The sequence below is a fragment of the Lycium ferocissimum genome, chromosome 5 (assembly GCF_029784015.1).
Source record: "Lycium ferocissimum isolate CSIRO_LF1 chromosome 5, AGI_CSIRO_Lferr_CH_V1, whole genome shotgun sequence".
NCBI lineage: Eukaryota > Viridiplantae > Streptophyta > Magnoliopsida > Solanales > Solanaceae > Lycium > Lycium ferocissimum.
In genome coordinates this window covers 21,572,899-21,814,004 of record NC_081346.1, presented here as the reverse complement: position 1 = coordinate 21,814,004, position 241,106 = coordinate 21,572,899, and the positions used below count along the sequence as shown (strand labels likewise).

At 35.9% G+C, this 241,106-nt stretch overlaps 13 protein-coding genes and 2 pseudogenes across 18 annotated transcripts; 5 read left to right on the top strand and 10 right to left on the bottom strand.

Moving 5' to 3' along the window:
• Positions 1–22,984: 22,984 nt before the first annotated feature.
• Positions 22,985–25,767, bottom strand: LOC132056493 (ribulose bisphosphate carboxylase small subunit, chloroplastic 3-like; annotated as a pseudogene).
• Positions 25,768–46,173: 20,406 nt separating this feature from the next.
• Positions 46,174–50,824, top strand: LOC132056492 (G-type lectin S-receptor-like serine/threonine-protein kinase At5g24080). 3 transcript variants are annotated; one of them, XM_059448717.1, is made up of 5 exons: positions 46,174–46,788; positions 47,565–48,931; positions 49,019–49,199; positions 49,300–49,756; positions 50,167–50,824. In XM_059448717.1, the coding sequence occupies exons 1-5, from the start codon at positions 46,520–46,522 to the stop codon at positions 50,503–50,505; spliced, it is 2,613 nt and encodes an 870-aa protein (XP_059304700.1). In that variant the 5' UTR covers positions 46,174–46,519; the 3' UTR covers positions 50,506–50,824. The 3 variants fall into 3 exon arrangements, with proteins under 3 accessions (XP_059304700.1, XP_059304701.1, XP_059304702.1); XM_059448718.1 differs by having other exon boundaries at positions 46,179–46,788; positions 49,303–49,756; positions 50,167–50,822; XM_059448719.1 differs by having other exon boundaries at positions 46,661–46,788; positions 47,512–48,931; positions 50,167–50,822.
• A 645-nt stretch (positions 50,825–51,469) lies between these two features.
• LOC132056491 (uncharacterized) lies at positions 51,470–67,016 on the bottom strand. 3 transcript variants are annotated; one of them, XM_059448714.1, is made up of 20 exons: positions 66,687–67,016; positions 65,728–65,880; positions 65,462–65,621; positions 63,935–64,253; positions 61,978–62,115; positions 61,686–61,878; positions 61,450–61,577; positions 60,774–60,983; positions 60,273–60,439; positions 58,994–59,072; positions 57,089–57,739; positions 56,597–56,964; positions 56,170–56,277; positions 56,005–56,091; positions 55,012–55,254; positions 54,870–54,938; positions 54,495–54,716; positions 53,555–53,662; positions 52,594–52,704; positions 51,470–51,946 (listed from the first exon to the last, which is right to left on the bottom strand). In XM_059448714.1, exons 1-20 carry the CDS (start codon positions 66,781–66,783, stop codon positions 51,673–51,675), a joined length of 3,885 nt encoding a protein of 1,294 aa, XP_059304697.1. In that variant the 5' UTR covers positions 66,784–67,016; the 3' UTR covers positions 51,470–51,672. The 3 variants fall into 3 exon arrangements, with proteins under 3 accessions (XP_059304697.1, XP_059304696.1, XP_059304698.1); XM_059448713.1 differs by having other exon boundaries at positions 53,555–53,665; positions 66,687–67,013; XM_059448715.1 differs by lacking the exon at positions 56,005–56,091 and having other exon boundaries at positions 53,555–53,665; positions 66,687–67,014.
• Positions 67,017–71,350: 4,334 nt separating this feature from the next.
• LOC132056490 (plastidial pyruvate kinase 2) lies at positions 71,351–83,760 on the bottom strand. The gene is made up of 12 exons (XM_059448712.1): positions 83,444–83,760; positions 81,891–82,178; positions 75,774–75,939; positions 74,721–74,855; positions 74,495–74,605; positions 74,295–74,383; positions 73,652–73,714; positions 73,345–73,520; positions 72,911–73,013; positions 72,638–72,786; positions 72,134–72,242; positions 71,351–71,781 (listed from the first exon to the last, which is right to left on the bottom strand). The coding sequence occupies exons 1-12, from the start codon at positions 83,687–83,689 to the stop codon at positions 71,674–71,676; spliced, it is 1,743 nt and encodes a 580-aa protein (XP_059304695.1). The 5' UTR covers positions 83,690–83,760; the 3' UTR covers positions 71,351–71,673.
• On the top strand, positions 76,589–78,119 carry LOC132058301 (uncharacterized). Its single transcript, XM_059450848.1, has one exon. It carries the CDS (start codon positions 76,990–76,992, stop codon positions 77,425–77,427), a length of 438 nt encoding a protein of 145 aa, XP_059306831.1. The 5' UTR covers positions 76,589–76,989; the 3' UTR covers positions 77,428–78,119.
• An 8,554-nt stretch (positions 83,761–92,314) lies between the features above and the next one.
• Positions 92,315–92,674, top strand: LOC132057650 (protein RKD2-like). The gene has a single exon (XM_059450271.1). It carries the CDS (start codon positions 92,315–92,317, stop codon positions 92,672–92,674), a length of 360 nt encoding a protein of 119 aa, XP_059306254.1.
• A 5,994-nt stretch (positions 92,675–98,668) lies between these two features.
• LOC132058300 (acidic endochitinase-like) lies at positions 98,669–99,779 on the bottom strand. The gene is given in 2 exon segments (XM_059450847.1): positions 98,669–99,263; positions 99,265–99,779. Coding segments are annotated over 2 exon segments (882 nt in total). The 5' UTR covers positions 99,772–99,779; the 3' UTR covers positions 98,669–98,888.
• A 17,256-nt stretch (positions 99,780–117,035) lies between these two features.
• On the bottom strand, positions 117,036–119,717 carry LOC132056488 (protein CURVATURE THYLAKOID 1A, chloroplastic-like). Its single transcript, XM_059448711.1, has 5 exons — positions 119,496–119,717; positions 118,286–118,410; positions 118,077–118,184; positions 117,819–117,890; positions 117,036–117,282 (listed from the first exon to the last, which is right to left on the bottom strand). The coding sequence occupies exons 1-5, from the start codon at positions 119,662–119,664 to the stop codon at positions 117,211–117,213; spliced, it is 546 nt and encodes a 181-aa protein (XP_059304694.1). The 5' UTR covers positions 119,665–119,717; the 3' UTR covers positions 117,036–117,210.
• Positions 119,718–120,939: 1,222 nt separating this feature from the next.
• On the bottom strand, positions 120,940–123,316 carry LOC132056485 (putative pentatricopeptide repeat-containing protein At3g49142). The gene has a single exon (XM_059448707.1). It carries the CDS (start codon positions 123,072–123,074, stop codon positions 121,065–121,067), a length of 2,010 nt encoding a protein of 669 aa, XP_059304690.1. The 5' UTR covers positions 123,075–123,316; the 3' UTR covers positions 120,940–121,064.
• A 9,921-nt stretch (positions 123,317–133,237) lies between these two features.
• LOC132057649 (uncharacterized) lies at positions 133,238–134,052 on the bottom strand. The gene is made up of 2 exons (XM_059450270.1): positions 133,743–134,052; positions 133,238–133,608 (listed from the first exon to the last, which is right to left on the bottom strand). Exons 1-2 carry the CDS (start codon positions 134,050–134,052, stop codon positions 133,238–133,240), a joined length of 681 nt encoding a protein of 226 aa, XP_059306253.1.
• A 1,180-nt stretch (positions 134,053–135,232) lies between these two features.
• On the bottom strand, positions 135,233–146,605 carry LOC132057648 (ABC transporter C family member 10-like; annotated as a pseudogene).
• Positions 146,606–173,310: 26,705 nt separating this feature from the next.
• Positions 173,311–177,220, bottom strand: LOC132056484 (uncharacterized). The gene is made up of 3 exons (XM_059448706.1): positions 175,083–177,220; positions 174,763–174,954; positions 173,311–174,013 (listed from the first exon to the last, which is right to left on the bottom strand). The coding sequence occupies exons 1-3, from the start codon at positions 177,218–177,220 to the stop codon at positions 173,461–173,463; spliced, it is 2,883 nt and encodes a 960-aa protein (XP_059304689.1). The 3' UTR covers positions 173,311–173,460.
• Positions 177,221–184,406: 7,186 nt separating this feature from the next.
• On the top strand, positions 184,407–187,593 carry LOC132056487 (uncharacterized). The gene is made up of 2 exons (XM_059448710.1): positions 184,407–184,963; positions 187,257–187,593. The coding sequence occupies exons 1-2, from the start codon at positions 184,557–184,559 to the stop codon at positions 187,360–187,362; spliced, it is 513 nt and encodes a 170-aa protein (XP_059304693.1). The 5' UTR covers positions 184,407–184,556; the 3' UTR covers positions 187,363–187,593.
• Positions 187,594–189,352: 1,759 nt separating this feature from the next.
• LOC132056483 (ABC transporter C family member 10-like) lies at positions 189,353–196,307 on the bottom strand. The gene is made up of 12 exons (XM_059448705.1): positions 196,026–196,307; positions 193,378–195,449; positions 192,926–193,246; positions 192,761–192,847; positions 192,041–192,628; positions 191,775–191,939; positions 191,151–191,445; positions 190,819–191,033; positions 190,441–190,746; positions 190,246–190,309; positions 189,934–190,173; positions 189,353–189,844 (listed from the first exon to the last, which is right to left on the bottom strand). Exons 2-12 carry the CDS (start codon positions 195,424–195,426, stop codon positions 189,732–189,734), a joined length of 4,443 nt encoding a protein of 1,480 aa, XP_059304688.1. The 5' UTR covers positions 195,427–195,449; positions 196,026–196,307; the 3' UTR covers positions 189,353–189,731.
• A 24,569-nt stretch (positions 196,308–220,876) lies between these two features.
• LOC132056486 (hydroxyproline O-galactosyltransferase HPGT1) lies at positions 220,877–228,804 on the top strand. 2 transcript variants are annotated; one of them, XM_059448708.1, is made up of 13 exons: positions 220,877–221,091; positions 223,604–223,762; positions 223,838–223,901; positions 224,889–224,938; positions 225,026–225,216; positions 226,036–226,099; positions 226,181–226,253; positions 226,694–226,817; positions 226,970–227,057; positions 227,176–227,226; positions 227,853–227,924; positions 228,006–228,118; positions 228,308–228,804. In XM_059448708.1, the coding sequence occupies exons 2-13, from the start codon at positions 223,659–223,661 to the stop codon at positions 228,328–228,330; spliced, it is 1,017 nt and encodes a 338-aa protein (XP_059304691.1). In that variant the 5' UTR covers positions 220,877–221,091; positions 223,604–223,658; the 3' UTR covers positions 228,331–228,804. The 2 variants fall into 2 exon arrangements, with proteins under 2 accessions (XP_059304691.1, XP_059304692.1); XM_059448709.1 differs by lacking the exon at positions 220,877–221,091 and having other exon boundaries at positions 223,562–223,762.
• Positions 228,805–241,106: the final 12,302 nt, after the last annotated feature.

Sequence of the window (241,106 nt, the reverse complement as noted above, 5' to 3'; positions counted from 1 at the left end):
GGAACCCCCAATATCTAGAAAATTGTCGAAACCACAAGTCAACACAAGCGACTGCCTTTCATTCCTAGTCCCGAGGTTACTAGTGGTAGCAAAAATGTGTTAGTCGCAATTACCCATAGATACTTCAATTATTAATTTCCTTAAAATCCCCGATTGTCGACCATTAGAGGATATCCCATAGTAATCGCACATAACATAAAGAGTTCCGAAGATGATCCGGTGACTGTGGACCGCCCGTTTTGATCTCGGTCTTAGAGACTATAAAGTGAAATATCCCTTTCATCATCCTCCCACTATCTACTCGTCTGACCTTCTCATCTCCCCCATCATAGTCCGAAGGATATGAATACTCTGGCAACTCTTGATTAACTGAAGGCCAAGACTGAGGGCTAAAATACTCCGTAACATTTACACTTGTGGCTGCTCTGACGCAATGGTCAATCATATGAGAAACTAGAGGGGCCAAATCTGGTGTAGCCTCAGGAGCCTCCTGCTCCATTGGTGTCTCATACGAACCCTCAGACGGGTCCGTCTCATAGCTATCCTCTGACGGATCCTCCTCCATAGAAGTCACAGGCTCTAGGGGAATTAGCTCAATATCCTTAGAAGGATCTGTCTCAATGGAGTAACTAAGACTCCTCCTAATCTGTCCTGCTTCCCGTGGTCCGGAGTCCACCCTGGGGGCCTTCCTTGCACCCCCACTATCAGAAGCCGACCCCTTCATCTATATCAATCTGCACTTACCTACAGGAAAAGAGGGTCAGGAACGATCTTTCCTAGACTCTGGCTCTATTGCACGATCAAAGATAGAAAGGAAGGTCAATGATTCCTAAATGCCCGCAGCCTCCTGTTTATAAGTGTGGCGCGCTTCACACCCATAAACAAGACTCTACTGGACACAGTCTGTAGACAACCCTAGGACAAAAATGCTCTGATACCAGTTAAACGTCATGACCCAAGCCGATGAGTCGTGACGACTGCCCGACCATTACTGACCAAGTACCCCTAATCTTTTACTTGCATCTCACCGAGCAACCTGGAGGCCCATAAATAACTTATAATCGTAGGCATACCGGCTCTTGTAAGATTAATACTTACATACTCTCGTGATCGAAAACTCACAGCAGCGCCATATATAAACACGTGCTAAGGATAACGGTGCAAGCCGACTAGGCCGCTACGTATGCGGTACAACAAAAAATAGAGGCCGACAAGGCTACATAACATCCCAACTACATACAACTAGTATCGTCCGTACCTCTATAGAGTACGTAGAAAAAAAAAGGACGACAAGGCCCTGTCATACCCATATATACATGTCAAAATGGCATACCAAAAGGGACTGCAGATCTCCCCTATATCTTCTGCTCCCTCCAATCTTCAAAACAACTCCCAAAGCACAATAAAGCATCAACAATTCCATAATCAAAAGATTACATTCAAACTATACTCAATTTAATCCTAAAACTTCTTTCATAATCAATCCATAACAACAACTTCATACAACCCCCTCATACATAAATATACAACAATTCCTTAACATCATTATTATCCCTCATAACAAGATTATGTCAAACATACTAATAATTATAACTCGAAGTTAATTCACAAAATTTCAAAATACTCATCAAATGCATATTTGAACTTTTACTTCAATTTTCTTCTCCTCAAATCTTAACATAATTACCAAACAAACTCATAAACATGAAACTAAGATGAAATATTACCTCAAATTCAAGAACACTTCAATTCCATGGTTACTCCACAGCAAAAATACTCACCCAAACATCTTGAGAAGAGGGAGACAAGTGTAGACCTCGCCGGAACCCTTAGCCACTTTAATCTTCACTTTGATCCTTGGTTTGGGCTTGGAAATATGTTGAAATATGTTTGGAGAGGTTTCTAGGACTTCCTAGGACTTGGGGTTATGTTAAAAATGAAATAAAAATGACCAAAATTGTCATATAGACTTGTAGGAATATGGGTGCATGTTGCGGAAGTTGGAGGAGATATTTTAGGATTTGGGATATGTTTTAGTGGAGTTTGGATATTGGATGAATGTTGTGGAGGAGGTTCAAGACAGGTGTGGAGATGAGAAATGGAAAAAATTAAGTGATTTAGGTGACTTAAGGGTATATATAGTAGTCCAAATCGGGTTGGGCTGATGGGCCGAAATTGGTGGGCCTTTTAAGTAGCTTCTAGAATTTCCGCGTAGGTTCGCAGGCTTCTGACAGTCTGTTTTAAAATGCCCATAACTCCCTACTCTGATGTCATATTGACGAACGGTTTGTTGCGTTAGAAACTACACTCGACGAACTTCATTTTAGGCTCTTGAAACACCTCAAAACTCCTGATATCCCAGGAGATATACCTCTCTGAATTTGACCCAAAATTTCTGTCCAAAATTCTGCCAAATTTTTGACAGACTTATTTTCTTCGATTTGCTCGATCCCAGAACCTTTAGACACTTGCTTAACACTTGTTAAGAGTATTCCTTAAACTTATAAGGCTTCCATGACCTCTCCGTGCTTACATTAGTTTACTCACAACGCAAACGACGCGAAATATTTTGAGGTGTAACAGGTAAGGTGTGTCGTGGCAACTTTAGCAAAATTCAAGGGGGGTAACAGTGCCTTATCCCTATTATAAAACTAGTTAACTTATTCCCGCTTCGCGCGGTGAGATATTGTTTTTTGTAAACTATCTTGATATGATGGGATAAAAAAATATATAATTTCAATTTTAAAGAATAGAAATACAACAAAAGACTTACATATGAAAATGTTAAAAGTCAAAATCAAATGGATAAAAATATAGTGATGCAGTCAAGCATATGAATGACGCTGCGTATAAATTCCACCAATATGAATGAAGTTAACGTGACTGAAATGAGCAACAACTCCAACTTTGGAAAGAACAACACATCAGGAGCAATAGTTTCAATTTTAGACAGAAATTGCTACTTTCTGCTGATAGACAAAACACTTGTTATTTAATAGTTGTAAAACAAACAAAATATTAGTTGGTCACTATTTTCAAATCCTTTTCACCCCTGTTCCTTTAAGATATCTGATTGCTACTTTAGGCCATTGTTTTGACTTTATCTGCCACAGACAGAGCAGGGAAATCCAACTCATTAAGAATTGGAACAGTCAAGGCTCTCGAATTCATATTTTGATTCAACCCACCATCAACTTGAAGCTATAATAAAGTGTGTTTAACTATTAGCATGCAATGATATTGAAGGTTACATATGTATAGAGTCAGGGGTGGCTCGACCATAAAGCAAACAAAGCAATCGCTTGGGGCATCAATTTTTTTGGGGCCCCATTTTTTCCTCAAAAATATGTATTTTATATATAAACTGTTGCCTCAACCGAAAGAAGTTTTTGAAAATTAAAATTGATAAAATTTTATCTAAGATTAGTACTGTCTCAAGAGAGACTGAATGGATTAGATATATTATCAATTGAAAAGGAATTGTTAGGACAAATCAATTAAAAACAACGAAAAAGCTAGAAGAGTAGACGTTAAATAAAAATATATATTGACAATTTTTCCTTTTAAAAAATTAGGGCCTCTGTTGAAATTTGGCTTTAGGCCTCCAATGTTATTGAGACAGCCCTGTATAGAGTCTTCGCTGGAAAATCAATCTTCAAAACTTCAGGGATTAATACACATTACAAAATCATTGTAATTAAAAGATCCTTCTACGAATAAGATTACGATTTTCAGGTATTCTATTTATTCTTTCTAGTCCATCTTGATAGCATGTTATTCAAGCTTCAATTTTGCTTTGAAGTTCATCCAAATAGCTAAATACATATCAAATGCTAAAACCAAAAAGATAGCCAACAAATAAAATTAAATACCCTGCCTTTTTCTCCAGCGATTATTGACTTGGATTCCCCGAGTTTTCAACCCTAATTATCTGCATTTGATTTATTATTATTAGTAAAGATGTAGATTAATCATTTAGGAAAAAAATGTAGACCGAATCAAAATGAGGCTTTCCTTTTTCCTTTTCTTTTCTTTCATAGGTGACTTCACAAAAAGGATAAACAAAAAATACACATCAAAATCAGGGCATAATAACTCTGATTGTTATCAATTCAAAGAGAGTGAATCTTAAGCAAAAGCTGTATTGAAGTAATTTAACTACTGACAATGAATAGCCACTAAGTTTGGCACATGATTATATGATCATCTCCAAGTTTTCAAACGTGTCGTTAGCACTTCACAAGCACGGAAAATTTCTACTAAAATTACGCATTCAATATACAGTGTCGTAATTGAAGTCATATATACTGCACAATCAAGCAGTGTATACCGACTATAACTCATGCACGCAGACAAATAAAATCTTCTTATTTTTTAAGCTAATAAACCTGAATTAAGTGCGCAGCGGCAGTGGCGACTCGCAAAGTAAAGTTCTTCAACGCTCTCTCGTAGAGAAACCTTTTGCAAAAGCACAAATCCCTCAAGATCTCCTCCGCACTGGCACCTCGCTATGAAACCTGATCAAAACGGTAAAACAATATCAGCCAAATTGTCAAACTCGCATTTCAAATCAAGCAAAAAACAACAATTTGATCAAAAAAAATATTTTGTAAAAAAAGTAGTAGTAATTCTTACCAAACACATCAAAGACGTAGTAATTATATTAATTTTTTATTTATTCTTTCGCTTCCAAATTAATCTTAAAAATACTTAGTTAGATGAAGTTTCGTTTGTGTAGGATTTCATTATATAAAAGGTTTAATTTTTTTAAGAAAATGGATAATATCATGGGGCTGTAAGTGCAGGATTTTCATAATTTAAAGGGTGTAAATATTTGGTTTTAAACTACAGGGGTCTATATATATAACTGCGGCATAGTACAGGCGCGTTTAATGTAAGTGGTTAACCCTAAAAACAAATCCAAACACATACTATTACGTCTGAAGTACATCCACTAATTAACAACATACTGGAAATATATACACTATTCGCTTTCCATTGCTAGTCATAGGATTTGCGTCATTATTGCCACTTTATCAGAAAGCTAAGAAACGACTTGCTCCTAGTAACGTCGATGAATAAAATTAAGGTCGTGCAAATCCTTTTTCTCCCTCTATAAATTTGCATGCTTGACCTTCACAAGAAAGAGCAAGAAATTAATAATCCATCAAAGAGCGAGAGAGAAAGAGCTAGCTAGCAATGGGTGCCATGAAATTGAAAGCTATAATTGCAGGGTTGTTCATCATGATGTTAATTTTAATGTTGACAATTTCATCAAGTTACGCATCGAATGTGTGATTCCTGCACGGACCATTGCAGCTACAGCTGCCCTTTCTGTAATGGGAAGGCTTCGTACGAAATTTGTTGCGTCAACACTTGCTGCCCTTCCTGGCCTTAATTCATAAATCACAAAGAAGAAGAATATATATAGTATCGTGTTATAATAGAATAACGGAAAAGGGTCAAATATACCCCTTTACTATCGGAAAAGGGCCAAATATACCCCTCGTTATACTTTGAGTCTAAATCTACCCCTACCGTTATCCTTTCGGTTCAAATATACCCCTCCTCCATTATATTTGTCCAAGATGGACATCCAATCCTACGTGGCACTAACATTCGATGAGGTGGATGCCACCTCAACGGCGCCCCTAATTCATTTTGCCCCTTACCTCTATTTATTCTTCCACCCCTAAAATTTCTTTCCCTCCACCATCATTGCCACCATTACCGACTAAAATATGATGTGAAGCAGATGCTCATTTCCGAAATCCTCTTTCCAAAAATTAAAAAGTTAATGAATCGTCCTCTTTCCGAAATTCTCTCTCTCGTTGAGAGAGGAAATGGTGACTTTCAGTTCTCAAATTCTCATCAACGGTTTCAGAGAAAACGCACAAAAAAAAATGACTGCACAACCTAATTCTTGAAAGCTGTAATGGCCATTAACAATAACACCTTAGATAAAATGAAGGTGCCTAAATCATATCTAGCAGAAGTCATTCCAAACCAAAAAAATTACGTTAAGAAATTATTTGTTCAGAGTAGTTTTCAGACAAAAAAATTTAGTTTGGAGAATTTGTATATTTTAATTTTGTTTAGATATTGATAAACTCAATTGCAAACCCATCCGCACCCAAAGCCTAACAGTATAAGTTCCAAAATTTTGAGGAAAAAGATGTCAGCTGAAGAGATCATGATCACTGTGAGCCTGTGATTGTAGAATCGCTTTAGGTCAGACCACCGGGGAAAGTGACTCCATTAAAAGGAACTGTGTGTGTATATACAGGGGAGGGGAAGGAAATTTTAGGGGGAAGAACAAAGAGAGGAGAGGGACAAAATAGGTTAGGGGCGCTGAGGTGGCATGCCACATGGCATCCACCTAATCGAATGTTAGTGCCACGTAGGATTGGAGGTCCATCTTGGATAAAGATAACGGAGAAGGGATATATTTGAACCGAAAGTATAACGGTAGGGGTATATTTAGACTCAAAGTATAACGAGGGGCATATTTGGCCCTTTTCCGATAGTACAGGGGTATATTTGGCCCTTTTCCGATAGAATAATCTCAGTGAATAAACTAAATTATAGCTACAGAGTTTGAGGGCTAGCTTGTGCATTCCCTAGACTTCTACCTAATTAAATATTCCCCGTATATATATATCACTACTTTCACCCCTTCCCATATCTCCATAGCTTCTTTTTTTTTGGCGCCCAAAGTTAAGCACAGATAGGTTGTTGGTAAGCTGCCAACTTCACAAGCCAAAGTGCTTGCTGGAGTGTGCAGCTGAGGCACCACATTAATGGGAAATAACCAACTCTAATTTGAGCCCGTTCGAATTAGCTGAATTAAGCAGTTTTTAAGCACCAATGCTGAAAAGCATTTTTTAAGTGTAGGAGCTGATTTTATAACTAAGCAATTATGTGTTTGGACAGATATGTTGAAGCTGAAAATAATTTGTTGATGTGTTTGGTAAAAAAAATCAGGCCGCGGTGGTTTTAGGTCTTCTAGGGGTGGATATCAGTCAGGCAGGGTGGTTCTCAGGCTTCAAACATAGTTCAAATCAGTCTGATGTCTTTCAACTTTTTACTGTTCAACATTAGCATTACATAAGATTAGAGATTCATCTACATGTAGCAAGTGGCATACTTCCAAGTTGCATCCTGGTGCGTTTGAGGCCTTAAATCCCTTTATCCATTCATTTTCCTAGCCCTTTTGATAATACTTAGCAAGTGCAATGAGCATTTTCTATATATAGGGTTGTTTGTTGGAAAAATTATTCGACGATGTTTTGCGTTTACATGTTAAGGTTCTTCCTTCTTTGTGCTACTTAGAACTCAAATAATGATTTTTAATTTGATTCTCTTTCTATCTGCAGATGGAAATGCGTTTTCCGCCAAGCATCTTATATGATTGTGTCCCTTTGTCCAATTAATGGAGACAATGTAAGATCCTTTCTAATGTCTGTTTAGGTAGTAATGTACTATTTTTCTCAAAACTTCATGATAATAGGACTTCAGTGATGGAGAACAGTTTCATAGTTTGCTGCAGCCTGCACAGACAAGCAGTCACAGATGCACTGAATCGTTACTTCAGGGTCTTGCCAAATAGTTTGCTGGTTTATCAAGTGCTCATCCCTCCCTTTAAAGCAGCCATCCCTCCCTTTAAAGCTTCATCCTTAATCACCATATGTTATCTCATTGAGGTTACTGATGCGAACATGCATTTGGGCCATCACATCTTGTGTTATGTGTGATGTGTTCTCAGATCTCTCGTGTACGAAAGGTACTAACTTCTTCATAGATCAGCTTACATTTGGATTCGGCTATACTGTTGCTTGCTATGCCCATGGTCTGTGCACTCAAGTGTTGTATTGATCCTTTTCCTAATACCTTTTGTTGATATTCGTCCTCTTGGTTCAATGGTGTGAACTCTGTCAATTTATTTCTTGGTGTTGTAGAATCATACACAGTTTTGGGCCATAAGCTTTTTAACTCGGGTGGGTTAGTCTGCATGATAGCTGATGGTTCACTTTCAGTATGGAATTACTTATAGTAGAAAATGAGGTTTTCATAGGGTAATAGGTTAATTTTCATTCCCCTGATGATATAAATTATAGGATTAAATCTTTTAGTCGTGAGAGGAAAAGAAGGAAAGAGAACGAAATCGTTTTCGGGAGAGGTGTTTCTATTTTCAAAACTTTTAGGGGGCCGGGTTGGTGTTGCGGTTTAAATTTTTCGTGCCACTAATTTGTTGGACTTAGGAGTGACTGGTTGCTACAACTAAAGTCTTTTTTTGTTTTGACAACTTAAGCTCTATTTGGTGACTTCAAGAAGTGATCAACATGACCCAATTGCGTAGATGGATAGTTTTGAATTGAAGTTGAATTACTTCTTGTTTTATTTTGAACATTATCCTCTTTCGGCTAATTTTGATGTTCATATGATTTATTTGGCTTTTTAAATAGAAACGGTTATGTTTCAGCGTTCATTTATAAAGTAGTAGTAATAGAAAGTCTTACATCAGCCAGGAGCTACTTGAACTTTTCTCTGGAGGCCTTAGTGATAGAAAGCTAAGTAAATAGGACACTTAATTAAAATTTACAGTATCTCTAAATAGAGTCCCACTAGAAACAAAACCTTGATTTCTTCTGAGGGCTGCTTCATTATCGTCTGGTAGAGGTGGTGCTCAGAAAGGCCACGGTTGTTTCTCAATCTTCTAGGGGTGGATATCGGTCGGGCGGGTGGTGGTTCCGTGCTTCCGAGGAGGAGCTCGATCAGACGCAGCGTGCCGTGGTGATGTCCATTGTTAATGTTTTCCTGGCAGGCCCGAGGCCGAGGCGTCAGATGTTGTTATAACAAGTACCATTTTTGTTTGTCACCAAGCAGCTTTGGTCTTATTTGATCCAGGATCTATTTTCTTTTATGTGTCTACTTATCATTCTGTGGGTTGAGATATGGTTTGTGACCAGCTTGACGTACCTATTCATGTGTCTACTCCGGTTGAAGATTCGGTAGTGGTTGATCGAGTCTATCGATGCCGTTCAGTTACCTTTATGGGCTATGACACGTGGGTTGACTTGGTGATTCAAGCTATGGTAAATTTCGACATCATATTGGGCATGAGTTGGCTATCTACTTATGCGATCTTTGACTGTCACACCAAGACAGTTACGCTAGCCCTATCGGGTGTTCCTAGACTTGAGTGGATGTCCTAATCCAGCCCCGAAAAAGATTATTTCCTTTCTCTGAGCCAAGAAGTTAGTTGCTAAAGGATGTTTGGCCTACTTGGCCCATATTCATGATACCAGTGTTGACACCCCATCACTTGAGTTTGTGTCTATTGTGAGCGAGTTCGCGGAGGTGTTCCCTACGGATTCGCCGGGTATGCCACCCGAGCGTGATATTGACTTCTGCATTGATCTAGAGCCGGGCACTCGCCCTATTTCCATTCCGCCATATAGGATGGCACCGGCCGAGTTGAGAGAGTTAAAGGAACAATTGCATGATCTTCTGAGTAAGGGTTTCATTAGACCGAGCGTCTCAACTTGGGGCGCTCCCATGTTTTTGTAAAGAAGAAGGATGGGTGGATGCGGATGGGTATTGATTACCGCCAGTTGAACAAAGTCACCATTCGAAAAAAGTATCGTATCCCCCGCATTGATGACCTGTTCGACCAGCTTCAGGGTGCTTCGGTTTCTCCAAGATTGTTTTGAGGTCGGGTTATCACCAGCTGGAGATTCAGGACAAGGATATTTCAAAGAAGACCTTTATGACTCGTTATGGTCATTACGAGTTCTTTGTCATGTCTTTCAGGCTTACGAATGCCCCAACAGCTTTTATGGATCTAATGAATGGCATCTTCAATCCATACCTGGATTCCTTCGTAGTAGTCTTCATTGATGATATTTTGGTGTATTCGCGAAGCAAGGACGATTTATAAATGTTGGTCGTGCTCGATGCAAGTTTAAGGCATTGTGCCCGTTACGTCTACACAATTTTAGGACGTGACATTTTCCATTCGTCAACATAGGCGTATTTACCCTTGGCCGAGGATGGTCACATGACACTGATTCGTCGAAAGTTTTCACTACATATTTATGTAAAATTGAAAGGCAGAAACAAAATAACGGACCTATAAAATGAAGTGACACTGCTTGACATAAAGAAGATTGTAGCTCAGTCAGCTAGGCTAGGAGAGGTTCGAACTACCAACCTCTTAGAAGTTAAAAAAAACATTATACCAGTCAGTCCAAAGTGACTTTAATAGACTTGGGCGATAATTAAACTATTTTCAGAAAACATGTTGATGCTTTCCTAGTTGTGCTATTTTTTTCTTTTTTCTTTTCCCTTCATTTTTTATCCTGCAAACAAAATTGATTAAAAACGATTGTGGAATCAAATGAACGATGAGTTTTTTTAGTGATAATTTGGTGCATTATATACATATAAAAAAGTGTTAAATTCTATTCTAATAATGTTATTTTAAATATATTCAAAAAAATAAATATTCTAATATACGTGAGTTGTGTTTTATTTATATTGTATTTTTTTTATATGACTTTATAATGCTTAATTTATTTACTCGTAATTTAAAATGTGACACTGCTTATAAAAATTTATGTGTACGCTAGTGTTAGTCAAGCATCCTACCACCTCTCTTTTGATATATCATCAAATAGCTTCTTAAGTCATCCTACTCGACTTCTCCAAAACACTTCAAACCACTATGGAAGTACCATCTGGACCACAAATTTGCTAATCCTAATATTTTTCTAGACATCCTTTACCGCTACCAACCTAATAATTCTATGACTATTTGCTAAAATATTCTATCGTCACAATTGTCGAGAGATCAATAAAACTACTTTCGTGGTTTAATTGCATTGAACAATTGATCAAGATATATATCATCTCAAAATATTGTAAAAATTTTAGGACATACACCCATCATTCATTCTTTTTGAACTAGGGAGTAGTTCGTACTCCATCTCAAGATTTCTGTAAAATAGTTAGGCACTATTTAGTTGTGGGTCCCAGATGTCTTCAATTGGTACCCAATACGTAGTCTAAAAGATCCATTAAATGGGTAAATTTCACGGATTGTCGGGCAATTTGCACGATTTCCCTTCTTTGGGGTGGTGTTAAATTTTTACCCCTCAAATTGTTGGTCTTTAATTTTTTTCCTTCGCCTAAAATATTCCGAAATTCTGAGTTCGAACTCCGGCTTAGTTATAAAAATAAAAAATAAAATTCGCAAGGCAAGGTTTCGTGAAATGTCTGCCTGATACAGCAGACTTTGCCTTATAAGGTAGATTTATAGTTATGCTTAAAGCAAAAGTCTGTCTTATGCGGCAGACTTTGCCTGAAGGCATAACTAAAAGTCCACCGGATACGGCAAACTTTGCCTTATAAGGCAAATAGAGGGGGATCCATGATATTAAGATTCCGCGTGCCACACTATTTTACTCTTCGACTTAATCTATTTTGAGCTTCGGTTCAGGTTATTCATCTTTTTGATTTATCTATAGACATACTGATTGCCACACTATTTTAGGCCTCGACTTGATATATTTTGAGCTTCGGTTCGGGTCCTTTGTATTATAAAACAATTAACTAAAAAAATATACTCCGAAAATTGTGATAATTTTGAAGAAATCATAATTAAACTTCAATAATATTACTAATATTAATTATTATTTTTATATAGCCGCCTTGAAGTGGTAGGCTATTTGGCTAGATTGGCAATGGATTTGACTAGATACACACCTCGTATTTAATAAACAAAAATATCATTTTATAATCGTCGACGAATTTACATATTTTAGGGCTATTGTCTGACTCAAGGATAGTTGAGTCAAACAACTAGAACTAGAACTCATTGTAGACGTATACATAGATACTCAAAACAAAACTCTTTGAACTATAAAATAGAAGTAAAAATCAACAAAATCTAAAAGTCAATAGTAACTTATAAGGATAAAATAGTTAACAACAAATAAAGAAAAAGAAAAAACAAGGAAAAAAGCAAAGAAAAGAAGAAGCAAACTAAAAAAAGGAAAGAACACAAAAGGAGAACGAATCTCCAGTAAGCTTCTTAAAATAGAAAGCAGAATAGATTTGACAAAAAGAAAAAAGAAGCGCAGCACACAAGGTTCGATCTCGCGTGCTAGGGGCGAAACAGTCATTCCTCCGCCAATGGCACCGAGCAACTCTTTGTTAGTCTGAGAGCCACTCCACCTTTTTACCCCATTTGCTCTGTATTTACACATAAATACACAGGGTTTTGATCTTTCATTTTTTTTTTTTTTTTTTAACTAAAACTACCATATTGTGACGGGAGATTTTATTAAAACCAAAATTATGCTAAAACTACCACATTGTGACGGGAGATTTTATTAAAACCAAAATTATGTACAAGCTATTGTAAAAAATAGCAAAAGAAAAAGAAAAGGCAAAAGCAAAAACAGAAGGAAAAAGATCCTAACTAAGCTAATAGCCAACAATTCATGCATATTGAAAATCTAGTCTTGGTGCCTTGACTTCCTTCCATTTTTCACACCTCCAAGCTCTCATCAAGTGGTATGGAACAAAGTCTACTTGAATCAAATTTAGGCTGCCAGGACAGTTAACAATTCTCATGAAAGATGAACCTTAGCTTAGAACCATTCTGCAAGTGGAAAATGAGCTATTTTCTTCAATATTGATCTGCCTACTTACTAGTTGAACATCATCTGCATGGGAATGAGCATGAAACTACACTAATACCACCCATACAAATAAATATTCAATCAGATAGTCTGCTGATCACCATGTTTCAGCATAGCAGTGTCAATAACACAGCAGCTGCAAACCAGACTGCAACTACTTGTGATAATTTGTTATCCTCAACTGTGATGAAATGAATCAAAAGCATATCTGATTCTCAGATTTGGAATCTGAGCTTTATCAACATTGATTAATTTCCTAGCCATTGTTGGAAGATCATAGAAACTGTTGAAATATTGTGTACCAGCAAAATCAAAAGCACAATTAGCTAAAAAATCTGCAACACCATTGCCTTCTCTAAACACAAGCTCCACCCTCACAGGCTTTCCTCTTATCAGTCTATGAATCTCCTTAACAATCATGCTGATACTCCAAGGTATATTCCATGCTCCTTCTATAAATTGCTTCATTGACAATGAATCAGTCTCCATTATAAAAGGTCACAGATCCTTGCCAATGCAGTATTCAATACCAGCTTTCATAGCAAGTGCTTCAGCAATCATATTGTTACCATCCTGTATTCTTTTTGCCTCAGCATAAACCAGATCACCCCTTTGATTTCTAACACAAAAAGCAATAGAACTTGGACCAGGATTGCCTCTAGATGCACCATCACTATTACACTTATACCAACCAGGATCAGGCATAAACCAAGTCACTGTCTTGCTGCTTATTCTTAGCCTCAACTGCTCAAAGTAATCAATAATATCAGGCCACTTCTTTGGAATATTCTGCATCTTGGGAGAGATAGTTTTGCACAATAGATATATGTTCAAGTTGATGCCATGTAACACCTTGAAAAAAGAACAAGAACCTCCATGTAACATAGTATTTCTCCACTTCCAAATCTGCCATATCAAGCCTTCATGTTAACAAAGGGAAAATGAAGTGTTTGGATGGGCTAAAAAGATGGTCAAATCAGATTTAAAGCCCATTTTTAGCTTGTTTTGGTGTTTGGCAAAACTAAAAAGTGTTTAAAATTACTTAGTATTAAGTCAAAAAAAAAAAGCCCAAAGCTATAAGTTGGGGTTGCCCAATTTATAGCTTTTCAAATTAAAAAATGTTTAGGTTTGACCAAGTAATTGACATTTTTATCCCTTAAATTTTCTTATACTCACCAAAATACTCTTCAATCCTCCTCTCTTGTTTGACAAACAGTTTTCATTTTTCCTTTTTTCTTTGACTGATTGTTTCTTACATGTGCATAGTTCTAATATTTTCCATTTTCACTTTTTTAGGGTGAACAGAAACTCCAGTTTTCACATGGTTCAAATAATGACAACTATTAGAAAATTTAACGATATTATATCCACGCCATTTTTGGAGTGTGTAGCAAAAAATTCTTTTTATAAGGTTTTGACTACTTCGAAATATGTAAGGCTTAAACATGGTGCATTTCATTAAAAAATTCGCATCAAATTATTAATTAGTACACACCCAAGAGTGTGGCCTAGTGGTTAATGAAGTGGGTTGAAAGCCTTGAGGTCTCAGGCTCAAATCCCAACAGAGAGACAAAACACTAGGTGATTTCTTCTCATCTGGTCTAGCCTTGGTCAACAGAGTTTCTTCTCATCTAGTCTAGCCTTGGTCGACAAAGTTACATGGTCTTTGTTGATGGTGAAAGGTGGCACGTATCCCGTGAAATTAGTCACAGTGCCCGTAAGCTAGCCCTGACACCACGGTTGATAAAAAAAATATTAATCACTACTCTCTCGGTCCCAATTTAGGCGACACTACTTTTTAGTCAGTCCCAAAATGAATGACACGTTTCTATATTTAGTAACAATTTGACTTTACACTTCCAATTTTACCCTAAGTTAGATATTACAGCCACACAAATATCTAGAATATATTTTGGACCATAATTTCAAAAGTCTTCCTTTCATTCTTAAATTCCGTATCCAGTCAAACACCTTCACATAAATTGGGACAAAAACAATATATGTTATTCTAATAAATAATATACTTATTAAAAATTAATCTTTCTAGTCAATTTAGAATCAAAAGTGGATGGAATGTAAATTAATTTGTATTTGAATCAATTTAAAATTAAAAACTTGAGGTACTAGGCTTCTTATGGTGTTAACAAATTAGAAAAAGTGACCCGCAAGGGTGGCTCATTGGTTGAGCATGAGGCTTTCATAATCGAGGTCTCAGGTTCAAAACCCCCTACCTACGACAGCAAGGGATCTGCCTTCTAGGTCGAGCTCGTCGCACGGGGCTTGCCTAGTGTGGGCTATATCTCCTGTGTGGTTTGCGGGCTGTTGCACAGGAGCCGAGTTTACCGTGTGCACACCCGAAGGGTAGCAGCTGCGGGTTCCTTTGTCATCAAAAACAGATTAGAAAAAGTGTTGATAACTTTTTGGATTTTTTTGGCTCCTTGACTCTTATTTAGCAGAATTTCTAAGGTAGCATAGGTTTTAGACTGTCTGCACAAGTTTTGCTCACCAACCTAGATTCATGTAGTTATATGTTTGAAACTTAGATTTCTCTCTGTAACTTTGCATCTACTTGATGCGTTCTTTGTTTACTCAACCAAAAAAAAAAAAAAAGAAGGAAAAAGTGTTGATAAGCATATCTTTCTACCAAACACATCAACAAATTATTTTCAGCTTCAACACATCTGTCCAAACATGTAATTGCTTTGTTAAAATCAGCTCCGGCACTTTAAAAATGCTTTTCAGTATTGGTGCTTAAAAACTGCTTAATTCAGCTAATTCAAACGGGCTCAAATTAGAATTGGTTATTCCCCATTAATGTGGTGCCTCAGCTGCACACTCTAGCAGGCACTTTGTCCTATGAAGTTGGCAGCTTACCAACAACATAATTGGGCTTAGCTTTGGGCGACAAAATCAAAGACATGCTGGTATGAGAAGGGGTGATAGAAAGAAGTGATAATAGATTGACCAAGTGGAAAACCCAATACGTTTCCTTTGGTGGTGGAATGATTTTAGTGAAAAACGCAATTCTTTACCAACCCATGTGATGTCTCTATTTTCATTACCAGTAGGAGAAACCATAGAAAAGAGAATCGACATGCTTCGGAAACTTTATCTGGCAGGGGAACAAGGAAACAAAAGCTTTCATATGGTGAATTGGAAGACTATCACTTCAACCAATAAATAAGGGTTTTGGCATAAAAAACATGAAGATACATAAAACTCTCTTATTCACGTGGTTATGGAGATACATCAGTGAACAAGAAGTTCTATGGAGCAAGATAGTTGAAGTTAAGGAGCCGTTTGGACATGATTTGAAATCACGAGATGAAATCATGTTTGAACATGCAATTTCGATTTCTTAAGTTGTATTATTTCTAATAGACATAAAACCCCACAAATTGTGAAAACTATAAAAACTTTCTCAATTCTTTTACAATCTTACCAAATGGCTAAATGACGAAGGAATCCAGGTATGGCTTGAAGATGCCATTCATTAGATACATAAAAGCTGCTGGGGAATTCGTAAGCCCGAAAAATGACAAAGAACTCGTAATGACCATAACGAGTCCTAAAGGCCATCTTCGAAATATCCTCTGCCTGAATCTTCAGTTGGTGATAACCCGACCTCAAATCAATCGGTGAGAACACTGAAGCACCCTAAAGCTGGTCGAGCAGGTCATCGATGCGGAGGATAGGATACTTGTTTCAAGTGGTGACTTTGTTTAACTGGCGGTAATCAATACCCATCCGCATCGACCCATCCTTTTTCTTTACAAAAACCACGGGAGCGGCCCAAGGAGAGATGCTCGATCTAATGAAACCTTATTCATAAGATCTTGCAATTGTTTGTTAACTCTCTCAACTCGTCCGGTGCCATCTTATATGGCGGAATGGAAATAGGGCGAGTGCTCGGCTCTAGATCAATGCAGAAGTCAATATCACGGTTGGGTGGCATACCCGGCAAATCCGTAGGGAATACCTCCGCTAAATCGCTCACAACAAGCACAAACTCAAGTGACGAGGTGTCAACATTGGTATCATAAATATGGGCCAAGTAGGCTAAACATCCTTTTTCAACTAACTTCTTGGGTCAGAGGAAGGAAATAATCTTTTTCGGGGCGAACTTAGGAGTACCCCTCCACTCAAGCCTAGGAACACTCGGAATGGCTAGCGTAATTGTCTTGGCGTGATAGTCCAAGATTGCATGATAAGTGGAAAACCAATTCATGCCTAATATGATGTTGAAATCTACCATATCCAGAATCTCAAAGTCTACCCACGTGGCATAGCCCATAAAGGTAGCTGAACAGGATCGATAGACTCGATCAACCACTACCTAATCTCCAACTGGAGTAGACACATGAATAGGTATGTCAAGATGGTTAAAAACCCTATCCCAAACCACAGAATGATAAATAGACACATAAAAGAAAATAGATCCTGGATCAAGATCAAAGTTGTCCAGTGACAAATAAAACTGGTACTTGTGATAACAACATATGACGCCTCGGCCTCGGGCCTGCCAGGAAAAGCATAACAATGGGCATCACAACAGCCACTCTGGCCGGACTGAGCTTCTTCAAGCTCAAATATCAAAATGGGACATAATGAGGGTCTAAGGGCTTGTAACACTTTATTAATGTCACTAACTGCCCATCACCCGCTTTAGCAGTACTGGGACAGCCCCAGCGGTCAAGCCTAAAACACTTGGACCGCTTCAGCGGCAGGGTTACCACCCTAGCAGTACCGCTGCTGCGGTGCTGGTGCCGCCAAAAAGGGCACCAGACACCAGAAAACTTCTCGAATTCCGCAATTCGATCGATTCAATTTTTCGTCTAGTTCCCGAGGCCATCTGGTCACATGCCATACACATAGACCCACATAAAAATGTGTTACGAATGCGCCCGTGGCCTCAAAATTCCCAACGGAGGTCTCATTGACCGAGTCAACCCCCGATGCCTTAATCCCAAATTCCCAACCGAAGTCCCGAAATACATCCAAGTGCATTGGCAACCGAACCAAATACACAAACAAGTTCTAAACGACCATCCGGACCTCTCAAAATCGATAGAATTCCGATAAAGGTTCGTTTGGCCAAAAGTCAATTTTAGGTCAATCATTTTTCACTTTAAGCATATATTTTCACAAAAGTTACCCGAACCCGGTCTAGACACCTCGAAAAGCGTGTCAACGGTCTCCTCGAGTCAAAAGTGAGCTAATCAATGCTCGGGAACGGGATAAAATGCCTAAAAGACTATAACGACTAAACGGGTCGTTACACTACTTGAACTTTTCTCTGGAGGCTTTAGTGATAGAAAGCTAAGTAAACAGGACACTTAATTAAAATTTACAGTATCTCTAAAGATAGTGTCCCTCTAGAAACCAAACTTTTCTTCTGAGGGCTACTTCATTATCGTCCAAAAAAGGTGAAAATGAGCAAACATTCTTCGACGTGATAGCAAGAATTTTTTGTTATTTATTTTTATTTATTTTTTTACATAGAGGGTAGGGGAAGAAATGAGGGAGGGAATTACAACGTGAGATTTGAATTCTCACCAACAAGGTGAAAGTTCAGGTAATCAACCAACTGAGCTACTAGATCCCTATGTAATAGCAAGTGAATTAAGTGCTGCAAGTCAAAATTTCTGATTAAAGGAGCACTAAACAGTTTTTTGAAAACTTGTTATAATGCCGTCCACCAACTTCTCATTTTGTTTTAGGCGTTTTGTTCCTCGAATGCTAATGAATAAAACATGTCCTCATAATCAAGCCAGAAGGAAGAACTAGGCCAATAGGGAGAAAAGGGATTTCCTTGGGGGCCTTAGGGTAGTTATCTCTAGTGCTAGGGCAATAAAGTTTTTCAACCATCGCAATAAAGTGTTCTCCAGCCATGCCTTTTCATCTTACATGCAGCATCTGCAGAATGCAGGGACTAACACATTTAAAGAAGTAATAGGGTATTTCACTCTCTTTTTTTTCGCTAGGGAAATTTGGTATATATGTCTTCCAACTATTGTTAAATATTGTTGTTGTTCGGGTGGGGGTTTATAGCCCCCTGTCTTTGACCCGACTAATTTGGATTTGCGTCGAAGAAAGCCCACTATGGGGTTTTAGTGTTCCCTATCAAAGAGGTCATTTCATGGCTCACTAGACTTCCGGTTAAGGGCAAAGAAATCTTTATCATTCCCCCACACTATTAAAGAGTCCTTACTGAGCACTATTATGTAATTGTAGTTTTTGACTTTGAGTTAGATACCTATCATTTTTCTGCATAAGGCTATCGTTTATTCTTTTGTCTTGCAATAGCATCACGAAACGAGTTTGATTGACGAGGAATTTGAGTAGCTCTAATATTTTTTTAAATTGCTGGAGTCTCTTATAGCATCTTTCATTTTGCATATTATTTCTCGCCATTTATGTTTTAGTGTTCCAAGTACACTTTTACGAACATATTGTTGGAATTAATGCATTTACAAGGATACTATCCTTGACTTTTATGTTTTCTAGGAGTTCTTTATTGTTTCAAGAATATCATTTAGTCTTTCAATATTATTTCTTAGTTTTTCTAGAAATCTTTTAAAAGTTTGTGATACATGTATCTAGTGAATTGTGATACATGTACATAGTTATTTGTGCAAGACTTTTGAATTGTTTTTTTGAGTAGTATAAATAGAGATGTAATTGATGATTGTAATCATCTCAAGTGGTCTTAAGTAGCCTGATACAACTTGAGCATTCTCTAAGAAAAATATTCTCTTCCTATTCTTTCTTACAAATTGGTATCAAGAGCAGTTTTCGTTCTTAATCTGGGGTTAAGTGAAGAAGAAAAAATTATGGCATCTAAAACAAATGATTGTGCTGATTCTTCAGTTGTTCTTACTCCATTTTTTTTTATGGAAATGACTTTGAATACTGGAAGATAAGAATGAGAACTTATCTGAAAGCTGAAGGTTTGTGGACTATTGTTGCAAATGGCTATGAAGAGCCAGAAGACGATGGTGAACTTTCGTAGCGAGATGAAAAATCTTGAGGCTAAGCGTCGCCAAGATGCAAAGGCTTTGAGCAAAATTCAAATGGGAGTCTCAAGGGCATTTTTTGCAAAAATTGCTACTTGTGAGACTGCAAAGCAAGCTTGGGAGTCTCTGGAAGCTAAGTTGTATGGTGACGAAAAGGTACGCACTATCAATTTTCAAACTCTTAGAAGAGAGTTTCAAAATTTGAAGATGATAGAATCTGAAAAAATCGATGAATATTGCACAAGAGTCATGAATATTGTTAATGAAATGAGAAATCATGGTGATGAAATTTCGACCAACAAGTTGTGGAAAAGATTCTAATTAGTGTCACAGAAAAGTATGAGTATATTGTTGCTATCACTGAGGAGACGAAAGATCTTTCTAAGCTTTCCATCAAAGAGCTAGTTGGATCGTTCCGTGCACACGAGAAGCGAAGATTTTTTCGTTAGAATCAACCCAAAGGGACGGCTTTCCAATCCAGAACCAATGAGAATTCTCAAAATTTCTCAAAGAATCAACAAAAAAAGAAGTACAATCCAAAAAAGAAGCAGATCGTGATGGCTCTACTAAGAAGGTTGAAGAAAAAGGTGAGAAAAGTACTAGTCTTTTTTGTAAAATTTGCAAAAAGACTAATCATAATGCAGAAAAATGTTGGCACAAAGGCAAGCCTCAATGTAACTTTTGTAAAAAGTTTGGCCATATTGAGAAGGACTGCAGGCACAAGCAACAGGAGCAAGTAAATTTCTGTGAAGGAAAAGAGGAAGAAAAGGAAGAAAACCTTTTCTACGCTTTTCAATCTGATGCTTCAGCAAAAAGCAATGAATGGTATGTTGATAGCGGTTGTACCAATCATATGACTAGAGATGAAAAAGCTTTCCTCTCAATTAATCGCAGGATCACTTCTAAAGTGAAAATGGGGAATGGAGCCTTAGTTGATGCAAAAGGTAGAGGTACCATTTCGATCAACAGAAAAGGGAGTAGTAAGCAAATTCATGATGTCCTTTTTGTTCCTGACTTGGAAGAAAATTTGCTTAGTGTTGGTCAGCTCATGGAAAATGGTTATTCTCTTGTGTTTAGAGATAATTGTTGTAGCATTTATGATAAAATTGAGCCAAATCAAGTCATTGTTGAAGTAAAGATGATAAAAAGAAACTTTCGTTTACAACTTCATTACAATGCATTAAAAAATGATGTTGTAGATTATTCTTGTCAAGAAGAGGATGAGGAAGAGGAAGATGTCCCTCAAGGGGGAGAAATCTCAGATACAGAAGATGAAGAACCACCTCCAAGAGGAACAAGAATGTTGAGTGACATCTATCAAAGATGCAACTTTACTGTATTGAGCCGAGAAAATTATGAGAAGGCAATAAAGCATGATGTTTGGAAGACAGCCATGGTAGAAGAAATTCGGATGATTGAGAAAAATAATACTTGGGAGCTTGTGGATGTACCCAAAGAAAGAAAAGTTGTAAGTCTAAAATGGATTTACAAAATCAGGCTCAATCAAGAAGGAGAAATTCAAAAGCACAAAGCAAGGTTGGTTGCTAGAGGTTTCACTCAAAAGCCAGGTATTGATTTCTATGAAACTTTCTCTCCAGTTGCATGTCTTGAGACAATTAGAACCTTGATTGTTGTTGCTGCACAAACGAAATGGAAGATTTTTCAACTTGATGTTAAGTCGCATTTCTAAATGGAAAACTTGATGAAGAAATTTATGTTGAGCAACCTCGAGGATTTTTTGTTCAAGGGGGGAGAAGAGAAGGTGTACGAGGCTAAAAAAAGCCCTTTGTAGGGTCAAAAGCGCCAAGAGCCTAGTACAATGAAATTGATACATACTTTCTGAAAAGTAATTTTCAGAGAAGTAAAAGCGAAGCCACTTTGTATGTGAAGCAAGAACATGGCAGCATTGTCATTGTTTGTCTCTATGTGGATGATCTGATTTTTACAGGAAATGATCTGAAGATGATGCAGAAATGCAAGCAAGATATGATGCAAACCTATGAAATGAGTGATCTTGGGTTGCTACATTATTTCTTGGGCATTGAAGTTTCTCGAAGTGAAAGAAGGAATTTTTATTTCTCAAAAGAAGTATACTAAAAGTATTCTTCAAAAATTTAAAATGATGGATTGCAGGTCTGTGGCCATACCATTAGCAGCAAATGAGAAATTCAGAAAAGATGATGGAGCAAAGAAAGCTAATAGCTCACTTTACAGGAGCTTGATTGGAAGCCTGCTATATCTTACTTCAACAAGACCTGACATTATGTTTATTGCTAGTTTATTATCCAGATTCATGCAAGAACCAAGCCAAGTGCATTTTGGAGCTGCAAAGCGTGTTCTACGCTACTTGCAAGGAACAATGGATTATGGGATAATGTACAAATTTGATGGAGATTTGGACTTAATTGGCTATTCTGATAGTGACTGGGCTGGAAGTATAGATGACATGAAGAGTACTTCTGGTTATGCTTTCTTAGTTGGTTCAAGCATTTGTTCTTGGTTGTCAAAAAAGCAAAAAAGCAAAGTGTTGTTGCTCAATCCACTGCCGAAGCAGAATATGTCTCAGCAGCTAAGGCTACTTCTCAAGCTATTTGGCTTAGGAGAATTCTTGAAGATATTGGTGAAAAACAAAAAGAAGGGACTGTTTTGTATTGCGATAACAAATCAGCGATTGCCATTGCCAAGAATCCGGTCAACCATGAAAGATCGAAGCATATTTCCATCAAGTACCATTTTATCCGAGAAGCACAAGAGAAAGGTGAAATTCAGTTGCATTATTGCCGGACAGGAGAACAACTTGCTAACATCTTCACCAAAGCACTTCCTAGAGAAAAGTTTTGCTATCTTCGAGAACGCATTGGAGTTGTCAAGCAAATGCATTAAGGGGGAGTGTTGGAATTAATGCATTCACAAGGATACTATCCTTGACTTTTATGTTTTCTAGGAGTTCTTTATTGTTTCAAGAATATCATTTAGTATTTCAATATTATCTCTTAGTTTTTCAAGAAATCTTTTAAAAGTTTGTGATACATGTATCTAGTGAATTGTGATACATGTATCTAGTTATTTGTGCAAGACTTTTGAATTGTTTTTTTGAGTAGTATAAATAGAGATGTAATTGATGATTGTAATCATCTCAAGTGGCCTTAAGTAGCCTAATACAACTTGAGCATTCTCTAAGAAAAATATTCTCTTCCTATTCTTTCTTACACATATTGCCCTTTCAACAGATTTAACAATAAGACAAACACCACCATCATGGAAATCTTAAGCATTTCTTTCAACACAGTCTTGTTTTTAAAATTTACTCGAAAATTGTAAGGTACCTTCAACAGCTATGACCATTTACCACCTTGTAGTAAATGACACTTTGCCATTCCCTTGTTTTCCAAAACTAAAAAATACAACTTCAACCATAAACCTTTAGGTCCTGAGTTCAAATCTCGCACCTGCACCCTCAAGGGCGAAGGTCAGTTTTTACCGAACAAAAAAGTAAGACAACAATTAAAAGGCAGCAAATTAAGGCCATAGATAGCAACTTTATGCTGCAGGTTTTTGAATGAGAAAGGCCATGCACTGCGTCTGTTTAACATTGTCAAATGCTAAACAACGAATAAAAGCATTTGGGTAAGCTTTCTTGCATTCTTGGATTTCATTGAGAACTTGAGAAGAGTCATTGCAGCCAAACATGGGCAACTTCCAGAGTGTCCAGTACCTCCCATCATAGTACCCTGGCATGTTGCTATTTTCCCTATGCACATATCCCACCTACCGCGTACACAAAGCAAACACTAGTGAGTTATTATATAAAGATGATTTTAATTTTAATATACTGATGGTATAAATTCATACTATCAATTAACCTAGAAGGTAAGTACAAGGAAAATAGTGCATCAATTCATAATAAGTGAGATAAATAATCTTAAAAATATGTATGAAAAATATAAGGTTTGAAGAAAATTCTCGAGGCCTAACCCCATTGAAAAATCTAGTCAAAAAGTTAACCTTACTCTACAAAGAATCATTACTAATTCATGCGTATATTTCTCACATAATCGGCATGTTAACCAAACCATTCATCTCTTAAAACGTTCATTTTTCAAGAGCCGGTAGGTGACAACAAGTGCACATATACCTGATTTGGGGATCAGTACTTAAGCCATACCTGTTAATCCTTAATAAATTGACCAATCAAACATGGAAAAATTGAAAAATATTTTCTGGTACCATACATACCCTTAATAAACGTGTTTTTAAGTTATGGTAATTTATATGATTATTGATGCATATAATTCTCTTAATATGCGCAATTTCTTTTTATAAAATTTGAAAAAAAATGCGTAGAAAACTAGAAGTACAGAACTGAATTTTCTGTTTTCACGTAAATGATTCTACCTCATCAAATTCAAGGCAAGGAATCCAACCCTTTTTGGTCATGTAATCAACCTCCTTTGCAATAGTCTTCTGATTGAGGTGGCAGATATGACAGTGTCTCAAACTTCTTATTGTCGATCGGATTCCAAGTCTGTTCATTCCCAACACCCAAAAATAAGTAAACACTTAAAAACAAGAAAATTTTATTCGAACCTTTTTTTTAAACTGTAATTTAGTGCTTAACATACTGGGGTTACAGATGTGTTAATTAATCTCCATCACGGCACTTGACATATTTAAGATTCCATTTCCAAATCAAGAGCATTTTAAGTCTTCCATCAATCAAAACAATTATTAAAGGAAAACAATTCATTTGGCTTTTATCATTCGACATCATCACTTCAGATCTTTTCTACCAATCTTTTATTATCATTCTACAATTCCTTTGTTTTATCGCAAATAAAGAGGAACTTTGGGGGTTTTAATTGAACATGATATCACAAATGAAAAGGCCGAATTTACCCCCTCTACTTAAAATAGCAGCCACATTCATCCTCCGTTTATATTATGTGGCCAATTCACCCCACTGTTAGCAAAGTTTTCGAGATTATTCTCAAACGAGATAATGCTAAAAAACACACCTCAAATATCATTTTTTGTGAGTTTCCTACCTGAACTATCAGGTGTTTGCGTCTTTGCGTGTCTTACCTGAACTATCACCAACTATTTAGCAAAACAAACCTGAATTATCAAGTGTTGGCATTGTCTGCCTAAACTATCACCAATTATTTATCAAAATACACCTTGACTAATATCTGATGGTGCTGGAAACTTGCAAAAAAGTGATACTTCAGATGTATTTTTGACCATTATCTCTTCTCAAACCGAACTGATTCCTCGAATTTTCATTTTAATTATCCGATTTCACTTCATTAACTCATAAACTTGTAACCCACAATCCATTTAACTCATAATATAAAATGAAATGACCACGGTTAAATTCCCAATTATATGTTCCTAAAAACGGTATGTCTGCTCTAAATCGCAAAGTTGAGGGTATATTTGCACCTTTGCCCATAAAAATATAATGATATCAATGCTAAAAACGGTTAGAAATCATAAAGTGTAATTTTTTTATTTTTTTTTTGGCCGTTGCAGGTAACTTAAGCTTGCTATAACATTTTAGATTACACTGATGATATAGAACCTTGTTTTACGCTGTTCATGTGTCTAGCTTAGATTCAAAACTAATACAAAGTCGAAAGTGAATTGCTTTAAGTTTGCAGAGCAAGAAGTAAATCAAAATAAGCAAAAACAAAGATCAAAAGTTCAAGAACCAAAACCATAATTTCTATGAAGAGATAAAAACAATTATTTTACCTTCATGCAGTAAGTTTTGGACCCATTGGAAATAGTTTTTTGACCCCAAGTGATTGTACTATCTTTAGCAGGAAAAAGCTTGGAGCTGTTGGATTTTAAACCAACATAGGTTGATCCACCAGTAATTGGAGCTGCAAAACTTGAGACAGACATGTTTGCTTCACTATGAACTACTTTAGTTATGGTAATGCAAGTACATAAAAAATGAGTTTCTATGAAAGGAAGAGGTGATGCTTTTATGTGTTCAAAGTAATGAGAGCTTTTGTTGGTATTCTTGAAGTGGTTACATAAGTGGACAAAGGAGAGTGAGGTAGTTTTTTTTTTTTTTTTGGGGGGGGGGGGTTTGGGGGAGTAGGGTGAGGAGTATTTACGTAGGATTGGGTGGAAGCCGATATCTACAAGAATGATGGATAAGTTTGTTAGGCATAATGGCATTGGTTTCATCACCATTCTGTTGCAATAGTTATTACAATTTGTGTCGGAAGTAATAATCTTGCGATAAATTATTTTAAATTTATTCATCCTTTTAGTATTTTAATATTTGCATATGAGTTTTGAGTCAGGTCGATTTTTTAATTGGATTTATATCTATTAGATTAAAAATACAAAAAAGAATAAAAAATATTACTCCAGGTTCAAAGTTTTGTGACTTTTCTATTAAAAAATATAGTTAAGTGACTTTGATGAAAAGACATGTTAGTTATATGACTTTTGTGTTAGAAAACGTAGTTAAATGACTTTGGAAAAAAAAAAAAAAGATGTTACGTGACAATCTACAATTTTTTGCGCGGATTGCCCTTCAAAGGCACTGGTCTTTAATTTTTGCCCCTCAAATTACTGGTCTTTAATTTTTGCCATTCACTTAAAAAAGTGGCTGAAAATACCTCGAGGTTCTGCGTTCGAATCCCCACTCAGTTAAAAAAAAAAAAAAATCGCAAGACAACGCTTTGCAAAAAGTCTGTCTTACATGGTAGAGTTTGCTTTAAGGCATAACTAAAGTGTGCCTTATGCGACAGACTTTGCCTTAAGGCATAACTAAAAGTCTGTCTTCAAGGATGGATCTACTAAGGAGAGAGGGGATGCCACGCCACCCTCACACCCCGATCAAGTAATAAAAGCTTTATCAAATTGGAGTAAACAACCCTTTGGTGATATATTTCAACAACTTAGTATAAGAGAGGATATTGTCAAGGTGAAAGAACAGCTTTTTGAAGAAATGCCATCAGAGGGTAATAGAATGGTATTGCAAAGATCTCAGGCTGAATTGAAGAGGTACTTGCATTATGAGGAGGACTTTTGGAGACAAAAAGCTGGTTTTGATCATTTTACAAAAGGGGATAGAAATACCAGATTTTTCAATAGTCTGGTCAACGGAAGAAGGAAGAAAACTCTTCTAAAGAAGATTAAGAATGCAGATGGATCATGGTTGACAAATGTGGATGATATTGCTGCATAAGTTGTTTCCTTTCATCAGAAACAGTTCACACAGGAAGTTGATCAGACTGACTCACCTTTGTTTAATCATATTTCATTACTGGTCTCTCAGGAAGAAAATGAAATGCTTAGTGCAGTCCCTACTTTGGAGGAGGTGAAGAAGGCAGTTTTTGAGTTATCAAGTGGTAGTGCTAGTGGTCCAGATGATTTAAATGGTTTTTTCTATCATTCTTGTTGGGAGATTGTTGGTGCTGATGTGTACAGTGTTGTGAAAGCCTTTTGGGATGGCCATACACTTCCAAAGGCAATCATAAACACTGATCTAGTCTTATTACCAAAGAAGAATGAGGTGGAGACATTTTCAGACATGAGGCCTATTAGTATTAGTAACTTCATTAACAAAGTCCTTTCCAGGGTTATTCATGATAAATTGGAGACTGTACTTCCAAAGCTTATTTCTCCAAACCAGTCTGGATTTGTAAAATGTAGAAATATCATAGAGAATGTGTTGTTGACATAGGAGATTGTTTCATATATCAGGAAGATGGGAGATGCAGGCATTGGGCAGCATGGTTAAAAATGTGTTATCCTAAGGATGAAGGGGGATTGGGATTTAGATCAATCTTTGATGTCTTAAAAGCTTTAGAAGGCAAGCTATGGTGGAGATTCAGGACTTCAAATACACTTTGGTCCAATTTTATATGGATCAAGTACTGCAAGAAACAATATCCTCAATATGTACAGTGGAAGGGTGGTTCTCAGAATTAGAAAATGATGCTTCATGCAAGATAAAATTGAGTAGAAAATTTGGTGGGAAACCGGGAATGGTACTGCAAATGTGTGGTATGATAATTGGACCAAGATTGGTGCTCTTTATTATGTTCTTAATGAGATTGATGAATCAGTGGAGGATGTTAAAGAGCTAATGCTAGATGGAGGCTGGAATCTTATGAAACTACAATAACTATTTCCTGCTGATATTGTCTTTCATATCACTGCTGAACTAGACTTTAAAGAAGTGTTACAAGAATGGGACAAGGCTTGGTAGATGATGACTAGTACCGCTTATTTTCTTACTTATCTGACGTGGAACTATTAAGGCAAAGAGCTCAACAATCTGAAGATTACAAGAATTAGTGGATTAAAGGTTTGCCTTTCAAGATCTCTTTCTTTCTGTGGAGACTGTGGAAATTCAAGATTCCTGTGGATGAAGTGCTTGCAAGTATAGGAATAAATGATGTATCAAGGTGCTGTTGTTGTAGAATTCATCATCAAGAAACTATTGATCACTTGTTTTTAAATGGAGAGCTAGCGCGTTTCGGTATGGAAGAGGTTGGTCTGCGGTTGGTTTCAATATAAACTGTTTTCAGGTCAAGCAAGCTATAAGGATGTGGTGGAATGCTTCATGTCATTATAAGTTGAAATCAGTATACAATGTAACGGAAGTACCAGTCCTCTCACGAATCTCCTGACCTTCTCGGTCACAGTAGGAATTAACTGTGTAGCATAACGTGCCAAAGAAAGGAATCGAGCCTCAAACTCGGCTACGAACATGCCCCTCTGCTGTAGATGGATAAACTCATCTCTCTTCTGGTCCCTCAGAGTACGGGGAATGTACTTCTCGAAAAAGGCCTAATGAAACTGAGCCCAAGATGGTGGAGGCAACCCAACTGGGGCGGCAATCGATAAAAGACCTCCACCAAGTCTTCGCGCCCCCACGCAACTGATCGAACATGTGGTAAACTCCATAGGACTCAACAATCCCCATCTTATACAACCTCTTATGCATGTCCACAATAAACTCATAAGCATCCTCACTCGGTGTACCTAAGAACCTCGGCGGATCCATCTTCAGAAATCTCCCAATCAACTCCTGATCTCTAACGGTTATAACTAGACCAAAGAACGGACCCAGGAGCACCAGGAGGTGCTGGGATCTCATTGATCAAAGGGCCATAGCAACAGGCTACATCCCCCCGAGTTCAGCTCCTCGTCGAGGAGTCCGTGCTTCGCCCCTAGTCTCGCGACCTCTTGAAAGGTCGGTCGTCACCCACCGCATGCATCCCATTAAGATAATGCAGAATACAAACCATGGTGTCCTGAAGAACTGAAGTAGAAATCACCTCAGGTATAGGCAGGTCCCAGCTCCCCCTCAACTGTGAGCTCATGCGCAGGTTGATGCTCTGGCTCTAGTGATACGGATCTAGCACCTCTTTGACCAACCGTAGGGGCCCCGACCCTCCCCAAGCATAGCCACAGCCTCTCACACGGTTTCGTCCTCATGCCCTTGCCCATTGGCAGGCTCGGGCACCTCATCTCTCACGATAGTAGCGCGTGTCCTCACCTTCTGTGAGAGAATAGAAGTTAAATCAGAAACAAATTTGAACATCCTAGATACGAATTCGAATACTCTAGATCCTAATTTGAATAAAGAAGCACAAAAGAATGAAAGATCAAAGTTTCCTAAATGTCCTATAGCCTCTCGCAGATAAGTACGGAGCTTATCGTACTAATCCGCAAGACTCTACTAGACATGCTCTTGTACTTATAAGATCGGGTAACCTAGGGCTCAGATACAAACTTGTCACAACCCAAATAGCAGATCGAGTAGACACCCATACTAACCCCTCTGGTCGACGAACCCTTCCCCTACTCAACATTCAGTTGAAGCATATGAAAAGTAATTAGAAAGAATTAAGCAGTCTCAAAACATAGATAAACTACTAAGTGCGGAATACTAATACATCATCCCCAGAATCTTGTCTGAATCAGTATAAGAGACACTAAGTACAATAAGTCAGAAGACTATAAATCAGACATATAAATACTCTCTCAAACTATGAAGAAAAGACAAGTAAAGATAGAAGAATCTTCGGGCTGCGGAATCCATCAAGTGCTCACCCTAGAAACTCTAAAATTGAGCCTCGGGATCACTCACGAGGTGTAGAAGAGGAACCTGCTACAAACTCTCGATGCTGAGCTAGTGCCATAAACCATCGAACGCGAGCCTTATCCTTTCGAAGAGCCTCCGAATACACAAAGTCCTAAGATGAAACAACTACAAGCTTTTTAAATCACCCTTAAGTAACTTAGAGATTTAATATTTGGAATGGGAAAAGAGTGGATTGAAATGGAACATTTAACATTTTCTTATTCAGCGACGTTCGCTCCCGCGGCACCAGTCTACGGGGCGAGACACCAGAAACCAGAAAAATTGGGTTTTCACCCCAAATCCCGACATCCATCCAAGGCCTCTCAGATATAAACCAGATATGCAAACATATGTAAAAACATTCAACGAACTTACTCGTGGCCTCAGAATTTCCAACGGAGGTCTATTTGACCAAGTCAACCCCCAAGCGGCCAAAACCAACTTTCAAAACAATAGTATAAAATGATCTTGAATACCTCAGAAATCAAATTAAATACCGCATCAAGTCACAATCGACCCTCCGAACCTCACGGCATCGACAGAATTTTAAAAAATGTCCGTTTAACTAAAAGTCAGGTATTGGTCAAACCTTTTTCTCTCAAAATCTCTAACTTCCTCAAATTATTTTAAAACTCACCCAATGACCTCGGGAACCATTTCGCCCATCCCCGTGGGTCAAAATTATCTCAACAGGGCTCGGGAAAGGGTCAACAGGGCAAAGGGGTCAAAAGTGCAATAACGATCAAACGGATTGTTACAAAAACATCAATGATCTTTGTCACGATGTCACGATTCACATTTGAAATTCTCTTCAAAATTTAGTAAAAACTCATATTTGAAGTCCGTCCCACATCTTTTTTTCAATTCAAAACCCTAGCCATTTGGGGTTCTATATATAAGAACTCCATCCTCATTTCCAAACCACAGTTGACACCCCCAAATCTCTGAATTTTTCAATTACACAACTTCTAAGTTGAGTTTTTGAATTGTCAAAGAAAGTTTACTATTTTCATTTTTCTTCTCAAATTTTGTGTGGTGAAATCGATCCTGAACTCAACGCCGACCCAGTTCGTTTGCTCCACAATAGGTAATTCTCCTTGTCTCTTTCTCTTTTTAGTTCTTGTTACATCCCGTATATCCATTCGTTAAGTTGTGTCGTAAGCTAGTCAACGTAAGCTTGGGGAACAAGATTATCTTTGAGGTTATAAGTGTTTAAGCCATGTTTAATAAGTGATAAGAAAGTGGTAGGGTTAGAGGTTAAACAAATTTGAGTGAGTGAATTTTCGCAAAATTTCCAACTTATGGAGTGACTTACGGACCATACGTTGGGGGTACAAGTCCATGTTACAACCCATACTTTTGGGGTAGTACTAGTAGTGTTGAATATGCTAAGAAGGTTGTGTTATGAGGTATTTGAATTTTATGATATTCGTATATTAAGTTTTGAAGTCAAGCAAGTTGTAAAACAAAAGTTGAAAAAAGTTATCGCAAGTTACGTTCATAATTTTACTGAAATTTGGGTCAAATATCATTGAGCTTTTCTCTCAATGTAGTTGGATTTACCAAGTGATCCACCCACTAAATTTAAGGTATACAAGTCTAGCTTCCAAAGCACAAAACCGTTTGTCAAAACAACATCGAAGTGGAGAGTTATTTGCGTTTTCGCAAGACTGTGCAAGTAGCAAGTTTGGGACTTTTTTTAAGCAATGGCCGACTAGATCATGCTATTTAAGCGCTCCAACCCTTGTATCTCGTCATTTTTCACTTTCATATAGTTCCTAAGATTTCCTAAATGTTCTCTATGCATCGTCACACCAACCAAGCTATGACCCGCAAAGGTAGTCACGTTATTCCACCCTCGAGAAGTTCGTGATACTAGTTCTCTACTTATTCTTCTTCTTGTTGTAGAATTGAAGATTCCTTCAAGTGGAAGTAAGGTGTATCAAGACTAAATCTTGTTGGTTGAGGTAAGATTTCTCATCTCTCATAGGTATTTGATCAAATTCAAGGATAGACTATGTAAATCTTACACTGAGAAACCCGTGGTGCTTGTAGAACACAAGGTCTCTTGTTTTGGCTGATTTGAGGATTGCTTCAAGGTGAAGAAAGTTTTTTTATTGATGTTGTCCCTACTGTTTTCAGGGAGGATCATCCACCTCCTTAATGTGTTAAGGTATATCTAACTATTGGCAAAGTGTTTGAAGCTAGAAGTTATGAGTCGACGGTCAAAAGTCGTATAGAAGTTGTGATACCATGTTGAACTGTTTTGAAGTGTTTTTATGATGTTGTTGTGGCTGGAGTTTTTGAGAATGACATATATATATATGCATGCGGTTGTTAATATGTAACTTGAAGATAAGAAGTATAGAAGAGTGTTGTGTTGCTAGTTAAGGATCGAGCTCGTCGCTCGATGTAATGTATGCTAGCTATTCCTTAGCTTGACCTTGGCCCTATTGTTGTTGTTATATTGTACTGTGGGCTGTTCTTGTGTTTTTGAGGTGCTGGATATATGGACTAATGGTGGCATGTTATTGTTTGTGTTGTGACATTGAGAGAGGTGAAATAATCATGGGAGATGCTGCCCGATTTATTGTATAACGAACTTGTCGCTCGATATATTAGTGTTGTATCATTCGTAGCTTGACCCTAGTGTTATTATTGTTCATTGTAGATTAAAGCGTAGAGGAGATTGTCCCCGACAATAGTAAAAGCTTGGTCCTAAGGTATGTTAAGGTTATTCCTTCCTTTCATTGGCATGATCCTATAATCAGAAAGAGTCGAACGAATGTATAAGAAAATAGTATATCATAAGCGTTCTCGTGTTCTGTTGTCACCATCCTTCTCATGTTTTAGTTATCCCTTGAATGGAATCCATATTCAATTCATATTGTTCCACTCTAATAGAGAGAGCAGAGAGTATACATATACATATACAGCTATACAATACTATTATTATATACAGATATGCCAGGCTTTACGGATGGTTAGATATTCCCGGCTCATTAGCTGGTGAGATATGCCCGGCCTTACGACTTGTCAAATAAGCCCGGCTTATTAGCTGGTGAGATATGACCGACTTATTAACTGGTGAGATATGCTTGGCCTTATGGCTGGTGAGATATACAGTGAGCCCTATATGTGATCGGCTAGCTATGTTATTATATCCATACGAGTTGAGTCAGAGCAGGTAAGTGCATCCCAAAATATCTTTGATTGTCAGTTTCAGTTTCAGTTTCAGTTATTCAGTTGCCTTACATACTCGGTACTTTATTTCGTACTAATGTCCCTTTTTTGTTGGGGGCGCTGCATTTCATGCTTCCAGGTCCTGACAGATAGATAGCAGGCATACACAGTAGAAGGTGCTGAGTATCAGCTTCATTGGTAAGCTCCATTTTACCCGGAGTTACTAGGTCTAAAGTTGTAGTCATTTTGCATATATAGACATGATGGGTGCCGAGGCCCTGTCTTGACCACAGTACAATTATGTTCTTCTTAGAGGCTTGTAGACTTGTCTTGTATGTATAGTATGTCAGCATGATGGCCTTGTATACATTTGTTTTGGGTTTTGCTATTTATAGATATGCATGGTGACCTTGTCGGTCGGCATAGGTGCTTATATATATGTTGGGGAGATTTCAATTCAGTGAGATAGTTGTCGTCTATAGATTATTCCGATTACGGCCTTGTCGGCATAAAATAGCACACTTGTGTTACAGATTGGCCTTGACGGCCCATATTATTGTGTATGTTTAGGTAATACGAGTTACAGTTGGGACGCTTGGGGTCAAGTAAGGCAACGGGTGCCGGCCACGCCTCCCTAGGCTTGGGGCGTGACAAACTTGGTATCGAACGGTGTCTTTCAAAGTCTACAAGTCGTGTACGTAAGTCTTGTTTATAAGTATGTTGTGCACCACATTATATAAACAGGAAGCTACAGGGTATTTAGGAGTTGGTTACCCTTCCTTCAGATCCAAATTGTGGTATAGAGCTGAGTCATAAGGGTTGAGTTTAGAACTTACGTGTTTGAATTTGTATACAGAGATGCTAGTGACCAAAAAGAATACAACTAACTAGAGGGCTAATACAACATCAGGTAAGGGCACTAGTAAAGAACCCCAATTGGTGTGGCCAATCTGAGGCCCTATGAGATTATGTGAGTACCAGATGTGTAAGTTTTATATTAAGAGCCCTAAGGTGCGAATATCTGACACACCCATTCGGGTAAGAGGCTACGAGAGCATCAGAAGGTCAGGGTATAAGTTTTAGAAGGTAAAAGAGGTATAGTGAAAAAGGTACGAGGTACCCAAGTAGGGAAGATTCTAAATATTAGAAGTTCGGACAGAGGATGTTACACCTCGTACTTTTACGTCGTGTACGTCATGAGTAGACTAACGTAAACCTTGAGAAATTTGGTCATATTTAAGTATGCAAATAAAGAGCTCGCGGTATAAGAAGGTGAAGTCCTGGAATGATTTTCGGCCTTAAAAGTATGATGACGGTGATTGGGAATAATATTTTGTGTGCGCCAAAAGAGACTATAAGCTAACACTATCTCTCGAGATTATGACAATGAGTATATGAAGTGTGTTAAAAATGACTAATATTTAACTGAATTGAGATCAAGAAATTTATTATTCGAGTAATTGATTAAGTAGAGGATTATAGTAGAAGTCAAGGAAATAATTGTTAGCTATTGGGTGGATATAATTAATCCACGTAAGTATAGCAAGGTGGCAGCAAGTGGTTATGCATTCATGCATATAAGAGGTGGTGTCAATGTTTAATGATAGGTGTTAAGTGGTGTGGACCAAAGGGGCCCACGTGTAAATAGGATAAGTGATATTACGTCCATTATCTCACTACTTTTGTGGAGAATGCTATGGAGAAAATTACGCAACATTTAGTAATTTCATATTTTGCGGCAGCAACGTCCAGCAAATTAATTTCAAGAGAAATAGATGCAGCAACATGATTTTCCCCTTTTACAAGCAACACTATTCGATTTTGATACGGGTTTCGCTCACCGCTTCGATTTTGTTGTTCCGTTTTATCGCTTTGTTAAATTCGGGATTTATTCGTAGTGAAGTAAGATGGAAGAAGAGGAGTTCTCGGAAAATAACATAATAATTCTCCTCCACTAAATGAATTTGAGTTAATCTAGATCATAGCTAAGTTGTTAAATGAGAAGGTACGAAAATTATACCGTAAATTGTATTGATGTTGGTATTGTGTGGGCTATATGAAAATTGGATTATGGTAAATTAAGTATGGTTATTGTTGTTCATGGTGTTGTGAACTTGGGAAGTAGTAGAAACAGGGGAGACACTATCCGATTCATGATACAACAGGTTCGTTATTTGATATACATGATATACCAAGTATATTCTTAGCCTAACGAGAGACGTTATCGCTATTATAAGCTGAACTGCTAAACAAATTGTGAGGTCGGACTGGCAACAAAGCTAACAAGGTATGTAAGGTTTTTGTTCTCCTTATTCTTTGGCACGAATCCAACTATACCTATTAACGAACGTTCCATAAAGAGATTACTCCATTCTAATGCTTCCCACTTCTTATGTTTCATGATTCAATATGTTATTTGATGCTGTAGTTCATTATGATCCAAGATCTATTGAAGTTCTTATTGATGAGGATAGTCACATAACGTATTCGGAGGTCACCGACCTTACGTCACTCCAAAAGGCTCAAACGTTATTTCTATGAGTTCATCATGCATGTATATATATATATATATATATATATATATATATATATATATATATATATAGCGTGTGTGTGTGTAGGGGTGGCATAAATACCGAAAAATCGAACCGAAACTTCAACGAACCGAATCGAACCGAACTAGTTTGGTTTGGTGTTTGGTGTCCACCGTAAAAAAACTGAAACCGAAATAGCCGAATCGAAGTTTGATAAAACCGAACGCGCACCAAAATTTAATACATTACCCCAAAAAAATTAAAATAGTCCGAACGTTAAGTTTAAAGCAAAAAAAAATCCAATTGTAATAAGTCCCTTTTTGCATTTGTATCCCTAATTTTTCACTTCAATTGAGAAAATCAAATATCCTTAACAAAGAAAGGTAACTAGGATGTGTCTTTAGGATTAATGTATGTCCTTTATGTGTTTTCTTAATTATTCTTACGGTATGTATATAACACCTAGTAATCCTATATCATGATTATAGTTTTCTGTTCTTGTGTATCTTGTTTGTTTGATTTTGATTTCAATTTATCAGTTTATGTTTTATTGCTTTTGAGAATATGAATTAGTGTCAATGGAATCGCTTCTAATATTATATCAAAAAAACCGAATTGAAAAAATCGAAACCAAACCGAACTTTAAAAAACCGATACCGAAAGAACCGAACCGAACTAGTTTGGTTCGGTGTTCGGTGTCCACCTTCAAAAAACCGAACCCGAAATAGCCAAACCGAAATTTGATAAAACATAACCGAAAAATCGAACGCCCACCCCTATATATGTGTGTGTGTGTGTGTGTGTGTGTGTGTGTGTGTGTATGTCTGTATGTATTACACACCACTGATCAGTTCGGTACAATAACACCGAGCCTTATTATGGCCGAATACGTTTCACACCGAGTCCTGTTAAGGCCAGGTATGTTATGATGATGATGTTACTTTTACTTATATATATATATATATATCCATTTTAATATTATTATAATTATATTAAAGTGGCTATTCAAAAGCATTTACCATCTTTCCGTTGTGGCCATAAAGAGGCAGAGAAATGGTCTTTTACTCTCACATTTTGGTGCCTTAATTGGCCATTACTTTTATTCTTCCACTATCTCATTATTCATATGAATTATGGATGAATGTGGTCTTATTTTCCTTTGTAACCTCCTACTCGTAATTCACCCATATTTACATCTCTTTAATACCCCCATTAATCCATTCTAATTCAATTCAAGGATGAATTTTTCAACTATAAATAGTTTGTCATCCTTACCTTATGGGGTAAAAAATATATTGGAGAGTTCTTGAAAAAGTGAGGAAAATAAAAGAGAGTTTATTAAGATATACAAGTGATATACATAGGCAGTTTCCAGGGTCTGTATATCACATGTATCATGATGGTATACACTGAAGTTAGAGGAAGTTCATTAGCTGGTCATTAGCTGTCATATTAATGCAATGATTAGTTAGTTTGTTAGAGAGTTTGTTAAGTGTAAAGTGGTTATAAATACACCACATGTAATCATCGCTGAATATAGAAAATATCTCACTTCGTTCCTTCCTCTTCTCTTCTCCTCATTACTGCATGATACGATTTTCATGGCTGAGCTTCTCACTTGCTCAGATATAGAAAATTAACATAGTTTCTCTAGTTGAAGGAAGGTGTTCTTTTTTTGTGGAGCTTTAGACTCAATATCGTTTTAGAGTTTGTTGAGTTATACGACGTAGTTGGGCTGTAGTATCCTGGAGGGGACAAGGTGGGAAGATTACTACTGGACCGGTAAAGATTTGCTACAGCGAGCTTGAATCTTCTTAAAGAGAGCGAGACATCCGCACCTCTGCCTAAAGATACTTTATTTCTTCATATTATTTTTCAATTGTAATTGTAATTGTATTTCTATTGTATTATCACCAACAATTTTAAGGAGATTCAAATGGCTACAATTGAAAAATCCGCGGATGTCAAGGTGGGAGATCTTAACAAGCCATTTCGGTTCAACGGTACTCATTTCAAGAGATGGAGGGTAAAGTACTTTTGTACTTAAGTCTTCTCAATGTTTCTCATGTGTTAACTGAGAAGAATCCAAACAAAGTAGGCAACTCTTCCATGAATGAAGAAGAACTTATTTCTCTTCAAGAAAAAATTGAAAAGTACAATGAAGATTCATACAAGTGTCGGTATTATCTTCTTAATTGTCTATCAGATAATTTTTATGATTATTATGATAGAACTTACTCTACTCCAAAGAAAATTTGGAAAGCGTTGCAGAGTAAATATGATACCGAGGAGGCTGGAGTGAAAAAATATGTTGCTAGTAGATTTTTTCGTTTTTAAATGGTGGACAACAAATCAGTGGTAGACCAAGCTCAAAACTTTATAATGATCATTGGAGAGCTCAGGTCCGTGGAGATAAAAATTGGAGATAATCTTATTGTTTGTGGTATAATAGATAAACTTCCACCTTCATGGAAGGAATTTCAAAAAACTATGCACCACAAACAAAAGAAAACTTCACTTGAGACGTTGATTATGCGAATCCCCAAGGAAGAAGAGGCAAGGAGCCAAGATGCACTTTTGCAAACGGAAGAGAGAACCTTACAACCCGTCACAAACAAGGTAAACTTAATTACTTCAAATAACGCTGCTCCTAATACTCACAAAAATACTTCTTTGAAGCCTAAGAAGAAAACATTCATGAAAAATAATGGTAGACTCCCAATAAAAATAATGGTGGTAATAACCAAGCACAAAATCAACAAGTACAAAATGGAGGACCGTGCTTTGTCTGTGGCAAGAGTGGGCATATTGCTCGATTTTGCAAGTTTCAGAAACGTGGTCTTACAGCTCAGGCGAACGTTACCAAAGAGCCACTTATTTGTGTGATAACGGTAACATAAATATGGTTGAAAATGTTGATGGATGGTGGAAGTAGTTCTGGTGCAAACCATCATGTCTGCTATGACAAGGATGGTTCAAAGTAGGGCAAAAAACATTTATGTACATAGTAAGAAGGTATATTTACAGAAAATGACGATATTTTTTAGTTTTAAAAATATATCAATAGATTTGTTACAAAATCTATACGAATCAGGTAAATTAAAGGAATTAAATAAAACACATTAAATATACTGTTTTCCTTATTTTATCCACTTTTTTCTCTCCATTCAAAATTAAGAGATATTATTCCCTGATTTTCTCCAACTTTTGCTCTTTTATTTCATCCACTTTTCTCTCTCCATTCAAAATTAACAGATATTATTTCCTAATTTTCTCAACTTTTACTCAAAAAGTCCATTCTAATCGGTATTTTTTTTATGTACAAAGTTCATACACCAGAAAACATATATGTATAATTTATGTATGCGATATGTATAAATTAAATTTATAATTTTTACATATGAAACATGTAAAAAATCGTATAATATATTTTGATTATGATAAAGTACATTTGAATTGTATAAAATATTATCAAAGTATGTATAAATTTTGAGAAAATATGTATAATAAATTTGTAATTGATACAAACTAGATTCCATACAAAGTTCATACACTAGAAAATAAATATGTATAAATTTTTGTATGCAATATGTATAACTGTATAAATTACATAATTTTTATGTATGAAATATGTGTAAAAGTTGTATGTATATTTTGATTATGATAAAGTACATATAAATTGTATAAAATCTGATCAAGATATGTATAGATTATGAGAAAGTATATATGTATAATAAGTTTTCTGATTGATACAAACCATATTTCATACACATTTCATACACTAATTCATATCGAAAATCTATTCGCATTTCATACACATTGTACCGCATATATCCAAATGATATATAGCAAATTTCATACACGTTTCATACATATATTAGTTTTCAACATTTTTGAAAACTACAGTTTATATAATATATAAAGATTTCAAACATACAATGATCACACATATCTCAAAATGATACAAACCAATTTTTACATACAATTAACACACAGCTTAGTAATAAAAAAAATACTTTGTAATATTGGTTTGAAAATTTATTTTAGGAGAGAAGATGAGTTTTAGGTTTGGAATCTATCATAGAAGGAGAGGGAGAGAGAGAGACAGAGAGAGAGAGAGAGAGAGAAATCTTTTAAAAAAGAAGAAAAAGTTGATTGGGAACTATCCTAAAATTAAGCCCACATTTAAAATCAGATTCTTTTCCTTAAAAAAGGCCTAAAATCGTGGGATCCTATTAAACCCAATTTGGTATACCTTGTAATTTTGTTGGTATGTTTTGTAAATAAGAAAAAGTATTCTTATATTTTGTAATATAGAGTCTTAAGTAGTATTATTAGGTCATTTTCCCTTCAAAGTATATACTCCTTTTGAGGAGCCCAAAACCATCATGCTTGGTGATTCTCACACCACTCAAGTTCTTGGGAAGGGAGATGCTTGAGTTGAGCTTCACTTCTAGAAGGGTACTAACATTAAAAGATGTATTTTTTTACTCCTTCCATGAGAAAGAATTTGATATCCAGTTTTCTTCTTAATATAGCAGGCTTCAAACAAATTATTGGGTCTGATCAATATGTAATAGTGAAGAAAGGTATTTTTGTGGGGAAGGGGTATGCTTGTGATGGGATGTTCAAGTTGAATGTTGAGGTGAATAAAGTTTCTAATTCCGTTTATATGCTTTCTTCTACTAATTTTTGGCATGCTTGTTTGTGTCATATTAATAATCGTTATGTGGAAATCATGAGTAGTTTAGGATTAATCCCAATGATTAAAAAGGATTTTGAAAAATGTGAGGCTTGTAGTAAAGCCAAAATCACAAAAGGCCTCATTTTCAAGTTGAAAGAAAAACTGAATTGTTAGAGTTAGTCCATACTGATATTTGTGAACTTGGAGGAATTTTAATAGATATTTTATCATTTTTATTGATGATTTTTCTAAGTATACATATGTTTTCTTGATGAAAAATAAAAGTGATGCTTTTGAAAATTTTAAAATTTATCTCCATGAAGTTGAAAATTAGTTTGGTAGAAAAATAAAAAGAATTAGAAGTGATAGAGGCCGTGAATATGAGTCTAATGAGTTTAATTCTTTTGTTAGATCATTGGGAATAATTCATGAAACTAGTGAAGATAATATAATAATAAAATCGGGTGATGCTATTTTTCATGCAAATAAATTTTCATTTGATTCTAAAAACAATGGGGGTCAAAGGACTAAAGAAAATATTTTATCGTTACCTAGTTCTTCTACTTCTGTTTTGAAAAATAAATTGAGTTATGAAGAAGTAAAAGAGTTAGAGTAGAAAAAGATTTTGGTCCTGATTTTTATGTTTTTAATGTTGAAGATGACGCCCTCAATCTTTTACAAAGAAGCTTTATCTTCACATGATGCTATTTTTTAAAGAGGTAATAAATGATGAAATAGAATCACTTATTTCCAATAAAACTTGGAAGTTAATTGATTTACCAACGGGTTGTAAAATAATAGACTATAAATGGGTCCTAAGAAAAAAGTTAAAACCAGATAGTTCTGTTAAAAATACAAGTCTAGACTAGTTGCTAAAGGATTTAAACGACTAGTTGCTAAAGGATTTAAACAACTAGAAGACCTAGAATTTTTTGATGCTCTTTCTCTAGTAACTAGAATTACATCCATAATACTTTTAAATGCTATTGTTGCAATTTTTTATTTGCATATTCATCAAATGGATGTAAAAACTTCTTTTTTAAATGGGAACCTAAATGAGGAAATTTATATGGAACAACCCGAAGGTTTTGTAGAAGCATGCCAAGAAAGCAAAGTATGTAAACTTACTAAATCCCTATATGGCTTGAAACAGGCACCAAAGCAATGGAATGAGAAATTTGATTCCTGCATGATTGAAAATGGTTTTAAAACAAAAGAATGTGATAAGTGCATCTATCATAAGTCTTGGAATAATTCACATGTTATTGTTTGCCTCTATGTTGATGATTTATTGATCTTTGGCTGATTGTTATTGGTGAAACTAAGAGTACTCTTAGAAGCCATTTTGATATGAAAGATCTTGGTGACGCAAACTTTATTCTTGGAATAAAAATTACTAAAATTCCTTGACCAGTCACATTATGTTGAGAAAATTTTGAAAAAATATAACTTTCTTGATTGCAAGCATGTTGTAATCCTTTTGATTTAAGTGTTCACTTGTTTCCAGTTAAAAGTGAAAATGATGTGATAAATCAAAAGGAATATGCTAGCTTAATAGGAAGTTTGAGACATGTGACTGATTGCACTTGGCCGAATATTGCGTATGCAGTTGGAGTACTTAGCAGGTTTACAAGCAAGCCAGGTAATGAACATCGGCATCCCATAACGAGAGTTATGAAATATTACTTGGTACAAAATATTATGGCTTGTTTTATAAAAAATATCATGCTGTACTTGAAGGCTTTTTTTATGCAGATTGGAACACTTTATCTGGTGATTTCTACTCTATCACTGGGTATATTTTTCCTTTGGGAGGTGGTGCTATTTGTTGGAAAACAGAAAAGCAAACTATTATTGCTAACTCTACCAAAGAGGCTGAACCAATTGCTTTCGCTTCAGCTACTGAAGAAGCGAATTGGTTAAGAGATTTATTTTTTCAAATACCTTATTTAGAAAAACCAACTCCACCTATTTTAATTCATTGTGATAGCACGACTTGTGAATTGGTAGAGTTCAAAACTATTATTACAACGGTAAATTCAGACCTATAAGGAGAAAACACAGTACTATGAGATCATATTTGACTAGTGGTACCATTAACATTCATTATGTCAAATCTTGTGATAATCTTGCAGATCCACTAACCAAGACCTTGGCAAGAGAAAGGGTCTATAGCACATCGAGGGGATGAGATTGAAGCCCATAAACTCATGAGTCATATATGAGGAAACCCAACTTGGAGACTACAGATCCTATAATCAGGTTCAATGGGGGAAAATGAATCATATGATGACTCGTTGTGAAATGCACTATTTTTTTATTCCCTCCCTATGGTGTGACTGCATTATTCTGTAACGATTTATGGAGGTTGAGTTTATAAACTCTTAATGAAATTTTATAGCTTGTATGAGTTGAGTGTTAAAGTTACATTAGCACCTTTGACATATTTCACCTATGTGAGTGTGGAAGTAGGCCGCTTCCTATGAAAAAATTGGGCTCGTTCTCAAAAACACTCATGAAACCGGGATAGCACAAGGCCGTAATGTGCTGGCTGTGAAAGCTTATGTCAACACCTTGATTATTATGTGTAAGCAGTAATTCTTTATTTTCCTTAAGCAGTTATAGTTCAAGTCGGAGACCACTACGGCTCTGGAGTAAAGATTACTATTTTACTAAGTGAAAATTCAATGCAAAGCACACCTTCATTATGCATAATAATCTACCTTCAGCTGATAAACTCTCTTATATTAATATTAAAATGAGTGGGGGATTGAAGGACATTTTGACCATTTTAATATTATTGTAATTATATTAAAGTGGCTATTCAAGAGCATTTACCATCTTTCCATTGTGGCCATAAAGAGGCAGAGAAATGGTCTTTTACTCTCACGTTTTGGTGCCTTAATTGGCCATTACTTTTATTCTTCCAGTATCTCATTATTCATATGAGTTATGGATGAATGTGGTCTTATTTTCCTTTGTAACCTCCTACTCTTAATTCACCCATATTTACATCCCTTTAATACCCCACTAATCCATTCTAATTCAATTCAAATATGAATTTTTTAACTATAAATAGCTTGTCATCCTTACTTATGGGGTAGAAAATATATTGGAGAGTTCTTGAAAAAGTGATGAAAATAAAAGAGAGTTTCTCTAGTTGAAGGAAGGTATTCTCTAGTTCAAGAACCCATAGTCACTTACACGTTCGTCTTGATAGTCTTCCGAAAAAATGATCAAGCATAATTGTGAAAGAAGAAGTTAAGCGCCATTTAAGAAACTACGATAGTAGATATTGAGTTACGTACAATTGATAACGTACGTTATTAAATCCTCAGCCGATCATATTAGCTTGAGACTAAGAACATAGAGTTCAATCACCATGTTTATTAAGCTATTTGAGACTAAGGAATTAATTGGTTCTGATAAGTTAACCTTAAGCCCCAGTTGCATCGACTAAATGAGGACCCGTAAGGATTTATCTTTAGCCTCGCAATTTAACAGCAACGTCCATTTCATTTTATATGATGATTTTTCAAGAGAAATCGACATGTGTATATAATTGCTAATAGCTACCAGTAGGAATTTGTCAAAGATTAAACTTAGCAACTGAAGCCCAAAAAATTGACAGCGATGTGTATATTCGTGATTCGCTGGATTTCGTTGAAGAAATACAATTCTTGACCTGTCGGATTTCGTTATATACAGTTCATGAATGGGAAAACGATGAAGGGCTTAGTTTAAATCCAAATTTGTGCCAATTCGTTTTCCCATCCGCCAACTTGACAGATTCGCAGAATTAACGAATATTGTATAGTTATTGATTCATGAAATGGAACATATTCAAAATCTTAGTCTATCAGTGACTAAATATCATCGAAACTCCATCCTTCACAACTAAACTCAAATCTGAAAATTATTAGTAGTTTCTTTTAGTGAGTGTGGTTGGTATTCGTCGGAAATACCTAGACACAACTATATACAAAATTTGAGGAAGATTCGGGGTAACCTGGACTTATTTGGAGTCAAAATCCAGAGCTGAAATCGACCTGTAAGGTCACTGTCACAATTATATATGTGTGTATACTATGTATATCAGTGTATATCACGCACAAATTTTCGTGGATATACACTGATATTCATGATATGCAGGAAATACACAAATATACATGCATGGACAGAGTTATACAAGGGATATGCACTGATATACAATGGATATGTAATGATATACATGGAAGATAGAGTCATCTACAACCTCGAGTTTTCAATCTGTAAGTCAGTTCAAACCAGCCTTAAATTGTCTCTAAGCACCCTGAAAATTGATTTTTAAGGTCCTTAACATGTTTCCAACAAAACGCGATATCATCCAATCTAAACAAATCATACCTTTGCAGGAACGAAAAATTCGAACCAAATTTCAATGGTATCTTAATCGAATTAGAAATTCCCTTTCAACGAGAGAGAGGAAGGAACTGGTCCGGCAGCCATGTTGGTGGAACAAACAGTGGTTTGGAGGAGAGACGATGGTTTGGCTATAGGATGGCGATCTTTTTTTTATTAAAATTAACACATTTTGATAAACTTTGTCAATTAGAGGAAAGTGGTCTATTTTGTGTCATTTAGAGGGCCGGCCAAACATAGGGTGCCAATTAATATCCTGATTTTTAACTGGATATGGATTTCAAGTGCAAAAAGGAAAAAAATTGCAAATAAGCTAAATACATATATAATGTATTAAAAGTACCCTTAGTATGTATACTCTTTAATATGTCATATTAATTACAAAGGTGGATCCATGATTTGAACATTGTGATTCGAGTACAGGATTCTAACACAGTGCATTTGATTTATTAGGTTCAAAATGTATAATTTGTATTTATTTAGTGGATATTCTTAATATATATAGGGTCCGAGCCAAAATTACTGGGTTTATAGAACATATGTATGCACCAGCTTTACTCGAAAGGCAGAGAACGGGAGTTGACTTCAGAATGTATAAATCGAATGATCATATATTTATAAATCTATCATTTTATATTAATGGCTTAGTAAGTAATAAACACCTTAAAGGCAAATCATGAAGAATAAAATGAAGATGTAAATTATAAAGATTTATAATCACCTTAAAGAAGTTGAGTAATTTCCGTATGAACAATGATCACGTAACCTTGATAACTAAACAGAAAATGGACTGCCATACTAGCAGAAAGCTAACCTCACATATAATATTGAATTCTTAGACTAAGATCAAACAGCGAAGATGGATTCATGATTAATGTCCTCATCGTGACAATCCAAATGTCCAGTTACTTGTCCAGATAAACGACTTGTTTATTGTTAGGTGTTGACAAAAAGCTTAATAGGCCCGTGCTATCGCTTTCAATGTTAATTATTGGTACAAGATAGTCAATAGAAGAAAATTGAAACTAGCCCACAATTTTTTTTGTATGTTTGAGAGTCAAAATGATGAACATTGAAGAGAAAGCAAAGCATGGCTCCCGAGGCGGATTTAGAGCCAAGTTCTCCGAATTTTACTAAAACTCATTACTTTTAGCTCGAACTATATATAATTAAGAACTTAAACTTTATCCATGAATAATAAGATTACACTCGGGGGCAGAGCTAACGTGTTGGTTATGGGTTCGATCAAACCCAATAACCTTGGTTCAATATTCGTATTTGTCTTGAAAATTTAGTGAATATGAACATATTATTAATATAGAACCTAGTAACTTAAAAAAGTTAGAATCCAAAACCTATGCTTCAAATTCTGACTCTGGCGCTGTATTTACACTTGTTCTGAACCCATTAATTGACTCTAAATCTTGAATTCATCTATGAATGTATCACTATCCATGGAGATCCCAAATTAGCCTAGTAAAGAGGCATTGGGTGCCAACCTAGTAGAGTAGTAGTATCACATTCTTGGTAGTTCCTTATATGTTGCTGCTAGGAGAAAGTGTGAAAACGAGAATAACTTTGCTCCAGCTTTAAAAGTTTGGCAATTTGGTCGATTTATAGTTGAAAGCAACAATGAAATTGGTTAAACACGTGCCGCCACATAGCAGAACCGACCAAAAATCGTCCAAGAATTTTGGTCACTTTTCAACTTTGTAGCTCACCCACCACTGTCCACGTGTTGATATCTCCTACTAGTTTCCTTTAACTCCAAATTTGGAATACTCTTTATTATAAGGACCCCCAAATGCTTATTCTAAGTGAAGCTCATTTTCTTGAAATAGAATTCCACTATAACTTAACCAACTTAATGCTGAATGGTCCAAATGGCTCTACATTTGCTTTCCTCTGCATTGGCCTTAATGCTCTTGCTGTTTCTAGCAGAGCTTTGTTGCTACATTGAGTCAGCTAGTGGAGTTGTTTTGGGTTCAAGATTGTTAGCTAAAGAGAACCAAGCATGGTTTTCTGATAATAAAACTTTTGCATTTGGCTTCACACCAACAGCAAATTCTCATGATCAATATCAATTGTCTATTTGGTTTGCACAACTTCCGGGGGACAGAACACTGGTTTGGTCCCCTAACATGTAAGTGTAACAGCTTTTTCTATTAAGTAATTCTCTTGTAAAGCTTGCAAATATCTTATAAGTCGTGTATGATTAGATTTTCGTTAACTTATGTACACTAATATTTTAACATTTCGTAACATGTAACATGTCATATTCTCACCTAGTGTAAAACCTTTTACATTGTTAGTGTATAGACGTTAAACTTTTTTATTTCTTCCCAATGCAAACTAGTTTGGATTTCTTTCTCTTCCAAAAAAAAAAAAAAAAAAAGAGGCAATTGGGCTAGAAGCTGAGAATGTTAATGTGAAACTCGAATTCTACAAATTGCTATAACATGTAGATATAAGTTTGAAACTTTGAATCGTAGTCTTTCGTAAGGATTTAACTTATATACACTAATATTTTAATCTGTTGTAACATGAAACATGTCTTATTCTCTCAGTTACTGATTTCACTTTTATGGCCTGTAGTTATCATTTAGTTGACCTAGTGTAAAACCTTGTATATTGTTAGTGTATAAAAATTAAACTCATTATTTCTTCCCAACATGAACTAGTCTGGATTTCTTTCTCTTCAAAAAAAAAGGGCAAGAAGCTGAGAATGTTAATGTGAAACTAGAAGTTCTTCAGAATGCTTAACATGTAGACATAAGTTTGAATTATACATTCGCTAGAGATGTTACTTGGAAGAAAATAAGCAGAATGTACTCCTCCATCTCTAGTTTTACTAAAGCTTTTGCAGGTATATATTACTTTTTGGCCAACCGTTTCATTTTGTGTCCATCATCTAAATAGAAACTCTCCGGTAACCAAAGACGCGGTCTTGGAATTCAACAACAATGGAAATCTCTTGTTGATGGACAGAGGCACCACTTTATGGGCATCAAACACCTCAGAAGCTGGCGTTGAGACAGCTGTCATGTCCGAAAATGGAAACTTCATTCTCTACTCCGACAACCTAAGTGTTGTGTGGCAGAGCTTTTCACATCCATCGGATACTCTATTACCTGGTCAACCTTTAACAGCATCACTAGAATTAATATCATCAAAATCACCTGTCCTTGGAGGCTATTACACGTTAAAAATGTTGCAGCAGCATACTTCACTTAACCTTGGATTGACCTACAATGTGCCTGAGTCCTTAGATATGTCACCTGAATTATACAGCAATTATTCTTATTGGTCTGGACCTGATATATCGAACGTGACAGGAGATGTTGTTGCGGTTTTGGATAAAGCTGGAAGCTTTGGTATTGTCTATGGCTCGTCATCGAATGGAGCAGTTTATGTGTACAAAAATGATGGTGATTATGGAGGGTTATTATCTTCTGTAAATCAATCTAATTGGAATAGACCATCTGTTTTAAGACGGTTAATTCTCGAGGCTAATGGAAATCTACGTTTGTATCGATGGGATAACGATGTGAACGGATCGAGGCAATGGGTTGCAGAGTGGGCAGCCGTATCAAATCCATGTGACATTGCTGGAATTTGTGGCAATGGGATATGTAGTTTAGACAGAAGTAAAACGAACGCTTCTTGCACGTGTTTGCCAGGTAGTTCTAAAGTGGGAAATGATGTTTATTCGTGTTCTGGAAATTCTTCATTGACAGGAAAATGTGGACCTCATCATGAAAACTTAACTTCCCAGTTCAAGATTTCTACGGTTCAACAGACGAATTACTATTTTTCAGGGTCATCGGTCATAGCAAATTATAGTGATATAGAGTCGGTGTCCAAATGTGGGAATGCTTGCTTATCGAATTGTGATTGTGTTGCTTCTGTTTACGGTCTTAATGAGGAACAGCCTTATTGTTGGGTCCTAAAAAGCTTGGAATTTGGTGGATTCGAGGATCCTGGCTCAACTTTATTCGTCAAGGTAGAGGCAAACGGCTCAGCTGGAGTGAGTGGTGACAAAGAAAGTGGGCATTCATCAGATGAATCGCAGAGTACACACGATAAGGTTTTGATACTTCCTATAGTCCTAAGCATGACTGTTCTGATCATGCTGCTCGGCTGTCTGTTGTATATCAATATCCATAGGAAAAGATCCCTAAAAAGAGCCCTTGATGGCTCTTTGATCTTATCAGGAGCTCCAATTAGTTTCACCTTTCGCGACTTGCAACACCGAACTAACAATTTTTCCCAGTTACTTGGAACAGGTAAAGACATGAATATTATTTCATTTCTATCTAGTACATTGATTTTCCATTAAAACAAGATAGTAACTGACAATGTTGAGTTGACAGGTGGATTTGGCAGTGTATATAAAGGAAGCCTAGGAGATGGAACATTGATAGCAGTAAAAAAGCTTGATAAAGTTTTGCCTCATGGGGAGAGGGAATTTATAACAGAGGTCAATACCATTGGCTCTATGCATCATATGAACTTGGTTCGTCTATGCGGATACTGTTCTGAAGGAACCCGGAGGTACGTAACTCATTTCATCTTAATTTGATGGTTGATTTTTGTCGAAGTATATATGTAAGCATGCCATATTACATTATTTAATAGCAAATTTTTTTTTCAGCAGGCTACTAGTGTATGAGTTTATGAAAAATGGCTCATTGGACAAGTGGATATTTCATTCATATAATAACAGAGATAGACTACTAATTTGGCCTACACGTTTTCGTGTAGCCGTTGGTACCGCACAAGGGATAGCCTATTTTCATGAGCAATGCAGGAACAGGATCATACACTGTGACATCAAGCCAGAGAACATACTTTTAGATGAAGATTTTTGTCCTAAAGTTTCTGATTTTGGACTAGCTAAATTGATGGGGAGAGAGCACTCTCACGTTGTCACTATGGTCCGAGGAACCAGAGGTTATTTAGCCCCCGAGTGGGTCAGCAACCGGCCAATAACTGTAAAAGCTGATGTTTACAGCTATGGGATGCTGCTACTAGAAATCATTGGTGGCCGGAGAAATCTTGATATGACTTGTGATGCTGAGGACTTCTTTTATCCTGGATGGGCTTACAAGGTACTCAATTGATCAGTTTTTGTAGTGAATTTTTATTTCTTGATCAAGAAGCAACCCGTTTAAAAAACCTATTGCAGAAATGCAAGGTAAGGTTACATACAATAGACCCTCTATGGTCCGGCGCTTCGGAAGTCCCTTTGCATAGCGGGAGCTTAGTGTACCAGGCTGCCCTTTTTATATTATTCCATTCCGTGGAAACTATTAAAACTGAATTACTACAAAAAAAAAAATGGAATTAGCTACACTTGGTCGCTAATCTGTTGCTAATAGGATTAGCGACGGATTTGGCTGTTTAGCTACGGGAGTTGACTATTTAGCTACGGAATTTGGCTATCACTAATTCATGTTTTTTTAGTAGTTATATATACTAAAGAGGCTTCTGCAAATGCTTCTTTTTGGTGTTTTTCCAGGAAATGACGGAAGGAACCCCAGAAAAGGTTGTGGATAGACGATTAGAAGGAGCAATTGAAAAAGAAGAGGTAATGAGAGCTTTGATGGTAGCTTTTTGGTGTATTCAGGACGAGGTTTCAACGAGGCCTACGATGGGGGAAGTGGTGAAGATGTTGGAAGGATCAGTTGACATTAATATGCCCCCAATGCCACAAACAGTTTTAGAGCTAATAGAAGAGGGCTTAGATCATGTATACAGGTCTATGAAAAGGGAGCTCAATCAATTCAGTTCCTTCACTGTTACTACTGATCCACCATCTAATGCTACTTGCAGTTACTCCACTATGTCACCTAGATAGTTCAAAGGTGGAATGGGTCAGTAGGAATTTTTGGTAGGATTATGCAACTGTAAACCCATTGATGCTTCACGTAACATTCAAGAGCCCGCAAAAATTGGATTACCCTAGTGTATTCTCTTCCCTTTTGCTATGCCTCACTAGAATTGAACGATTAATTTGTTTATTTCAAATAAACATACTTATATAGAGACCACCTTTCATAGAGGTTTGAATAATCAGTTTTGGGTGCATTTTCTTACCAGACCTGGAAAACAGAATATAGTTCTCTTAAATTTTTATAGTATTCGATGCGCTGAACTTTCGGTTTGGTTAATAATTGTAAAGGTTTAAGTGTTTGACAGATCTGCGTGAAATCCATGCATCCGGTGTTTACATTAAACCATATTAATTTACAATGATTTAGTGATAATAGTGTATGTAAAAACACCTTTATCTATCCATTTGGTTGGTCTAAATATAGACTTTTCCAAAGGGTTGTCAAACAGCAACTTATCCCGAAATGTTAGATAGGGCACTTCAGATATTAAAAAGGAGAAACAATGATGTTGCGTTAAGATAGTCAAATATGATGACTGAACTATAAACCGTTAATCCTGTATGGATTGATACTATAAACCGTTAATGGATATGCTTAATTATGAGTCTGACTGCCCAAATTTTGTAGTACTTCTTACTTTTTTCATACTTGGATATGATGACAAGGTTAAAACAGCTTGCTGTAATTGTTGCAACTAACCTATATTCCATGTGATATCCTTAGCTATAATGAAAGGCCAGGTTAGTGTTGTCAAATCATTTTTTCAAGATATTACTAGACTATTTTACATAATGATGCTAGGTAATCTTATGATAACAGTTGAAATAAACACGGAAACAAATTGATATTTACGCAATCAAAATATGTTAAAGATATAAAAGGCTTTAGATTTTAGTGAGTTACGTTAGCTACCAAAAGAAAGGGGAATAAGCTCGACTCTGCTATTATATTTCTACAGGTTGATTCATCACTTGCTAAGAAAATTTGTGTTGCTTATCCAGCTTTAGAAATAAGTAAAAAGTGACTGCCCTCTACATTCATCTACACAAGCAACTATCCTAGATACTTTAATCATAAATTTACATTCCAGTCGACCACAAGTTCTCAAGATGCGCTGACTTACCCTTGATTTATTCATCTTCCTCCACATCAATGACCATCCTCAGCCGCCTTCTTGAGACAGTAGTAACAGGGGCTTCAAGTGAAGCATCATCATCCTCAAAATCAGACAATTCAGAATGGAATTTGTCCTGCAATTGCTGATCAGCCTGATTGCCGGGAGGAACATCTTGCTCACTGCTAAAGTCAGTTGCTAGGTTTCCAGCATCAACATCACCTTCAGCGTCTGAGGCAGTATTATTAAGTTCTGTATCCTCCATTGCAGTAGCCTCATCGATCTCTCCCCTTGAAATACCAGAGAGGTTAAGATCATGTTAGTTAAGTAGTCGATGAATCAATGCCAATGGATCTAAAATCATGACATGCTTTATTGAGGAAAGTAATTCCTAATATGTAAAAGCACAAGAAAATGCTGTTGCTACAATCAATTTGGGCTGGCCTGCGGAGAAAATATAGTCTTTGTCAGATATTAATGGTCCCTAGATTGTATGCTATATATGCCTGAAACAGTGTATGATAAATTCAAGCTGAAACACCCTACTATGATGTGAATGTAGATAGATAGCAAAAGTTAGTTTAAAAAAAATAACAGGAAGTAAGCAATGGTATCCAATTTAGGAAAGCAAAGAGGATGGCCAAAAGAGCTCAGAAGCACAAGAAAGCTAGCATAGTAGTTCCTTCAGAAACTAGAGGAAGATCCCAAAAAGAAATAGGGATGAGGTGAGTGAGAATATGAGAGGCTCATACTCAATGAAGAGACAAAACTGGCATAGTAGTTTTGTGAAGTTCCTAAGCAAATAGAGGAAGATCCCAAAGAGCAAATAAGATAAGGTGAGTGACTAGATAAGAGAGTCATACAAATGGAGGACAATTGCACTATCCACCTTGCTACCAGAAAAGGTGATAACAGTAAAAACATAGCCGTAATGTACCTTTCTGGGTCATTACTATCTTTGTCTTCAATGTCAATTTTGCTGCTGATCTTCATCAAATTTATAATTAGCTTCCCATCCTCACTCTGTGGATCAGCTTTTTTAGTTTTTCTGCATCAAAAAGATTAAAATAGTTATAGGTGTCTACTTCAGAGAGTAGTAAATTTACTAACTGAAAGCAACACTGCAATATAATTTAGGATGCCTCCTAAGCCAACTCGGCAAATATCTACACTATACACAAGATTTTGTAATTCGATGACAGTCAGTTCTCGAAGAAGAAACCCAAACTTGACAAATGAAAATACCACCTTCCTGTCCTAAAGAACTAGAAACTTGTGGAGCATGACTAAAAGAACCCAAATTTGACCAACAAAAATAGCTCCTTGCTGCCCTGAAGAAGTAGAAGGATGTGAGGACCATGTTCAAGCTTTATAAGTCTATGAATAGGACAACTCAAATAGGTAATTTTGATGTGCTGACAGAATAAAAAGACTTGTTGGTTGGTCACATAAAGAAACTGTTGACAGGACACTGAACAATTACACAGTACACACGTTTCTTAATCTGGCCGTTCAGCATGGTGCTCCAGCAGCCTATGCAATTCCTCCCCATACTTGACATTTTCACCTTTTACTTATTGTAAATAAACTGACCAGCCAATCAGCATATATTTGTGCAGCTTTGGTTGTACCAAGCAAATTGGGATAGTTCTATCAAAATTTAAGCAGGTCCTCTAAAGTAACTATGAGGCTTGACCCATTGCTATCTTCACTTAATAACTAGGAATGTGTTAATCTTTTATAAGCTATGTACACATAAATCCACCATCTAAAGCAGGAAGAGAGGGAGACGGATGTCCACGAAGACTGTTCATTGATTCTCAGAAAACAAATAACAAAGTTCAAAGTCATGTATAAATGATGTAAAAGAGAGGAGAGGCAGACAAAAGAAAGCATACACCAATAGTGAAGTCAGCAATTCATCATCAGACTCATCTTTTGATGATTTCTTCCTTGTTTTCTGGTTCTCTCTTCCTTCAGAAGTGTTTCCTTTCCCCTGAAGTTTGCTCCTGAAACTCCATAAAACAATGAAAGCCCTCATCATATATTTGGTGGGAGCATAGTAATTTTAATGTATTTACTGTTCATTCAAAACATTTCTCCGAGCAAGATGGATGATAATGTCACTGATTGCTATGACTATAGTGCCTTTTAACTTCTATCTTAGATGCCATTCAATAGCATCACTACCCAACTCAGATATGAGAAGGAAGCAGGAGACAGTATCACTAGAATATCTCCTTCACTATTTTTCTAAAAAAAAATTCTAGATCTGGAAGAACAGAGCGTACAAGCAATAGCATCTGCAACACAAATTGCAGGTCACTACTTTGCATATCCCGTATATACTAGTAGAAGGTAAATCTACAACAAATAAAGGATATCGATATCCACCAACACTTTAGTTGGAAGGTGGACGCAACCCGAAAGTTTTTAGGAAAATCTCTTCAATGTGCTGACATTGACTACAAAGGAATTACCATGACTGATGGTTCTCAATACGGTTTTTGGCGTCAATATGCAGAAAAAGACAACAGCAGAAACTAGTTTTTGAACATGTAAAAGAAGCATGAAGCTAGAATACATGCTGAAAAGGAGAGTGAGAGGAGGTTTATTAGAACAGAAGCTCCTAGGCCGGTAGCAAATTTCCTACTGTGCTACCAAAGACTAGTAGTGGAAAAAAAATCATAGACGGAACTTCAAGGGGAAAGGATATGGACGCCCATCAGATAAGACAGTGCACTGGAGTAAATTACCCTGGATGTAAGGAAGAGTGATCTTCTTCTCAAGATAATCCAAAATTTTAAGCTTTGTGTGCATCAAAGAACATAATTGTACCTTCTCATTGATAACAAAATCTCATCATCAGAGTTGTCTGAACCTTCTGTAGAAGCATCGCTTGCTTCATCCATCAATTGCAAGTTGGTTTCTAACCTTCTCTTTTTGGAGACATACAAGCCAAGTTGCTTAAGTTTCCGTGAAATCTTAGCTGCAGATACAGTGCCCTCAGCATCAAGTGCATTGGCAATCATGTGGCTGCACCTCTTGTGATCTTTAAACCTTTCATAGTAAAACCATATCATAGTATTAGCCTAGATATAAGGAACGGATTTATGAAAGCCAATGTCTCAGAAAAGAGTCACTTTCTTATTAATTTATGTAGAAGAAATGTAAGGGGAAAATCTCCAGTAAATAATGGGTTATAGAACTCACTGCTCGTACAAATCTTTGATCTTCTGCTCCTGCTCCTGACTAAATGCTTGCACTCTCTTTCTAGTGTGCCTGAGAATGACCAGCAAGAATATTTAAAATCAAGTTCATGAAGCATAAAACTAACTGCTTTAAACACACTTACAGATGCCTTCTCTGTGAAGTACCCTCTTCTAGTATATCTGAATTTTGAAGTCTGATCTCACTTTCTAGAAGCATTTCTTCATTCCTAGGTTTGTTGAGAGCACTAGCATTTAATGCCTTTTTCTTCCGTGGGATTTTGTATCCTAACTGTTTAAGTGCCCTGGAAACTTGGAGAGATGAAATCTTTCCATCTGGATCAAGGGCTTCCGCGATAAGGTCACAACAATTTTGATTATCTTTATACCTGAAAATCATACAAGAAGAATTCATACTCTGCAGAACAAAGACTGGAAGCAACATAGAACATTCATCTACAGGAATCTGGAAATGGCAGTTTCCAGTTTTCATAGTTTAAGTTAAACGTTTTGGTTGGTGTCGGATCCATAATCACGAAACATGCAGTCAATGTTTATAATAGAAGCGTGTTAGGTCTGTTTCACACTGGGGAGATTGATAGACCTCACAAAGTTAATGGAGGGGAAGTGGTATTCTAAAGATAAAATCTAATGTCAATTTCCCGACCAATTGCTTTGGGATGGTGTGTCCCGAGGAAAGACAAGGATAAGCTGGAGATAGCAATGCTGATTCTAAAAGATCAATTTTTTTGCAACATCAGAGGTATATTGAGAGAACGAGAGAACATCATTAACAGAATAGAATAGTCAAGAAGAAAGTAAGAAAAGGATCATCATTTGTGAAGCAATATGAGTGGATAGTAGAATACAACGATTTACGAATTTAGATCTTTTCTTAAACTTATTTTTACATGTGTGCCACCCTTCAAACATGAATTATTACTCCATAGTTCCCAATTCTATGGCCTAATTTAACATATCATAAACACTTGGGAAAGAGATTCGACCACTTATGGGACAATGCGAACGTGGGAGCTAATCGGGTACACTCGGCATGTACAGACTTCTACTTTATCATTGGTAGGATTAAGAGGAGGGTTTCAAACATACAAATAATGAAACTATATACATAAATATACCTCTCAAAGAGTTGCTCGGCTTTCTGCCGTGACTCATCATTAAGAGCTTGTAGTTTTCGTCTTTTAGGTTCCCTCTGAGACTTCTGTCTGCAATAAAAACACAATAAAGGAGATGGCTAAACTGAGAAATCAAGAAGTGTAAAAAAGCATGAAAGAGGATCATACTTTCCCAATTGTTGCTTCTCATTCATCCCATCATTTGAGATTGATGTCGGGCTTTCCGCTCTCGCTCCCAAACTTTGGTTACTCCTATTTGTGACCTCTTCCTTGTTTCTGCGAACAGCATTGAATTAAAAGATTCTGTTGGAGGAAAAAAGTTGACTTGGCTGTTTATCTTAAGAATAAAAGACCTACAACATTATCAAAAGCTATTTCATCTTTTTTGATAGGAAATTATCAAAACTTTGAAAAAGATAAACAGCTTTAAATTAAAAGTAAAAAAATTAAGTTTATGAAGTCTGTCACAAAAATAAATTCACTGCAGAAATAATATAGAATTCAACATATGACATTAATGTTTTCTTTGATTAAAGCACAATGGTATTTAGCAAACAACAATAGCATCCTTGTAGTATTAGTGCAAACATCCTACCTGACAGCCTCTGAAAAAGGTAATGGAACATCAGCTTCATCATCTCCAAGGGCATCAGCTAGACTTCGGCGGACCCATCCATTGGCCTCAGATGAGCCAACTTCACCAGTCATGGAAACACCTGAACTGTTTTTACCATCTTTCTTAAATTGAGATAGCTCTTTTAGCATGGAATCACAAGTGAGATAATGACACTCTCTACGTGATTTCGAGAAGAGAACCTCTATGAAAAGTAGGGGATTACTCTTCATTTTGCGCAGCATTCTCCGAACTAAGTTTGTCAAAAAGAAGACAATGCTATCATATTCTCTGCAAGGCCTTGACTTCTGCTCCTCCAGAATGTCATAGAATATGGTGAGGAGAGAGAGCTGTATATCAAGCAGAAAATATTAAAATGAGATCTGTTACTGAAGCTTCACATTAATCTTGTCACAAATAGAAAACTTGATTGCTTTTCAACAATTAAAACCATATAATTCTTCAATAAATTACCTGGTATAGCATGGGAGAAAGTTCGAGATCATCGCATATTTTCTGTAATATGCATATCACAGAATTATTTGTAATAATGGAGTTACTTTTGTAATACTTAAGCACCCAACAAAGGTTGTGAATGGTGGAGTTGTTTGCAAGAGTAGAGACCAAAGCAGATATTTTGAGATCATCTTCTTTAGTTAACACATTTTCATCACCAGAGGAATAATCCCCGCCTTGATCATGCTCGTCATTAACATCATCAGAAAGTTTTTGTTGCGTCTCTGGCAGAGTGTTCTGGTGTCTTCCTGACTTAGCTTCTAGAGAAACAGGTTGATTAACCTGATCTAGGATTGTTATATCTTCTTCTCCCTTTCCAACTACATGAAGATTATTTGACTTTTCACTTCCAGAGCCTGCAGCATTATTGTGAGTTGTATCAGTACTCTCAAGCATTTGATCATCGTTCACCGTTGTACATCCTGTGTGTTCATCAACCTTATTGGAGTCTATGGCATCCTCTCCATTCTGAGCTAATCCAGTATCATGACTAGAGCCACCAACACCTAGCCCAAAGGAAGCTGAATCTCTAATCATTTCATCATCATTTTCCTTCTTGTCATCTGTAACTGCAGTTTTGAGTCGTTTCTTTCTCGACTTTTTCGAAATCTACACAAAATTAAATCTTTTTTAGTCAATAGATATCAGATGCTAAAGCCAAAAAAAAAATCAATTAAACTATATATGTAGCATCTATGAAACTTCAGGCACAAATGAGATATAGATCCTGCTGTGGCATACTGAGCCAAACCTATGCACTTCCTCTGAGATAGCAAGAAAACAAACACGCTTCTTCATACACATCATTCTGTATTGTTTTGGTTGGATTGTGGGGGAATGAGGTTGGGGAAACAACCCTTCCTTACAAGCGAGGATTTCAAAATAGGGACACATGCTGTTGAAAGTTCTTTATTTCCTGCCAAAATATGGCAGCAATTATACTCCCAAGTAATTCATTCCCCCAAAGTGTGGGTTACTAATCTATGAACTTCCTTAGACTAAAGGACCAATATGTTCAATCAGTAAGCAAATAACTTGATCGAGCTCAGAAATGTCAACAAGAAAGTTACATATTATGACGTTGCCAGTATAGTTGCAAGCGTAATAACCCTGGTTGACAATAAAAAATTCTGGGACTAATAGAAGAAAAATCATCATTCATCTCTCCTATATCTTTCACTTCCCTGGTATAAATAAATTTCTATATACACATAAATAAATATAAACATACACACACACACAGACAATATACATACATACAATGTAAGTGTGTCCTTAAGTTCATGGCTCATTTCCAAATCCGACTGAGACATTCAGATCTAGAGTAGAAGAGTTAGCCAGAGATGCACCACCCAAAACCAAATGAAACTTACCTCATCCCCCATTATATAATGCAGCTTCCACTCAAAAAGAGTTGAAAACGTGAGTAGGCAATAGTCTAGAACGCAAATGCCACGCCTGCAGAACTCCAAATTTACCCCCCCCCCCCCCCCACCCCCCAGCCACCAATACAAAGATAAAAGGACGGTTTTCTTTAGATATGGAACATGAGTCAAAGTTGATGCTATCTTGTTGTGTTCACTTCTTCATTATATCTTTATTATAGAATTTAAATCTGGACTGAATGAGCATTCATACAATCTCTCCCCAATCCAAGCAATGTTTTTTTCACTCCAACTAGGTTCTTCACTTCAGAGAAACATCTACTTAGCAAGTATCTGCTGGAGAATATGAGCATTGAAGTTTGATTATAAGTGACTGAATCATTCAAGATTACGAATAAAAGCCCTTAGAAATAATACAAAGTTGTTGCTTGTCAGAAAATAATAAAAAACGCAAAATACAAAAGTTATCAGGGAATACCCTTAATGAACCACGTGCTTGGAGGATCTCCATCAGCTTTACAACTGTATTGATTATTTCTACCAGATCAGCGAGGTAACTGGCAATAATAGATTTAAGCAATTAGCAGGAGAAGATTATATATGCTTCAGGTTAGAAATACTTTTTCCCAAACACACACAACATTGCATTAACCTGATAAATTCAATGCAGTCAAAAACAACAACAAATAGTGCTTTTTCTCTTTAACAAATAGCGCATTTTGATTCATACTGACATGGTTCCATGATTAATGCAGTGGAATTAGAAGCCAACATAACAAAGTTATCTCATAGACCCTTTGTCAAAACACGGTTTATAGTTTCTAAATAAAGTTTTCTGTAGCTAAGAAAACTCTAGATTAAAGCTGTTCTGACATGGATCAAGAAACTATAGTTATCAACACGAAAAGATACTTCAAAGTTACACCGTTATGAACTGTTCCTACAAAACAGCTTCACCTGAAGGTTGTAACTGAAAGCAAGTTTTTAAGCAGAGGAAACATGCAAAATATTTTATCCATAGAGATGGCTTTACTGTGGCAGTTGAATCACATTAATCCAAAATAAGAGTGCAGTGTGTAACATCTATAAAGATGTTCAATGAACTAATAAACTACAAGTTGATTTGCTCCTCATTCATAATTCAATATTGGATGTCATGACACTTGGTGCAGCATCACATTTACTGCATTCTAAGTTGCTCGGACTCGGGTGCGGGTGTCCGATACGGGTGCGGATCTAGAGGTTGGATCCTTCATGATCTAAATTTTAAGAATCGGGGATACAGATCCAGGTATGGATACGGGTGCGGGGATTCAGCTAAAAATATTTCAAATATCTAAAAATAGAGCTATAAAACCTAAATTATGACATATAATGTGGAAAACTTGAGGAGAAAATATTGATCAAGAAAGAAACCCTGGAAGGAGATAAAAGGAAATGAGTAACATAGAAATTTCTATGTACAAGGTATTCCATTTTCTTCAATTTCACCTTAGCTTTGTTTTGATTACATAAATCATTGAATCCGTTTGGAATTTCTCCGTCGCTTTTGGTCAAAGTACCCAAAATCAATTGACCAGACCGGGTACGGATCCCAAACCCACACCCACACCCACACCCATGTCGTATCGACATGGGTGCGGCACCAAAAGTGAAGAGTCCGAGTAACTTAGACTGCATTCATACTCAAATTTTCTCCAATTTTCAAGAATGACATAGTTCTTTTAAGAAAAAAAAAAGTGAGCCAGAAGGGAGACCTTTTCGACTGCTTATGGGTATCAAACGATTTGATCTGGTTCAAGAGAAACTGAGTCATCCCTTCTTCAGTTTGATCATAGAATAACTTATAAAGAAGAATTCGGGCTGTGTGATGCTCCTTGGAATCTTCTGGAGACAGCTTAAGCACCAACTCCAGCATAAGAAGCTGGCAACCAAAATCAGTATAGTCAGAGAAGGATCCCAAAGTTTGATTCATGTCACAATACCCGATATTTTAGACCAATACTTAAGATGAAGCAGATATTGAAGCAAGCATCAAACAACAGCCTTTGGGCTGGCAAATGCTGCATACTGCTAAAGGTGTGACTAATCTCATTTTATATTGTTCTATGAGTGCATCTCCTAGAATCTGCATGTTGTACCTACTTAACCATGCAGAGGCATCTCAAAAGGTACATGCCTCGCATTCTTTTCATCAACGCTAAACGCTAAACTAAGATAAGGGGAAAGACCCAAACTTTGGGAGAAGTCGTGATCACCATAGTTTTCATTAGAGATCCTGCCACATAGAGAAACTTGCGGTCGTTTGTCTCCTTCAAGGTCTCGAGCGAATAACGCCATCTCAAAAGAACCAACTGGAACATTGATTCATTTAAGGACTCGGCAATAGGACCACATACACAGCCTCTGAACAATGTGCTACCAGCTCTGGAATCCATGGGTTCTTGGGTATCAACTTCTTCGTTAGGCTGATCAAGTAAGAGAATCAAGAAAAAATTGAGATATGAGATGACAAAGACAAAACAAGGTAAATGGAAACTACTTGCTGAAATTCCAACAAAAGAGAAAAGTACGCAATTATGCAACAAAAAAATTTCCACGAACCTGTATCATTTATTATTACATCTTAGCACTTCTCTTTTTAGTGTCTCAACTCTAATGATCAGACACCAGAAATAAGTGGTTTAGATTATATTCTCAATGTTTTGAGTAAATGTGTATGCATTCTCTCTATAGCTAACAATTTGCATTAACTATTTCAAAGGATAAATATTCCTGAGAGCAAATAATCCCAATTATAAATATTTCTTTCAGTTTCTAGCAACTCAGTTACTAATGAAAAGGGAGCATAAAAGAAACTGTATTGTGCACGTTTACAGATAATTCAGACACACACAAACCATATAACTTCACTTGCTTAGAACATTGGTTTACCTGATTCAAAAACTTGTTGTACTGAAAAGAAGTGACAAACTGAGCAACCTGAAAGAAAATAACAATATCGCTATTCTGAATAGCATGATGTTCTTTTTCAATGTCATCACGAACTGACTGCATCAAGACTGTTGGGAGTTGAATTAGAACGGAAACAAAAGGAGTATCATAAAAGAAAGAAAGAAATAAAGAAGGAAAAAAGTGAAAGTGGATGCATCATTAACCACATATCTCACCGTTGTACCCCCCTCCTAGGAACTGGTTAATAAAATCGTAGAGCAAATTTAGAATCTTATTCTTAGTTGCTGGTAGTGTTCCTTGGTCCCACACAGTCCTTTTTGCCGGACCTCGGTGCTTCTTATGAGCAATCATCAGGGGATCATGAGAAACAGAACAAGGATTTCCCTTAATTAAAGTTTTAGAACCATCCTGTTAAATAAACAGGTTAACATTAGAACTAGCACGACTATAATACTATCAGTTCTAATATATAAAATCCCCATTTCTTTATTCAGGAAGATTAATTACCATGGAAAACCGTGTAAAAGTTCCGCTGAACTGAGAATAGCAACCCAGGTTTCGTTGTCTGATAACTTTTCTCTTTTGACGTTCTTCTTCTATTATATCTCTGAGGGAGTTGATTGAAATATTACTATCTTCATCCACCTGATGAATAACAAACCAAAGAGGGGGAACCAACGGTTATGATAAAGCTTCTACACCATATGAACTAGTCTAACTCAGAAAATGTCACAAATGCATGCAGAAAAACATATGTTCTCTACTTGATGACGCCTTCCTCCAAAACTTCACAACGTTAAAACAATTGCTAACAAAGGAAGAATTTTATTACTGCACTTCTTATCTTGGGGATGCACAACAACATCTTAGTTCTCATGATTAAAGGATAAGATAGGCCAAGGAGCATAAAACTCACATGGCAAAGCAATAATACCATGTTATGCTTCTTGAAAGGTTATTGAATCGGTCTCTTCACCTCACTCAAGCATAGGCGCAATTCTGTTCAAAACTTGCATAGAACGTGACAACACACTAGGAGATCTTTCATCTTCTATGGGTACAAGAACTACGCCTCAATCCCAAGCTAGTTGGGCTCGGCTATATGAACCTAACTAATTATTTCCTCCGTTTCATTTTATGTGTCTTAGTTTGATCGGGCACGACATTTTAAGAATGTAAATAAGACTTTTTAGTATTGTGGTCTGAACTAAAGGTGTGTATTAACCAAAAATACTTTTTGGGTCTTGTGGTCTTAAACATGTCATCTCATTCCTAAAATGAAGAGTCATTAAGGGTAAAATGGGAATGTTGGAACTAAAACCTTACAAAATATAGAAAGAGGTCTTTTTGAAAAAGAATAAAAAGGAAAGTAAGACACATACATTGAAAAAGAAGGAGTATGTAGCTCCATTTAGACCCATAGGAATCCAATATTTAGGTTGCTAGCATTACAAGTTCTCTACATTTTCTAATACAATACAAATCTCTAGCAAGACTAAACGAATCCTAGAAAAATATAACTTAATCACAACTAATTTGTATCATTTATTGGATCTTTTTCTTTCATTGTACCCAAATTTGTGCTAAGTCTACATGAGTTCCTAGAGATCGTAGGTCTTTTAAGACAATTCTTCTATGTGATGTTAGGTTACTTGATCCTGTTTTAACACATTTTGTCACCATAATTCCACACATACGGACCAGTGCGTCGAGCGACATAGAACATGACCAGACTATCCCAAGCAGCCTTCTCTCATTTATCCACTATATGTGCTACTTACACTTTCTGCCAAAAATAAATATTTCTGATCTTGCCTAAATATTGTATGATCTCACATCCATCTTAACATTCGCATTTCTGCAACATTTCATTTTGATAGGTATCCTCTTACATAACATTATCAATCTTAGAACCGTTCGATAAGACTTGTTTTTTACTTTGATAGGTATCCTCCTATAGCATAACACTCCAGATGCACTTTCCTATTTCAACCATCCTATCTTTGATTCTATATGTAACATCTTCATCTATCAAACCATTCTCCTAACACTTGAATAAAATATTAAGATTTATGTACAAAAAAGTTTTTAAGTGTGTGATCCATTTCATCTCCTCTGAGTATTAAATTTGAGAAAATAACTTACTTTAAATGTACCTACCAGTTCTTTTATGGATGTCAAACACCACTAATGAATTGTGTAGAACAGTATTAAAAGGTGCCCTTGGTATAAGTGGCATGTTTACAGAAAGAAAATGAATCTCTGTTTTCTTTCAAAAAAATTTCCAAGGAAATTAAGTGTTGTCAACCAAAGTTGCTAACACAGCCCACCTTCAATATACCATTCTGGTCATAAGAAGATCAGCCCAATTTACTAGTGCTAAATCTAATCAAAATTACAATTTCATCCAGAAAAGAAGGAAAATGGACTCAATTTGTGGCCATGATATTGCAAAAAGACTAACCTTTGGATCCTTGAAATGTGCTTTAGCAATCAACTCTGGAAGCTGACCCATAAATATATAATAGAATGTCTCCAACAAAAGCAAATTATCGTGACGAAGATAGCTACAAGAGCCACCAACTTGTTGTGAAAGAACTAATATGACCTCCATTACATTCTCTTGAAACAAGAGCTCCAGAAACCTATCTCTCAGAAATACAAATTCTATCATCGAACCGCCAGATTTCTGCTGGGTTGATATGTCTTGAATAGCCAAAACATTACGAAATAAAGTAAGCACCAGCTGCACCATCTTCCAGTCATCTTCTGTGAAGGCCTCGCTGTTGACATGGTAAGATAAGTTTATAACCAGATTAACATGTATGAACCCATGATGAAGCAGTAGACTATCTTATGTAAGCTTAGCATTCTTATACTGAAGTAAAGAGAAGCCAACAAAGGAATATGACATGTTAGTGGGATTGATAATTAGCCTCTCTAACAGAATGTTAATGAAGTTCCGGAAAGAAAAAATAAATAGCATTCGTAAAAGTTAGCTAATTAATTTATGTGGTAAAGGCAACACAAATCCAGGGCGAGCATTAGCTACTCAGATCAAGAAATTTTGATAGAAGCTTTGAGTTAGAAGTATCTCTAAGAACTGAAAACCTTCTTGATGGAGGAGTACACATTAACAAGAATGAACATCTTTGAATTTGTAATTGCTCACGAACTCATTCATACGCGGTAAGCCAGGAAAAACTCTCATGGTTCAAGGCCTAGATACTTAAATGTTCTAACTTTCGGATAATAAAGATTCCACCCCACTATAAGAAATTCTATGCCAGTAGCCTAGGAAAATAATGCCCTTCATGGTGAAACAATAAGAAATTCTATGTCAGTAGATTAGAAAAATAAGTTGTCCTTATTTACCTTAATGAACCATGTCCTAAGGCTACAATATGAGTATGGCTACTTATCATGGATCCTTCCAAATGCACTCCAAAAATGAAAAAATTTAGACTTATCCTAAATGCCCGTATCTGCTAGCTGATCTGCATCTATGTAAAGTAGTGCCTGTTTAGCAAGGGAAGTACAGAATGACATAAACTCATCACAACTTTAAAAATGATTCAGCTAAAAACAGGATTTGGTTACAAGATTGGATTAGCTCGTTTTATGTTTTAATTTAAAAGTAGGATAACTATTCAAAACAGTAACCACTAATCTTCTATGGCAAATGCAATATTTTCATTTTCACCCCTATGTCACTTGCCTTCGCAGAAATAAATCCATAGGTTTTAGAAAAATACTCCTGCTGAGCACATACGGGTGGAAGTTTCTATAGGCATATTTCTCTATTTCTATCTCCAGAAACCATTCCACAAAGCTATTAAAACATGAATATACCATCTCTAATATTACATGGGTAAGCCCAACTTTTTACATCACTCTAAGGAAAGCACATTCTAGCTGCTGAAAATGATCGCAGTTACCAATTTTACATGTTTATGTACAAACAAAAATATGACGCGATAATTGCAATTACCAAGCCAAATTTTCCAATGGGCTCTCCAACAGAGACATTATCACTGGCACAGCTTCACTAAAGGTAATTGATGATTTTATTCCCCATAGAAGCTCTATCTGTTGCGGTATGTCATTTGATGTAGGCTCAATAGGCATCGTTAGAAACACCATAACCTTTACTGTAAAATAAGATGGAGAGGGAAGGCAGACGAAATTAATAAAAACAACAAATTTCATGTTTACTGATATAAAATGAACGGACAATAAATAAAATAAGACAGAGACCTGCATTTAACAGCAGATTTCGGTCATCTTGACAATATTCAATAATGGGAATCAAATCTTTGCCCACGATATTCCATTTACATACTTGCTTGAACACTTCTCTTGTTTGAGGGTCATCTCGTCTTAGAAACCTCAACAAATCCTTAAGATTATCTGCCAAGAAACCAGGATAATGAATAACCAATTAAACAACCATCAACATAGCTCAAATGTAACATCCATTTACAAACTTGACACCCTCTACACTAACAGAAATTAATATGACACTAGAATAAACAAATTAGCTTAAAGATGAACACTTTTCATCAATTAATCAATCACCTATAGCTCAATTCCAAACTAGCCAACATCAAGTATATGGAACCACGACAAAGAATAACCAATTAAACTTTTACCATTTCAAAGGAAAAAAAAAATTACCAATTAAACAAAACCATCAAGACAGCTCAAATTGGACATCCATTTACAAACTTGACACCCCTTACACTAACAAGAACTAATATGAAGCTAGAAAAAACAAAATTAGCTTAAAGATGAAAACTTTTCATCAATTACTCAATCATCTATATCTCAATCCCAAACTAGCCAAGATCAAGCATATAAATCACTCAATACAGGCCCACTTCATTCAAATACCAAATAAACGAGTTAACCTTAAATAAAGGAATTGAACGACCAATAAACCATTTGGCTTGAACTAAGGGTATGTTTAGTATGGCGGAAAATGTTTTCCTATTTTCCCTTGTTTGGTTGCACTAAATATCCTGGAAAACATTTTCCATTAAAAAATTTACAGAAAACATTCTCCGAATCAATAAAAACACACCCAACACAAGAAAATGAGTCGGAAAATCACTTAATTTTCTTGGAAAACATTTTCCATCATACCAAACACACCCTAAAGGTAATTTTTAACTGTTTTAGTAATGGAATGGGCAAAAAGAGAAATGTAAACAAACCTAAGCAGTATTCTCCTTTGGAATAGCCAATTCGATTTCCATCGTCATCTTCTTCAATTATACCAAGGCCAGCACATATAATTGACAACCCTTCCATTTGATTATGAATTTTTTTGAAGTAAAGATTTTCTTGATTCAGGTATAATTGTTAACGAATAGGATTTGGTGTGAAGATTTTTGGAAGAAAGTTTCGATCTTTTTACGAACTGATGAGTGAAGTGTTTAGGGTTTAGATGGCGCCAAAGGGTTATCTGAAATGATTTTCCCGCGCTTTGGAAATGATAAGGTGTTACCAGGACTACCCTAGAAGTGGAGTGCCCGTCACGTGGCAGACTGTCATTTGTTGTTAAGATATAGAAAACCTTTTTTTTTCTTTTTCTTGTTTTATTTTTTGTTTCCGATGGCAAAAGGGTAAATGCTCGAAATTTAAATAAATCCTCGTTTATGAACGTAAATTAGAAAAGAACAACAATAGTTATAACACTCTTAGATCTCTTTGTTTACACTTATTGGAGGTCTCAATCTGAATGGTTTAGACCTTAGATTATTATGTGCATTTGTTTTCATTAAGATTAAGACGTCTGAATCTGAATGCACATCTGAATTATTAAGATATTGTCTCTAGGTCTGAACATTGAATGATTAAGACTGTTTATTTTTCAATATCTGAATATGCATAATGTATTTATTTAAACATAATAAATATACAATTCAAATTAAAAAGTAATTAAATTGTAGAAAATAAATACAAATTTAATTTAAAAAATATTATTTGATAAAAAATAACATTTATGCTCACTGGTAATAGTGGAGATATTTTGTAGTCGTGGTGAGCGGGGGTGGAGGGGTGAGTGGGTGGTGGCGGTTGGGGTGAGGGGTGGGAGATAGTAGGGGTGGGGTTGGGTTTGGTGGTTGGAGATGGGGGTAATGGGGAGTGGGGGTGGGTGGTGTAGGGTAGGGGTTGATGGTGGGGTTCGTGAGGAGTAGGGGTGGGGTTGGTGGTGGGAAGTGGGGGTAGTGGGGGTGGGTGGTGGGATTGGGGTTGGGGGTGGGGTGGGAAGTGGGGGATTGGAGTGGAGGGTGCGTGGGTGGTGGGGTGGGGTTGGACTGGAGAGCGCGTAGGGGTGGGGTTGAGGTAGAGGGTTGGGGTTGGAGCTGATGATAAAAAAAATTTCATACAAAAATACCACTTAATAATATTAAAACTTGGTTCAAGATCATTAAAGACCTATTCAGACCCAATAAGTGTTTGGATCTTAATGCAAACAAATGCACTTAATAGCTTAAGGTCTGAACTATTCAGATTCAGACCTTCAATAAGTGCAAACAAATAAGGTCTAATCATTAAGATCTTGAACCAAATCTTAATACCATTAAGAGGTATTTTGTATGAATTTTTTTTACCACCATCTCTACCCCCACCCAACCCCATCCCCACTACCCACCCCTCCACCTCAACCACACCCACCCTCAACTCCAACCCCACCCCTCCACCTTAACCACACCTACCCTTTACTCCAACCCCTCACTCCTCATTACCAACCCCAATCCCACCCCACACCACCCACCCCTATTTCCCCACCACCCCAACCCCACCCCACACCACCCATCCCTTACTCCCCACTACTAACCCAACCTCACTACCTCCCACCCCCATACCCCAACCACCCACCCCAAACCACTCACCTACCACTAACCCAACCCTACTATCTCTCACCCCATACCCCAACCACCCACCCCTCCACCCCAAACCACTCACCCACCCCCACTCACCACCCACCACGACTACAAAACATCTCCACCATTACTAGTGAACATAAATGTTTCATTTTTTCTTTATCAAATAATATTTTATTTTATTAAATATGTATTTATTTTTCTAATATTTAGTTACTTTTTTTATTTGAATTGTATAATTATTATGTTTAAATAAATACATCATGCACATTCAGATGTTGAAAAACAAACTGTCTTAATCATTCAGTGTTCAGACCTAGAGACAACATCTTTATCATTCAGATGTGCATTCAGATTCAGACGTCTTAATCTTAATGAAAACAAATGAGGCCAACTAAGCCGACACTTATTCTTTCATTCTTTGTCACTCTTTCATGTATTTCGTTTTTTTAAGTCTCTAGTTCATATTCCTTTATGTAATCTCATTTTATTTTTGCTCATATTGGTCATAGATTGAGAACGAAAACTGAAATTTGTAAGCTTTTTTTTTAGTTTCTTTTTGTAATAGCAAAGTCAAGGGTTAACAGAAAAAGTTTGAGTATGCTGAAAACTAAGTAAATGATTATAACTTATTATATATTTTACAAGTTGGTGCTTTGCTAGTGAATTTTGAAGGTGCAAGGCGCTACTGTTAATTGTTTTTCTTGAGCATAAATGCGATTGCGCGAAGCTTAACTAAATTTGAAGTTTAATAAAGAATGAAAGACATTTTGAAATTTGAAATTTTAATAATATTCATATAATTATAAACATGTTACAATATTTATGTGGCTATAAAAAATTGTTAGAAAAGGAAAAATAAAAGTTCTTGATTAGACAAAGGAATATTTTGAACAAAGGGTTGTCACAAACCAGTGAAGATGATATTGAGGTGTTTAAGTTCCAATTCAAGTAAAGAAAATTGTCATTAGTTTAGGTATTCCAATATGAAATACCTTTAGCACCCAAGCAAACCATCTCGACTGATCAGAATGAAATGATTAATACAGAACTGATAATGATGAAAAAACGCAAGGAACAAAAGTGTGAGACAGTCTAGTCAAATTGTTTTTTTTATTTTTATTTTTTTTTTCATTTTTTTGCGCGGATTGTCCTTCTTTTGGGGTGGCCTTTAATTTTTGTCCCTCAAATTGGTGGTCTTTAATTTTTGGGACAACTACGTATATATACATCTTAACGAGAAATATTTACAAAACGTGACGATAGTATTATATTTACAAAACATAACATTACAAACCCTATACGAAACATGCTTTAAAAAAAATATACATATATTCTTATTTTTTTTTAAAAAAAAATTATTTAAATTTTTTTTTAACATTTTTTTTCGCTCAAAATTTTATGTATGAAAGTTGTATGAAATGTGTATATCTCGCTCAAGGCTTAAAAAGTTCGCTCAAAATTTAGTGTATGAAAACGGTATAAAAAATATATGAAATGTGTACATCTCATTCAAGGCTTTAAAAATCCGCTCAAAATTGTGTTTATGAAAACAATATGAAATTTGTATCTCGCTCAAGTCTTAAAATTTCGCTCACGTTTTTGTGTATAAAGTTCATGTTAGATTTCTGTAAAATTAATACAACTACAACAACATTGTATACAGCTTTGATACAACATTCAAGACTTAAAATAATCGCTCAAATTTTTGTGTATGAAATATGTATATCTTACTCAAGGCTTAAAAAGTTCGCTCAAATTTTATGTATGAAGAATGTATGAAGTGTGTATATCTCGATCAAGGCTTAAACATTACACTCAAAATTTTATGCATGAGAATGGTATGAAATGTATATCTGTCAAGACTTAGAATTTCATTCACATTTTTCGTATATAATGTTCATATTAGGTTTCTGGAAAAATTAATACAACTACAACAACATTGTAACAACTTTCATACAATATTCAAGGCTTAAAGTTTTCGCTCACAATTTTGTGTATGAAAATTATATTAAAAATTTCGCTCATACATACACATTTCATACAGCTTTCATACACAAAAATTTGAGGTAATTTTTTAAGCCTTTGAGCAAAAAATTTTTTTTTTTTTTTTAAAATATAAAATTATTTTTTTAAAATATTTTTTTAATTATTTTTTAAAAAAATAATATATTTTCTGGAAAAAAATAAAAAAACGAAAAATGTATGAAAATCCGTCATGTTTCGTAATATATCGTTATGTTTTGTAAATAAAGAAAACTATCGTCACGTTTAGTAAATATTTCTTCTTAACATGTATATATATGTAGTTTTTCCTTAATTTTTATCCTTCGCTTAACACCTAGAGATCCTGCGTTCGAATTAATTTCAGGCTCGCCAAAAAAAAAAAAAAAAAAAAAAACTCGCAAGCCATAAGTTGGGATTCGCATGGCAAAAGTTGAGTTTCACAATAAGTTGGGGTCCAACTTATGCCTTGCGAAATTTTTTAAAATTTTTGACCGAGAGAAATTCAAACCTGAAACCAAGAGGCTTGTAGCGAAAGCCAAAAATTAAAGACCACTGATTTGAGGGACAAAAATTAAAGACCACTCCCAGCGAAGGATATGCGGCAAATTGCCCCCTTTTTTTAAAAGGTAACTTTTTGCATTAAACCAAAAGGGCTGTCAGCCATAATTACAGGGTGGTGAGATCAGGTCAAGTCAAAAATTGTTTTCAAATTTTCAAATTTAAAACAGTGTCGATCCTTTTTTATACGGGAATAAACGGCTCGACCGAAACCAAAAGTGCCAAACGTACACAAAGAGGTTCTTCCTCTCGTTTTTCACCTTTTACGCATGCATAACCCTTGCTAATTAATAGGTGTGCAAAATCTACAACCAAAAAAAAATATATGCAGAATCTGAAGTTTTGGAGTTTAGAATGCTACACAACTACACAACATGAGCTTCACTATTTTTTATCAGTGTAATTGACCTTCTGCAGGTAAATTTTAGTAATCAACTTGGTTGCTTCTTCATTACATCTATTCCGGAAGAATAATCACTCCAAGAATTTTCGCATACAACCACATTCAAGTGCCGGCTTCATTGGTGTCTAAGAGAAATACATAACATGGTATCCTAGTCCAAAACATACAGAAGCACGAAGCAGATACAATAAACATAACCCTAGCAATCTTGAAAAAAAATCTTGGTAACACTGCCGACTGAGATCTATTCCCAATTGATGGTTGTGTCAGGCGTCCAATGCTAATAATAACTCCAACTAAAAAGAACGTCAATCTTAAGCTGGTTCCATGTTTTTCATCTGTCTAAACTTTCCTGACCTGGATATTGTGAGTGGATTGGAGCCGCCAGATTGGCTGCCTGCCACTCTGAACAAGAGCTACCTGCTCTCCTTCCTTCACCATTCCTTGCTTCTGTAGAGTAATAATGGGTTAAAATTATAACAGGAGCACTATTATCGTGTAAATGATAGTAATTACACACTGGCAACATAAAAATTCAGATCAAATCCATTTCAGATAATAACAAGGATGAAGAAAGGAGTATAACTAGTTAATGGAATTGATTGTCTGAATTATCATATCAAGATTTCACTTTTAATTATAAGCACGTATACCAATAGGCTATACGTCATATGACAAATCATCCATTCATCTATGCCCATGATATGGGCAATTTCAGGCATTAGGTATTAGCTTTGCACAATGCATCTACTGTGTATTAAGCAAAACTTAAAAATGAACATATGCTGAAGGTGAATCTCACCTGCAATAAGGACAATGCACTAGTGAAAGTCTCCTCTGCACAATCTAAGAACTCCATATATATTGGACAAATGCCTTGGTACAAAGCCAGCCTCTGTTGAATTTTCTTACTGCAGCCCAATCATAGAACAAATGATTAAAATTCACTAACTTGATAGAAATCATTCATACAGTTCTTCTCAGATTTCCCTCAAAACATAGACATACCCAAAGACAGCAACTAATTAATCCCTAGTTGATTCTGTACTGGAAACAGAAGCTTTAATATCATCAACAGAATACTATATATGTTTTCCTGGGCGTCATTAAAATGCATCTTCTACAGATCAATTACTGATATCAAGGTCTAACCAACAGTGTGTAGTGTTCATTCAATTGTAAAAGCAATGACAGTGCCAGAAGGACAAATAGATGGCTCGTTGTAATGGTAATGAAACCAGTTCAGCTGTAGAATTTTGTCTTCAAACATTGACATCAAAGTTAGATCAAAAGGGTAAATACTCACTCATTTGTAAAAGCAAATATAGTGCCAGAAGGACGATAATGGCTCAGTAAGACGGCCATGAAACCAGTTCTAGTGAAGACAACTATGGAGGTTCCAAGAGTGTTGGACATCATGGTTGCATGGAAAGCGAACATCTCACTCATATGGTTCTGCAAAATATAGAAAGTTTCGGTAAGTGTTAGCTCCTTTAGACAATTTATTTCAGGAAAAAGATGGAGGTAAAATATGTAATCTACAGATGAAACTTAAGTACAGCACAAAAAGACTAAAAACCTTGAAGGCTTGGCCTAGATTTGCAGGAGTTTCACCACCAACAATAGTAGCTTCAGTCCGTAGTGACACGGTGTGCATAACTTTGACAGCTTTCAAAGGAAACCTGTAACCAAATGAATCTAACTTGTCAGAGATGCGGATAGGTTATAAGACAATTTATTGTAAGGAAATCTTAACGTTTGGACTTTGGTTAAGATCCCAGCAAAAACACTAATTACTCATGAAAGAACCTTGACACGGTTAATAGGTTCCAAAACTAAGATCTCCCGAATAGTAACCCTAAGCTATGTTACATGGGCGAACAGGTGTGACATGGCCTCATGGCTGTGGGTACACCGCATCAAAAGTTACTGCACTTTCCCACAAACCCAATTCCCTATATAGACCCTAAGTTCAAAGAGATAATAGTAAAAGCGCCTTGAATAGTAACTTACTTTCCGTGAGCTGTTTCTCCAGAAAGCATAACAGCATCAGCACCCTCTCTAACAGCAATCGCAATATCTGATACCTCTGCTCGAGTTGGGGTGGGATGGACAATCATGCTTTCCAGCATGTTGGTGGCAACAATGACAGCTTTTCCCATACTTCGGCAAATGTTGATGATTTCTTCCTGCATACTCCGATATTTCAATCAAAGGAGAAATTGAGAATACATGGTTAAGACCTTATGAAATGGTAAAACTGCATTGAATTTTGCATCCTTGCAGTAGAATCTACAGCTACAGTGTTGGCGGCCTTTACCTGCAACAAAGGAACCTCCTCAATAGGCAGCTCTGCCCCAAGATCTCCTCTTGCAACCATCGCCTGAGTACAAAGTTAAAACCATTAAATTGGGTCATTAGATGTCTATCAAGGAAAAGAACAGTAGACGCAAGCTACGATCCAGAATAAACTGCAAGTACTAAGGCCATGAAAAGGGGACAAAGGTTTCCATAGAAGTAGGAACTCCAGTGAAGTCAAGGAACTGGTAAAACAGATTCGATATAGTATCTTGTGGCTGTGTGCAAAACATAGGTAGGATGAGCGTAGATAAACAGCCAGCATATAGATGGTATAATACTGAAGAATCCTCTGCATAGAGCCTGAATAGAGCGGAATAGATATATAAGATATATCCATCCCCAACTGGTTTAGGATTGAGGGTAGTTGATTGATTGATCTTGCAGGCTTAAACTCTTATAATCCTCCAATCTTTAGAAGAAAGAAAAAGGAAGAAGCTCCTAATTGTTCAAGTACCATGTGTGATTTTCAAATGCTGTAGATAACTTCAGTGTATGCCAACTCATCAACCAAGAAGAAAGAAAATACTTCCAGCAATGTATATGATCTGCCACCAAAACTTTTTTAAATAATGAACCAGCAAAATAGAGGTTTAGAGAATTACCCCATCTGATGCAGTAATTATTGAATGTAAATTTGGTATGGAGTCTGCGCTCTCAATTTTCACAATAACATGAATATCTGCACCACAACCTGTTATATCAAAAGGAAATGGCTAGTCAAAAAGTGTTGAAACAAAAATGGATAAGCACACCATTGGCACTTTCCATGCTCACAAAAAAGAAATGGACCCAATGGAATTACTCTTCAAATAATTCTTCAGTTCATGGACCACTGCTGCATCTTTGACGAATGAAACAGCATAAAAGTCAATTTCATTGTCCACTCCAAACTTGATATCATCCCAGTCCTTTTCTGTTGCACGATGAGGATTACTGTATTAGAAGGCAAGCACTTTTTGACGGAGTAACTGTCTCATGCTTTCACAGGCAGATATACATGAGTTTGTAGACAAAAAAAGTAGTCTGACCAGTAATAGAGGGAAGTGTAGCACTTTTCCCTCGAACATTTAGATGTCTCCTCGACTTAAGCTCCCCTCCATCAACAACTTCACACTTCACAGATTCTTCTGTCTTGGATTTCACCTGTAAAGACATCATGCCACCTATAGCAGAAAAAGTTACAGTCTTTAGTAAAGGTAGGCCAAAGAAGAACTATGGGAGGTGATCAGACAGGACATGACACATCTTCAACTTACTGAGGACATGACCCTAGATTGGAAGGTTTGAAGGTAGAGGATTAGGGTAGAAAGTTTGTAGTAATTTTACGAAGGAGAGGCAGGGAGCTAGTCTCCTCATCTCGTCTTCTCCTTATTTAGTAGTCTCCTCATCTCATCTTCTCCTTATTTAGTAGTCTTACCTAGTATTCGCATAGTATCTTATACTTCAATTTTACTACTATCTGTTACTTCAATTGATTTGTTTGTCTTGCTATTTTGTTGTCTTTATTTTCTTTTCTATCCTGCTTTGATTAAACTTCTTTTGAGCCGAGGGTCTATCGGAAATAGGCTCTCAAGGTTTACCGTTTACCCTCCCCAGACCCCATTTGTGGGATTACACTGGGTATGTTGTTGTTGTAATCAATTCATAATTGCAAAAATGTATACCCATTTGCATTACTCCAATTGAGGGACGACAACCCTAGTACCTTTACCACTAATTTTACAACCTATGTTAATACTTGTTACTCATTAGTTTCGAATTAAACCAATACAAAATCAACCATTAAGCCTGTTACCTTAGAAATATAGACTTAAAGTCAAGTCCAACACTAGCCAAGTAAACACATCTCCATCGTATTCCCTATGGAATTCGATACCCAACCCTGTTGAGTTATATATTTGAGAACGACCACTTATACTCTTTATTGGGGGTAATTTGGGTGTATCAGTGTATAATATCTCATGCCAAGTTAAAAGGAGGAAGTTCAAGCAGTCAATTTTAATGCCTCCCAATGACAACTCGATATAAGATGTTATCAGACAAAAATAGTTAAAAGACAGAAAATAAACCACTTCACATACCATCAACGAGAAGCATGTCTCCTGCTTCAACATCATTTACAAAGTCATCATAATTGACACTGACACAGTCAGCTGTGCCAACCCCTCTCTGAATTGTGAAAGTGAATTCCTGTCCAGGTAGCAATGTGATTGGCTGGGGCAAGTCACCACTTCTAACCTCAGGACCCTGTCAGCATCAAAACAACAAAGCAACAAAGCAACAAGAGGCTACAAATCAAAATGACCAAAAAGAGAGATCACATCCAGATAAATAGTTATCAGGTGATCATGCGAGGTGAAAGTTATCGTTGATGATACATATAACATAAGAGCGACTTCACTAAAATCCAGTGAACAAACAATTGATCAGTAGTGATACAGGAATGAAGACAGGAAAACTGGGGGTGTTCAAAATAAACCGAAAAACCAAACCGGGCAAAGAAATGAAAAACTGTCCGAAAAAAAAAAGGTTTGATCAGGTACAGTTTAGTTTTAATTTTTTTTTTTTTCAAAAAAAAAAAAAAAAGACAGTACATAATTTCATCTACTGTTTAACGAAAGAAAAAAAAAAAAAAAAAAAAAAAGAGAACCTAAACCAAACCAAACCGACAAAATATATACTGCATGTGTGTGTATTGTATATGAAGCGATATTTTTGCTACTTCTCATTCTTATGCAGTTTTCAACTAATTTTACCAAATAAAAATCGCTTCTGCTTTTAATCCAACATGGCTCCTGTAAAAGATCCTCATACATGTAGTAAGGATGCCTCTGAGTTCTGTCTTTTTTCTGCCAATGAATATTTTTGGCAATTTCCTCTAAGGTGAGTGTAGATCTGATGTCACTAGGGTCTATAACCGCAGGAAAAAGGGTGAAAATAAGGCTTAATTGTAAATGTTTTATTAATTAATTATTATGTGTAAGTATATCCAGTAGTTACATAGCAGTTACTTAGTAGTTTAGGCAGTTATTATGTGTTATATTGTACTAAGAAGAAGGAAAAAGGGGCCGTTTTTTCTGTAGGTTTTTCTCTGGCAGATTTGGAGGTTAAGGTTCCTCAAAATACCTTGGTTGTTAGATGTAATGAAGTTCTTTCTCTATTTGTAAAACTTATCCTATTTGTTGGCAGTAAATAATAGTTGAAGTGTTGCTCTTATTTCTGTGTTGTGTTTGGAAGTCTACAGATTAAGGTTAGCAAAGTTTCTGGGTTTCTAACAATTTTGGTATCAGAGCCTTCATGGTTTCAACCAGAATGGAGGGAAGGATTGAAGGGTTAGAGAAGACAATGGACGAAGTACAAGAGGAGATTGGTTCAGTACGTAATTACCTGGGGCAGTTACGGGACTGGATGCAAAAAAAAAAAGATGAACATGACGCTGAAATTCTTCAACATATGAAAGGAAAATCAGTGGTTCAGGAAGATCCAATTAAAGACGTAGATGTGATGGCAGAGAACAGCAGCAATCGTAGAGGAGATGGATTTCGAGAAGTTCAGCCACAATTTCGTGGTGAAACGCATCCTAGAAGATTGGAACTTCCTTTATTCTCTGGTGATAATCTATATGGGTGGCTTAACAGAGCAGAACGTTATTTTCATTTTAATGGCATTGATGACAAGAATAAATTGGAGGCTGTTGATGTTTGCCTTGAAGGTAGAGCCCTAAATTGGTTCTAGTGGTGGGAGACAAGAGCGTCGATTGTCACATGGGATGTGTTTTGAGTAGCGATACTCCAACGCTTTACACCATCACAGTCAGGGAACTTATATGAGGTTTTGATAGGATTGCAACAAACTGGAAGCGTGGCACAATACAGAGAAGATTTCGAATTACTTTCAGCACCTTTAAAAGATGCCGATGATGCAGTTTTGATGGGAATTTTTATAAATGGTTTGAGAGAGGAGATCAAGGCAGATTTGCGTCTTAGCAAGCTGGGAACTCTAACCCAGATTATGGACCAAAGCCAGCGTATTGAAGAGAGGAATTGGGCTCTCAGCCAAGCCCACTTGCCAAGACATATGCGTATGGCGCTTTCTAGGGGTTCAATGCAGTTTCCAGTGACTGACAATAGTCGAACAGGATGTTTTACAAGTTCCCCTGTGCGTGTAGCCACAACACCCTTTCATTCTGCCCGTACAACAGTTACCGCCATACCACGGCATGTTCAAGAGCAAAAGCGAGGAGAAATTGAGCAGCCAAGACCTGAAACTTCCTGAAACTTCTGCAAGGCGTGGAGGAGCATACAAAAGGCTATCTGATGCAGAGTATCAGGATAAATTAAGAAGAGGACTTTGTTTTCGATGCGGTGAAAAATATGGTCCCAATCACCAGCGCAATTCAAAACAGTTAAATCTGCTTATTGTAGCAGTAGAGGACGACGAAGATAGAGGCATCGAAGAGCATTCAGGGAAATAATAAATGCAGGGATGGACCAATTAAGTGTTCAAGAACTACCGGAGTCGCAAAAGTTAATGGAGTTGTCTTTGTAGTCTATTGCAGGATTTACAGGTATGGGGAAAAATATTGGGGAAGAAGGTTATTGTGTTGATCGATAGCCGAGCGTCAACAAATTTTATCTCTCGCACAGTGGCCGAAGAATTGGGGCTACAGAAACTAATCCGTTTGTAGTGGAAGTAGGGAATGGACAGCAAGTAAAGAGTAGGGGAAGCTGCAAAGAAACGGAATTGTGGATTGATAATTTCCGCAGAACACAAGATTATTTCTTTTTTAATTTGGGCAGTGCCGATGTAGTGTTAGGATTAGAGTGGCTGCAGACTTTGGGGGACATTCGAGCTAATTTCAAAAAGTTGACGCTGAAATTTGACACAGGAGGGCAAACACGAGTTGTTCGAGGAGACCCCTCATTATCCAAATCAGTGGCTTCACTCAAAACAAGCCACTCAAAACTCTGTTTAAAACCTTGTAAAAAGATGGAGAAGGGTATTATGTTGATCTGAATGAGTTAACAGCAAGGGAGGAACATGAGAATTTGGATTTGCAGCAATTATTGAAAGAATTTGGAACTTTATTTGAGGAAGTGAAAGGGCTGCCACCCAGTAGAAGTCGTGATCATGCTATCCGACTTAAAGAGGGATCTAATCCACCCAATATTCGTGCATATCGTTACCCTCATTATCAAAAAAATGAGATTGAGCGCATTGTCCAGGAAATGCTTGTAGCTGGTATCATTTAACCAAGTACAAGTCCTTTTTCCAGTGCAGTGTTGCTAGTTCGCAAAAAAGATGGTAGTTGGCAATTTTGTGTGGATTATCGGGCCCTTAATAAGATTACTATTCCCGATAAATTTCCAATTCCAGCAATCGAAGAACTACTGGATGAGCTTGAGGGTGCCACTATATTTTCGAAGTTGGATCTAAGATCGGGGTACCATCAAATCCAGGTTTGCAAGGAAGATGTAGCAAGGACAGCTTTTCGTATACATGAAGGACATTATGAGTTTTTGGTCATGCCATTTGGGTTGTCTAACGCTCCATCTACTTTTCAAGCCTTGATGAATGAGATATTTTGGCCTTACTTACGTAAGTTTGTATTGGTCTTTTTTGATGACATATTAGTTTATAGTGCAAATTTTCCTACTCACTTGGGTCATTAGCGTGATGTGCTACAAATTTTAAAACTTCATAACTTGGTTGTCAATAAAAAAAAAAAGTCATTTTGGACAGCAACAATTGGAGTACTTGGGACATATTATTTCCGGAAGTGGAGTCTTGGCGGATCCTGCGAAAATAACAAGCATGGTTAATTGGCCAAGTCCCAAAGATATTAAAGGTTTGCGGGGATTTTTGGGACTCGCCGGTTACTATAGGAAGTTTGTTCGTGACTATGGGAAAATAGCCGGGCCGCTCACACAATTGCTCAAGAAAGATGCTTTTCATTGGAATAAAGAAGCTCAATTAGCTTTTGATTCTCTTAAGGAGGCTATGGTCACTTTGCCGGTTTTGGCGCTACCAGATTTTAACAAGGTGTTCGTGGTTGAAACAGATGCTTCGGGATTAGGGATTGGAGCTGTCCTAATGCAAGAAGGACGTCCCATCGCCTTTCTTAGATTGGAGTTTTCCCAAATCTATTGTTTCTGATCGGGATCGGGTTTTTATCAGCCAATTTGGCAAGAATTATTCAAGCTGTCCGGTACCAGCCTCAAATTGAGTTCAGGTTATCACCCTCAAGCGGATGGTCAAACTGAAGTTGTCAACCGCTCCTTGGAGACTTATTTACGTTGTTTTGCAGGGGCACATCCAAAACAATGGCCAAGATGGATTCCTTGGGCTGAATTTTGGTTCAATACCACTTACCATGGTTCCACCAAGATGATCCCTTTTAAAGCTTTATATGGGCGAGATCCTCCCTCTTTGTTGCAGTTCACTGATGAAATTTCTACCGTTGAAGAGGTCAACCAGTAGCTTGCCGCTCGCAACACTATTTTAGATGAACTCAAAGCTAATCTGACCCATGCTCAAGCTCAGATGAAAGTTTATGCTGATGCTAAGCACCGCGAAGTTGTGTTTCAGCCTGGTGATTTGGTTTATCTTCGCGTTCAACCTTTCAAGCTTCGGTCTCTTGCTAAACAGGTTAATCAGAAGTTAAGTCCTCGTTCCTATGGGCCATATACTGTCTTGAATAAAATTGGCGAAGTTGCTTATCACCTCGATTTACCCCCTCATTCATGAGTGCATCCTGTATTTCATGTTTCTTGGCTAAAGCGTGCTGTGAAGGATTCTATTCCAGTTCAGCAGCTCCCTCCTTTCTTATCCGAAGAACTTGAAATGCAAGTGCAACCTGAAGGTGTGGTAGACTGCCGGACACTCTTGAACGGCTCCCAAGAGGTTTTGATTAAGTGGAAGGAGTTATCGGACTTTGAGAACACTTGGGAATCCTATGAAGTCATTGATGGACAGTTTCCTCATTTTCACCTTGAGGACAAGGTGAAAGTCGTTGGGGCGGGTATTGTTAGACCTGATGTCACTAGGGTCTATAACTGCAGGAAAAAAGGTGAAAATAAGGCTTAATTGTAAATGTTTTATTAATTAATTATTATGTGTATGTATATCCAGTAGTTACATAGCAGTTTAGGCAGTTATTATGTGTTATATTGTACTAAGAAGAAGGAAAAAGGGGCAGTTTTTTCTGTAGGTTTTTCTCTGGCAGATTTGGAGGTTAAGGTTCCTCAAAATACCTTGGTTGTTAGATGTAATGAAGTTCTTTCTCTATTTGTAAAACTTATTCTATTTGTTGGCAGTAAATAATAGTTGAAGTGTTGCTCTTATTTCTGTGTTGTGTTTGGAAGTCTACAGATTAAGGTTAGCAAAGTTTCTGGGTTTCTAACAGTGAGTTTTAGCAGAGCCTTCATGTTTGTTAATGAGTCAATTGATTCTAACTGCAGTCTTCACTGAAATCCCTGGAACTGATTATTTGCTTTCTTATGCATGAGATAGCCAAGAGATGTGATATGCACCACTAACACCTCTGAGGAAAACAAACTACACTCTCATGTTCTGTCGTCTAACAAGCTTGTGGAAGAGAAACATATTACACAAAGTAGTTTGATAAAAAATAAACTAATTGTCAAATTAACAAATTGCCCAGTTCATCCTAGCTTCATTAATCAATTTAGATTTTTTGACCAACAAGTGGTTGATATTATCCCTACCGCACCCGGGCTTTCGGCGGCGCTGTTCTAGTTATGTAGTAAACTAGTAATTGTTTTTGCACAACTCCCCGTATTATTTGATAGGAAAAAAGTCGTTTCATTTTGAACAAATACCTCCACAATCATATTCTTCGAAGGCTGAATCAATGTGGTACCCACTTGGTCGCACTACTATCTACTCCTAAAACAAGGAGTAATATGAAAACAAGGACCGCGTGACATCTTTACAAAGTTGTATATTTGTCAAGGCTACCACAAACTAAGAAAGAATACCAAATCCAAAAAAAATATGTTCTGTAAACAAATAAATGTTCTTGCTCAAAGTAAGTCTCTCTTGCGGTCATAGCATGGTAGATCAGTTTAACAGTTCGATCAATAGATCAACACTTTTGCTGCGTGATCATAGAATCAAATCTGGTGGGGGAGGAAAATTCTTCTTTTGCGTGCGCACATAAAATGAAGAAATTTTACCTTTGTGTCAAGCATGATGGCAATGACATTGTCCTTAGACTGGGCATTATACTCTTTAACCAAATCAATGACTTTCTGATGAGATGCATGATCTCCATGAGACATATTCAACCTAGCAACATTCATTCCAGCTTCAGCCAACTTCCATATCATTTCCCTTGTGTTTGTAGAGGGACCAATTGTGCATACTATCTTGGTCTTACGCCCTACTGTAGGTTTAGACCACATGCCCACTGAAGTGTCACCAAGTTGCTGAATTGCTTGAAGATACTGAAGTTGCTCCTCACCCTGAAACATTAACAACCACAATTAATTAGCTAAAAGCCTTCTAGCCTGTTTGGTCAAGCTTCTAAAATCAGCTTATTTTGAAAAGTGCTTATTAAAAAAGTACTTCAATAAGAAGTAGTTTGTGTTTGGCTAATCAATTTGGAAAGTACTTATTGAGCAACAATTAATGTTTGGCCAAGCTTTTGAAGAGTGTTTCTAGGTGTATTTTCTCAAAGGTGTTTTAAAATAAAAATAAAAAAGTACTTTTGGAGAAAAGCTACTTCTTTAGCTCCTTAAAAAACAACTTCTACTACTCCCTGAAACCCCCAAAAAACACTTATTTTATCCTAAACGCTTGACCAAACAATTCACTTTTTTTAAATAAGCACTTTTTGGAAGAAAAAAAATACTCTCTCCGTCCCAGTCCCAATTTATGTGATACAATTTGACTAGGCATGGAGTGTAAGAAAGAAAAGAAGACTTTTAAAACTTATGGTCTAAAACAAGTCATGAATATTTGTGTGACTGTAAACCATTTCATTAAGTATTAAAGAGGAAGTTACAAGGTAAATTATTTCTAGATATAGAAATGTATATCCTTTTTGGGACACACTAAAAAGGAAGTGTACCACATAAATTAGGACAGAGGGAGTAAGCACTTTTGGGCTCCCGAAAGATTGGCTTCATTTGGCTATCAGAGTCGAAAACATTCCATAAATGCAAATTTTATCGTAGCAATATTTTACAAATCCACAGAACAGAACTCAAAAAAAAAAAGGCTCAATTCACAAATCCAGTTTACTCAGGAAACGAGTTGTGTCTAGATTGGCAACAATTTACATTTTTAAAAACTTGTACTGCAAGATATTAACGATTTAAAAAAAAAAAAAAAAAAACAACTAACTAAAACTGTAATAACAAACCTTTTCCTCAACTAGACGTACGGAAGCACAGTTAAAACAAAACAATTGTGAGATAGTCCCTCCATTTTTACTTTACCTCTATACGAAAAATAGTTATCCATTTTTACTTGTGTAGTTTGGAGAACGAAAGAGATAATTTACCATCTCATACCTATTTTACCCTTATTATTAATTACCGTTGGAGAGTTCAAGAAATTCTTAGCGGCCGCACAACTTTTAAAGTACAGTTTGATTGAATTAGTAACAATTACGAGTGGTATAGTAAATTATCATTCTATTTATGACTCTTTTTACCACCAAGTGAATACAGGACAAGTAACTATGGACAACATGGAGTAATTTGCAGGAAACAAAGTGAAGGACCTTAGGAACATCTTCAGGAGAAACAGGTAGGACTTGAGGCTCAGCACGTGTAGATCTTCTAGCAGTGATCTGTGGCACATTTACACGAACAGCTCTACAACTATTGTTCCGTTCATTTCGAGATAACACTTTAGAGGCAAAGCTAACAGGCTTAATAAGCTTCTCAACTTGGCTCTGTAGAGAAGATCCATGGTTAGGGCTGGAGAATGAAGTTTGAATCGAGCCAGTAGCCACCACTTGAGCCATCTTTAAGAGAGTGTGGGAAATGTGTGAGGAAATGAGGAGAGATAAGAGTATAAAAGGTGAATGAAAGAGTGTCTACTTTGAAGAAATCGCCGCTATGTTTTTGGCGGAGACGTCGAAGAGAGAGGGGCCTCGTTTGTATCGAAGGGAAAAAAAGAAGCTGGAGTTTGCTCAACTGTGTTACAAGAACTGTTGGGTTTTGGGAATTTATATCTAAAAAAGTATTGCATCGTTTTAGCGATTTCCCAACAAATTGGATTAAGTCGACGTCGTTTTTTAATCTGACGCGTCCTCGTTTCAGATACATCACGTGATCTTCAACTTAGCTTCATCTTTTCTTCGGGAAGGGGCCGAATATACCCTGTACTATCGGAAAAGGCTAAATATACCCTCGTTGTATTTTGAGTTTAAATATATATCTATTGTTCTACTTTAAGTTCAAATATATTTTTATTGTTATACTTTATCACAAATATATCCCTCATTTTAACAGAGAAATACGTGTCATCATTATATTGGTCTATTTTACACTATCTCCTAATTAATTAAAATTAAACTCATAATCCATATCCAATTAAAAGACTCATGCTAGCTCATATCCAATACCGACTAAAAAAGTTTTCATATGTCCATATTTGGGTGAAGAATCAAGGAATGGATTCAACGAGGACTACGATTCTTTCACCATTGGATTAATGAAACTTCCAATTGATTTTCCAAGGTTTCGCCTTTAGAAATGCTAGATTAGTAGTTGAAAGACTAATTAACACACTTTGAGTATGTGTGGGAAAAAAGTTAGAGAAAATTGAGAAAAGGGGAGAGCCAATTTGCTTAATAGGTCAAGAAGATTTGAAAGAAAAAATGAAGTAAAGAATAACAATAATCAAAAGCCATTTGAATATACCAATAAATAACTTGGGGATTTCCTATTCGATCTCCTCTTTGCAGCTCAAGATGCTACTACGTCTCCTTTTTTGTGGGCAGTAACACTTTTGGATTCTCACCCAGAATTTTTAGAAAATATCCGGCGAGAAGTGTCTGAATTATGGTCACCCGAGAATGATCAACACCTCACGACAGAACTGTTTCAATCGGATATTAGATATGGGTATGGGTCATTTAATTAGACTAGTCTCTACAAACGTGCCTCGCACGTTATTTCCTGTCAATCACAACAAATGTTAAGTAATATTAGCTCAATTGGTTGGCTACCTGAACTTTTACCTTTTTGGTGAGGGTTCGATTCCCCACCTTTAACCCCCTCGTATAAAAATATTATTTTATCGTAAACACGTAATACTTCCCGTTAAAATATTTCTTTTAAATATATATCCTTGATGTTTTTATCTATGTGAAAAAATACGTTAGCACTAAAATAATCCAACATTAGGAATTGAGCTAGTGACCAGATATTATATTTATTTTCATAATATACTGAAAGTCATTGTTATATTATCAAATATGAAATTTCTTTTATCAATTCAAATAACTATCTTTCGCGGGTAGATGATGCGTTGCTTTTCCATCCAAAAAACTTGTTCAAAACTGGAACATGCCGCTTATGACTGACTGTCTATCCTCTGCAACCATTTGATCAACTTATTTGGATTAGAAAGTTGTCATCATTACATATAATTAATTTCCCACTGCATGCATGAACTTAGAAAATGAAACACACTACAATCATATTTTTCCTACGATAGTTATTCTTGTTTTTTCTCGTCCTCCTATTTTATTTAAGCATATCCATATTAATTTCCAGAATAATATCATAACCGGTGGTCATTCAACTTTGAATGTACACAAAATCACTTTTTAAATTTTATTACATAAATATCATCCAACTTAAAGTTTATCACAAAGTATTTGTCTATTTTTGGTTAAATAATAATCATCCTACTTAATTAAGCTATCACATCAAAGTTACTTTTCCATTTTTGTTATCTAAAATTCATCCAACTTAATTAAAGTATATCATCCAAATAACAATATAATCACTAAATAATGCTATTTGAAAGATTTGTAAATAATATAGGTCTCTTAAACTTTGGATATTACATTCTCATTAGGACTCTCAAATTAAGTGACTTAATTTTTGGCTAAGGAATTCTTGTAGTGCTTGAATCTACGATTAAGTAATTCATTTGTTCACGTCCAATGTTTTAAATTTGTTTTAAAAAAAAAACTTACTTACGGTTAGAGCATGTAAAAGTTTCTAGAGTGATTAGACTTTGATTTAGAGTCAACATAATTGAGATTAGAATAGGAATCCGATGCAGATTCATCCTACAAATTGACAAAGTTTTAATGTTACAATTTTATCCAACATGAAGTTTTGTTTTTAAAAAATACTTAACTTATAAGAGTAAAAAAGGCGTTCAATATTTGAAGGATATTTTGGTCAATCAACATTTGTATTCATGCTTTTAATATAATATAGATATATTAATTAGAAAATAGTTTAAAATAGACCAATAGAATGATAACACGTGTCCCGCCGTTAAATGAGGGGTACATTTTTGGCAATATCACTACAACAAATTCGATTATCAGGGACAAATAATGTCGTCACTTATAAGTCATATTTTGTCACCAAAAATCTTGTGTGACGAAAAAAATTTCGTCAATCATTCGTCCCTAAAAGCGGGTCGCTAAAAGTATACAAAGACAACTTAGTGTTTCGTCGCTAAATAAAGTTTATTAACTACGAAATCTTCCTTTCGTCCCCAAATGCATAGTATTTGTGACTAACATATTTGTCATAAAAAGGATAGATTATCGTAGTTGATAGTGTGTTTTTGTCACTAAAGAGCCTATTAATACCGACGAAACTACCTTGTCACTAACTATTTAGTCTGTTCAGTGACGATATAAATTGTCTCAAAAGTTATATGTATTTTGTAGCTGAAATAATGTAATTTCGTCACTAAAGACTACCTTTTATATACAAAAAAATGTTTCGTCCCTAAACGTATAGGGATTAGTGACAAATTTGTTGTTATAAACAAAGTTTACAATTTTGTAGTTGAATCTTTCATCTCGTCACTAATAGTATTGCTTTTGCTGACAAAAAAAAATTATCACTATAAATTGTCATGATTAGTGACAATTACCATTGTCATAACATAAAGCATTAATTCGTACCCAACAAGGAGGAGGATATTGGGACAAATATATTTTTGTCACTAAATGTAGTCAACTTATGTTATGACAATTACCATTGTCATAACATAAAGCATTAATTCGTACCCAACAAGGAGGAGGATATTGGGACAAATATATTTTTGTCACTAAATGTAGTCAACTTATGACGAACTAATTTGTTTCGTGAATTTGTCTAGAAAAATTTAGTTTAGTCGTCGCCAAAAATTAATCCTTTAATAACAAAATATTTGTCACTAATTATAGACATTCACGTTTAATTATTTTGTAGGTAATAATTTTTAAAATTAGAATTGCATAAATTGAAAACAAAATAATTTTAACATGCCGTATAATGATACAATTCACCCATGATCATACAATTAACAACTAAAATTGTACCGAGATCATATCTCATTACAAACTCCTAAATAAATGTAAAATATGTCTACTAACAAGAAAATCCAACCGAAATATACTAAATATTACCGCTAAACTAAGATAGACAATGCGCTTTCTTCCAAAGTACCAATCCAACTGAAATATATGAAATATTACTCCTAAACTAAGACAAATAGTGCAGGTTTCTTCCAAAATACTAATAATGTGGTGACACTTAGCTTGCAATCAGTCTTGATTCAATTCCCACATTTAATACCTGCGGAAAAGAGAGAAGCAAAATAAGATTAGATTTAAAGTGTAGAAGTTGAAGAATTCAAAGCTCAATGGTTATGAGTGCACAATCCTCTTGGCGTGTAAAGTTGAAAAATAGAACTTATCATGTAAAGTTGTGTTACTTCTAACCTTGATGGCGATGAGCTAGCAAAATGTTGCATTTTTTTAAACATTTCCTCTTGGCGTCTTTGCTAAAGTAACCAGTTGAGAATTTAATGCTTGTATCGGGCTCTTGAGTTTCTATCCGGGACTCTTTGGTTTTCTATCTTGATTTCTTGGGTTTCTACCACAACTTCACCGCATTTAATCGTTTCGTAAATCATGTTGGGCACTAGCGACTTCCTCTTTCGTCTTTCTAAGGGAGTCTTCTAACTCGTTGTTCTTCTTTGTGTGGCTCGGTAGTATCGGGTTTCGGACCATAACCGAGACCTTTTATGTACCCCGATTTTGTACCAAGTACGGATCCATAATTTGATCAATAGTCATGCAAGGCTCTCCCGAAGTATATATATCTTTCAAATCTTTCATGGTGTTCGCATAAGAATAGTAATATTATTTAAATTAATTATAATCTAGCAAAGACAAATACAACTATATTGCGGTGAAAATCACGCTACCAAATAGCAAAGACACAAGACATAAATTCTTTCGGCGAACACAACATCTAGATTGGAAATCGGTTTTCGGGAAGACTATAACAAAATCAATATTCCTTGGTAAAATGGAATTCACCAAACTCGCTCGGGAATTGACTTGAGTAGTTGTTTACATTTGTAAAGTAGAATTTTCATTATTTTAAAGTTCAATCACAAGAAAAAATTTATTATGAATTATTCAAGGCTAATCTCGATTTCTAAGCCAAAAAGAAGGAAGACACAACTTCGAACAATATTTACCCGGACAAATGCAATGGATATGGTATTAAAATAATAATTTTCTTACATAGTTTGTCTCGGCCTCTAGAGATGACCATCCTTTTTCGGTCGAGTAATGAGTACTCTTGTAGAACTCAATTCTATCGAGCTCTACTCCATTTTCAGCCTATAAAATAAAATATTAATATGAAGTAGAACTAAAATATTGTTAGTAAAAAGAACAAAAATGGTATAACTTACAAGTTCGGCAAGACGAGCCGGTACAAACGCTTTTGACCCCATGAAATGATTAATTTTAAGCTTACTTCGATTGGCCACATTTTTATGTCGCATCGTTTCTACAAAGAACATATAAATATATGTAACTTAATCAACAAGGATAATAACATGAAATTTTCTATGGGAAGGGAATAGTAGCACACACAAATTTCATTTGGTAAAATGGGATAAAGTATTGCTCCCAAAGTGTAATGGAGGCCTAGGGGCATGCAATTCTTTTGTTTTTTTTGCCTATTTGTAATTACGCCCCTGTAATTATGCATCTACTTGATGCTTTTCTAATGAAACATCTTACTTCATCAAAAAAACAAAAAAAAACAAGGATAATAACATGAATATAAATTACCTTATGCTGGATCAGCCCCACATATCACAAAGCTTATTCCAATTTTCTCGGGTCAACTCGGCACTTCAATTTTACGAGCTTCTTCCTCCGAACGTGCACTTTCAAATAGTCGTTTTAACTTGTACCGCCATTGTCGGCTTCTATTTTTCAAAATATCCTCACAACTATCTTTCACGTAATGCTCGTCCAAATCAATTTCAAACTTCTCCTAAAAAACAAATATGTTATGAAGAAACACACGAACAATCAAAATTCCTTAATGTGCAATGGTCAAAAGGGGGTTCTTATTCTTGGAAAGCTTTTTGTGTTATTAGAAGTGAAGTTGAATTCAACACCAACCTTCTACTCTAGAGCCATACGTAGTAAGCGAAGGATACATGAGTTAACTTACAATACCCAAAAGAAGCGAACTCACTATAATCACTATAATGTAATAAAATTACAAGAGTATAGAATCCTTACGTGGCATCTAATTAGTGCTTTGCATCTTTGTCCTCTCTTGTGAGTTCCTTCCACTTGTTTGGAAGCGAAAGAAAATTTCGGCAATTATCCCTAGTTCATTGGATAATTTTGCCGATTGAGTTGGCTTAGTTGGCCTCCCTTTACCAACTGGGATCTCAATTTTCATCTTGCTTCCCATAGTCTTCCTCATCCTTTCAAGACCTTTCCCTCTAGTCTTGCCACGACCATTCCTAATCCTAGGGGAATCATCTGGAGGAAAAAAGTCAGTTCAAAATACCACATATGAGTATCGCACAAGATGAAGAAAGCAACAACTTAAAATTTTGCTTCATTTATTTTAACAGACAACCAAGTCAAGAAATTCAGAACATTATGGTTAAAGTTTAACATGAATGTCGGCCTTAATTGTTTAAATTTTCACTTCAAACCAGAAAAGTAACTAATATGTACTAATTAATCTAAGGAATAATATTACCCGTAGTAGTAGCAGGAGTATGCTTATTTGACTCATCGTCGGATTGAGTAACCGAAATAGTTTCTCCGGTAAGTGTTTTTTGCTTATAGACACGTCCTCCTGGTGCCATGAGCACTTTGCTTTTATCCCTGCTAAATATTATAGTATGTGCATAAGCTGCAGTTGGAATCTATAAAATCATATTTCAAATCCTTAGCAACACAATTTTAAGTGTTGGAGTGTATCTTTCTCAAGCTTAATCCTTCTTTTCTCTGCATTGCCATAATAGTAGCCAGCAAAATGATATCATTAGCACTACAATTATTTAGTCCCCCACACACACTTATTAAATCATGCAAATATATTAAAAAGTGATACCATTTAACGAATCCCAAGATAAAACAAAATCTAATTCTTTTTCTTTCTTTGAATTTTGCTTAGTTACTTGTCGGACGTTGGTGAATTGCTTCTTGTAAAATCATGATCTAACATCACTTTATTTATTTTCTTGTTCCCTTACTTTATTTCTTTTCTTTTCTTCGTATAATTGGTCTATGTGGAATCACGACCCCAACTCACATTACGTTTTATGTTTGCTTTGATACTTGTCTTTAATTCTCATAAGATGTAGTTGGGCGCTACCACATTATTCTATGATTTAGTATTTTTTATTCCTATTAAGAGCACTTGATGTTTTTTTAATAGTCTAATAATTGTACCTTGAGATAGGAATAGAATTAAGATGATGATTCACCATGGTGGACTTACACGTGACAATCTAAAAGAAATGCTACTGTGACTGTGTAATATTACTTGTGTGTTGGATACTTGTAATATTACTTGTGTGTTGGCTAATAATTTTTTGTTTTGTTTTTAATTTATTTTTTTTTTAATTTTTTTTTTCTTCTTTTATGTCCCAGCTACTCGAAGAAAGTAGTTGGGACAATGGTAAAATTATCTCGTCTTGGTAAAATTTTCCTCATTTCTATAAAAAGTAAGTTTATTTTCTTAACTTTAGACCGTGTGAAATATGGATGCTCCGCCAGCCCCCTTTAGCACCAACCAATGTTCATTTTGAAAATAAATTTAAAAGAAAAAAAGATAAAACAAGAAAAGAAAAGAGAAAATGAGTATATACGGTAAGGACATGTTATTGCACATAAAACACATTATTGCACATAACGCAACGCGTTCTATAATGCAAGGGACCTCTTTATGCTAGAGGTAGGCCTAACGAACATTTGAAAGTTAATACCTGCCAGTTTAATAATACAATTCAAAGTTAATCTAAGATACCTTGAGATAGGAATAGAATTAAGATGATGATTCACCATGGTGGACTTACACGTGACAATCTAAAAGAAATGCTACTGTGACTGTGTAATATTACTTGTGTGTTGGCTACTTGTAATATTACTTGAGTGCCCGTTTATAAATATTTACGTCATAACATCCCTTGTAAACCTTTGCAAGTTGTGGAATGGCCATAGGGAAGACCAAAACTTTTGTGGCCGACAACTTTATAAAAGGAAGCCGTCCGCTTTTACAAAAGCAAAAGCAGACGGCATCTTCAATATCAGCCGTCCACTTGTAAACTTTTTTTTTTTTTTTTCAATTTAAAACTCTCAAGATGAATCAGTTTAGGTATCTTTTCTTTCGTTTTCTTCTTCTTCTTTTTTTTCTTTCCTTTATCCTGTGTGGTGAATCATAATATGTTACGTTTTAAAAACAGTGAATATTCAGGACATTACGCTATCGATTATCAGTATGATTTCTCCATTCAAGATGCTGCTAATAATCCTTTGATGATGGAATGTACTCTTGACGATCCATTTAATTCATCTTTTTATAACCTTATCGCAGGTGATGGTCATATTTTGAATAACTATTTATATACACTAGTAGTATTTGTTCTTAATAAATTAACGATGTGTTATAATGCTATGGGTGCGGAGAGTTATGCTATGGCGAGATTGGAAAAGGATTTGGAATGTGCGGTGAAATGAGCGGTGAATTTGGATTAAGTGCCCAATTATTCGGGAGAACGAGAACCGGGAATTGTTGTTATGTGACAAAAATCAAGAAAAGATAATGACTAAAAAAAATAGTTCAAGAATGTTGTCTCGAGATACAATTTCAAAGTACTTTTACATGCCAATGACTCAAGCAACCAAGGAACTTAATATTGGGTTGACACTTTTAAAGAAAAGATGTAGGGATTTGGGAATTCAAAGGTGGCCACATAGGAAGTTGATGAGTCTTCAAACACTAATCAAGAATGTTAAGGTTCACTCTCTCTATATACACATCTTCTATACACTCTTGTTTCAATTGCATATAATATTATGGTGATGGTGTTAAATTTTAATTTTGCAATGTTAAAAACTCGTTTATATATGACGATGCAAAATTTGCAGGAATTGGAGAGGGGGGGAGGGAATGGTATGGAGCAAAAGGATGTGATAAATTTATTAGAGGAAGAGAAGAAGAAGATGGAAGAATTTCCAGATATGGAACTTCAGGAGAAAACAAAGAGATTAAGGCAATCCTGTTTCAAGGCTAACTACAAGAGGAGAAGGCTTATGGGTATGGCAGAATTGCAGGCTTCTTTTGGTACTTACTGCAATGGTAGTCCAGTTGCAGACAATAATGCGGCTATTGGTTATGGCCATAGAGAGGAAGATGATGATGATGAAGTCATTAAGTCTCTTCTTGCTGACTGTTTCACTTCCAGTAGACCAACCTTGCATGACTGAACTTTTTTTTGTTTTGTTTTTAATTTTTTTTTTTTTTTTTCTTCTTTTATGTCCCAGCTACTCGAAGAAAGTAGTTGGGACAATGGTAAAATTATCTCGTCTTTGGTAAAATTTTCCTCATTTCTATAAAAAGTAAGTTTATTTTCTTAACTTTAGACCGTGTGAAATATGGATGCTCCGCCAGTTCCCCTTTAGCACCAGTCAATGTTCATTTTGAAAATAAATTTAAAAGAAAAAAAAGATAAAACAAGAAAAGAAAAGAGAAAATGAGTCGGTATACGGTAAGGATATGTTATTGCACATAAAACACATTATTGCACATAACGCAACGCGTTCTATAATGCAAGGGACCTCTTTATGCCGTAGGCCTAATGAACATTTGAAGGACAAACATGTCTTTTATGTATCATTCCATAACTCTTCCTAAAACTAATTTACAAGAATAATAAAAATTTATTACCTGCCAGTTTAATAATATAATTCAAAGTTAATCTAAGATATCTAACACTTCATCTCCACTAATTTCTTTTAGTTGTCTTCAACCTTCGTCATTAATTGGACGGCTGCTTTTTATAAAGCTTGTCGACCACAAAAAAATAGGCCCGAATCCATTTTAGAAATTAAGCACACCTTTTTTTTTTATTCTTTAATAATATACAATATGAAAATAACGTAACAAAACATGAAAATATTAGTTAGTTGTCACTTGTTATCATAAATTATCGTAGACAAAGATCCTTTATATTTAGCTATGAATATTTTTCATCACAACTAGTTGATTTATTCAACTACAAATGCAGTGTCGTGCATTGCCATAATAGTAGCCAGCAAAATGATATCATAAGCACTACAATTATTTAGTCCCCCACACACACTTATTAAATCATGCAAATATATTAAAAAGTGATACCATTTAACGAATCCCAAGATAAAACAAAATCTAATTTTTTTTCTTTCTTTGAATTTTGCTTAGTTACTTGCTGGCCGTTGACTGAATTGCTTCTTCTAAAATCATGATCTAACATCACTTTATTTCTTTTCTTGTTCCCTTACTTTATTTCTTTTATTTTCTTCGTATAATTGGTCTATGTGGAATCACGACCCCAACTCACATTACGTTTTATGTTTGCTTTGATACTTGCCTTTAATTCTCATAAGATGTAGTTGGGCGCTACCACATTATTCTATGATTTAGTATTTTTTTATTCCTATTAAGAGCACATGAAAAAATATTAGTTAGTTGTCACTTGTCATCATAAATTATCGTAGACAAAGATCCTTTATATTTAGCTATGAATATTTTTCATCACAACTAGTTGATTTATTCAACTACAAATTTTAAATCGTCGCTATTTAAAACATGACATATTTTGTGACAAATTGTTTTTTGTCACTAAGTCACATGTTGATTAGAGACAATAAATTGCTCGTCACTAATTGCTTATAGTATTAGTGACAAAAATTAAGGTGATCATTAAATATAAAAATTAAGGTGATCATTAAATCATCTCATCCCTCCTTTCTTCACACCGCTTTGCTTTTTTCATAAATATCCTAAATTTTCTTAAAATTTCGCTATCAGGAAACACTCGAACATTGATAACTTGTCACCATAAACAATCGGAAACAAAGATCATTGATTTTAGCTACAAATTTTTTTCGTCGCCAATAGTTAAATCATTCAACTACAACTTTTAAATCGTCGCTATTTAAAACATTACATATTTTCTGACAAAAATTTGTTGTCACTAAGTCGCATGTTGATTAGGGACAATAAATTGTCTGTCACTAATTGTTTATGTTATTAGTGACAAAAACTAAGGTCACAATTAAACATAAAATTTTGTAGCTAAAACTTACAATGATTAACTACAAATTCTAATTTGTCGCTAATGTATCAACATAGTTTTTGCGACAAAAGTTTTTCGTCTCCAAAATTTAACTAATTTTAGGACGAAAATAAGTTTGTCATAAATTCGGTACATCATTAATGACAAAATAATGTGTCACTAATAACTATAAATTCGTGGCTAATAGAACTCAATAAATGGCGCCAACTCATTTATTGGAGGGAAACTTTAGGGGACAAAACTTTGCTACGAAATTTTGTGTTTCGTCACTAAAAATATGTGCCTCATGTATTTAAGGACGAAATGTAACTTTTGTCACGAAAAGTGAATAATTAGTGACGAATTTTATGCCGTAGCTAGCATTTTCGTAGCTAAATATCATATTTGTTGTAGTGTATAACGGCATGGGTATATTTGAACCAAAGTATAACGAGGGATATATTTGGCCCTTTTTCAATAGTACAGGAGAATATTTGGCCCTTTGCCGTCTTTTCTCCAGCGTTAGAAAGGTCAATTGAAAATTCGTTACATGTTATCTTGAACTTCCATTTTTTTTCGAAGTAAAAAGAGAAAAGATGGTCACTATGTAAGAAATTTTTACTTAAAAATTCAAACTCATGATATTATGTATGTTTTAAAGTTGTACCCTTTCAATATTGTTTTAGTGTAAAAAAGGCTTATTTAAATATTCGAACTCGTGATATTAAAGCCCTAAATTATGATCTTTTGATCATATGATTATCTTTGAGTAATGTTAAACTTTAGATTTTGAATAGATTTACGTGTTTTAGGTCTTCTTACTACTCATCACAATGAGGACCAATTTTTATATTTTTAAAAAATAAATGAAAATCTTTTTGCCTATTAGAATGGCTACTAAACAGCTATTGCCTAGTCTTTAGAATAAACAAATTATATATTTCCTATTAACTTTATTGTGCGTTTAGATTTCACGTTCTAAATCTCAATTATAGCTAAACTCGTAAGTTGTAAGTCATTTTATGGGATTCTCAAGATACACAGTTTTTAAATAGTGAAGAAGAGAGTAATGTGAATTTCGTGGAATACGAACATACATAGCCTACTTAGATGACTTTATTATTTAAAACGAAAATTATTGGTTGCATATATAATTTTAATAAAATATTTTTTTTTTAGACTATGTTGTAACATACCGTGACAAGTGAATATCAACTTATATAGTTTCTTTGCCCGCAAATGTTAATTGCGAAACTTATTTGTCGGTCGAAATTTCTAATAATGTAAATTTTTGAAAGTACTTCTCGAAAGTTAGAAGGTCCTATGCCTTTGAAAGTGAATACCATATATATTATACGGAAAAGCCTCAAATATGTTATTGAACTATCGGAAATTAAATATGCCATTGAATTATCGGAAATGACTCGTTTATGCCACTCGTCAATAGTTTGGCTCATTTATGCCATCGTCGTTACCAAAAGGGCTCATCTATGCCATCGCCTTTACCAAAATGGCTCATTCATGCCATTTTTCATTAACACCGGGTTTACAATACCAGATATGACACGTGGCCTTCAATTAGATGTCCACGTTGTTTAATTAAACCAGCCCAATTTTAAATCCCAAATTAATAAAAAAAATCCGACCCAAATTAATGAAAAATGACATGAATGAGCCATTTTGGTAACGGCGAGGACATAAATGAGCCAAACTATTGATGAGTGGCATAGATGAGCCATTTCAGATAGTTCGATGGTATATTTGAGCCTTTTCCGTATATTCTATCATTATTTTTGAAAGAAGAAAGAAAGGAAAAGGGAGAGAAATACTTTAATTTATGAAGAAGACAAACAAAGAATGTTTCAGCTCGAAATTACCAGAAAACATATTATGAATTCAAGTAAGTTCTCTTGATTAAAGTATTTTTATTGTATATCTTGTGAAAATCATGTAATTTCACTATCCTAAAATTATTAATAGGATTTCTGTAAATTGTTTAAGAACGACAATCTAAATCTGAAAATTCTTACACTTCGTCTAAGTTCTCTTTTCTTTTTTCTAAGCTTGGAGAGGAAAAGAAGACAAAAATTACCCTAAAAGTACACATTTAAGTCACACTAAAATGCTTCTTTTAATTCTCCTATAGGCTTTTCGGCAAGCTCAACTTTCTTGAGAGATCTTCTCCTATAGTTATTAGGTAAAATTACTTAAATGACTACCTTATGGTAGTTTCCTATCATTTATAACTATCCTTTTAAATATTACCATTTGTAGCTATGTTTTTTCAAATTAAGTTATTTTTTCGGATGTATTTGATGCGTGTAAATTCATAGAAACACAGTAAAAAAGAAAACACATCCCTTTATTATGCCATAACGGTGGGATCATTTAATTAGTTATTAATTGGTACTTTTTACCATACTCTTCCACAAAATCAAATTTTAGATTTCTTTTTTATAACCGTTTTCTATTCCTTCATCCAATCTTCAAGATTTAAACGTAAAAAAATCAAAAATTCAAAATTTGAAAACATTCAGCAGCCAATGTATTTGAAGTTTTCAATATTGATTTCGTTTTTTATTTACCCATATATTTGATAGCATAACTAATGTATTTGAAGTTTCCAATCAAACTCCATGTTTTTTATATTAAATATCATGTATTTGTGTGAGTAACAATTTGCATCACCCATGTATTTAGTGGTAATGTATTTGAAGTTTTCAATATTGATTTCGTTTTTTATTTACCCATGTATTTGATAGCATAACTAATGTATTTGAATTTTCCAATCAAACCCCATGTATTTTATTTTAAATCTTATGTATTTGTGTGAGTAATAATTTGCATCACCCATGGATTTGATAGGATTAATTTGAACAAAATACATAAATATATAGAAAACTTACCATGTATTTGTGTCATCCGTGTATTTGAAACTACATGAATTGATGGAATTAATTTGCACAAAATACACAAATATATAGAAAAACTAACAAAAATACACCACCAACCACAACAATAGGTAGTTATATCATAGAACATACACAAATACATATATTTTTCATCTTCTCAAAACCCTAAAAAACTTTCTCAAAACCCTAAAAAACTTGTTGATTGGTGAGAATGGAAGTGAATTTTTTGCAGAAGGGGGAAGAGAGGAAGAAGACGACTATTTCACTAGGCATTCATAGATTCTTTCCATTTTTAAAAGGTAAGAATTTATGAAAAAGGAGAGAGAATGGTGATGTATATTAAGCGATTAATATTGTTACCATTAAAAGGGGATATGGGATTGGGGGTGATAATTTTTAGGTGTATTTGTGAAATGGTAATTGAAAGTTACTGTGTAGCTATAATAGTTAAATTAGAAAAGTATTTATTTATTATTAGTAATTAAAATAAAAGGTAGTTATTACCACTAATTATGTATTAGAAGTAGCTACAACGCGTAAAAATTCCTAGTTATTACAGTGGTACTCTACTTTGGGCCATGAATATTAAATGTAAAGAGAGTCTACAGCTAAATATTTATTTGGATATTAAAAAAATGTATTAAGGTCTAAATATTATATTAAAACTGCTTGTTTTCTACTTATCTCTATTTAAAAAATGAATAAATTAAAACAAAGTACTGAATTAATCTAATATTATATCAATAAAAATATTTTAAAAAAAGTATATTTGCAGTTTATTGGATAAATAAATCATACATTTTTAATTGCAACTATAATAATTAGAAGCATGCAATTGAAAAATAAAAATGGTCCAAATATACGCATGAACAATTAGAAACGTTGAAATGCACCCCTGAAAAACTTAAAAAGCTCAAATATGACCATACATAGCCTCTACTATTAGTGGGAGGGGCATATTTACACTTATTTTAATTGTTCAGGGGTATACTAAGACAAGATAATGTTAGAGTCATTTACGAACTAGTAATAGATTAATGAAGAGTAATGAAACAAATCACAAACGTGAAGAGCATCTTTGACCCCATTCCATTGTTAGTTCATATGATGTGATTTTTTTTAATTTTTTTTTTAAAGAAGGAAAATAACCACTATTTCCACTGGAAAACATTCTTTTGTGAACCTTTATTTTTTCAATTATTTTTCTTGTGGTTAATACTTTTTTTTTTTAAAAAAGAAAATCAAATTTTGATACAGTGCATTGTAGTAGATGAATACGGACCTATTGAGGACAATTATATCAATACCACACCGAATTTACATTATTTATATAAAAATAACAGTCATACAAACATCACAATTCTGAATTCGTGATTCAACAAAGCAAAAAAAACCAAAATAATTTCGAATAACAAAATGCTTAATTCATTGCCTTTCAGCTTTACTTATTTCCAAATTCCTCACAAACAATTTTCACACACTCTTCAGAACAGATGCACTATAACCACTTTGCTCATCCCAAAATTTGGACCACAACATAACACCACCATATTTCCTTGACTTCTTTATAACCGGAATAATTTCTCCGGTCAACACATCCACCGGAATAAACCCACTTCCGGCAGCCTGTGGTGCCGCCGGTAGCCCTAAAAATATTTTTCTAGCATTCACCAACGTTGTCCAAGAATTCTTCAAATTATCAGTATTATTAGTAGTATACTGACACGGTGGATTGTTATAAAATTGAACCCAAACATTGTCAAATAACCCTGTATTTAATGCAGTACCAAGTAATCTATCAGGAAATGGACATTGTGGAGCTGCTGTTAGGTACACTTTTTTTTTTGCTTCTACCCTTGCTTTTATTTTTCAAGAATTTAGCTAAATCATCATAGTAAAGAGATGATCCAAGTTCAATATCAAAATCAATTCCATCAAGAACAGCATTTCCTAAAGGTCTAGAAGTTGAACGTCCACCTAAGTAATTGTTCCATAAATAACGTGCCACGTCTTTAGCGTCTTTTTTGGAAGCTAAGGAGTAATTTCCTTTGCCACCACCAATAGATAACATTATTTTGACACCTAATTTTTGGCAGATTTTGATTTCTGGGCTGACAATTGTGCAACCGTTGATGGAAGGGTTGCAGTGACCTGCAAGATTGAGTTCTGGGATTTGGTTATTACCGAATTTGTTAAGGAAAGCTAAGTTAACGTAGGTATGTCTGCCTGAAGCACAGGTGTCGTTTAAGGTTGCTTCGTTGCCGTTTTGGCCCCAGTAAATGGCTATGCCACTAGCAATTGAGGTTTGGATAAGAGCTAGGAAGAGGACAGAAGAGAGGATGAAATTGATTGTCATTTTGGACGGAATATAGTACTGGAATATTGGGATTTGGGGGTATGGTGGAAGATTAAAGAGATTGCATTTTATAAGAGGAGATTGGGAGGAAATAAAAGGATATATTTTTCCATAAAATAGTACCACCCTCTTGCATTATGGGGATTCTTGGAATATGTTTGACAAGGAAGAAGTCAAACATGTATATTTGGTCATCAATCTCCATAATAGCTACTTCTCAAAATAACTAAGTACTTTATCTCGGTGGATTTTTGTCTATTTTCTTTCTCTTTTCAAGATATTCTGGCGGAAAAAATGGGGCTAGAAATGATTGAAGAGTGAAATATGGATTTCTCAAGGTAAGATTGCTAGTCCTATAGTAAACTAAGCTTTAGCATTTGTCCCTTTCTGTCTTATGATTATCACTTCAGGGGTTAAATCAACGCCTACGAGGTCTCCGTCCATTTTTACTTGTCCATTATATTAAAAATAGATGTGCATTTTTACTTGTCTAGTTTAAAAAATCAAAAAATGATTTACATTTTTACCTATTTTGCCCTTATAATTAAGTACTATAATTATTTCCAATTCATTTTCACCATATAATAATTATGGGTGATATAGTAAAATTGTCATTTTATGTATTACTGTACTTGTTAAGGGGGGTGTGCCAAGTCAAATATGGATATGGACATGGACAAGTAAATATGTACGTAAGGAGTAATTCAAATAGAATCAATCTATGTGGAGGAAAAGCCAAAATAAAAAACTGACCGATGGAGATAGTAGGTATTCTGTGAAATTAATTGAGGTATAGCAAGTGTGTCTGAACCCACAAACAATAGTTATAAATAAAATAAGAAAAGCCAGAGTCAACAAATGTATGCATACTGGTATACATTTTTTTTCTTCCGTATGCATACTGGTATACAATATGCGGGTTTTCTTGACCTTTTCATCAATTTTAACAGGTCAAATACTCAATTGTCCCACTTGTAACCACACAAATGCAAGAGGAAGGCCTTCACCCAGTCGCGGTTCAAGAAGCAAAGTAACCCAGGGGCATAGACATGAAGGGAGATGAGGGGATTTGAAAAATGCTACCGCTGTGAGTCAAACTTATGATCAAAAATACTTTCTAGTCCTCTTTATCACTATGCTAGAAGTTCTCCTTGTGTTAATAGAATTCAACAATCAATAAATATATACAAAAAAAAAAAAAGAGTTTCACTTATGTACGGTGTAATTTTCTAACTAATGAGATACAATTAATCATCCTATGGCCAATGTGTCTCTGCTACTGTCCTGTCCCTAGTCAATATACCTCATAAGGGTTCCAGCTGAGTCCCGACGACGACGACAACAACAATAATAATAACATACCCAGTGTAATTCACAAGCGTGGTTTAGGGAAAATAAAATGTACATAGACATTACCCCTACCTTTGTAGGGTAGGGAAATTGCTTCCATCGCAGAGGATTCAGGACTGGCGTCATTTCACAGAATCTCATTCTATTTTTAACCTTAAAATGGCTGTTTAAACATTGAGGCTTTAATTTTACTGACTTTATAATTTTCCTTATTTATAATTTTCCTTATTATTCTTCTTTAGGGGGAGACATAGAAATCATGATGGGATAAATAATCATATCCCAAATAAGAAGTTGATGAGTGTGGATCAAGGAAAGACGTGCTACTGATTATGCGCCATACTTCCAAATAAGAAGTTGATATGGCTAGCTTCTATACTTCCAACTACTTAATTATTGAGTTGACCAAAAGAATACATATTTTATGTAAAAATACGTTCAGAGATGTTTTGTTATCCTGAATTCTTTATTTTCTCAGCAGTCTACTCGAACTTATCCATTAATACCAGCCTTTGCAAAGACAATTCACGCTACATTTAATAGTTAGATTAACAACGCAAGACCATATGGTCATCCAAATCAAGAAGCCTTAGATATAGTTTTCCGACCTCATAACGTCTAAATTCTGAATTCGTCATTGTCTCGTGCAGAAACAATACACTATTCTGCTTTCCAGAAATTATAGTAACCTTAAGTTGAACAAAATGAATTCTTTGATCACCGTCCGTTTCTTACGACTAGCATGAAATGTGCACTATTTGTAGGTTATTTGAGAATTGTGAACTGATTTAAGAGAATGAGTTGTTCTATTATTCCAAGAGGTAAGCAATATAAATACAGGTACATAAGGTTCTAACTAAGGAAAGAAATAAAAGGGATTCCTACAAATGCGCTAAGATTCCTACAAATCATTTTATAAATGTGTTATGTACCTTCCTAGGAAATAGTCTACGTTCATTCTGTAACACCCCCCCTCAAGCTGGAGCATATATATTGCTCATGCTCAGCTCTCTACAAAGGTAATCAACTCGAGTGCCATTTAATGCTTTCGTGACCAAATCATGCTCTCCTGTCTTCAAGTAGCCAGTGGAAATCAAATTCTCCTGAATCTTCTCACGAATAAAATGACAGTCAACTTCAATATGTTTGGTTCATTCATGATACACCGGATTTGAAGCAATATGGAGCGCAGCTTGATTGTCACTCCAGAGTTTTGATGGAGTAGGATATTTCACTCCATAGCTCTGTACTCGGATTCTGCACTGGATCGAGATACAACACTTTGCTTCTTACTCCTCCATGATACTTGATTCCTACCAACAAAGACACAATAGCCTGTAGTAGATCTTCTATCAATTTTGGATCCAAAGATATCGGCATACGCAAAACATTCCACACGAGAATAGCCGTGATTGCGATACAATATGCCAAGTCCAGGAGATCCTTTCAAGTAACATAGGAATCCGTTCCAAAGCTTTCCAATGTTTGAACCGTAGGTGCGTGACATGAACTCGGCAAACAACACTTACCGCAAAAGAAATATCTGACGAGTCACGAAGTAGTTTAACTTCCCAACTAACCTTCTATACCTCTACGGATCATCAAAAGGATCGCCATCGTCTTTCGTAAGATGTACACCGAGAGCCATTGAGTACTACAAGGTTTGGTACGCCAACTTTTCGGTGTCTGTGAAGCAAGTATATGCTTTCTGCCGGGATAGAAAAATACCCTTCTTGCTTCTATTTACTTCTACTCCCAAAAAGTATTTCAACTGGCCCAAGTCCTTCGTATGAAACCTAGTATGCAGAAAAGACTTAAGGGAAGAGATCCCCGCATAATCACTTCCTGTAATGACAATGTCATCAACATATACAACAAAGAGGATACTGCCAGCTATTGATTGCCGATAGAAGACTGAGTGATCGCATTTGCTCATTTTCAGCCTAAAATCCTGAACTACCACCACCGAACTTGCCAAACCAAGCCCGTGGACTCGCTTCAAGCCATGAAGGACTTCCTCGGATGATAAGACTTTCCCATACTCCCCCGAGCAATAAAACCGGTGGTTGCTCCATATATACTTCCTCCGAAGATCACACCGTGAAGGAACGCATTCTTGATATCTAATTGATGTAAAGGCCAATTCTCGGAAGCAGCTAGAGAAATGAACAAGCGAACAGAGGTGAGTTTGGCAACCGGGGAAAACGTGTCTGAATAATCTACCCCATAAGTATGAGCATACCCTTTAGCCACAAGTCTGGCCTTAAGTCTTGCTACCGAACCATCCTGATTAACTTTAACTCCAAGACCCACTTACAACCCACTTGTCTCTTTCCTTGGGAAAATCCACCAAATCCCCCGTGTGGTTTTCCTCTAAGGCATGTATTTCATCAAGCATTGCATCAGACCATCCAGGATGATTCAGAGCCTCCTTCACTGTTTTGGGTACAGAGATGGAGTCTAGAGAAGCAATCAAAGATCTAGACGTAGAGGACAGGCGGTCATAGGAAACAAAATTAGCAATGGAATATGTGGACTTGCAAGAATGTGTACCTTTGCGAAGAGCAATAGGGAGGTCAAGATTTTCTGGAGGATCAAGTGGAGAAGTGTCTGATGACAATGGAACTGGTGCGTGACATGTATCATCGGCCTCTTTCCTCCTCGAGTAAACCTGAACAATCGGTGGTCTTACTAGCGTAGATGGAGCTGGTGTTGAAGGTACAATAGTCGATTGGTGCTCAATAGAAGAACTACGAGATAGAGGAACAATATCATCTGATTGTTCTGTTAAGGCACGAGTAACCTGATAGACTAACCATTCATTTTCCTCCCCTTGATTTGTAGAAATGGGAGGTGCATAGAAGAATGGTGTAGTCTCTAAAAATACCACATCAGTTGACACCGATATTTGCCAAGTTCGGAATAACATCAATAGCCCTTAAGGCGAGAATAACCCAAAAAACACACTTCAATGCCTTGGGATCCAACTTTGTACGTATGGTCAAACATCTCGAACATAACATACGTGCTTCCAAACACATTAGGTTCCACCCAATTTTAAATGACTTATTTGGAAAAAGAACACTATAAGGCACATTACCGATAAGCACAAGTACGTCGTATTAATCGTAAAATAAGTCAGAGAGACGCATCGCCCAAAACTATTTTGGAACCTTCATTTGGAACAAAAGTGCCCAAGCTGTCTCAAGTAGATGTCTATTCTTCCTCTCAGCAACTCCATTTTGAGAGGGTGTATCAACACATTAAGACTGATGAAGAATACCGTGTTGTCTCATGTACGACCCAAACAATTCTGACATGTATTCTTTAGCGTTATCACTCCTTAGAATACGTACTGAAGTATTGAATTGAGTTCTAATTTCAGCGCAAAAAGCAGAAAAGTGAGTAAACACTTCAGAACGACTCTTCATAAAATAAATCCAAGTCATTCGAGAGAAATCATCCACAAAATTGACAAAATACTTATGCCCAGTTTTGGAAACAATAGAACATGGTCCCCAAACATCAGAATGAACTAACTCAAAAGCTGACTCAGCCCGCTTATTAACCCGTCGACCTACTGAGCTACGATGGTGTTTTGCAAATCGACATGACTCACATTCCAATGAAGGAATATTCTGAAATTGAGGACAGAGTTTCTTCAATAAAGGTAGAGAGGGATGTCCCAATCGATAATGTACTTCAAAAGGAGAAACGACACCTGAGCATGCTATAGACCGAGACTCTCATTCATCAAGGATGTATAAACCATCAGATACACGTGTCACGAACTAACCGGAGGGCCATGACGGGCACCCAGAGTTAACCGACCCGAGCACCTCTCATCATACTTTCACAAACATAACTAGGTGAGCCACATGGCTAACTCGCAAATTCCTGTACATAAATAATACCAATCTTATCGGGCAAGAGCACTTTTATATCAACGTCAACAATCATGCCCATATACATATACACAAGCCGACAAGGCTAACAAAATGATATACAAAAAATGGACCGATAAGGCTAAAAGACATCTAACTATACACAACTGTCTACGAGCCTCTAAGAAGAGTATGTAATATCATATAGAGGGGACAGGGCCCCGCCGTGCCCATATGTACACAAAAGAATAGTACCAACGGCTGCAGCTCCAAATCAAATGGAGCTCCGCTAGATGATCTCTGAAATAAGCAGTCTAAGGATCAAGTCTATCTCCCTGTCTACCGGCGGGCATGACGCAGCGTCCACAAACAAAAGGACGTCAGTACGAACAATGTACTAAGTATGTAACGCATAATCAATAACATAATAGAAACATAAAGGATAGCATGAAATAGAAGGATCATAAGATAAGAGAACCATATATGTATATACACCTTTGAGACATTCATCATATTTACTTACTCTTTTCTATGGAAGCTTTTCATACATACGCATACATATATCATAGTACCATACCCGACCATAGAGGTTCGGTGTCACACATACCCGACCATAGCAAGGCTCGGTGTTGTCCATACCCAACTGCAGTGGTGTGCGCGTAATGAATATCATACCCGGCCATACAAGCTCGGTGTTACATAATAGCCATACATATATACATACATCTACACATAGGAGTACATAAGTAGCGTCAACATCATCATCATTAATAGATCTTCCTTTAGAGGGCTAACTATCGTAGGATGAGATCATCGATATCATGAGAGTATCAAGACTTATGAGCTTTAGCACTTCTAGAAATGGAGGCATCATGGAAGACAATATAAACGTTACATATATGTATACAACAATGAAATCATGCCTTAGGAAAGAAGGGTTAGCCTCACATACCTTTACGTCTTCTTAACTACTTAACGTTCACCTCCAAAGCTTGAGAAATCTACATGTAAAAGGATTCATACCAAGGTTAAGCCTTAAAGACACTCTTAAATCCAAACTAGAATAATTCATGAGCTAATGAAAGTTGGGCAGCGTTTCCCCTATTCCATCGACTCCCATCATATTGCAAAACAACTCCCAAACAAATATAATAACATCCACAATATCATAATCAAGTAGTCCTATTCCATTAAGTCTCAAAATTCATTTTCATATTCAACTTGCATCAACAACTTCACACCAACCCTTTGCACAATTGTATACAACACTTTCTTGTCATCATTATTACCCTTCATAACGAGATTATGCTCATAACATCCTAACATGATAACCCAAGTTAAGTTACTACTCAAAATATCATGAAATCCACATTTGAACTCCATCTTCTACCTTCTCCCTTCACCCAAGTTATTCAACAACTAAGCATGCTTAATAACGTGAAATAGACATGGAACTAACCTTTTATCTCACAAGAATGACCTTTGGATCAAGTTACCAACTTGAGTGAAACCCTAACTTCAATTCCCATGGAATTCTTGAATTCTACAAACCATAATGAGTCTTCCAACACTTGAATATCTTGATTCTTGCTATTTGATCTTTGATTTCTCTTGAGTTTGAGTGGAATATCCTTGAGAGAAGGTTCTAGAGCTTTTAAGAGTTTGGGGAAAGTGGGAAATGAAAAATAAGAACAAGGGTCATCTATATATATATAAAAAAAAAAAAAAAAAAAAGCTGCCCGACCCGATTATACGGCCATTTATACGGCCCGTATAACTTATATGGTCCGTATAAATGGATCGTATAATCCCACCATGGTTGCACCCTTCTTTGGAATGGTTATACGGACTATTATACGGGCCGTATAAGTTATACGGTCCGTAGAAGTGGTCGTACAATCCAAATTTTTTTGAAACTTTCTCGTGTCGATTCGTTCAACTCCCAATCCATATGGAACCTTATTGACACTTATATAACACTTCATTAACCATCTAAGAGGCCTTATAACTCCTCCTCAAGACATTACTAAATAATTATTAGCTTGATTATTGCAAAAACCTTCCCAAACGTGACTTGCATTTCACTTCTTTTGACGAACTTAGTTCCACCAATTCATATGACTTCAAAATTTTATGGTACGCTCTTAAAGCTATCAAATAATCTCCTTAATCTCATACGAACTTCATGTTCACCTAAAACTCGTGCTAGTCCACTCACAATGCTACAATTCGAAATCTCAAAGATGTAACAACATGTCCTTTGCTAATAACCTCATTTGTCGCAAGATCACGAAACACACAATAATCGGGAAATAATGACACATAACAGTTGAGATCTCTAGTAAGTTTACTCATAGACTTAATACAGATGACAAGGTAATACGAGAGTTTGGTTTCACAAACCCTGCATCCAACAATACTACAGTTGACCATCAACTACAAATTGTACAGGGTACTTTATATGATCTAAAGTTGGAAAAGATATTAGGATTACCTGTCATATGATTTGTAGCACCCGAATCAATTATCCATTTGTTCAAGAGGAGATAAAACAGTTTTACCCAACTCAAAGAATGTACTAACCGACGGGTCGCTTTAAGTGATTTCGAGCATCGAATAAATTTTGCAAACTCATCTGCCGAAATAAGAATTATTTTGTTTCCTCCTTCCTTATCGTTTATAGTCATTTTCCAACTAATAAACTCACTGTATCAGAATAAATTGAAGAAGAAACCAACAAAAATACCAAACAGACTATATGCCAAAATCAGACTACTTGAAATGCATTTATACGACTCGCAACGCAACTAAAGAGCTTGAGAATAATAGGTTAGGGGTAAGAAATGTCCTCTAGAGAGAGAAGCTCCTACTTCTCTCTAGAATCTGGGAAGTTGGAGCATATGTCTTTCAAGGAAACCTTGGACTGGCCAGCTTTAGACCAGGGAGGTAGATGCCGTAAGAAGGAGTCAACAAGTGAGCCTATGTTCTCGTTGTCGGAGGAACATATTTGGAAGAGAAAAAGTTTTTTAAAGTCTTGCTTGGTTGGTTCCTTCACAAAATGGGGGCGGGTTCACTGAGGCAATCGAAAATCGGGCTACCAAGGAGCCGAAGTTACGTATGGTTCGAAAATCACTCACCGAGTGATACCCAAGTTTTGTTTCCTCGTGAACGAGGATCACGCTATCAAGATACTTCATGGTGGAAGAAGATGGTTTAATGGCAATTTTATGAAGCTAGAGAGGTGGAGGGAGCAAGAAGCGGTGCGTCGATTCACGCTACGCACTAACACTATGATGCTTAATCGCGGGTCTTCCGGTCCATCTTTGGTGTGTTGATCTTTTCAAGAAAGTTGGGGATCTTTTTGGCGGATTTGTGAATGTTATTTGCAGTCTTCATGATATGTCTAAAGTGAGATTTTTTGTGAAAAGGGAGGGAGAGTTCCTATTTCTGTCATGGTGGATGATGGTGATATGGAGTTTAGAATATGGCTATTTATTAATTTCACTCCAATGACGATGTCGCAAAAGACAGAAGAAAACAACAATAATCTTGAGAGGGGAGGAGGAATAGGAGGAGGGAGGGGCAGGGTTTATGGTAAGGGTGGTCTTGTGTCTTCGGAAGCCATGGATAGGAGGTCTGTCATGGAGAAGAATAAAGGAGGCAACATGAAGTTTGAATTTTTCAAAGATGAAAAAAACCCTAACAATGTGTAAAAACAAAAATACCCTTGGATTAGGCGAGCTTGCGGGAGGAGCATATTGGACCGGCTCACTAATCGCAGAAGGTCATATGGCCGATGGCAAAAAAAAACTTAATCTAAATGGGTAAATTTGAACCAAATAGAGCAGGCGGTACTAGCTCGAATCTTTCATGCTCCCGCGCTCGAAATTGAGCAAAAGGGAAGGGGAATCTCCAAAGATCACACATCCACACCCGGGTCTTCCGATTTATGCCTTGGGGAACAACGAGAAGGTCGCAACTTCTATTTAGCTTGCGGCGGTCGCCGAAAAATAATTCCGCCGACTTCGAAATCATAAATCGGGGGTGGGGGCCGATCCGACCGTGTGACGGGGTCCGCATGAGGTTTACAACTCGGCGAGCCCACCGTGCATAGATGTCCGGGGAGTTCTACAACTCTCGGGCGAGCCTACGTACGTATCTAAGGCAACAGAGGACTCAGACTCGCCATGTCGAAAAAGTCACCGGACGCCGAAAATCTTCGCTTAGCTCCTTTTCTTCCGAAATCAATGGGAATGGACCGGAAAGTATCCGAGGGACCTCCGTAAACTCAAAATCTCACTTTTTTGGGGGAAGAGCTAATTCTCGATGTTTTAGGAACCGGCAGCTGTACTCGGTAAAGTCATTCAAAGAAGATATAGTGCCATTAGCTTGTGTTGAGGGAAGCAAGTAACTTGACAAGTTGGGTGGGAGAAAATTACCTTAGGTTTGGAGAATTTTTTGGGGGTGTTATTTGAAGGAGAGGATAGGTGGTAGTTTTTCCATTAATATTGAACGAGAGTTAAGAAGATAGAGAACGGGAGGAAGATTACGAGAGGGAAGGGACATATAGAAGTTTGGGTGAGGAGAAAGAGGGGGAATGAAAAGTGATAGTGTATGAGAGGAGATGTAGAAGTAAGGAAATAAATGGTGCTACGGGGAGAAGAGGGGGGACGAGGGTAAAGACATTGTCCATGGAAGTTAAAATCATTACGTAGAATGTGAGGGGGGTTGAATGACCCAAATAAGAGGATATCATTAAAGTGGGGATTAGGGAGGAGTCCGGATCTCTCGTGTCTTCAAGAGACAAAAGCAGTAAGTAATGACGGATGTGGTTTCTAGAAGTGTTTGGGGGGAGTGGGGGACGGTGGGCGAAGTACGATTGTGTGCCGACGATAGGGAATGCAAGGGGTATAATAATGTTATGGGATGAAAGGAAAATAGAGGTGATGGAGGTGGCAAGTAAGGGCGAGTTCATGATTGCGGCTTAAAAACGATGGGGAGTGGTGAAGAGTGGGGATTTGGGGGTGTGTATGGACCGGTAGAGTGTGTCCAATACCCAACCGAGGCGACAGACGGCACCGGTGGCTAACCCACCCAGGCACCTCTTATCATACCTTCACATTTACATCTAGGTGAGCCACATAGCTAAATCATACTTTCCATCCATTATTCATACTAATTCCATTGGACAACAATACATATATATCATTGACAATAACAATGCCCATGTAGATGTACATAAGCCAGCGAGGCTAACAAAATGATATCCAAAATATAGGCCGACAAGGCCAAACACATCTAACCATATACACATGTCTACGAGCCTCTAAGGATAAGTATGTCATATCATAGTATGGACAGACCCCACCATGCCCATAAATATGTACACGAAGAATAAATATCAAAAGTCGTAGTTCCGAATGAAATGGAGCTCCGCTATGTAATCCCCGAGTAATAAAGCTATGGATCAAGCTCGTCTCCCCCGGCCACCCCGGCAGGCATGACGCAACCGTCCACAAATAAAAGGACGTCGCACGAAGAATGTACCGAGTATGTAAAGCATGATCAACATCATTATGCGAGAGCATACTGTATAACATAAGAAATAGCATAGGATGGGAGATAGTAGTATCATCGTCATAAACACTTACTTGCCTTTCATAAGGACTTCCCATTTCTTATGCGTGATTGTGTACATACATCCGTATCCGTATTCGAACTCGGTTACATTCCATATCCATATTCGTATTCGTAGTCATATTTCCATTCATACTCGTATTCATTTACATATTCATATTCATATTCATAGCATATTCGTATTCATATTCATATCATATACATAGATACCCGGAAATACGAAGGTTCGATTGTTTCACATACCCGGCCCTACCAAGGCTCGGTGGTCATACATACCGGCCCTACCAAGGCTCGTGGTTGTCCGTACCCAATCGGTGGTGCGCGCGCGCGATGCACTGGTAGAATATATATATATATATATATATATTCTACCTGTACCCATATAAGTTTCGGGGTTTCATAATAGCCATACATAGGCACATATACATAAAAGCCCATAAGCATCTTTAGCATCATTACTATCGTCGTTCATTACATCTATCCCTGAGGATTACTCATCATAAAGAGGAATTTAGTACAATCGTAACATATCGAGAATCATTAGCTTAGTAGCTTTTAGAGATAGAATCATTCGAGGACATCATAGGCTCATAGTAAGAATAGATATTTGGCCAAGGAACCATGCCTTATGAAAGAAGGGGTTAGCCTTACATACCTTTCCGTTCAACTATTCTATCACTTGCACGTTCTCCTTCAATGCTCACGTTTCTACCTTCATTAGAGTTATACTTATCATTAGAGAATCGATAGCTTAACATACATGACTAAGGCTAGAGAAGATTGGACAGCATCTCCTTTATTTATACGACTTCCTCTATATCATATATCAACTCCCAAACATCAACAATAACATTCACAATATCATAACAATAGTCTTTATTCACCTATATTATCCTTACTTTTCAATTCACTTTCAAATCATCCATATTCATGGTCATAGCACACGATTACATTCATTCATATACAATGTCTATCCCATGTTCTTAACATCATTTATAACATAACCATAATCACAACACATCAAGAATCATGACTCAATCCAAGCTTTTATTCAAAAATGACACTATTCCCACATTCATGACCCATTGTCTATATTCTTCTACAATCCAAGTGTTTCAACTTCTCAATATTTTAAACCACATGGAAATACCATAAAACTTACCTTAGATGGTGTAGGAATAAGCCTTGGGTGGAAATACTTCACTTGAGCCAAAACCCTAGTTCATCTCCAATGAAATTTCTTGACTTGGATGATCTCTATTGAGTTTCTTACACTTGGTTTTTCTTAGTTTGATGAAGTTGATCATAAATTTCTCTTGAGTTCTTATGGATGAAGAGTGGATAGGGTTCTAGAGAGTTCTTGAAGTGTTGGGTGGAAAATGAAATGAAATAATGAACTTGGTCCCCTTTTTAATAACTTAAAAATCTGATCCGTCGGGAAAATATACGGACACTTATACGGTCCGTATAAACTTATACGGTCCGTATAAGTGACCGTGAAATCGTCCCTTCAATAACTCGCTTATGTGACCATTATACGACATATTATACGGTCCGTATAAGTGACCGTATAATCCCATCAGTGAGGGACCTTCATTGTGACGATTCTGCGGCCCATTATATGGACCGTATAACATTATACGGATCGTATAATCGGCCGTATAACCCATCTTTTCTCTGATCTTGTTCTCGTCACTTCGTTTGATCTCCAATCCTTATGGAACCTTCTTGATACTTGTTTAACACCTCATTAACAATCTAAGGGACGTTATAACTCTTCTCCAAAATATCATTTAGTCATCGCTAACTTGTTACTCATAATTCCTTTTCGATATCTATCGTATGCCTTGCCTTCTCTTGGCAAACTTTCTTCTCTTACCTCGAATGTCTTTGAAATCTTAATTAGGGTCATCAAATGTCATTCCTTACTTATTGCAATACCGTATACTTCGTGCCCTTCGTTAGTCTATTCACTGTACATCAACGGGAATTTTTTTGAGGTGTAACAGGAAGGATTCAAATGAGAGGTTTTGGGAGGAGATGACTACTTTTATAGCGAGGTGGGAGGTTCCTTGGGTCTTAGGGGGAGACTTTAATACAATAAGGTTCCCGGAGGAAAGGTTGGGGTGTAGGGTGTTGTCTAGGGCGATGGAAAAGTTCTCGGAGTTTATTAACAATCTTTCTCCTATAGAGTTTCCATTAACAAGTGCAAGTTTTACATGGTTCAGAGGAGGAGTTTCAACTTCAAAATCTAGACTTGATAGATTCTTGGTGTCTACCGATTGGGAGGAGATAGTGCCAGATGTATAGCAAGTTCCTTTGCCTAGATTGATTTCGGATCATTCGCCTATCATGCTGGATGGGAGTAGAAGGAGGAACATGTGTATTCCTTTCAGGTTCGAGAATATGTGGCTTCAGGTGACAGACTTTAAAGATAGAGTTAATAGTTGGTGGAATGGTTATGAAGTTGTAGGCACACTTTCTTTCTGACTTGCCAGCAAATTAAAATTGCTAAAAGGAGATATAAGGAGGTGGAATAATGAGGTGTTTGGGAGGGTAGAAGTTAAAAAATGAGAGTTAATTAATGTGGTGGGGGAAATGGAGCGAGTGGAAGGGTTGAGGGAGTTAGATGAGGGGGAGAGTATTATGAAGGAGGAGGCGAAGAAGGAGCTAGCTGATCTGGCAATAGCTCAAGAGACTAGTTGGAGGCAAAAATCGAGGGCGTTGTGGTTGAAGGAGGGGGATTCAAATACAAAGTTTTTTCATAGGGTAGCGGTAGCTAATAGGAAGAGGAACTTTATTGATTCTTTAGAAGTGAATGGAGTAGTTTTTTAGGGGGAGGAGAAAGTTAAGGGGGCCATTGTGGTGTACTATGATCGGTTATTTAAAGAAGATGTTAGGTGGAGGCCGAAGCTTGGGGGAATAATGTTTAGTCAAATAGGGGAGGGGATGGGGGAGTGGTTGGAAAGGGCTTTTGTAGAAGAAGAAGTAAGGGATGCGATTGAGAGTTGTGCAGGAGACAAGGCCCCGGGACCGGATGGCTTCACTCTAGCTTTTTTCCAACATTGTTGGAGGATAGTCAAGGGCGAGGTGATGGAGACCATTGTAGAATTTCATGAAACTGGAGAGTTCGAGAAAAGTCTTAATGCATCTTTCATCACTATTGTGCCGAAGAAGGAAGGGGCGACGAGCATCAAAGACTACAGGCCTATTAGTCTGGTGGGTAGCATCTATAAGATTAGCTCTAAGGTGCTTTCTAATAGACTTAAAAAAGGTCTTAGATGAGACAAAGATCCTTCTCTCAAAATGCCTTTATGGAAGGAAGACAGATCCTTGATGCAGCTTTAGTGGCGAATGAAGTGGTTGACTCTAGAAAGAAGAGAAAGTGCGGCAATTTTATGTAAGTTGGATCCGAGAAAGCTTACGATCATGTGAATTGGGACTTTCTAGACTTCATAACGCAAAGATGGGTTTGGGGACAAGTATGGGGAAATAGGTGAATGCTTGTATCCTACCGCCGTGTTTTCTGCTTTTGGTGAATGGGAGTCCTCGTGGTTTAACTTCGGGAGCTCGGGGGGGGGATCCTTTATCCCCTATGCTATTCATTCTTGTTATGGAAGCTTTGAGCAAAATGATTGATAGGGCAGTCACTGGAGGCTTACTGAAGGGTTTTGATGCTTCTTTCAGAGGACATAGTAATGTGATGGTTACACATCTCTTATTTGCGGATGATACCTTAGTATTTTGTGATGCTGAGGTCTCTCAGGTAGATTACTTTAGACAGATACTTAATTGGTTTCAGGTTGTGTCAGGCCTTAAGATCAATCTTAGGAAATGTGAAATCACTCCGGTAGGAGAAGTGGTTAATATGGATGAGATGCACAAGTGTTGAATTGTAAAGTGGGCACGCTTCTACCACATATTTCGGTCTTCCGTTGGCGCTTCAAACAAAGATTTAGCGGTGTGAATCCGGTGATTGAAAGAGTTGAGAAGCGCTAGCGGGTGTAAAAGAGATACTTATCAAAAGGAGGGAAGGAAGTATTGATTAAGAGCACTTTGTCTAGCATTCCCACTTATTTCATGTCGCTTCTGCAGGCTCCTTGTAAAGTGACATAAACGCTAGAAAGACTTCAGCGGAATTTTCTATGGGATTCAGCGGATGGTTCTAAAAAGTTTCATTTAGTGAATTGGAGAGCTGTCACATCTCCAAAGGTATGGGGAGGACTCGGTATGAAAGATCTTGGGGTCTTGACAAAGCCTTGCTAGGAAGTGGTTATGGAGGTTTGGGGTGGAGGAGAACGCACTTTGGAGGGGGGTGGTAGCAGCGAAGTATGGCGTTATGGAAGGTGGGTGGAGGACTAGAGACATCATAACACCGTTTGGATGTGGCTTATGGAGGAATACTATGGAGGGGTGGAAAGACTTTAGTAGACACATTTCTTTCAAAGTTGGAGATGGTAGTAGAGTTAGTTTTTGGACACACAAGTGGTGTGGCGAGAATGAGTTGAGGGTAGCTTTCCCTAACTTATATAGAGTGTCCTGTCAAAGACAGATGACAGTCCAACAAATTGTGAGGCCTCACGAGGGGGAAGTTCATTGGGATGCGAGGTTCAGAAGGAATTTTCAGGATTGGGAGAAACACAATTTTATAGTTTGGTTGAGTTACTTGTATGGACGAATATTCTTACCGATAGATCGGATATTTATAGTTGGCGAGAGAATAGAGTCGGTTTATTCACTGTTAAATCATTTTATGAAAGGTTATTAAGGAGAGATGAATGTATTTTCCCTCATCGTGCTATTTGGGTTCCCGGGGTTAGGAAGGTGTGTTTCTTTGCGTGGTTGGCGGCAAAGAGGTGTGATATTAATGACAAAAAACCCGAGAAAGAAAAGATCAACCATGTAAATTGGTGTTTCATGTGTAAGAGTACGGGTGAAGATGTGGATCATCTCTTGTTGCATTGTCGGTGGCTAACCGACCGTGGAGGGTGGTTCTTGATTGGTTTGGGATGCGATGGGTGATGCCGAGAATGGTGGAGGAGGCTTTGTATAGTTGGGGTTACGAGAAAGGAAAGGAGTCCTAGGGCTTGGAAGGTTGCCCCGCTAGCACCGACGTGGGTTATTTGGAAAGAGCGAAATAGAGCATTCGAAGGGGTGGAACTAGATATTGTAAAGTTGCAAAATAGTCTCTTGTTTCTAGTTTGCTTTTGGTGTTCCCATGAGACCCCTGTTTGTATAGAAAATTGGGTCTCCTTTTCTGAAAATCATGTTTTGATGTAGGTTCTCTCTTTTTGGTATACGGCTTGTGTACAGGGTCTTTTCGCCCAACTGTTAATAAAATTATTACCTTATAAAAAAATAAAAAAAAAGAATAACCACACTCACAGTTAGACTTCGAAGAAATGATTTTCAAAATTTCAAAAAGCCTCCCATAGACAATATCAAATCACAAATTAATGAGCAACAGTCCGAATCAGTGTTGCACTCTCGGGCAACCTCCAACCAATTCCCGAAATCAAAAGAATAACCAGCAACAAAAAAAAGGAAAAATCTCAAACCTGACCAAAATGGTGGTCACAGGTCTGTTTTGAGACCCTTCTGCTCCAAAACGTGATCCTATAATCACAGCACCACAACAATTCGACCTAAAACGTCAAGGCGAAGTCGGAACAGAAAATCGGACCACGATTGGTCCACGCACGTGCCCCCATGCGCGGCTCGAACTGGGCTGTCTCCGATAGTTTCGTCGGCGCGTGAGCCACACGTGCTTCTCTTCCAACCAATGGAATCTGGGGTTTCGTAGATCGGGAGAGCCGGTCCTCCCTAAGTTTGTGGCATTTGCTAAATTTCAGATTCAAAACTTCGTTGAAGTACACTGACCCAACTCCGGCGATCTCCGGTGAGTTTTTTGATTTTCAGATCTAACTCCGGCCAAGCAGAATACTCCGCTCTGATACCATGTGAACTGATTTAAGAGAATAAGTTGTTCTATTATTCCAAGAGGTAAGCAATATAAATACAGGTACATAAGGTTCTAACTAAGGAAAGAAATAAAAGGGATTCCTACAAATCTGCCATTTATAAATGTGTTATGTACATTCCTAGGAAATAGTCTACGTTCATTCTGTAACAAGAATATTACTGATGTCTCTTATAACTTGTGCAACTAAATCTTCATCTGGGGTTCAGAATTCCTGTTCATCAAACTAATGCCCAAATCGATGTATTCTGGTTGTTAAAATGCTATTGTAGGCAATTATTGCAGATCTATTCATGTCATGTGGATGAATGCAGTGGAAAACTGGAAATGTGAGTTGACAATATAATTTCCACCATTAACACCACTATCAACTGCGAGTGCACGGATTCTCAATTCGAGGATAAGCTGATCTCTTGTAAGGGGGTTCAGATTGCTAGTTTGTAATGTACAAAGGTCTTCATACAAGAGAATACAAGATTAATTGAACAATAGAGAAGAAGAAAGCTTCCAGCTGAAGCTTATTTGTTCAGATGTTCTTTCAGCTACTCTAAGATTGTAAGAAAACAGCAATGCAGAAACTGACTTCTGCTATTCCTCTTCCTCCCCAGTTATCTTTTTCTTAAGAGCTTCAACATCTCTTCGCAGTTCGTCCCTTCCACTCTGAGAACAGAAAATCCAGTTTTAGCATTATTAGCCATATTTGAAAAATCTACCCTCAACTGTGAACATACACTGACAGAGAAATAGTACTACTAGTAACAAGGTGCTGAATTCAGCATGTTATTAAGTCCCAAATAATTACGCTCTTGCAATACCGGAGATTTTTGGCTTACCCAAAGTAATGATCTCCTAGGTTATTTGGCATGTTTAAGGTCTCCAATGTGGGAGGTGAATTTATAACTAATGTAACTAAAACGTGTGAAAGTTAATGACAACCCAGCTCAGAATTTTGTGATTTGACCTTAAATTTGCCTCAGCTCACATAGAAAAAAGATGCATAATTGGCCTATATGTAACTGAGGTGGCAGTCGTAGGAAACAAATGAATGAATAATAATTCGTTTGCAGTATGACTAGAGTAATGTGAACTGAATGGGTTAATAACAGAATCCCTATAATATCTAGCCTATGTCCAATGCCCAACTGTAAAAGATATTAAGTGCAAATGATCTACATTTTGTAATGCTAAGACCGTACCTTGAAGAGAAGATATCTGTAAATGAACCATCCAAAGTATCCAAGCCCAACCAACTCCAAAAACTTGGGTAACTGGTTCAAGAAGATTAAACCGTGAGAGACATTCACTTAGGTTGAATAATCACAAGAAAGCAGAAATTATGATAACATCAAAATGCGCAAGGCTAAGACAGACTAGTCAATGTATTGATGACAATATAGGCAACTTATATTTTGTAAGAAACTTCAATAGAAAAGACGTGCAATTAGATCACCTACCAGAGGAATGGAGTCTAATGAATCGGTAACGATTGAAGACAACCAAAGACCAAGGATTGCAGAACCTCCATAAAGAAAGACGGTGGGTTTCTTCTCGAGTCCGTCCCACTATTACAAAGTTTTCATACAACAGTTGAATTTCAGCAAATGAAGAAATGAACCAGTTTTGAGACATAACAAATGAACTATGAAGTATAAGAGAGCCTTACCTTGTCTTTTACATTGGAAAATACCTTTCTGATGCGAGCAACAGATTCAGAGGTTTCTTCTTCTTCAGCAGAAGCCCTAATCTTGAAGATAGGAGATCTCTTGGAATCTATGTGACGTCGAAAGCCTGAAAACTTTTACACCTTAGACCAAAGAACTCTGGCTTGATACAAGTCCAAATAATTTCCTAGAACTAAGAGATCAGAAAAGAAATTCTTTTTCCTTTCCAATTTGGAACTGTAAAAAGACTTCTTCGATTATGGGCAAACAAATGCATTCACTTGAAACATAAACGAAGTTGGGACCAATAAGGTCTTTGCTCTAAAGTACTAAGTTTAAGGTGCTACGACCATTGAAGTCGTAGGTTCTGTTCTCCCGGAGGCAGTGGCGGAGCCACATTGAAGCAAGGGGTCCATTTGATGCTTCTGCTCAAAAAATTTAATAAAATGCATGATAAATATAACGGCTGGATCCAGAGGTGAAATTGATCTCTAGTCCTCTAGGTAAATAACTCAACCTTCGACCAAGTGCACCATTTAGCCTTCTTGTAGTATGGGTTCCAGCAGGTATTATTATACTAATTTTAGAAAATATATACATAAAATACCTCCTTTTACAGAGAGACTATGTGTTCACGTGCCCTAAATTTCCTAACTAAATTCGCCCCTGGTTGGATCCCCTTGACATGAAACACAAGCTTGATATAGTCTATTTTTAAAAAGTTGAAATCCCTTAATGAAATTTCGAGCTCCGCCACTGCCCAGAGCAACTAAACTTATTTGTATTTGGTCCACCCCTTGTATAGAAAACGTTGCAATTCGTGTTAAATTTGTACTCCATTTGAGCAATTTTTGTATTTCCTTAATGATGGATTACTGGTATATTCATACATTCTTATTAAAATAAAAAAAGAATATTAAAAGATAAAGAGTTGAGTATTTGAAAGTTTAATAAAGATGTACTTCTACTATTTTTCCTTGATCATGATATCTGATAGGTCATTTTCCTTTGACGGTGGACTTTACAGGCCAGGCCGATTGAGACCCATATATTTAGGATTTGGAAAAAATGATGCTACTCACTGATAAAGTAAGTCAAAAGTTTTTATCTCAAATTAACAGCTTTATACTTCATGAAACAGCAGAGCAGATGCACCTACAACTATCTAGGAACCTGATAAAAAAAGAAGACGATATAACGGAGAAATAATACCTGAGGCTGGCCTAAACGACGACGAAAACGATGAAGGAGCAGCTTGGGGAGAAAGACGAAGCAAAGAAGGGACATTGGAATATTGGCGCAAATTCATGGAGGAATGTGGAAGTGACATGATCCGTTCAATTGAAGAATAAGAAGAAGAAACAGAAGAAGTTGTAGCCATTTTTGCCGTCTAATTCTTCTCTCTAAAACTCGTTTTTCCTATATCAAATATGGAGTTGACACCAGCTATGCCTTTTACAATTTTTTATAATGGCAGCTCACACATACCTTAATTATTTGATATCTGTTATTTCACACCAGTAAATGAATTGAGTAACTTTAATCTTTTTTAATGTACACCTATAATCCTATATTATATTAGTAGAATCAGCCATGTGCATCAGAAGGAGGAGCCAACAAGTTAACTCATTGCCTTTTTTTTTTTTTCCCCCTTTTCACAGGTACATGCCCCCTTTTGCCTTTTGTATATGAGTAATCAATATGTAGATGGAGTGCCATCACAAATTCTCGGAGGCAACTCGTCCAGTTAATTAAATAACATGTCCCGTGTTTTAATACTCGTATATAGTTCGTTACTCCCTAGTCCTTTCTCTTTCTTACCCAAAGTCTGAAAGACCTAAAGTTAGGTCAGCAAAGGTAGGTGAGGTGTGATTAACAAACGGGAATAATTGAATCCGTCATAGTGGGTCACTGTCATTAATTAATTCACCACCAACACATGTTACATCTTTTTAGCACATAACATATCTTAGGGCCTGTTTGTCAATGAGAATTATTCATTTTTTTCCGGAATATTTTTTCATTTTTTTCACTTTATGGTGTTTGGTCATAAAAATTTCAAATACAACTTCAAAACAATCAAAACTTGTTTTTCACCTTTTTCACTTTCAATACGTTCAAACAACCAAATATTCTTTACAAAAACTATAACCAAACACAACTTCATCTTCAATTTCAACTCAAAAATACCAAATAAAGTGAAAAATATTTGGTTTTCATGGCCAAACGCCTACTTAGTAAATAGTGAATCGTATGGTAAACATGTGAAGGTACATAATTTCTTTTTGGGCCCCCTAGTATTCTTGGGCCTACCAAAATCACTTCTTTAATAAAGCATATTTACTCCAAGCAATTAGCATCTTATCAAGTCAAGAATTTGATGCTGATTGTGCAAACTGGTACAATTATTGGGTATGTTAAGCCAATTAGCAATAAGAGCATAAAACTGGAGACAATATATTTTCTCACAGATACAATAGGCTTCTATTCGCTGATAAAAGTTACAGCTCCTGAAGTGTCGAAATTGAGCTCTTTAATTATTTCTCTTACGTTGAAGTTAAGAAAAATCAAGATTTACAGCTGTAGTATAACGAATCTGATTCCAGGAAGAGGCCTCTCACAGTGTGAGCAATTTGGTCCAAAGTTTCCCTTCAACTGCTTGTGATTGTTGATTGCAAGCCCGAAAAGAGTAGTGTGCTAAGCAAAATGAGGATAAAAACTGTGAAGCCCATTTACATGAGCAACTGAAATATGCGTACAACTAGGTAACTCCGGGCAGAGTCACCAATAATCACTACATGAGCAAACTCCATTCTGAAAGTGATGATAACGATTTGTATCCCTAACTACAATCAGACGTTGCGTGATCTTGGAGATAAGTTTGGCAGCAATGTGGCAATCTCCACACACACGCAAATTTTTTGTAATTTTAATGGGTGTACCATGACTGGTATTCATAATTGCAAAGACAATAGCCAGCTTCTCACTATGAACTACTAGATGATTTTCTTTGTCTTCCTCCTCAACGTCGTGAAGGGCAGAATCTATTTCTGGGACATATCCTTCCTCTTTCATCTTACCTATTAATATGTCTAACTCTTCATAGATCTCCTTTGATTGTGGGTGAGAAGTATCACCAGCAAGAAAGGTGTGCACCGTGTTATTGAGCTCAACATTGCTGACACCGGGCATTTTCTTAATCCCTTTTTCCTTCATGATTGACCTAACAGTCGTTACATCTTTCCATTTTCCAGCCTTTGCATAAATATTCGATAGCAAGACATAATAACCAGATTGCTTTGGGGCCAATTCAAAAAGACTGTCTGCAGCTACAAGCCCAATGTCCATATCATTGTACACCCGACAGGCACCCAAAAGAGCACCCCAGATTCTTTCATTAGCCTCTACAGGCATCTGCTTGATGAAATCGAAGGCCTCGTTTATACATCCAGCTCGTCCTTTTAAATCAACCATGCAAGCATAATGTTCTAACCTAGGAACAATCTTGTACTCGTCTATCATTAGCTTGTAATAGTATTCTCCTTCTAGTAGCAATCCTGCATGGCTACAAGCAGAAAGAATGGAAACAAAAGCAATAGAATCAGGTTGAAGACCAGACTCCAACATTTGTGAAAACAAAGCAACTCCATCCCGACCTTGTCCACTCTTACCATAAGCAGATATCAGAGAAGTCCACGAAACAACATCCCGAAACTTCATCCCCTCAAACATTTTTCTTGCCTCTGTCAAACATCCACACCTAGCATACATATCAACTAATGCATTCTCAAGAGATAAATTTGGACTAAGACCTTTTCTCTCAACATATTCATGAATCCTCCTTCCTATCGATGCAGCTGAAAGGTCCCCACAAGCAGGAAGAATGCTAGCAAAAGTAATAACATCAGGTTCTATCCCACAAGTTTCCATTTGGAGATAGAGATCAACCGCCTCATTAGGCATAGAATTCTTGACATATACAGCTATCATCACATTCCATGGAACCAAATCCTTTTTATCCATATTCATGAAAATATCTCTGACGAACAAGACATTCTCAACACTGGTATTGCTTACAGCAGGTAAAAGGCTAGCCATGGTTCCCGCATTTGGTTTATGACCTAACACGTTCATTTCCTTACAAACCTCTAACGCATCATCAAACCTTCCATTTTGAGCATATCCAACAACCATCGAATTCCAAGAAATAACATCCCTTTTAGGCATTTCATTAAGAACCTGACGAGCCTCTACTAAGCACCCACATTTCCCATACATAGCCACCAAACAATTCCCTATAAATAGGTCCGCATCGAGACCCCTCTTGCCAACAACACAATGAAGCTGCAGCCCAACCCTCAAATTATCGGAACCAAAACAAGTTTTAAGAACACAGGGAAATGTATAGTTATCAGGGCTAACATCTCGTCTACACATATCTTTATAAACAAAAATCGCATCTTTATAGAATTTGTTATTCATATAGCTCCTGATCATGACATTATAAACCGCCACGTTCCTCTCAGGAATTTTATCAAACACTTTACGTGTAACATTAGGTTGGCCACAAGCAGCATAAGCACGCATCAATTTGATGGCAAGAGACGTGTTATTACATTGACACGGATCGAATATGATCTTGGAATGGAGTTTTTTCAGTGTTTTGATATCTGGGAGTCCGTCTAAAATACAACTGGAAGAAACTTCGTCTAATTTTCTCAGCGTTTGTATATATGAATTGGCTGTGGAACTATAGCGGCAAAGACGAAGGGGGCTTGCAGTGGATGTCATGAAATTGCAGATTACAATTTCATGAAGATTGTTGAGATAATTTATTCATGGAAGTCCATGGTTTCTACATTGAATTGCATTGATGAGTGACTATGAAAGAGAGGTAAATAGTTTCAATTGAGCCTACAAACTTTTCTCAGTGTCCTGAATGGAATGCCATATACCATAGGAGTAGTTTATTTTGGTTATCAAATCAATGTGTATCGTATAGCTAGCTTGACTACTTACTAGTACTGGAAATGAAATTAGAAAATAATAGAGTAATAAATAATTTATATTCTCTAAATAAATTTAGATTTTAAAAAGATTTAAATAAAAGTACTAAAGGATGTAAGGGAAAATACATAAAACCCCCAACGTATACTCGGATTAATTATGACGCACCCAACCTCCCTTCACAAGCGATCTATTAATCCTCACCTTATTTTTTTCCGTATTTTGTACTTTTTTGGGTCGATGTACACCAAAAAAAATTGATGCCCGTCAGATGTTTGGAGAGTGTTGCACACTCTCCATACATTTAATGCCGTCCACGTCATTGCCACTTTTCCTCTATTTTTTTCATTTGATTTTTCTTTTATTAATTATATTTACACTAATTAACCATTAAACCATTAATTTTGTTTTCTTCATTACTAAACCCTTCTTCTTCTTCTTCATTTCAAGAAATCCATCAACCCATTTTCTTCCTCTATTAACACACATATTCAACCCATTTTCTTCCTCTATTAACAAACACGCATTCAACTCATTTCTTCCTCCATTAACAAACACACATTCAACCCATTTTCTTCCTCCTTAACACACACATTCAATTTAATCATCAATCATAAAGAGCTTATTTTCAAGAAACATTCAACCCATTTTCCTCCTCCATTAACACACACATTCAATTTCATCATAACCCACCTTCTTTTTCTTCATTTCAGGCCGCCCCCCCTCCCCCAAACCAAACTCGAGATTCTACAATTTCTTCATTTTCCTGTTGTTGTTGCTACTGCAACCCCCCCCCCCCCCCAACCCGCTGCTCTTGCCCCACTCATTTGAAGAAATTGCCATTGACACCCATTTGAAGGATAAACTGTGCAATTTCTTCCTTTCTGGGCTATGTTCAATCATGGATTGGAATTTAACAACAATGAAAATTGTTGTTTATAAAATTTCATGGGAATTGTCCAACCCGCTCCTCTTGCCATTTGTTAAATTTCATGAAAATTCATGGGGTGGAATTTAACAATAATGTAGAAATTGCAAGAACTGCCCATGATTTCACGAATCGCTATGTTCAATCATGGCGGCGGCGGTGTTGTGGCGGCGGCATTGGGGGTAGTTGAGGAGAAAGAAGAAGAAAGAAAAATAAATTGCAATTAGTAGCTTTAACAATTGAAATGTGGAAGAAAGGGAGGGTGGGGGTGGGTGAAAGGATAAAATATAAATAAATTTTTAAAAATAAATTTTTATTAAAATATAAAAACTATTTTTACTGCTTTCACTCGCTATTAATTTTTTTTTGTTCCACGTCAGTCAAAAAAGGTATAAAAATACAGAAAAAATAAGGCCAAGGGGGTAATAGGTCGCCCGTAAAGATTGGGTGCGTCATAATTAATCTGAGTATACGTTGGTTTTTTTTTTTTTTTTTTTTTGTATTTTCCCAAGGATGTAACACCTAAATTAATGGTCAAAAACATTAGTTACATTGTTTCTGAAAATACAGTATTTTGGAATGGTCAGCTCCGAGTAGTCTTTTCTCTCTTCTTATTCAAAACACACTCATTGTTTTTAGTACCTTAAAACAATAAAGGGAAAGAAAAAGTAAGCTTATTTTTCCCTCTTTCCACTTTATCTTCGCTACTCCCCAAACAAAGCAAGAAATTTATTCAATTCATAGGCTTATAGCTCGAAGCATCTGCATGTGAAGAGCAAAAAAGATCCAATTCTATAATAATAAGAACAGAGTGATTGGTTTCAACTCTGATGGCACAGACAACAAAACTTGTATACTGTAATTCATGAACTAAGTAGTGAAGGTAAGTAATGGAGTTATTCAAGCACTCTAATGAGTAATATATCCAAAGAATTCATATAGATATACACTTAGGAGGGATCTGTAACGAGATAGATATTGTGGGGTTGGATCAAACTTAAGTGTCATAGTGATTTATGGGAGACATTGTTCACTTCCATAAGTTCCCCGGCTGATGTTCGTCCGGTTATATTTCTGTCTGTCATTCAGTAACAATTTGATAATAGCAGGATTTCAGGCTTCGTTTTCATATTGTTGGCAGAAAATTATTCATATTGTCATGTTTACTAGTTGAGTCTTCCCACAGAAATTATGTAATTTGCTTGCTTTGAACTCAGAATCTGATATGATTAAATTGTATGGTTCAATCTTTTAAGATTCTTGAATCCATTGTCATTTTAAAACTTATGGGTTCACGCCTACAGTGGCGGATCCAAGATTTTCATTCAGGGTGTTTAGAAAAAAAAAGAAAAGCAAAATATACACTGTAATTTTTTACCAAGGGTGTTCAAAAGTTAATATATGCACATAAACACAGAAAATTTACCCTATATATACACTATAATTTTTTGCCAAGGGTGTTCGGGTGAACACCCTGGACTACACGTAGATCCGCCCCTGCACGCCTACTACTTAATGCAATTTTAATAAATTTTTATACATCAATTTGTGCTCCGCGTCAAAAGTTAGAGGTTCAATTGAACCCCCACTTTTGAGGCTGCATACGCTCCTGCCTGCACTGGTTTTGAATGGAAAAAACAAGAGACGTGTTTAAGGAAAGACCATAGGACAAAGCCATCCCAATAAATTCTGCAAAAGAATAATAGCCTGTTGTCAGAAGATCTGTTCTGTTTAACATTAGGCGAAAATAAAGGAACAATAATATAGAATTCTTTATCTAGTCCCAAGAGTAATATTAATTCATGGCATACCTGAACTGAAAGTTCCAGCGGGAAGCAAAACCATGCAAAGTGTTGAGGATGCAAGAACAATTGCAGTGATAGTTTCCAGTCGTTGAATCAACCACTCATTTGCTGCAAAATTGTTGAAGAACGGGCTGGCATTTGTATCAATTAGCTTCAAAGTCTTCATAAAAAATTTGTCTTCCTCTTTGAATGCCCTTATAGTCACAGCTCCAACAATAGATTCAGCAAGATGGTTGGCCACAAATGATTTGGTAGTACCATTGATCCGCATCAACTCTTTTGCAGATGATGTTATCTCTAAGTGTTCAAACCAGTATTTTAGTAAAAACCAGTTTCTGTTTAAAAAAGGAAAAACCAAAAACAATGTTAAGAACATAATGTAGATGAAACAGAAATTTCTGAGCCCACAAATTTCTTGTGTGTCCTTGAGAAATTTAATCCCCTCATAGTTGCCAAGGTTAATGGATTAATTTCTCCCAGGATAGAACGGAAAACTATTTTGCAATAGCGGCAATGCAAATTGCAGAACTTCAACGAACTCAAAGAGGCAGCAAATGACACACTGGACACATATGTTTTTGCTTCGGAAAAAATTATGCAGAAGAAAGAGGGGAGTATAAAACGCAAAATTTCAGTAAGTAAAAAGCGAGGCGAAGCATCGAATCCGTAGCCGTAGCCGAAGCCGAAGCCGAGACGATGGCGGTGCGAGAGGAGTCCCTCTTCTCAATACTTTAAGGGGTCGTTTGGTAGAAGGTCTAAGCTGGGATATCCCAGCACTAATTTTTGTACCATGTTTGGTACAAGATAATTTTTATACCATGTTTGGTAGAAGGTATAAATTTATACCTTGTACCAAACATGGTACAAAAATTAGTGCAATGATATCCCGACTATACCTTCTTATCCCAACATCTTTACGGATTATTTTACACCATCTTTTAGATGGTATAAAATAATCCCAATAGATAAGATAAATTAGTCCCGGGATTATAATCCCGGGATAATTTCGACTATCTACCAAACGACCCCTAAGAGCTAGAAGAAGTGTTTCTCTATATAAGCACATACATATCACTTTCCACCACCAATGTGGGAGAATGCTCACTTGGAAAAGTTACATTTCCAAAATTTCAACTTCCCTCCAATTTTGTTTTCCTCCATTTCTCAGTTCACACTTCATCTTTAAAGCTCACTACTTGATGACTTTAAATCCCAACAATCCCCCACACGAATGGGGAATGGCTATATCATGAGAACATGCATGGAAAAACTTGTGTGATTTGCAAGCAAGGATTAATCGCATCTGGATAAGTAGGTTTCCCTTTGAACTTTCCATAATGAACACATGTCGGATATACTCGATCAATCAGTAGATTTGATATCTTTGAACCGTCGAACTTTGGTGTATACCTAGACAACCACATGTCACACAATCAACCCTTTAACCGTCTTTGGTTCTCATTGTTGTGTTCGTTTCAACCATGAACCGCGCTTGGTCTCGTAAGTGCGTAGAGAATTGGCCTTACAGAATTCTCCTTGAAGCGGCTTACACTTCACACTTACATAGGTGATTCCTAAACGTGTAATCCTTTAGAAACACTATTTGATATACCCTATATCAAACTTAGAAACCATTAAAAAGCCTTAATGCTTTATCCTTGGTACTGAACATTGTCTTCATCATGAGAATGGACCAAAAATTTGTTTGACAATGTTGAACCGTCAATCATAACTTTGTTTGATCTCCTTGATCCTAGATCTTGGGATCTCCAGTCTTCTAGGTAGATGTTACACCTCGAAAATTTCCCGTTAACGTACTGTGAATAGACTAACGAAGGGCACGACGTATACGATGTTTTGATAAGTAAGAAATAGCATTTGATGATCATAATCGAGACTTCAAAGACATTTGAGGTGAGGGAAGAAAGTTGTCAAGGAAAGCCAGGGATATGTTGTGTGTCAGGCAAGATTTACGAGTATCGAATTAATGATGGCTTAATGATGTTTTGGAGAAGAGTTATAATGTCCCTTAGATTGTTAATGAGGTGTTAAACAAGTGTTAAGAAGGTTCCATAAGGATTGGAGATCAAAGAGTCGACGAAAAAGAGTTCGGAAAAAGCTGGGCATTATACGGCCAAACATACTGGCCGTATGTTCAATCGTATATCCTGCCCAGAATGGCAACTCCACTGGACCAAATATACGGCCATACATACGGTCCATATAATTTATACGGACCGTATATTAGTCCGTATGTCCGAGTCGGGTCAAATTTTTTAAGTTGATATAAGGACCCTCTCTCATTTAATTCATTTCATTTTTCACCCCACACTTCAAGAACACTAGAGAACTCTCTACTCTCTTCATCCACAAGAACCCAAGAGAAATCTATGATCAACTTCATCAAACCAACAAAATCAAGTGTAAGAAACTCATTGAAGTTCATCTAAGCCAAGAAATTCCAATGGAAGTAAACTAGGGTTTTGGTGCAAGAAGAGTATTTCCACTCAAGGCTTATTTTTCCATTATCTAAGGTGATTTTTATGATCATTCCATGTTTTTTAAGGTAATGAGAGGTTGAAAGACTTGGATTGTAGAAGAAAATAGAAAATGGGTCATGAATGTAAGAATAGTGACATTTTGAGTAGTAGTTTGGAATGAGTCATGAATATTGATATGTTGTGATTGTAAGTATGTTATCAATGACATTTAGAACATGGGATAAGCATTATATGTGAGAGAACGTAATAGTGAACTATGACCATGATTATGGAGGAATTGAAGTGAAATTGTGAAATATGGATAATGTAGATGAATGATGGTTGTTGCCTATAATATTGTGAATGTTGTTATGGATGTTTGGGAGTCGATATGTGAGATGAGGAAAGTAGTATAAACAAAGGAAATGCTGCCCAATTTTCCCTAGCTTTAGTAAGCACGTTCTTATAATCGATTAGCTAATATTAATACGAACTTTCTTGAAGGTAGAAACGCGAGCATCGAAGAAGGACAATCAAGCGATAGAATTGTTTAACGAAAGAGGCATGACTCTTATGGCATGAATCCTCCTATTCTCCCATAATCTTTCTAAATAAAGGAAACTATGAGTCCGTGACTGTAACGAGCTATATATGTATAAGCTAAAGAAAAGAGATACGATACGAGCATGACAATGTTGATGATGAGTTTAAGTACAAAGAATCTTAAAGTGGGGTACGATGTCCATGAGGTTAATGATCCTAAGTATAGTTCCATTGATGCTTTTCCTTGTGTGCACTCACCTTAAAATGTTAGTCCCTTCAAGGTGAGATATGACGATTATGATCACTCCATAATGTAATCGGGGGTTTACGACCTTATGTCACCCCGACATAGCCATAGTTGCCTTCAAGTTCTAATGTATGTTTTGATGATAAATGTATAATGATGCTAAGTTATGATAAGGTCATGATATGCCTATGAGATGTATAATAATGATAAGTCTATGATGTGCACGATGATACAATTCCACCTTGCCTAACTGGCCGGACATGTCACCGCGAAGGCGGGCTGCTTGTGATTCCACCGTACCTAAATGGCCGGACATGTCACCGCTAAGGCGGTACGCTTTATGATTCCACCACGCCTAGAAGACCGGACATGATCACCACTAGGTGGGCGGCATATGATGGTTACCGGACGCGATGATATATATATATATATATATATATATATATATATATATATATATATATATATATATATATATATATATATATATGATACGATGATGTATGCGCTATGGTAATACATGTAATATGCTTATGTATGATATATGTATGAAATGTATCCACACTTAAAAGTTACGCAGGTTATATCTTCATCCTATGTCTTATGATTTCTCTATTATGTTCATTTCATTCATGCCTTACATACTCAGTACAATGTTCGTACTGACGTCCATTTTCTTTGGATGCTGTGTTCATACCCACAGGTAGACAGGGAGGTGATCCAGACTCGTAGGAGCTACTAGTAGACTTTGAGAGCACCCCATTATTCCGGAGGTGCCATTGATTTATTCTTTTGTGTATATATATGTTTTGGGCATGACGGGGTCCCGTCCCGTCTACATGTCTAGTACTCTAATAGAGGCTCGTAGATACGTATGTGTGGGTAGTATGATCTCACGATGTCCTTATTGTATGTATATTATTTTGACAGCGGAAGGGCTTATGTATATAAAGGTAATTATGTTCAAAGTGAAAAATGGTTTCCCCTATGATTTGAGTATAAGATTAATGAATGAACGCTTGATGTTTACGATGGGTTATGGGACGAGCGGTGCTCGGTGGTTAGCCTCGGGTACCCGTCATGGCCCCTAGTCGGGTCGTGACAGTAGAGTTACCGCCATGTTAACTTGTCCTCAGCCATAGTCTCATTCCCTTTGATGATTTCTCAACCGCCTCTCTAGCTAGGCCTTTTGTAAGTGGATCTGACACATTTATCCTTTGACCTTACATAGTCAATTGTGATTATTCCACTAGAGAGTAGTTGTCTAACGGTATTATGTCTTCGTCATATGTGACGAGATTTGCTATTATACATAATGCTCCCAGCCCTTCCTATTGTCGTTTGACTATTGCAATGTATGCATATAGGTGCCAAAGGTTTGGGCCAAAATGGAATATCTTTCAAGAAATTTCGGAGCCATTCGGCTTCTTCACCGGCTTTGTCTAAAGCTATGAACTCAGACTCTATCGTAGAGTGGGCAATACATGTTTGTTTGGATGATTTCCAAGACACTGCTCCTCCACCAATGATAAAAACGTATCCACTTGTGAACTTAGTTTCAACTGATCCGGTGATTCAATTTGCATCACAATATCCTTCTATTACTGCCGGATACGAATTGTAGTGCAAAGCCAAGTCTTGTGTGTATTGTAAATATCCCAAAACTCGTTTCATTGCCATCCAATGAGTTTGGTCTGGATTACTTGTGTATCGACTTAATTTACTTATCGCACAAACTATATCTGGCCGTGTACAATTCATGATGTACATCAAACCTCCCAATACTCGAGCATACTCCACTTGAGACTTGCTTTGACTTTTATTTCTAACAAAATTATGGTTTAAGTCAATTGGAGTTCGTGCTACCTTGAAGTCTAAATGTTTGAACTTTTCAAGTACCATTTTGATGTAATGAGATTGAGACAATGCTAGACCTTGAGGAGTCTTATGGATTTTAATTCCTAGAATTAAATCAGCAACTCCTAGGTCTTTCATATCAAACTTGCTAGCAAGAATACGCTTAGTAGCATTAATGTCGGCAATGTCATTACTTATTATTAACATGTCATCAACGTACAAGGAAACAATGACCACATGATTTGGAGTGTTATTAATGTAGACACATTTATCACACTCATTAATCTTAAATCCATTTAACAACATTGTTTGATCAAATATCGCATGTCATTGTTTCGGTGCTTGTTTAATTCCATAGAGTGACTTAACAAGTCAACAAGTCTTGCCTTATACTTGTCAATAGTGCCATCATCTTTCATTTTTCTTTTGAAAATCCATTTGGAATTGAAAGGTTTGTTTCCGGGAGGAAGATCAACCAACTCCCAAGTATGGTTGCTTAAAATGGATTCAATTTCACTATTAACTGCCTTTTTCCAATATTGTGCTTCTGAAGAAGACACTGCTTCCTTAAAAGTTTGAGGCTCTTTTTCTACTAAGAATGTCAAAAAGTCTGGACCAAAGGAAGTAGATGTTCTTTGACGTTTGCTACGTCTTGGGTTCTCCTCATTAGGAGTACTTTCCTTTGTCTCTTCCAGAGGTCATTTAGATCTTTCGCTAGATGGCTCACATTTCTCTTTATACGGATAAATGTTTTTATAAAATTCTGCATTATCTGATTCCATTACCGTATTAACATGAATGTCGGGATTTTCTGATTTGTGAACCATAAACCGATATGCTTTGCTATTGGTGGCATGTCCTATGAAAACACAATCTACGGTTTTCGGTCCTATTTTCACCCTTTTAGGTTTAGGAACTTGTACCTTAGCAAGACAACCCCACACTTTGAAGTATTTCAAGCTGGAATTTCTTCCTTTCCATCTCTCATATGGAATGGATTGTGTTTTGCTATGGGGAACTCGATTAAGTATTTTATTAGCCGTAAGAATAGCTTCCCCCCACAAGTTTTAGGGTAAACCAGAACTTAACAGTAAGGCATTCGTCATCTCCTTTAATGTTCTATTTTTTCTTTCTGCAATCTCACTTGATTATGGAGAGTACGGGGCAGTTGTTTGCTGAATAATGCCATATTCCAAACAAATTTCTTCAAAAGGAGATTCATATTCGCCGCCCCTATCACTCCTTATCATTTTAATCTTTTTGTTAAGTTGAGTCTCAACTTCACTTTTGTATTGCCTGAAAGCTTCAATTGCTTCATCTTTACTATTAAGTAAATAAAAATAGCAATAACGAGTGTTATCGTCAATGAAAGTAATGAAATACTTCTTTCCACCGCGAGATGGAGTTGACTTTATGTCACATATATTTGTGTGAATTAAGTTTAAAGGATTTGAATTCCTTTCAATTGACTTGTAAGGATGTTTAGCATACTTAGCTTCCACACAAATTCGACATTTTAAGTTATCGCATTCAAATTTAGGCAATACATCCAAATTAATCATTTTTTGCAAGGTTTTATAATTGACATGTCTTAAACGGTAATGCCATAAATCATTTGCCTCAAGTAAGTAAGACGAAGCTGAAATTTTATTATTATCAATGACCATTACATTCAGTTTGAAAAAGCCCTCTGTAAGGTAACCTTTTCCTATGTACATCTCGTTCTTACTTATTACAACTTCGTCTGAAACATAAACACACTTAAAACCGTTCTTCACTAGAAGTCCGGTAGGGACTAAATTTTCCTAATTTCAGAAACATGACAGACGTTGTTGAGAGTCACCACATTGCCAGAAGTCATTTTTAGAAATATCTTTCCATAACCTTCAATCTTGGCCGTTGCAGAATTTCCCATAAAAATGGTCTCTTCGAGTCCGGCGGGAGCATATGAAGCGAATGCTTCTCTAACAGCACAAATGTGGCGAGTGGCGCCAAAATCGATCCACCACTCTTTAGGATTTCCCATGAGGTTGCACTCAGACAACATAGCGCACAAGTCATCAACTTTCTCATTTGTTTTAATCATATTAGCTTGACCCTTTTTCTTTTCCTTCTTCGGAGCACGACGATTTGCTGTTTTGTGTCTGATTTTTCCATAATTGTGGCAGTTTCCCTTGAATCTCTTCTTGTCGGGATAGTTCCTTGGTCCTGACGCCTTTTTCCTTTTTTTTAGGATTAGTTGGAGCAGTTTCAACAATATGTGCTCCCCCTATTGCTAATCTCCCATTGGCCTTCTTTTCTGCTGCATGGTTATCTTCCTCGATTCTCAACCGAATAATGAGATCTTCTAGCGTCATCTCCTTTCGTTTGTATTTCAAGTAATTTTTGAAGTCCTTCCATAAAGGAGGAAACTTCTCTATTATTGTCGCAACTTGAAACGCGCCACTAATCACCAAACCTACAATAAATAGTATGTAAGAAATAGCACACTTAATACTTTCGGCAGAAGTATTAATTAAAATTATACCTTCATCCAGGAGATTGTGGATGATATAACCAGCAACTCTTGAACTTGAGTAACAACAGACTTGCCATCTACCATTTTGTAGTCCAGGAACTTGACGGCTATAAACTTCTTTAATCTATCATCCTCAGTTTTATATTTCTTTTCCAACGCATCAGATAGTTCTTTCGAAGTTCCCACATTACTATAGACGTTGTAAAGATCACCCTTCAGTCCGCTAAGTATATAGTTCTTACACAAAAAATCCGAGTGCTTCCAAGCCTCAATCACAATGAAGCGTTCATTTTCAGGAGTTGATTCGGGTAGAACCGGAACTTCTTCCTTAATGAACATTTGTCGGCTTAAATTCATTAAATAAAAGAACATCTTTTTTGCCATCGTTTGAAATCAATCCCGGTGAATTTTTTCGAAGCTTCTCTACGGAGCTGTCGTGCTGGCGCAAGACGACTAGAGAAGGCAACATTGCTTGTAGAGCCAAACGTGGGGGTTGGTGTGATAATAGCAGTAGCATTCAGATTTGGAGTTTGGTCTCCCATTTCTGTTGACAAACACAAACAGAATTAAATAAAATCGGTGAAGGTTTTATATCTTCAAACCGAAAGCCAAACGTCAATAAATCAGTGAAGTTTTTATATTTTCGAACTGAAAGCCAAACGTTAATTACTCGATGAAGTTTTTATATTCTTCAAATCGAGTGGACAAATGAGTAGAAAGTTACGAAAACATTAATTTCAAAAGCAAAGTAGAAAATTCGAAGATTTTAGTCTCCAATACAAATTGAACACAAAAGATTAAACAATAAGTTAGATTTCTTAAGCTTGTTATCTCTAAGTGTTCAAACCAGTATTTTAGTAAAAACTAGTTTCTGTTTAAAAAAGGAAAAACCAGAAACAATGTTAAGAACAGAATGTAGATAAAACAGAAATTTCTGAGCCCACAAGTTTCTTGTGTGTCCTTAAGAAATCTAATCTCCTCATAGTTGCCAAGGTTAATTGATTAATTTCTCCCTGGATAGAACGGAAAACTATTCTGCAATAGCGGCAATGTAAATTGCAGAACTTCGGCGAACTCAAAGTGAGGCAGCAAATCACACACTGGACACTTACTTTTTTGCTTTGGAAAAAAATATGCAGAATGCAGAACAAAGAGGGGAGTGTAAAACGCAAAATTTCAAGAGTAAAACTGAGGCAAAGCCTTGAAATTTATAGCCATTGAAAAAGTGCAAAGGCAGCAGTTCGGGAAGAAGGTGACTGTTTGATCAGCAGTTAAGACCATTGGGAAAATATTAATTTATTCCGCGAATTCATTAAATAATGCGCGAATTAATATTAGGAAAAGGAAAATTAAATAATGAAATGGAAAATAAAATTTGGTCCAAAAAGGTTATCAATTAGATCATTTGACCGAGACCAAAGCCAAGCGTCAACGACAGCGAGAGGGGAGTCCCTCTTCTCAACTTTTTAAGAGCTAGAAGAAGTGTTTCTCTATATAAGCACATACATATTACTTTCCACCACCAATGTGGGAGAATGCTCACTTGAAAAAGTTACATTTCCAAAATTTCAACTTCCCTCCAATTTTGTTTCCCTGTATTTCCCAGTTCACACTTCATCTTTAAAGCTCATTACTTGGTAACTTTAAATCCCAACAGATGCAGAGTAGTATTTCTGCCAAGAGTAAGAGCAAAAGTTTTAATGTCTCAATTTATCAGTTACTGATGGCACATAAGAGAATAGTGTTGGAGAGAATTAAACTTTTAAAATCCTACAACGTTTGCCATAGAATCTCCACAGCATGGGTGTACAAAGGATGTTGAGGTAAATAAAGCAGCCAAGTCTTACCTGCAACTGAATAGCAAGATAAACCATTGGGATGGAGATAACTAGAACTGGCCAAGTAACAATAGCTACCACTGTAAGATTAGAATAGAAGTTTGTGGTAGATCCAAAAGCGAAAATCAAGTTAAAAGGAATATCAAGATCAACTATAGTCAAATCTGATGAGACCTGCATCCACGAGTTTGGGATACTGGAGAGGTAGAAAAAATGGTTAGGTCCATAAACACCTTAATATCAATGTTGTAGCTTGTTTTTTCAATGTTCATGTTTGAGATATTTACCCGGCTTAATTGTCACGACCCAACTCCATAGGCCGCGACACGTGCCCTAGTTGGACACTCATACGTACCTTAACCTAAATTAGCAAAATATTACAAATAAGCAGAAATAATAATTTAACAAGGACAAGTGGGCATGCCGCACGAAGGCCGATAAGGCCGTCACAAAACATAGATAAACTCTAAACGTACGCAAATCTCACGAAACATATACGAACCCACACGCGCATGTCTACGGACCTCTGCGTAACCAAACATAATCATATGACGGGACGGGGCCCCGTCGTACCCCGAAATAAATATGTACAAATGCAACGTAAAATTTTTATACCAAAACACGGGCCCGGACAAAGGAGCACTTCAACCACCGAGCAAACAACCTAGGCGGCGAATCGGCAAATCGGACGTATGTACTGCGTGGCACGAAACGCGACCCCGAAGAAAGGGGTCGATACGAAAAATGTACTGAATATGTAAAGCAGAGACTGTAATAAATAAGACTAAAATCAGAACAGAATGTACGGAAAACAAACGAGATGCATAGGGAATCAAAAATGCGTATCAGAAATCATAAGTAATGCATGCAGAAAACATATGCAAAGCCGGCCCCGCTATGGGACTCGGTGAACAGAACAGAGGCGCCCCCGTCTCCGGCGCCAAAACACATCATACTTCAGAGTAGGGAATATCTCCAACACAAATCATAACATACCAAGTGGCCACATCAGAACATAATCAACAGATATCAGCATAAGCGTACATGGCACATCATACACCGTAACCCATGCACGTATATACCTGCCCCCTCACACCGGGGCGCGGCGAACAATGCAGAGACACGCGAGAACATATCCTGGCCCGGCTCGGTGGGAAACATCGAGGCATCCACGAGTGGAGTAGTGAGAAACTAAATGCAATAAAATACCATAAAAATTTCCGGAGACTCGATGAGGCATATCGAATAACGAATCAAGTCAATGAAATCGGAGTCGAGTCATAGTACGTACCTTTCGGACATCACGGCGGATTATGTCAAAACGTAACTTTCAGAGTCGAAGTACATATCAAAACATTTCATAGGGCTTGATGGAATATTTAAAATGATTTTAGTTTAGTAGTTAAAACATTCCTTGAAAGCCGCTCGAAGACAAATCGTAAATACAAAAGAGTAAAATCAGAAATAGGGGGCCCACCTCGGGTCAAATGAGGTGGCGTACTTAAATCATACACATTAGACTCCGCAAGGTTATCTATGAAGGTTTCAAAGCGTTTCAAAATCGTTTGCGAAAGATACGAAGGTTTAGGCACTTTTATATCCAAAAACAAGCATTATGGTTCAATTGCGCTGAATGAATAGTTCTTAAAATCAAACTCAAATTTCTAGGAGCAGAATTGTTTCCAAAGTTCCGTTTTCGGCCTAATAGGTTTAGGACGTGCCAAATAAAGAGTTGGTAAGCTTTACATACCTTTCTTGTCCTTTACGCTTGCCAAGACTCCAATCCCGTTTCGTCAAAAATCTGCAAATGGTCATATTGACCAGTTACTATTCATGAGACTCAGAAATTCTATTCTTGACCAATACTTGTCTATAAAAATTTCCGGCAGACTTCCCCTATAAATACACCACCCCGAGAATTAAACTCGGCCAATTACATTAACACAATACCAACCAAACATTCTAACAACATTACCATTCAATTCAAAATGTATCATAATGCCAATAACTCTTATCCAAATATTTCAACAACATTCCAAATGTTCAATTCAACTTCATATATTCAAACTAACATCAATACTTACATGTTCAAGTAGTAATCCGCGGCCATTCAAATACGATTTAAGAACGTTCCAAGTGATCCATACAATATTCAAGACAACTCAACACTAAGTCACCTTACCCAAAATTCATCAACCACATTAAGGACAACAACAACACATTTCCTCCTTCCAAATTCATAAACTACATCAACAAACCATACCTTAACATCATTATTCTTACAAATTCAAGAACTACATTAAAGCCATATTAATTCTTAAATCAGCCCACACGGTTTCAACTTCAACTTGGGATCATTAAACTTCATTTTTACATCATATAAAGCATGACGACAACAACCAAAACACCAAATAACATTACCTCATTTCATGCACACCAAGCAGCCCCTATTCGGCCACTCCACAACATACAACATTCCATGAGTTTCATTCATTTTCTACACATCACAACAACACATAAACATGTTGAATTCAATTACTCACCACTCCTACACAACACACACATATGCACGGCCAAAAGTCATCATCCACGGTCCAACTTCAACATCTATATCTTCATGTTTTTCATTCATTTCTACGTACTACAACATCAACAAATCATGCATAACACATAAAAGAGACTTGGAACTTACCTTCTTCCTTCTACTTGTTCATACGGCCATGGTGAAGTTTCACAAGAATAAGAACTTTGCTCAATTCAACAACTACCTCATGTTACTTAGCACCTTCCAAAGAGTGGAAAACATGGAAGAAAATAATTTTTTTGATCAACTCTCTCTTGTCTTGCTCGGCTAGGAGCCATGGCCGAATGGCTTGGTTGGCTTTCTCTCCAAGCTTCTCAATTTTTCTAGAGATGGAAATGATGAGAACCTTGATGAATTAATTCATCCAATACTACATATATTAGCCTTCCATGTGGCCATGGCCCACACCTTATGTGGCCGGCCACATGGCTAAATTTTTCATGAAATTTCAACTTTCAACAAGTTCACTTTTGGCCCCAAATTTTTCATAATGTGTCCAACTTTCCTTAATCCGCTTTTAGCCCCAAGTTCCATAATTTTCTCATGCCGACAAAATCATAACAATTCATGTTTTGAAATAAATCGTGGTTACATAAAATCTTTACTTCATATCCCTAATCCTCTTGTCCTTAACTTTCCGCAACTAGTCGAATGTCCCGACGTACAAAAGTGCGGGATATAACATCCTTCCCCCTTTAGAACATTCGTCCTCGAATGTTCAATTTTATCTCTTATAAGCATCTCGCAAGGTCTTATAAGCATCTCGGGGGGGGGGGGGGGGGCTACCACTTATTCCTCCTTCTCCACTTTCTCTTCAGTTATTCAAGTCCTTACTTCTCCGCTATTATTCTGCCATAGCACCTTAACACACATCACATCTTCGGCACGCAACCTGCTTACCCCACGAGTAATGCAACGAGGTCCAATACATTCCGAGTTGAACTTTTCCTTCCTTTTCTTACTTTTTATCTCAGGGCTTGCTATCATTGGCAAATAATTCCGCTACCTACATCTTACTTTTAATCCCGCACCGCAGTGTTATCTTTCACATTGCCTCCGTAATTTGCTTGTCACTCCACTTAGTCGTATTCATTCTTTTCTGTAAGCGTTCACCTCTTAAGGTCGTATCATTTAAGACCTTCCGCAATTTACTCCCGGTACTGTCTCAATTACCCTCCTACTTCAACCTCCTTTGCCAGCTCTCGGATCTTATTGACTCGCATTGGCTAGAAGCTTAACCGTAGCCCCCGGCACCCTAGCCAGGATGTCGTAAGGTCGATTATCTCTATTTTACATTGCTTCCTTCGCCCTCGCTTCCCCCTTTAGGGGCGTACTTAGTATAATTCCCGATTATACTTTGCCCTATGCCTAAGTTTCTAGTTTCAATCCGGCGGTATTTTGGTTCTGATGTTCTGGTCCTCTGACCTTCCACCTACTTGTTTTCTTTCCTTTCCAACTACCATTGCATTCAAACTTTCCAAACTTAACCCGTGGTAAAACAACATCAACTTGTCTTATAACATTGGTGCCACTTGTACTAGTTCCCACTTAAGCTTTGCTACCCTGTCCGCTTAAGGCCTTTTCTATACCGCCCTGGGAGTTGCCGGGATACACATATCTGCTGATATAATCATATATGGGACACACACCTACGCAGACACGTAGTCGCTATCGTCTCACTTGCATAATATTTCCAAACACTGCTCGAACTCACCTCAATTCCAAAATCGTGACACATCTCCTTCTTCCTTACCGGTCTAATTTGCCTTGTTCTACGTGACCTCTTAAAATCTTCGTCTACTCAGTATATTCCAAGTCCCTTTAGACTACTCCAGCTTCCCATTTGCTTCTTTGGCTGAAGTTGTAAAATTTTCCGAAACTTCCCAGGGGGTCACCCATCCTGAAACTTCCCTTACTCCAGCACGCTTAACTTCGGAATTCCGGTGGAATACGAGGCTTTAATGCTAGTCGAACAGCGTCCACCACGCTGCATGACCTTCGGTACACAGTCTGAGGTAGATTGAAGCCTTATCAGACTTCTTAGGCGCTCTCGTAGCACAATTACTATTTTGCCCCTGTACTCTTGTCCTAACCATGCGACTACTTCTCCTAGCCATAAACTCGTCATAATTTATTCATGCCTATTAATTCAGTCGGTACCTTAATATAATACTCTATCAAGATTTGCCAACCTCCTTTAACTCATTTCTCGATGTCACAATCCCTTTTCGAATTCTTTTTACCATATCGTTACCGACCTCCTGATTACCATGACCGCCAATTCCGTAGTTGAATTTATTTTTTTATTTTTTTTGGGTCCACCGTACTTGCAACTTAGTCATATCCCTACCTCATTCTTTACTATGAACACGATCTTTCACGACATATTACAATCCTACCTCATTCTCGTTTTATTCCCCGGGAGAATTTCATATATATACGTTTCACATATCTCCGACTATCGCAAAACCTCGTACAATCCGTCTTAGAATTTTACACGTCCGTTACGCCTTTTCGCTTACTTTTCCTCTTCAAAAATTTTGGCTCTACATTTCTCGTACTCCGCACCTTATTTGACATATACCATTCGTGCCCTTACTTACCTGCGTGCTTTATAATCTCCAATATCGTCAATCGCTTCCCTTTGTCGATGTCGCTCTTCTGCTGAAATCAAAAGTTAGTGCGAGGAATCTCATTTCCTATGACTTGGCTCTATCGCACGATCTAAGATAGAAACAAGGTCATTGATTCCTAAATGCCCCGCAGCCTCCTGTTTATAAATGTGGCCGGCTTCATACCATAAACAGGACCCTGCCGAACACGGTCTGTAGACATTCCGAGGACCTAACCGCTCTGATACCACTTTTGTCACGACCCAACTCCGTAGGCCGCGACACGTGCCCTAGTTGGACACTCATACGTACCTTAACCTAAATTAGCAAAATATTACAAATAAGCGAAATAATAATTTAACAAGGACAAGTGGGCATGCGCACGAAGGCCGATAAGGCCGTCACAAAACATAGATAAACTCTAAACGTACGCAAATCTCACGAAACATATACGAACCCACACCGCATGTCTACGTACCTCACGTAACCAAACATAATCATATGACGGGACGGGGCCCCGTCGTACCCCGAATAATATGTACAAATGCAACGAAAAATTTTTATACCAAAACACGGGCCCCCGGACAAAGGAGCACTTCAACCGGTTGAGCAAACAACCTAGGCGGCGAATCGGCAAATCGGATGTACGTACCGCGCGGCACGAAACGCGCGACCCCGAAGAAAGGGGGTCAGTACGAAAAATGTACTGAATATGTAAAGCAGAGACTGTAATAAATAAGACTAAAATCGAAACGAAATGTACGGAAAACAAACGAGATGCATAGGGAATCAAAAATGCGTATCAGAAATCATAAGTAATGCATGCGAGAAAACATATGCAAAGCCGGCCCCGCTATGGGACTCGGTGAACGAACGAGAGGCGCCCGTCTCTCGGCGCCAAAACACATCATACTTCGAGTGTTTTATCTCCAACACAAATCATAACATACCAAGTGGCCACATATATATATATCACGGATATCGACATAAGCGTACATGGCACATCATACACCGTAACCCATGCACGTATATACCCGCCCTCACACCGGGGCGCGGCGAACAATGCAGAGACATACGCTTGAGAACATATCCTGGCCCGGGCTCAGTGGGGGAAACATTGAGGCATCCACGAGTGGAGTAGTGAGAAACTAAATGCAATAAAATACCATAAAAATTTCCAGAGACTCAATGAGGCATATCGAATAACGAATCAAGTCAATGAAATCGGACTGAGTCATAGTACGTACCTTTCGGACATCACGGCGGATTATGTCAAACAGAACTTTCAGAGTCGAAGTACATATCAAAACATTTCATAGGGCTTGATGGAATATTTAAAATGATTTTAGTTTAGTAGTTAAAACATTCCTTGAAAGCCGCTCGAAGACAAATCGTAAATACAAAAGAGTAAAATCGAGAGTTAGGGGGCCCACCTCGGGTCAAATGAGGTGGCGTACTTAAATCATACACATTAGACTCCGCAAGGTTATCTATGAAGGTTTCAAAGCGTTTCAAAATCGTTTGCGAAAGATACGAAGGTTTAGGCACTTTTATATCCAAAAACAAGCATTATGGTTCAATTAACGAATGAATAGTTCTTAAAATCAAACTCAAATTTCTAGGAGCAGAATTGTTTCCAAAGTTCCGTTTTCGGCCTAATAGGTTTAGGACGTGCCAAATAAAAAGTTGGTAAGCTTTACATACCTTTCTTGTCCTTCGCACTTGTCAAAACTTCAATCCCGTTTCGTCAAAAATCTGCAAATGGTCACTTTGACCAATTACTATTCACGAGACTTAGAAATTCTATTCTTGACCAATACTTGTCTATAAAAATTCCGGCAAAGACTCTCCCTATAAATACACCACCCCGAGAATTAAACTCGCCAATTACATTAACACAATACCAACCAAACATTCTAACAACATTACCATTCAATTCAAAATGTATCATAATGCCAATAACTCTTATCCAAATATTTCAACAACATTCCAAATGTTCAATTCAACTTCATATACTCAAACTAACATCAATACTTACATGTTCAAGTAGTAATCCGCGGCCATTCAAATACGATTTAAGAACGTTCCAAGTGATCCATACAATATTCAAAACAACTCAAGCACTAGGTCACTTCTTACCCAAAATTCATCAACCACACTAAGGACAACAACAACACATTTTCTCCTTCCGAATTCATAAACTACATCAACAAACCATACCTTAACATCATTATTCTTACAAATTCAAGAACTACATTAAAGCCATATTAATTCTTAAATCAGCCCACACGGTTTTAACTTCAACTTGGGATCATTAAACTTCATTTTTACATCATATAAAGCATGACGACAACAACCAAAACACCAAATAACATTACCTCATTTCATGCACACCAAGCAGCCCCTATTCGGCCACTCCACAACATACAACATTCCATGAGTTTCATTCATTTTCTACACATCACAACAACACATAAACATGTTGAATTCAATTACTCACCACTCCTACACAACACACACATATGCACGGCCAAAAGTCATCATCCACGGTCCAACTTCAACATCTATATCTTCATGTTTTTCATTCATTTCTACGTACTACAACATCAACAAATCATGCATAACACATAAAAGAGACTTGGAACTTACCTTCTTCCTTCTACTTGTTCATACGGCCATGGTGAAGTTTCACAAGAATAAGAACTTTGCTCAATTCAACAACTACCTCATGTTACTTAGCACCTTCCAAAGAGTGGAAAACATGGAAGAAAATAATTTTTTGATCAACTCTCTCTTGTCTTGCTCGGCTAGGAGCCATGGCCGAATGGCTTGGTTGGCTTTCTCTCCAAGCTTCTCAATTTTTCTAGAGATGGAAATGATGAGAACCTTGATAAATTAATTCATCCAATACTACATATATTAACCTTCCATGTGTCCATGGCCCACACCTTATGTGGCCGGCCACATGGCTAAATTTTTCATGAAATTTCAACTTTCAACAAGTTCACTTTTGGCCCCAAATTTTTCATAATGTGTCCAACTTTCCTTAATCCGCTTTTAGCCCCAAGTTCCATAATTTTCTCATGCCGACAAAATCATAACAATTCATGTTTTGAAATAAATCGTGGTTACAGTCTTTACTTCATATCCCGGAATCCTCTTGTCCTTAACTTTCCGCAACTAGTCCGGAATGTCCCGACGTACAAAAGTGCGGGATATAACATTAATATCCTTCCCAAAGGAGTAGAGTCATAAAATGACATAGGAGCACGGAATAGAGAATCTAATAACTGTGAGAACAAGGACTTTGATGATTGCAAACCCATAAAAACCGTTGATAGAGATCGAGAGAGCAAAAACAGCATCGATACAACTCCCATTAGCAAGTAAGCTCCAATCAGTCTCAAAGAGCTAACTTGGGGATTATCAACATTTGTAGCCATCCATAAGTCCTGTGTTATCTGACCAACCCCAAATTTTATGTGCGAGAGTACAACCATAGCAAAGAAGTGGTACCCTTTGTTCTGATTTAGGTATTGAACATAAGGCTTAAATCCATTGTCTCCGACTTCTCTCTATTCTAGCTTAATCAACTGATCACCTCCAGAGGCTATAGAATTTTTGCCAGTACCAGCCTTGCGAAGTTCACTTGTATGAGATTCACATCTTAGTGAAGTAACCTCTGCAACCTTTTCGCAGTCTCCTTGTGTGCATCAACCAAGTCCTGAAATGCTTTGCTCGAGGCCAATAACTGATGACATGGAGCTGCATGTAAAATTTCTCCTTCTGACATTAACTGTGTATAAAAGCAGACATATGTAAGGCCGTTTCGTGTGAATATAATCTTCAGCTTCAAAAGTTAACAGTGATTTTATAGAAAATATATCAGGAGTTCAAGAGCTTACATCTTTTTTCTCCTTAAAAAAAAATTCATCGAAAATGAAGTTCATCAAGAAATACTAACCAGAACCATAACAAAAGCAGGAAGAAAATCAACTTAGTGTGTCACAAGAAAGACGATTTTCCCTAAGAGAGCTCTCATGACGTATTCCTGCAAAAGACCAGTCCTAACTTGGGCTTCCAGATCAGAAGAAGTGATATGAAGCATAAAACTGTCAACAACATTTCTCACATTGATATTCTACTTGCAGTATGTAAATCTATGGCACTGAATGGATCATCCAAGAGATATATATCAGCATTCTGATACAGTGCACGAGCAAGTTGAATTCACTGTTTTTGACCACCACTAAGATTAACTCCTCTTTCACCTATTTCAGTGAGATCACCATAAGGTAGCAACTCCAAGTCTTTTAACAGTGAACACTTCTCCAAAGTTTGCTGGTATCTCCGGCTGTCCAGTGGAGAACCAAACAAAATATTTTCTCGTATTGTCCCCGTCTGAATCCATGCTGACTGAGAGACATAGGAAATTCTTCCATAAACTTGAACCTACGGAACAAGGAGAATCTGTAGATCAGTTGGGATTGGAATTATATACTTAAATCTGCATGAAGTGAAGTAAAATTGTGAACGTGCCTAGAACTAAAACTTCAAGAACCTGCTCGTCACTTCCTACCAAGCAAGAAAAGATGTAAGTAACTAATACAACTTACAGTTCCTTGGATACTTGGAAGCTCTCCAAGAATTGCAGCCAGAGGAGTTGACTTTCCTGAGCCCACCTCCCGACATATAGCAATTTTCTGACCGGGTCTAACCTATAAATTAATATTTCTAAGTGTAGGTCGCGATGGTTTCTCTTCTCATGAGAGATTAGCTGATTTCATAAGTATGGCATGATCTGTATATCCAAATTTGTGCTTCTGCTTAACATTGTATTTTCCAGCTCGGGGGCCTCAAGGAACTTAACAATTCTCGCAAAGGAAACCTTGGCTTTAATCACCACACCAATAAGGTCAGAAATGTCGCGTACTGGACTCTGAACCAGACGTTAAGTTGCTACAAAGGTGAAAACGTGGCTTGCATAGAGTGGAACATCTAGGAAATAACAAGCCCCAAATGTTGCAGCGGAGAACAAGTCAGGTGATGACCCGTAAAGGAAGGAATTATATCCATTAGTCAACTGAACAGCTGAATAACATTTTTCTTCTACTTGCCTCAAATTTTCTAAGACCTTCTTAAAATGAGCTTTCCATGCATATAATTTTAGAACTTTCATATTGACAAGAGCCTTTGAGATAGGCTTGAGCCTATCATCTTGTGCAACCATTAGCTTGGATATTACACAGCACAGTGAGTATAATCACTACCAAGAATGCAAAAGTTGCAAGTCCAACTGTGCGAAGGAGAATGATGAGTGCAGAGCATTGTCGTCCAGGTCTGATGTAGCCACAAAGAAAACTCTCCAACTCAATAAGCATCCACAGTTACGTAGTTCATTATCTCACCACTAGAATGCATCAGCTTGGCAGCATTAGATAATCTCATTTGCTTCTTACAAAGACCTCACTTTTAAGCCAATGAGTCTGCTCCTGAAGTACCATTGCCTTTGTGACAAGGATTCAAAGTTCTTTGACATAAACAGAAGAATGGCCAATAGAAACCCCTCATTTTTAAAAACCGCATCTCCTTCAGCAACGTTAATGAATGCATTGAGAAGAAGAGGACCAGCAGATAGAGTAGCTATTTTTAGTAGCCCGAAGAATAGAGACACAATGAGCTCCTTCCAGTGACATAATTCTACTGTCTTCAAAATGGACGGCTGGGAAAAGGGATCAATTTGTTTCTGTTTGTTCAGTAGCTCCTCAAATATCTATCTATATATATATAAAAGGAGGCAATAGGCCCGGTGACGTGGCACACTCACAAGCTAGAATTGCTATTTATCTTTTTTCCTATTTTTTTGCCATTTTCTCACATTTTCCAATTAAATAAATATTCATTTTCCCCTATCAAAAATGAAGCCTAAACAGTTGCACCTCTTCATCAGCAACTAATACGAATGGTTACCAATAGTAATGGCCTGCATTTAAAATCTGTTAGATTAAAAAAAAAACAGTTACAGTTCCACATTAATTCCCTTTTCCTATTAAGATCTATTTTCAGTCACAAAAAACTTCTCCCCAACAAATCTTCTTATTCCCTCAGCATCTTCTCTCAAATTCTTTGCCATCCACAACTATCTTCCAAAATTTCACAGCAACAACGGCGACGCCAATTCTGGAGCCAAGAATAGCGATGGCGATTGGGGTTGTGCAAAACAGAGTTATGGCGGGAAGCCAGAGATCAATACGAATAAGATGACGAAACAAGAGCAAAGGGGACTTATAAAAGTTAGTTACAATATTACATAGAAGTTGCAAAATTCTACATCCTTGTCTTATTAAATTATCACTTTCATCTCACTTTTTGTTACCCATCTCAGTCCATAATCTCACTTTTTGTTACCCAGATTATAAAAGAGGCACCACCAAGAAGTTCAAAGTTCAAAAATTCTTCTGTTATAGAATAATAATTGTTTCTATGAATTAAAATATCAATATTGTTTTTTATTATTTTAATTAATTCACCGAATTTGAAGATATGATGTATGCTGATTGACTTAGTTTTGGAGTATGAAACATTGTTACCGAGAAATATTTGATGAAAGTTTGAGTATTTGTTAGTAATATTGTAAAGTTTGCTTTGACTTTGAAAAAAAGTTGTTTCATCATGTTGAAGTTTATTCACTACGATTTTGCCAGTCATGTCATCTATCATTTACCAAAACGCCAAACAACTTCTTAAAACCCCCTTCATGGATTTAGGTATTAAGTTTTGTGCATTTTTGGTTAATTTGTTATCTTTTGGATGTATAGAAATATTAAGAAACTTCGTTTAATAGTTGTTAAAAAATTTGATTGTTGCGAGAAAATTCATCGAATGCTTTTGACAGTTATGCTCTTGATTTTTAATTGTCTCATCGTGATCACTTTCGAAATTTTAATTTCGGTAAATGTTATGGTTTTATTTGCCTATTTTTAGTTATTAAAAATTTAAGTTTCGAAAAGTACATTTATGGTATTGTTATGTTATAAACTTGTGTGCTTCCATTATTTCTAGGAAAACAGTGAAAGATATTCTAATTTTACTAAAACCTGTTGTTTTGTTATTTTAATATTAGAGTATTAGAAAAATATCATTTCATATAAATTGTTGAAGTTATTAAATTGGTATCAGTATGGTGTTATTTCAGATATCTTTTTGGTATCATTATGTTGTTGAGGAAATGTTGTGAGGCTTTTTTGTGATATTGTTCCCTTCAATCTACCAAATGTGTATGCCCTCTTTTGTAAGATTTTTAATATTTCTGTTATTTACTAAACAATTTTATTTTTTAGATACTTGAAGAAATGCTATCACTATAATCAGCTACTAGCCTGTCAAAGGGAATCAAAGATGGGTCGAGAATTTACAATCTCAAATTTTCTTCTTCATAACCCATGCTTCAAAAGTGAAGAATTCAATGAATAATGACAGTGGAAGAGAAATCGCTCAAATAGTCCGAGGACATGAGCAAGAAATTGGTGACAATTGAAGAACATGAAACCCTCTTAGACCTTAGAAGGAAAAGAGTAAGCGATTGACATTATGGACATAGCAACGATCCAGAACTGGGAGGACATTAAGCAAAAAGCTTGTTAAATAAATATTCTTATAACTAATTAGTTATATTCATAAAGTTAACTAAACGCATTGAAAACCTTTGGTTTTACCTCTAATATTACTCTTTTTATCCCATTACCGTGTGAAAATAAAATTGAAACTTGAGTTTATATTTAGATTTTTAGTATGAAAAATGTATATGTTCGTTTTACTAATTGTTAGTTCATGCGTTAATAAAATCATTATCTTCTAAAGATATTAAGTAAACATAGTGTTGGCGTGCGAGCAAAATACCACATTGGTAGCTCAAAAGAAAAAGGAGCTACTTATAAGGAGTTGGATACTCTTAATGATGTGAGGACTTTTGGGAAAAACCGTGCGGGCTTGGCCCAAAGCGGACAATATCACATCATGTTAAGAGTATCTTTGGACTGTTTTAGCCCAACAACTGGTATCAGAGCCAATGGTTTGGCGAGACGAGTATGAAGATGACGGAGTATGGCGTGGGGCTCGGCTTAGTGTCTTTGTCGTCTCGGTAGGTTTCTGACAACTTTGGTAGCTTTGAAGACGCGTACACGACGCTTTAGGCTTCGGTGACCGTAAATACTCTGACGATGCGGGTGGCACACAGACATGTTGAATCTCTGACCCGTGGTATGATAATGAGCCATGTGGAACTTAGTTCGAGGGGGAGATTGTTGGGTGTGTTGTTGGGCTAAAACAGTCCAAAGATACTCTTAACATGATGTGATATTATCCGCTTTGGGCCAAAACGCACGGTTTTCCCAAAAAGGCCTCACGTCATTAAGTATCCAACTCCTATAAGTAGCTCCTTTTTCTTTTCAGCTACCAATGTGGTACTTTGTTCGCACACCCAACAATCTCCCCCTCGAACTAAGTTCCACATGGCTCATTATCATACCACGGGTCAAAGATTCAACATGTTTGTGTGTCACCCACATCGTCAGAGTATTTACGGTCACCGAAGCCCAAAGGCTGTGTATGCGCTATGGGTAAAGGTCGTAAACCGGCCCATAGACGGGCAAAGGCACTGAGTCGGGCCCCACGCCACACTCCGCCATCTTCATACTCGTCCCGCCAAACCATTGGCTCTGATACCAGTTGTTGGGCTAAACGGCCAAAGGTACTCTTAACATGATGTGATATTGTCCGTTTTGGGCCAAGCCCGCACGGTTTTCCCCAAAAGGCCTCACATCATTAAGAGTATCCAACTCCTTATAAGTAGCTCCTTTTTTTTTTCAGCTACCAATGTGATACTTTGTTCGCACACCCAACATATAGTTTCACAGTTTTCTTCCATTAACATTACATACTTGGTGTCTTTCTCACTTCATTAAGATGCTTAGAAATTCAAATGCGAGATATAAAATGCATTCAAGAAACAGTGAAGATCAGACCAAGCCAAAGAAAGAAAATGAAAGAAGCAAAAACTGGCAAACAGGACTAACCAAAATATCAAAAACCGCTGCAACCAGGGGCGGACCCACGTGTATCCGAGGGGTGTCACCTGACACGGCTTGATCGGATTTTTTATTTATTTATATATGTATAATAATATTCAGACAAAAATATTTAGATAAGTACGAAAGAGATGCCATTACTTAGCACTAAGGTGTTGGTCGCTCGCTGGTTGGGCGTTTTAACTGATGCCATGAGGTCGTGCGTTCGATCCCTGAGTGGCATATTTTTAAATGTTTTTTTAGGCTTATTCTTTTCTAATTCCAAATCCAAAAACAAAGAAGCCAAGAGATTTTATCCAACCGGGCAAACATCATTTATTGGCAATATGACATTTATCTATTAAAAAACATCATTTTTTTTGCATTGGAATTAGTATTTTTCTTAAAGCGCAAATGGCTAATGGACACTCTGTTTTAACCGAAGGGAGTAATATCTAAACCGAGCTAGAGCCTGCAACTCTAAAGGCAATTTTTGGTGTTTTGTGTTGCTCTTTCAAATGTAAGTTCTTTTAATAATTTTTTTTTTCATTTTTTTTCTTCAAGTTGGAATTTCTTGAAAATATTCATCGTTTACTTTTGGTGGATTTTATAATTTAATTTATAATTCAGCTTGAATTTATTTTTATTTTTTTTAAATATGACGTCACTATAATAAGTTATTTATATTTCATTTCTTTATATGTCGACACTGCTAACAAAAAATCATGCGTACGCCACTGGCTGCAACTCTAGGAAATGCACCAACAGAAAACAATATAATCTTTGAAATGCAGAACTTATGGTGACTAATTTATTTCGTTCATTAAACTCAGAGCTAGGAATAAGACAGAGGAAAAGAGGGATGGTGGGTTATTGAGGTTTTGATGATCATTGGATGCTTTTTCTTCTTCTTAAAACTCCATGTCCACCAAAATCTATACTTATCTTCTATGTTATTTTAAAACAAAATACGGGATAACTCTTTCAAGTCATTAAACATGCATTTCACTATATTATTAATGTAGTGCCACACGCTTCATGCACTAAATTTTTATTGTTTTGTATTTGTCCTTTTTTTTCTCCTTAAATATTTTAAGCCTAAGGCTGGATCCATGAAAATGGGTCATGTAAGAATAAATCGTGGGGCGAGAACAATCGCGTACCTGTTAACAATGCAGCGGAAGAATTATTGAACTCACCACCGAAAAAGTTTCCCCAAGTCAAACTTCGATTCACTAGGAAAAGAAGTTTAATCCACAAACTACATGTCTTTTCTCTTCGTGTGTTTGTTGGGAAAATCTTAGATATCAATATCTCCATTGAATAAGAAGAAAAGAATTTCTGAAAAGAGGAAGTTTTTCTACAGAGAAGTTAAGTTCCCAAGCCTATTTTCTTTATTAATAAGCAACAGTTTTATATTTTACAGGAAACTAACTGCCCTATTAACTTCCCTCATCTTTATCTCCTCTAGATGGGTCGGGCCAGTCCACATGGGCGACCTACGACCCAATATCCAACATCTCCCACTTCGCACATGGTGGACTAGACTCAAATCAGTACCATGTCAATAACACACATAATTCATATCGACAAATAGTTTATGCGACCGGCGAGCATCAAGAGCTATACCTATTAAGGTTTTACAAGAGCTCCACGTAGAAATTCAATCACATGCGGAAAGAATTCACTACTAATATGAGCATCTTATTACTCGCAATACCCCCGACACCACTCGCTACTTTAGTAGCTAGTTATCCGATCCCTCATCCTTGAAAGAGGCGAACTCGAGTTCATGTATAACTTTATTCATAATTACACTTGTTACCCTTATGGTAAATGTAATGGTCGACCTGTGAATACAAGTTAAATTTTTAATCTTAGTTGTCTTCCCTTTCTACTCGAAACTATCCATCCCAGATCAACTGCTTTCCTAGACTTGCACTGCATTGCCGAATCACTCATAGCTATTAGTGATATGCTAAAGTAGCAACACTGATATGTACTTCAAGAAATAGTAAAAGGTCAAAGGGTATTCCAATGGAAAGTCAATATTACTTTCTGGGTCTCACACAATGAAGAAGCAGGGATCCATTCCCCATTAACCCATTGGTCGCTAAGCACACGTGGTATGAAACACGTGCTACGGTGTTCTCACCTTATATTGGCGCGTGTGTCTCATTCTTTTATTCATTCAACACCGTAAAGATCTTGGTCTAGACACCTCCAGACGTATAACCCGAGTTTTTCTCTTCAATGATCCTTAAATTCATCTTCTTAGAGAAACTCATATCTAGCTTCCAAACAAGTCATAACATGGTGGTGGAATTCATCTCTTCACGTTTCTCAATGTAAGAGGCGATTGCTCGTGTGAGAGAGCCAATCTCGTGACTTGTTCGACACATTTATATCCTTCACTAGGATATCATCACATGCATATAGAATATCAACATAATCTCAATTATAATTTCATCAATGAGTATATTTTACAATACATAAATATTAACATATCCTTCGCAAACCTAGAGCCAGAACATGTTTCTTAAACATGTCTCTAGATATTGATCTTGTAAGAGGATCAACTATGGTATTTGCGTAGGTATGTATTGTAATGTTATTTCTCCACTTGCCATGATGTCTCACGAAGTTATATGTACTTGAAATCAATTTGTTTAGTTTTTCTGTGATACTTAGGATCCTTTGTATATGCAACAGCCTCTTGACTATCACAATATAAAATTATAGAATTCTAAGAATTCTTCGCAATATGAAAATGCTCACAGAATCCTTAACTAAACAATTTCTTGTACTAAAGATACACAAGCCACGAACTCAGCTGCCATAGTTGAAAGAGTCGTGCAAGTTTGTTTCTTACTTTTCCATGAAACAACACCACCATTAAGTAAGAAAGCATAGCCGGATGTCGATTTTCTATCGTTCAGATCATCATCCAAATCAGCATCTGTATACCCTCTCAAGTGTAAATCATTTCCATTATAACATAGTGAATAATCAACAGTTCCTTTCATGTATCGAAAGATCCTCTTCACAGCTTTCCAATGATCTCTTCTAGGATTGGACTGATACCCGCTAGCCAGACTTACGGCATAACAATTGTCCGGACGAGTACACATCATAGCGTACATCAATCTCCTGACAACACTAGAATATGGAACTCGAGTCATGTCTTCTTTTTCTTTTTCAGTCCCTGGATACATTTCAAGGCTTAAAGTCTCACCTCTTGCTATAGGAGTATCCATGGGTTTGCAACTATTCATTCGGAAGCGTTCCAAAATTTTCTTTATATAAGTTTTTCAAGATAGACTCAAAAACTTCTTGGAACGATCTCTTTGTCTTTTAACACCCAATATATAGTCTGCTTCACCTATGTCTTTCATGTCAAATGACTTTGAAATCCATGAGTTGACAGTTTTGACATACTCCAAATTATTTCCGGCTAATAAAATATCATCCACGTAAAGGGAAAGAATTACAAACATTCCATTGGACTTCTTCACATAGATGCAATGGTCTTCATCGATCATGGTGAAATCATATGATATCACCTCTTTGTGAAATCTCAAATACCACTGTCTTGAAGATTGCTTCAGGCCATAAATAGATCTTTTTAATTTGCAGACTTTCTTTTCTTGGCCTTTAATGACGAAACCTACAGGTTGTTCCATGTAAATTTCCTCGCTCAGTTCTCCATTGAAAAAATCTGTCTTCACGTCCATTTGGTGTAACTCTAGATCCAAACGTGTAACAATAGCCAAAAATAAGCGAATTGAGGTAAACTTCACAACTGGTGAAAATGTTTCCTCTTGATTTATTCGAGCTTCTTGAGTAAATTTTTTTTGCCACCAATCGTGCGTTGCATCTTTCCATTGACCCGTCCGCTTTGCGTTTAACTTTGAGAACCCATTTGTTCCCAATAGCTCTACGACGGGAGGAAGGTCAACCAGATCCCAGACTTTGTTGGTTCTCATGGACTTTAATACTTCTTTCATTGCTTTCATCCACTCATCTTTTCCAGGGCTCTTTAAAGCCTCAGTCACAGAATTAGGCTCATCCAATCCTGTGGGAGACCAAGAAAACGTAATCTTCAATCCCATAAGATTGTTTAGGTATACCTTTTCTGGTACTCTTACATAGCTGAAATTCAAATTAATCAAAAAGATTTCAGAATTAAGAACTTCTACTCCCACTCGGATCAAGCACCAGATCTTGATCAATTTGATTATCAAATGTGTCGGAAGACATTAGCTAACTATCTGAATTCACCTTTTCATAAATAGGCACTCCTTCCTTTACTTCACCCTTCTTTGGAAAATAATTTCCACAAATGTGACGTCTCGTGATTCAATTTTAGTAACACTTCCATTCTCCAATTCACCAATGAACACATACCTTTTGGAACGTTCTGGGTATCTTATAAATATGTATTTCTTGCCTTTTGGATCTAGCTTACCAAACTTGTTAAAATGATCGTTTACATATTTAGCACAACCCAAGGTCGCAGATCATTGAGGTTTGGTTTTTGGCCAGTCCATAGCTCATAAGGAGTGGAATAATTGATTTAGAAGGCATTTTATTTACGGAAAAGGGCCAAAATTACCCTTGAACTTTGAAAAATAGTTCATTCATAAAGATATACTTTTAGGGTCAATTATACCCCTTATACTATGGGGTCAATTATACCCTTCTGTCTAACTGTTGCCACGTGGCATCATCCCAGCCCTTCAAAATTATTTTACCCTCAAATAATTTTTTACTCACTAAAATAACTCAATCCGACCCGAATTTTTTTTTCAAAGAAAAATGATACGGATAATTTTTTCAAAAAAAAATAATTCCGTATTATTTTTGCTTTAAAAAAAAATTGGGTCGATTGAGTTATTTTAGTGAGTAAAAAATTATTTGAGGGTAAAATAATTTTGAAGGGCTAGGATGATGCCACGTGGCAAATATAGGAAGGTATAATTGACCCCATAGTATAACCTTTTTGGTATAATTGGCCCTAAAGTATAACGAAGGGTATGGATGAACTATTTTTTAAAGTTCAGGGGTAATTTTGGCCCTTTTCCGTTTTATTTAATATGTAGGCAACAGTCAATTATGCATCTCTCCAAAAGGAGATAGGTAAATTTGTCTGCGCCATCATGGACCTTGTCATGTCCAATAGTTTTCTATTCCTTCTTTCTGCTACACCATTTTGTTGAGGTGAGTAAGGAATAATTAACTCTCTGGCACTGCCCTTTTCATTACATAATTAATCAAATTGTCTTGATCGATATTCACGCTTTCGAATTGATTCTCAACTTTATTCATACATCTTCTAAAGCATTCAAGTGCTTTAGATTTATGCGAAATCAAATAGACATAATCAAAGTGCGTGAAATCATCGACAAGCATAATGAAAAGAAACACAACATGCCTAGCCTTCATATTTTTTGAATTACAGACATCTGAATGGATTGATAGCAATAAGAAGTCAGCTCTCTTAGCCTTCGCAAATGGTTTATATGTAATCTTTTCGACAAGATAATGTTCAAAAGTTGGCATGTTTATTTTGGAGAAAGAACCCACTTGTCCTTCCTTAGCCAACCAATTTATTCTATCTTTCCCAATGTGACCCAAGCTTGCATTCCATATAATAACAACAACAATGTTGTTACTCGAAGAGCATGTCATAATATGTTAGTCCACATAATAGTCATAAGTGAAAGAATTACAATTTATACTAAGAAACCATCATAAAGGTGTCCAGAACCATAGAAAACATTTTCTAAAGTAATTTTCGCAATATTATTGCTGAAGAGAAACCTAATACAAGAAGAACAAACATTGATAGTTGCAGCACTGCAATTTATATATATTTTTAATCTTTCTTCTTGTAATGCCACTTTTCCTTGTTGGAATTCAATAGGTTTCTTTTCTTGGAGGATCCACCTCCGGTCTCTTTGACCCTTTTTTATTTTTTTTATTTTTTTGCACTTAAAGCCTGAAAGGTTTTTACTACTTGATTTTCCACATAAGCACTAGGTATTGGTTTAGCAGCACCAAGCCGCTCATCTCCAAGCTCCACATGATGCACAACATCAACAAATGTCTTGATGCTATCATTGTGGGTCAAGTTAACCATTTAAATTCTCAAATGTTGGGAAGATACCGGATCACTGCTGATCTTACTGCTCATCCAATAGAACATGACCAACACTTTTAAGCTGAGCAATCATTTTAGACATCACATATTGGTGTTGCTTGACACTGTGATCATTTCACTTTACGTAGGTGTCCAACTTGATTGTCAACTGTCTAAGCAGAGTCACACTTGTACTGCTATATATCTCTCATTAGTGTGCCCATATGGAATGAGTAGAGAATATGGTTCGCATTCAAAGATGAGATCATCAACATCATAGCTTACAATAATTCCACATACAGTGGAATTCTTCTTTTTCCATGCATTGTAAGTTTTAAGATGTCTTCTGTGTAAGGCAGTGTTATCCTCCTTTGGGTGACACATCACAAACTTTATACTCTTTAGAGAATCTTGCTTTTCAATACAAACCATAGCTTACGGCTCCGTATATCATGATATTTGCCGTTCAACTTAACACCCTTATTCAGATCAGCAATAATACATTTTTTTTTAAGCCATAGTATGTTATGAGAGACGATCATGCAAGTAAGACTCATCAATTATGCATGTGATATACACACTCAAGCAAATCAATTCCCTTAATGACTTCACATTTAGTGTAGAATCAAAAGGTCATTTAATTTCCACTCATCATCTACTATCCAAATGATTAATCAAAAATGAAAATCATTTCTTAGTATGTATCAAATTACACTTGTGACTAGAATCACAAAGATTCTTTAAGTCTCATCCTCTTACATACTCTGTTATACATATCAATGAGCAGGAAAAAAAAAGCAACACATATTCATTGAAAAAAAAATTACAACTCTTTCAGCCAAATTCTTTATGAGCTTGTCTAGAGGAGAAAGGTGATAATTGAGGCGTAGGACATGTCTTTAGAATCCAAGACTTTAATTTTACCTTTTATGTCCTTTCCCCCCTCCCACTTGGCTTCAAGCGCCAAAGTATATACTGAAGGAGTTAATTTTGGACCATACATATGATAAATATTATCGAACCCTCGCTCCAATACTCTAGGAGAGAATTCCTCGATATGGACAAAGTGACTCAATGTTCAACCCATAAATAATGGGCTATCAATTCTGATAATTTCGTCCCAAATAGGCAAAGACGATCTAGTGCATAGTAGCAGAAAAGTCCATTTTCAACTTTATAAATTCCTCATATTATCTTCTCCCTTTCCTATGACAATCTCTCTCATCTCTAAAGATCCTTTGTATCGTCATGAAACCATTAGACCTGACGATCTTAGAATCATAATCATCGATCGATAACGGTCCTATGTCGATGTACTCTTCTATGTTTTCCTAACTCGGCTCTCAATGTCACTCCCACTTGGAGAACCTCAAGCTCAGTCATTACTGAAATGGGAACAACCGAACAAGGAAACAATTAAAAATGGTCACAACCATGCTTGACAACACATGTCACAATAACTCGTAGAAGAGAAATTTAGTATAAGGGTCATATTCTTATTTATAAATATTCGACCCTTCTAGGACCACTAATATATATCAGTTAAAGAATTACTAAAACAACTAAATCAATTCACTCCAAGGAATATTGAGTTGATTCATAGACCAAACTTGATCCATTTAGTTTAGTTTTGAAATACCAAAGGACACGTAGCCCTTCTACTGTTAATGCTAGTTATGCGTTGCTAATTTATTTAACCAACCACACTTTCAAAGTCATGGCAAAATTTGTTAGTGAATCAAAGTTATAAGATTTACTTTAGACCAAAAAACAAGATTGGCCACCAAGAAAAATACAGAACCAATCTGCCGTCCCAACAAAAAAAATATAAATATCTTTTGCAACAAACTGACTTTTAGTCCATCTCTTACAATTTTTGCTCAAAGATAATCCTTCCTTGATGAAGTAAAAGAACCATGTTACTCAAAGCAAATCCTTTCTTTATGAAGCAAAAGAACCATGTGGGTCTTATTATGTGATAGAAGGTGGGTCAAAACAAATTTCCACCCCTGTTAACAAAAAAGCTTTTTGTCTTGGAACCACAACAATTAAACCACTTCACAAAAAAGGCACGAAGCACTCCAACAGTTGTAATCAAACAACTTTTACAGTGCCATGAATTTTGAGATCAAACAACTGCGTCATTTTTTTTTTATACATATTTATTAAACTGCTAGAGTCACACAAAAAAATTTGTTGTACCAGTCTCAAAAACAAAACAATCTTCGACAGAGAAGAGCAAAAAAAAAAAAGGAAGGCAATCTGGCTCTGATACCAATGTAAGAATAAATCGTGGGGTGAGAACAATCGCGTACCTATTAACAACGCAGCGGAAGAATTATTGAACTCACCACCGAAAAAGTTACCCCAAGTCGAACTTCGATTCACTAGGAAAAGAAGTTTAATCCACAAACTAGATGTCTTTTCTCTTCGTGTGTTTGTTGGAAGAATCTTAGATATCAATATCTCCATTGAATAAGAAGAAAAGAATTTCTGTAAAGAGGAAGTTTTTCTACAGAGAAGTTAAGTTCCCAAGCCTATTTTCTATATTAATAAGCAACAGTTTTATATTTTTTACAGGAAACTAACTGCCCTATTAACTACCCTCATCTTTATCTCCTCTAGATGGGTCGGGTCAGTCCACATGGGCTACCCACGACCCAATATCCAACAGGTCACAAGGTGAAATTTCCAGCCTTAGCAACTTAGATTTAATGGCTGTTTAAAGTTTGAACTTATTCAAATAATCCTGTCTTAATTAAAAAGTCGATAAAGTATGGATCGAGGAAAGACGTGTTACTGATAATGCGGCATAGGGCAAGCTGCTAAACTTCCAACTGCTTAATTATTGAGTTAATAAAAGAATAGTACATATTTTACGTAAACATATGTTCACACGTGCTCTGTTAGCGTAATTTCTTTACTTACTTTGCAAAGACTCACACTGACTTAGCATTTTGATGAACAACGCAAGGCCTGCAGAGCCAGCTTATAAGTTATACGAATTCACGTGAATTCAGTAACTTTTGCTCGGACCATATACATATCCTCTAAATGTATATACATTTAACTGTTAACCGAGTTGTAAATGTTTATTAACTTGCTGTGGGAATCAATAAACGTCAAATCCATAATTTGCCTCTGGGCATTATGGTCATTTAATTTAAGAAGAGTTATGGAGAAAAGTAAATGACGGGATATGCGAGTACTGATAGTTATGTTTGGTCATTCTCCTGTAATTCAACGAAGGATTTGTGTGCGCGCGCAAAAGCAAGTATAAATGGAGTTAATATTTTCTTGCCAGTAGCAGGGAAGGTGCACTCTTTCCAATTTATTTTGAATTATGAATGCCTTTTATCACTTCACGCAATTGAATCATCATCTTCTGAAAGTATGTCAAGCAGGACAAAACTTATTTGGTTCAGAATGCATGTTCATCAAACTATGCAATACTTCAGATTTGTTCATCTCATGGGAATTAATGCTATATATGTGGATGTGAATTGGACAAGATAATTTTAGCAATGGTTTCGGTTGAATATTGCTTTTAGTTACTGTAGTAATTTTCTTGTTAGAATAATAGGTAGATTAGTTATAGGATGAATCTACTTTAGTTGAATTTAAAATTTTAGAAAGAGATTAGGTAGTTGAGTTTTATTAGGCTTTTTAAAATTGTTCTGCAGATTTTATGCATATTTTCTGTTATCAAGTTTGCTATTTAAAGCCCTCCTATGCTTAATAAAATTATAGAGAGATAATTTCAATCAATACTTTTAACCTTTTTTTGCTGCCCTATCTTTTAAAAAACAAACAGTGGTATCAAGAGCCTTATTGATCTTACGGGATCTGTGTGTTCATCTAAAGAACCATTTTTGAAAACCATTTTTAGCCAATATCTTTTAACCCTGTGACTATTTTCAACGCACAGGGCTATTTTCAATCAATATCAATTTTTTTACCAATATTAGTTTTAATCTATTTTCAAACATGGCAAGCAACAGTCTCTCTATCAATGCCCAACAAATCTTCACTAATGAAAACTATCAAATTTGGTTAATGAAGTTCAAGTGCTACTTTGAAACCTATGATTTATATGATGTTGTGATGGAAGAAAAATCCTTACAACAATTTTTTGCAAATCCTACAATTCTTCAAATTGAAGAACTTTCAAAAGAGCTTTTAAAGAAAACAAGGTTATTGAGGGGTTCTTTTATGCACAAACCCAAAAAAAAAAAAAAAAAAAAAATCATGTCACAAAAGTGTGCAAATCGAGAGATGCTCAAAACAATCCTCAAGCGCAAAAACAGAAGCAGAAATTAAGGAGGAGCAACTTTTTAAAATTGCAGCAACTGATGCCAAGGAGGAGTGTTGAATATTGCTTTTAGTTACTGCAGTAATTTTCTTGTTGGAATAATTGGTAGATTAGTTATAGGATGAGTCTACTTTATTTGAATTTAAAATTTTAGAAAGAGATTAGGTTGTTGAGTTTTATTAGGCTTTTTCAAATTGTTCTGGCGTATTTTATGCATTTTTCATTATCAAGTTGACTATTTAAAGCCCTCCTATGCTTAATAAAATTATAGAGAGACAATTTCAATCAATACTTTTTACCTTTTTTTGCTGCCCCATCTTTTAAAAACCCAACTGTTTCCTTACCGTACACCTATATCATTTTTTATATAATCAGCCATGTGCATTAGAATAAAAAAAAACCAAGTGAACTCCCTCTTTAGTTCATGAGTAGCCAAAAATCAAAATGAATATGAATTGTTGTCACAAGGTCTGGGGCACACCACAGACACATGTTATATTGTTTTAGCACGTGACTACAACTTTGTAGATTGAGAACTCTATAGTCTACTCTAAACATGTAATGACCCATTCGATCTTTATTGCATTTTTGACCATTTTGCTCCCGTTGTCCCATCTCCAAGCCTTATTAGTACTATTTTGACCCGAGGGGACAGGTGGCACGGTTCCCTAGGCTTTGGTTTGGGCTTTGATGTAGTTTTTGGAAAATTTGGCTTTTAAGTGAAAATCGTTTGACTCACAGTTGACTTTTGGGTAAACGGACCTTTTCGAAAATTCGTCGATTCCAAGAGGTCTGGATGATCATTTGTGACTGATTGGTGGGCTCGATTCGGTTTCTAATGCACTCGGGTGTGTTTTGGAACTTGTGTTGAAAAGTTGATTTTAGGTCGTTAGGGAGTTGACTTGGACAACGAAACCTCTGTTGGGAATTTCGAGGCCACGAGTGCATTCGTAGCGCGTTTTTATGTATATCTGCATATTTGGTTTGTGTCCGAAAGGTTTCGAGGTGGTTCCGGATGTCGATTTCAAGTTTGGAAGACACCAGAATTCTCGTGTCTGGTGAGCGCTATATCGGTGGCGCTATAGCGGCCTTTGGCAACCCTTATTTCCTTCCATTCCTTATATTATATTTCTTAGCATCTTACAGGCAATTTGAGGAGCGTTTGGTCAGATTTCTCTTGAGGGTAAGTTCTCTAATCTCAATCTCTTCCATTACCTTTCCTAAGTAAGAATCCATGCTAGTTACCCCATAGAATTTGGACAATAAGAGAGGGTTTTGGGTGTCTTTCTAGAATAAGTTGTTAATCATAAAACCTTGATATGTTGGTGGATTAAGCTTGATTAAGCATGGAATTGTTGAGTAGTAACTATATAAACATGATTCCTTCATTATTAATCGCAATTTGTGAGATTTAAAGTTGGGGTTTATATCAAAAATTGGGGGTTTCACCTAGAATCCGAATTTGAGTATTTCATGAGTTAATATAGCTTCTAATTGATGGGAATTGATCACCTAGAGTAATATTTTCATGTTTAAGCTTAGAATCCCTAATTTCTCCTTTCTAGTTCATAAATCTCATTCCATGGGTTAGGATTTGGAACTTGAATAGAAGTAAGGTTTGAATGATGATTCTTCTTGATTCTAATTCCATGTTCGGATATGGCTAGACTTTCATTACCTTTAGGCGCAATGAAAGGGCAAGGCACACGATTTCCACTTTAAGTTTGCTGTTCGGCCTTCCAGGTAGGTTACGGCTTACCTTCTGGTTAGACTTCGGTTAGCGAAGCATCTGTATAGTTAGTTTGTATTGGAGAAAATATGTAAACCTTAAGGTATGAAGTTGGGTTGGATATTGACTTAGGTTGGGCCTTGTTGTATGATTTGGGGGCTAGCCATCTCGTTTTGTTGTTGACTTACCTTGATTTATTTCCTTACTGGCTCGTTGCCACGTTGAGACATTGGGTATTTGTGACTAGTTATATATCATGAGTATAATATTGCGGTACTATACTTGATTGAGACTAGGGGTGAGAATTGTGATTCCATTATGGCTTATTGTGTAGCCTTATTATTGATATTACTTGTGTGCCCTGTGTGGTACTGTTTAGGATTGAATTGGTTGTTGAGATTACATTGCATCGTATTCATACTCATTTTCATGATACATTGATATTGCATGGTTATGGTACTGACGATGATAAGTAAGAGAGTGTAGCCTCTGTGGTCTTTCTTTTTTGAGCGTGAAAGAGAGAGAGTCCGTCATCCAAGGTCATTTAACGGAGCGGAAGGAGTGTTGATTAGAGATCTTGTTGTTGTCATATGCATACTTGAATCATACATTGAACATATATATATATATATATATATATATATATATAAGGCACATTTGACCGGGGTTGACGATGTGGCATATGTTGTTTTTGAAATTACTTGGGAGGTTTTATACTAATTGCGCGACCATTTTATGTTGTGTGATACGGCATGGTCGGCAGGCGTGAAGGGTGGAAAGGTCGTCTCCAGGGGGCGTGTTACGGAGCGACATAGTACATGGACTTCGCAGGTCCCCCAGGAGTCATGACCGTCTAGACGTGACGTTCCGCTCAAGGCATGTGTGTACACGGTATTGATATATGGCCATTGCATTCACGTCATCCGTATAGAAAGAAAAGGAGATATGCGAAGTATGCGCGCTTAAGAAGTAGTCGTATTATGAGAAAAGGAAGATGCATCTCCTACGAATATCCTATACTAAGACAGAATGAGTAAAGTATATAAAAAAATTAGCTGGAAAGAAGAATGTGGCCATGAATTATGAGTTTAACATGCGACGATAAAGCGATAAAGCAAGGCTATCATCAACGACAAATACGATATGATTATGATTTGGTTTTGAAATCAATGTTGAGTGCAACACAAGAGTAAAAGAGTATGAGGCATAAGAGGTATTAGTTGCGCATGAGACTTAGATCCTTGAAAACAAAGATAGCGGGTTTAAGGGAAAATGCATTTACGGTTACTATAAGTCGATTACGGGAAAGAGAGGAATAACTTGAGATGGGAAGAAAAGGGAAGGATGACACTATAAGTGAACTCTGAGTATCGAAGGATGGGATAAGTGACATTCCATGGATAGTACGGATAGCTAGACATACTACTATTTCAAGCATCCCTATGGGACAGAAGTTGTTAGTTGGAGCGGATGTAGACATTGACTCATAACTAACGGTTGAGCTAAGTAAAAATACATCCTTGTTTTGATTGTTATGTTGGTTGTATTACTTGATTACAAAACTTCAAGATGAGTGTGTTAAGACTTCACACATGAATTACCGTAGCTATAAATTATGGGAAATGGCATGAATATGACACAGTATAATAAGGGAATTGACGAAAGGGATATACGAATTCAAGATTGGAAATGAGGTAACGGATTTGAGAATGGTATAAGTAAGACCCTTAAAGGGGGGAAGCAAGAAGGAAAATACAAGTGTAGAGATTGAAACGATGAATCCTAAGATGTGACAGATATAGACTATAAAACAAAAAAGTGAGAGTTATGCAAAAATGAGTCTAATAGCTAGTAAATAAATGAACAAGAATCGAGCGGCTATCTGAGACTGTACTGAAAATCATTCGTGAAGTCCTTGAAAGCAAATAACTCAAGGAATATTGTAAAGGATAGCGATGCTATATTGGAATAGAGGCAAAGGAATTGATAGTAGAGTCGTTGTTAATGATATTGCGATTTATAAGTGACAAATAAGAAGGGACATAAAAGTTTTCTATAGTAGAATATAAGATGTGATAATCAAGGGACAAATAAAGGAAAGAAAAAAGTATGACGAGATACGTTACAACAGATAGACAAAGGAGTTTTGGTATGTATGAGATACGTAAAATAGAACGAACCAAAGGAAGGGAAGTTTACGAATAAGATTAGATGTTCATACACGAATCACAAAAGAACGGTTATGTAACACCGCAAGTATTTACATGTCGAGAATGAAACCAATTGGGTACTTAAAAGAGGAGTAAGAGGTAAGCAAGAATAGTGTGTTTGTGATACTCCGGTCGATTGAGGGAAAATATGTGGTAAATTGAATCGAAATGTTGAGTTGGAATTATCATTAAGGACAAATAGGACAATTACTGCGAATATGATATAAGTATATGTTATATGTTTCTGCGATAGCCACAGGGTGTGTTAGATTACTTACGAATTCGATGGGATCATTGAATAAAGGGGGTTTTACCAGAAGAATATTACGCCTTGGAACTTTCATTTTTGTATCATTGTGGTTATAGCGAAGTTCCAACAGTTTACCAGAGGATTATGAAATTCTCGAAAATTATGAAGCCTTTAATGAGTCGACGAGGGACACCTATGACATGACACCTCGGATTGAATTTATCTAGACTCTACAGGTGTGAATCAATACCATTATCATGGTCACATGGAAGAAACGAAGTGGGAGAGATTTGCAAAACAAGTGAGACTTAATACCATTATTGATCAAGAAAAAGGATCGACGAGTCCGAGTATCAAGGAGGATCATACCAGAAGAGTGACTCACTTATATATCTTGGAAGCATATACCTGAGGTGTCAAGGGAGTATTGCAACCGAGAGTCATTACTAAGAAGTAAACTCGTTTTCAACTATTCGAAGGGAATGTTATAGATAGTGCATGTCAGAAGATTAAAATGATGACTCCAAGAAAGAGGTACACTGCGGACTATCCGACCTAAATAAAGAATGGAAGTAGACCTATAAGAATTAGAAGAGAGAACAAGAGAAACCAATATGCGATGGTAAACCTACCCAAAGGAAAGACAACTTCTATTCTACAGTGTTACTCGAAAGATGACTCCAAAACAAGAAAAACTCGACCTAAGCTTCAAACGTAGATGGATATAGTAAGTTGCAGTCAATTATGAAAGTAGCTGAATTATGACCACTTTCTTTGGAAATTCAATATTAACAGATGTCAAGTGGAGAATGGCATTAGGCTAAGTAAAGAGAGGCACAGCATGATAGATGAGTTCGAGTTACAATTGATTCGTTATGAGATCACCATAACCAGTATACTTATACAGGACTAGTTTAACATTCGAGGACGAATGTTCTAAAGGAGGGAAGGATGTTACATCCCGTGTTTTCAGACGTTGAAAAGCGTGTGAGTTAAATGACATTAGCAAATAGTTGCTAAATATAGCAAAGAACAAACATTGCATCATATTTATGTATAGCAACAAAACGTACCAAAGATTTTTTTTTTCAAGAAGATACATCAATCTCTTCCTTCAACAATTTAGTATTACCATTTTTTTTCCACCAAAGAACAAGCAGCAACACTTACTTGGATTTGTAGCAACGTTTTCCCCTCAAATACCTTGATAAATTGTATCTTCTTCAACAAAAAGAAAGGTAGATGTCGTAAATCTAATGTCGGAAATTGTGTGGTGCTAGTAGAGCAAGCTCCGTCGTGTTGTGGTTGCATTGGATGTTTCTTTAAGTCGAAGTGACCTAAGATAAAGCTTATTCTTGTTGGGTTAAGGTAATATATCTTTGTTACGAGGTTGTTTATGGATGGATTTTCTAGTTTAAATGAAGGAAAAACATGCTATGAAGCTTATAAATCAAGTTGTTGAGATGGAAACTATGTGGACTAATTTTGAACGGAATGTACTTGTTATTAGTGTTGATATTGTTAATATGGTTGTTGGTATTGTGATTTGGCCGAATTGAATTCTCGGGGTTTGTTGAATTTATAAAGGAAATGTTATCCGAATTTCTATAAATGACGTGCTAGCTTAGGGTTGGATTCCTAAGTACCTATAGCTAATGTTTGGTATCTACTGACGTTGTTGTAGATCTTGGGAAGCCCGAGACTTAAGTTTGGATTAGCTTAAGAAGCGGAGAAGGTATGTTAAGGCTACTCCCTTTTCTTCTTTTGGCATGGTCTATATGAAACAAACGGACGACGAACGTATCAACTCCAAAGAAGCTCCTATTCTTAGAAATACTAGAATGGCTAATGTTTTTGATTTCCAGAAGCTATTTCATTATGTCCTGATACGTGTCTATGATTCCTGAAGTCCTATTTTGATATAATCCATAGTGACATTCGAGGGTGCTTCCAGGTTATTCAAAGAGTTTCAGAAATAATCTTATGAGTCTCATTTGCATTCATTTGCTTCTATATATATGTATACACTATTTCATTTCACCGAGTCCCTTACTAAAGGGCCGGGTACGGTATATATTTACATTTCACCGAGTCCCTTACTAAAGGGCCGGGTACGGTATATATATTTACATTTCATCGAGTCCCTTACTAAAGGGCCGGGTACGATATATATATTTACATTTCACCGAGTCCCTTGCTAAAGGGCCGGGTACGGTATATATTTACATTTCATCGAGTCCCTTACTAAAGGGCCGGGTACGGTATATATATTTGCATTTCACCGAGTCCCTTACTAAAGGGCCGGGTACGGTATATATTTACATTTCACCGAGTCCCTTACTAAAGGGCCGGGTACAGTATATATATTTGCATTTCACAGAGTCCCTTACTAAAGGGCCGAGTATGGTATATATTTACATTTCACCGAGTCCCTTACTAAAGGGCCGGGTACGGTATATATTTATATTTCACCGAGTCCCTTACTAAAGGGCCGGGTGCGGTATATAATTACATTACTAGTCTTTGTCTTCGGGGTTATTTACATTATTGTTCTCTGCCTTCAGGGCTATTCACTGTACAGGTTGTTTCTCGTACTTTCATTATGATTTATGATTCATTCTTTATGATTACTGCTGCCTTACATACTCGGTACATTGTTCGTACTGACGTCCCTTTGCCTGGGGACGCTGTGTTTCATGCCACACAGTCCCATATTGCTTTGCAGGAAAGTTATACAGGAGTTTGAATATAGGATGTCCCAGGCTATCAGCTGGATTGGTAAACTCCATTCTATTCGAAGTAATGCCACGTCGGAGTATTTCCTTACGAGTTGAGTCATATGCATTATGGGTAAGTTAGGGACCTGTCCCAACTTAGGTTTTGATATCATATCTTACGTTAGAGACTTTTGTAGACAGAGTCATGTATACAGTATGTCAGTCTTGTAAGCGGCTATGTAAGCCGACGTATCCTTTTGCATTACTTTACGGATTCATATTATTACATATTTTACTTGATTTAAGAAATACGAAAAGAATGTTTTGAAAAGCTTTCATTATGCATATCATTTCATGATTAAGAGTCCAGTAAGATTATGAGTATAACGAGAACCAACGGGTTCGCTCGGCTCTAAGTAAGGGTCGGGTGACCATCATGCCCTATCAGGATTGGGGTGTGAAAAAGTGGTATCATTGCACTTGTTATCATCATTGTGATTGGATTGTCATTGTGTTGTGGATACTTGATGGTATACTTGATTGAATATTTACCGGTTATGATGAGTACTTGGAACACTTGAGATTAGATGCTTAACAATAGGCTTGATCAGATATGATGAGGCTGGGAACACTCGGGTTTAGGTACTTCACTATAGACTTGATCGGTTATGAAACCTTGTTGGTAGCTGATGGTTTGAATACTTATTTGAACTATTGACACTTGAGGACTTGATAGGTATTGATGGGACTGAATTATACGTGTACTTGATTGTGAGCATGCCTATCTTTCATTTACTTTCTGTATATATGTTAGCTAACTGAGGACGGCCTATGATACCTACCCGGTACTTGTTGTTTGTCTTGATCGGCACACTTCTTTGCATTCTTTTATGAATGCAGAGGACCTGGATAGATCTACGTCTACCTCTCGTGGCTGATATTAGAGGATTGCTGATTCTAGTTTTGTCAGGGTGAGCATGAGGACGTTCGTTGCCCGAAGACTCTTTATATTATTATGTCTTGCTTTCCGTTCCAAGACATGATTTTGAGACTATTGATGTATTATTATTATTCAGACTTGTAGTATTTAGTTAGATGCTTTTGTATGACCAGACCAGATACTGGGGTGTATTTCATTTACTTTCGGATTTTTCTTATATTATTATTCCAAGACTTACGTTGTTCTATCATCTTCCGCTTTATTTATGTTTTATGATTGTTGGGACAAGGGTTCTCTTACCGAGATGGAAAAGGTAGGTGCCCGCACGACTTTGTCATTTGTTCTTAACTTGTATTCCTACACAGCTTTCAAGAAGTGTAATAGTAGGACAGATCTACAACCATTCTGAGTTTGTTCACTTGGCTAGAGTTAGTCAAGGTGTGTTCTTTGCAATAGAGTTATTATAAAGGTCTTGCAATAGAGTTATTGTAAGCCGGGGGGATTAAGAGTTTAATTCCTAAGTTGTAATAGGTTGTAATCTGAAGTTGCTCAGTTCTTGAAGTTTGAGACTCTGGTAGGTCGTGGTTTTTAATCCCTTAAGCAAGGAGTTTTCCACGTAAATATCTTATATTATTTACTTTCTGTTGTACTCAGGGGAACAGATAGAGAACATGGTTCTCTATATTGTTTGGTAGACTCGTATATTTTAACAATTAGAATAAAGAAAACCAAGTTAACTCCCTCTTTAGTTCATGAGTAGTCAAAAATCAAAATGAATGTGAATTGCTGTCACAAGGTCTGTGGCACACCACTAACATATGTTTGTTTTAGCACATTACTACATCTTTGTAGATTGAGAACCCTATAGTAAACTCTAAACATGTAAGAGTACATAATTTCTTTCTGGGCCCGCTAATATACCCGATGCCTCCGAAATCACATTTTTAGCAGAAAGACATATATTTACTCCAAACAACTAGTTACACTATGTTATTAATTAGATCAAGAATGCACTCTTTCCGAACTTATAGTTCAGATTTACATGTAGAATGCTGATACTGCATACTGGCAGAGTTATTATGTCTGTTAAATCGATTAGCATTAAGAGCATGAAACTGAAGACATTATATATTAATTTCTCACGGATAGCATAGGCGTCTGTTCGCTGATAAAAGTTACAGCTCCTGAAGTGGTGCAATTGAGCTGTTTAACTATTTCTCTCATGTTGAAGTTAAGAAAAGAATCAAGATTTACAGCTGATGTATAACAAATCTAATTCCGGAAGGAGGCCTCTCACACGATGAGCATCTGAGGTCCAAAGTTTCCCTTCAACAGCTCGTAGTGTCTTCCATCTGTACCCCACCGAATCTTCAAGGAAACCTTGTCAGAGGGCAAACAGTGTGATCAATCTGCTTCGATAGGCATCTGCTTGATGACATTGTATGCCTCGTTTATGTGTCCAGCACGTCTTGTACTTTGTTTTGGTTGTCAATATTTAGCTTGACCAGTATTAGAAATGAAATAAGAAAAAAAAATTGAATTCTTTTCCCAAAACAAATTCAGATCTTAAAAAGATTACATTACATAAAAGTACAAGGTGTTAACACTTATGCGTTGAATAATATATAAATCTTATGGTCCAAAACATTAAACCTTGTTTGAGAATACAATATTTTGGATGCATTGAGTAGGCTTATAGCCCGGAGCAAGTAAGTTTACCACTTCAGGATATTATAACATTGAGATGAAATGAAAATACACTTACCAACTTCTTGCTCTGTATATGGATTATTGCTTAAGCATTCTATGCTATCCTTGATTTCTTCGACATGGCAGAACATCATATGGTTAACCAAGTTCGATTTCCCATGCAACACAACACTTGCAAATACAGTTCCACCATATAAAAGGAAACCAGTGATATTACTAACAGTTGTATTTAGGAGTCCGGAACCAAAATAACCCAAAAGAAAAGGATATGAACCAAAATACCCCAGGAAAAAAAAGAGGTACAAAAGTACCTTTAACGCATAAAAATCATGCGTTAAAGGACTTGACGGAGACGGACCCGTTAAGTCCTTTAACGCATGATTTTCATGCGTTATTGGATGGCCTTTTTTTTTTTTTTTTCTTTCTTTCTTTCTTTCTTTCTTTCACACTTTTTTACATACTTTAGCTATAGATTAATCATGCTTCGAGACTCCAAAACTTAAATATTTTATATAGAACCCTATTTATTTTTGTGCGATTAATAAGGTAGGCTCAACACATCAAGGATACACAAAACTTCGGATTGTCGTTTTAGTGATTGAAAAGTGCTCAAAGTCCATTTTTGTTTGAAGACTTGTTGTCATTAGCTTTAAGTTATTTATGTTCTAGGGTTTCATGTTATTTTTATATTAATGCGTAACTTTATTTTGACAATTTCACAAATAAATAAATTAACAATAAATAAAAAATTAATAATCCATAATCAATTAACAAAATATTAATTCATAATCAATTATTTCTGTGTAAATTTTTTTTTTTTTTTTTTTTTTTTTTGCGTTATACCCTTCAACACCCAACTAATTGGAGTCCGCAAATTAAATAACTCCAAAAGTGGGTGTAGGTACCAAAATAATCCATTAACTAATAACGAACAATAAGCTAAATCCCGAATAACGAACAATAAACTAAATCCCGAATAACAAACGATAAATTAAATCCTGAATAACAAACAATAAGCTAAATCCTTAGTTTTGGATTGAACATCATTAACATAATTTTCGAAAAGGATTAGTTAGTTAACATAATTTTTTGACGAAGGATTAGTTAGTTAATATAAAATTTTGTTCGTTATTACTTTAACCATACGAGTTAAGTAAATTATAATCAACAATACAATATCATGGATTATTCAAAATAACTAACTAAATCCTCCATAACTTATCCTAGTTAAGTAAGTTCTAATTAGATATAAAATTTTAGTTAATTTCAAGAATAATGAATAATTTAGTATTTACAAATACGACACCTCCATGGATCTCCGTTAATTATTTGTTAATTATGGCATTGTTAATATTTGTTAATTATGTCATTGTTAATATATTTATTTCTGAAATTGTTTTTCCCATGTTAATTACTTGTTTATCCCATGTTAATTATTTGTTAATTATGTCATTTTTGTTTGAAGACTTGTTGTCATTAGCTTTAAGTTATTTATGTTTTAGGATTTCGCGTTATTTTTATATTAATGTGTAACTTTGTTTTTAGTGATTATAACTTTATTTTTATAATCAATTAACAAAATATCAATTCATGATCAATTATTTATGTGTAATTTTTTTATTTATTTTTTTGCATTATACCCTTCAACCCCCAACTAATTGGAGTCCGCAACTTAAATAAGCCAAAAAGTGGATTTGGCTACCAAAATAACCCATTAAAAAACCTTTTGCGCACTAATTTATTTGTAAGTTGGTGAAATTTTAAATGGTCATAACTTTGCGCTCGGATGTCTATTTGATGCGATTTTTTTTTTTTTTTTGATTTTAGGTATTTTTTCGAGATCTATGCGTCTGAACTGCCGCAAGGCTGTGTGCCCGCCCTGAATTTTCCAAAAATGTCCGTTATCCCATTCAATTTCAATTTTCCCCCAAATTCGTGCGCAATTTTCATTTATTTCTTTTTTAAATCTAATGGCGAAAAATATATTTCAATTCCATAATCCCGTGATAATGATGTTTTCAATGTCAATTTCAAGGTTCCAAATTCAATGTAAGAAAACAAGTTAAATAGCATTAGTGAACATACAAAATAATAAAAAGTGTCTACATTGTTACTTTAACCAACTTGGCTTGGTGGTAAAGCCTTTGGCTTTTGACTTTTTTTTATCTCATCCACCAGGGATCAAACCTCGCAGAGCGTTGAGAAGATGTTATTAGTAAAAAACGAACTAATTTATTTAACGATTAACATGGGATAAACAAGTAATTAAGATGGGAAAAACAATTTCGTGAATAAATATATTAACAATGACATAATTAATAAATATTAACAATGCCATAATTAACAAATAATTAACGGAGATCCATGGAGGTGTCGTATTTGTAAATACTAAATTATTCATTATTCTTGAAATTAACTAAAATTTTATATCTAATTAGAACTTACTTAACTAGGATAAGTTATGGAGGATTTAGTTAGTTATTTTGAATAATCCATGATATTGTATTGTTGATTATAATTTACTTAACTCATATAGTTAAAGTAATAACGAACAAAATTTTATATTAACTAACTAATCCTTCGTCAAAAAATTATGTTAACTAACTAATCCTTTTCGAAAATTATGTTAATGATATTCAATCCAAAACTAAGGATTTAGCTTATCGTTTGTTATTCAGGATTTAGTTTATCGTTCGTTATTCGGGATTTAGTTTATTATTCGTTATTCGGGATTTAGCTTATTGTTCGTTATTCGTTAATGGATTATTTTGGTACCCAAACCCACTTTTGGAGTTATTTAAGTTGCGGACTCCAATTAGTTGGGTGTTGAAGGGTATAACAAAAAAAAAAAATTACACAAAAATAATTGATTATGAATTAATATTTTGTTAATTGATTATGGATTATTAATTTTTTATTTATTGTTAATTTATTTATTTGTGAAATTGTCAAAATAAAGTTACGCATTAATATAAAAATAACACGAAACCCTAGAACATAAATAACTTAAAGCTAATGACAACAAGTCTTCAAACAAAAATGGACTTTGAGCACTTTTCAACCACTAAAACGACAATCCGAAGTTTTGTGTATCCTTGATGTGTTGAGCCTACCTTATTAATCGCACAAAAATAAATAGAATTCTATATAAATTATTCAAGTTTTGGAGTCTCGAAGCATGATTAATCTATGGCTAAAGTATGTAAAAAAGTGTGAAAGAAAGGAAAAAAGAAAGAAAAGAAAGAAAGAAAGAAAAAAAAAAAAAAAAAAAGACCATCCAATAACGCATGAAAATCATGCGTTAAAGGACTTAACGGGTCCGTCTCCGTCAAGTCCTTTAACGCATGATTTTCATGCGTTAAAGATACTTTTGTACCTCTTTTTTTTCCTGGGGTATTTTGGTTCATACCCTTTTTTTGGGGTTAGTTTGGTTCTGGACCCTGTATTTAGCTGGCTGTCAATGACAGTCACCACTGCTCAATTTCTACATTAAATGTGGAAACCAGTTTTGGTTATTAACATTTTCCTGTCAGTGCGGGAAACGTTCTCTATATCTGAAAAATAATTCAACAAAGTTAAATATCATGCTTTGATTTTCACTCTAATTAGAGATTGCATGCTTCATATTTCTACAACAGTGTTCCTCCAATGAGTATCATAGCTACAATACTGGTGCAATTTGATCACCAATCTTGAAAGAGAGCCTTGGAAACAGAAGAAGAGCTTCCTTTTAGCTTTTCATCATCATCGCCAGCACTTTGAGAGAATGACCATCTTCCACTCATTGGTGTTTCGTATACTACACTATCGCGACCTTTTTTCCGCTCTTTTCTTTTCAGTTCCTTCTGATCGTCATACTTTGTTTTTACAGTTTTAAGCTGCTTTGGGGCCCAAACTCTTTGCAGATCTGGCATCCTTGTGAAAGATCCAAATCTTCGAGCCTTCTCTCTCCGATCACGAGCTTCACTTAACTTGCGGGCATGTTCCTGTCCTCCAATTGCTTGGGAGCTCCCATCAATGTTTTCTGGTGGTTGGCAAGACTCATCCTCTGCTGAGACTGATCGTCGAGTGTTGTTGGCTTCAGCTGTTTCATACCTCTCTTGTTTCTCCCTCCAGGACTGATTACTGTCCTCACTATTGAAAAGATGAGCCTGTTTTTCATCTTCATCACCGAACGGAAGTAGATCCATTTCTGTATAAATTCTATTGACAACATCTCCGATGATGTTATGGTACCTGAATCATGTGGGGATTTATACATTAGATCCCAGGCAACAGTACTAGGGTGCCGCATGAGTTTCCTTGTCAATGAAGAGAAAACGACAGCCAATTCTAATAAAAAGAACAGAGTGATTGGTTTCAACTCTGATGGCACAGACAACGAAATTTGCATACTTGTAATTCATGAATAGAAGTAGCAAAGGTAATGGAGTTCTCTGAGAAGTTCAGTGTAACGGAACTAACAGTTGATCATCTTATAGTAAATTTACAATTACATGGTCTCAAAACCATACATAGCAAAAATCCCTAAGCCAATGCACAAAGCTTTTTAAGAAGAACCAATGTTTTAAAAAGAGAAAAAAATCATGAAACAGAACACTAACGGAGTGGATTTTATGATTATAAGATCAAAATAATCCTTGATGGTCGATAGAGCTATGGTAAGTCCATCTTAGAGAATTATCCTATCTATGTCAGTGACCATATAATTAGCGTATCTTGACAAGGAAAGTACCTGAGAGCTGAGAAAACTTGTGCAAGGAGTATATGCCAGGGGAAGCAATATATAGCGAAGTAGGAAGGATAAAACGAGGAAAAGAAATAATTGGGGTTGGTGAAATAGAAGACCTATTTCCATGCTGAATTCTAGCCAGGACAAACACCAAAAAGGGAATTTAAAATGAGACTTGCAGTCAGACATGAATCAGATCATCATACCTATAGGAAAAGAACGAGCTCATTAGTTTCAAAACAAAAATATTTACCTTAACCGAATAGTGCGTTCAACATAATCATATAGGCTAACATGACCATGAATGCCTCCTTCGACAAGATATTGGATGATCTCCAAAAAGGAGCAGATCTCTTTAACCAGCTTCTGCTTGGAGGACTCCTTAGTACTCTCAGAAACGGTTGATCCAAGGATTTCCATCCGAAGCAATATCTGCAGTTCAAATCTTATGCAAATTAAGGAAAATGCACTATAGTACAATATGAATTCGTTTATGTCATAAAGCTGAATTTAAGATGTAATAATTTACAAAAAAAAAAAAAAAAAAGCAGGAAGAAACTAATGAAAGGATACTCTCGAACAATATTTTCTGAGATTGAACTGAAATCAGATACTTCAGAGGGATTATCATGCTTCAGCTTCTCTTTCATTTCTTTGGGCTTTCTTAGTAGGATCTTCATAAGTTCAGGAAGGACAGTCTTGCAATACGAATCATTTGTTTTTGGAATTTGGGATTCACCTCCTATATAGTCATCTTTCTCATACTTTTTGGATAATGCATGTATTGATGACTTCACTAGTCGCTCTGCTAAAGTGTGCAAGTCTCTTCCAGATTGTAGAGCATGCTGGATTTTCTTTGGTAGATTATTGAAGAAGGCTTCTGCAGTTTCTGAGCATAAAAGCTGTGCATCTCCCTCCAGTATGAGGCTTGAATCGGAGGGAAAATGTTTAGAGAATGGCTGTTCCTGCTGTCTTTCACATGAATCTGAGGCCGTTAGCAAGGAGGTGCTGGACTTCTTGATTTGTTTCATCCAGCACTTCAAGAACTTCAGCTTCTTTGGTTTCTCAATATGCCTGGCTAAACAAACCTCTACCAATTCAAAATCATTACACTCAAATGCTGCCTTGAGGAATGAACTCCGAGACAAATCCCGAGTTGAACACTTCTTGTTCTTTTTTCTTTTCCCATCCCCTAGTGGTTCACAATTGGCAGACGTTGAAGAGTCAGTTTGGGATCCAATCAACTGCTGTGAGTCATTCATTTCATTAGAGCTGCCACAGATCATGTCATTCATCTGTTTTAAGATTGATCCGTAATTATCTTCTTTTTTTACATTATGACCACTTTCTATTCTTGAAAGAAGAGCCAATTCCGCTGTCAAAGGCCTTAGAACACCCGTGATTGTACTTCCATTGCTATTTGATACAGTTACTAAAGCCCAATAGCTTTCTTTATACAAAAAACTGAGAAGAATTTTCCACACGAATGTGAAATTTCCTAGCGCATGTTGACCCTTTTCTCCAAATAATACATCAAGGACTCCATCCACACAAGCACCATTACAATATTTAGTTTTGCATCTGGCAGACTCCTGCACTAGAACATAACTAGATGAGCATCCTTCAATCTTTTCTCCTACATCACACTTCTTCACAGCCTTGATACAGATATTTACCGAGCCTTCACCAAAACAAGACCAAAATGTATCTTCTTGATCACACCCTTTATTTCGCTCGTCTCCAAGTCCTAACGTATTCAGAATATCTTCAGATCTAAGCTTAGGCAAAGTCGTCGGATTAACCAATTCAAGATCACAAAACTTACATTCCAAAGGCTTCCCATTCACATCAACAATCTCAAGATTCAGCTGCGCCGAACATCTGACAGATGAACCAGTACTTCTCAGAATATCAAACGACAGCCCAATTTCAGGATATATCAAGCCAAATGGAATCAAAGCGGAACCTAAAACAACGTTATCAGTCGAACTAATCCCCCAATCAAAACTCCTAATTCCATTCTCCAACATGGGCAACCATTCACCACCATCATCATCCTTTTTTTCATCTTTCACGTCGATCCAACTAAAATGAATATTTCTATTTTCAAAAGTATTCCTCAAAACACCAAAAATCTCACTAAATTTAACCTTAAACCCTTCAAAATCCTTAAAACTCTCAGAATTCACATCCACATTCATATATTCACCTACATCACTCAACGATCTACAAATAGGCGAAAACAAAATAACCAAATTCCTCGATACCTTGGGAATAATCTCACCAGTTAACTTACCTGGAGGACTCTCTATATCAGTCTCCCAAACATACTCGTGTACCAGCTGTAACAACGAACTAGCAGTATAACAAGCCTTAGAACAATTCACCTCTAATTCCGTAATTGGTATCGAGATCGAATTTAGGGTTTCGGTGATCGAATTTAGGGTTTGAGCAGGGTGATTGAAAGCGACGGAGAGAGGAGGCGCGTGGAGGTGGTTTAGTGCTGAGGTGGAACGGAGAGGTGAAAGTGATGAGAAGTAAAGTTTGAAAGCGAAAAGCGAGTTGCGTAGAGATGGGAAAGTGAGGAGGCGCGTGGAGGTAGCGAGTATGGAATTGAGGTAGTGGTTAGGGTTTTGGAAAGTGAGAAGTGGATGTAGATCTATGAGGAGGACTATTCGCTGGGTTCTAGAGTAATCTATTGGTTCCGCCATAGCGCTAACCTGCGCCGTGTGTGTGACGGAGGGGCGTATACAACCAAAGACGCCACTTGCGATAGTTTTAATTCTTCGGTGAATTTAACACAAGCCGGGAAAGTTGTTGTGTATCCACCGGCGAGATCTTTCTGTTGGGATTTTTTATTGCAGAGAGAGTAGTCTAACCTGCGCGGCAGGTGTTGGATTGTTTGATTGGAGTTAGGAACTTGTTTGAGATTGTTCTGGCGGGAAAAGGGAAGCAGCGGGAAATGTTTTTGTTTTCATTTTCAAATGAAAAGGAAACCTCAACCACGTGATGATGTTCTGATAACGCATGTGATGGGACAGCCACGCCATCTCAACATTCCGTTCATTAAGGTGTCGTTTGGACAAGGTTTGTAACCCAAATCATACCTTTTTAAATGATTTGGGATTTCATCCTAATTTAAAACTATGAGATGAAATGACATGTTCAAACGCTGACTTCATCTCATGGTTTCAAATCGCATGTTCAAACGCCTACTAAGGATGGAGTTAATTTTGGGAAACAATATCCTCTTCACATATTAAATGGGAACGATAACCCGTTATGTAATATTTTTCGGTGAGATTTCTTTTTCAACAAAGATCTTTTTTTTCTTTCTAGATTTAAATTGCAAAAATATGTAGCTCTTATTATTGTCCCAATCACTTATTCCGTTGAAAATAATATACTTATCTTTTAGGATATAACAATTACTTGAAATAGTTTGTTAATAAATTTCAAGTTATGTGGCATTCATTTTATCAATAATTTTTCATACCATATTACTATTATATATAAGAGGGAATGTGAGGACTTTTGTAGTCCTCACAATAATTTCCCAAATTTTTAAAAACTTTTTCATTAATTACTTTTATGTCCTAATTTTATTTATTTAAGTCAATTTTTTTTGTTTTTTGTTTTTAAAGTCTACTTTTCAAAAGCTTATCGAGCCTCGGACTTTTGTAGTCCTTACAATAATTTTCAAATTTTTTTAAAACTTTTTAATTAATTACTTTTAGGTCCTAATCTTATTTATTTATGTCAATTTTTTTGTTTTTGTTTTTAAAGTTTACTTTTCAAAAGCTATCGAACCTCCTACCTCATTTTTCACGTTCTTTGATTTTCTGATTGGTGCTCGATATCCGCATTTGAGCCCAATTAATCCAGATAATTCGCACTGCATCGCGCCTATTCGGGGGGAGCTTCCTCCAAAGATTTTTTTTTCATATCCATGTTCGAACCCCTAATCCCTAATTAAGAGAGGAGGCTCCATCTCGCTACACAAGTTAAATTATGTATTTGTCTTAAAAGTTCATTAACTATGTATAGATTATTTATTTAGAATTAAATAACTTCAGAATATTAGGATACATAAGTTATAATGTCAAATTCTGGTTTCAAATTTGATTTGAATTAAATAATTTCATCAAAATGGAAGTTAAAATATTAAAGGAGTGGAATGAAAACTTTGCTTTTATATAACTACCCACTTGTGGGCTACAACGGGTATATGGTTGTTGTTGTTGTTATTGTACACTTGTACTAACACAAATTATATTTCTTTAGTTAAAATATCTGCTTTTATATCTTGAGTTTGGGCCCGGGCTTAGCACGGGCCTCACATAACTAGTGTTAATAATAAATGTTGTATCAATAATTTTTCTTCCCTAATTTTAATTGGTTGGATATAATTGGTGTTTAGAGTTTTTGAAAAAAGATTGTATGAATTAAATTTTAAAAAATTGTTAATTTTCTCTTCAAGAGCTAAGCTATTTAGGACATCTTTCAGACCATTCAATACTTCTATTTAGGACATATATAAATCTCATTTAACGTGTGCGCTTTATGCCAATTATAAATTTTGGTAAAATTCTACTCTCCATCCCAATTAATATGAAAACTTTGACTAGATTAAATTTGCGGTATAAAATAAATTATAAGATATATGTATGACTATAAATCATCTTATTAATAGCGAAATGAAAATTTTAAAATCAAATTACTCCCTCCGGTTCAAAATAAGTGTTCACTTAGCCTTTAGCATACACTTTAAGAAAATACTAACTCCTAGCTTGAAATTTATTAACAAATTATTCCAAGTAGTTGCTATATTCTAAAAAGATAAGTACATTATTTTCAACGGAATAGGTGAATGGGACAATAATAAGAGTTATATATATTTGTAATTTAATTCTAGAAAGAAAAAAATCTTTATTAAAAAAAAAAAAAAACTCACTGAAATATTACCTAAGAGGGTTATCATTCCAATTCAATATGTGGAGGGGTATCGTTTCCCAAACCTTAAATGTTAGGGGGGTAAAGTAGGATTAACTCTTAAAGGTGTGTTCGATATGAACAATTTTTTATGTTCGTTTGGTTAAAAATTTTGAAAAAAAAAATTCTTTAGGAAAACAAGTTCCTTAAAAAATGGGAAAATAACTTCCCTAATCAAAGTAGAGAAAAGGAAGTCCATAATTGATATTTTACCAACCATCCTACCACCACGCAACCCACACCCGAACCACCAAACCCCAATAACTCCCACAACCCCACGCACCTCCCTCACCCACCACAACCCACCCATGCCTCCACCCCCCACCCCCCAAAAAAAAAAAAACTAAAGTTTTTTAATTTTTTTTTTTTGGTTTTCTACACCACCCATCCCCCCCCACCCCCGTTCTCCTGGAAGCTCCACCCCCTAAAAAAATATTATCTATTTTTTTCTTAAAAAAAGTTTTAAAAAGTTTTTTTTTTTTTTTTTTTCGTTTTTTACACCACTCAACGCCACAATACCCGTCCCCCGCCCCACCACCACCCTAAAAAAAAAAGTTTTTTTTTTTTTTTCTTATTTTGGTTTTCTACAATACCCCCCCCACCCCCACCCACCCCTTTCAAAAAAAGTAATTTGTTTTTAAAAAAAAAAGTTTTGAAACGCTTTTTTTTTATTTTGGCTTCCTACGCCGCCGCCCCAACACCCCACCACCCCGCCAAAAAAAGTATTTTTTCTTTAAAAAAAAGGTTTTGAAAAGCTTTTTTTTTATTTTGATTTTCTACGCCAACCCCCCTCCCCCCGTCCAGCCCCACCACCCTCTCCAAAAGAATTAATATTTTTAAAAAAGTTTTCAAAAAATTATTTTCTACACCCACCCCCTACCCTCCCAAATTTTCTACTTCATATTTAGTTTACCTTTATAAAAATGAAAAATTTATGTGGTTAAATTTGGTGTGGGGTGGGTAGTGGGTGGTGGTGAGGGATAGTGGGTGGTAGTGGGATGAATAAAAAAAAAATTCTTATTTTTTTAAAATAAAATATATGAAATAAAAAAATTAGAAGGGGGTAGGAGGGTTGGATAGAGCGGTGGTGTGGGGTAGGGGTGGGTGGTGGTGTGAGGTAAGGTGGGTGAAGATTAAGTCGTTGGGTGGGGGTGGGATTTGATTGGGGGGTGGGTGCTTGGCGTGGGTAGTGGAGGTGAGGTGCATATGGGGATTGGTGTGGTAGGGTTGGGGGTGGGGTTGGTGGGGCATGAGTGGTATTTTCCTAAAGTATTATTTACCAATCAACCGAACATGAAAAAAAAATTATCATGTGGCTTTAGAAAAGTATGTCTACTAAAAAAAAAATGAGTGAACCTTTTTTTATGGAAAAGGGTCATATTAACCCCTGTACTCTTCAAAAAAGGTTACATTTGCCCTTTATTATACTTTTTTGATATATTTACCCTTATCATTCTATTTTGAGATCATATTTACCCCTGAACCGTTAAGTCCTCTTGTCCTCACCTTATTATCCTATGTGGCGCTTACGTGGATATTATTGTCTCCCAACTTAAATTTATCAAATCAAATCCAGCCCAAAATAAAACCTCGGAGATGGTCAACGGCGGCGAACACGGTTCTCCGGTGGATATTTTTCCCATTATTAATAATCTTTTGGGTTGCAGCTTGCAATTAAACATTTGCCCCTTCTTATTTATTCTTGTCTGAAACAATATAACCTAGTGGATCCCCAAAGAGCTTCACAAGGTTTCCAACTGTTGTGAGCAATCGGATCGAAGGAGGAGGCCGATTCCTTTCTAGAAAATATTACTCAAATAAGGAGATATTGTTGGTACATGGACAGAGACAAATAGATGTTCGGAAATTATGAGCAGCAACCTCACCATTAATCTAAAGCCTTGAACTGAAAATTAATCGATGATTGGAAAACAAACCCAATGAGAACCTTTTTGATTGGTCAATCCCTTCCCATTTCGACAATGTGTAACAATTGTAGTTTGGATAATTTCAAGGCTAGCTGGGTTGTATTAGTTTTTTTTAATTTGGGAGGGGGGTGATGACTTTAGATTGTGGTTAATGGTGGCGGAGCTGTACGGTGGTTTAATGGTGTTTCTACTCTCACCGGAAAATCAAGAAAAAATGAATTTGAGCAATGGGTGTTGGTCCACTTCGTCGGCGGTGAGCTCAAGTTGGTCGGTTTTATTTTAGATTGGGTCGGATGTAATTTGGTAGATTTAAATTAGGAGAAAATAATATCCACTTAGGTGCTACATAGGATAATAAGATGGGAAAAAGGGTATTTAATGGTTCAGCGGTAAATATAACCCCAAAGTATGATGGTAAAAATAAATATGTTAAAAAAGTACAACGAAAGGCAAACATAACCCTTTTTAAAGAGTATTGGTGCAAATATGACTTTTTCTTTTAAAGTCATGTGCTATTTTTTAATTAAAAAATAAATTAAATTATCCTTTAAAAAAATTTCATCAACAAAAAGAGTATATTTATATTATTTTATAATGAAAACGGTATATTACAAAATTTTTATAATAGGGATATATTTACTCTAAATCGCAAAATTAAAAGGTACACCTTTTCTCTTGAAAAAAATTCTCCACGTGATACAGAAATACACTATAGTTCATTCCTTCAATCAATTTTGGACTTTACGCCTCCTTGTATGCTTGACTTGTGGTTTGTGGATATTTGGACCATGAATAACATAATACTCCCTCCATTTTAATTTATATGAACCCATTTAATTGGGCATGATATTTAAGAAAGAGGGAAAACTTTTGAAACTTGTGATTCAAAATAAGCCTTGAAAATTTGTGTGGCTGTAAATCATTCATAAAGTGAATTTGTTTCCAAATTAGGAAAGAGATCATTCATTTTGGCACGGACTAAAAAGGAAATAGGTTCAAACAAATTGAAACAGAGGGAGTATATAAATCTGACACTAAGGTAAGGGGTCGTTTGGTACGTGGGATTGAGTGAAATATTCCGAAATATTTGGGTAAATTTATACTGTCAACCAAACACAGTATAAATTTGATCCCAATCCCCAGACTTAATCATGGACATCTCATCCCATCAAATTTTGTATTATTTTATCCCATCTCTAAGGTGGGATAAATTAGTCCTATGGTTATAATTCCGAGACTATAGTCCTAGGATAATTTAGTCCGCGAACCAAACGACCCATAAGTAAATGAAGAATAAAAATGGCTCTTACGCGAAATTTCCTTAAGCCTTAGTTGAATATATGTTCATAAGGTAATGATCGTCCAAAATCAAATCAATATAAGACTCCGATAAATGGAAAAAAAAAAAAAAACTTTAGGATTAATAGACTTGTCAAAAGATAAGATATAACAAATCAATTAATTTGTAGATTTGGTAGAAAACTAATTTGAATTAAATGGAGTAGTTACTTATTCATTTAGGTTTAAGTTTAGATTTAGCGAATTCTTGATTTATCGTTTAGTAAAAAGAAATAACTTAAATAGTACTTCCTTCGTCCCAATTAAGTGTTTTGCTTTCCTTTTTGATTTGTCCTAAAAAGAGTGTCTCTTTCTATATTTAGTAAGTTGGCAATTCAACTATCCTATATTCAAAGGACATTTTAGTACATTACACACATTTTTAATTTAAGACCACAAGATTCAAAAGTCTCATTTCATTCCTTACACTTGTACCTAATCAAGCTAAAACACTTACCCCCTGTTTGGATGGTGGTTTCCCATGGTTCATTAATGTATGGTTTTGTATGAAACCATATTTGTTTCCATTGTTCTTAAAATTTTGTGGTATAATATTGTAAACCCGTGGTTCATCCCATGGTTATATAACCATGAAAAGTCCCAATTTTTGTAACGACGGATTTAGTGATTTTTCCGTGGTTACATATTTCATTTCTCCAATATACCCCACCCTCCATCATCCACCCCACGCTACCACTCACCCCACTCCCACCCTCTACCATTCACCCTACCACTCACCCCCACCCTTATCCCACAACCACCCATGTCACCCCACATACCCCTCCACCACCCACTGCTCCACACCACCACCCAACCCCACTCTACCACCCACTGCCCCCATCCACATCCCATAACCACCCACTACCCCTTACCATCACTACCCCCACTCTCATCCCACCCACCCCTCCACCACCCCCACTCACTACCTACTTATTTTTTAAAGTTCCTATTTTATTCTCTACCTGAGTTTTATTAATATATATAAACTAATTTCTAATTAAGAGTTAAGGGTATTTCAGTAAACTTACAAGTTATTATACGACTATACAAAACCAAACAATACAAATGTTATTAAACCATAACAAACGATACAAATTCCTATCCAACATTGTGTTCATTAATACAAGACAATACGTATAACACCATACCGTACCATACCATACTGTACATTAATGAACCACGGGAAACAACCATCCAAACAGAGGGTTAAATTGGGACGGAGGGAGTATACGAAATGAATGTAATACTCATATAATTGGTCAGTATTAATTGATATTCAAAAACAAAATTGTCATTATTTCAAATTCTTAAATTTATAAAATTGTATCAAAATATAACTTAGAGCCCGTTTGGATTGGCTTATAAGCTGTTTTCAGCTTTTTTGAGTGTTTGGGTACAGCTACTTTAAAGTCATTTTTGTGCTTAAAATAAGCTCAAAAAAATAATTGACCCATTTAAATTTTATCTATCTAAAAGTTGTTATAAAACAAAACAAATAAGCAAAAAAATAAGTTGACTACCCCAACTTATTTTTTTTCACTTTAAAAAACTATAAAAATTTTTATAAGCCAATCCAAACGGGCTCTTACTCATTAAACAATGTCAAATATTGATGAAAAACGAAATAATGTCAAATAGTATTTCATAATAAAAAAAATTGATGGTCGAGTTTGGGGTGAAAAGGGCAAAAAACGACGGCGTTGATATCCTATCTTCTTCTTCGGGAGCTTTGTTGGGACACTGAAACGTGAAATTCAGTACCTTAACCCACATCCCAACCAGAACACAAATGTCGACAATTTCTGCAACATTTCTTAGCACATACAAATTATTATCATTATCATCTATAGTTTCTCCACCACCTCCAACTTTCGCAAAATTCTTTCATCCAAGTCCTTTACTTTTCCCCAAATTCCATTCACGTCCCTATACTCTTACTTCATCTTCACCCTTAAGGACAACAGTGGCATGTTCAAAATCTTCAGAAGAAGCAGAAGTATCTGAGACACTTGATGAATGGCTTGAGAAATTACCAGATAAGAAGAAGCCTTTGTATTCTCATAGTCTGCCTTGTATAGAAGCTTGGTTGAGGAGTTTGGGGTTTTATCAGAGTAGAGATGATAGAGCACTTTGGTTTGTTGAGAACACTGATTGGCAGGCTCAGTTGTCACTGGATATTACTGAACTTTATATAAGGTTAGTCTTTGTTACTACTAGTACTACTGTTTTGATGAAGAGTTGTGATAAAGATCGTATTTTTAATGGGTCTTGTTTGGTTAAGTTTACAACTTGTTTGGATGATTGTTACATATAGTCTTCGTAATGTATCTGTATTGTTTTGATGAATATAATGTTTGGATAGATTGTATCGTTTTTCGTCACTTTATGCTATACATCAGCAATCTAAAGAATGAACGTACAATGTTATAATGATAAGTAGGGTACAGGGTAGAGTAATTAAATAATCAGCTTAGGCAAAATGAAATGTGATTGAGATGGGCGTAATGAAAGAAGAATGTGAATGGAGGATTCATGTAGCTGACCCAATTAAGGCTTCGTTAATTAAGTGATTGATATTAATGTTTTGTGATTCTAGGGTACTGTAACAAGAAACAGATTATGGTGTGAAATTCAGGACTGAGGTTAACTTGAAAAAGCACCAACTATTGATTGGGTTTGGGTGTTATCAATGGGGTCAGTTGTTTTCTTAGCCATTGGCATGTGCTGCATGTGATTATAATTGGAGATTGAAGAGGTTAAGCCTACTTAGATTTGGTTTTACCAAGAAGGGTTGTGTGGTTGATTAATGTTAAGAAAATTCCATATACATGCTATGTTGTTTGAATTGCATTCTGCTGTTGAAAGGTAAAGGTAATATTTTATAGAGGATCAGGTTAGACAGATCCACCAGCAACATTAGGTTTTTGTGACTTTTTTTAACCTAGTGGCAGGAGAATTCTTTTACTGGCTATAATAATCAAATACTGGAGTTCTTATTGTAACAATGTTTAACTTTGTGAAGTTAAGATCCTATGTAGTTAGCATGTTCCCTGCTGTCTTTTCTTGACTTTGTGTTTTCAAGATGTTCATGATAAGAAGTTTGGCCTCCAAGGTTGTGGCATGACAGCCAATTAAGTGGGTGAAAATCATGGGAGACCAGGGTTCAAATCCAAGTAGAGATTTCTTCCCATCTAAGCTTACTCGGTACCTTTGCTGGTGGAAGATAGAAGGTACCTAGTGGAATAGTTGAGGTGCGCAACCTGGCTGGACACCACTGTTATCAACGAAAATGATAAGAGGATTTTGGAGAAGTTGATTGGTTACTGTCTATGTTTCTGTGTTCAGAAACCTAATTTAAGTTTGATTGATATCTATTGTTGTGTGTTGTGCCTTTCTTCTGGTGAGTGGAAGTAATTTTTTTTTTTTATTTTTTTTTGATGCTATATTGATTACATGTGTGATTCCATCTTAGCAAGGAAAACTCACGATTGCAGCCTTAAGTTAAGTCTGGTGGATATCTCACTTCATGAAATAAAGAAGTCCGGTGGATATCTCTTTGTGGGCTGATGAATAGAATGGTGAAATTTGATATATAGGTCTTGGAATTATTAACCTGTGTCTCTATGTATAAGGAAGTCAAACTTCTAAGAATTTAGAAAGACTTCTATTTTATAAGTGACCCAGATTGGTACTTAATTCACAAGTTCTAGAATTAAGTTCTCAAGGTTCACTGGAAAAGTTTGCACTGTTCTTGTAGTTGAACTCTTTTTCTTTTTGTAGTTTGGGTTCTAATTTTCCTTCTAAGCAATTTGTTTATTCAAATCATCAGCGTGTAGATTCAGGCATAGAGAAATTTTAATTACTCGATCACACTCGGTACTGAAAACCCTTCTAAAACACTATCAGTCGTGAATGTGACAATAGGATGTTTGTCTCATTCTTTTTCCTTTTGGGTATATTGTAGGCGTTGATTAGTCTATCAAAACTTGCTAGCACTTCTTAATGTTTTATATTTATGTTGTGGTGTATGATAGTTTAATTAAAAAAAAAAAAAAAAACCAGAACTCCATGCATATTCTTTTCAAAAGAGAAACTGAATTAGTTAGCAGCATAACAATAACAACAACATACCCAGTGAAACCCCACAAAGTGGGGTTAGCAGCATAATGACTAACATTGAACGTGGATAATTACAGATATTATCCGATGTATGTCTTTACTTATAGAAGAGCTTGGCCATCAGAATGTTTCATCCTTTTGAGAGAAAAAACTCTCTTTTGATGCAAACCATAGTATGAGAAATGTTGAAATTAATACGATGCCTCCTCACAGTCACACTGCGATCGATAATTACTAGATCATACCAAACTCTTTGATAAAGAATTTGTAATTGCTCTATCGTGGTAAATTTAATTGCATTGTTCAAAGAATATTGCATCGCCTGTTTAAACTTTGATCTAATACAATCTGAATGTTTCTTGAAATACAGGTATCTAAAGAGCGGACCTGGAAATCTTGAGAAAGATGTAGAAAGAAGATTCAGCTATGCACTGAGTAGGGAAGATATTGAAAATGCCATACTTGGAGGTCCATAAGGACAACCATTTTATATGCATATGTTAGTTAGCCTCAGCTCTTCCATCTGAATCCCAAGCAACTCTAATGACTAATGTTTCCCAAAAACTCATATAGATACACATACAGTGGGATCTGAATTCTTTTAGGAGGGATTTGTAGAGACATATTGTGGGATTGGATCAAGTTTAAAGTTTCATAATGATTTATGGGAAACATTGTTCACTTTCATAATGATGCTCATCCACTTCTATTGTTGTTTGCCGTTCAGTATAAAAACTGATAAGAGCCAGGACTTTTTTTTTTCCTTTTATGATCATTTTTGGCACACTCATCCAAATTGGTTGACAAGTAACTGGTTCTATATAGGGTGTAGTATATATCTGGTTGTAACCTCAAATGTTCGATTTGCCTCCATTTGAGGAGAAAGAGAAAACCTTTAGCACAAAATTTTAAGGGCCTGTTTGGAAAGCCACCTGGTAATTGGAATTGGAGTAATTACTAGGGTAGTAATTACACAGTACTTTAATTGCAACGACCTGTTTGTTTGTCATAACGTAATTATAGTGTAATTACAAGGGTATTGTTTGGTTGCACAAGTGTAATTATACAATTAGTTTAATTTAAAAATAAAATTTAATTATAAAAAATTTAAAATTAATATTTAAAAAATATTTGCCTTTATAAATGATATTAAATTAGTTATTTAATTACACATTGTTTCTTGATAATATATTAATTAATAATCATATATTTGTAACTAATATTGTAAAAATTAATTGATATATATTTTTCAAATTAATAATATTTAATTTTAATTAATTATAAAACTTAAAAGAAGACTTTTTTTGTGAGAATGTCATGGATTGGATGTTTGAAAAAAAATTATAAATATAATGCCATAACATTATTCATATGTTTGACACAAAAAATTCATCAAACGTAAGTGAAAAATAAACAACATACAATGTGAAAGCAAATAACTTAAAATTGAAAATATAACCTAAATTCAAAATCCAAAAGAAAGTTTGACATAGTACTCTTATATCAAATTTCAACATTACTTAACTAAGTTCCAATGTAACTTAAGTAAATAATTCAAAAGAAAGGGAAAATATAAGTCTGTAACCTCATTCACAACGAAATTCTACTTTAATAACGTCACTTATTATATGTCAAGTTTGTTAATGACTCATTTTTTCAAATATTAAGAGGTGTAGTTTGAAAAATTAGAATAATAACACGGTTATGCTAAATGAATAAAAAAAAATACGAAAGAATTACATGAAACCACAAGAAGTAAAGGTTGGGAATGAGAAGAAAGAAAATGAAAAATAAATAATATAAAAAGAAAAATACATTTTAAAAAATAAAAATAATTAAAAAGTAGAAATAAAAATAAATTAAAAATCAAAAGAAATTAAAATAATAGAAATAAAAAATAAAAAAAATTTAAAATAAACAAAAAGAAACAAACTAAAAAGTAACACTGTAATTATAGGGTGTAATTACACCCAATTCTCAACCCCCCTTGAGAATTGGAGAGTGTAATTACACCCTTTCAATTACACTCAATTCTCACCTAATCGTAATTACTTGGTCAAACAAACAGGCCAAACTGTGTAATTACACCCAATTCCAATTACCTGAGTGGCTTTCCGAACAGGCCCTAAATGTTTTTTGTCGCCTAGTATTACTAGTTCTATCACAAGGGGTCATCTTTGTTTCGTTATTTATTAAATTGCAACCCTGGTCTATGGAATTGCTTGCTTCATCCTTAATGGTGACAGAGAAATACTAAGGCTCATTAGTTGACAATAGTTAACATAACTGTGCGTCTATGGAAATACTATGACATTGCTTGCTTCATCCTTAATAGTGACAGAGAAATACCAAGGCTCATTAGTTGACAATAGTTAACATAACTGTGTGCCTGTGTGATGACATTCCGAGAATTCTTTATTGGGGAAGGAACCATAAGATGATATTGTGCATCAATAACACCACAAGTGAGGTTTGAGAAGGTGGCGAAGAACTTATAATGATGGAAGATATACATGTAAGTGTACATCCATGAAGAACGCGTACAAAATCAAGAAGACTTGTATAAGCTACAGATCATGCTCGTTACCTACTGAGCTATCCAGGCTATACAATAGAATTTGGAGCACTAGTTACTTCTTCTCTTGCTCAGTGAATGCCCCAAACATTGATTTATGCTATTCCAGGCTACTAGTCTTTGATTATATTCACATGCTCATGTAAAACAGATCGACATTGAGCTCAGCACTGTCCTAATGGTGCCTCGTTGGGGCATCAAATGCAGTTGCAACTACATGGGCAGCAAGTGTTGGGCCAAAAAAGATATTTCAAATACGCAGTTAGCTCTTCAATGAGATTCTGCTGACTGATAATGAGACCAATACTCCTTCACAAGCTGCCCAAAGAGCGAACCTTCCTTCTTCATCAACTTCATCGGTTCATCATACTCCACTAGTTTTCCTGTGTTCACAGCCAAAGTTAAGGTCATTAGAGCTGAAACAATCTGGGAAATATGTGGTCGTGTTTAAAAGTAAATAAACAGGACTTACCATCACTAATGGCGAGAACCATTGTACAATCCATTACTGTGGGTATCCTATGGGCTACCGTAATTACAGTACTGTTAGCAAATTCTGTCCTGATAGTTTTCTGCAATATCATATCAGTGTTATTGTCGATAGATGCAGTTGCTTCGTCAAGCACCAAAATCTTAGCTTTCCTCAAAAGTGCACGTCCCAAACAGAACAATTGTCGCTGCCCCATGCTCCAGTTTGATCCGTCTTCTACAACTGAAATGACACTACCATTATTAATAGAGTCCAATTGGATAAAACAACCAGATGTGTTACTAGAAAACTTACCCATTGAGTCAAGCCCCTTCTCTTTTTCCTCGACTGGCTCTTTTAGCTGACACTTCCTAAGGACCTTTTTCAAATAAAGATGTGAATGAAGCCAAGAAATCAGAAGATCGCTTTTGGTGCAATGCACATTCTGCGTCAAATTTAAAAAAAAATAAAAAATAATGACCCGATACATAATAAGTAAATGCAAACTACCTCCCATATTTCCTCATCAGTATGCTGACATAAGGGATCCAAGTTGTATCTTACTGTTCCATTGAATAGTGTAGGGTCCTGAGGTATAATCCCAAAACGGGACCTTAAATCGTGAAGACCAATTTTAGAAATATCAATTCCATCTACCAAAATCCTTCCACCTACTGGCTCCACTAATCGGAATAGTGCACCGATGAGTGTAGTCTTGCCACTGCCAGTCCGGCCAACAATACCAATTTTATGGCCCCCTTCAAATGTACAGCTGATCCCCCTAAGAACAAGCGGGGAATCTTCCCTATATCTGATCTGTTGGATAACACTGATCAGTATCATGAACATTCTGAATATAAGAAATTAGGGTGGTGAGACCAAGTTTACCTGCAAATCTTGAATTTCAACTTTACCCCTTGTTGGCCAATTGACTGGTGGACGGTTCTCTTTAACAATCTCAGGCGCTTCACTTGGAACGTGCATATACTGGTTAAGTCTTTCTACAGAAATTATGTAATTTGCTAGTGTGCACTGGTTGTTAATGGAGAAAACAAGGGACATGTTTAAGGAAAGACCATAGGACAAAGCCATCCCAATAAATCCTGCAAAAGAATGAGGCTGTTATCAGAAAATATTTTTGCGTTTGACATTAGGCGGAAAGTGAAGAAACAATAATATTCTTTATCTAGTCTCAATATTAACTTTAGTTCATGGCATACCTGAGCTGAAAGTCCCAGTAGGAAGCAAAACCATGCAGAGTGCTGAAGTTGCAAGAACAGTTGCACTAATAGTTTCCAATCGTTGAATCAACCACTCATTTGCTGCAAAATTGTGGAAGAAAGGACTGGCATTTATATCAATTAGCTCAAAAGTCTTGATGAAAAATCTATCTTCCTCTTTGAATGCCCTTATAGTCACAGCTCCAGCAATAGATTCAGCAAGATGGTTGGCCACAAATGATTTGGTAGTACCATTTATCCGCATCAACTCTTTGGCAGATGCATAGTAGTATTTCTGCCAAGAGTAAGAGATAAAGTTTGCAATCTCAGTTTATCAGTTACTGCTGCCGCATTAGAGGATAGTGTTGCAGAAAATTAAAACTTTTAAAATCCACCAGCCATTGCTAGAGAACCTCCAGAGTATCATATATCCATACCATTCAGTTTGGAGACAGAGCATAAACGAAAATGAAGAGTTTAAGTGTGTTTAACTGCAATAAATCCTCTCCTACTTCCATACAGGAACCCCATGGGCGGAGACATGAATTCAAAAATAGTGATTGAGAGAGTGTACGTGCAGTGGTGTATAAAGGATTTTGAAAAAATAAAACAGCGAACTCTTACCTGCAACTGAATCGCCAAATAAACCATTGGGATGGAGATAACCAGAACTTGCCAAGTCACAACAGCTAGCACCATAAGATTAGAATAGAAGTTTATGGTAGCTCCAAAAGCAAAAATCAAGTTGAATGGAATATCAAGATCAACTATACTCAAATCTGCTGACACCTGCATCCACGGGGTTGGGGTAGCAAAAATGGTTAGGTCCATATACATCCTTAAATATCCCCATTATAGCTTGTTTCAATGTTCATGTTTGAGATGCTTACCCGGCTTAGTATCCTCCCCAAAGGTGTAGAGTCATAAAATGACATAGGAGCACAAAAAAGAGAATTTAATAGCTGCGAGAACAAGGACTTTGATGATTGCAAACCCAAAAAAACCGTTGATAGGGATCTAGAGAGCAAAAACAGCGTTGAAACAACCCCAATTACCAAGTAAACTACAATCAGTCTCAGAGTGCTAACTTGGGGATTATCAACATTTGCAGCCATCCAGGAGTTCTGAGTTACCTGACCAATCACAAATGTTATGTGCGAGAGGATAGCAATGACAAAGAATAAGTACCCTTTGTTCTGATTTAGATACTGAACATAAGGCGTAAATCCAGTGTCTCCGACTTCTCTCTCTTCTAGCTTAATCAACTGATCACCTACAGGGACTATAGATTTCTTTCCAGTATCAGTCTTACGAATTTCTCTTGTATGCGATTCCTGCCTTGATGATAAATTAACCTCTGCAACCCTTTCTGAACCAGCAGTCTCTTTGTGTGCATCAACCAAGTCCTGGAATTCTTTGCTTGAGGCCAATAACTCATGATAAGGAGCTGCATGTAAAATTTCTCCATCTGACATTAACTGTGAATAAAAGTTGACACATATAAGTCCAACTATTCAGTTCAAATGATTTATGAGACTTGTACAGAAAAAATATCAGGAGTTCAAGAGTTTACTAAGTCGTATTAGAAAAAAAAGTTTATCAAGACTAACCAGAACCATATCAAAAGCAGGAAGAAAATCAACTTGGTGGGTCACAAGTAAGACTGTCTTCGCTGAGAGAGCTTCCATGACGTATTCCTGCAAGATATCAATTCAGGTTTGAGCTTGCAAATAATAAGAAATGATATCAAACACAGTATGAACAGAATTTCTCACATTGAATAGGCTACTAGCAGTATGGGCATCTACAGCACTGAACGGATCATCCAAGAGATATATATCAGCATTCTGATACAGTGCACGAGCAAGTTGAATGCGCTGCTTTTGACCACCACTAAGATTAACTCCTCTTTCACCTATTTCAGTGAGATCACCATATGGTAGCAACTCAAGATCTTTTAACAATGAACACTTCTCCAAAGTTTGCTGGTATCTCTGGCTATCCAGTGGAGAACCGAACAAAATATTTTCTCGTATTGACCCCGTCTGAATCCATGCTGACTGAGAGACATAGGCGATTGTTCCATAAACTTGAACCTGCAGAACACAAAGAATCTATAGATTTTTTCCAAAGTAAAATTATGAATGTGCCTACAATAAAAATTTCAAGAACCTGCTTGTCATTTCCTACCTAGCAAGAAATATAGTAACTAACCAAAATAACTTACAGTTCCGTGGATACTTGGAACCTCTCCAAGAATTGTTGCCAGGAGAGTTGACTTTCCTGAGCCCACCTCCCCACATATAGCAATCTTCTGACCGCGTCTAACCTCCAAATTAATGTTTCTCAGAGTAGGTCGAGGTGGATTTTCTTCCCATGAGAGATTAGCTGATTTCATAAGTATGGCATGATCTGTAAATCCGAAGTTGTGCTTCTGCCTAACATTTGCATTTTCCAGCTCGGGGGCCTCAAGGAACTTGACTATCCTTGCAAAGGAAACCTTGGCTTGAATCACCACACCAATAACGTCAGGAATGGTTCTTATTGGATCCTGAACCAGGCGTAAAGTCGCTACAAAGGTGAAAACATTGCTTGCATATAGTGGAACACCTAGGAAATAACAGGCCCCAAATGTTGCAGCAGACACCAAAACAGGTGATGACCAGAAAAGGAAGCTATTATATGCCTTGCGTGACTGAACAGCTGATAACCATTTCTCTTCTACTCTCCTCAAATTTTCAATGACACTCTTAAAATGAGTTTCCCATGCATATAATTTCAGAACTTTCATATTCACAAGGGCCTCTGAGATAGCCTTGAGCCTATCATCTTGTGCAACCATTAGCTTGGACTGGAATTTATGTTGCAACTTTGCAAGCGGAGTATTGCACAGCACGGTGAGTATAATCACTACCAAGGATGCAATAGTTGCAAGTCCAACTGCACGAAAGAGAATGATAAGTGCAAAACAAAGCTGGACACTCGTTGTCCAGGTCTGATGCAGCCAAAAAGGGAACTCTCCAATTCGATAAGCATCCACCGTAACATAGTTCATGATCTCACCACTAGAATGCATCAGTTTAGCAGCTGTGGATAATCTTATTTGCTTCTTATAAATCGCTGCTGTAAGTAAAGACCTTAATTTTACACCAATAAGTCTGCACCTGAAGTACCATTGCCTTTGTGACAAGGATTCCAAGTTCTTTGATATAAAAAGCAGAATTACCAATAGAAATCCCTCATTTTTAAAAGCTGCATCTCCTTCAGCAACCTTAATGAATGCATTAAGAAGCAGAGGACCAGCAGACAGAGTAGTTATTTTCAGTAGCGCGAAGAATCCTGACACAATTAGCTCCTTCCAGTGACATAACACTATTATCTTCAAAATGGACGGCTGGGAAGAGGGATCAACTTGTTTCTGTTTGTTCAGTAGCTCCACAAACATTAAGTAACATGATTCAGCACGATCTGCCTCACGCAATTTAGGTATGTCTTCATCCTCAAGAGTTTTCTGCTTTCCCTTCTTCATCAGTGGATTCATCCACCAAAACGACATTATATTAAGAAACCCAGCTTTAGCAAAGGGAGTGACAGAGCTAGCAAAATCACTTTTACTAATTCCACTGGCAGAACCATTTAAGGGAGCATAAAGATCATTTTGATCTCTCTGTTCATCATGCTGCAGCCCCTTGTAGGTGCATAACAACAATAAACATGCTCCTATAAAGGACAATACATCTAGAGCTATCTTCATTGTTATCTCTTTATCAAGAATAGCCGCAACGAGTGACATACCAGAGAAAATTCCAGTAAAGACAAAAGCAAGAATTGACAAGAGCCTCAGAGGGGTTCTTGAAAAATGTTTTCCCCTAAGGGTTGCAGTTAAACTTACTGATAACCAGGTAATTCCATGAAACAAGATTAGTAACCACCAATGTAGTGGTAATGTACTATGGGTTTTCTTCACTTGGTCTTCAAACACCCAAATGAACAAGGACAAATACAGTATTCCCAGGAAACCATTACAAATAGCACAAGTCAACTGCAAACGTGAGAACCCCGAAAAGCGGGAAGGAATGTTGGTGTATTTTAAGGATGCCTTGGTTAATAGAGTGAATATGAAGAACAGCAGGAGTATAACATCAGAGCAAACTATCAATGCATGATTGATACACGATGATGGTTGTGTTACGGACATCCAATCAGTATTGCAAAGCTTTCCATCGTCATTCAAGCAATCTGATGCCCCGCAAAATACAGCCCAAATGTCCACCATCTCCTTCTGCCAATCTCTAAGCCCTGAAATGAAATTTCAGTCCAAAGATTCAAACTTTAATTTGTAATTCAAGTAGCAACATGGTGAAGAGACATTCCACTGGAAAAAAGAAACAGAAAAAACAATTGTATAATGAAGAATTATTGTAAGCCACAACTTCAGAATCAACAATTGCAAACAGTAGCCAAAAAGGGTCAAAAGTGAACTTGATGTACCTTAATTTGTTCTTTTTACAACATAAAAGTGTTAAAGTGATCACAGATAAAGATGATCATTAATACATCCACAGTCCACACTACTCAACTCTTTTCATGCTACACACTGAGAGAACACAAAAAATAAAAATAAAAACTGCAAGCTTGAACGGTTCCAAAAGAATAGGGAGCAGTTATTTAGTATCATGTGATATACTATAACATAACAAGACAATCACATGCTGCGAGATCCAAAACGCATTTAAGAAAGAGTAATAATTAACCAGAACAAAAAGCATATCTGTAAGCTGCTGAGTTCGCATAGGATACCAGGGAAGTTTTGGGCGGCTTACATAGTTCACATTTCAAAAAATAAATAACTTGAAGACATTAAACAGAACCAACCAGAGAAGCAGAAGGTGTACGACAAAAAGGTTACAAGTCTCGGAAATATCACCAGTGGAGAACAATATATAGTTCTTAAAATCCAGAACTAATGGTGATTGGTGACCATGTCGTTCATCATAAATTTGAGAATTAAGGCTTTTTTCTAGTTTGTAATTTATGTTAGGCAAAGCGACAGACAAGCAGTACTATAATTTAAATTCGACTATTTAATTCGACACAAGAAAACGGTGGTGTATAGTAGACAATTATGTGTGAGTCATGGAGAAATAGTACGTGTAATTTAATGTTATATAGTAAAGTAGTTATGTGATAGAGGAGTTGAATTTGCATGGCGTCAGCGCTCACGTCTAACAAGTGTTGTTGTCTTTTTCCTTCAGTTCCTTACAGAGACGTATCCGATTCACATTTCATAATGGTACCAATTTGATTGACGATTCAGATGCTAATTGCCGTTTCCACTTCCCATATTTGGCTTTTTATAGCTTTCTCTTTATACTCACTGAGTCCACATAAATATAATGACTTTCTAATTATACGATGGAATATATATAATAGTCTAATTTCTTTGTTCATTTATGAAAGGATTTTAACTTGTATATTATTCGCCGATGATCATTAGTGAAATTTCTAATTAAGAAAGGATTTTAACATATATTCATTAATGATTATACAACAACAACAACTTACCCAGTGTGATCCCACAAGTGGGGTCTGAGGAGGGTGGGATATATGCAGACCTTACCTCTACCTTGTGAGAGGTAGAGATGTTGTTTCCGGCAGACCCTCGGGCAGACCCTCGGTTTAAGAAAAGTTTTCTAAGAATACAGGTTTCATAATTACTAGAGCAAAAGCAATGCTAAAAATAATGTAAAAAGGAAAGTACTGCCAACCTCTTGCAGGTTGGCACCTCCTCATTGATGATTATAATGGAATTTTAATTTGTCTTACTCTTTAGATTACCAGCCAATTTCACATAATAATATTCTAATGTTACCTTAGCGAATTTAGTGTTCTCCCCGTTTTACTTTGTTGAGAATAGATTGACAAGACACGAAATTTTAAAAAAAAAAATTTTAAAAAAATATTGGTTTAAATATGTTATAATATCTATCTATATTCTATCTATATAGAATAGGAGAGACAAAAGTATGATATGATGACAAGTATCATCACCAGAAAATTCGTATTTAAAAATAATAAAATAATAAAACGAAAAAAGAATGAAAAGAAAAGACAAAAACAGCTTAAAAATTTAAGAAACGATAACTGCACAAGTCAAAAAAAGAAAAAGAAAAAAAAAACACTTTTGCAAATTTGAAACACGTTTTTGGCTCCTTTTTGTAGCAAATTATTTTTTCTACACTTTCAATAAAGAATTAATTATAGGAATATTTGTAGTGCTATGCTTAGGTAATTGTCTTGGTCTGGATAATTACTTCACTGGGTCAAACATCGACTTCCCCACTTTATCCTAATTATAGGAGTTTTCAAATTCAAAGATACCCTCGCAAAAGAATTATTTTAATCAAACACCAAGATAAATAAAAATTAATCGACAGATAAAGATTTAAAATTAAAAAATTTAATACTTACAGTTTTTGAAATGCTTATAACTTCCCCATTTCATCGTAATTGTAAGAGTTTTTTAAATTCGAAAATACCTTTTTTAAAATAAAATGTACACGTGCAACAACTGCTACATCCTTTTCCATGGTAGCATCCTTGAGTGCTTTTCTTAGTGAAGGTACATAGTTTTTTCTCTTGCACTTCCAAAGAAAAGAAAATGAAGCCGCCTTATCTACTGAAAAGAGATCTCAACATCTAATTAAATTCCTTTTTCTTCCTCCTTTCAGAGAAAGTTAAGAAAAATCCAATTGTGCAGAGGAACATATTCTATAGTGAAAGTGCAACCAAATACTATTGTTGTACTAAGATCTTAAATTTAAAGTAATTTTGCAGCATCATGACCTCATCCACTAATGAACAAAATAGTGCTATAATATGAGCCGATAATGACCATATTGATAAGGTAATGATATTTTTTAAATATTGCAATGTTTATAACTAATTGGAACAATATCCACTGCCTAAGTCATACTTTATCATAGTCCTTATATTCTTTTTCAAGTCTTTTATCTCTCAGGTGGTACATTAATACTTCAATTTCAAAATCATAGCTATAGATTGCGGACTCAGTAATTCGAGTAGTTTCTGTAATTTTTGAACAACTTCGGCTGAAAGAAACGAGGTCCTAAATCTCTCAAGGTACTCTAACGTCAATTTTGGTTAATATATTTGACATTGATTTACTTTTTTTTTGTTACATAATTAAGTTTTATCTTATTTATCTGTGGTAGCTACTGCTTCCTTTTATCAGACTGCTCTATCTTGACTTATTCGCTTTCTTTAGTTTCATTTGCATTTTGCTTTGAGCTAACTTGTCTTATCTAACCTTTCTCGTTGTGTTTCTCTTGGCTAGGTCTTTCGGAAAGCAGTACTCCCTATCTTACGAGAAGAAATTTGCAGGTCTACTGACACTTTCCCTCCCTGCACGCGTTGTGGGATTTCACTAGGTATGTTGTTGTTGTTACATAATTAAGTTACTTGCAGCACTTGAAATATGTTGTGATCACTGTTATGATGACTTTACTTTTTATAATTGGTTTTGATTTATTCTTTCCAAATTTTGTATTTTCAGGAATAAGGAGATTGATAAATAAGAAGATTAACTAACTCCAATGATTGATTTTGATTTGTTTTTAAATTTAGTAAAATCATTATTTCTTCTAATCCATATTTAGGGTGTGTTTGATATTAAATTAAATATTTTTGTAAAAAAAATAGGTTTTGAAAATTTCAAGAAATCAAACTTTAAAGCGGCAAGTAGTAGAACGTTGGAGAAGTAGTAACACCAGTATATCCAAACGTTCTCTACCACATATAAAAAAAACAAGTACATCCATGTCCGATCTTATTTTTTTATCCATGCATTAGCAATATTTCTGATTTTGATTTGTTTTTAAATTTAGTAAAATCATTATTTCTTCTAATCCATATTTAGGGTGTGTTTGATATTAAATTACACATTTTTGTAAAAAAAATAGGTTTTGAAAATTTCAAGAAATCAAACTTATAAGCGGCAAGTAGTAGAACGTTGGAGTAGTAGTAACACCAGTATATCCAAACATTCTCTACCACATAAAAAAAAAAAAAGTGCATCCACGTCCGATCTTTTTTTTTTAAAATCCATGCACTAGCAATATTTCATCCATATTCAAAGTCCCTTGATTTGTCGCATAATTATAGTTTCACTGAAAAAAGTACAAATTTGTTGGTAAGTGATTGATTCGGGGAGACTAAAAATGGGAGTGGAGCACGAACTCAAATGGAGAGAAGAAAATATTAACTAAAGTTGCTGAAGTGACGAAAGGATTGATGGAAGGTGAAGATGCAAAAGGAGTACGCAACCAGAGGCGGATTCAGGATTTGATGCTTGTGGGTTCCAACTCATATCAAATTAAAAAATATAAAGAGAATGGTTATGCTTGTGGGTTCCCAAGTCGTATTTAATATATATTTACTGAATTTTTCAATACAAATACAGGATCCGAACAAATACATGAGGGTTCCTGGGAACCCCCATATACTAAGCTAAATCTGCCCCTGTACGCAACAGATCTAAGAAATTTAAAAGATGAAGCAGCCAACATACTGGAAGATGGTCCTTCCACAAAAGCACCGGCGGATTGGCTTCCAAAATGAGCAAAGTCTTACAAAACTAATTACCTCTGCCGGTTTCATTTTATGTAACACTTTTATCGTTTTAGGTTGTTTTAAGAAAAATGACATATTATTATGTTTGAAAACTCTTTAATATGAACTTTCTATTTGATCTTTTTGTGATTTTTTACTCAGTATCCCTGTTAATTTGAAATCGTATTGAGAAATCTTACTTTAAGTGTAAAAGTTTCTTATTAAAGGAGACTTTATATTCTTCTAATGACATGTTGTTATAGTCACGTAATTGTCATTGTATATTTAATATATCACAAGTTCTAACAATATTTATGTCATATGACAAAAGGCTTTTCATTCTTTTTCTAATTACATATCGTTACCAGGCAAACAACACATTGTAAAATGAAAGTAACGGAGGAAGTAGTTCATTACTAGCAGTCTAGCACATAGATTTTGTTCTAAGTTTAGCTACAACTTGGCTGTATTCGTGATTTGTTGGTGAAAATATTTGACATCTGATTTGTATATAGAGAATAGAGATGATATACATGTAAGAAATAAAAATTTTGAAATCTGATTTGAATATAGAGTAATATACATGTAAGAAATAAAAACACATATTTCTCTATTTCTTACACCGTTACTGTAAGAAATAAAAACCTTCCGTCAGTTAATGGTTAATCGTACTTGGCTATTTCTTTGTTTTCTGGAAATTGAAATTTTAGAAAAAGTGAATTTGAAGTGCCCTAATATCACAAGTGGAGGCAAAGATTTATTATAATGGTAGGAAAATTCATTGGAAGAAGCCATAAATTAAAACCAAGACAGCTCTTCAAGAGTATGTGCGCTTTTTTATATCCTATTATGAATCATTATATATGATTCTATTCATTTTTGATGATTTTAGTATCGGTACAATTGAAATTAAATAACGAGAAAAATATCGCAAGAATATAATCATAAAATCCACTAAACGAAAACAATTGGAGGAAAATGTTAAACGAAATTGGCTAATTAAAATACTCAAACTTCATACATAACATCGATTTGCACAATGCAAGGTAAAAAAAGGTAACGAAAGTTACAATTAAATAAAAATGAAAGTTACAAGACATACAAATTCTTATTTATTTCTTCTTTATGTATGGTTAGAAAGGAGGCATTGTGAATACCATGGTGAGAATAAGCAAAGACAACTCTATGAGTAAGTAAGTAATGAACAAAAATATTCTTCATAAATATACAAATTGATGCATTGTAAACAATACAATAAAAGTTTGAAACTAAAAGAAATTTTAGGGGGTTACGTAAGGAAATACATATTTATATAAGAAGTGTAGTGGACAAGGATATATAAAGCCAATTGATAAGTTAATACAAAGTTTTTATTAGAAATGTAATAAATAAAAATAAGGAACATAATAAAAGTGGTTCAATATTGATATGATTCGCTTCTTGTAATTTTGTAAAGACTCTATTATTAAGTACAACGTATTAAATAAGATGATATTGAGATTTTGACAAAGAAATATGATCCAACATACACAAATAAGCCAAACTGCAATATGATATGATTATTATTTTTTATATTGACCGCGCATCGCGTGGGTACAAATACTAGTTCACTACTAGAAATAGAAGTTTTTCCCATCGACATTTTATGAGAATTTGTGCTATAAAACATGATTTTCCCACCTCATTCCCACTAAACAATCTCACTGGGAAACGCATGGTGGAAAACAGGTTTTCAGGTTTTCATTGAAATGCTGGGAAACTTCCTAATTTTTTTGTGTGAAAACTTTACTATTTAGGTTTTCCCACCGACATTCAGTGGGAAATCAATGGGAAAATAGTAATTTTTCAATTGTGATTTGTGTGCTTATAAGACTTTTAGAATTTGTGATGTCAAACATATTATAACATTTATATGACTATAAAACCTTTCTACTGAGAATAAATGTGAAGCTAAAGTTAAATTTTTCTCAAATATAGGAATGCGTCATTTTCTTAACGGATTAATAAAAATAGTCGCAAATAAAGTGAAACAAAGAGAGTATGAGTTTACCGTAAATGGAGTATGAGTTTACCGTAAATGTTTAATATTGTTACGGATTTCAACTTTTATTCACGGATAATAATATAATCAAACTTATGCATCACCAGTGCTAATTGTACAATGTATACTCCAGGTTACTTATCTCATTTTTTTAGGTTATTAAATGCACTTATTATGAGTAATTATATGTAATCACTTTTTAAACGATCTATTACCGTAAATTTCTTGCATTATCAATATATATAAAAGTTAAATTCATTCCTGAATTTGGCTTAGACTTAAAAGTATGCACTAGCAAGTTTCTTTTACAACATTAACTTCGTCGAAAAACTTTTCCCGAAAGTTGTTCAAAAAGCTCTTTCCAAAAATTGTCCAAAAAGTTTGAACTCGTGAGATTTGAATTATGAAATCTCAACTTTTCGTCGTTATATATCATCTTCTTATTTTTAAATCATATATAGTAAAATAGCCGGTTATGACGTTATGTAGAAGCATATTATCCACACACAAAAAATGAAAAATTCTCCAAACGGTAAACTTGTGGCAAAGATTATAATTGTGAAGAGTCATAAATCAAATAAAAAATATTATTCAATTATCATTAAGTAGTAAGAACTTTTATACATAATGTAGTCAGCGGCGGAGCTAGAGGAATACAAAGGGATCAATTGAACCCCCTTCGTTGAAAAATTATGCCGTGTAGATAGGGCAAAAATGAATTTTTTGCATACATATATGTTGTTGAATTGCCTTAGCACAAAATTTTATTTTATTTTGGAATCCCTTACTTGAATTCCTGGCTCGGCCACTAAAAGTATATTTATTTAATTAGCTTAAACACTACTTAATTAGATATAATTTCTTTTTCAATCATTAGAATGATGATAAATGAACTCAAAAGACAAAATAACTGCGAAGTCGTCACACGATGCAAGTAGCTTTCTTCCCAAAAGAAAGTTAGAAATATTTTATTGTATTCAGTCGACATGGGTCCAGATTGTATTTTATGTAAGTGGTTGAGTGAGCAGAGCTTACATTAATTTTAATTCATATATTTCGTGGCTGAGTGAGCAGAGCTTACATGTCAATATAAAGAGTTCAAATGTTTTTTCTATCTTCAAGGGCTACTAATCATAGTAAGATGCATGTTTATTAATATTTCAATTCCGGTTTAAAATTCCTCTTCTTAATCATTGTTTCTTGTCTTTTCTGCATACCGAATAACATATGGTTAGTTTACTTGTTAAAAGAGTACGATCAAGTTCTCTTTTCTTTTTCTTACAATAACATCTAGTTACTACTATTTATTTTGCCAATTCTTTTAATTAGTTAACAAGTTTAACTTTTATACATTACAATACAAAAAAGAATTACACAAACATATCTATTTAAAGCTAACTTGAGCAAAGTGTTTACGTAAACATATTCAGTTTCTAAATTAGAAATTATGATAATTAACATGTTATAGTTAATTAAACTACATTTATATTATAAAAAATTCAGCGTCAGTATGTAAAAGTTAAGTCATTTTAAATAGTCAACTTTAAAATAGTTTAACTTATATGCGTTGTTGGTACATAAGTATAACTAATTGATCACATTGATCTTGTAAAAAGTTAATTATACGCCTAATGAGTCAAGAATTTTGAATTAAGCGCTAATTCACTTGGTGGCTTCATGCCCTTCACAGTTGAAGTGGAGGTTTCATACCTCACCAGTAGTGTACTTTTCCCTCCGCCCCCCCTCCCCCCCGGCCCCGGCTCCTCCCTCTCATCCCTTGATGTAATAAAAGATAAAAAATTAAAATACATATCAAGAGTTGGAATAACCACAAATGAGAAAATGACTAACCAAGCTAGTAAATAGTGTAACTCTTTTCGTTACATTAATCATTAATGTCATCAACATCCTTTCTCCAAACTAAGCGCCAGTGATTTCATATACAAAAGAACTAGATGTCGCAAAATTAAATGCTTTCATTACACACTACTAAAAAAAAGGGCATTTTCGACCTAGAAATTTTGACCACACGCGGTCGAAATTTCCAGAATTTAATTTTTATTTTATTTGTTATAGGATTTCGATCACACCGGGTCGATTTTTTAACGGCAAAAATGAATTCCATAACGGGCATTCAAGAATCGGTACATGAAATTTTAATGAATTTGAAAGTAATTGTATTGAGAAGTAATCTATATGGAACTTCTGACACGTTTATTTGTGTCAAAGGTCCTGGATATGTAATTGCTCAAGATACCCACTACCATAAAAACTCGAATTACATGGGGATTTTATCTGGGGAAGTTTCTCGTAGATAATTCCTGCGGAAATCTAAAAACTCCTAAACTTTATTATATTTACATGCGGATATGATTTTCCCGGGTAAATCCGCAAGTAAATTTGGCGCCATTTAGCGCCAAAATTTTACATGGGGATTTATTTGAGAAATATAATCCCAAGTATCATTTCGTAGGTAATTCCGCAGGTAAAAGATCAAAAATATGAAAAATTTATTTCCTTTGTAAATTCCCAAGAAATTCCCCATGTAGCAATACTTGGGAATTTACCTGGGGATTATTTTCTTGGGGATTTACCTACAGATTTTATTACCTAGAGAATTACTTAGGGATTTTGTTACCGCGATTTTAGCTGGGAATTTCTTCGGGGATTTTGTTACCTAGGGAATTACATGGGGATTTTGTTGATGCCGATTTACCTGGGAATTATTTCTTGGGATTTATTTGGGAATTTTTTTTACCTAGGGAATTACCTAAGGATTTTGTTGCTGCGGATTTACCGAGAAATTATTTCTTGGGGATTACTTGAGGATTTTATCACCTGGGAATTACTTAGGGATTTGGTAGCTACGATTTTAGTTGTGAATTATTTCTTGGGTATTTATGTGGGCATTTTATTTCCTATGAAATTACTTGGGTTTTTTTTTTTATTTGCATCGGTTTTAACTTGGATTATTTCTTGAGGATTATCTAGGGATTTTATTACCTAGGGAATCACCTAGGGCTTTTGTTGCTGCGAACTTAGCTGAGATTACTTCTTTTGAATTTATCTAAGAGTTTTATTACCTAGGAAATTAATAGAGGATTTGTTGTAGTGATTTTGTTATGAATTATCTATGGGAAAAGTATTCAAAACACACTCAAACTATGGCCAAAATTGTCATAACACACCTCAACTTTGCGGGGGTCCTATGACCCCCCTGACTTATTTTTTGTGTATTATTTACGCTTTCAACCGGACAAAGTCACTCAAACGAGTTTGAGTGTATGCACGCGCTCATAAAGTTAAAACTAGACGGGTCATTTTCATTATTTTGCTTTCCAAAATTTGAAATCCAAAATTCTGTCTCACCTTCCACTTGATTTCTACCATTTTAATCACTCAAATACCATTTTATTCTGCAAATCAATGTGAATCACAGTTAAACTAAGTTTAGGTGGTAACATCGCGGTGGATTTTGACCCGAAATCGTCGATTTATCTTCAAGGTAGTGTCAAGCTTTAATGAATCAAAAATACCAGGTTAGTCGTGTTCTTTGTCAATATTGTACGCGTAAAGTTTATTTTTTCTGTATTTATATAGGATTTGTGACATTGTCGTATGAATTTCTAGGGTTTGTTAAAAAATTATGGGTTTTTCCTAGTTTAAATTGGGGTTATTTGGGGTTAAGAGATGTGTAATCTTATGTTGTGTAGTATTACTATTGTAAGTGCGTCCAATTTATTTTCACCCCAAAATGTGATTTTATACATTGTTTGGCCTTGTATTGTCAGAAGTCTGAATTTAATTGTTGTTATTTGATGTGTGTGTGGGGTTGTGATTGTTGTTGACCATCTATTGTTATTGTATATATGTGGTACTGATTGTTTGTACTATTAACGAATTGTAATTTCAGGTATGAGTGGGTTTGTATTAGTAACATTGAGATGGTATCATGGTGGGGTTTTGGATGTCAGTAGTGGGCAACCAAAGTATGAGGGTGGACAAATAACAGAGTTTTTGGATATTGATGTGGATAGGATGTCCTTTTTTGAACTAAGGGATTATATTAAAGAACTAGGGTATACTACAAGTTGTTCATTTTGTGTTAGGAGACCTAATAGTGACAGTGTTGTAGAAATCCAAACTGATAGGGACATTTTGGAAATTTCACAAAGTTTTGAAAATGGGGATACTATTGAAATCTATGTCTGTCACATGGTTGATAATTTAGATAATGTAGATGGTCCCATTGCTTTTTTGGAATACACTAGCCCCAATGAGGAATCTTTGGCTGCTTTTAATAAAGAAAGGGATGGGGGTATCCAAGAAGGGGATGGGTTTGCTTTTAATAAAGAACCAGCAGCTACTGAAACTGCAGCACCTGCTGAACCAGTAGCTGCTGAAACTGCTGCTTCTGAAGACCCATTAAGTAGTGAATTTCCTATTCTTGAATCTGACCAGTCCACTGATGATAGTTCTGAGTCTGACCAAGCTGAACTATTTAATGAACATGATGCTGAACATGAAAGTGATGATGTTCATGAAGAGTGCATAAATTTGAGGGCTGAAAGGAGGTCATATCAGAGGAGGACCACCAGTTGTAAAGCCTATGCCAGGCAAACCAAAGAAGGCCAGGAGAAGAGAAGCCACTGAGTAAAAAAGATATGGTAAGTTGTCAAGAAAAGGAGTTGACATGACTTGCAGCATTTGTCATGGTAAAAACCATAATAAAAGAGGCTGTCCTTTGAAGGTATGAGCTTTTAAAGTAAACTCTGTTTTTTATACTCTTTGTAGTAATGGTTTTGATTTGACACTACTGTTTTTGGTAGGATTCTGGTAGAACAAGCTATGGTAATGGACCAGATATTGCTGCAGCATCTCAGCCAAGCTTTGCTGAATCAAGTGCTGCACCTGCAAGAGCTAGGGGAAGGCCAAGAAAGACAACTCCAACTTCTGAAGCACCAGCAAAAGCTAGGGGAAGGCCAAGGAAAAATCCATTAACTTCTGATGCACCAGCAAGAGCAGTGCAAGGCACAGTACTTAAGCACCGCCAACAATGAAGTGCAAGGCCAGTACTTCAAGCACCACCAACAAATGCAAGGTCCGTAAGTATTCTCGGCACCAACAAGAGGTATGGGAGAACAAGGAGGACAACCATTATCTAAATGGTTTGAAAATGCAACAAGTTATCTTTGCCGCACCCGTGCGAATACACCTGTCCAACTGTTGCTTCTCGCCCAATGTGAGTAGGGAAGACCAAGAAAAACCTCTCAAGCTTCTAAGTCTTGCACAGTTGCGGTGCCAATGCACTCGATCAACTTGCGCTTCTCGCCTAGTGTGAGGAGGGGAAGACTAAGAAAAACCTCTCTGAAGCTTCTAGTGTAACAGAATGGTTGATAATGAAAGAAGAAGAACTACCCCTTACAAAAGGTCTAGGACCGTTGGAATGGGTATATTTGTCATGAAAATGGATTTACAACATACAATGTAAGAGCGAAATATTTGTTGGAATGGGTATATTTGTTGCAAGTGAGTTTACTAACTATAAATAATTATTTTGCTTTGTCTACGACGCATGGCTTGCCAAGTAGTAGGATAATTGATGTTGCTCAAGAAAGCATATAAGGTCGGTGACGTTATCGGGGACCTTGGTCACAAAGCAAGGATCGGAGTGAGGTGGAAGGGCAAAGCGATGAGTTGTCGCCATCAAGCCGACTTGAAGAGATGAGGGTAAAGAAAAGGAAAAAAGTGATGTAAGAACTTAACTCGGCATGAAAAAGATCCATGGAAGTAGTGTTAATATGTTGGTAGTTGGTAGAACAAGTTAATGTAGTTGGCAGTTTTTGCAATTCACAAACAAACTAAAGTAGTTGTGGTTTAGATGCTTGTTTTGTGACATTAAGCTACTGCACTTGAATGTTGCATCATCATGAATGTGATGCACTACTTTTGTACAAACTTATATTGGTGCAATTGTTTATATATACCAAGGTCATTTCTATTAGTAAGTTCTATCTCTTTCAAGCTTGATTGCATACATGTTTAATGTCCGAATGTCCGCTTTTTTAAATTATTGGTGCACATTTTTAATGTCCGTAATGTGCAACCTATGTTGGTGCAAATTTGTTTCTTTTTGAAAGTGCAGTTTATGGACCAAGTGAAATCTGGTCAGGCATTTGAATTACATTAATGTTGCTCACCAAATCTGGTCGAGCATTTTGAATAAAATTAATATTGCTCACTAAATGTGGTCAAGCTTTTACCGGATTTAAAGGTGGTCAACAACAACTAAGGTGGTTGGGGGTTAAGTAGTGGGGAATTTATTGCAAAACACATTATAAATATAGGCTTTCACTCACACTCTAATACTATGAAATAGCATTCTACGCAGCCTCTAACATGAGCCTTAATTCGAAAATGGTAGCTTATTTTGAGAAAAAATTGACCAAATCATATGTCAAAAAGAATGATTTCGTAAGTGTTCATCTAATTTATTTGTTATTTTCAATTGTTATTTTAGTTTTAGTAATCACATGTTTTTCCGCAGATCCTTCCAAGTAGCATTCTTGAATTTCTCCCAGACGATGACCGTGAAGCTGTTGTAATTTTACGAAAGAGGCGTACAAAATGAAATACAAAGTTGGTGCTCATATGCGGCTCTATCAAGGATGGAAAGAATTTATAGATGCTAACGGATTCAGGACAGGGGATGTATTGTGTTTCAAGGCCTGTGACGCTGCTAGGGACCGAATACACTTCCTTGTTGAAAAAAAACAGGAGATCATAGAAATAGATTAGACTGGTCTCCGTGTTTTCAATTTAAGCAAGGTTTATGTTGGAGCACATGTAACACCTTTGCTTTCTAAATTAAAGGGATTTCATTCATCAATTTCGAACTTACATTAAACACAAAACAAAAGAAAACTAGAAAGGATTTCCTAACATACATTAACCACAAGACAAAGAAAAGGGAAAAGTAGTTCCTAACTAACATTAACCACAACACAAAAGACAATTTTCCAATCGCCCTACCTAACATCAAGCACAAAACTAAACCATTCAACTTCAAAATACAAGAAACACTAAGGCAATTGGTCATGACAAGTTGAAGCATTTCCTCGCATTAACCAACTGATCCAACTAGCAAAACAAAACAAGATACAAAATGTGAAAATCAAATTAGAGCTAAAGTTGTTGATCCCTTTCTTTTTCGATTTTACCTCTTTTGCATTTTCAATTTCGCCCGATTAATCACACTTGATTGTTCTTCCATCTCCTTCATTTTCATATCACTTGAGGCATTGTTCTTCCATTTCAATCTCTTTCAACATCTCGGCAATTTCGAACTTCCACATCTTTCTTCCATCTCCTTAATTTTCTTCTCTTTTGAAGCTAATTCTCTGTGCATCTCCTTCATTTTGTTCACCAACTTTGGAATAATGTATTTCTATCTTTCATCAACTTTGGAAAGATCCCTCCATCGAAAAAATTTACACTTCTTCGAACCATAGTAGGGGCAAGACCAATATCTTCTTCCGGGATTGTTGTCGGACCAGGAAGTCTTCAATGGAAGCAACACACCATGACTGCATCACACCTCCGCATTCAACATTGGATCTTCATTGTCCATACAAAGCTTATTCAAATCCAATCTTGTTTCTTCCATAGCTAACCCGAATTTTTAATCAGAAATTTGGGAAAAGAAATTGTAAGAATCCAATCTTGGGTAAGAATTGAAACATAAAGAGAAGAAATTTACCACAAAATTTGGGGAAGAACTCAATGTGGAAGAAGAGAACAAGATCTAGCGTTTGTGGGGATTTGATATTGGATTTGGGAATTAAAAACGTTATTTGGACGGCCGTATGGCAAATATACACCGGTCCATATAGTTTTTATCATCTCTTACACGCCGAAGGAGAGTAGCTTCACTTGCTAGTCCAGTCACGGTTGAAAGCGTAAATAATACACAAAAAATAAGTCCAGAGGGGTCATAGGACCCCCGCAAAGTTGAGGTGTGTTATGGCAATTTTGGCCATAGTTTGAGTGTGTTTTGAATACTTTTCCCAATTATCTATCGAGAATCTACCCGGGGGTTGTATATCCCAAAATCATTAATACAAATTTTATCTCTTGTTATATATTTTAAATTTATTTATAGTAGATGTAATATTCATACCATATAAAGGTTAATGATATTATATTTTATTAATTAGATTGAATTACATTCCATTAGACATGATGGCCGGGTACAAATCCAATATTTCATTCGTTTTAATTTTAAGTGTTTTAATTTGACTAATCACATAAATAAGTAATAAAGAGATGCTTTTGAATTTTGTGGTTTTAAACTAAAGATGTGTAATGTATCAAAATCTATTTAATTTTAATCTTGTTATCTTAAACTAATCATTTAAGATGTTTGAATTGAATACTCACTAAATTAAGCAGAGGCACATTTTTATTTTCAAAAGAAAAGTAAGCCCACTTAAAGCAGGAGTAACAAAAATAATAATCATAATTATATTTAAAATTAAGAACTTAATATTGTTGATGTAAAACAATATGACAAAGCAAATATACGATCACATTAGACATTCAGGTAATCCTACTTTGTATAGGAGTATATGTTATATCTTCACAAGTATTAGAAATGGTGTAATTTAACTGTAGTAATTAATTACTTAATGATTAGTATTAATTTGTAAATATTAGTGCTAAGATTTAAGTATCAAGTGATCAAATAATTTTATTAATATCAAACATCTTCCTGGTTAACTTCTAACATTTTGAAGTGACTTGATCAAGATAATTTAACTCATCTCTTATCGTCCACATGTATTTAAAATGAACCTATTGTACCAATGCAAATTGGAAATAACTGAGAGTTCCTCTTTTTAAATAAAAGTAGCATAGTCATAATTTAATTAACTTTCTCTCACTTTAATTATTGTTTAGTTTTATTGTGAATTCTCGAAGTCTTAATTTGATATAAAATAAGTTATTGAGTAAATGCAAATAGGGAGACACGAGTGTAGTACACCCAAAAAAGAGTACCACATCGGATAGGAACATAAATGTTCCACGGTTTATCAAACATGAGCTACAGTGCACGCGCGAGCTCAGCAACACAATGGGGTTTTGACGTGGGGGTGGGTTTCATTGGATATTTGGTGTTAAGGAAGTAGTGTGAAATAGGAAACTTGAAATATCTTCAAAAATAAGATAAGGAGTTTACATGCGGATTTTCATAGGCATATTCCCATTTTTATGAATTTCTGTCAAAATAATCTTGGAATTCTTTTTTCTAAAAAAAAAAAAAAAATCCGCAAGTAATTTACATGGGGATTTGAAAATCCGTAGGTAATTAAGAAGGTTTTTCCATCGGATTTCTTTTTGCAGGAAAATCAGCAGGAAATTGAATTACATGTGGATTTTCATAGGCATATTCCCATTTTTATGAATTTCTGTCAAAATAATCTTGGAATTCTTTTTTCTTCAAAAAAAAAAAATCCGCAAGTAATTTACATGGGGATTTGAAAATCCGTAGGTAATAATTATCTAAGAAGGTTTTTCCATCGGATTTCTTTTGGCAGGAAAATCAGCAGGAAATTGAATTACCTGCGAATTTTCTTGTATAATTCCTAGGGAAATCCCCATGTAATTTGCATTTTTCTTGTAGTGATCGATCATCTTGCTGCCTTATGTAGAAATCATTGATAATACACAACATATAGCTGGTTTAACGGAACCAATTGATTTTTGTATTGGATTACAAATAGAGAGAAATTGTGGATATCTTATATAAACGCCACAAAACTTTCAAGAAGGAAGTTATCCTATAGATGCTGTATTGATGCCGGTTCGCAACGCGAATCATAGTATTCATTCTTATGGGAATGGGAATGAAAAACAAGAGATACTTTTTGGTCGAAATTAATTTTTGTACAAATAATAAATGGAAAAAAAAATATTTTATACATAATTAAATTATATAAATATAAAACAATTAATTAAAAAATAAAAAAAATCTAATTTCGGCCGCATGCAGTCGAAAATTCAAATTGATTTAGACTCGACCGGGTCTTTTTCTTTTTACCTTTTCCTTCTTTCTCTCTCTTTCCTCTCTCCTTCTCCTCTCTACTCACCCCACCACCCCACCTCCCCAGATGCTCAACGTTGCACGCCACCGCCGTTTCCAACCAGCTCAGGTATTTTTTTTTTCTTTTTCAATCTCGTGAACACAAGCCCCAAATTGAACAAGTTCTCAAGCATGTATTTCAATCACATGTTATTAGTTGCATTACCTTCTATATTTAGTAGATTTGATAACTTTATTTAGTGTTCAATGGTTGTTTTAGGGTTTATATTATGCTATTTTTTTTAGGGTTTTGATTAGAAATGGAATGAATTATTGAAATTGAATGTTGTTGTTGCATTTGTAGCTATTTGTTTTTACCAATATTTGAGAATTGTTAGAGCTAGGGACACTTAGCCTTTATACTTGAGAAATAAAATTCTTTTACTAATCATATAAACTAGGGATTGTTTAACAAGTTCAAACTTTGTGCTATATGTCAATTATCTTTTTATTATCTATTAAGCTTCGAATTACTATTATTTCCATCAGGAATTTGGATAGATGACAATATTTGTGCAAGTACTAAAAATAAGATGTAATTTGGCTAATTAACAACTTCTCATCAGTTCTTGTTGCTTACATTTTTAGTTGTTAATCTTGATTTGCTTGCAGGAGCTCCAGAGGGGTTAGGTAGTACCTCAAGATGAAATCTTCAAGATTACTCACACGAGGAAGGAGAAGAACGCTAATGGTACAAACCGATGGGTTGCGTCAAGGGCCGAGCGAACATGGGTAAAGCACTAGTTAACAATAATAACTACTTTTTTGTACAAAATTAGACTACTATAACATTGTATCCTTCAACTTGAGAACAAATTTCAACAACACTTGGGGGAGTTTCAAGCCACTCAGCCAACTGACACGCCGATGACCGCAAAGGTAATAAAGCAACAGTGGATGGAGAAGGTTGCTCCCCCGACAAGGTATTTTGACAGTTTATGGGATGCCTAATTGAGCCTTTCGTCGATACCCGTCGGCCCTTGAAGGCATAGGTGCTACTGATGATGGGGAAGTGGATCCTAAGGAGTATGAAGCTATGAAGCATCAAGTTGCTTAGCTAACAAGAACACTTAATTCCTCGGAGGCCATGATGTTGGGTATGCAGGCCCAAATAAATAGCTTACTCAATTCGGGGGCGTTTCCGATTCCCCTGTGTCCTAGGGATGCTTGTAGGTCACAGCCCCCCAACCCCCCTCCCCCCCCCCTTCCCCTTCTCCGACTTTCCCAAGGTAGACAACGTAGGTCACAGGCTAACATAAATCATGCTCTTGTCGATGAGTCTAGTGGGGAGGATACAGATCATGTCACTAAGACCCAACGGTGACAATTTTGATTCGTGAACTTATGGATTCTAATTTTGCTATGTTTTGTTGGATATGTATATGATGTTTAAGGGTCTGAATGTAGTTTTAATTCGAATTAGAAGTACTTATAAGTTTATGATGTTTAAGTGTTTGAATGTAGTTTTAATTTGAAGTACTTTGAGGTTGAATTTGATTGTTTATAAGTGTTTGAATCAACAATGTTTAAGTGTTCAAGTGTTTGAACATTGTTTATGGTTGTTATGTTGCATTGTTGATGAATTGGATGGTTGTTTTGGTTAATGAATTTGATTGTTTGGAAATTGGCAGATGGGTTGCTAAAAGCAGCCAAATGCTGGAAAAAATATCCCAGATTTTCGACCACATGTGGTCAAAAAGTAGCCCAGATATTTCTAACTTTCGACCACATGAGGTCGAAATTGTACCCAGAAAATACAATTTCGATCACATGTGGTCGAAATTTAGCAATATTGTTACCAGATTTCGACCACGTGTGGTCGGAATCTAGCAACAATATTGCTAAAAATTGTGTAAATAAATTTCTTTTTATATTTAAATGTTTTCAGATTTTGACCACACGTGGTTGAAATATTTAAAGATAAATAATGTTTTCGACCATATTAAATATAACTTAAATAAAAAATAATGTTTTCGACCACATGTGGTCGAAAACAGTTTCTCTCTTAATTTAAGTAGAAATTTGATTTCGACCACATGACGTCGAAAAAAAAATTTCGACCTACGTATTAGTGACCTGCACGTGTGGTCAAAATATTGGCTTTTTCAACCACGTGTGATTAAATCTTTTGATCGAAAATCTCTATTTTTTTAGTAGTGACACTCCAAGAAGTTTTTGGATTAAATGTTGGAACAACTACATGATATAACAAACATATAGTGAGTATTTACATTTAGTAGCTATAGTTTAATTTAATTACTTCTCATAGCAAATATTTGTGTATTAATATCATTTAGTAACTATATATATATATATATATATATATATATATATATACACACACACACAAAATAGAATACTCATCCTACTATTCACTTTCAACCCATCTCTCTCGCCCCTCTTCTCCCCACCGCTTCCGCCGCCGCCACCACCGCCGGAGCTCGCGAAATGCCGTCTGCCTCACCACCGCCCGGCCCTTCCCCTTTTCCCTTTCTTCTCCGGCCATACCCTTTTTTCCTTTCTTCTCCGACGGATCTGAGCATTGTTGGTAGCAAAAACCAAAAAAAGCTCGCATCTATGACGGATGCGAGCGAAGCGGCCGGCGGTGGCTTCTCTCCGAGAAGAAGAAAAAAAGCTCGTATCTACGTCGGAAAAAAAATGTTCTCGTTGTATTAGCCGAAATTTTTTCCGGTATGTTGTTGTATTAGCCGGAATTTTTTCCGGTCAGATCTAGAAAAAATCTAGATTTTCGCTGTATTTGTTGTATATTTACCGTGTATACAATATTTTTTCGCTTGTATTTGTTGTATACATACCGGAAAATATGGTGTACTTGTTAATTTTTTTGGTGTATCTATGTTGTATACAATATTTTTCGCCTGTATTTGTTGTATACATACCGGAAAATATGGCATATTTGTTAATTTTTTGGTGTATGAATGTTTTATATTGTATTTTCGTCTGTATCTGTTGTATACATACCGGAAAATATGATGTATTTTGTGTAATTATTGGTGTATATGTATTCAGTTTTTTAATCGTTGTATTCATGAATACAGTAAGTCAATTTATGAATACAGATAGTTATTTTATGAATACAATTGGAAAAAAATTGTTGTATTCATGAATATAAATAAAAAAATAAAAATTGAATACACATGTGGGAATTGAAATTCGATTTCTTCTGAACGTAAATATTGAAACATTAGCTATGCAGCTTGATTAAACCCTAAATGTTTGCTATTTATGTAAAATGCCCTTAAATGTTCCTCCAATGTGAAATGTCTCTTTCAATTTACTCACGCACTCGTAAAAGTAGGGCCGAATCTTTATTTGAAGCAACCAAAAGAGTTCAAAGTGGAGAATTTATTAAAGTAGAGCACTCAATTGGTCCCCTCAATTAAAGTGGAACACGTAGTTATCTTTAATCTCAATGATGCATAGTGTAACAATTTAACGATGACAACGAATATATCAATGCAGTGTCCCACCAAAAATTGTAAGCAGTCCCTCCATTTTATTTTACTTGGCCTATTCTAAAAGTAGATTTTTTTTATTTTTTTTTACTTGTCTATTTTATCAAATTAAGAGAAATTTACTAGTTTGCTTCCGATACTACTCTTATTATTATTAAAGAACAACATAAAGTAATAGTAATAAAATTTAAAATTTAAAAGCATAATTAATAAAATTAATTTAGTAAAATAACCTCCTAATAAATACTTTCTTGAAGAGTGTCATCAAGTAAAATAAAATTGAAGGACCGAGGGACTATCACATTTGGTAATGCTATTAGTGAGTGGTACGAAACTCCTTTTTAGTAGGTCCCGATTCACCAATTTGCAATGTGGAATCTTGTACTACTGGACAGGTGCTGTTAACTTATGAAGAACCATAGGCAGATCCAAAAATTTAATTCTATACATCCAAGATTTTGGTTTCAGCCATTGGATTCATTACCTCATTTAAGTAATGAGTTCATAGCTCAATTTTTTCAGTACTTTTAATGAATTTTATAATGAAAATTCAGGTTTAATTTAGGATAACCTATGGGTTCAATTAAACCCATATCCGAACTATTGGGTCCGCCCCTAACCTCACATCCTTTACCTTTTGAAACAAAATGCACAATTATTTGATCACAGTCCTAGCTAGAATTTGAAGCTTTATAAATTTATATAGTGACTTTAAATTAATACTATGTAAAAAATAATATGTTATAAGCAAATATATAAATATTTAGTGAAGGTTTTAATATATATATATATATATATATATATATATATATATATTAAAACAATTTTTAGAATAAAAGAAATATCTAACTTTTTCTTAAGCAGTCAAAAGGTCCAAACCTGAATTCGATTTCCGTGAGAACAGAAGTTCTCTCATGGTACAGGCCGAATTATGCGCCATCAAGGTAGTCATTTACTTTAATTATTTACTTCAATTAGGCTTAAAAGATGCATGCAGCAATGCAAACTAATTTAAAGACAACAACTCTTGATATTATAATAACCAGCAGGTGTCACAATCTTAAATATTGTCGTCCAATCCGACAGGATTTTTTTACCAACGAAAATCAGAATTGTAATAAATAAACATATACTAATAAAGAAGTTAAGAAGATAAAAGCGTAATTTAAACATAGCAAAGATATCTCTTGGACAAGAATGACTCCGTCAATAAATACAAGACTAATTTAATACTTCTTGGACAAGGATAGCTCGCTAAATACAAGATTAGTTTTCTTCTTAATTCACCATGATCAAGCGTATATAGTTATAAAACATTAACAATCTCAATTTCAATTTCTTATTATGAAGTATCATTTTCCTTTCTCTATTTTTGTTTCTTATTTGTCATAGGCAACTCTCTATTTATTAACATACAAAAAGAAGAAACTTGTGGCTGGAATATATTGGTAACTTGCTCCCTTCTACATAAAACAAGCAATAAAATCCAAAGAATGTCGTGCCAATTCTCAAAAGACACCTTTCACGACGAAAAGTCGCTGTATATTGCTTAGTGGCTTGATGGCTTCTATTCACAGAGTCATAGTGCCACAAACAGTGAATAATGGGATCTTATTCAATTTATTAAGTATTATGAATGACTTCATTTACAAACCAGACTACGTCACTTGTTGCGTCATCTACCATTCACCTAATCGCCTGCACTTAAGAGCCTTTTTGGATTGACTTAGAGCCCGTTTGGATTGGCTTATAAGTTGGCTTTATAAGTTTTTTAAATTTTTTGTTTGGTTGTTCTACACCAATTTTAAAGTCATTTTGTGCTTAAAATAAGCTCAAAAATAATCGACCCATTTAACTTAGCTTTATCTAAAGCAATTATAAGTTCTAAAACAAAATAAGCCAAAAAAAATAAGTTGACTACCCCAACTTATTTTTTCAATTATAAGTTTAAAACAAATTTTTTTGCCTATAAACCAATCCAACGCGTTTATAAGTTGTTGAAAGCAACTTATAAGTTGTTTTCAACTTTTTTTTGTTTGGTACTGCGAAAATTTAAAGTTATTTTGTGCTTAAAATAAGTTCAAAAAATAATTGGCCCCGTTTGACTTAACTTATCTAAAGCAGCTTATAAGCTGAAAACAGCTTATAAGCCAAAAAAAAAATAAAAAAAATTGGGCTACGTACCCCAACTTATTTTTTTTTATTATAAGCTATTTTCAGCTTATAAGCTCCTTTTTTTAAGCCCATCCAAACAGGCTCTAAGAGTGTAATCTAACCGTAATGAAATGAAACGAAAATATAATGAAATACTCCTTCTGTTTCAGTTTATTGCGAATGTATTTTTTTAGTCCTTTTAAAAATGAATAGTAACATTTAAGTTCTAAAATAATTAATTTTATACTATTTATTTTACACTTAATAAGAAGTTTTTATAACCACGCAAATATTATGTCATGTATTAGCTACAAATTTCAAAAAACTTATAGCAACAAATATGCTATGACATGCTTAAGAGTTAAGATCATAAGATTAAAAAAATCAATTCTTTCTTAAACTACATACTGATTCAAATGACACACAAAATTGAAACGAAGGCAGCAGTATAGTTGAAATTCTGGTGAAAACAAAAAGAATTAGACTATTTCTTTCAATCTACACAACTTTTGAATGTATAAAGTTACTTGATATCTATATAAAACAATTGAAATATATATATACCGCGCGGACACAACTATTGTTATAAAAAAAAAAAAAAAAAAAAAAAAATCACCAACCCCAGATCCAAGACATCTGTTTAGGATTTTAGCTCAAAATTCACATGCAAGATTCGTTGTCTCGACTATTTAACAGCTAGCCTTTTTTGGATTAAAAACTAAAATGGGAAAACTTTCCTATTTATGCAAAATCTGTGTCCAAAGACTTTAGGCCTTGACTGCGCTACTGTTTAACACTTGAAGACAAACATATAGACACAAAACGTGGGCGGTGGAGGCCGAATAATAAGAAATACTGGCAAGTGGCAACCTTAGCAGTGGACAATTTTGCGAGTCGAACTTTTCGGCTCTTTGTCTCAATTATCAACTTTAAATAGTGTGTCCTCCCAATAATGTGGTGGAATCAGGAATAAATAGATTTCTTATTTTCTGATGTTCCAAACATAATAATCTTCGATCTTCCGGGCAAGTATTCACTGTGGCTCGCTGAGTCGTTGCATCTTATATTCTTCTTGTATTTGGCACACACACCTGAAACCACTATCAAAAAATAAGAATTAGTTGCGACAACTTCTATACCTAAATATTAAAAATTCATTGTTAATTATATTTGATAATAAACTATCCAAAATTCTGTTTACTACAAGCTAGTAAGCGATAAATTAACGACAAACTCCCTAGCTAATTTCTGTTTTTATGTGTGTGCATGCACACAGTCATAAAATATTTACATCACTCTCTAGTAGGTAAAACACTAGTATTAGTACTATATAAGTTGGACGTATAATTCAAAACTTCACTGGGATTTGAGTATGAAGTGGTTTTTCAGTATTTCGTCCTTTAACCACCAGGTCAGAATTTCATTGATCATTATACACAGATCTACTAGTAGGAATGACTAGCAGAAGTCATTAAGGAATAAATGAAGTCAAGTTCAATATTAATCCTTGACAGTTGACGCTGCAATGCAACAATATGAAGAGAAAGAAGTGAAATATCCCTTGTCCTATGGGCTTCGCCCAATCTGAAAGATTTTCATTTTCAGCCCGCTGGACTGGATCCCAAAGGGAAAGGGGTGACTTAGAGTCTGCTGGGATTTGGCCTTAAGTTTCGATTATAAGTTTTTTTTTTTTACTTTTTTGAGTGTTTGGTCGAATCAAATTAAAGCTCATTTTCATTTACAGTTAAAATAAGCTCAAAAAATAATTTGGACCCATTTAACTTAGCTTTATCTAAAAGTTATAAGTCGAAAATTAGGTTAAAAAAATGTTGGACTACCCCAACTTATTTTTTTTCAAAATTATATAAGTTCGCAAATGTTTTTTTAAGTATAAGCCATCCAACGGGCTCTTAGTCGAATGACCTCCACAAGCGGCCGTCTTCAACTTTTAGTCCCATTTAGCAAAACTTGTAAAAAATGACCTTCGTTTAAAAAATTGGCTGGCAAAACTCTTGAACTTTAGTTAGAGAAAAATGTCACAGTTTGCTTGCACGAGTAATATGCAAATTTTCAAACAAAATTTGTAACTTCGGACACGGATTCTTGCAGCTTTATCTTGTACAATACGTCATAAAGTGTTTAAACTTATAAAAAACTATACATTATGGTTATGTCTAAAATGAAATCTCAAGAATATGCTATATGTATAATTGCCCCATATATTCATTTAGCATTTTTTACTTACATAAGTTACAAAGTTGTAAGCAGTTCAAATAAATTATACATACATAGTAAAATGTACAAAATACAATTCGAATTTTTAGCACGACTTTGTAGGTGTTTTTTTTTCTTTTTCTCAAAGTAACAATTTTTAACATATAGGAAAAATTTGCAAACTTACTTGAAATTGATGGGTTAGCATATGTTCTCTAGGAAATAAAAAAAAACTCATTTTACTATTCCGTCGTCCCAATTCAAGCATTTTAGTTTGACTGATCAATGAGTTAAAAAATAAAAGGAGGCTTTTCAATCTCGTGGTCTATAATTAATTAAAGATGTGTATAGTTATTTAAAGCTTGTGGTCTCAAACTTGCCACATAGGATATTGAAATTGAGAAACTCACTAAATATCGAAAAGAACTTTTTTGCGAAATGCATCAAAAAGAAAAGAAAGATATTTAATTTATAAGCAATATTTTCACAACGCAAGGAATCACAGTACTTCCTTGATTGATAGTAATTCTTTTAAGGGAAAAGGGTCAAAAATGCTTTCTACTTTGGAAAAAGAGTTAAAAATATCATCCATTATAAATTTGAGTATAAAAATACTCCTTCTGTCATTAAAGTTTTTAAATATACCCCTATCTTAAAAAAATACCCAGATCTCCCAAAATAACTCGATTTCATTTTTAAACCCGCTCAATTTAAACCCGACCCAACTACATAAAAAATTCATATGCGACCAACTTGTTCCCGAGTCCTACATCTGGAGCCACTAGGTACAGGAGCGGGTAACTCATATGAATTTTTTATTTAGTTGGGTCGGATTTAAATAGAGCAGGTCTAAAAATAAAATTGGGTTATTTTAAGAATTTTTATTAAGACAGAGATATATTTAAAAATTTCAATAACAGGATTTTAACTCAAATACGGAGGATATAGTCCTTTTTGCAAAGTAGAGAGGGTATTTTTGACCCTTTCCCTTCTTTTAATTCGAGTGATGAGAAAATTCATGAAATAAGGTGAGCTAGTTATAATGGAGCTTTCGACCCAGAAAATGAAATGTAGGTTCGAATGGGACCCGCCTACACAATTAGTGTAATTAATTAATTCCCAAATCGGAACATATAACTTCCTAATGGCTCTGAAATCCATATAGATCCGAACTGAAATCTTTCCTTACCCGCGACGCCAAGTGTAACCGCACTGACTCACTCACTGAGTCAATGTACATTAACCCATTTGGACTCGGAATTACTGTTTTGTTTGGATCCACCAGATTTATAAACTATTTAGTAATATTCGTGGTATGAAGATTTGAGTTGAAGGTATGAAGATTTGAAGGCCAGAAATATGAAGATATGAAGATTTGATGATAAACAAATGGAGTTAGCGGAAATTCAAGAAGATTTGCTGGGAAATGAAGAAGGTTTTGGGATCCCGAACCAATTTCCTTAACAACTTCTCGAAAATGTGAAGATTTCGAAGCAAAGAAAGCCAAGAGCAGAACTAAATGAGTGGTGAAAGTGAAAAGAGAAAAGTAAAGAAATGATTGTAACTTCCTTATATAGGCAAACGTCTACGATGGTTACTAAAGCTGTCCAACCAAGAGAGGACATGTGTCCGGAATTTAATGAGACGTGACCCTAAGGCAGTTACCGAAGCTGGCCAACTGAAAGGCGACACGTGTCCGAAGTCAGAAGGACGTGATATGAAGAGGCGTTTCATTTCCCGCTTATTTTCGAAGTAAAAGTAAATTTACTAGAGAAGTCACCGGGGCAGTTCTCTCAATTTCCCGTCACTTTAAGAAACTTGATCCCGAGGCGGCGACTATCCGTATACTAAAACCGATCAACTTGTGTCCCGGAAAAGATAAAGCCGTCCAAAATAAGATCAGCCGAGAGTAAGGTCATAACCACCGACAAGGACAAAAACCGAGGGTCCGGCACATTCAACTCGTCTTCAACACCGAGGTATTCTATCGGAGCACCTAAATTCGAGCCTAAAGAGCACACTCAATATAGGTTCGGATAATCGCTATGTAGCAAAGGTGCCGCGTCATCCGACCGTTCCGCCATTTGCGCCGACAATAGACGGTGTCGACCGCATTTAAACGCAAATTTATCCATTTTAGGCTTTTTCTAGAAGAGCTTTTTCTACATTGTACTAGGGCCCATTTTGCTATTAGCTATAAATAGAGGGTAACCCCTTCCTTTTTTAGTTTAGCTTTTGACTATTCTAGATATTGTAATCAGTAAAGTACCAGAAATATTCTCTTAAGTATTTTGCCCTAAGTAAGTTGTTCTTTCCGTACCCATCAAATACAACATTTGTCAACTCTTCTTCTCTAGTTTCCATTGCAATTATTTGCTAATACATATCATTACTACATTATATTATAATTAAATCTAACCACATATCTTATCAACCACTTATAAATTTAATTGTTATCCATTATTTGGGGGTAAACCGTTATGTCCAAAATGAAATCTCAAGAATATGCTACATGTACATTTGCCCCATATATTCATTTAGCATTTTTTACTTACATAAGTTACAAAGTTTTAAGCAGTTCAAATAAATTATACATAGTAAAATGTACAAAATACAATTCGAATTTTTAGCACGACTTTGTAGGTGTTTTTTTTCTTTTTTTTTCTTTTTTTCTCAAAGTAACAATTTTTAACATTAGGAAAAATTTGCAAACTTACTTGAAATTGATGGGTTAGCATATGTTCTCTAGGAAATAAAAAAACTCATTTTACTATCTCCGACGTCCCAATTCAAGCGTTTTAGTTTGACTGGACAATGAGTTAAAAAATAAAAGGGGGCTTTTCAATCTCGTGGTCTATAATTAATTAAAGATGTGTATAGTTATTTAAAGCTTGTGGTCTCAAACTTACCACATAAGATATTGAAATTGAGAAACTTACTAAATATCGAAAAGAATTTTTTTTGTGAAACGGACAAAAAAAAAAAAAAAGTAGCACATTTAATGAGGCAATATTTTCACAACACAAGGAATCACAGTACTTCCTTGATTGATAGTAATTCTTTTAAGGGAAAAGGCTCAAAAATGCTTTCTACTTTGGAAAAAGGGTTAAAAATATCATCCGTTATAAATTTAGGTGTAAAAATACCCCTCCCGTTATTAAACTTTTCAAATATACCCCTATCTTAACAAAATACCCAGATCTCCCAAAATAACCCGATTTCATTTTTAAACCCGACCCAACTACATAAAAAATTTATATGCGACCGACTTGTTCCCGAATCCTACATCTGGAGCCACTAGGTACAGGAGCGGGTAACTCATATAAATTTTTTATTTAGTTGAGTCGGGTTTAAATAGAGCGGGTTTAAAAATAAAATCAGGTTATTTTAAATTTTTTTATTAAGGTAGAGATATATTTAAAAAATTTAATAACGGAAGGAATATTTTTAACTCAAATATGGAGGATATACCGATATAGCCCCTTTTGCAAAGTAAAGGATATTTTTGACCCTTTACTCTTTCTTTTAATTCGAGTGATGGAGAAAATTCATGAAATAAGGTGAGCTAGTTATAATGGAGCTTTCGACCCAGAAAATGAAATTTAGGTTCGAATGGGACCCGCCTACACATGTGATTAATTAAACCCCAATTTGGAACATAACTTCCCAATGGCTCTGAAATACATATAGATCCGAACTGAAATCTTTCCTTAACTGCGACGCGAAGTGTAACCGCACTGACTCACTCACTGAGTCAATGTACATGAAGGAATTACAGTTTTGTTTGGATCCACCAAATTTATAAACTATATATTAATATTCGTGGTTTGAGATTTAAGAAGAAAAAAAAAATGCAAAGCCGGGGATCCAATGCCCGAACGGGGGTTCGATCCCCAATTTCATCACTCATGCTTGCCATGTTCGCTACTATGGCTTCCTTCTATGTCGCTGGCCGGTTAGTTTTCCGTCAATTTACTCGCCAGTACATTTCCCAGAGTGAACAAATTTAACTTTATTTTTTATGGTACAGTTTATGGCAAGACGCACAAAACAGGGTTTACTTAACGAAAGAGCTCGATAGAATAACTGGTCAGGTATGTATATATGATCTACTAACCTCTCTTTTTTAGGTATGTTGTTGGACTGATGTGAGTAGTATTGTTTTGTCAAATGTAAAGGCTTTTTAAATTGGATCCACTTAGCGGATCCAGGATCTTAATTCAGTGTGTACGGAGTAGTACGAAATAGGCGCTATCACTTTTGTAGCAGTGAGTGTATTTGTGTCTTAAGAAATCCATTTAATATGTACAAATTATTAATTTAGACTCGGAATCGTGGCTACGCTTCTGTTAATGAATAGGAGTATATATTTTCGGAAGAAAAAAGAATTGTTCATATGGTTCGAGTTGACTATAGGTGGTTGTGGTTGCACTAACTGCCCAACTACCACATCCGCCCTTGAGTTTGTGACGTACAAAAGATTTGTCCGGAATATGTATCGTATATTAGATCACTTGGAAGCTTGTGCTGAAAATTCACTATTGTCCAATGTGATTGGTGTTCAACATGTAAGATTTAAAGAAAGAGCAATTTTATGCAGTAATGTATATAGCAACCTCTATGCAGACTTTCTCTATGTATATAGCAACCTCTATGCAGACTTTCTCTATCTGGACAATTAAGACAGTATAACTAGCAACAGTTTGCCTGCATTCTCGAGCAGACCTTCAATTTCGATATGAACTTTGAGCTGTAATCTCAATTTGGTTGCATAAGAATAGTTTTCGGGCACGTGTATCATTTAGCAGATCATGGGAGGCTTGTGAAGAAAAGTATCATTACTTTCCTATTGCCTATGCGATTAGTGTTCAACATGTAAAATTCGAAGAATAACCTTCTCTGGTTTCATTAGGTTTTGCATTTTTCGCAGTAGTGTCTAGCAACAGATATGCAATCTTCTCTGAATTGTGATGAAATCAGTAAATGTTCTCCTACCATAGCTTGACGTCCATTCTTGAGCAAACACTCAATCTTGATTTTTGTGCTTTGTGAGGAAATTAATATTTCTGGTTAATTTCCAGGGACACTCTGCAATATCTGTTGCAGACACATTAAAGATCATAGAGTGCAGGTTCTTAAATCTTCCCCTCTCATTTTGTGTTAATTGATGTTGCAATTAACAAATTTACTAGTATAATTAAGAATTTTTGGTTATTAGGGAGCAAAGGAAGAAACTATCTGCTCTAGAGATGGAACTGGCAACTGCTAGACAGGAAGGATTTGTCTCCAAACAATCATCAGATATGAAGAAAACTCCTGAAAAGGGTCCATCAATAGTAATAGGAATTTTCACAGGTTTTGGGCGCAAAAATGATAGAGATGCTATAAGGAAGGCATGGATGTCAACTGGTATGGTATCAGTTTTTATGATGTACTCCCTCCAATCCAAAATAAGTGTCCTTTTAGGCTTTTTATTTTGTTCCAAAATAGGTGACGCTTTAGGATTTCAAGAAGAAATTAATCCTATTCTTCCAAACTTACCCTTATTTATAATCAAGAGTCATTAAATAACTTTTCTTTTTCTAAGCATTAATTAGGGGTAAGTTGGTAAAAACACTCTTCTAGGATTGAGCAATTTCTTAAGGGGTGTGCGTGAGCTAAAAGAGACACTTATTTTGGAATGGAGGGAGTATTGATTATTTTTCATCTCGTCCTTCACATAATCATGATGTTTTTATTACCCCCTCCACCAGAAATGGAATGCCACAACTAATCTGGGGAAGACTATTAAGAGGATAAATGAAAATGGACATTTGGTTAAGCTTTACTAGGGAGGAGAATGGGTGGGAAGAGCATGTGGGGCTTCCTAGTGGCTTTCTAAATTTCCAGAATATTATTGAAACATTGAGAAGTGGATAAATACATCAGCGCAATCTTCTTTTTTTATTTTTGGTTTTATCATATAACAAGGTTGAACTTGTTTTTTTAGTAACATGGAAACTATTTTGAGATGACTTAGAAACAAAAGGTGGGGTCACTGGATTCATGATGGAGGATGCAATTTGTTCCACAGTGGGGAACTTATCTTATCATACCATCACTTTTAATTTGACTTAAGAGTAATTTATTAGGAATTTCATGGAAGATTTTCAAGTCATGGTCCTGGAGGTGTAGAACTATGCATGTCTTCTCAAAGTATTTTTTTCTCACATATTTTCCTACATCCAGGTGCAGCTTTGAAAAGAATGGAGGAAGAGAAGGGCATTGTTGCACGTTTTGTCATTGGCAGAAGGTATTTTCTTATGGCTATTGCCTCTGTTCTGTTGTGAGTATTTACATAATTGGTTTCATTCGCTTGCACCTCAATTTGCAGTGCTAATCGTGGAGACAGCTTGGACAGGAGCATTGACAGTGAAAACAGTCAAACTACTGATTTTTTAATTCTTGTAAGTTGTTAAACTAGTATATTTTTTTCATTCTTATGACTTATGAGTTGTTAAATTAGTATATTACTTTTTTATTCTTGTGAGTATTTAAATTAGTATATCCACTAGAATGAAATATTATCATTGCATACTTGGCAGCATCAACGATTTTTCTCGAGATGAACTCATCTTCCTTGATTAGTTGTCTGCTTCAGATACGAACAGATCAATGTCCAACATAGATAACAGGAACTCCCTAGGACTGCTAAAACTGACATGATATAGACCACGAAAAATATGAAGGTGACTACAATGAAAAACATACTTGCCGTATTAGCATGCAGCAACTTTTATTTCCGAACCAAAAGATTTTGCTTTTAATCCTCAATTTAGTCTTTCCAGCTTGAGAAATTCAGCCATGCAGAGTGGTATTGAGCTGACAATGTCATTTGTTTGGACAGGAAAATCATGTTGAGGCACCTGAAGAACTCCCAAAGAAAACAAAGCTATTCTTTGCATATGCAGCAGACAGCTGGACTGCTGACTTTTATGCGAAAGTCAATGACAATGTCTTTGTAAACCTAGGTATGTACAGTGATAAGCAAGCACTATAAGCGAACTACTACGACTCCCCAAAGAATGTTGCCAGAACATATGGGTATTTTACTGCAAATACTTGCTTTTGGCATCTGCCAGCAAGTTAATATAAGCTTCAATAACATGCGGCTATGCTGCAGATTCGTTGGGAAATACACTTGCGTCATATTCAAGTGTCCCTCGTGTATATATTGGGTGCATGAAATCAGGCGAAGTTTTCTCTGAACAGTGAGTGTCATTGAACAACTCCACTTATTGATAATATTCATCTGAACTGAGATAGTTGCATAGAAGTGCTTGAGGTTATCCTTTATGAATATGATCACTCTTTACTTGATTTTGACAGGGGCCACAAATGGTATGAACCAGATTGGTGGAAATTTGGAGATGGGAAAACGTAAGTCCTTGGTGGCTTTTAAGAAAATGCATTTACCTGTCTCTGTGTTGCACAAGTTTTAATTTATTCTCTGTGCCCCTTAGTCCTTATAAGAGGAAGGCTCAGTATAACTGAAAGAGGAGCGATGCCTTTTTTGTTTGTTAAAACTTCTCTTGCTCTGTTGGAGCTAGACTGCAGATATTGACCTTTCCAGTTACCTGAATTTTCTTGGGGAGGCCAAAATTTTCAAATCAACATAAATCACATTTGCGTCATTCCACAATTAGCATAGTTACCAGTCACCTGTTCTTTACAGAGTTCATTAGGTGTATCTTCTCCAAATTTGGAGATTCTCATGAGAGCTTTGGAAGCCATCTTTCCTAAAAACCCAATAAATAATTAGAAAGGGGGTTACCATTTGCTTAAATCGTAGCTTCAGGAGCTTAATCATGGTATTTCCTGGAAGCTGAAGCCAACTTTCGTAATTGCTATGATGCAAACCCAAGTCTTTCCCTTCTATATACCAATATACCTCCGTCAGCTTCAAATTCTGCTAGTCTATTCGGTTTTGTTGGAATACATGTTATTTATCTATTATGAAAAGATTACCAAAATGGCAAAGTTCTTTTGTTGCTTCTTTCTTTTAGGTACTTTCGTCATGCTTCTACAGAGCTGTTTGTAATATCCCAACCAATGGCTAGATACATTTCAATAAATAGGTGAGTTCTCATTCCCTTGCATTCAGCATATGAAATGTGGATGGCCGTTCAACAAATAGTAAACCCTGGTTTGAATTGCAGATCCCTACTCCGTACTTATGCACATGATGATGTCAGTGTGGGATCCTGGTTTATTGGTGCCGATGTCAAACATGTAGATGACAGGAAGTTTTGCTGCTCGTCTTGGTCATCAGGTCTCTTTATACTTCTTTCTTTATACCAGCAACCTTCTTGGACAGATTAAACCATGATCTAATGAAGTATCCTACTTTTTAGTTAACTGACTGTTGATATATAAGTTTGCTGGACCACGGGGATTGAAATGAAGTGCTTTTCCTGGACCAAGTCGCTGGACCTGATGTAACCTGTGATGTGTTTTGCAGGAGCCATTTGTTCGGGAGTGTGATTTAACTTGACTGAAAGGTCCAAGAGATATTCAGAGTGGCATGCTTGTTGATTCCCTTGCTTCGCAATTGCTAGCATTGTTTCATGACGGTTAGGTTTTGGTAACGCATCTCTGTCAGGGGTTCTTCTGAAGTTCAGTCCTTAATCAAAAAACATATGTAGATTGCGGAGCTGCCAGAATTGTGAGGATTCTTTTCTGACGTAAGTAACCCATAATACATCTGATGTATGTGTGTCCATTCTTTAGGAAGTCGGGGTATTTAACCCCAACCCCTGGGCTTGTCAGGGTCAGACACTAATTTTACCATATTAAGATATATTCATTGCTTATTCTTTGAGTAGCGAAGGTGGAATACTGGATACTTGAATACATCGGTGAATTTTAGGATAATGTACTTTCTATAGTGACGAGTTTATGTAGATAAAATTCTGTAAACGAAAATGACCTTTTATATGTATATCTTTTTCACTATTAGTTGCTTGTGTCTGAACCGTCAACCAGCTTATAAATCTGTGCGTGTGTAGCTTAGTGAGTTTGGAGAATCGACAGCATGTCCATGGTAAGCGAGCTAGCACAATTTGCTAACAAATCAAAGTCCTCCACAGTCCACATTCACCTTATATTAAAGTTTTGTTTTGCTAAAATTAACGAGTACTATTAATATTTCAGTACCTTTGAAAAAAGTAGAAGAAGTTTCATTTTGGTCATTATCATGTGAACCGTCATACAAACCATTTTACTCTAATGATATTAGAAGTTCAACTGCTTTACTTTTTGCAAACTAAAAGAACATGTTAATAGGTAAAGCGAAAGTAATGAGATAGTTTAAGTTCATTTAAGAAAAAAACCCTTAAATTGCATACTGATGTATTATTATAATTAATAATTTTTTTTTTTTTAAAATGACCCTTAAATTCCATAATGATGTGACAAATGTTTGTTTGATGAAACACACTTCAAAGCTAGCAATAGTTGTTGGTGATAACCATTATGAGGTGGAAGTTGGTGGTGGTTTGTAGTTGATGTAGATATCAAGCGGGAGTAGTAGTGCAATAGTGGCTGATAATGGTTGACGATGAAGGTGATTGTTGTTGGTGATTGACTGTAGAAGTTGGTATGAAATAGGTGGCTAGCGGTAGAACGGGGATAGCTAGTGGTTAGCCGTAATTGTGAAATAGAGGTTGGTGGTAGAGGTTTGACAAAGGAACTCATATTACTAGCTAAAGTAACAAATAGCATTTTAGCAATAATTAAGAAAAAGAAGGGGAGAAGGATCAAACATATTTTTATTTAAAATTTGTCAATATTAATATAAAATTTAATATACTTGAAAATCATGAATACTTGGTCACCAAGGAAATTACTTGGCCACCAAGTTCATTACATGGCCTTCAAGCTATTATCATGCTTTTAGCCACCATTTTCCTCCTATAAATAGGAGGTCCATTTGATGAATTGGAGAGGCAATACAAATCTCTCTATTTCTCTCCCAACTTCTTTGGTTATATCTCTTGTGTCGTGTACTTTTAATATTATTCTATAACAAAAATTAAATATTTTGGAAAAAGCAATATAACTTATACAGTAGCTAAAATCTGGTCACCAGATTGATTAGGGAAATTACAACCAAATATTATCCGGTCATCTAGTTTACAAATATGTACACAGTGTGTAGATAATGTATGATTTATAGATACCTATACCTATACATATAATACACACACACACACACACACACACATATACATGTAATATACATACATATACACCTGATATACATACCTATACACAATATATGCAGTCAAAGTGTATAGGCAGCGTATACTTCGGTCATGTTTGGTAAACTAGTTGGCCGAAGGGTATATTTATGTAAGACCCCCTTACAATTTTACACTATTGAATCAAATTTTTGCACAGACTAGCCTTTACTTTTTGGCCCTCATATATGCAGTCTTTAATTTTTGGCCCTGCTGCTTACTTAATGAAAATATTCAGATCTGTTTCACTCGGCATAAGTTTTATAACATTTTTTTATCTACGGAAATTGAACTTTTGTCTCGCTTGGCACAATTATATAGGAATTAAGTTATGCGGCATAAGTTGAGTAATATTTTTCAGATTATGTTGAGTGTTGAAAATTTTGTCTTTACCAAAGATAACTTATGTGGATGCTATGAAAAAATATGCGTAAGCAAAATGTAAATTTTGTCGAGCGAAATCCAAACTTATACCGTTTTTCAGTTTATGTTGAGTTTTGAAAGTTTTGCCTTGTTTGGCATAACTTGTGAGATCTCATGATACACATGCTGAAACTAAATATAAACTTTGCCGAGCGAAATCTAAATTATGTCACGCCAAAAATGCTGAAGGGTAAAAATTAAACACCAAAAATTGAAGGGCAATAAATGGGCAACTTACAAGAATAACTACCTTTTAAGGGTTATTAACAATTAGTAGCCACCTTTATTCACAATTCATAGCTAGTTTATGACAAATTCGTTGTATTTGACTGTATTTGAATACACTGTTCAATTGTATTCAACCTTATCTGATGTCACGTGTATTTGACTATATTTGAATACATGCAACCTTAATTTCTCTGAATATATGTGTATTAAAAAATAATCGTATTTCAGTGCATTTAAATACACAAGGGAGATGTGTTTTTTTTATTATATTTATATACTGATATATCCTTTTGTTTTGACTGTATTCAAGCTCCGACGCGTTGGTCGCCACCGGCGTGACAAAGTTGAATGTATTCGACTGTATTTCTAACAAAATTTCAAATACATTGTCATTAAAAAATAAATCAAATACACTGTATTTACTCGAAAAAATTATATACAAACATATGTATATAGATCATTTAAACAACATATACAGTCAAATACATCTAGTTTTGATCTGAGAAAAAATATGTGTATAGAGAAAAATATAACGAATACACTCAGATCTAATATACAACATACGTATATGGAGAGAAAAAATAACAAATACATTCTAATACACTCAGATCTATGATACAACAAGGAGTAGAAGCCATGAATTTCGGTATCCGTCCAGATCTGAGAAGCTTTCCTCTCTGAAGCTTCTTCTAGTTTCCTCAACCTTTCTTCAAGTTCCTCACTTTTTTCTCTGGGTTTTGGACTGAAGAACACGAAATTGAGAAGAGAGAGGACGAAGATTGTATATGCCAGATCTGAGTAAATTCGTTTCAGATCTGGCCGGCATGGTCACCGGAAGTTATATATGTTACTGATTTAACTTCTCCGAGGGGAACTCTGTTTCAGGTGGCGGAGATTGTACTAGATTCATGTCGCCGACGATGAATGAAAACCCTCTAACCATCGGAATTGGATTAAACTAGAGATGGAGAATTCACGCAGTTTATTTCTCCATCGGGAATTTTGTTCCCGGTGGACCTGAAGGAGAGAGACAGAGGGAGTTGTGTGTGAGAATGAAATAATTGATAGTATTTTTTGTCCTTGTATATGAATACATAGTAATTAGCTATGGTAGTTAATTAAATACATAATATATTAGGTAATTAATTTAAAGTGTAGTTATTATTCATAAATACTCTCTTAGAGCTAGCTATGCTAAGTAAAATTTTCCATAAATTAAAGACCACCCTGAAATAAGGGCATTTGGGGCTTTTTTTTTTTTTTTTTTTTTTTGCAAACGATTGTCCTTCATTTGGGGTGGTCTTTAATTTTTGTCCTTCAAATTGGTGTCTTTAAGTTTTGTCCTTCGCCTAATACCCCGAAGTTGTGGGTTCGAACTCAAAAAAGAAAAATCACAAGATGCAGAATTTTGCAAATTCGTCCATAAGGTAATTTAGGCCTTAAGATGTACCGCCCCGAAGGACAAAATTTAAAGACCCCCATTTTGAGGGATAAAAATTAGGGAAAAGGACATAAAGGGCCGTCTGGCCCAAAATATTCCCACCGGATGACCCATGTTTCTCCAAACCCAAAGTGTAGCCAGCGCGACCTTTTGTGGCGACTTTAGTAGCCACTAAAAGTCAGCCAAAAAAAGGAACTATTTGTGGCGGCTTTAGTCGCGACTAAAGATCTTTTTTTTTTTTTTTGATAAAAGCCACTGAAGATCAACTATGTATAGAAAATGTATCATACATATAAAAAATATATCATTATTGTATAGAATATGTATCCCTACCGTATATGTATAGAAAATGTATCATAGATTTTTATAATTGTTGTGTAATTTGTGTATAATAAATGTATCATCAAGGTATGCTCACTAATCATACATATATTATGCATTAGTATGTACATTATACATTGATTGTACACTAATGATTCACATATTATACATATTCCATACCTAATATGTATCATCAACGTATACCCACTAATCATACATATATTATACATTGATTATACACTAATGATTCACATATTATACATATTCCATACATAAGTATAGAAAATGTATCATTGTTGTATAATTTATGTGTAAACTGGATCATTCTTGTATAGAAAGTGTATCATATGTCTAGACAATGTATCATACATATACAATATATAAACTGTATCATTCTTGTATAGAAAGTGTATATAAACTGTAGATAGAAAGTGTATATAAACTGTATCATTCTTGTATGTAAAGTATATAAAGGTATCATTCTTGTATAGAAAGTGTATATATAATTCCAAAGATATGTATACATAAACACGTATCATTCTTCTATAGAAAGTGTATATAAACTGCATCATTCTGGTATAGAAAGTGTATATATAATTCCAACATATGTATATAAACTGTATCTGTCACGACCTGACTAGGGGCCATGACGGGTACCCGAGGCTGACCACCGAGCACCACTCATTCTATTACTCATCATACTCATCTTGCATTCATTCATTATTCTCGTGCTTTTAATCATAGGAAAGCCCTTTTTCACTTTGAAACATATTTACCTTTATATACATATGCCTTTCGGCTTCCAAAATAGTATACATATACAATGAGGAAATCGTGAGACCATACTACCCACACATACGTATCTACGAGCCTCCACTAGAGTACTAGACATCTGGACGGGACACGACCCCGTCGTGCCCAAAACATATATATACACAAAATAATAAATCAATGGCACCTCCGGAACAATAGAGTGCTCTTAAAGTCTGCTGATAGCTCCTACGAATCTGGATCACCCCCCGTCTACTCCGTGGGCATAAACACAAAAGAAGGAAAGAAGAAAAGAGGACAGCATTGACCGAGTATGTAAGGCATGAATAAAATGAGCATAATAAAGAAATCATGAAACGTAAGCTAAGATATAACCTTTAGCTTTTAAGAGTAAATGCATTTTAAACATTTCACATATATCAACATCATTAACCCGCGTCCATAACCATCATACGCCGCCCCCACTAGCGGTGATCATGTCCGGAATCTAGGCTCCGTGTACTCACATTGCCCGCATTAGCGGTGACATGCCCGGCCATTCGTACCTGGTGGGAACCATAATAAAATCCTTAGCGGTGACATGTCCAACCATCGAGGAACGGTGGAATCGTGTCATCATGAATTCATCGTAAACTTATCATCATCATACATTCGTCATAGAACATGCATTAGAGCTTAAAGACAATCTATAACTATATCTCATGACATAAGGTCGAGAACCCCCGATTACATTATTAAGTGATCATATTCATGACATATCTCTTATCTTTACCTCATAAGGAGCTTTTTATCGACATAGACTTCATAGTTCATAAATATAAGAAAGTATACGGGAGATAGGGGAATTCATGTCATAGGGATCATGCCTTAGAAAAGAAGGGACTAGCCTTACATACCTTGTATTTCTTCAACTCTATCGTCTAATTGCGTGCCTCTTTAACTTGCGATTCTATCTTCAAGAGAGTTTGTACTAATATTAGATAATCGATAGCTTAAGTATACTTGACTAAAGCTAGAGAAAATTGGGCAGCATTTCCTTTGTTTATACAACTTTCTCCATATTATACATCAACTCCCAAATGTCTATAAGAACACTCATAATCTCATAATCCTCAATCTTCGTCAACCGAACATCATTCAATTCTCCTACTCCCATTTCAAGGGCATCCATAAGCATGGTCATAATACAATGTTGCATTCATCCTCCTATTATGTTTCTCCCATGTTCTTACTATCATTTATAACAAGATTCTATTCATAATACATCAAGAGTCATGATTCATGTCAACTACTATTTAAGAATACCATTATTATCACACTTGAGCTCTATATTCTATTTTCTCCCATAATCCAAGTCTTTCAACCCCTGAATATTCTCAATAATAGGAAATAAACGTAAAACTCACCTTAAACACTTGGGAACAAGCATAGTCACTCTACTCCATTAGAATGAAATCCTCTCTTGCATGCCAAAAGAAATTCTTACTCTCCACAAACCCTAATAGGCTTCCTACTATGTGAATCTCTTAAATCTTAGCTTTTGATCTTGGTTTCTTGGTATAGATTGTTGTAGAAATAAAGAGAGGGTTAGAGGGTTCTAGAGAGATGATGTAATTTTGGGGAGAAATAATGAATTAAAATGTGGGAGCTTATATTTATAACCGAAATAGGAAACTTCCGTCCGCGGGTCGACAACTTCGACGTGTCGACGTCCGCCCCTTGGGCCGTCGACGGCCGACGGTTTCGCAGTTTTCGAGCTGCCCCGTTTTGCTCGATTCGATTCGTTCACTTCTAATTCCTCATAATGTCAAGAATACATACTTATACTCCTGTACACATGCAAAGTAAAATATCTCGTGACCAAAGCTCTGGTGCGGACTACCGAACCGAAGGTGTACACCACCAATAAGCCAAAATCTTCTTGCAATAAAACGGGAGGTGTAACAGTATCATTCTTGTATAGAAAGTATATACAAACTGTATCATTCTTGTATAGAAAGTGTATATAAACTGTATCATTCTTGTATAGAAAGTGTATCATACGTATAAAAAATATATCATACATATACGTGTAGAAATCGTATCATTGTTGTATAGAATATGTATCACTACTGTATATGTATAGAAAATGTATCATACGTATAGAAATTGTATCATTATTGTATAATATGTGTATAATAAATGTATAATTAACGTATAATTTATGTATAATAAATGTATAATTAACGTATAGTTTATGTTTAATAAATGTATAATTACTAATTTTATTAGTTTGTAGTTGATATATTCTAGTTTGTTAAGTTTTCGATGATGGTTACTTTAGTTTATTTATTTAGTTCTTGCTTTTTAATCCCTAGTAGAAGATAGAAAAATAAACGGAAGTGTGCAGCGAACCTTTAGTGGGGACTTTTAAAAGTTGCCACAAGTGTTTTGAGATATTTCTTGAAGGCTCAATCAACGTATAAATATACACATATTATACATGTTTTGGAATATTTTTTAAAAGTTCAATCACTGTATAAGTATACACATATTATACATGTTTTGAAACATTTATCGAAGGCTCAATATGAGTTTTAACTATCACGACCCAACCGCAGGGCCATGGCGGGCACCCGGAGCTATCCTACCGAGCACCTCTGAACATACATTTCATAATCTTTTCTAGGTGGGCCACAAGCTAGCTCATTGGTGTCATACTCTGTAAGGACATATATCACAAGATAATGGCACATCTCTATATAATCATCAACAACTATGCCCATAAACATAAGCCAACAAGGCTGCCAAATGATTACACAACAATATGAACTGGTAAGGTTATGAAACTTCTAACTGTCCACACATGTCTACGAGCCTCTATATAGAGTACTGGAAATCATAAGGACTGGGAAGGACTCCGCCTTGCCTATATAAGTACACAGAAGAGTAATACCAATAAACTATAGCTCCGAAGCAAATGGAGCGCTCCTGAACTCCGCTGATGAAGCTCATAAGGATCTGATCCGTCTACCTGCTTTCCTGCCGACATGAACGCAGTGTCCACAAGAAAGGACGTCAGTACGAACAGTGTACTGAATATGTAAGGCATGAATAACAACATAACAAGAGATATGGAACACAACATGAGATAAGAAGATAACCTGCACATCTGATTGCCTCTTAGGGCAGATACCATGCATGGTTAGCCTTTTAGAAAAACATTTTTCATATATATAACATAATAGTGCTGCGGAACGTGCAGCTCGATCCATAACCATATATCCCGCGTCCAGGACGATATCATAGTATACCAACTGATCAGGTGGTTATGCGTATATAACGCCTCGCCCTTTTCCCATATCCCATATATACATATATAATATAAGTAGCATTCATGAGAGCCCAAATAAAAGCTATAACTTTATCGGAGTGATGTAAGGTCGGTAACCTTCGATTTATATTATGGAACAATCATCATCGCTATATCTCACCTTGAAGGAACAATTATCATAAGGTGAGATCAACAAAAATGAATAAAATCAAGAAAAATCATGACATAAGCTCAATAATCTCACAATAGCATCAAACCATTAGCTTTTGAATATCCAAACATAGGATCATCATCATCATCATTATCATCGTAGTAAACATCTATCTTTAGCAACATAAGAACTTTGAGAATCATGAACTTCTAGCTTTTTGGGAATAAAGATATTATGAAAAACATGTATAAGTTCATAAGAAGAGAATCATGCCTTTAGAAAGAAAGGGTTTTAGCCTTAACATACCTTTTGGGTTTCCTTAACTACTTAATGCTTGTCCTCCCAAGCTCGTAAATCTACATTCAAGAGAATTCATACTATTGTTAGGCTTATCTTCATATGCTTGTCTTAAGCCTTCAAATTAAATCCTTTTAGAATCTGACAAAATTTGGGCTGCATCTCCTCTGTTTATATCCCTAGCCCGAAATCACAATACCAACAACCAACAACAACAATAACAACACTAACATCAACAACATCATCTTCAGTACCAATATACTCCATAAAACATCCCACACAATGTTTACCAGCTTTGTCAATCAACTAATTTATTATACGACTAGTCAATAGTTCTATCTTTGTAAGTAAACCTAAATCAATATCAATAAGGAAAGACATGTAGCACAAATTGGACACATCGTGAACTGTTTGGTAAATTTTGGTTGGGAAAATTGGAGAAAATGAGAAGATAAGAAGCTGATTTGAGCAATAAACATGTAGACAGTTTCTTTGTATTGTACTTTCTTATGAAGTTTCCTATTTCTCCTGGTGGATGAGAGTGACCTTAAACGACTCTATATTTTTATGATGAATAAGAGATCTTTGCGAGACATATTGTGGTTAGTGGTTAAAATAAATGCAGATTAGCTTTCTATGGTGAAATCTTGTTGAGGGTTTGTGAGTTTCTTTATCTAGCATTTCCTAGAATAAATTTGCAAAGGCAGACATGGATGAACATAGTTTATAGGGTGCAAAGTCATCAACCACAGAAAATTATTCTGAAGATATTATATGGTGTCCTCTACCTATTGATTTAATTGAAGTTGAACTCGGACAACGCTTCTCTTGGGAGCCCAGTGTGTCTCAGGGGAAGGGATATTGTTTGAAGTGAAAATGGAGAAATCGACCTTTTGCTATTAGAAATATTTTGGTACAACGCGTGATGACATGGAAAGCAGAGGCATTAGCTTTAATTGTATGGAATGAAGTCATTTTTCAAGAGCTGTCTTTAGGGTTCCCGTGATGTTCATTTAAGGTTTGACCTAAGTAGTTTGGTTAATATGGTTTGAGTTTTTCCCTTCAACAGTAACTATTTGATGTGTAGTAAGACTTAAGTCTAGAGTTGTTATAATGTAGGAAAAGTGCATGCTTATGTGACTATGATATAAGAAATGGCATTTCTACAGATTAACATCTTTACAGTGACTACAGTTAGATGACTTCTATCTAACTACAATTTCTATTTGCTTCAAGAAAAATAAAATGAAAAGAATTGCCTAGGTTATTCAAAAAACAAATTAATCATATTGTAAGGTGATGGATATATATAAACCTGAAGAAGCTGGAACTGTTGATCTATTGGTAGTCTTAAAATATTGTTAGAGTTCAAGTTATATACAATATTAGCATAAGAGATTCGTTACTCATATTATTATTATATGCAACAATAGTAGATTTAGACTAGACTAAGTGGAAATTCGACTAGTCTAGTGTATGTGTGTGTGTGTGTACATATATATATATATATATATATATATATATATTCAAGCCCGCACGCCTGCACATCGTGTCACGCCCCCGAACCATAGCTTCGGCGAAACACGACACTCGATGCCTTCTGCATGTGACCGAGCGAACCACGTGGCTTGCCGAATCATCATGAGGCATAACATGAGAGCGTAATATAACGTGAATGCATGATGAACCTTTATAAAAACGTAATAAGTCATAATACTTAATAAAAATACTTGTTTAAACATGAGTGCGGAAATAACATGAATGAGCCAAAATGACTATACGACTCCGAATGTCGACATAACATAATCGACTTGTCTAGTCTATGAAACCTCTATCATGAGCTCCTCGAAAAACATACTTACTGGGGACAAGGCCCCCGGATACCTTAGATGCATAACTAATCATAAAACAAAGTTGACTAAACCCGAATGAGATGGGGCTCGCGATATGTTCGATACGAATGCCGTCCCGCGAGCGTAGATGTGTCGCCAGATAAATGACCGCATCGTGAAATATGCCCCCGGGAGCAATAAAGGACGCCGCACATTGAATGTCTTGGTATGTAAAGCAATCGGAATGAACTAACATGGGACATAAAGTAATAAAGATAAGAACTGAACGTGAAACTGAAACCTGGTTATAAAGTGAACATGAATACATATATAATATAAAGTATGAGTAAAACATGGTAGGTAGGGAGAGCATTTCATAACCGACAATATAATATCACCACGTGGGTACGTGGAGTCTGGTACCTCGCCGGACCAGCAGAGCCCCCATACCTTGCCAGGGTATAAGGTGGTAACGTGCCTGATGGATCCATTCAAAGGTAAAATTAAGGTATCGTTCTGTCCGGGCGGAGCGATCCTTGTCCTACGGTGGCTACGTAGTTTCAGGCTATCTGAGCCTTCTCGATAATTCGTGCAACTCCCAAAAACATGAACATGATATAATTGGCTAAGAAGCACATGATTTTCATGAATTAACTTGTAATCATGATTTCACGAAATAACTTATAAACATGATTTCATGAAATAGCTTGTATTTAGCATGTATGTATCTTGTATGATGGCATGAAAGTAATTATATAATATAGTTGCATGAAAACTTGTAGACATGTAGGATATTCATGAAATAATCATTATTAGTTAAAAACATGCATGCAAGAACCCATGGAATACAAGATATGGGTTTTCATGGATTCTGCATCGATTCTCAATAATCATATGGAGTTATTAAGAACACAGTGATAGAATAATAGCAATTCATACATAATATAACATGGACATAGACCTAGGGTTGTCATGAGCATGGTATAAAAACCCTAGTTTTCGTAAAGATTCATACTTTATGGATTAAGAGGCGTGGGGAAGAACAATGATGTTCCCACACGTAGATAGTAACTCTACATACCTGGTAATGCTCCAAAACTTGAATTAAAGAGTTGAACTTTGAAGAAGACTTCCAAAATCTTGAATCTTGAACCTTGAGATGGGTTTTCTTGAAAACCCTAGTTTAAGAATGATGATTTCTTGTTTAGATTATTAGAGTATATGTTAGAATTGAGTTGGAATAATTAGAGTAGGCTTACCTTGGTGTGTCTTGATGATGGAGGAGGGTGAGGTCGTTCTAGGGCTTGAAGGAATGAAAAATAATGATTTGAACTGATATGGACGAATATATACACGTTCGGAAAATTGAATTTACGTCCAAAAATCGGCAAGATTTTGAAAGACGGGCCGTATTTTGAAATATGGTCCGTATTCCGTATGGACCGAGACTGCGTCTCTTCAAAAATGGTCATAACTCTTTTACCTGACGTCCGTTTGACCCCCATAATATACCGTTGGAAAGGTATTTCAAAGCTCTACAACTTTCATTAAGGAGTTTTCCCAAATTCCAAATATGTTTTGAAATACGAGCCATATTTTGAAATACGATCCGTATTTAACGATGTAACCTCCCATGTCAAATTCCGTATCTCTCGTAAATCTTTGGTACCAGTTTACGACTTGAAATACGGGCCGTATACTAAAATACGGCCATCGTTCATGAGGCGTAAAACCACCATCTTATAACCGAAGAGGAAATTTTCAATTCTCACATTCTTTATCGGGTTTTCTAAGTCTGGGATCCTGGTCAAAGCTTAGGTTAAAGGTACGGGGTGTTACACACTGAGCCTGAGCGGCAACTAACTGGGTCAGCAATTGAATAGCATCTCTTCTTCCCCGACCGGAGGCATATCCGTGGAGGAACTCGGGATTTTTGAAATTCGGAGCCGAGACCCGCTTCAGCTCTCGAAATGGGTGGAGTGTGAGAGGTCTGAGATGGAACCTCATTATGGGACTCACCCCCTGTTATGTCCCGTATCTTTACATAGGGACAATATAAAGCTAAGTGCGACAACTTAAAGACAAGGCGGTTTTGGTTCCGTGGCAGTTTTCATCTCCCGATTTCGTTTCGACGCGTCAAATAGCCTTATGAATTTCGTTTGGTATAAGAACATTATTGGAAATAAGGATTAATTGACGAAGATTGGATGACTAAGTGAGATTAAGAACTTTTAATCATAGT

What these genes read in the sequence shown, in the direction of transcription:
- LOC132056485 (XM_059448707.1), bottom strand. Translation starts at nt 123,074, where the DNA reads ATGACATCCACTGCAAGCCCCCTTCGTCTTTGCCGCTATAGTTCCACA.
- LOC132058301 (XM_059450848.1), top strand. Translation starts at nt 76,990, where the DNA reads ATGGTTTCAACCAGAATGGAGGGAAGGATTGAAGGGTTAGAGAAGACA.
- LOC132056492 (XM_059448717.1), top strand. Translation starts at nt 46,520, where the DNA reads ATGGTCCAAATGGCTCTACATTTGCTTTCCTCTGCATTGGCCTTAATG. An exon ending in TTCCCAGTTACTTGGAACAG is followed by an intron (nt 48,932 to 49,018) that starts GTAAAGACATGA and finishes TTGAGTTGACAG; the next exon opens with GTGGATTTGGCAGTGTATAT. An exon ending in TGTTCTGAAGGAACCCGGAG is followed by an intron (nt 49,200 to 49,299) that starts GTACGTAACTCA and finishes TTTTTTTTTCAG; the next exon opens with CAGGCTACTAGTGTATGAGT.
- LOC132057649 (XM_059450270.1), bottom strand. Translation starts at nt 134,052, where the DNA reads ATGGCAAAAAAGATGTTCTTTTATTTAATGAATTTAAGCCGACAAATG. An exon ending in GGACTACAAAATGGTAGATG is followed by an intron (nt 133,609 to 133,742) that starts GCAAGTCTGTTG and finishes TATTTATTGTAG; the next exon opens with GTTTGGTGATTAGTGGCGCG.
- LOC132056487 (XM_059448710.1), top strand. Translation starts at nt 184,557, where the DNA reads ATGTCGACAATTTCTGCAACATTTCTTAGCACATACAAATTATTATCA. An exon ending in ATTACTGAACTTTATATAAG is followed by an intron (nt 184,964 to 187,256) that starts GTTAGTCTTTGT and finishes CTTGAAATACAG; the next exon opens with GTATCTAAAGAGCGGACCTG.
- LOC132056488 (XM_059448711.1), bottom strand. Translation starts at nt 119,664, where the DNA reads ATGGCTACAACTTCTTCTGTTTCTTCTTCTTATTCTTCAATTGAACGG. An exon ending in GTCGTTTAGGCCAGCCTCAG is followed by an intron (nt 118,411 to 119,495) that starts GTATTATTTCTC and finishes AAAAGTTTTCAG; the next exon opens with GCTTTCGACGTCACATAGAT. An exon ending in TTTCCAATGTAAAAGACAAG is followed by an intron (nt 118,185 to 118,285) that starts GTAAGGCTCTCT and finishes ACTTTGTAATAG; the next exon opens with TGGGACGGACTCGAGAAGAA.
- LOC132056484 (XM_059448706.1), bottom strand. Translation starts at nt 177,220, where the DNA reads ATGGCGGAACCAATAGATTACTCTAGAACCCAGCGAATAGTCCTCCTC. An exon ending in TCAGAAAATATTGTTCGAGA is followed by an intron (nt 174,955 to 175,082) that starts GTATCCTTTCAT and finishes AATTTGCATAAG; the next exon opens with ATTTGAACTGCAGATATTGC. An exon ending in GAACGCACTATTCGGTTAAG is followed by an intron (nt 174,014 to 174,762) that starts GTAAATATTTTT and finishes CACATGATTCAG; the next exon opens with GTACCATAACATCATCGGAG.
- LOC132056491 (XM_059448713.1), bottom strand. Translation starts at nt 66,783, where the DNA reads ATGGAAGGGTTGTCAATTATATGTGCTGGCCTTGGTATAATTGAAGAA. An exon ending in CAAAGGAGAATACTGCTTAG is followed by an intron (nt 65,881 to 66,686) that starts GTTTGTTTACAT and finishes GTTTCTTGGCAG; the next exon opens with ATAATCTTAAGGATTTGTTG. An exon ending in TTTCTCCCATGCTATACCAG is followed by an intron (nt 56,965 to 57,088) that starts GTAATTTATTGA and finishes CTTGATATACAG; the next exon opens with CTCTCTCTCCTCACCATATT.
- LOC132056483 (XM_059448705.1), bottom strand. Translation starts at nt 195,426, where the DNA reads ATGGTGGACATTTGGGCTGTATTTTGCGGGGCATCAGATTGCTTGAAT. An exon ending in CTGCTTTTGATATGGTTCTG is followed by an intron (nt 192,629 to 192,760) that starts GTTAGTCTTGAT and finishes TTTTATTCACAG; the next exon opens with TTAATGTCAGATGGAGAAAT. An exon ending in TGGGGAGGATACTAAGCCGG is followed by an intron (nt 191,940 to 192,040) that starts GTAAGCATCTCA and finishes CCGTGGATGCAG; the next exon opens with GTGTCAGCAGATTTGAGTAT.
- LOC132057650 (XM_059450271.1), top strand. Translation starts at nt 92,315, where the DNA reads ATGACGATGCAAAATTTGCAGGAATTGGAGAGGGGGGGAGGGAATGGT.
- LOC132056490 (XM_059448712.1), bottom strand. Translation starts at nt 83,689, where the DNA reads ATGGCTCAAGTGGTGGCTACTGGCTCGATTCAAACTTCATTCTCCAGC. An exon ending in AGGAGGTTCCTTTGTTGCAG is followed by an intron (nt 73,521 to 73,651) that starts GTAAAGGCCGCC and finishes CGGAGTATGCAG; the next exon opens with GAAGAAATCATCAACATTTG. An exon ending in GTGCATTGTCCTTATTGCAG is followed by an intron (nt 71,782 to 72,133) that starts GTGAGATTCACC and finishes ATTACTCTACAG; the next exon opens with AAGCAAGGAATGGTGAAGGA.
- LOC132056486 (XM_059448708.1), top strand. Translation starts at nt 223,659, where the DNA reads ATGCAAAGCCGGGGATCCAATGCCCGAACGGGGGTTCGATCCCCAATT. An exon ending in CTACTGATTTTTTAATTCTT is followed by an intron (nt 226,254 to 226,693) that starts GTAAGTTGTTAA and finishes TTGTTTGGACAG; the next exon opens with GAAAATCATGTTGAGGCACC. An exon ending in AGATACATTTCAATAAATAG is followed by an intron (nt 227,925 to 228,005) that starts GTGAGTTCTCAT and finishes TTTGAATTGCAG; the next exon opens with ATCCCTACTCCGTACTTATG.